At 42.7% G+C, this 276,856-nt stretch overlaps 26 protein-coding genes, 1 long non-coding RNA gene and 1 pseudogene across 33 annotated transcripts in view; 8 read left to right on the top strand and 20 right to left on the bottom strand.

The window, feature by feature from the left end:
• Nucleotides 1-51,401, top strand: part of kirrel1b (kirre like nephrin family adhesion molecule 1b) — a 54,411-nt gene extending 3,010 nt beyond the window's left edge. Inside the window, exons 2-15 of one of the 2 annotated variants that reach the window (XM_029524472.1) lie at nt 29,322-29,471; nt 33,870-34,019; nt 34,855-35,012; nt 37,247-37,397; nt 38,072-38,177; nt 38,851-38,999; nt 39,236-39,363; nt 39,794-39,920; nt 41,631-41,731; nt 45,103-45,319; nt 46,175-46,282; nt 47,856-47,983; nt 48,564-48,638; nt 49,359-51,401. In XM_029524472.1, the coding sequence (XP_029380332.1) occupies nt 29,322-29,471; nt 33,870-34,019; nt 34,855-35,012; nt 37,247-37,397; nt 38,072-38,177; nt 38,851-38,999; nt 39,236-39,363; nt 39,794-39,920; nt 41,631-41,731; nt 45,103-45,319; nt 46,175-46,282; nt 47,856-47,983; nt 48,564-48,638; nt 49,359-50,042 (2,432 nt within the window). In that variant the 3' untranslated portion in view covers nt 50,043-51,401. Of the gene's footprint in view, nt 1-29,321; nt 29,472-33,869; nt 34,020-34,854; nt 35,013-37,246; nt 37,398-38,071; nt 38,178-38,850; nt 39,000-39,235; nt 39,364-39,793; nt 39,921-41,630; nt 41,732-45,102; nt 45,320-46,174; nt 46,283-47,855; nt 47,984-48,527; nt 48,639-49,358 lie in introns of both variants that reach the window. The other variant, XM_029524471.1, reaches the window with a different exon arrangement.
• Nucleotides 51,402-59,803: 8,402 nt separating this feature from the next.
• LOC115058357 (uncharacterized) lies at nt 59,804-60,596 on the bottom strand. Its single transcript, XR_003842053.1, has 3 exons — nt 60,539-60,596; nt 60,183-60,245; nt 59,804-60,060 (listed from the first exon to the last, which is right to left on the bottom strand). It is a non-coding gene; the product is annotated as an uncharacterized LOC115058357 (long non-coding RNA).
• Nucleotides 60,597-61,434: 838 nt separating this feature from the next.
• LOC115058109 (SLAM family member 6-like) lies at nt 61,435-63,684 on the top strand. Its single transcript, XM_029525419.1, has 4 exons — nt 61,435-61,570; nt 61,862-62,167; nt 62,251-62,538; nt 62,898-63,684. Exons 1-4 carry the CDS (start codon nt 61,519-61,521, stop codon nt 63,026-63,028), a joined length of 777 nt encoding a protein of 258 aa, XP_029381279.1. The 5' UTR covers nt 61,435-61,518; the 3' UTR covers nt 63,029-63,684.
• Nucleotides 63,685-64,518: 834 nt separating this feature from the next.
• LOC115058065 (SLAM family member 6-like) lies at nt 64,519-68,509 on the top strand. The gene is made up of 4 exons (XM_029525373.1): nt 64,519-64,755; nt 65,202-65,507; nt 66,725-67,012; nt 67,372-68,509. Exons 1-4 carry the CDS (start codon nt 64,704-64,706, stop codon nt 67,500-67,502), a joined length of 777 nt encoding a protein of 258 aa, XP_029381233.1. The 5' UTR covers nt 64,519-64,703; the 3' UTR covers nt 67,503-68,509.
• Nucleotides 68,510-69,331: 822 nt separating this feature from the next.
• LOC115058069 (SLAM family member 6-like) lies at nt 69,332-73,025 on the top strand. The gene is made up of 4 exons (XM_029525377.1): nt 69,332-69,426; nt 69,873-70,178; nt 71,395-71,682; nt 72,226-73,025. The coding sequence occupies exons 1-4, from the start codon at nt 69,375-69,377 to the stop codon at nt 72,354-72,356; spliced, it is 777 nt and encodes a 258-aa protein (XP_029381237.1). The 5' UTR covers nt 69,332-69,374; the 3' UTR covers nt 72,357-73,025.
• A 938-nt stretch (nt 73,026-73,963) lies between these two features.
• LOC115057988 (uncharacterized) lies at nt 73,964-78,101 on the bottom strand. 2 transcript variants are annotated; one of them, XM_029525267.1, is made up of 6 exons: nt 77,935-78,101; nt 76,616-76,921; nt 76,245-76,532; nt 75,728-75,829; nt 75,380-75,426; nt 73,964-74,875 (listed from the first exon to the last, which is right to left on the bottom strand). In XM_029525267.1, exons 1-6 carry the CDS (start codon nt 77,990-77,992, stop codon nt 74,672-74,674), a joined length of 1,005 nt encoding a protein of 334 aa, XP_029381127.1. In that variant the 5' UTR covers nt 77,993-78,101; the 3' UTR covers nt 73,964-74,671. The 2 variants fall into 2 exon arrangements, with proteins under 2 accessions (XP_029381127.1, XP_029381128.1); XM_029525268.1 differs by having other exon boundaries at nt 74,735-75,253.
• A 1,390-nt stretch (nt 78,102-79,491) lies between these two features.
• On the bottom strand, nt 79,492-83,171 carry LOC115058075 (uncharacterized). Its single transcript, XM_029525383.1, has 6 exons — nt 83,090-83,171; nt 81,564-81,869; nt 81,187-81,480; nt 80,969-81,052; nt 80,331-80,374; nt 79,492-79,819 (listed from the first exon to the last, which is right to left on the bottom strand). Exons 1-6 carry the CDS (start codon nt 83,148-83,150, stop codon nt 79,628-79,630), a joined length of 981 nt encoding a protein of 326 aa, XP_029381243.1. The 5' UTR covers nt 83,151-83,171; the 3' UTR covers nt 79,492-79,627.
• Nucleotides 83,172-86,077: 2,906 nt separating this feature from the next.
• LOC115057979 (ATP-sensitive inward rectifier potassium channel 10-like) lies at nt 86,078-88,181 on the bottom strand. The gene is made up of 5 exons (XM_029525259.1): nt 87,833-88,181; nt 87,296-87,507; nt 86,989-87,120; nt 86,689-86,866; nt 86,078-86,472 (listed from the first exon to the last, which is right to left on the bottom strand). Exons 1-5 carry the CDS (start codon nt 88,173-88,175, stop codon nt 86,078-86,080), a joined length of 1,260 nt encoding a protein of 419 aa, XP_029381119.1. The 5' UTR covers nt 88,176-88,181.
• Nucleotides 88,182-97,776: 9,595 nt separating this feature from the next.
• LOC115057240 (purine nucleoside phosphorylase-like) lies at nt 97,777-102,934 on the top strand. The gene is made up of 6 exons (XM_029524183.1): nt 97,777-97,900; nt 99,330-99,499; nt 99,625-99,728; nt 100,535-100,710; nt 101,439-101,626; nt 101,929-102,934. The coding sequence occupies exons 1-6, from the start codon at nt 97,872-97,874 to the stop codon at nt 102,156-102,158; spliced, it is 897 nt and encodes a 298-aa protein (XP_029380043.1). The 5' UTR covers nt 97,777-97,871; the 3' UTR covers nt 102,159-102,934.
• Nucleotides 102,935-105,509: 2,575 nt separating this feature from the next.
• LOC115057235 (zinc finger protein 436-like) lies at nt 105,510-108,647 on the bottom strand. Of its 2 annotated transcripts, none has more exons than XM_029524179.1 (4): nt 108,275-108,647; nt 107,959-108,029; nt 107,213-107,306; nt 105,510-107,125 (listed from the first exon to the last, which is right to left on the bottom strand). In XM_029524179.1, the coding sequence occupies exons 1-4, from the start codon at nt 108,492-108,494 to the stop codon at nt 106,101-106,103; spliced, it is 1,410 nt and encodes a 469-aa protein (XP_029380039.1). In that variant the 5' UTR covers nt 108,495-108,647; the 3' UTR covers nt 105,510-106,100. The 2 variants fall into 2 exon arrangements, with proteins under 2 accessions (XP_029380039.1, XP_029380038.1); XM_029524178.1 differs by having other exon boundaries at nt 105,510-107,128; nt 108,275-108,646.
• A 2,244-nt stretch (nt 108,648-110,891) lies between these two features.
• On the bottom strand, nt 110,892-114,554 carry LOC115057677 (zinc finger protein 84-like). The gene is made up of 3 exons (XM_029524864.1): nt 114,485-114,554; nt 113,608-114,270; nt 110,892-111,604 (listed from the first exon to the last, which is right to left on the bottom strand). The coding sequence occupies exons 1-3, from the start codon at nt 114,552-114,554 to the stop codon at nt 110,892-110,894; spliced, it is 1,446 nt and encodes a 481-aa protein (XP_029380724.1).
• Nucleotides 114,555-115,234: 680 nt separating this feature from the next.
• LOC115057676 (centrosome-associated protein CEP250-like) lies at nt 115,235-135,349 on the bottom strand. Its single transcript, XM_029524863.1, has 10 exons — nt 134,685-135,349; nt 132,452-133,202; nt 132,152-132,395; nt 130,553-131,447; nt 128,104-129,113; nt 126,490-127,384; nt 123,998-125,049; nt 123,028-123,062; nt 119,894-121,340; nt 115,235-117,294 (listed from the first exon to the last, which is right to left on the bottom strand). Exons 1-10 carry the CDS (start codon nt 135,327-135,329, stop codon nt 115,749-115,751), a joined length of 8,520 nt encoding a protein of 2,839 aa, XP_029380723.1. The 5' UTR covers nt 135,330-135,349; the 3' UTR covers nt 115,235-115,748.
• On the bottom strand, nt 117,297-119,884 carry LOC115057239 (E3 ubiquitin/ISG15 ligase TRIM25-like; annotated as a pseudogene).
• On the bottom strand, nt 121,373-123,827 carry LOC115057237 (E3 ubiquitin/ISG15 ligase TRIM25-like). The gene has a single exon (XM_029524181.1). It carries the CDS (start codon nt 123,020-123,022, stop codon nt 122,033-122,035), a length of 990 nt encoding a protein of 329 aa, XP_029380041.1. The 5' UTR covers nt 123,023-123,827; the 3' UTR covers nt 121,373-122,032.
• An 898-nt stretch (nt 135,350-136,247) lies between the features above and the next one.
• Nucleotides 136,248-137,735, bottom strand: LOC115057234 (trichohyalin-like). Its single transcript, XM_029524177.1, has one exon. It carries the CDS (start codon nt 137,711-137,713, stop codon nt 136,277-136,279), a length of 1,437 nt encoding a protein of 478 aa, XP_029380037.1. The 5' UTR covers nt 137,714-137,735; the 3' UTR covers nt 136,248-136,276.
• A 527-nt stretch (nt 137,736-138,262) lies between these two features.
• Nucleotides 138,263-140,743, bottom strand: LOC115057241 (zinc finger protein 205-like). The gene is made up of 2 exons (XM_029524184.1): nt 140,431-140,743; nt 138,263-138,865 (listed from the first exon to the last, which is right to left on the bottom strand). The coding sequence occupies exons 1-2, from the start codon at nt 140,657-140,659 to the stop codon at nt 138,264-138,266; spliced, it is 831 nt and encodes a 276-aa protein (XP_029380044.1). The 5' UTR covers nt 140,660-140,743; the 3' UTR covers nt 138,263.
• Nucleotides 140,744-141,064: 321 nt separating this feature from the next.
• LOC115057236 (zinc finger protein 569-like) lies at nt 141,065-144,103 on the bottom strand. Its single transcript, XM_029524180.1, has 2 exons — nt 143,768-144,103; nt 141,065-142,669 (listed from the first exon to the last, which is right to left on the bottom strand). Exons 1-2 carry the CDS (start codon nt 144,033-144,035, stop codon nt 141,747-141,749), a joined length of 1,191 nt encoding a protein of 396 aa, XP_029380040.1. The 5' UTR covers nt 144,036-144,103; the 3' UTR covers nt 141,065-141,746.
• A 597-nt stretch (nt 144,104-144,700) lies between these two features.
• si:dkeyp-68b7.12 (rho GTPase-activating protein 31) lies at nt 144,701-154,283 on the bottom strand. 2 transcript variants are annotated; one of them, XM_029525732.1, is made up of 14 exons: nt 154,158-154,283; nt 153,183-153,590; nt 151,648-151,750; nt 151,412-151,556; nt 151,166-151,248; nt 150,702-150,809; nt 150,512-150,630; nt 150,254-150,425; nt 149,997-150,094; nt 149,560-149,631; nt 148,593-149,345; nt 148,081-148,235; nt 147,336-147,889; nt 144,701-146,504 (listed from the first exon to the last, which is right to left on the bottom strand). In XM_029525732.1, exons 2-14 carry the CDS (start codon nt 153,268-153,270, stop codon nt 145,280-145,282), a joined length of 3,675 nt encoding a protein of 1,224 aa, XP_029381592.1. In that variant the 5' UTR covers nt 153,271-153,590; nt 154,158-154,283; the 3' UTR covers nt 144,701-145,279. The 2 variants fall into 2 exon arrangements, with proteins under 2 accessions (XP_029381592.1, XP_029381593.1); XM_029525733.1 differs by lacking the exon at nt 154,158-154,283 and having other exon boundaries at nt 153,183-153,734.
• A 1,680-nt stretch (nt 154,284-155,963) lies between these two features.
• On the top strand, nt 155,964-159,045 carry LOC115057116 (zinc finger protein 135). The gene is made up of 4 exons (XM_029523970.1): nt 155,964-156,354; nt 156,505-156,581; nt 157,131-157,185; nt 157,392-159,045. Exons 1-4 carry the CDS (start codon nt 156,153-156,155, stop codon nt 158,270-158,272), a joined length of 1,215 nt encoding a protein of 404 aa, XP_029379830.1. The 5' UTR covers nt 155,964-156,152; the 3' UTR covers nt 158,273-159,045.
• A 338-nt stretch (nt 159,046-159,383) lies between these two features.
• tesk2 (testis associated actin remodelling kinase 2) lies at nt 159,384-185,786 on the bottom strand. Of its 2 annotated transcripts, none has more exons than XM_029523965.1 (13): nt 185,386-185,786; nt 182,526-182,971; nt 181,674-181,793; nt 176,754-176,875; nt 174,213-174,261; nt 169,700-169,846; nt 168,245-168,327; nt 166,464-166,548; nt 165,924-166,007; nt 165,146-165,232; nt 163,940-164,078; nt 162,187-162,720; nt 159,384-161,840 (listed from the first exon to the last, which is right to left on the bottom strand). In XM_029523965.1, exons 2-13 carry the CDS (start codon nt 182,646-182,648, stop codon nt 161,539-161,541), a joined length of 1,875 nt encoding a protein of 624 aa, XP_029379825.1. In that variant the 5' UTR covers nt 182,649-182,971; nt 185,386-185,786; the 3' UTR covers nt 159,384-161,538. The 2 variants fall into 2 exon arrangements, with proteins under 2 accessions (XP_029379825.1, XP_029379826.1); XM_029523966.1 differs by lacking the exon at nt 185,386-185,786 and adding an exon at nt 183,772-183,810.
• A 1,217-nt stretch (nt 185,787-187,003) lies between these two features.
• LOC115057115 (gastrula zinc finger protein XlCGF53.1-like) lies at nt 187,004-190,284 on the top strand. Its single transcript, XM_029523969.1, has 3 exons — nt 187,004-187,062; nt 187,860-188,222; nt 188,710-190,284. Exons 2-3 carry the CDS (start codon nt 187,892-187,894, stop codon nt 189,612-189,614), a joined length of 1,236 nt encoding a protein of 411 aa, XP_029379829.1. The 5' UTR covers nt 187,004-187,062; nt 187,860-187,891; the 3' UTR covers nt 189,615-190,284.
• Nucleotides 190,285-190,861: 577 nt separating this feature from the next.
• Nucleotides 190,862-205,873, bottom strand: nectin4b (nectin cell adhesion molecule 4b). The gene is made up of 11 exons (XM_029523968.1): nt 205,821-205,873; nt 202,387-202,587; nt 201,675-201,842; nt 199,450-199,731; nt 197,742-197,859; nt 195,561-195,712; nt 195,088-195,253; nt 194,771-194,846; nt 194,410-194,469; nt 193,503-193,703; nt 190,862-192,394 (listed from the first exon to the last, which is right to left on the bottom strand). The coding sequence occupies exons 1-11, from the start codon at nt 205,858-205,860 to the stop codon at nt 192,110-192,112; spliced, it is 1,749 nt and encodes a 582-aa protein (XP_029379828.1). The 5' UTR covers nt 205,861-205,873; the 3' UTR covers nt 190,862-192,109.
• Nucleotides 205,874-208,594: 2,721 nt separating this feature from the next.
• Nucleotides 208,595-221,986, bottom strand: LOC115057468 (vang-like protein 2). The gene is made up of 8 exons (XM_029524602.1): nt 221,784-221,986; nt 214,606-214,950; nt 214,188-214,311; nt 212,692-213,299; nt 212,329-212,462; nt 212,072-212,207; nt 211,327-211,570; nt 208,595-211,231 (listed from the first exon to the last, which is right to left on the bottom strand). The coding sequence occupies exons 2-8, from the start codon at nt 214,674-214,676 to the stop codon at nt 210,971-210,973; spliced, it is 1,578 nt and encodes a 525-aa protein (XP_029380462.1). The 5' UTR covers nt 214,677-214,950; nt 221,784-221,986; the 3' UTR covers nt 208,595-210,970.
• Nucleotides 221,987-223,572: 1,586 nt separating this feature from the next.
• Nucleotides 223,573-232,304, bottom strand: ncstn (nicastrin). Its single transcript, XM_029524708.1, has 17 exons — nt 232,216-232,304; nt 231,119-231,220; nt 230,553-230,676; nt 230,003-230,124; nt 229,379-229,524; nt 228,660-228,804; nt 228,411-228,523; nt 227,936-228,088; nt 227,733-227,837; nt 227,430-227,507; nt 227,066-227,235; nt 226,881-226,983; nt 226,661-226,759; nt 226,080-226,167; nt 225,726-225,889; nt 224,859-225,071; nt 223,573-224,683 (listed from the first exon to the last, which is right to left on the bottom strand). The coding sequence occupies exons 1-17, from the start codon at nt 232,271-232,273 to the stop codon at nt 224,561-224,563; spliced, it is 2,106 nt and encodes a 701-aa protein (XP_029380568.1). The 5' UTR covers nt 232,274-232,304; the 3' UTR covers nt 223,573-224,560.
• A 311-nt stretch (nt 232,305-232,615) lies between these two features.
• On the bottom strand, nt 232,616-244,222 carry copa (COPI coat complex subunit alpha). The gene is made up of 30 exons (XM_029525384.1): nt 244,052-244,222; nt 243,594-243,707; nt 243,433-243,506; nt 243,075-243,155; nt 242,905-242,981; nt 242,561-242,670; nt 240,730-240,839; nt 240,078-240,177; nt 239,712-239,930; nt 239,246-239,396; nt 239,082-239,148; nt 238,912-238,987; nt 238,717-238,799; nt 238,231-238,456; nt 237,874-238,012; nt 237,185-237,347; nt 236,844-236,990; nt 236,395-236,584; nt 236,202-236,297; nt 235,999-236,087; nt 235,710-235,833; nt 235,386-235,475; nt 235,171-235,274; nt 234,894-235,040; nt 234,578-234,718; nt 234,218-234,400; nt 233,989-234,099; nt 233,716-233,877; nt 233,386-233,580; nt 232,616-233,048 (listed from the first exon to the last, which is right to left on the bottom strand). The coding sequence occupies exons 1-30, from the start codon at nt 244,089-244,091 to the stop codon at nt 232,989-232,991; spliced, it is 3,669 nt and encodes a 1,222-aa protein (XP_029381244.1). The 5' UTR covers nt 244,092-244,222; the 3' UTR covers nt 232,616-232,988.
• A 1,257-nt stretch (nt 244,223-245,479) lies between these two features.
• pex19 (peroxisomal biogenesis factor 19) lies at nt 245,480-250,433 on the bottom strand. Its single transcript, XM_029525144.1, has 8 exons — nt 250,342-250,433; nt 249,443-249,531; nt 248,770-248,932; nt 248,586-248,671; nt 248,327-248,503; nt 248,073-248,243; nt 247,820-247,864; nt 245,480-247,161 (listed from the first exon to the last, which is right to left on the bottom strand). The coding sequence occupies exons 1-8, from the start codon at nt 250,403-250,405 to the stop codon at nt 247,075-247,077; spliced, it is 882 nt and encodes a 293-aa protein (XP_029381004.1). The 5' UTR covers nt 250,406-250,433; the 3' UTR covers nt 245,480-247,074.
• A 1,542-nt stretch (nt 250,434-251,975) lies between these two features.
• myadmb (myeloid associated differentiation marker b) lies at nt 251,976-258,320 on the top strand. The gene is made up of 2 exons (XM_029525096.1): nt 251,976-252,088; nt 255,823-258,320. Exon 2 carries the CDS (start codon nt 255,940-255,942, stop codon nt 256,819-256,821), a length of 882 nt encoding a protein of 293 aa, XP_029380956.1. The 5' UTR covers nt 251,976-252,088; nt 255,823-255,939; the 3' UTR covers nt 256,822-258,320.
• A 6,620-nt stretch (nt 258,321-264,940) lies between these two features.
• Nucleotides 264,941-276,457, bottom strand: nfatc4 (nuclear factor of activated T cells 4). Of its 2 annotated transcripts, XM_029525053.1 has the most exons (14): nt 276,163-276,457; nt 272,470-272,630; nt 271,097-271,609; nt 270,835-271,010; nt 270,365-270,527; nt 270,017-270,117; nt 269,369-269,470; nt 269,084-269,271; nt 268,499-268,639; nt 267,868-267,923; nt 267,621-267,747; nt 267,428-267,457; nt 266,145-266,858; nt 264,941-265,223 (listed from the first exon to the last, which is right to left on the bottom strand). In XM_029525053.1, the coding sequence occupies exons 1-14, from the start codon at nt 276,395-276,397 to the stop codon at nt 265,153-265,155; spliced, it is 2,778 nt and encodes a 925-aa protein (XP_029380913.1). In that variant the 5' UTR covers nt 276,398-276,457; the 3' UTR covers nt 264,941-265,152. The 2 variants fall into 2 exon arrangements, with proteins under 2 accessions (XP_029380913.1, XP_029380914.1); XM_029525054.1 differs by lacking the exon at nt 267,428-267,457.
• Nucleotides 276,458-276,856: the final 399 nt, after the last annotated feature.

Raw genomic sequence — 276,856 nt, 5'->3', positions numbered from 1 at the left:
TCGTTGTGTAATTCATTTATGAATCATCCAACAACAAAAATACTTAAGTCATGACAGGTTAGATGCTTACAGCAGCCTGAGACATGTCTTCAAGATTCAGAACTATTTTATCAGCTGTACCTCAGGTGGGAAGAGTTCTCTGGGTACCACTTCATCGGAAGATAAAGCTGATTATGTAACGTCCGCAAACTCAGCTTTCGCTCATCTTTCTATGGAGGAGCCCACCGTTCAGTTGCCTTGCTGGATTAGCCCAGTTTTTGTCCTGTTGACAACACTAACACCCCCACCACCACCTCCTCTTGTGTGCGTTTGTGTGTGAACACAAATGAAAGTGATTCAGAAACACAGAGCAGAGCGCAGTCTACGCTTAAATGATGAAAGTGACAAAACTAGTGTTTTAACAGGGACCTTCTGTTCGGCCGTGTTCATGCCAACGTTGGTGCTGCGAGAAGGAGGGGAAAAAAAAAAAAGGCTACCACTCGTTCATTTGAATGCGGCCACGCTGTTGCTGCAGCGCGGTGCCAACTCTACGAACAAACGCCGGGTCCCCGGCTAAAAGAACACTGAGCCTGGCTCAACTTTCGCTTCCACTCAATGTGACTGAGTCGAGCAATGTGCTGCACTTGAAACGCGAGGTCAGCGGGAGTACGTGGTGATTTTCACATAGTCATTTGCAAGTTAATCCAATTTCTACAAACTAAACACAGTGCACTTGTAAGGGCCCCTGACACTCTTTGGCCCCTGAAGCAGCTGTCTGGTTTGTTTTTTTTTTTTTTTTTTTTTTTTTTTTTGCATTATATATCTTTTACATCTTGTGCTCCCACTCCAGAGAAAAGAAAAATCACACCATGTAAACACAACACAAAGAAGAAAAATAATCATTAAAGAAATGTGTGCATGAATACCGTTTAATACACAAATCGACTGAGCATGTTCATCTTCTGGATGGATTTGATCATGTGAAGCAACGCTGATGAGTATTTCCTGCATGAGCAGACTCAGGACGAATCTACCCCCCCACCACCACCACCACCACCCCAAACCTCGGCCATTAGTGCCAGACTGTACTGATTGTTCCATAAAAGCAAATATAAAAGGTTGACTGACTGTGTCGCTCTAATTGGGTGGTTAAAAAAAAAATCCTCTTGAATAAAAAGCTTTGTACTCAAGTGAAGAAAATTAAGAATGACATGACATGCCTTGTTTAAGAATGGAGGTTCAAACAACAACGGTGGTTCAGATAAGTGTGTGTGTGTGTGTGTGTGTGTGTGTGTGCGCCTTATCCCAAAGCCCTCCAGTACCTGATCTGATATCCTTATGGCTCAGGAGGCATTATCGGAGGTGACAAGGAACAGCAATTAAAATAAATAAATAAAATAACTGCCACACTTAGCTGCCGCTTAAATCATCGCACTGCCCTGATAATCTAGTAATCTGCTAAACCGACAGCAGCGAACCCCCCAACCCTCCTCTGCTGTAGTGTGCAGGAGTGGAAGACTGAAAAGTAAACAGATCCTAGCAGGAAGCAGGGACTGGTATTAGGACTGACACCCATCAATCTTGCTGATCTGTCAGCTTGAATAATGGAGGACTTGTGGACTCAGGGGGGAGGGGGAGGGGGGGGGAACTAGACAATGAAGGAGTACATGAGGGGAGAGAATAAGACAAAAGGATAAGGCCAGGAGAGGAATTCAGGTGAGAGCAGGAGGGCAGAGGGTGAAATATCAATGAAAAGAAGAAACGGGGGAGAGGAGGGATGCTGGCGTGAAGACGGGGTCAGGAGAGTGCAGGAGCAGAGACAGAAAAATAAAAGGACGAGAGCACAAGACTGAAGATGGAGCAGGAAGCCGAGATTTATTTGCAGGAGTGAACTGCGAAATGTGGGGAAGGGCGGAGGGGGAGAGAAGGAGGTCACAGCAGAAATTTGGGTAGGAGGAAGAGAAATGGGGGGTGAAGGAGGGCAGAAGATCAGAGGAGGAGAAAGCACGAATAGAAGGAGAGAAGAAGAGAAAGAGAGGGGATTTGGAGGAGTGAGGATAGATGGAGGGAACAAATGGACAGAAGATGGAGTTGGACGAGGCCTGGAGGGAAATTTGGCCACAGGAGGGGAAAATGAGGAAGAGAGAGCAGAAATCAGGAGCGAGGGAACAGGAAAATAAAGGAGGAGAGGAGATCGGTGGAGGAAAGGAGACGCAGTCGTGTGGACGAGGGCAGAAGAGGAGTGGGAGCTAACAGAAGGAGGAGATTTATGTGTGGAGAGGGTTGCAGCGAGGGAGCAGAGGGAAACAGCCAGGCCTATTATAGATTGGGCTCTCCTGGGAGAGCAGGTCCTGGAGTTTTCCAGGCATTTCCAGCATATTTCACCGCTGTTCCAAGCATCACGCTGCAATGCACAAAGCACCGCCCCCGTCAGAGTCCTCAGCCCTCCAAGGATAAATAAAGTGGGTCCCTCTCACTGCATGAGTATTCAATAAAAGTGATAAAAGGCTGGAAGTACCCTCCTTAGCTTTTTTTTTGAGGAGGGGGGGACGGGTGAGAAACTAAACTGGCCCCCCCTCTCACAGGAGAAGCTTTCAAAGAAATGCAGACATCAAACATAAAAGCACCAAAAGCATAAAAAGTGTTTCCTTTTAGATGAAGAAAAATGTCAACAGAAAGGGCTGCGAGATCAAATAAGCCGAGTGTGGAGGTAGTTTATGCTTCTGCTCTTCTCTCCCTCGCTCTCTGTTTCTTTGTCTGCCTGTGTTTTGCTCTCGCTCGCTCAGCGTCTGAGAGCTTCATGTGTGGAGGTGAGGGAGAACAATTGAATGGGCCTCCCACATAAAATCCATTCAGAGGCATCTTGAGGAATAAGAATGAGAAATCGTCTGACGCAGTGAATTAAATCAATCTGATCCATTACAAGATCACTATCAGAAGGCTTTCTCTTTTGTCTTTGCTGAGGATTATACATGCTGTTGGATAAAAGCTGTGTGTGAGTGTGTGTGTGTGTCTGTGTGTGTGTGTACAGGTGTTTACCCCACACCTTACCAAGTGTTGTGTCGCATGTGATCAATGAAAGTGTGCGTGATCACTTGAGTGACAGATTGTTGAGTTCAGAGTTTGCCAGTTGTTTGGTCTGGGAGGTGGACTGGACTATATGTCTGATGGCCTGTGTGTGTGTGTGTGTGCGCGTGTGTGTGTGTGTGTGTGTGTGTGTGTACACACAGCAGCCGTGTAACTTCAGCATCACTAATACAAATCTGATGAAGGACCAACTCACATTCATCTTCCTCTCTCTCTTTCCTTCCACCTCTTCGCTGTGATCAGTCAAAAAATAAAAGCAAAACACACCAAGAGGCTTCGGTGGTGTTTCATCGTATTGTTTAGTGAGATACCGTCCATATTTAAAGGATATTTAAAGCTTGGTTTAAAAGCTGTTTTCATTATTATCAAGTGAAGGCATCACTTAGTGATCACGTCCATAAGATGAGCTTAGTTTACATTTAACATCATTAAAAGAGTTTCCTTCACTTTGCCAGGCTAAGTAGCAATTTGGAAAAAAACAATAGAAAGACAGTTAATGAAAACAAGATGCTTGTCATGTATTTGTGCCGTTTTTAGCTCAAACCTGTATCTGCATCCTCTCGTCACATTTAACAAAATTAGGCAGCTAATTGTTAAAAGGAAAGTCTCCATCATCAGCATCGCTGTGATTTTCATCCTGTGAATGTGAGTACACCAAATGTTTCTCGGGTTTCTCCAGTGGAAGGAGGTGAAATGCATATCTAAATAAATGATAAAACTTAATTTCACTTGGCTGGTCAGAATAAAAAGGGTCAGCAGTCGGAGACCTTTTTGGTGCCACTTTATTTTGAGATGAATTTCATTTGAAGTCAACCCCTTCATCCTCGTATAAAAAGGCAGCTGCTAAATTCTATTAAGACTGCATATCTAATTTAAACTTAAGCTTCTGCTGAAGGAAAAGTTTGTAATATTTAATACTCCCTCTTTCATAAATCCAATGCACGATGATCATAATCCTAATATTTCTCAGCCTACAGTATCCACTGGCTCCACTTTCACTTCGTTTTACAGTTTAGCGTCTTCCACTCTTTACCACGGAGGCTTTTCCAAACTTTGTTTCCCTTATCGAAAAACCGAACTTGTGTAACCAAATGATTTTATTGCGTGGGCACCACGACCAAGTCTCAAGATATCCTTCCTTCCCCTTTATTTCTTCTCCTTTGGTGGATTTTAAATGGTGATGAAAGAAGCAGCAGCGATTTAACGATGGAGATGGACAACATGATTACCGATGATGAAAGCCACCCACTCTGTTTGTGTTCCCATCCTCCTTCTGTCTGTCTATCTGCCGATTCCTCCTCTCTCCCCTCTTATGTTTTAATGTGAGTCGATAACTATCAGGGACTGATAACACCCTTGGCTCCTCTCGGCTTGGTGAGGCTCGATCAGGCGAGAAGGGGGGGAAGGCGGGTGCAGAGATGGGTGAGGTGGCGATGGCAGTGGGGGCGACACTATCTCCCCCTCAGTGAAGCCTGATACGCTCGGGTGCAGGAGATAAAGTGAGCAGCTCTCAGCGGTGGCAGTGATGGAGGTGTGTGTCTGTAAGTGTGTGTGCGTTGTGGCGAGGGGTGACGTCACGCCACTTCTCTCTGATTCCCATGGCGGTAAATGAAATTACGTCATCACAGGTGGAGATTATGTCAGCGTGGGATTTTTCATTGTTCTGGAAATGAGATTAAGACTGAGTGTTTTGTTTTGTTTCGTTTTTTTTTTTTGTTCGGTGTGACTTTAGATTTTTTTGGGCACGGTGCACTTTGCAGGGTTTAAAGTCGTGTTTGTCTTTACAGCAGATATTCTGACCTAAAACACGGAGTCCAAAACTAAGTCAACTAAATGCAAAACAAGGGTTGTTGTTGTTGTTGTTGTTGTGATTATGTTGTTTACACCTGACTTGTCTGAAAGAGGCCTGGTGTATTAGTGACATTATGAGGACAGAAATGTGTTCACTCTGTGACATTATGGGCCAAAAGTCCAATATAATAACATGAATCTGGTTCCCAGAAGGAAAACCATTAGCTTTAGTCATCTGTTTAGTTAAGGATTGTGTGTGTGTGTGTGTGGGTGCGTGAAGAAGTGAGGACCAGCCAGAGGAAAAATAAAAGAGCAGGTCTGCTCTTCAGACGCCAAGACGGGGCGAGTAAAATAAAAAAAAATAAAAATAAATAAAGATAGGACGCAAAGGAGCAAAAGCAAGCGTGTTAGGGAGAGCGAGAGAAAAAGATAATTTCTTTGCTCTTCTTTTAAATAAGTCTGTTTCTATAGCAACCATCCAACCAGCCGCTAGAGATGGAGCGAGAGAGAGGAGGGGGGAGTCGGGGTGCATCAGAGAGCGAGCGTTACCATAGCAACGGAAGAAAGGGGAGTAAAAGGACTCGGAGAAACTTAAAAAATAAAAAAATAAAATATATATATATATATATATATATATATATATATATATATAGAGGAAGAAAATGAAAAGGCAAGATAAGCTAAGAAAGAGTACATTTACAGCACTGTCATATATAATATAGTATCTGGGCAGAGTCATTAAAAGTTTAATTAATTACTCTTTAAAAACAAAATATTGAGTTACTTCTGACTTTTTTCTGATTTAACAAAAAAAAAAAAAAAAATCAGTTTCACTGTGCAAAAGTAAAAGTTTTACGTTGTCTTAACCAGAGTGAAGATGTGGCAGTTTAAGATCATAATCGTTCTGATTCTGGGCCAGTTTTGTAGTTTTTTTTTTTTTGTTTTGTTTTGTTTTGGTGGGGGGGGCATTTTTGTATTTTTTTATCTCCCTAAATGGTTTTTAAAATAAACATAATCACAGGAAGGGCAGCTTTGATTAAAGGTTAAAGGTGGGAGTAAAGGTCCTTACCTTCCCAGAGCATCGACTCATAAAAACTTTAACAAGCCTTCACAACTGTCATCACATCTAGTTAGCGTGCATAAAAATAAAAAGTGGACACCGCAGTGTAGTGCGCAGAGAACCTGTGGCCTGGGACACATGCATCCACACAGTCTGCACATTTTTGGGGGGAGGTTTGAGATAAAAAAGTAAAAAAAAAATTGACACAATAAAGCCTCATTGGGCTGAGGAAATGGTAATCCTTAACTGGACTCAGCTGCCGCTCTGTAAAACGGAGATAAAGAGTGAATGAGAAGGGTAATATGGCTGCACTGTAGCCGGTGGACGGAGGCTTTGCAGTGATAATGGTGGGGAAGGCTCCCGCCTGATTGTCCATTCTCAGCTCTTGACCACACATGACCCCCATCACTGTGAGGAGCGGGCGAGCGAGCAATGAGAAACACTGACGGGGGGGTGCGGAGAGAGAGAGAGAGAGAGAGCGGACTGATTGGGAGTCTGAGTTCAGACAGCTCTGACCACAGAGGCCTCGATCTGTTTCCCCGAAAGCACGGTGATCCCAAATGGGAGTTGACAGGAGTCGTGTGTGTGTGTGTGTGTGTGTGTTCATCTTATAAACCAATAGTGGGGAAACCTCAGTGAGCATTACGAAAAGATACCAACTCAAGTCTGCCTGCAAAATCTCTTTTTGTTCAGCTCTGCTTGGATGGAGCACAAACGGCGTTTCCGCTCTGTGCCAGAAAGAATCAGCAACAGTTTTGATAAACAATAATCGATTTTGTTTATCTGTCTGATTCTGAACATATGGAGGTGTCTGTTTTTGTGTAACAGGTGTGAGGTTCAGTCTGGAGGAGGAGGTGTTGCACACAGCTGAGTCTGATGAGGTAGGCAGGCATTTGTATATATGGGAAAACTGAAGTATCTCAGGTATCGATAGTGTATTATTCGACCTTGATGCAACTGAAGTGATTCTAACTCCCACTTTTTAGACTTTCTGAGGCTGCCGTGTTGGCAACGTCAGATGATCAGCCGTATTACTGCGCTTTCACTCGTGCTGTACTTTTGGCAATTCGTTGCAGAAACATGAACCACGCTGAAGGGTTAAGGGTTCTGTCAAAGCGCGCCGGCAGCCTGAGAAATATTTTTGTTTTGAATTGTTAGAAAGACTGTATTTTTATCAGACTTTTAGTTTTTCTTTTTTTCCTCCCTACATGAAATGCCTCCTCTGTGAATTTGGAGTGCGGGAGCCCGACCTTACACCCCGAATTGAATTTGAGCCTTTGTGTACTGAAACTCTCTGCGCCTTATGCCTTCATGAATTTTTCTCGACAGCACGGAAAAATAGCTTGTAGATTTTACCCTTTTGAAGAGCTCACAAAAAGTTAGCTCGTTATACACTGCAGCAGAGTGAAATTAACGGGGTTCGGAACAAAAGCTTTTGCGGAAGATTTCCTGGCGATTCCCCACACGATTACTTAATCCCCTGTAATTAGTCTCCTTGTTTGAAAAGGGATATACATTCTCCGTCTCCCCCAGTTTTCCCTGTTGAGTTGGAAGATAAAACTGAAGACAAAAACAGCATGAATGTTTTTTTATTGGAGCACACTGCCCGTAAACATCGCCACAGTCTGGCTTTGAAGAGCAGTTATGATATATACAATCATTAGTGATTTACATTTGTTATGCTGAACTTGGTCAGGGTAATTATTTTCCAGGAGTAATGGTCACAATAATTTCCGACATCTGGGAGTGGGGGCCAATTTTTCTGCATTAATTGACCTTTCTTTTTCTTTTTCTTTTTTTTTTTTTTTTGTTTGCACTCAGACTTCAGAATGGGAAAAAAATGTTTATCATTCTCCTCTTTTGCCTTTATGGGCCGTTACTGTGTGGTGAATTCACCGCCGCAGATAATGAGGAGAACATAGTCATTTCAATTCTGGCTCAGCCTGCTCAGGACAGCTGTCTATTTTAAGCTATAGCTGTTGGCCACTGAACCATTAGCCTGTTTTACACCGATAGCAAATAGCCATTAGGCATAAATGCAAGCCAGTTAGCCAACAGCCATCTGCCACACACTGCAATTATGCTGCCTTAAAGTGCTGTTAGAAATATAGTAATTATGAGTTGAGCGTGCATTAATGACCCAACACAATGCTAAATGTGGCTGGGGAAGGGGGAATTTTCAATGGTACCTGCTGGAGCAGTCTGTGAAAAGGCATGTAAGCTATTTCAACACTGGTGGAGTTTAAGGGGGAAGTCATTTTGTAAATAAAATGGAAAAAAAACCCAAAAACTTTCCCTTTTATTCCCTTTTAATGCAACCGTCTAAGAGCGTTGATGCACCAAAAAGCGACATTTCTGTCCTGTGAGCTCAGCTGTAGCAGCTCTTGATGAGCTTTGTAAAGCAGCAGGTGCCAACTGGAGTAGCTGGTTAGCCATTAGCTGCTTCTAGCTGTCTGCGCTGCTCATGTTGCGCTCTGTTCTGTTCAGTGACAGTGGGCTCATTGAGGCCCCGCTGCTGCCACCAGCTCTCGGTGTAAATCTGAGACCTGGCGATGCCAGCCGCTGTAGTCAGCAGCGCATTCAGGTCAAGCAACTTGACTCCTTTTGTCACAGTCTGCCACGAGCCTTTTTGCTTTCACAATGCTCTGATTAAGTGGTACAATAGTTGCAAATATGCTGGCGTGTTTGCTGAAGAGTAATTACTAGCGTCTGATAAGCGTTCTGGGGAACTTTCCCAGCTCCATGATTTCCACTGAGGCTTTATCTCTATTGAATGTGATTGTCTTTGCCGAATTGGCTCAGCCCAGATCCTGGAAACTGGCCTTGTCTCGCACACATGATAAGACAACAGATTGCCTTGTACGCCATCCAACCGAGAATAATGCTGCAAGCTGTAATAATTTACACCATCCATCAGGGTTTCTCCACCGCTACATGGCCTTCTTCGCCGCGGATAAAGAGCTGCTGCTCGCTGCTCAACTCTGAGAATCAGAAATGGCGTGTTGGGTGCACTAATTGGCCACATGGAATCGGTCTCACGCTTCTCGCAGACACATCATACACCGTAAACACGGTGATGCAAATCAGACTGCAGCACTCCACGGGGACGGGAGGTGGAGGTGGAGGTGGGGGGGACGGGAAGGGAAGAGCGAGGTTTCCCACTTTCTTAATGCGCCTTTTGTGTTGTTTTGTGTGCATTTGTGCGCGCGTGTGTCGGGCCCCGCTTCCCCGCTCTCTCAGGATCCCTCCATTTGTGTTACCATGGGGACGGCATGCTTCCTATATCTCTCTCTCTCTCTCTCTCTCTTTTAACTCACCCCACCACCAACAACCAACACCTCTCGCTTTTCCATCCCTCCTTTACTCACTGGTTTCGGTGTTACCATGGCGACACATGTCTGTCTCATCCCTGTCTGCTACCTGTTTCACATGCTGCTCTTCTCGCTGGGTCAGTCTCTTCATCTCTGTTTGTCTGTCTGCCGCGGGGTGCTTGTGCGCCTTTGGCTCGCCTCATTTTGTTTACTCTTTGTTTGTTTGTTTTTTTGTTTCGTGTCCTATGCATTTGCATGTCTGCCTATCTGTCTGGCTCTCGCCCTGCATCCGGCCCTCGTCTGTCTGTGTTTGCCCTCTGCCTCACTCTTTCTTTTCCCCCCTCTTCCTCTCTGGCTGACTGGCTGCCTGTCTGGCCACCAGGCTTTTCCACCTCTAATCCCTCTTCTCCTCTTTCTGCTCCGCTGCTCTGCTCTGTCATTCTCTGAACATCAACCTCTCTCCCCTCCTTTTTTATGTTCCTCATCCCCTGACTCAATTGTTTGTTCCCACATCAAAACAGTATCCATTGAATGTCATTGGGAACACTCAGTTTTAAAAAAAAGAAAAAAAGGGAGGGATTTAGGTAATTTTTGCAGACGGCAGCTGTTGCTATGGCGACACAACTTTTGGATTTGCTGGGGAGAGCGAGGGATGAATAGACGGACAGAATGAGCGAAAGAACATGTGTGCCAAAAGAGAAGAAGGGAGGGGGTTGTGATATATGCTGGTATCAAAACTAAAACTTGCATGGTTGTTTTTTTTGTTTTTTGTTTTTCTCAGACCAACAAAACGAGCTTTCTTTTAGCTGTCAGTCAGTTTTGATTTTTCTAATGCATGTGGAAAACCACTTCATTAAGCTCTCAGCGGTTCGCTCCAGTTTAGCTCTGTTCCGTCTCAACCAAACATTAGATCGGCATGTAAAAACAATCATCTTTAGTCCGTTAGTCAGTAAAATACAGGCAATCTAAACATCATCCCTGATGATGCATCATCTTTGTTTCGCACAAATCATGTCACAGTTGTGTTCGTCAGTTCCTTCAAACCGGCAAAAGTCTCATTTTGGATTGATTCCCCCTCCCTTCTGCGTGCTAATGCATTTAGAAAAACCACTTTATTACTATACACATTTGAATATTCAAAGTAGGGAGGCGGGGGGTGATCGAGGAGACTAGAGCCTTTGGGTATTGATGTAGAGCTGTGGAATTAGCGACGAAACTTCTATTGACTCAAGCTGTGAGGACTGGGATATGAAACATGGGGGGCGGCAAAAGACCTTATCAATGAACTTGGAGAATGAAAGACAGACTGAAAGAGAATAAGGGCGGAAAAAAAAAGAGAGAGAGAGAAAAAACCAGATTAACAGTCAGCAGAGAATTGAATTAAAGGGAGACAGAAGGAGAGAGTGGGTGAAGAAAGAAAAGGAGATTATGAAGCAACACAGAAGGGAACGACGGAGACAAAGTACAACAAAAGTAAAGGGGAGAAAGAACGAGCACAAAGAAAACGCAAGACAGAAAGAAAAGAGACGCAATCAAGGAGCCAACGGAAACGCAGAAGAATGAGAGAAAGTTCAAATAAACTAAAGAGCGAGGGAGCGGGTGGAAGAGGTCAGGGCTGGCCCCGAGCGACACTTTAGCCTGGAGACACCACGCTACAGTAAATCCCCCCCCGCCCCCGGACACGGCAAATTGTTGATGGGAAGAAGACCAAGTTGACAAATGTCAAAGTTTATGTTTCATTACTGAAGGCGGGGGCTGGAGAGAAAGATGGGGAGAAGAGGAGATGGAGGAGAAGAAGAATCAAAGGAGGTGGGGGGGGCAGGAGTGGGAGGAAATGCCATGCATTCCATTAAGTGGCCAGAGAAAACCACAGAGAGGGAAGGGGAGGGGGAGAAATGAGAGAAATAAGAGAGAAATACAGGAAATGGAGGAGGAGGAGAGGTAGAGGTGGTGGTGGTGGTGGTGGTGGTCGGGGGGGGGGGGCAAGGATTAGACCTGATAGAAGGCCGGGGGCTTTAGAAACGCAGGAATGAAGTACTCAATTCATCACCGTGCTCAACTGTGGTCCTGACCTCTGAAAATGGAGTTAATGTTAGACAAGGCGGCACTTAACATTCTGATGGCCTCTCTGTTTGTTCTCAACTTGTAAAGGCTGAGCCTCACAGTACGCCTGTCCAGCGTTCCCATCGAAGGATAACACACTCCTGCAGGATGATCCACGAAGATGAGGCCGCGCCATCCCACCAACACGTGCCGCCTGCGTTGCCAAAAGCGTTGTGTCTCTTATTCCTCCGCGCCACAAAGCTCCACTGTTCTCCAAAATCAGTGTTGGACACTGTAGCTTAATCAGTCATCAGCTGCCCGTTAGAAGACGCAAACATTCATCATAAGTGCTTCTTTTTACTTTTAAACAGCTTTCCATTTTAATCTGTGCTCAGTTTAATGCAGTTTTTTTTTTTTTTTTTTTTGTATGATTTAAAAAAAAAATCATCTATTCATGTTTTGAAAGTAAATAATCACTGGAAGAGACAAACAACGCTGTGAGGGAAAATTATTTAATGGCACATGATTGTCAGGAAAAACAAGCTTGAATTCAAACACAACCCCGACCAGGCTTATTTAACGTTTCTCTTTCACCCGTTCGGTGAGGAGCAGACTCAGACGGAGGAAGGCCAGGGGACAATGAGACTGCACAAGCCTTCTCCGGCATTTAAAATAAGGACAGGCTATTTTCTCTGGTCCCTGACCCTGCTGAACTCAGAAGAATTGCGTAACCTTTGAGTTAAGCAAATCTTTAGAAAATGAAGTGCATAACCTCGGAGATGTCTGGCGGTTGAGCTCAAAACACGGCTGGTGGTATTTTGTTCCAAGTGCGATTCAGGAACTCGAACATTTCTGCACATTGTGAAGAACATCGACGTGCTTGGCCTCATACAAGACAGACTTAGATTTCAGGACTCCAGAGGCTGTGAGCAGGAAGTAGAAATGAGCAATGTTGCTCTATCCAAAGACAAGTCATGCTCGTTATGATTGCTGGTTTTCATGTCCGGCCGACTTAACTAACTCATTCTTCCTGCTTTCACGTTAAAGTTCAGAATTAAAACGTCGCCTGTGTTATTACTGTGAGGGGAAGTGAGCCAAAAGATATATTTCATTGTGAAAAGTCTTCAGTGCTTGTTTGTGAGTTTCTCGCTATTATCACAGCAGGTCAGTAAAGCCGTTCCTCACACAGCGGCATGTTGAGAATTAAAGGCTTATGAGTGAAATGCTACTAAAATAACTTATTCTCGTTCTTACTGAACGACTGAAAGCCATCGATGAGAATAAAAAAAAATAAAAAGAGCCTCTTTCTTAAAAGCACATGTTCATTTCACTTTCATTGCTTCACACTGCAGATTTGTTACTTCCTTATGAATTTAATCGTGTCAGCTGCTGTTGTAACCTTGAGTCAAAATGCAGTTTTTCACAAAACCCATTTTACACTGTAACTGTTCCTCTTTGAGAGGAAAGGAGAAAGTGAATGTCTTTCGTATTTACCCCCCCCCCCCCACCCCCCCTTTCATTGCTGAAGCTCAGTAACAATTTCCTTGTAGGATTCAGTCCACGATGAGACGGTGTGAGACCAGGAGAAGCCTTGAACAAATGCCACAGACACGCAGTGATCCTGATAGTAAGATTCTTTGCATTCAAAGATACAGGACGCGGTTGAAGCGCATACTGAGGCCTTTTTTTGTCTCATGGAGCACATTTGTTTGAAGTATTGTGATATTTTTTTTCCTGTTGTGTATTGTATACCTCACAGAGCGTTGAAATATTTAGCTCCATGTGACTCCTTATGAAGACCAGGCGGCGCACATGAACAGACTGTCAAAGCGTTCAGAGAAAGTAGCTCTAACACGGTAAATGACAGAAGAACAGATCTGGCTGTTGTCTCCCCAGAGGACGCCAACAGTTGATTTTGCGGCTGTTTGTTTTTGCTGGAACGAGAAAAAGAACAAAACTTTCTTTTAGTCTGATGTTCGTGATTGAAGCGTGACATTCATTCAGGCCGCGAGAGGAAGGCAGCTATTTGTGATTCATATCTGTGAGCGTTTGATACCAAGAAGTGTGTGCGGCAGTTTACTGTATGTGCAGGGGTTTGTGGGTAAACACTGCAGCAGGCTTTTCTGTTGAGTGTTGGGGGAAGAAAAATCTTCTGTGGAATGAGATGAAGAGATGAAACACATGTGAGCCCACTTACTGTCAATCTGCAGCGATCAGTGTGACACAACACTAAGCTCACATCTCAGTGTTGGGTAGCCCGACGTAAGGTTGTTCTTTATCAAGCCTCAACACAATAGTTGTGTTTTTGAAAACCCAGCTGAAACAGAAACTAACAAATCACCTCGTCAAAACAGCGTTCTTTGCTCTTTGCGGTGGTGCCACGTTAAGCTTATTTTATCCAACTCATGCCGTGCGTGAATCTCCCTAAAATCTGATTCATTGCTAGAAAAACAAACCATCACAGCCACCTGAACCAGCTCCTACGTTGAATTACACATCGAATGTGCAATTTCCCGACGTAAACAAACAGTTTCACACATCACAACACCCTGTGTGTATTTCTGTCATCCACAAAAGAGCAGAATACGCTTCCCTTAAAAAAAAAAAAGAAAAGAAAATAAATGCACTTTTGTCTCAGTGATGTAAAATGTGCAGTTTACATCCAGATTTTTTTGTCGCCTTCTTCTTCGCCTTTCTTCGCGTAACTATTCAAAGCACCTTTCCACCGCTGAGCTATGACGTGCATTGCTGCACTACGCATGTTCACACGGTTAGACTTTTATATTCAAACTATTTTAAGGCTGGCTCATTAAAACAATGCTTGACAGTAACAGTGGGCTTTTCATGCATCAGTAAACAGCGACAGAACTGCAGCACCGTACTTGCTTTTGCTTGTGCAGACTTTAGCTTGTGTAGTTTTACATCGTGACCAGGCCGACTGCAGACACTAATGATAACTCTGACGGAAGCATGTGAACAATGAGATATTTTTAATTCAAACTAACGTTTAACGAAACAACAGCTCATTAAGGTAAATTACATTCCCAACCACGAGACTGGGTGACTAATATAGACCATTTATACTTGTTGTCTTTGTCTCAATTGGACACACATTCTCCTGCAGAGCTCATTGTTAAGCACCGCTGTTTTCCTCATCTGCTCTGTGTGTGTGTGTGTGTGTGTGGGTGTGTGTGTGTGTGTGTGTGTGTGTGTGTGTGTGTGTGTGGATTGCCTGCTGATAGTCCTGTGACTGGGATATCCTCCCTCCAGCCTCCTCCCCATCATCCTCCACCTCCTTCATACTTATCTAATGAAAAACCTTCTGCTCTGTCTCTCCCTCTCAGACACACACACACACAAACACACTTGAACACACAGAGCCATGCAAACACACTGAGAGGCATTTTCTTTTATGCAGACACAAACATGTACTGCACGGTGTGCAGACCAAAAAAAAAAAAAAGCCAGAAAAGCCATATGAATACACAAAGATAAAGAGGCAGACGCACTCAGAATGCCACAGCATATACATGTGCAAAATGCACATACACACACTTGTCCCATGGCTCTGTGTGTGGGAGCAAAGAGCTGCCTTTAAAAAGTGAGTCCCCCGGTCCAACTCCACAGACATCGCTTTCATTTCCCTCGTCTCTGCAGCAGTCGGTCACAAAAACAAGATTTTCTCGCTGATGACTTTAGAGTAAAAAACACAAATGAAAAATTCATCAAATTGGAAAAGAAGTCCAGGTTGTTTTTTTTTTTTGTTTTGTTTTTGAGGAGGTGGTGATGTGATTGAGTGTGTGTGTATTTGTGTGCATTTGTGCACGTGTGCGTACAAAAAGAAATGGAAGTGATGCATCTTTTCTGTGTCACTGCTAATGTCGCATGTCACAAGGACCTCCAGGGGGCTGCAGTCTACACACACACATCATAAAAGGAGTTATACATATGTGTGCACACACATGCCCACATATCAAACGCACAATATACACATCCACAAATCTACTCGCACCTATACACCCAAATACAACTCGGTGCCGCTCTACAAAAACACCATACTTAGTGTCATGGTCCTGCTGTGCATCATGGGAGATCAAACTCCTCCACTCTGAACATTAAAGCAGGACTCAGTACATGTATCTACAGAGTATGGAGAATCAATTTTGCTTGTCATAACACACAGACACACACATGGTAAAGTGTGTATGTGTCTCTGTGTGCGCGCACGCAGGCACGCTATTGCGGAGGAGCAGAGGTTGACCTCAGGCTACCAGCTAATTAAAACTGTACCAGGGAAAGGAGGGAGGGGGGGAGGCAGAGAAAGGGAAGGAAAACATAGAAAAAGAGGAGTAGTTCGGAGAGAGATTGAAAAGAGGCCGAGGCAAGGAGGCAGACGAAATGAGAGGAAAAAGACTTGAAGGGAAAGAGTTAGAGAGTTTTCTGGGGTCGTTTGAGTTTTTGTTTGTGCAGTTCGGCGTGTGTAAGGCCAGACTGGGTCATAAAGTACAGTATAGTTTAAAATCCCTCTGCAGTAAGCTCGAGTTTGTGATAGAGAAACAAAACTGCAAGATCTGATGTAGCGCTGTGTCACAGAGGTCCTGACGTGCACGTGTGGACCCTCACACCTCATCCTCGTCGCATTTCTGCAGGTTTTCCAAAACATGGCTGCAGAGATTTGCCGCAGTTCGGCCTGAAGAGCATTAGTGAGTCGGGGGCGCCGCAGTGAACCCCAGAGGTGTTGTTTTTCTGTCCGGTTCTTCAACACCAAACTGAGGAAAAGCTCTCTCTTTATGGACCTGCATGCCTTTTAATGGGATCACCAAACCCTAACACAAAAATAACTAGTCACTAATTTGAGCACAAATAAACACAATCCTTCCACCTGCTGGGGTCTGTACAGGAGGTTGACAGCGATAACATGGAGGGAGTGAGGTGGTAGGAAGAAAAAATGAAGTGAGAGACCGACAGAGAGCAGAGATGGAGTGAGGTCAGCACTGTGTGAACGTGTGAACAGACCCAAAGGCCTGGATGGTTGGTGGGAAGGCGAGAGCTGGGAGAGAGAGAGGTCGTACATCATTACCGTCATAAAAAAAAGACTTGTCTTTTGTTACTGTCATTATTGTGATTATATATTTATATTATAAAAGTACAGAAGTGAACCCAGTTAAAGTTATTCGGGGAAACAAACCCGCGGTGGCCATGTTTTATTCACCCGGCAAATATACAATCAATGTCTTTTTATATAATTCATGTCTCATTTTAAATATTTCACTGTAAAGAAGCCAACATGTGTGTCTGATACAAACCAGCCGTGCCAAACGGGCTGCCAGGTCTGGGCACAGGAGAGATTGTGTATCGAGGTGGATATTGTGTGTGTGTGTGTGTGTGTGTCAGGGGTTCGAGGGTTCAGAGAAGGAGGAGGAAAGAGTGAAAAGCCTAGATTGAAGTTTGATCTGTTTGTTTTCTCCCCCTTGTCCCACTTACATTTCCCCTAAGGATCCCAGAGGAGGAAGGCAGGCTGGTGTGTGTGTGTGTGTGTTCATGTTTGTGTGTGAAACCCAGCGACAAAATCTCAAAGAGGGAAAAAATGAGCCAAAACAGATGAGGATAAACAGATAAACACACAGATCGAAACAGACAGAGTGACAGTGAGATGGGGAGAGATAAGCGAGAGGAGACATAAGCCGGAGAGGGCGCAGAGATGGAGAGAAGAAGACGGTGGGAGAAGAGTTTTTCAAAAAAATCCAACGCACAAACACACACAGAGCAGCACAGAGTGATTGACAGAGACCGAGAGACACGCCTACAGTCTGAAAAAAGGATGAGCAGGGGAGAGAGAGAGAGAGAGAGAGAGAGAGAGAGAGAGAGAGACGCAGTGATCCATGGCTGGACACAAATGGAAACAGACAGCAGAGAGACCGACAAAAAGACAGACAGGCCCACGGACAGAGCGACAGTCACTCGCTGTGTTTGTCCGTGTGCGTCTCCGGATCCTCCGTCACACACCTTGTGACCAACCTTGCGTGGATTCGGTTAAAGTGATGACACAAATCATTTGCGTGGTCACTGTGAAAGTCAGCTTTGCCTCCAGTGAGCCTCGACAGCAGTGATTCATGAGGGCGACGCGGCGCACAAGAGCTGTTCTGTTTGCTGCTCTGAACTCTCAGTGTTTGTCAGGGAAATCATCTGTGGCGGAGGAAACCATGCATTTTCTGTTTGCTTGTTTGTTTTCGATGAAAAGAAGAAAAGCTCGAGCACCAGCCATTTGATCTGAACTCTGAAGCCGAGGCAGAAATACTTTAGAGGGAGATATACCGAATATTTGCTGGGCGCTCAGCTCAGGGGTCAGAATTTAAGATCGCGTTTGTCCCACTAAGTCAGCGGGGACAGTCCCATTTCAAACGCTCCCGCAAAAGACAAAGAAATGTCTTTAGAAGTCATCAAGGCTCAAAGACGCCCGAGTGTTTTGGACGGGTCCACGTCCCGAAAGCAGCAGCAGGATCAGCTCCTCTGGTTCGGACAGCCGTGTAGACCAACACGGATACAGTTGACACGCATCACAGAAGTCATGGCGGATTTCAGCAAAAAACTGAGGACTTTTTCTTATTTTCTACACAGTATGTGTCAGTGTGAGCCAAGAAAGAAATCGCAGCTACTGAAAAGTCAACATCATCAACAGAAAATAAAACTCCATCAACAGGAGATCTGCAGCGGTTTGCACTCCATCATCCTGTCTGCGTCTTTGCTTCGAGAGGCCTCAGCTGTGCTTTTCCTCGCCGTTGCTGCTGTGGTGGAGAGAAAGAGAAAGACAATTTCCACTTAAAGCCTTGATCCAACCTATTTCCTTAATTCTGCCCTGGCAGCAATTTTCACTAAGATCGCTTTTAAAAATGTGTTTTCCCAAAGACAGACTTAATTCAGCCTAATTATCAAGGCGAGCCGAGTCTGACTCCCCTCTAGAAAAAGCACTTGAAAAAAAAATCAGGCATCCCCTGATGAAAGCGTGCTTTCTAAGTCACAATGATACAGATGACCTCTGGGAAACGCAGGAAAGCAAAGACACAGCACTGAGCTCTCAGTAACACGGATCATGGATGCCACCGCCGTAATAAAAATAAAAAAAATTAGAAAATAGAAACGGCTAAATGTCCCAATCTCTCATTGTGTGTCTTTGCCTGCTGCATTGATATTATAAGTTCAGCTTCCTGTAATGTTTAAAACGGGGATGATTGATAGCTTCTAACTCTTGAATTAAGCATCAGGCAGGGAATACAGAGAGTCCCTAAACTATCCTTCCACATGCTGGATCTTAAACGTACAGTATGCGACAGTGCGGGTCCAAATTAGCACATACGGACCTGAAAGGCCTTTTTTCATATTTTACAGTCTTTGCAGTAGCGAGATCGGATCTTCAAAGTGTGTATTAGCTGAGGTATCTTGCACTTACATCAGAGGAAAAGAAATGATGAATGTTGAATGGTGCTGGGCTGTGAAGTTCTGACAAAAAAAAGGAGGGGGGGCCCTCCAACGCATGGCTTTGGCAAGCTTTCACACCCGATGCGGCTCTATTATATCTGCGCATTAGGAAGTGTAGGAGCGTCAGGCGGCCGCCGTAGGAAGGGGAAAGGAATTTTAAGTGATTTTTTTTTTTTTTTTAAATACAGAGAGGAAAATAAAATGCAAATTAGGTGTGTTTCTATCGGCAGCGTTGAGGAAAAATAAATTGAATTTCCACACAGACTCTAAAGAACTGATTTCTATTTGCCAAGTTCTTATCGTGCTTTCGTGTCAGATAGTGTAAGTGATATTTTGTGCTCTCATTTCAAGATGGAAATCAAGGAACACACTTTGCATGCCTTAAGTCAGCGACTACATCAACACTGGAGCTTTCTACTTATGTGGAGCGAAACAACATGTAAGTTTCCTTTTGAGCGGAAGGTCACGGTTTACACACAACAGCTCGCAGAGAATTTCTTAACCTGCAGACCTTTCTTTTTTACCTCGAGTGGGCATAAAACTTGACATTTACATTAGTTTTTGGTTGTGTTTTTTTTTTTTTTTTTTTTAGTTCTTGGAAGGCAGCCCAGCTCGTGTTCGTGCTGCATTACTGCAGTAACTGCATGAAAATCCACTGTAACTTATTAACAATTAGCTTTAATTTGATCAGATTTTACCTTCAACTCTGCTTTTCTTTCTGAAGATGGAAGGATCCTCATCTCTGTTTGGAGATGGTGTGTGTGTGTGTGTGTGTTGTTCACAGGGAGGTTATTTCTCTCTTCACTGTTTCACTTCACAGAAGAATCTCATCTCCTCTGCCTCAGTGGAGCTCACATCACCGATTCTTATTGAAGGGGAAATCGTGCAACCATTGCACAGCGAGGTCGTTATTTGGATAATGACTAATCTGCTCCAGACTTAGTTCCATTCCTCTGATCCGACGTCCAGGTTGGAGTCAGAGGATGTGGCTAATGATGTGGCTGCAACGTTGTCTGGGAATGCAGAGAGTGCATGTACACACACACACACACACGGAAGAGATATTGGCAGTCATTTACTTGCTCACACACTCTAAGCACTTATCTGTTTTGAGTTCCTTCACCTTGACACAGTGAGCCGTCTTAAATTCCCCTCTACAGGAACTCAGCTGAACATTTTTCCACATTATTCCACCACACCACAGAAATATTCTCATTCTTCTCACTCCGGTGCATCGTTTTTCACTTGTGGTGAAATATATATATAAAAAAAAAAACAAAACACGGCAGTCTTTAAGGCCTCGAAACGTGAAATGGAGAAAGCAGATGTGCTTCTCATCTGCTCTTTCTTATGTTTCTCAAGATCATATATATTTAAAAATCCTGGATGTGTGGAACAGCTTGGGATTCATTTAAAGACATCCAATACATACATTTTAAATCAAGATTAGCTCTTCCCATTGATGCTTATGTTTTTGAATCAAATACTGTAATCCGCATTACTAAACTTAGACTGTCAGGCCTGTAGCGTCTTTCGTTTTCCAGCTCATTTGGAAAATGTGCCTGCTTCACTCAGTATTCTTAACATGGAGCAGCAGTCGGCGGATGTTCTCAGCAATACAAGCTCTGACAAACCCACCTTTGGTTGAGTTGGAGACCAAAACAAAGCTAAAAGAAAAGTGAATGCCGGAGTTCTCTGTGGTCAGATGAATGCTAATGCTTCTCTGCGTAAAAAAAAAAAAAAAGGTGACTGTTAGCCAAAACATTTGTGATCATGTTTCAAGGCTCTGCGTTCACCAGCGAGTGTGTCTGCACCCAAATGGAGCTCCAGCTCCCAGTCGGAGTTCATTAAAATATAATACTTCTCCCTGTTGACATTTTGATAAACTTTACTTCATTGAATCAAATTCAGTTGGTGGACCGTCGTAATTGTCCAGAGCAGAGGCGACCCGAACTGCGTAGCCTGAAGTGGTCGTTTCACTGAACACTTTTTATCATTAAAACCTCTTGACTTGTCAGACATCTTGGAAATAATCGTGCTCCACTGCAGTTTAGAGTGACCAAACTGCAGAGCTCTGTGGGAAAAAAAAACATTAAAAGATGCCATTTTTAGCCATAAGTAGTTCATCTGCTGTGTGAATTACAGGCGTTTCATCTTCCAGTGAGCATCGCGGTGATTGTACTCTTGACCTGCAGTGCCTTTTGACCCCTTTAACATTTTGCTCAGGACCATTATAGAAGTGTTTCGTTTGCCTTTCCAGTCTGATCTTTGGCAGTCAGACATCAGAATTCACCAAGTTAACTGAAGCTCGAAACCTCTGCCTCAAAATTTATAACCTACAAGTTTGGGTTACTTATGGCCTTTCAGTCCACGCTTGGCGTGTCAGACTTCAGGTGTTTACTGGGCTTCAGGAAAATCGAACCCCAGAACAAGCTGAGCTGTTAAGTCGACAACTTTCACGACTCTTCTTTTTGATTTAGGGTTTTTGACTCTGTCCTTTGGCCTAGTCGAAAGATATTGGAGTGATTGGACCATTCAGAGGTCTGGAGTTTTTGGGTTTGATCCTCAGACGAGTCCCTGAGCCCGAAATAAGACTGGAATAGAGTGTTGCTGCTGAGCTGGTTTAGGGTTGCAGGTTGGAGGCCTCTTAAGCCCATCAAACTGCGAAAACCAATAATGTACAACAGGAAAAGTCATAAATCTAGAAAATATATAAAGCTCAGGTACCTCTGTTGTAATAGAAAAAGGATTAAGACGACTCGTCAGACGTTTTGAGGTCTTAGTTGTGATCCTCAGGATCTGCTGTGAATTTCCAAGTGCAACTTCCAGAGTAAACATTTAAAGGCTTTAGGAGATAAGTGTCTATTGTGTGACCAAACATCTCATTGTGTTAGAGTTCCTGCGATCCACGAGAGACTCAGTCAATTTTTCAAATCCAAAACACAGACTTGGAATCAATGGGGTTATGTTATGGAAAAGTGTGCGTCCAAACATCCCCTCATGGTTTTACTTGTGCACTGTTGTTTAGTTTTTATAATGGTTGGGATGTCCACTGTTGGATAGGTGTACACACACAGGCACACACACACACACACACACACACACACACACACACACTGGCCCTCTTCTTCTTCTTCTCACATGCTTTTTCACTTTGTGCTCATTTGGTGATGTTAATGCTGGCAGACATGTACAGTGTGCTCGAACAGCAGAGGGAGGGGTGTGTGTGTGTGTTCATTTGTGTGTGTGTGTGTGTGTGTGCGCGCAAGATCATACTGTATGTGTGCAAGTGTGCATACACGTGTGTACTTACTGCTCTTAAAAACCAATTAACAGAGCACAGCAGTAGCTGCGGCCCCCTCTTCCTCCAAATGAAGAGGTGAATTAAACATCACCAAGACCAGATGGAGAGAAATCAGACAGAGAAAGAGAGAGAAGGATGAATAATTGAAGACGGAGAGCGTCATAAAATAAGGGGGGAAATAAAACTGAAATAAGAGATGAAATGAAATGTAAGAAAGCAGAAGTCAATTAGAGAGACTGAGAGAGAGCTGCAGGGAGAAGTAGATAGGAAGAGAGGGGAGGGGTGTGTGTGTGTGTGTGTGTGTGTGTGTGTGTGTGCCTGGGAGCGTGTGCACTGCATTTGTGTGTCTCCTGTCTTTTTTTTTTTTTTTTTTTCCGGAAAACAGTCAAACTAACACAAGCCAGTTGTTTGAAGTCTATAATCAGGTTGGTTGCAGCATAGTGATGAAACGACTACACGTTCTTTAAAGTTGTGTGACTGAAGCAGCATCTTCAATCTGGCTATTTTTATATATACATAAGTGTGTGTGTGTGTGTGTGTGTGTGTGTGTGTTAGGGTAAATTAATTATACAAACTTTTGAATAGCCTTTGTTTTTTTTCAGTGAAACCCAACGAGGGAGGATGCCGCGTTGATTTATTCTTCAAACCGATTAAAGATGTAAGAATGCAGTTAGTAACTCTGGTCTGTTATTTCTGTGGCACCGTTGGCGATAAAAGCTTCTCCCACAGTGAACTGGTTGGTTTTTGACAGAACAGAGATCGCCGTCTCCGTCCATACACGGCGGATTGATCCTCTGCTGTCGTGCTGTCGACTCACTGAGAGAGAAATAGAGGAGGAGCAATAGCATTAGATTTTTGTGACCCAGAAATGTTAATCCCCAAATTAATTTTCTCGTAAATAATTAAATCAATCGTGTGTTTTTATGTCTTGAGGAAATGAATTGCAGGCTCATTTCCCTCTGTGTTGGCTTGATTTCGGGGTTTGTTTGTGTGAGTGACGTGTGTCGTTGTGTGCACACGGTTTGTCTGCATAGCTTTATGAAATATCTCCTCTTTGTGTGTGTTTCTGCATCTACACACTGGTAATTGCCTCTGGATGAGCTTGTAAGTGTGTAAATGTTTGTGTGTGTGATTTCCAATAACCGCTCCTCTGCGGTTGGCGTCATGCTGCTCCTCTGTTCTGCTGGAAGTGTTTGTGAGGCGAAATAAAAACTGTGTTTGGTGGAGAGGGGAACACTGGGAAATCACAGAGCTCCTGTTTACAGCAAACACCAAGCGAGCCGGGACACAACGGTGACAAAGTTATGATCTCTACATCTGTCCCTCTGTGTCTGTCACGCTCCGTCCTCCTCCGTCTCTCCCGGCCTGCTTTCTGGCTCTTCTCTGTCATTTTAATGCCGTCTGCTTCGGGGGACATAAATGTTACAAGAGCAATATTTCCAAACCGTCAAAATAAATAAGGCAGCCTTAAACGCATCATCCCAGCATGGCCAATCAGAAACTGACCTTTGTTTTTCAACGACAGCAGAGACACGTGAGTCCGTGATGGGATGGAAAACTGGGACTTTTTCGTGGTAACTTTGAGGGAGTGTGCTTTGGTATGTTGCATCTCCCTTCCTGTTCAGCCCGCGGCAGGCCTCAGTGAAACATGAGCGAGAAATACGGCTAAAGGCCCAATTAATAAAATAATCCAACAGGACGCAGCAAAGAATGAGTCAGTTTGCATGCACACGTAGAGCATCCAGCCCTTTCTATAATTCATGTCTATTTTCTTTGCTGTCATTGGGTGACACTCTTTCACGCTGACACTTTTCTCCTGCTTGCATTTTTTCCTCATCTATCAGCGAGCGTTCAGACCGAAAACAGCCCGCGCATTAAAAACACGCAGGGAGCTGCGCTGACAGAGATGTATCATTCAGATACCTGTTCGACAGTGAGAGGCTGCTTTAACAAAAGTGATTTATGGGAGCAGCTTGCACGCAGACCTCGGATTGTGGCGGCGTCACATTTCACATGTGAATGTCGCTCATAAATCGCAGCGAGATTTGTGAGTCCTGAACGACAGACGGGTCGCAGCACGAAAGGTGAAAGAGGAAAGATGTGAGCTATAGAGCCACAAATCTGATATTTTACCAGATATGAAAACATTTCATTCGCATTCTTTGTGAAGATGGAGGAATTTTGTCTCTACATAGCTGATGTCGACCTTCTCTTCAACTTAAGTTAGCCTGCTAACTGAAGCCCGTCTTACTGTCTGCCCTGAAAATGTCACTTTGCTTTGAGGAGATATTATAAACTCTTGTTTTGCACATTAGCAGAGAAAACTTACAAATAACTTCTGTAGAGATGCAACGTTCACGCTACAAAGTCATCTCCTGGGAAAGTTTCATCTCACCGCTGTTCAAGGCGCCTTCAACATTTTTCTTCTAAATGAGTCGACCCATTTAAATTAGTGACAGAGCTGCGTTTTGTGCACCATCCTGCTGTTTGTGTAAAATAAAGTGAAGTCATTTACAAAAAGGAATCTTATGGGGTTTTTTTTGTTGTTGCTGTTTCTCTCCCCACTAAAAATATGACAAAGAAGCACGTTAACAATGTTATATTTCATGTTTAAATCCAAAGGCAGAGCCAAAGGAGTGCACTCCAGAGCAGAAACGACTAATAGTTAAAAAGCTACGAAGCCTGGAAGCATCAGCGTGGTTGTGGGTGGTAGATGTTATTAAGTTCAGGAAGTCTAAAGCCACTTCTGACCACTTGGAAGATGAGAAAGAACCTGAAGCAGTGTTTAATCAGAAAGTGCTTTACCAACCACTTGGAGCAGATGTGAGAACTTTTTTTTTCCTGCAGCGTTGGGGATAATTGTGTTCGGATGATTTTAATGTGTTTTCACATCAACTCTCTAAGTACATCAGTCAGCTCCAAAATGTCACGAGTGTTTTTTTTTTTCTCCAGCTCCGCCGTTTCCCCTCTTTCACCTCCGTCTTTTATTTTTCTGTGGTTCTCTCCTGCTCCCTTCCTCCCACTCACTCACTCTTCCATGCACACACAGACGCACACTTTTCACTCTCCCTCTCTCATGCGAACAACCTTTTTTTTTTTTTTTTTTTTTTTTTGTAACTCTCCCATCCACACTGTGCCCTTTGCTGCCTTTTCAAAAATGGCAAATATATGCACACGGCATGCACACAGCACAACAATGACAGATATGCATGCAGGCATGCGTGTAAACACAGACAATGCTCACACTCACACACAGACGCGGCGGCGTGTGCTCTCCTGGCAGAGATTGGTGTGGGGTCTTCGAAATGGGAGCGAGCCGTAGCCTGGAGGCAGAGCCGGGACATGAATACATGGACAGGGTCAGCGTGGCACTTTTTTTTTTTTTTTTTTAGGGGTGGGGGTTCGGAGGATGAAGGCTTCAGGCTGCAGGACTGAAGTTTAGGGTTACAGACCTCACAAATTGCCCTTTCATTTCTCCATGAGGACGGTTTGCTTGCCGGAAATTGTATTTGGCCTCTGACAGCCATATTAGAGGTCTTCAGCTCAGACAGCGGACGCATTCTTCAGTCCATGCAGCGACCACAAGTTGGCAAATCATTCCACTTTGAAGTCGAAGCAGTTAAAATGCTTTCTGCCTTTCTTTTTTTTTTTCTTTTTTTTTATGAGATATGTCCCAAGTTCCTTTCACAGTGACTTGAATTGCACAATGAGGGAGAAGATTAGAGTTGACAGAGCTGTTTCATGATGTTTTGCCCAGAACATGAGTAGAGCTGATTGTTACCTTTAATAGGAGTGTGTTGATTCCTGTCAGCTGCTCTTTCACCTGCCATATTCTCTTCTTTTTTCCCCCCAGAAGATCAAACGCTTGCAAAATGCTCGGCGAAAGCTTCTCGATAGGACTGACTGAGGAGGCTTTGATGAGGGGGCAACATAGACCGGTGTCACACACAAACACATGGGATAGTAACTCAGAAAAGTCCAGGAAAGAAGCTGCGTCTTCGCTCGAGACTGTAATAGTTTTGGTAAAACGACTTGGGGTTAACGAGTGTTACAGGTTTTCTGAGAGGTGTGTGGAGCAAAGCTTCAAGTAGGATAAAACATCGCTGACTGATGAGGCCGCTGACGGTCGATGTTGATGTCTTTTAATTATCTCCATTGCTTAATTCTGACAAGTAACTGAAAGTACGTTTGAAGTATCTCATGATCTTTCATAATCAAACGATCATTTAAGTTTGAGTTTCAACATTTAACTCTCTCTTTATTCAAAACTCTTCCCAACGCAGGCTCACTTTTCACCCTCAGCTCAAACAATGCTGCCTTGTTTCTGGTATATAGAGCTTCAGCTCATGAACATGTAGAAATGAGGGATGGTGTGTGCGCTTTATTTTGAAAAGTTGGGTTGAATAAACAAGGAGCTAGCTGGCTTATACTTGTACAGATGTTTTATGAAACAAAGTGATGCAAAAATGAGAAAAAAGCATGGAGGCTATTAGGAATAATATGTTTGGACGTTGAGGCTGTAATTGTGAAGCTCTGTTCATTGTACCACTGGGTATATTATGTAGAGAGGAAGAGAGGATATACCTAACATCATCCCTCAGGCTAATGATGCAGAGAGGTAAAGACAAAGAGAGGAAAGCAAAGGAGGAAGAGGAGGGTGGAGGCTGAGACAGACGGAGGGGGGGAAACGAAAAGGGAAGTGAGAGTGATGGGAAAACTTGTGGAAGACATAAGGAGAGAGAAAGAGTCAGAGAGATGAGAGAAGGTGAGTCAGAAAGAAAGAGGAGGGGAAGATGAGAGAGAGCAAGGGAAGAAAAAGTGGAGGAGGGAGGAGGGCGAGCATATGGGAGACAAGGAATTTGAAAATTGAGGGAGGCCAAAGTGTGTGTGTGTGTGTGTGTGTGTGTGTGTGTGTCGGGGGAGGAGGGTGGGCATCCCGTAGGGTTAATTACATCTCTGTTCTCTGTCAGTGCAGCTCGCTCCGCTGCGATCTGAGTCTCTGCTGCAGGCTGACAGGCCTCACACACACACACACACACACACACACACACACACACATACATCCATGCACGCTCAAAATATTTCGACACAACTAAAAATGTTCCCTGTCTCCTCCTTTTTGTATTTCTGTCACTATTTTTCCCACACAGACACACACACACAATAACACAATGCAACACACCGCAGCCTGTCCCAGGAGAGCGTGCGTTGTTCTGTTCAGAGTTAGACAAGAAGGCCCTTACTCATAATAGCTGTTAATTTTGCATAAATCATGCATAACATGACCCACATGTAAATCACTCATGTCAGCGGGATATCACATCCCAGCAGCTCCGTCGTCGTCTTCTTCTTCTCTGCAAGAAGCGGCAGCTGCTTTCATTTACCCTATTTTCTGTTTGTCTTCTGAATGAGAAGCCCTGAAAGGTGCGTGACGTTCCAGCCTGAGAGCATTTTCATCGCCCCTCTTCGGGTTGTGGGGAACTGAGGATGTATATTTGTTTACCGTTTGCCGTGAGGAAATTGTCAGATGAGCCTCAACTTCTCTCACATTGTCGTAATTCAGAATGTCTTTTGATTGACAACCAGAGAGTGAGTGTTAAGATTGCACGTGTTGGACCAGGAGGAGAGTTTTTCAGAATAAGAGTCCAACCTCCATATTCTCTGTCAAAGTCAAAGGTCAAAAGCAGTCTGATCTTAAACCAACATGGCTGACGAGATGAGCGCTTCGACCAGAAACGTAGAGCACTCGAAGAATGTTTCTTTTCCGTGTATGTTTGTCTTCGTTTGACATCATACAGCGGAGGTGGAAACAGGAAACAACATTCAGCCAAACATCAGAGCAAAGTGGTGACTCAAATGAGAAGCTGCTTCGTTAATGTGATGAGCTGACACCAAAGTTCACTGACCAACACTAAGAGGAAAGGCCCTGAGGTTAGGTTTAACGCACAACGCATTTCATCATGGAATCAGCGGCTGTTTGAGAAGAAAAGATTAGCCCGATCAACAGCTCCTCCAACAATGGTAAAGTGCTTTGGGGAAGATTTTCACCACCAGCTCAGAGTCACTGCAGTTGTCTGCTTGATTCGGTATTTTGAGAAAGTTGACGAAAACATCAAAGTGCTTCATCTGACGTGTGAAGAGTCGTGCCTTCAGCGCGGCAGCCCCCTCCCTCCGCACAAATAACATGACGGCTCGTGTAATCCTCCCGACAAATCAGTGAATCGCCCGTTGTTTGCACCTTTGTGGCTGAATCCTACTGAGACGTGTCCCTCCGAGCCTCGGCCTGCTTTATTAACCAGTTTTGCCTTAATTAGCTAATAGGATTGTTTTAACCATGATCCAAGAGCAGAATAGCCGACGGGAAGACAAGCAGCAGGTTTGCTGAAGTGCATGCATGCATTTATAGATCTGTGTGTATGTGTGGCCTTATTCGTGACGACTGAAGGCCTGTTTTTAAATGGCCATATGAGTGTTGGTGAATCAAATCCGTCATGTGTGCATAAAAACATTAAGACAAAGATTTGTACGTGCAATCGCATGTGTGCATTAGTGACTCCGTGAAATGTGTGTGTCATCTACGGCACCACAGTCTCCTTCTCTGCTTTAATTAATGCGCCTTCCTGCAAGAGTTTCTCCAGAATACGAAACCGTTTTACCTGATGATGCAAACGGCTGAAAACAGCTCCGGTGTGAGTGCCTCGCCTCCTCACCTGACACTTTGCCTTTACGCGAGAGCATTAATGTATGCCTGCGTTACACTTGTAGTTTTTCTATCCGTGCATTTTAGTGGCACTGCGATAGCCAAAAGGCTTATTTCGCTGGAGGAAATGTGTGTGTGTAAGCAAAATCCTTTGTACTGTGTGATGAAAAAGAGCAGGCGGTATCACAGCTTGGCAAAGGATGGTCTCGCTACACAAGCAAGAGGCCACACATCCATGCACGCACGCACGCACGCACGCATACTTTCTGTACCCACAAAGAGTCACACGGGCCTCGTTAAAGTCCGGGCGAGAAAGGGACCAAACAGTGGCCGAAGCCACAAAGAGATGAGAATTATGCTGATTCTTTTGGGTCTTTCTGCCAATAATTTGGTAAAATAAAATCTCTGAATCCTCCCACTCCCTTTCATTCAGAGCAGAACAAAATAAAGAGACACGAGTCGACAAGGCCGGATAGGGACCGAGCAGCCTGAATGAAAGATGGCGCCTCACGGCCAGGTGGCGATGAAAGTACCTTAACCTTGATTTCCCTCTCTGTCCCTCTGCTGCAGTGTGGAGCGTTCGTTTCTCCCAGGAGCCCGCGGACCAGTCGGTGGTGCTGGGAGAACGGGTGGTGCTGTCCTGCGTGGTCTTCAACTACACCGGCATCGTCCAGTGGACCAAAGACGGCCTGGCCCTCGGCATCGGCGAGGGTCTGAGAGGTGAGGGAGGGGGACGGAGATCCTATAATGGGAGGAGACGAGGGGAAAGAGAAAAACCCGCGCAGGGGATCAAAGTGAAGTGAAGAAGGGGAATAACTCAGCTACGGTCTTGGTTCAGTTTCGACTTTAAGAACCCTGACAAAAGCTATTATGGCTGAAAAGTGCAAGGGTTTTTTTTTTTTTTTAAACATTAAGGGAATGAACACTGTACAGAGGGAGATAGAGTTAAGAGCCAAGAAGCGTGTGAGTGACAATCTGGGCAAAAATGAGTCCTGTATATCATGCTGAATTAGAGAAAATCCCTCACACTGCTGACAAAAGCAGACACACATTCACATTTACATTTTAAGCCGACACACACATCCAGAATGACTTACTGTGAGTGCAACAGTAGGGTACGCTTCCATTTCAGAGATGGCGACGCTTCACATGCAAACAGAAGTGAGGAGAGTCAAAGGGTCAAAGTCTCAACAGACAGAGACGAGCCTCTCTCTTCTTTTTTTTTTTTTCCCCTCTCCATTCAGGAAACGATCAGATGAAACTCAGAAGTGCAAAACAAAACAAAAAGAAGCAGTGAAAAGAGAAAAAATGCCCTTCACTGACCTCGACTCTGTTTAGTTTCTTTTTTCTTTTTCTGCAAAATGCATGCAGGCAAGCTTTTGATGAGCACGGTTCACTGACTGTTGCTACTGGCATCTTATGACTGCAGCTCCTGATAGCTCTTGCTCTTTGCCCATAATTTATTCAGGCAAGGAATGAAAATGATCCCTCAGATGAAACGGGAAACGTCACTGGAGTAAATTTACACAGCCTGCTGTATGAAATATCAAAACTTAAAGGCTTCATTATAATCAGCAAAAGAAATATAAGAAACATGACGCCGGGGCTGTGTGACATTTCTAATGTTTTATCCATTAAAATGCTTCTGTTGGTGACGCTACAAAGAATCACACGCTTCATTTTCCTCGCATTAACTTCTAACCTGCGTAAGACTCAAATTTGTTTTTAGGAATAAACTCATAACAAAGTGTTTGTTGGCGTAATTCACCCATAAGTGGCAGCGTGCTGTGCTGCCACACTGTCACTTATAGGAAGCTCTTTTTAAGTTGTGACGGACTCCCCTTCTCTCATATTGTTTACGGAGGAAGTCCATTTTCCAAAAAATATAAAAAATACGCACATGTTCATGCAGCAAAACTAAGAAATCATCTGTCACAGTTTCCACGACACACCAAACCACCCAACGCTTTCTAAGCCTCTGGCCCAGCAGCACACACTGTGTTGGGCTGCAGATCAGCTGTTTAACTGTAAAAACCTGCTTGTGAAGAGAAATATTGGAATATAGCGGCAGTGAAAATGTAATTCCAAAGTAAAGGGCCGTTTGACAGCAAGATAAATTGGTGAAAATATTCGACATATATTATTAAAATAGAATAAAGAAGTCTTTGTGGATGGCTCCATCTCCGTCAGTATTTCTGCGCTCTCTCTAAAATGAGAGGAATCTATTACAAGTAATGAACTTACTGACGCACAACCCCACATGAGGAAACGTGGACTTTCACTTTAAAGAGCGGCTGATTGAACCGAATGACTGAATCCAAAAAATACGGCTTCACAAACGGAACGTAAATAAGCACTCGAGTACTTCGCTGCCTTTCAGCTCTAAATCTCCATTTCTCATCACACTGTGAGTCCATCCACAGAAATATGCACATCGCACGGCATGCAAACAAATCACACACATTCAATCAACCCACTGCTCGCACAGACACACACAATGTCACTCAAGTGCTAATCTGACATGTGATGTGAATCTTGTGTTCAACTCAATTTAATTCGCAGGTTCAGTAAAGGTCAGCACATCTCTCTCTCTCTCTCTCTCTCTCTCTCTCTCTCTCCCTCCTCTGTCTTTCAAACTACAGCTCCATCATCACTTTGTGTATTTCCCACATCACCTCCATTGCTTTTGCATGTCTCTTCCTCCTCTGCTGTTTCCTCTCAGCTTCTTCTCCTCCTCCCTCTCTCTCTCTCTCTATCTATCCTTCGGTAATGCTCCCTTTGTCCTTGCAGCCTTCTCTCTTTTTTTTTTTTTTTTTTTTTTTGCGAGCCTGGCCCTGTTGGCAAACACGCCGGCGTTTGATAAACATGTTGCTCTCATTGTCTCTTTATCCTCAGCTTTTCAGCCATCTATCATCGCCTTCTGTCCATCCTTCTTCCCTAAATTGCCCGAGCTGCTGTCCCCTCCCTCATCTCTGACGCACTGTCTCTCAATCTTTCCTTCCCTCTTTCATTTTGAAGTATGAAGTCATCTCATAGTTTGATAGGAAGTCCATAGAAATGATATTAATGCGTGGTCTGTTGTGCAGATGCGTTGCCGGTGCGTGTGCTCTGACATGTGAGCGGTGGCTGTTTTTGTGCCCTGTATGGATTTATACAGCCCTTGATGACGGAGTAGGCGTGCAGTAAATTCATACCTGCAGCTTGGAACACCCACACACGCGTGCAGATCCGCTTTTATTCTCTGAACACAAAACACTTTTTGCACATTGCACCATCACGTATTTTAAATATATGATGATGGTGTGCCATGTTGAGATGTATCAGTGAGAACACCTAAAGCACACATCTGTTCCCTACCTGCAGGCTTTATTGTCCGTCCTCAAACCTCCACCTCCTCCTCCTCCTCCTCCTCCTCCTCCGCCTCCCCCTTCTCCTTCTCCTTCTCCCCGGGGTGCTTTCACCTCTGTGGTTGCTATGCTGCGAGGTGCTGGAGTGGATGATGTAATCTCCACTAATACTTTTGTCAACCACCCCCACCCCCAACCCCAACTCTCCCTCCCTGCTCTCTGTATACCCTGCCTGCCTTTGCCATCTGAATCCATGATGTCATGTTAGGATTGGGCACAAAGGATCAATGAGTGCCCCCTAGTGGGACGTCACGCTCAATTATGCCTTTGTCTGAGAGGCGAAGGTTCAAACGGGGGGGGGGGGGGGGGGGGTTATAATTGGGACGGCGCTGCCTGTAGTTCTGCAGTTTATGTGTGATGCAGGAGTTGATGTGGCATCAGTGTGTATGTGGCGATGCTCGATGGGCGTTTGAGCAAAGAGACCCTTTCAGTTGTTTATCTCTGACTGAGCCTTCATTACCTTCCTCTGGGTTGTTTGTGTAAAGGAGCTACTATCATGATTTCCAGATGCTCCGGTTAATGCAAAAAAAAAAAAAAAAAAAAGCTTCAGACACAAATGCCACAGATGCTGAACGCTGTCCGTGTGTTGGGTGATTAAAAGGGCTGACATTTCCACATGAATACGCGCACCATTCAGTGATGTCTGTCTCCGACTGATGTGATACAATTGTGATTCAGCTTTTATCCATTTCATAAGAGCGTCTACATTTTCCTTTATCTTGTAAACAAGTCAAGTGTCAGTCCTCTGGCGCACAGGGAAGCAGAAAAACACTGACACTGAATAAAGGAAGATGAAAGAGTGGGATGGTTTTCCCTCCTGTAGCCTAAATATTTCGCGTTCCCCAACACTGAAGCAGCATGCTCACCAGAATCACAGAAAAAAGGGATTACGCTGATTAACTTTTATTGTATCTGCCAATTGAGATAGTTTAGTTTTATAGGATATTCAGCTTCCTGTTGACAACCCAGTAAAATAAAGCTGAATGTGACTTTGTGCTGACAAACAACATTCATACACACACAACAAAAGAAATCTCAATAGGGATGATATCAGGGTATCTAAAGAATAACTTAATGATTATAATAATAACAAGAGGGCCACCCAGAGCATTGATGGTTGGAATAATTTACTGTTTATCAAATAAGAAGTCAGTATTAGTCCCTACTGCTTATTGGATTATTCGTTTAAATGAACTGCTCCCTTAAATCAATCTTCCCGCAGTCATCATAACGACTTCACAATATGTGGAAAAGTCCCACTCTAAAATTAGGATGTGGAGTCTCCCTTCCTCAAAAGCTTTATTCCACAAGTCCAGTGTTGCTGCAACTCATCATTCATTGTCTCCAGAATAAAAATGATATCATCCTCCAACACAGATCTCTTGTGAAGCCGGTGCTATTACGATGACTCATGGCGGCAGCAGCAGCTTGTAATGCAGCTCCTTCTTCCAGCCAACTATCATCTCGAAACAGCGTTTTTTAGTTGTTTTTTTTTTTTTTTTTAGTTGGAAGACTATTCTTAAATTACACTCCAGAAGTTCATTTTCCGAACATGTCGGACTTTTCTGACCGCTGAGTAAACCACGTCGTGATGCATGGCTGAACGGTGAAGGGTAAAACAGGGGACGTGACTCACAAAGTGAATATTCGGCTCCATTGATTTAACAGCAAACCTGCTGTGTGTCTGTGTGTGTGTGTGTGTCTCCTGCAGCCTGGCCCAGGTATCGTGTGCTGAGGGCTCTGGACATCGGCCAGTACAACTTGGAGATCTCCAACGCCGAGCTGTCTGATGACTCTCTGTACGAGTGTCAGGCCACGGAGGCCGCGCTGCGCTCCAGGAGGGCCAAGCTCAACGTACTGAGTAAGTGGACTCTCAGGCTTCCTTTCCTGAGAGCGAAATCTGAGCAAATTACCCTTCCAGTGTGACGGAGAGGAGACTGCCACATACAACAGAAGAATGCGCCCTTGTGACGTGAAGGTTTCCTGAGTTGAAAGAACGCGTTTCTTTCTTTGAAGCTCCTTTGAGGTTTTCGTGTGTCTTGTCTCTTTCCATCAAGCTAATAATCTCGACAAGTGAACTTCCAGAATCCATGAGTCTTTTTTTTTTTTTTTTTTTTTTGAGAGAGCGGGCTGATTTCTGCCAATATAGCAATAAAAACCAAATTAAAGCACCAGGATATAATATGAGAGCAGCGTCCGCAGTCACTTTGAGGTGAGATGGTCAAGTCAAGTCGATTTTCACTCATACAGTGCCAAACCGCAGCAGGAGCTGTCATGTAGAGCAGATTCAGAGCTGGACCAAGCACTTGGTGACGTCTTGGCATCGGCGGCCATCCGGCTGGACCGGTGGGCTGAGAGAGAGAGAAAAAAGAAGGAAGGAAAGGAGGAAGGCCCACGGTGGAGTGAAAATGATAATCATAAAAATGTGCAGTTATAATGAGCAGGCTTCACGTTCCCATCTTCTGACTCACGGCTGGAACAGAAGAAAGACGAGAGTTTCGGGAAAAGCCTTGTTACTTCAAATCTGTTGAATGGTGCATTTACAACAAAACTATGAAACGCAAAGAGGTTGAAGAATTGCCTCATCGTTACCACGCAGACTGTGTACATGAAAAGGTTTATTTGTATGTTTGCGTGCACGCTTAGTCTTTTCTAAATTGTGTGTGTGCGTCTGTGTGTTTGTCCCCCCCCTCCAGTCCCGCCTGAGGACCCGGTGGTAGAGGGAACCCCAGAGCTCCTGCTGATGGCCGGGACTCCGTACAACCTGACCTGTGTGACCCGGGGGGCCAAGCCTGCGGCGCACATCCAGTGGACCAAGGACGGCGTTGCGGTGGAGGGAGCCTACCACTCCACGGTGACTCACACACACCCATGTGGACGGGCAGATTACAGCAAGCAAACAAACAGACCAACAACAACAACGCACAATTAAAACCATGAAGTTTATGAAACCAAAATCTGCTTAATCCCCTTTGACGCACAGACGCCTCAGAGGACTGTGTAGAACGAGTCGTAGCGCGGTTACAATCTGCTCCTCACAAACATCCATTTGTTTGTTGATACAGTGAGTTTTTGTGCCCATGGCGCTGAATTACAGTGTGTTCACCTCGGGCCATGCAGCAGCCCCGGAGTCCTACGCAGCACAGCAAACCATTTTAGCACATGGCTTTATTATCTCTTTGTTTAAAATTGCAAATTGTGACCTGCAAACCTGTAACCAGCGGCCCATCGTGCCTTCAGATCTGGTTGTTTTTTTGTTTTTGTGTTGTTGTTTTTTTTTTTTGTTTTGTTTTTTTTTAAGCATTGACGACCCAATTAATAGTTTTTATTTTCAACAGTGGCAACAAAAGAGCACCAGAAAATCCAGCACCTGCCAGTTAGCGTTTATGGTCTTAAATGATCAAGGAAGGTATCGTAACTCCTGACGGTGAGAAAGCCTCAGTTGTTCTGTTGTATGATGAAAGACGCAAGAAGCAAATGAAAGGAAGAGAAACAAAAAGAGCCATGTTCTCTCAAGGGCCAAAAAATGAGCGATTTACTTGGGAAAAAAAAAAAAAAAAAACAATATGTAAGCATGGCACGAATCACCTCTCCTTTGTTATATTATTCATTCATCATAACAGACTAGATTTAAGGCTACACATGTCGGAGCGCGAACTCTTCCTGGATCTTTTGTTTCAGTGCGTTTAAGACGTTTTAAAAGTAGAATGAAAGGTGTGAAAATTTAATCAGACCTGCAGGGAGACTCGTGCTTTTATTAAGCAGTGAGTATGATTCCCGGATCTAGAAATGAGTTTTTCATCCGGTCAGTCCAGCTTCAAGGCGTTATTTCTAGTTCCTGCTGTTTTTCGATGGTCCTGAAGCGACAGCGCGAACAGTCGCGCTCCCCCCAATGAGTTTTGTCTCACTGTCGTTCATCGAGTCTGCACATCCACAGAAGACGAGCAAATAGGCCTTCGGTTACTGTCCCCAAAGATCCAGGTCGAATTAACCTGCATGCACACAGGTCACACACACACACACACACACACACACACACAGGCAGAACTATCACTGATGTATTTTACAGTTGTCTCCCACATTCACACTCCTCATGCTGCCGTATATTCTCCCACACGCATGAAGCTATGCCTGCAAGCGCACACATGCACCTAGACTCACACACACACACACACACACACAGACAGACAGGGATGTGTCTGTGCTTTCATGTGCAGCACCAAACTCACTGACTCACACACTCAAACACAGATGTTTTTTTTACACCTCTCAGTTGGTTTTATGCCCCCTACACATGCTCATACATATTACATGCTGCAGTTGTGTTACTGTGTTACTGACCACGCATTTACACTGCAGTGAGAGCTGAACACGCTTTCCTGACAGATTTTGTAGCTACATCGCACAACACCCCACACACCCTCACTCCAAGAAGACTGGGTGTGATGATGTTTTCCTGTGCAGAAGGAGATTTTAAAGCTCGTGTTTTAGGGCTCAAACTGGGGATTATTGTCGTTTTTGATCTGCCTATCAATTATTTTTCTAAAAGAAGACTTGGTTTAATCTATAAAATCCAAAGAACCGTGAATAATGTCCGTCCCATAGTCTGACATAATGGCTTTGAATTGCTTCCTCTGTCCTAGCAAACCTGATTACATTCAATCAACACTCACGTAATAAGAGAGAAGCTGCGAAATGAGTCGCTACAGCTGATTAATCATTGAAACTTGTCTGTTTCTCTTTAGCTTCCATATGCGTGTTCAGCTCTCATTTAAAGATGCAAAGCGTCATAATAAAATCGAATTGCCTGCTTTAATTGGAAGAACATTTTGTAGACAGCCACTTTCCTGCATCATCATTAGACTTCTATCTTGTGAACGTGAATCCCAGTAAAATCTCTTCTCGTCAGTTTCTATCTTCTCTTTTGTTTCCCGCTGATCCTTCTAGAAGTTTTTTGTTTTCCTGTGGACCTCCAGATTTCTGTTTTCGTGCCTGCCTCCATTAGCATCACTCCTTCGTCTCTCTCCTGTCTCCCATGGCGTTTATTCTCCTCTTCTTCTTCTATGATCTCTCCTTGGCGTTGAACAGGAAGTGCTGCCGGACAGGAAGAGGGTGACGACCAGGAGCTACCTTCCCATCACGCCGGTCGACACCGACAGCGGTTCCAACTTCACCTGCGTGGCCAGCAACCCGGCGGTGCCCATGGGCAAACGAGCCACCGTTAACCTTAATGTCCACCGTACGTTGGTCTGTTATTCCGTGTGAGGATGTTCATGGCTGGGCCCTCTGGAGACAGAGGCTTAGCTGGTTCTCTTTCTCTTTTTTCTGTAGAAATGCAACAAAATCAGTCAATCAGCTGCCCCGGCACTTGTCGCCTTTAAGTAATTATCAAGAAAAATGACATGACTCATAAGCTGAGTACATGAATTTACCGCCTCTATTTTTCACCATTCTTCCAACCCTGGATTCGTTCCAAATTTGATTCAGCTGCTTGCGTTGTTTTTGGCACCGATTTTTCGAGGCCAATAATTTTCACCTAAAGCGGTTCAGCAAATTGATTTCCTTCAACACACAGAAAATAAGAACTTTTTTTTTTGTGTTTAAAGGATTTCAGTCGTGTCCCCGGAGAAATAAGGAATGATTGTTCACAAGAAAACTGTAGTTTGAATATTCAATCAAGAAGACTGATGTGTTTTTCCAATCGGGCGTAGTCTGTAAGTACTGGGAGAATATCCTCAGTAACAGTGGGTGTGGAATCTGCGGAGAAGTGAGGATTTTATTGTGAAATTTATAGTTGGTGTGACTTATTTATGTCGGAAATCAATCATCATGCTGTTTGGCGCTGGCGAAACACAGCAGTCATTCACTTTATCTTTAGTTTGTGCGCTGAATATGCATCTTCTCTCCTCGTAGATCCGCCCACGGTGACGCTGTCCATCGAGCCTCGCTCGGTCCTGGAGGGCGAGAGGGTCACTTTCACCTGCCAGGCCACTGCCAACCCCCCCATCATGGGCTACAGGTAGGAGGGAAAGGAAATGCCAAGAAATTTCAACAACAAAGCTACTATCTGCTCATCAATATGTGTTGTGTTGTGTTGTTATGTGATGGACACAAAAATGAACAACGTGAGAATGAAAGCCCGTGCCAGTAAGTTTTCCAGTCCGGACGTGATCCTGAATAGAAATTTCTGCTCAGAGAACAGCATCAGTGAAAGTATTGAACATTGGCACAGTTAAACTCTGACTTTTATCTGAAGTGACAGCACCAAAGCTAGATGCGTGATTTTTAACAAGGCGGCCCTAAACTGAGGTTTGAGACTCCGGTGCAGGGTCCCAGTGTGGGAGCGCTGCCAGGTACTCAGGCTCGGGGCCTATCCGGTGTATATTAAAATGTCATCTATTGGCAGATGTGCAATATGGTTCTATGATTTTCAGCTAGGTATCTGGCAGGATAGAGCGTGGATAAGAGACACGAGGAGAAGTTTATGTTTTTAACTATCCCCTCAGGTGGTGACATCAAAAATGTTTGTTTAATAGCCTTATTTAATAATTCAAACACGCTCATATATATTAATGGCTATCCGGAATTTGAACCGCTGCCAAAAGAGTAAAAATCTTTATGCTTTCCATATCTCATCCTGACAAAAGTGACATAAGTTTTAATGTGAAACTCTGATGCGTTTCCTGCGTCAGGTGGGCTAAAGGCGGCGTGCTGCTGGAGGGCGCCAGGGAGAGCGTGTTCGTGACCACGGCGGATCACTCCTTCTTCACGGAGCCCGTGTCCTGTCAGGTGTTCAACGCCGTGGGAAACACCAACGTCAGCATCCTGGTGGACGTGCACTGTGAGTGTGACTAAATTATTTATTTGTCTGTTCGTGCATCATGCAGAGCACGTTTCTTAAAGGAGGATTAATGTGCTATAAATTCAGTATTTTCAGTTTAACCCCTGACATCAGTGGTCAGAGTCTCACATATTAAATAGTGCTGACAGATGCACATAGATAAATACACAGAATAATAAACCTGCGCTGCGTTCTTTGGGTTCTTTAACATCTGTCTGTGTATTCCTGTCGCTCAGTCGGTCCGATCCTGGTGGTGGAGCCCCGACCGGTCACGGTGGATGTGGACTCTGACGTCACTCTTAACTGCAAGTGGTCTGGAAACCCTCCTCTCACCTTAACCTGGACAAAAAAGGGCTCCAGCATGGTAAAAACAATCCCTTTTTCTTTTTACCTGGTTATTTCGATACCGTTTATACTTGTACACAACAGACCCTGGATCGAAACGCATGTCCTCCAGAAACCCCCGTTCCCAGCTCATATTAATATCTGAGGACCGGACCAAATGTTTGCTCGCTTGTAAAGCAGGTGGTTGGTAGTGAGACTCCGTCTTCATATGTTAAATCTTTCATTTGTGCCTAAATAGTTAAGAAAGGCTGCAGGAAAAAAAAAAAAAAAAAAAAAACGAACTAATGGAGCCTGCTGAGTAAATCAGCGTGTTTTTATGAATTAAATATAGCTCTCCTTCCCTCCCGCCGTCTCTCTAACATCTCACCCTTTCTGTCTGTCTCCACTCGCCACCTCGTGAATCTACTATCCTTCTCCTGATGCTCTTCTGCTTACTTATCTGTGTCCAGGTGCTGAGCAACAACAACCAGCTGTACCTGAAGTCGGTGAGTCAGGCTGATGCAGGCCAGTACGTCTGCAAGGCCATCGTCCCCCGAATCGGAGTGGGAGAGACTGAAGTTACGCTCACAGTCAACGGTCAGTTTCTCACTCACTAAAATATACTCACAATCTGCCTATGCATTGAAAGATTAGGCCCCAGCCAAGCGTGGAGGATGAATATTAAACGACACGGACCTCCACAATGTGTGCGTTTGATCTAGAATCAGCAATCGCACGCGTATATTCACCTCTCTGGCAGCCGAAGTGACCGAACGTCCAGAATATTGTATCTCATTAGGTTATAATATGATGTCGACCCGGCCTGATTCATTCCAGCTCCAGTCCAAAACCAAACCCTGCAGCTAATTTATCAGCCCTGGACAGGCACAAAGCCAATACTTCAATGCCAAAACTTCGTCCCAGTGTGACCATCAATCGCTTGATAAATCAAAACCGAATCGCCGAGAACACAATGACAAAACGATAGTTCAAATTGTCCTTAAATCTTAGCCGGGTGACAGCGTGCCCGGTCCAACCGGAGAGGAGCACCGCCACATTCATTGCCACGTCCTTGCAAAATATCAAGTGCTGAAAGCTTGGCGACCTATTCACCCGCCAGGTAATGTGTCAGCGCCGTTATTTAAAGTCCCTCTTCCGTGCTTTAACTTTGGGAAAATACTCTGCTGTGACTTACATCTTGTTTATATGGTTTCTCTCATTATGAGAGTTCCATCCAAACTCACCTCCTCAGTGACAGACCTGGATCTGGATTACTCGCAGTTGGCAGGCGAAAGAAGGAAGTATCAAGGTTTGATCGTGTTTTTGAGTTTCGCATCAGGACAGTAAGTCCAGTAATTTGTTTCTGTCGTCTCCTTCAGTCAGACCTAAACTCAGACTAACAAACAGAACAGTCACCATAGTTAGCGTTTTTATTGTAATATTTCTATTTCCATCTCTCCAGCTTCTGTAACAAACAGAATTTCTGCTGAGGATTAATAAAACACTTCTGATTCTGATTTACTGGCAGCGGTTGACACAAACTGTGTTGCATCAGTTCACGTGGAGCCATTTGTGCTCTAGCAGAGCCAACCTGTTGGCTTCCTCCATTTTAGCATTCAGCCAATAATCTCAGTGATGATGTTGGCGACTGCTGTCCTGTAAAAATGAGCCCACGGTTCTTTTTCTAAACTAACCAAGTAGTTGTTATGCCTAAACAATGGCAGTTAAGTGTAATTGCACATTTATGAGTGTAACCAGAGGCCCGTATGCCGCCTCCGGCTGTAATGTGTATTTATTTATACGCGAATAAAGAAGCAGCTCGAACCGGCCAGTCGCTGTTTGAGCTGTCTCTCCACGACACTGCCACCAGATCGACGTTGGTGTGGTCAGGCTCGAAATCCACAAAGGCAAGAAGCCAACCAGCTCCTGACTTTTAAAGGTTTTCCCACAACCCCGGGAATTAACGGCACACCGTCAAACTGTCACTCCACCAAGTTTACATGTGCATCAAACGTGCTGCCAACATGGCTCTCCACTCGGCCCTATTTGGGTTTATGAGTGGAAACTATGTCCATCATATTCCCCATAAAGCAGAAAGAGAGCAAACACTTTCATAAACGTCACTCTGGTGTATGCCATCAACTGGAGTCCATATAAAAGCCTTTCTATCTTCTCACTGGAGGTCTGCAGTTTACAGGGGTTTTCCAACATTGACGATTTTTGTCCTCCAAACCTTCATAAATGTCTCGGTTTGTTTCGGTAATCCGCCTTCTGTCTCTCTGCCCTCTTCCTATCTCGCCCGCTCAGGTCCCCCCATCATCTCCAGTGATCCAGTCCAATACGCCGTCAAAGGGGAGAGAGGCGAGATCAAGTGTTACATCGCCAGCACACCCCCACCTGATAAGATTGTAAGTCCATCCTTGGGAGTTGTAATTTGCTGCAGAGGTGCTCGACCTTTTCAGATTGCATCTGCCTCAAACAGAATCCTGATCAGAACAACTACAACTCCTACTTTCTCCCCTTTTTTTTTTTTTTTTTTTCCCGGCCAAGCTTTTTGGGTACGAGCGGTTTTGTTCTCCGGCTGTGTCACGGGTAACGCGGGAATGATGTGTTCCTACTCCGTGCTGGAAAGTGTGACTCATCAAAAACAGCTGCTGTTGAAGTGAAAGAGGGGACAGGCAGTGCTGTGCACATGTTCCAGGGAAATGCAGGAGCGGATCTGATAAGATACAAGAGATGGTGAAAGAGAACGCCGTGTCTCGTTTTACAAAGTGATTTAGAGATGATAAGGGCCAGGATCTAATCTGGGGTGAGCAAACTGAGGAGAAATCTCAAATATAAGAAGGGAAAAAAAAAAAAAAAAAAAAATCTTAAAGCAGAAATCCCATCAGCAAACACATCGCCGATCCACTCATCTGTGACTCGAGGGCTGCCTGTCAAATAAATCCGGGCCCAAAGTCGTTGCAGTTCTTAGATATGGGCCATTCTTTTTTATTTCTCGGCATGTCTTTTATTTTCTCTGCTGCTTTAAGCCCATAAGCCATGTCACAACTCAGACCTTGCACCACAGCAGACCCCAGCCTTGCAGTGTTGCAAAATATGTCCAAATGCCGCCCCCCCCCCCACTTCACCCCCTGTATCTCACCCCTCCAATAGATGGCACGGCCTTGGGAAGGAGCCGTCGGACACTATTTCACCACAAAGGAGAGGAATCGCATTGGCCGCGGCAGATGCACGTGGAGACAGTGTGATTGTGTGGAATTGTTTATGTTTCGTCCCGCTCATCACCTTCAGACGTGTCTGCGCATCGGCCACAGTCAGGCCGCTTTCTTTCCCCGCCGTCACAGTGGCACCGATCAGGCTGGCGGAGGCAGACGGCTCTGTGGCGGTCGTGGTGAATGCAGCAGAAACATTTTGATGTTTTAGAAATCCGCGTGAAATCAGCTGCTGCCGCCCCTTCGTTGGGAATCACCGCCGTAACACGTGTACACGTCTGGCTGATCACAATCATTTCACTGTCCAGTTTAGAGCTGGGGATTCCCTCCTTAAAACAAAGCACCGGCTCTTTCCACTTTATTTTATTGGACGAATCATAATGGAAAAAAAAAAAAAAATAGAAGTTGAAGTCATCCACTTAACTGACAAGATTAATGAAGAATTGTAAAACAGGAAACCACCATGTAGCTGAAATATGTTTTTTAATCTCCTTCTCTGTCTTGTTAATCATCTTGTTACTCCCTCAGATGTATCCCATGATCCTTTAGGGCGGCACCAGGCCACTGTAGGGTGTCGTATCAGTGCCAGTGGATGCCGCATTTTGCCCGCAGCTCCTCTCTCGTCAAAAATGTGACTGTGTGATTGTCTCAGGAAACACTTTTTAGCAGCATTGGCAAAAAATTTTAAAACTAAACATAAAATTAAATATGCCATTTGAATGCATGAAGAGCCATAATGAGGCTTTAAGACCACTGATAGTGAGCGTTACCCAGTTATGGCCACTCTGTAGTATCTGCACCGTATTGATTTTTAGTGTGAATTGGACCCAGCAGCTAAAACCCTTCGAATTCAGTGTTCCCTCTCAAAGCAGCAGCCATCGTTTCTGTAAAAGAGCAATTTGAAATGGAGCGTCCTCCTGAATGCGCTACAGCTGCAGGACTCTGTGCTGGGTTTTGTTTTTTTCCTTTTCTTCATTCCTGGCTTTTGGAAAGTCGCTGAGTGCAGTACTCAATCAAAGCACAGTTTAACATAAAGTGTCTACACGTTATAGGTTACTAAATGAGCGGCATGGCGCGCAGTATATACCTGTAAAAAGGAAAATGCCAGCACTGACAAAATCACAAAAAGAGGCTGGAAAATGGAAATAAATTCAGTAATGGCATTTGAGTTTGAAGGAGAGAGAGAGAGAGAGAGAGAGAGAGAGAGAGAGAGAGAGAGAGAGAGAGAGAGAGAGAGAGAGAGCCTGCGTGTGTGTGTTTGGGAGGAGGGGTGAAATAGACTGAAATGAGAGAGGTATGAAATGGAGGGAGAGTAAAAATCTGTACCTTTCAGCGTCAATTATCCAATTGTGCAGCGCCAACATGACAGAAATCAGAGCTTTTAGGAAGCTTCAGCCCCCTGCTGCACCGCCAGAGAGCTCAGAGCGTATAATGTGGTGCGACATTATAGTCTCGGCTTAATGCAGAGACACAAGGACTTATAAAATATGGAGTAAGTGTGTGTGTGTGTGTGTGTGTGTGTGTGTGTGTGTGTGTATTTGTGCAACAAGAGACTGAGAAACAGACAGTCAGCGGTGGTGCAATAAAACTATTGTGAAAAAGAGCAATAAAGAAGGAAAGAGGACGGGGGGGGGGGGTCTGAGAGAGGCAGAAAAATACGCATTACGCAAGATTGTCAGAGAAAAGAAGCAGATTTGGGGTTTTTTTTTTTGGTTCTTGTTGTTTTTGTAATCCACCCTTCACCGAGTCTTGATCATGTTTCTGAACCAGGTTTAAAGGTACGTTAGCCCAACATATGACTTTATGTATATTTGATATCATCATGCTTTATATTTAATATCCTCAAATTTCTACTTCAGCACATTATAAGTCGAAAAACATGCTCCAGGTTTTTGTTTTTTTTTCTTCGTGTGCATGTGCAGTACTCTGTATGCATGCACGTGTGTGTGTGTGTGTGTGTGTGTGTGTGTGTGTGTGTGTTGTGGTTTATTTGTTATTGCTTATTCATCAGCCTGAAAAGTTCCAGCAAAAAATTTTAATTAGTCTTATTCTGCACCAGGAGAGGAAAAAAAATGAGTTACTAATGTGTGAGTAAATAATTTGTTTTGCTTAAAATATATTTCTTGCCCAGACATGCTTGAATCTCTCTTCACCTTTTTAACACCAGCCCATCTGTTGGCTGTGTGTGTGTGTGTGTGTGTGTGTGTGTGTGTGTGTTGTGGTTAATACTATTTAAGATAAGATAAAGTGAAATTAGCATTATTGATCCCTGAGGGGGAAATTGGGCATTTGCAGCAGTAAAGAGCAGCGTTTAGATAAAAATCAAACAAATTGGACGCTGCGTCTTCATCATACATATGCAGAGCTCCTGTCGGCTTGGAGGACGTCCTGCTGTGTTTATCCTACAGCCTTTTCTCTTAACCAAATCTTTGTTTGATGTCGGCGGCCCGTCATTTGCAGCCATACCTGACTCAGGTGTACTGATGGCCCCCGCCTGTCTCTCTCTCTCTCCTTGTTGGCGAAGGATTAGAGACTAAACAAACCCCCGAACATGTGTGTCTCAGGTCTGGGCGTGGAAGGAGAACGTGTGGGAGAAGGAGAAGGGCACCCTGATGGAGCGCTACACCGTGGAGCAGAGCAAACCTCCGTCCCAGGGTGGGGCCGTCCTCTCCACGCTCACCATCAACAACGTCATGGACTCCGACTTCCACTCACCGTACAACTGCACCGCCTGGAACTCCTTCGGCCCGGGCACCATGATCATCACCCTGGAGGAGACAGGTGAGATAGATGGAGGAGTTTCTCAGCTTTTCATCAGACCACGTGGAGCCGTGATCTGACCCCATTGAGTTCGTCTTGTGTGCAAAGAAAAGCACACGTTTTTGCATAAACGTGCACGAGCACAGATGTGAGGATGTGCACGGTCCCACGGTGGCAGTAACTGGACCCAAAATGCAACGAAGAAGAAAACCTGCACATTAAGCACCTTAAAAGCTTCGCAAATATCAAACAGGGAAGGGAATGGATTCAAAACGTCGAGCTTTCTCAGGTTTTTATTGTGAGAGACCGAATGCTTGTTTACGGTGAAAACTCCACAGGGTACCTTTAATGTCCTCAGAGGAGACGCTCTTCTCTCTCGCCCGAGCTGAAGTTCCCCTGAGCAAGATTATTAAGCGGTGGCATCAGCTGGAGGACAGAGAATAGATAGCGTTGTTAGTCCGTTCTGGAACATCACACTTTTTTATTTATTTATTTATTTATTTATTTATTTTGAGAGCTGGGTATGTCACATTACATTGAGAAAATGATTTCTTCATGCTCCGTCAGTCTTATCTGACTCTTATTCTTTCAGCTGTCAGATTCTTCAGGCTTCAGAAAATCTTGGAGAGAAAGCGAGCAGGCTCAGATTTGTCTTTATTTGTACTAACAGTGTTTTCATCCCTTGTCAGACTTGGCGTGCTTTATCAACATAGCCAGCCCTCAGAGATTCAATACTGAGGACACAACAGGATTTGTGGTTAAATGACACAACATCCATGCAGGTTTTTTTTTTTTTTTTTTTTTTTGCAACAATGAGACAGCAGCTGTCCCTCAACCCCAACCCTCTCTCTCTCTCTCTGCTGGTGTTTGTTTCAGATATTGTTCCAGTGGGAATTATCGCCGGTGGTACGGTGGGCTCCTCCATTCTGCTGCTTATGTTTCTATTGGCACTGGCCTTCTTCCTCTACCGCCAACGCAAAGGCAGTGAGTGCACACGGTGGTTCTTTAGTATGTGTGTGTCTGTGTGTAGGTGCTCGCACACACTTACTAAATATACGTCTGTCGGTCTTTCTTTCATCCACTCAGCCTATCTGTCATTCTGCCTCTCCACCGAGGGAGGAACATATGCCAGCCATACAACATTTAATTCAAATGAGATTAATGAATATTCAAAGACGCCTGCTGTACACTTCCATTCTCATTCGACGATATGGAATCGTGTGATTGCGTTTTAGTTAAATAGTTTTCACGTGGCGCTCCTCCACCAGTTAAAATGCCCAAACAACCAAGAGCATTTAAAGGTTAATGGTATTTAAATTGTGAATTCCTGCATGTTGTTTCTACACCCTACAGCAATTCTTGTTGGTGTTCACGAGAGAGAAACTGAGCATTTCTCAGTTCTTCAAGTTGTGTAATTCAGCCAAGAGTTGGGAAAGACAATGAAGGTGACTGGCACGTTCCCCAGAGGGATTTTCTGGGGATAAGAGTATATTTTCAGGCCTCGAGCTGATAACACCACTACAGAAAAGATATTGTTTGAAAATAGAAAGTCAAACAGACGTGGCCATGGCTCTGGACAAAGCCGTGTCTCATTTATTGTGTGTGTGTGTGTGTGTGTGTGTGCGCGTGCTCGAGGTTTCTGAGTGAAACTGAGCAGTGCTGCGTTTAACGTGGACGTGTACTAAAATCTGAATTTTTGCTGCCGTACATAAGATCCCCTGTCTCAATCCAACTAGCATCCATTCACTGAAAAGACATGAAATAAGTTTCATCTAAATACTTTAAGGTTGTTTCATTCAAAGTAATAATTATTACTAAAAATTCTGACTCACTTTAGTCCCAAAGGGAGCCGAACTAAATTCACCAAAAATGTTTTTGCATAGCAACAAATTTTCTTTATAGCCTGAATATTATTGTTTAATTTGTAATAGAGAACAAAATAAAAAAGAAATACCGAAACTGCACTTTCTACCAGAAAGTCATTTAAACATGGAACACGTTTTATTGATAGTGAAATATTTTTAGGTTTTTTAAGCATTTCTGCACGCCACGGAAATTGCTGAAGACTGATTTTTTTTTTTAAATCATAACATAGACTTTAAATTGTGTGAAATGCAAAGGTAAGGGCACTGCCTCATTTTCAGAAAAACAGATTCAGAAAATATCAGCAATCATCACGTTTTCTGCCAGAAATGTCGGTTTCAAACTCTTCACCGCTTCATTATTTTCCTCATAACAGCCCCTAAGAAAGAAATCAATGCCAAAGGAGCATGCAGCTTTTTGCGTTTCATCACGGTGAATGCTGACGTCCTCAAAATTCAAACTATCACCTCTCCCTGCCTTTTGTGGCTGCCAGCATACCAAATTGCCCAATGCGCCATTATCAAAGCAGACACAAGCAGAATAATTGCCCCGGCGAAAACAGCTTTCAACAGAATGAAGTGTTCTTACTGTCGTTTAGTTCGTTTTTGTTTTTTGAAACCGGAATGTTGCATAAATCAATAATGCATCGTGACATTGACCCCGAACATAACTGGAGGTTGTGTTATTGTTGCAGGTCGGCGGGGTGTTACCCTCGGTAAGCCAGACATCAAGGTGGAAACGGTCAACAAAGAGACCCACAGCCTGGAGGAGGAGACGACCAACGTCTCCACGGCAACCCGGATGGTCAAGGCCATGTACTCCGTGAGTAGATAGCGCTCTGATTCACCGGGGGCCGTGGAGAGGAGGCGTGTGGGTCAGCGGCCTTTAATGTACAGACACACCGACACAAAGGGGCGACGTGGCCGAGAGGCAGTGACGCACGCGCGCACACACACACACACACACACACACACATACAAAATGAAGGTAGATGCACATGCACACACTCTCCCTGCAAACACAAATATAATTACACATCAACAAAGCTGCAGATTCTCACAGAGAGCAGTAAAAAAAAAAACACACAAAATGCTTCACAAACTATTATTTTCATTCACATTTGCATGCGCACAAAAAACAACCACATTTTAACGTCACGTTTCTTTTGGAAAACTCTGGAAGGTCCTGGAGAACCGAACCGACTGGGCTCCTTTGCTGCAGTTTTAAAGCTCCGCCCCCCCCAAAACAACGAAGCGTTTCTCGTCTTCCGCTCTCTTGGGATGAAAAACCTGAAACTCTGTTTTCCTCTCCCCTCCCTCTCTTCCTCCCTCTTTCCGTGTGTGTGTTTCGTTGTTTGATGGTTTAGTTTCTGCCCTCTGTTTCCCTCTCTCCCTCCACTCAGCCATTCAAAGACGACATGGACCTGAAGCAGGACGTCAGGAGCGAGAGCGACACCCGGGAGGAGTACGAGCTCAAGGTGAGCACACGATGCACGTCATGACCTCTGTGGTCATATCCATCAATGCCAGTTTCACTGCTTCCTCAGGTTTGGCATTTACACTGGAGGTAAACATTTAAAAAGAATTCATCATCTGAAACTCGGGTCAGAGCATGACCGACCGATTACGGATAAACTCTCCTCTGAAGGAGGAAAACAAACCACTCCAAACATTCTTGATGTGATTATTATTATTTTTTTTTTAATTCTGGAGTAAATTGAAGTATTTACATCTTGTTCATGCATTCACTCCGCACCACATCACTCACACGCCGTTACATTTTCAGACATGGCATGAACGCATCGCCAACCGCGGCCACATCACCAAGGTCATCAGCCTGCAGTGTGACAGCACATTATCACGTGTTTTATGAAGCTGGCCCACTTTTCCAGAGTATTTTTCCCAAAGCTTTAAATCTTACTTCAAACAAACTTTGATTTATTGGTTGAATGGATTTCTCTATCTATATGTTACTGTTTTTATTTGTCTTTATTGGATTTGAAGGTGTAGCTGCTCCAGTTATTCTCCACTAAAGTCTAAATTGATGCCATTATGGAGTGATAAATTTTGCAGAGCTTCCATTTCTTACATCAAGTGAATCAAAACACTGACCGGATGGAAATGTGTCTTTAATTTTTAGCACAGGACTAAAAGAAAAAAAAAAAAACAAAACCTGACCATCTCCTCCTTCATCACAGGATCCAACCAACGGCTACTACAACGTCCGAGCCACCACCCACGACGAGGCGCGTCCCCAGTCGCGGGCCATCCACTACCAGGGAGAGTTTCGTTCCCCCAACCCGAGCAGCGGGCCGGCCGGCGCCACGTCCAGCGGACCGTCGGCTGCCCCCAGCGGCGCCGTTCCCCCCAGTGCGGTGCCAGGCTCGAGGACGGGCTGCTACGACCCCCGGCCGCCTTCCAGGATGTCCCACTCTACCTACGCCCAGTTCAACACCTTCTCCAGGGTGGCCCAGAGCCAGCAAGCACCCCCCAATCCTGCTCTTCAGTCGCCTGGAGACTACCCGGGAGACTGCGGCCTTCTGGACAGCACCACCCAGCTGGCCTACGACAACTACGGATACCCCTCGCAGTATCCCAGCTACCGCATGGGCTTTGCACCGCCCATAGAGGAGGGGCCAGCCTATGAGATGTATCCAACAGGACAGGGGACCGGGCCAGGGCCAGGGCCAGGTCCCGGTCCTGGTCCTGGTCCCGGTCCCGGTCCCGGTCCTGGGCCAGGTCCTGGTCCAGGGCCAGGACCGGGGCAGCAAAGTCCCGAAACAGGTCTGGGGAAGTACGGAAGCTCCACCCGCTTCTCGTACTCGTCTCCACCTTCTGACTATTCCCACAGACACACTCAGCGGATGCAGACTCATGTGTGAGAAACAGACTCACACACTCTTCACACTCCTCGGCTCGCTTTTTGCAGCAGCAGAGCTTCTTCCCCGTAAAGATCCTCCGTCTCTTTCGCATAAACACTCGCTGTCTTCTCTCTCCATCACAACCCGTGCATGGAACTTGGTTCATTTTCTGAACAACACACACACACACACACACACACACAGCGGTCGGCGGCGTAGCATGCACTCTTGTTAGCAGCAATACACACAACACATGCAAAGCGACGCTCGCACACATTTGCGCAGCCCTTCTGTTGTGTGCAGTGTTCGTGCTTCGACAAACAAAAGCAGCAGCGTGCCACAATCAAGAGAAAGAAGAGACAACAAGAGCAGCAGAGCACTTTGAAGACAGGAAGAAGAGGACCAGATGTTTTGCTCTTCGACCATCCACCCCATCTCTGTAAATACATGCAAATTCAAATTTGGATCATTTTAAAGGTATTTCCGTGTACAAACCTTCACAGCGTGATGCAGTACAGTGACCTACAAGCAGACCTCACACTTTTTCCCCCGCATTTTCTGACTCTCTATTGCAAAAACACACACACACACACACACACAGAAACACACACAAAATCTTTGAAAACTTCTGTTTGTATGTATTGCAGCGACGGGGCAGCTTGTACTATAACTGTTTCTGGCACTTTTTGATCCTCTTTCCTCACTAAAGTCTGCCCAGTGGTCTTTTTTTTTTTCTTGTTTACAAGATCTACCTTGATTTCAGTGGGACAAAGCTTCTCGAGCTGATTCAGTGAGTGACCAGAGTGCCAATGCTTATGTGCCAACACACACACTATTGACGTGTGTCTTCTTTTGCAAAGCGTGCGACGCGACGAGGTTTCGCTCGCGCCCCATCGCAGAGGAGAGGAGCGGTAGCAAGTATTTCTGTAAACTCCTTCTCCTCACCTCTCATTTCTATCATCGTGATACATTTCTAGACTTCACATTTCACTCAAGGTCAAAGCCGCAAGCAGTATTTGTGAAACGAGGTGTGGCAGGGGCGCTTTTTTTCATGAAGTAAATTTCTGCCATTTGTACAAAAAAAGAATCCTATCCTCAAGTGTCAAAAAGTATTAGTTTCTCTCACTTGCACAGTAGAATAGATTTTTTTTTTTTCTCATGTTTATACCGAACCATGTGAAGGAAAAAATGGCATTGAGAAACATTTTATAGTATTTTTATAAGGCGTTGCGGACCAAAGGTTCAGAGTTTTTGGGTGACACTCACTTTTTAACGTGTACGTGGCAACGAGAGCGTGGAGAGATTGGAAACGTTTGAGTTTCTTTAAAACGAGGTGGATGGTATTTTTAAAGTGGATCTTGTGGAATTAGAATTAGAAGTTTTGAAGAGGTTCATTCCAAAATGGTGGATATCCGGGTGGGTGGGGAGGGGGTTGGGGACGAGGGGGGGGGTAGGGCATCTCTTCTGTTTAGTGTGAAACTCTTCCTTTGACTTCCAGCTTTCTGACTGGACCGCCTTTTCTAAACGTCGACGACATTCAAAAAAAAAAAAAAAATGGATGGAGAACAGGCAGCTGCTCGCTCTGAGTCGTGCTGCCAACAATGCTCGGAACGAGACGCACCAAGTCCACTCTAACATATCAAAAAGAAGGTACGGGGCGTTTTATCTAGCTCATATGGCACTTTGTACATTTGATTTATTTGTACAAGTATGCTGGTTTTCTCGCCACAACTGAAAATTTGGTGGCATTTTATGTCAGAGATTTTTTTCCATCGAGTCGTGTCGGCGTTTGTGCGATTGGCTTTTGGCGCCACAGGTCAGCATTTAAAACTCTGCTTGTTTGCTCCAAATTCTACTGATGCAGCTATTTAACAAGTCCCAGATTTCAGTGAATCTGAGTTTTTTTTGTCAAGGTTTTGTTGCTTCCCTTACTCTTTTAATGGTAAATTTAAATTCACAATGCAAGCAGTTTTATGAAAGGCTATTTAAGACTGTAATTTTGATTATTTTCTGGGTAGCCAGTGAAAAGATTTAATAAACCTAGGAGAATTTTTGTCTATACAAAAAAATATTTTAATTAAGAAGTCCAAATAAAAGAAACCTCGGTTGTAAAACACCAAAGTTTCCGTCTTGAGATTTAAAAGGCTAAAAGCTTTGACTGACTCTTTTTTTCCCCTCTCTCTCTCTCTGAGCAGAATCAGTTTTCCTGTTGAAAAATCCCATATGCTGGGAAACAAACGCAGACATCCAGTCAGCCGAAAGTCACTTCTGATCAAAGTATGCGAGGACCAAGTGTTTCTCTGGATGTTTGTTTATGTCCGCAAGAAAGAAAGTAGACGTCCAGTCACTTACATGTAATGTAACTCACAATCTGAGTCTTGCACTAAAAACATCTGAGAGAGAAATGAAACTTCTGGTCCACATCTGGGCAGACGCAGTTGATCCAGATGTGCATTTTTCCTGTATGAGCTCCAGATTTGGGCCGCCTCAGCAGGTGTGTGCTGGGCCAGAAAAAGACAAATGTGGGCTGGATATCTTTTGCTCTTTGGGATTATCCCAAAAAAATCTGCAACTGGTGCTAAAGCTGGACAGGTGAAAACCCGCTGGCTCAACCAGACCAAGCCAGAAGTTCTCCCTGGTTATAGAAGTAGTTCATTCTGTCCGTCAGACTGTCTTCGTTGCCCAGCGTTGCTTTTACGGTGACAATCATTTGCGAACAACATCTCTGGAGCTGCTGCGTCGATCTTTACTGAACGCTGACATCTTAAGGTTCAACAAAACTTGGCTCATACGCAAGTTTAAGAAAGAAAGGAAAAAAAGGAATTGCTTTTTGTGAAGAGTACACTTGCTTTATCAGACGGACAAAAAAAAAAAAAGGAGAGGACTCAGTACAGCAAAGAGTCTGCCGCTTGTGTTTCTCTGAGCAATTAAAAATGATAGCAGGTGAGCTGCTTTTTGCAAGAAGATCAGCGGCTGCAAAGTGAGAGCAGAAACCTCAGCACCTCCAGAGGTAATCATTGAGTCTTTATACTTATAAGCCACCCTCACCTCATCAAGCCCTCACAGATACATTATATTATGGTAACTTTGTGCTAAGGAGGCAGTAAAAGTTGTATTTATTGCCCCTGTTTTGAATAAACACTTTCAGAAAGGAAGCCGCCGCCACATCATTTTTGATTAGAATATCAGATGAAAGCTTGCAGCTCCAAGGTCACTATATAAACGGTTTCAGCAGTTATGGGGAGAAGAACGGCAGATGGAGCACCCTTTTAAATTTATATGGTTATCACAGCCTTGGTACTGCATACTATTACCTCTTTACAGCCTTTTTACAGAGTTGTAGCCGCGCAGTGTTTTGCATCTGACTCACAATGTCATTATGACCTTGTGTAGAATGAGTAAATCTGACACGGAGGGAGGTGCTGAGGCCAACTAATACACGGCGAGGCCGTCCAGGCACTTAGTCATTACCTCTTAAGTATTTACAGTCTGTTGACAGTGGGGGCATATAAATATGTAAAAGACACCATAGATGCCAAACGTGCACAATGGATGTTTACATTTGGTTATGCAGTGGGGAAAAAAAAAAAGAAATCTCTCTCCTCTCCGCCTCGTGTTAATAACCACCGACCAGTTGCCAGAAAATAAATCATTGCAAACCTCATAGCTTTCTTCCAAATTTTCTTCGAGATGGACAAAACACGGGGTTTTGTTCGAGGTCCAGCCGGGACAAATGTGTGTATGCTGGGGGGGGTGGGGTTTTTTTTATTTTTTTTAAATATATAGATTTACGAGCTGATGGCATCCATCCACGGTGTTCATTATTTCACCAGCTCTGTTCCTTTTGACGAAAATCTGTATTTACAAATGAAATTTGTTGGTCTTACTTTGTGGTGTGGAAGAATTGACTGTGGTCAAAAGTGTGTATTTAAACTTTCATACACAGCATTTTATTTGATCTTATATGCAGAAGAGTGTGTGTGTGTGTGTGTGTGTGTGTGTGTGTCTGGGGGCGGGGGGGTTATCTGATTAATCCACCCAGCAAAAAAACAAAAAATGTGGATGTGTGCATCTGTGGCCAATCAGACTGATCAGCCAGGCCACAAATAGCAAAAATTCTGTCTCAACTAGGCCAACCTAGACTAGAACCAGGCCAGCCAGACCCGCGGCTAACAGCCTTGTCCCACGCTGAGCTGAGCTGAGCTGAGCTGAGCCGAGATGTGCCGTGCCGTGCCATCCCTGGCCAAGAGGGACTCGAGTGGCTCGGTGTCCATTTTTACCTTGTGGAGTCTCAAGCGAGCGCCAAAAGACTGTGCAAAGAAAACGAACTGAGCAGACGAACAAATGCAGCAGCAGTTTGTGTTTATTGTGTTTGTGTGTGCCCATGGGTGATTGAGTGTGTGTGTGCGTGTGCGCTGGTGTTGGCAGCATGTAACCCCAGTGTTTTTTCATGCCATTCTAAATATGCAGGGAGCACTGGAGTGCAGAAATGAGGGTTTGACTGATGTTGTCACCTGATGGTATGATGGAGGCTCCTCCTGACCGCACCTGCATTACATCAGCCCCAAAACACTGCAGCCGCATCAGATATTCACTCATTCAGTCCTTCATGTTGCTCATTTGAAGGCTGCATTTATACCCAAATACTCCTTCACTATTTAATCGGTGAAAAAAAGTTATAATCCTTAAGATTTTTATGCATCAAACCACCTTTAACATGTAAAAAAAAAAAAAACAATATCGACTTCTGGTGTAATTGTCTGTGTATATCTTATCTTTACAGAGTGTTATTTCCAGGCAGATGAAGGCTTCAGAATGTATCCCCACACACAAGGACAGATGAATTTACGCGTAATGTGAAAGATATCCTCAGGACATGAGCGCGGAGTCATGCTGATTAATTTCTCCAGTCTTCATAATTAAACCAATACGTCCATATTTACACACATACGGCCGTGTGCACTGCTCTTTTCAGCGATTTGAATAAAATACAGCCGGGGTCGTGCTCGTTGGAGTAAAGGAAAGGACGTGGGCCTCTTTCGTGTTTTATCCAAAACAGTGTTTGGATCAGATTAATTCAACTTTATTTTGGCATGTTCCCTCGGTTACAGCAAGATATGACAAAGTGAAACAAAAGAGAGAAGAAACTTTGACTCACAAGAACAGATCGGCCAAAATGAGCAGAAGTTGCTCTTTTTCATTTCGGCCTGTGAAGCCTCTCACCTGGTGCTCGATAAACGCGTCAAATTCTAACCACAAATCAAACAGGATTCAAATCTTAAGGATTATAAATTTAAGCTGCCTAAAGAGCAGGGCAGAATTTCATCTGGGTTTTATTGTGATTAAAAAATAGTCCTTTCTTTTTGAATATCGATGGATAAACAAATCGCCATCAGCAGCTTCACTTTATTATAAAAAGTAGAAACGTCTCCATCAGTCAAACCCTGAAAGGACGCAGAGTGAAGGAGACAACATGGTGCATGTGGCCTTAGGAGGCGAGGTGGACCGCTCAGTCCTCAGGACCAATCAGGTTTCTGTGGCGTATCCTCTGAGGACGATGATCCATGTTGCACTTAAAAAAAAAAAAAAATGTGCAGCGAGCGTGACGACAGCAGAGACGGTTTGTGTGTTGTTATCCTCCCTACTCTTTATTTTTTATCGCTATATATCGTTCACATGTGTGTTCTGTTCACGTTGAGTTTTAGTATTCGTTTATCCAAGAAAAAGAAAACAAAACTGTACAAAACACATGAGATCTAACTTTTTTTAATTATTCTAATTTCCATGTTTCTCTGTTGGACTTTATTTTTTTTTTCTTTTCAAATTGTATGTAATTATTTTTCCACACTATTATAGAAAATAAAAGAAGACATGGCTTTCTTAAGAACCCAGATAAATGTTCTTTTATTGATGTTTATTAATGTTCCTTTTATTCAGTTATATCATTGTATTCATGTTACATGTATATATACGTGTTTGTGTGTATGAGTGTTTCACTGAATTTGTGCCAAAACAAACAAATGCAAAGTTTCTCTCTCTTCCTCATTTTTCCTCGTCTCTCCTCTTCCGTCTTGTTTCCTCTTTTCCACCTTTTGTTCTCTCTTCCTCTGTTTTCTTGTCTTCCTTTCATCCATCTTCTGCCCCCGCCCCCACTGACTTTTCTGTCTCTTCTACAAACTTCTTGTTTACCAGCTTCTCTCCTCTTTCATCATTTCTGCTGCTGCAGTCTCTTCTTCTCTCATCCTGTCAGTCGTCCTCTTATCTGTCTGACATCGTCTCCGTCTCTTCGTCCTCTCACACGTTGTCCTCCACGGTCTTCCTCTTCTCTCCTCTCCTTCGTGCTCCTTCCTTGAATCGTGCTGTCAGTCCTTCTCAGTCATTTTTACTTATCAGTGTTTTCCTCCGCTCCTCTCTCATCTCTCCCTCCTGTCACTTCCTCTTCTTCGTCCCTCGGTGTCTTCAGTTCTTCACCTTCGTCGTCTCTCCTCTTTTGATTCATCTTCTCGTTCTTTTTCATGTACTTCTCTCTGAGCTTCTTCTATTCTCCCCATCTGACTTTTCTCTCCGTCATCCATCTTCATCTCTTTCCTTTCCCTTCTTTCTTCATCGTTCTTTCGTTGTTTTAATCTTTTTCCCATTCCTCATATCTCTTATTCTTCCTCCCTGTATTACCTCTGTCACCTTCCTCCTCTTCGCTCCTCTTTTCCTTCCTTCCTTGGCTCCTATTTCTTTCTCCTCTCGTCTTCCACTCTTTAGTTATGTGTCCCCAGCTCTCCTCTTCACCTCTTTACCTCATCCTGTCAGTCCTCCCTCCTTTCTTTTTTGTCTGCTCTCCTCCTCTGGCCTCCTTTCTCCAGTTGGTCGAACCTCTCTTTCTCCTCCCCCTTTTCCTCTCGTCTTTTCTATCTGCAGTTTCCTCTTCATTCATCCTCTCCTCTTTCTCCTCTTCTCTTCCTCCCAGTCTTTCCAGCAGCTCTTCGGTTCTCTCCTTCCCCCTTTTCTCCCCCTCCTTTCCCTCCTCAACCCTCTCCTCTCCTCCCTTCTTCCTTTCAGCCCTCCCTCCTCTCATACTTCTCCTTCTTCTTCTGCTGTCTTTGTCTCATCTCCTCCTCCATCCCCGATTGATGGGGAAAAATGGAGAAAAAGCAATAAGCAAGAAAGAGCTAATAAGATCTCCGGCAGAGGAAAAAAAAAAAAGAAAAGGAGAGACAAGGACAGGATACAGAAGACAGACAGGAGCATTAGAGCTGATGCCTTCCTCATCTCTACTTAGTGTAATAGTGATTATCCTCTCCTCTCAGTGTTCCCGCTCTCATCGAGGAATAATGTCTGGAATAACCTTCAGTGCTGCACTCCCGACTCCAGTGCCCCCCCCCACGCCGCACCACACTTCCATTTCATCCGCTTGTTCACATTTGAAGCAGTCGTCCTGTGGATTATGGCCCCTCTCATGCTTGGCACCACACTCAGCGCCTGATATATTATCATATTAGTGGAGAATGATGTAATGCATTTGGAGACATTTGTCCTTCGCACACCCTCTGTCCCTCTGCAGATGATGTCACTGGCTTTGTGTCTCAGAGGCAGAGAAGTTGTCAAGTGGGCTGCCCGGCTTTTGTGCTTGAGGCTGTCTCCATCTTGCGACGGGAGAGCTGTACTGTGTGGTGAGAGGGGAGGAAGGGATGGGAGGAAATCAGGCCTGCAGGTGATTATTTATTACAGAATTACAGAGGATGATGTGACTCTTCACAGACGTCCTTGGTGTAACTGATGTGGAGACACTTCGGATCAGACTTGGTGGCAAATAGAGTTTGACCCGCGTAGTTTATTTTATTGACAGAAGACATTTCATACCAGAAATCTCTTTTAACTTCGCAGTTTCAAATCCGGGAGCTCAATTTAGAACAGAGAAATTAAAACGATGCAAACGGTTTATGATACTAGTCCACGCTGAAAACCAATATGTTATTAATCCCTTGTTGTTATTTAATTTGAATTAATTATGTTATGCCATTGATTTACTGCAGCCCAACATATTGGTCTTTTTAATATTTAATGTGTGTAGACTGATTTTCAAAAATGAAAAAGATTTTGATGGGTCTTTCACTTTTCACACCTTTTATGAACCTCGTGCCTTTTCTGTTCCCCCGACTGTGAATCAATTCATTGTTTCAAAATGTTTAGCTTTTTGACAGAAAACCGAGGGGGCAGCAGTCTTAAAATGAAATCCATCGCACTTGTTATCTTATTTTAGGGTGGAATAATTCTGCGAACACGACATGCGCTGATAGACGTCTCGTCAAAAGGGGAACTCTTGAAGGGGTTTGGGACTTTCCCACTCGGTGTGGTTACTAATGCAGCCTTGATTAATAACCAGAGAATTGGTTACGGCAAATGTTTTCTGCTGTTTGGTCATTAACACCCAGATTCTCACCTGCCTTTGAGTTATTCAGTGAATGAAGGTGCAGAGTACATGTAAAGAACGCCGAGGTAAAATTCAGACCGTCTCCTCTCACTCCAATGTCCTTTTTAAACTTTTATGTACATTGTTATAATGTAGAGAGCCATCATGGATAAATTAATCTGTAGAGCTCCCAAATACAGCATCCATCATTTTAAAATTAAAGGTTCTTCATCGTTCGTCTCACCCACCTTTACTTAAATAAATTCAAAAGACTGGGATGGACAGTTCTACGTTTAGACGAAGTCCCTGGACTGAACGCTTCGAATGCTGCTGTGAAATTAAACCTCACTGGGGCGCTACAGTTAAAGGTCAAACTCTGAAATGCCTCAACTCAAACACAGGTCCAATTAACATTGACCTTTCTACATTCATCCCAAAAGCTTCATGAATCACCCTGACCACACACAGACGAAACTGATAATTGTGCTGCTGCCTAGCTGTCAATGAAAACACCCGAACACGCAGTTCTGAGCTGAAGGAACAACACTGACGAGATGTTGAATGTTCTGTAAACAAGACTTTGACCAATCAATTTTCAGCAAACGCCTGTTTTCTCAGTAATATATATATATATATATATATACATGGCAGAGTAACAGCATCCTCAGCCGAGAACAAAACTTTCCCCTGCTGAAGAAACTGTGTGACTTTATCTTTAAAGGGCCTCAGAGAGAAAAATAAACTACCAATTGAAATCCAATGGAGCATCAAACATCTGTGAAGTTGTCCATTTTCCTATTTTTATTTATACATTTTTTTTTCATGTGTCCAGAAGAGTCCAAGGCTGATCCTGTCTGGTTCTCCATCCTTGCTCCAAGCTGCTTTTGGTCCTCTTCTCCACTTAAACAGCTGGATGACTTTGTTCGTAAGTAAGCAGCGACACTAACCTAATATCAGCTCACACACAGATCCATACAATCATGATCCATGGCTGTCATTCCTGTGCAGCGTATTTTGGCTGAGAGCTAAAGGAGGGATTGTTTCATGGCGCCTCTCCTGTGTTGACGGTGACTTTACTGAGTTGTGCCTCTTGCAGTGGGCTCATTGGACGCTTTAGCTGGATAAAGGAGGGGGGATTCCAGATCGTGGTGATCTGGTGCGACATCTAGTGGGAGCAACAGTCCGCAGACATCTTAAAGCGAATGTCCTGAAACTGGCATGAATAAATTACGTGGTAAATAATGACGGTTTATGACTTCATGGTTGTCTTTCTCTCGTGTAAGTTGATGTACATAATTTATCAGCAATGTGTGCAAATGTATTCAGAAAGTGATCCATGCTGCATCTTTTTGTCTCTTTGAAGATGGATTATCTGCCGCGGTCTAAAAATCCTCTGGTCTATCAGGAAAAACTGTTGGCAGATTATTCCTCCTCTGCGCTAATGCTCCTAAAGCCTCTTCTTTTGCAGAGAGTTTTAAGATGCAGAAAGGCATCTGATGAGGCTAGAAACTGACCAGCATGTGTTTCAGCTGCTCTGGTTCAGCTCCAGGCTTTGGCAGGGCAGGAGCTTGGCCTCCATCACAGCTTCTTTCAAATAGGCAGGCTGCGTTTGTGCCGTTAAAGCACACGAGGGATCTGCAAGCAAGAGAAGACAGCAGATGATTAACGTGAAAGTGGGAAAAAAAAAACAAAAACATTGTAAATTGGCAAGACAAATGCAAACACTGCATTGGAAGCCGTCGTGCTGGCGTTCCTACCTGCAGTGCAGCAAAGAAGGTTTTGTTCTTCAGATCTGGACGGTTTCCGGGTTTTGTTGGATTCTGGATTGAGAAAGATTACGAGTGACTTGTATGTCATCAAAATGCAGATGATGCATCGCAGCAGAAGCTGTCACTGTTTGTTTGTCAGATTTGGCTTCATCTCGCTCACCTCTCAGCATAAATCTGAGTAAATTAAATTATTACAGAGTTCTCAAAGGCAAATGTGCCTTTACCGTGCACAGAATACATACAGGCAAAATATAGAGGAACAAATGAGGCTAGTGTGATGTGAAAGATGACAGCCTAAACATGCACAAAGCCTGAAGTTAGTTTTTAAGGAAACCTAAATTAACCTGAATGGATCTGATGGTCAGAAGCAGGAGGAGGAGGCAGGTGAAGCAGCTGTATCAGCTGATGGCAGATGATCATCCTGCAGAAAGTGAACTGCTTCTTCTGTTAGTGCACCCAGTTTCAGCTCCGTGACGAGTCTCTCAGGATCAGCAGTACAGATAAAGGATAGATGGCTGCATCTGCCAACAGCTGCATTGAGCTCTTTATTGGTGGACGGGTCAATCTGCCTCTGCTGATTGGAGCTGCCCAGGGGCTTCGATGAAGTGAACAGGAAGTATTTAGTTTACCTGGAAGTGGCCTTATTTTACCATCATTAATTCTCTATCATTAGAATTGGATTTATAACAACAACAGACTTGCTTCTGCTTTTTCTCTTCCTTTGTGATGAAGTTCATTCTGCATGTAAACCACAAAACTCACACACTGCATGCTGAACGTGCATCAGCTAAGCAGAAGTTCAGCCCCAAAACACATTTAGAGAAGTATTCTTTAACTTAGAGCAAACTGAAAGCACAAGATGTGTTTAACACAGAGCGGTCAGAAAGGAAGTGGGGCCTCAAATGCAGCTACTGAAGTCTGTTCGGACGGATGAATGAATTGAAAGTCTCACAAGTGAAACAAATACAGAAGGCAAAATGTACACTTTATAGTTTCTATGCCTTCAAGTGAATAAACACCTAAATATGTAACAGAGTTATTTCTCCAAACGTTCCCAAGAAGCCCGAAGGATTAGAAGAAACAGTTAATATTTCTGTTGTTCCTGATCTTGTCGTGGACATTTTCATTTGGTACTGGTCCTTTGGCTAAAATGAGAAGTTAATGGTTTCAGTAAAAACAGAAATTACAGAAGTTATGGAGAATAGAGAGGAAGACTTGTTTTCTTAGCTAATATGCCAGGGACAGGAAAAGAGATTGGTTACTTTTCCGTTGTGGTGAGTCTGTTATTTGTTAATCAGAGGACCATTGATCTGAAGCAGAGAACATGATGTCTGTCTCTGTCATATTGGCACTTCTGATCTGCGTAGAAGTACCAGGTAAGACAGTCCAGAAAGATTTTTGATCCTTTCATTAGTTTCATTAGTCGTTCTAGCTGACCTGGGTGCAGTCGGGTCAGTCCGGTTCATCAGTAGAGAAACTCTGCAGTACGTCGGGCTCAGTTTCCCATCACACTCCTCTAACCTGCAACCTGCATCTTTCAAGAACCTGAAGTAGCTCTGTAATTCTGAACTGATGTGTCAAAAATGGACCAAAGAAAATGAGGAATATTCATTATAAAGTAACAAACCATTGACTGATTTTATTGTACTTTGTTTTGTTGTTTTCAGAGTCCAGAGCTGTGACTCCTCTGTTTGTGCAGACAGGGAAGGATGTTCTTCTGGAGCTCCAGGCTGACGTACCAAAGGAGTTTATACTTCTTCAATGGAGATTCAATGAAAGTGCCATTTCAGTGTCATTTTCCTCTGGAGGTGTAAAAGTCATAGACAGTTTCACTGGAAGGGTTGAAGTGTTTAATCAAAGTTACTCCATTAAACTGAAGAATCTCCAGAAGTCAGACAGTGGAGTTTATAAAGCATTACTGTTAAGAGCTGAGGGACCATCATTTATAGCTGAACACCACGTTAGAGTTCAAGGTGGGTCTGGTAATGTTTCAGCCTCTGACAGACAGAATCAGCTGCCATGTTTCTAACACGTTTCACATCAACTCCCCCCTCAGATCCAGTGTCTCCAGTTACACTGACAGTCCACTTGCTGTCCAACAGCTCAGACTCCTGTAATCTGACTGTGAGCTGCAGCACTCAGGAGTTACATCACATAAACAGCACTTTGACATGTGACACCAGAACCTGCAGTCAGGAGGGAGGAGAGAGGTCAAAGGTCACAACCTCTGGATCTACTCTCAGCATCTACCTGGTCAAAGACACGATCATCTGTAACCACAGCAACCAGGTCAGCTGGAGAAAGGACAATAAACCATTTGAAAATGTTTGTCTACTACTTTCAGGTGAGTCTAACAGAGAAAACAACATTTAGAGGAAATGATCATTTCTTTAAAACTTTAACACTTTTGTGCTAAACAAGCATTAAAACACTTTATGATACAAACATGTATGAACAGTGACAGTTGCGTTGTGATCATCAACAACAAAGATAATACAAAACTTATTCATCTTAAACAACCTGCTGCTTCACATCGGCCCATCCCTTATCCGTGATAGAAGCCCATCACACTGTCTGTGATGAGCTAAAGTAAAACTCAGTGATACAATGACAGGATCATTTGTTGTTGTTTTTTTTGTTTGTTTGTTTTTTCACGTGTGCAGTTTTCATCAAGGATACGTTGTTGTTGTCGTTGTGCTGCAGGTTCAGGTAATGACTCGGCCGGTGTCTCACTCTGTCTGGTGAAGACACTCGTGTTCTCTGTCGGTCTGGTCATCATGGCGTCTGCAGTCGTCACTGTCCATCTCATGGAGCATTTCAAGAAGAAACAATAATCATCAAGGTGACATCACAGCAGCACGTCTGTCAGAGTAATAATGAAATCACAATTATGTGTAACCTTTATTCAACAGCTCTTACTCAACAAGCTTCTGTATTTTGTCCTTTATTTGGCCACACTAACATGACAGGACTGTTGTGAAGCAACATCTGCTATCACACGCCTGCTACTTCATCCTCACATTAACTGTAGTATCATAACATCCTTTAGCAGTTTGAGGGGATCTCCTGATGCTGCACTTCAACGTTCAGCTGATTTGTGGCTTGTAGAGTCTCTGTGAACCAGAATGATTTAGTTTAAAGTGCCGTTTCTGAGCTGCCGTGGAGTTTGGAGCTAATAAATCAAGTGAGATTTAACAAAGTTAAGAATGTCGAAGACTTAGAAATGAATTTTAACAACTCAGGATTTTATTGCTTACATATGTTTCGTAATTCAACACTTATGCAAGGCTTTGTGGATACTTGAGATATCTTCATTTTGTCACTTTGCAGTTGTGATTTTAAATGCACATTTTCTGGAAGAATAGCACATGAGGCCAAATGATTGATCATCTATTACCTGTTCAATCTTATTTGAATCTTTGGGTGAAACAAGCAAAGCGCTTTATTGTACATTCAACATTACTGGAAGCTTATTAAAGCTGCTTTTGCATTTCTGTTCTGGTGAATTTTTGAGCATTGAATCAAATATTATTGTCACAGGAAACACACTTTACACATTCAATTTTGATAAACCAAACATTTAAGGACACCGAACTTCAAGGAAAACTCCTCCAAGTTAATGTTCAGACAAGCAATACAATTGTACAACTTCACATGAATAAATACAGACGCAGGTGCAGTCATTGTTTTTCCACTTAAAGTCTGCCCTCCGGTGTCCAGTGTGAGGCCCCACCGTGCAATAGGTGGAGGATGGAGAAAGAGCTGTAGCACCACCAGCTGGTCTCTGAGGAGGTTGGCCTGAAACCGTTGAGGACCCACCTTGAAGTGTAACGTGGTGTTCAGCTATGTTTGATATTCCCTCAGCCCTTATCAGTGATGCTCTATAAACTCCACTGTATGACTTCTGGAGATTCTTCAGTTTAATGGAGTTAAGTTTTGATTACGCACCTCAACCCTTCCAGCAAAACTGTCCGAGACTTTCTCTATCATTCTCAATCATTAGAATTGGATTTATAACAACAACAACAACAAATTGTGTTGTTGTTGTTGTTAATTGATGCCTGCATGTCACGCCTAACTCCACTGACTCAGCATCACACTAATCACGCCTCTAACTTCAGTGGTGGTGATGTAACATCTCAGATCTGCAGTGTTGATTTTCTTTTACTTTTGTTGTGGGGTGGCTCCAAGAGTCATTATTTTAAACTTCATTAAATAAGAAGCTTCTCATCAGAAAGTCAGAGCAGGCTTTCCAACAATATGAAAAATAATATTTACCTGTTGTTCCTGATCTTTTCATGGACATTTTCATTTGGTACTGGTACTTTGGCTAAAATTAAAAGGAAATTGGTTTCAGTCAAAACAGAAATTACAGAAGTTATAGAGAATAGAGAGGAAGGATTGTTTTCTTTTAATGTGACAGGAAGAGAGATTGGTGGCGTCAACGTTGTGGTGAGTCTGTTAATCAGAGGACCACAACAGGCTGCAGTGTGATCTGAAGCAGAGAACATGATGTCTGTCTCTGTCATATTGGCACTTCTGATCTGCGTAGAAGTACCAGGTAAGACAGTCCAGAAAGATTTTTGATCCTTTCATTAGTTTCATTAGTCGTTCTAGCTGACCTGGGTGCAGTCGGGTCAGTCCGGTTCATCAGGAGAGAAACTCTGCAGTACGTCGGGCTCAGTTTCCCATCACACTCCTCTAACCTGCAGCAGGTTGTGTTAACAGTCAGAACAATTAAACCTGTGGAAAATAATCATTCAAATATGATAAGATGAAGATCCAAGTGTGAACAAATTCACTGACCTTTTTTATTTGACTTTGTTTCCTGAGTTTAAAAAGATTTAGTGTGAGGACCTGTTCCAATATCTTATCTTTTAAGAACCTGAAGTAGCTCTGTAATTCTGAACTGATGTGTCAAAAATGGACCAAAGAAAACGAGTAATATTCAGTATAAAGTAACAAACCATTGACTGATTTTATTGTACTTTGTTTTGTTGTTTTCAGAGTCCAGAGCTGTGACTCCTCTGTTTGTGCAGACAGGGAAGGATGTTCTTCTGGAGCTCCAGACTGACGTACCAAAGGAGTTTATTGTTCTTCAATGGAGTTTCAATGGAAGTGCCAATTTAGTAACATTTTCCTCTGGAGGTGTAAAAGTCTCAGACAGTTTGACTGGAAGGGTTGAAATGTTTAATCAAAGTTACTCCATTAAACTGAAGAACCTCCAGAAGTCAGACAGTGGAGTTTATAAAGCATTACTGATAAGAGCTGAGGAAACATCATTTATAGCTGAACACCACGTCAGAGTTCAAGGTGGGTCTGTTAATGTTTCAGCCTCTGACAGACAGAATCAGCTGCCATGTTTCTAACATGTTTCATACAGAGACTTCAGACTTCAGACTTCAGACTTTTGAACAATCATCATGTTTTCGTTTTAACTTTGAGGAAACTTTGAAACGTCCGACGAGCTTTACGTCACTTCCTGCTCTCACGGTAATAACCATATTAGGCATCGTGTGCGCGCCTCGTGCACTCGTCCCTCAGATGACGGTAACTATGGCGACCGGCGTGTCCACCGATTTGGTTCCTCTTTACGCTGATTTACTGCTGAGTCGTACGTAGTTGCTAAGTTACCGTAAGTACTTAAGGAAGGAACGCAAATAGAAACACAGCTGGCTGTACGGAAAGCCAAATGGGACAAACCGGTGTGAAGGTCACTGATATGTTATTTATTACATTTAAACAATAAATTGAGAATGCATTTGTTAGACCATTCAATCTGTGTGTAAATGGATGGCAGCTAGCCCAGCTGTGGGAGGTTAGCCTTCGTTGAGTCAACCTCACTGCCGGATCACCTACATTAGTTAGTCGATTCGAAATGGGCTGCTGGCTAACTGGTTAGCATGCTCGACTGACGAATTGATTACATTATTTTTTTTTTTTTAACAATAACGTTACTACGCTCACCATTCATTTATTATTCACCAGCTCGTTGAAGTGAAGTTTGTCCATTTTACCAGCATGAACATACATTCACCGGACAAACGCTCATCCTGACCACCCGAATTGATCAGCTCTGCGCCCTTTGGAAGCTGAGTTGGGAATCAGGTTACGGCCTGGGTTAGTTCCGAGTAGGAGCATGATTCATACGAAAATCAATGATCCGTTCACTGAACACTGAAAATATTTTCTCCTGAAAGCCTACACATTATCTGTTATCTGTAGCATGAGGTACCAAAATTAAGGACGCTGGATCAACTAGCTGAAGACTGACGTTCAGTCACATTAGTGCATATGGACGGTTAGCTTAGCATCAGCTATGTTTAGATAAAGGATGATAAGAAAACACTACATGCTTTGAATTTCTCAGATATAACTGTTCAGTATTATTTACAGACTGGATAGCATCAGATGATAGAACGCTCATTACAACCAGAAGAGACATGAGACTTTCATTTTTTTAGAGACTTGACTTGCAACAACAAAAAGACTTGTGAACATCTCTGTTTTCACATCAACTCCGCCCTCAGATCCAGTGTCTCCAGTTACACTGACAGTCCACTTGCTGTCCAACAGCTCAGACTCCTGTAATCTGACTGTGAGCTGCAGCACTCAGGAGTTACATCACATAAACAGCACTTTGACATGTGACACCAGAACCTGCAGTCAGGAGGGAGGAGAGAGGTCAAAGGTCACAACCTCTGGATCTACTCTCAGCATCTACCTGGTGAATGACACAATCATCTGTAACCACAGCAACCAGGTCAGCTGGAGAAAGGACAATAAACCATTTGAAAATGTTTGTCTACTACTTTCAGGTGAGTCTAACAGAGAAAACAACATTTAGAGGAAATGATCATTTCTTTAAAACTTTAACACTTTTGTGCTAAACAAGCATTAAAACACTTTATGATACAAACATGTATGAACAGTGACAGTTGTGTTGTGATCATCAACAACAAAGATAATACAAAACTTATTCATCTTAAACAACCTGCTGCTTCACATCGGCCCGTCCCTTATCCGTGATAGAAGCCCATCACACCGTCTGTGATGAGCTAAAGTAAAACTCAGTGATACAATGACAGGATCATTTGTTGTTGTTTTTTTTGTTTGTTTGTTTTTTCACGTGTGCAGTTTTCATCAAGGATACGTTGTTGTTGTCGTTGTGCTGCAGGTTCAGGTAATGACTCGGCCGGTGTCTCACTCTGTCTGGTGAAGACACTCGTGTTCTCTGTCGGTCTGGTCATCATGACGTCTGCAGTCGTCACTGTCCATCTCATGGAGCATTTCAAGAAGAAACAATAATCATCAAGGTGACATCACAGCAGCACGTCTGTCAGAGTAATAATGAAATCACAATTATGTGTAACCTTTATTCAACAGCTCTTACTCAACAAGCTTCTGTATTTTGTCCTTTATTTGGCCACACTAACATGACAGGACTGTTGTGAAGCAACATCTGCTATCACACGCCTGCTACTTCATCCTCACATTAACTGTAGTATCATAACATCCTTTAGCAGTTTGAGGGGATCTCCTGATGCTGCACTTTAACGTTCAGCTGATTTGTGGCTTGTAGAGTCTCTGTGAAGCAGAATGATTTAGTTTAAAGTGCCGTTTCTGAGCTGCTGTGCTGAAGCTGGTTTGTAATTCAGCCAGCAGCCATCTTGCTTCTTTGAATATGAAGCCATATTTGAAGGAGAAGGAGCTGGGGAGGAGTGAGGGGTGGAGCTGAGCTGCTCCGTTCTTCATCCTACAGTCATGATCAGATGTCATTTTGAATGAAGAAGACTTAGAAATCACAGACTGAGACCATAAACTCATCAGGAAAATGTTTTGGAGCTAATAAACCAAGTGAGATTTAACAAAGTTAAGAATGTCGAAGACTTAGAAATGAATTTTAACAACTCAGGATTTTATTGCTTACATATGTTTCGTAATTCAACACTTATGCAAGGCTTTGTGGATACTTGAGATATCTTCATTTTGTCACTTTGCCGTTGTGACTTTAAATGCACATTTTCTGAAAGAATAGCACATGAGGCCAAATGATTGATCATCTATTACCTGTTCAATCTTATTTGAATCTTTGGGTGAAACAAGCAAAGCGCTTTATTGTACATTCAACATTACTGGAAGCTTATTAAAGCTGCTTTTGCATTTCTGTTCTGGTGAATTTTTGAGCATTGAATCAAATATTATTGTCACAGGAAACACACTTTACACATTCAATTTTGATAAACCAAACATTTAATGACAACGAACTTCAAGGAAAACTCCTCCAAGTTAATGTTCAGAGAAGCAATACAATTGTACAACTTCACATGAATAAATACAGACGCAGGTGCAGTCATTGCTTTTCCACTTAAAGTCTGCCCTCCGGTGTCCAGTGTGAGGCCCCACCGTGCAATAGGTGGAGGATGGAGAAAGAGCTGTAGCACCACCAGCTGGTCTCTGAGGAGGTTGGCCTGAAACCGTTGAGGACCCACCTTGAAGTGTAACGTGGTGTTCAGCTATGTTTGATATTCCCTCAGCCCTTATCAGTGATGCTCTATAAACTCCACTGTATGACTTCTGGAGATTCTTCAGTTTAATGGAGTTAAGTTTGATTACGCACCTCAACCCTTCCAGCAAAACTGTCCGAGACTTTCTCTATCATTCTCAATCATTAGAATTGGATTTATAACAACAACAACAACAAATTGTGTTGTTGTTGTTGTTAATTGATGCCTGCATGTCACGCCTAACTCCACCGACTCAGCATCACACTAATCACGCCTCTAACTTCAGTGGTGGTGATGTAACATCTCAGATCTGCAGTGTTGATTTTCTTTTACTTTTGTTGTGGGGTGGCTCATGAGACAATAATTTAAACTTCATTAAATAAGAAGCTTCTCATCAGAAAGTCAGAGCAGGCTTTCCAACAATATGAAAAATAATATTTACCTGTTGTTCCTGATCTTTTCATGGACATTTTCATTTGGTACTGGTACTTTGGCTAAAATTAAAAGGAAATTGGTTTCAGTCAAAACAGAAATTACAGAAGTTATAGAGAATAGAGAGGAAGGATTGTTTTCTTTTAATGTGACAGGAAGAGAGATTGGTGGCGTCAACTTTGTGGTGAGTCTGTTAATCAGAGGACCACAACAGGCTGCAGTGTGATCTGAAGCAGAGAACATGATGTCTGTCTCTGTCATATTGGCACTTCTGATCTGCGTAGAAGTACCAGGTAAGACAGTCCAGAAAGATTTTTGATCCTTTCATTAGTTTCATTAGTCGTTCTAGCTGACCTGGGTGCAGTCGGGTCAGTCCGGTTCATCAGGAGAGAAACTCTGCAGTACATCGGGCTCAGTTTCCCATCACACTCCTCTAACCTGCAGCAGGTTGTGTTAACAGTCAGAACAATTAAACCTGTGGAAAATAATCATTCAAATATGATAAGATGAAGATCCAAGTGTGAACAAATTCACTGACCTTTTTTATTTGACTTTGTTTCCTGAGTTTAAAAAGATTTAGTGTGAGGACCTGTTCCAATATCTTATCTTTTAAGAACCTGAAGTAGCTCTGTAATTCTGAACTGATGTGTCAAAAATGGACCAAAGAAAACGAGGAATATTCAGTATAAAGTAACAAACCATTGACTGATTTTATTGTACTTTGTTTTGTTGTTTTCAGAGTCCAGAGCTGTGACTCCTCTGTTTGTGCAGACAGGGAAGGATGTTCTTCTGGAGCTCCAGACTGACGTACCAAAGAAGTTTATTGCTCTTCAATGGAGTTTCAATGGAAGAGCCAGTTTAGTATCATTTTCCTCTGGAGGTGTAGAAATCTCAGACAGTTTGACTGGAAGGGTTGAAGTGTTTGATCAAAGTTACTCCATTAAACTGAAGAACCTCCAGAAGTCAGACAGTGGAGTTTATAAAGCATTACTGATAAGAGCTGAGGAAACATCATTTATAACTGAACACCACGTCAGAGTTCAAGGTGGGTCTGTTAATGTTTCAGCCTCTGACAGACAGAATCAGCTGCCATGTTTCTAACATGTTTCATACAGAGACTTCAGACTTCAGACTTCAGACTTTTGAACAATCATCATGTTTTCGTTTTAACTTTGAGGAAACTTTGAAACGTCCGACGAGCTTTACGTCACTTCCTGCTCTCACGGTAATAACCATATTAGGCATCGGTTTCGCGCCTCGTGCACTCGTCCCTCAGATGACGGTAACTATGGCGACCGGCGTGTACACCGATTTGGTTCCTCTTTACGCTGATTTACTGCTGAGCCGTACGTAGTTGCTAAGTTACCGTAAGTACTTAAGGAAGGAACGCAAATAGAAACACAGCTGGCTGTACGGAAAGCCAAATGGGACAAACCGGTGTGAAGGTCACTGATATGTTATTTATTACATTTAAACAATAAATTGAGAATGCATTTGTTAGACCATTCAATCTGTGTGTAAATGGATGGCAGCTAGCCTAGCTGTGGGAGGTTAGCCTTCGTTAAGTCAACCTCACTGCCGGATCACCTACATTAGTTAGTCGATTCGAAATGGGCTGCTGGCTAACTGGTTAGCATGCTCGACTGACGAATTGATGACGTTATTTTTTTTTTTTAACAATAACGTTACTACGCTCACCATTCATTTATTATTCACCAGCTCGTTGAAGTGAAGTTTGTCCATTTTACCAGCATGAACATACATTCACCGGACAAACGCTCATCCTGACCACCCGAATTGATCAGCTCTGCGCCCTTTGGAAGCTGAGTTGGGAATCAGGTTACGGCCTGGGTTAGTTCCGAGTAGGAGCATGATTCATACGAAAATCAATGATCCGTTCACTGAACACTGAAAATATTTTCTCCTGAAAGCCTACACATTATCTGTTATCTGTAGCATGAGGTACCAAAATTAAGGACGCTGGATCAACTAGCTGAAGACTGACGTTCAGTCACATTAGTGCATATGGACGGTTAGCTTAGCATCAGCTATGTTTAGATAAAGGATGATAAGAAAACACTACATGCTTTGAATTTCTCAGATATAACTGTTCAGTATTATTTACAGACTGGATAGCATCAGATGATAGAACGCTCATCACAACAAGAAGAGACATGAGACTTTCATTTTTTTAGAGACTTGACTTGCAACAACAAAAAGACTTGTGAACATCTCTGTTTTCACATCAACTCCCCCCTCAGATCCAGTGTCTCCAGTTACACTGACAGTCCACTTGCTGTCCAGCAGCTCAGACTCCTGTAATCTGACTGTGAGCTGCAGCACTCAGGAGTTACATCACATAAACAGCACTTTGACATGTGACACCAGAACCTGCAGTCAGGAGGGAGGAGAGAGGTCAAAGGTCACAACCTCTGGATCTACTCTCAGCATCTACCTGGTGAATGACACAATCATCTGTAACCACAGCAACCAGGTCAGCTGGAGAAAGGACAATAAACCATTTGAAAATGTTTGTCTACTACTTTCAGGTGAGTCTAACAGAGAAAACAACATTTAGAGGAAATGATCATTTCTTTAAAACTTTAACACTTTTGTGCTAAACAAGCATTAAAACACTTTATGATACAAACATGTATGAACAGTGACTGAATGGAAAACAACCAGCAACATTTATCTGTTGAAGTAAATGAATCTGAACTTGATCACCACATTGTGGAAAATTCAAACGGTCATCAAATGATGACAGTGACTAAATAATTTAATGAAGATAAAACCTGATTTTGCTATTTTTGATCCAGTTAGCAATTTTGGCAGACTATCTTTGTTGTTGTGATCATCAACAACAAAGATAATACAAAACTTATTCATCTTAAACAACCTGCTGCTTCACATCGGCCCGTCCCTTATCCATGATAGAAGCCCATCACACTGTCTGTGATGAGCTAAAGTAAAACTCAGTGATACAATGACGGGATCATTTGTTGGTTTTTGTTTTTTTGTTTTTTTTTTCACATGTGGCTCTGCTGTGCAGTTTTTATCAAGGAAACGTTGTTGTTGTCGTTGTGCTGCAGGTTCAGGTAATGACTCGGCCGGTGTCTCACTCTGTCTGGTGAAGACACTCGTGTTCTCTGTCGGTCTGGTCATCATGGCGTCTGCAGTCGTCACTGTCCATCTCATGGAGCATTTCAAGAAGAAACAATAATCATCAAGGTGACATCACAGCAGCACGTCTGTCAGAGTAATAATGAAATCACAATTATGTGTAACCTTTATTCAACAGCTCTTACTCAACAAGCTTCTGAATTTTGTCTTTTATTTGGCCACACTAACATGACAGGACTGTTGTGAAGCAACATCTGCTATCACACGCCTGCTACTTCATCCTCACGTTAACTGTAGTATCATAACATCCTTTAGCAGATTGAGGGGATCTCCTGATGCTGCACTTTAACGTTCAGCTGATTTGTGGCTTGTAGAGTCTCTGTGAAGCAGAATGATTTAGTTTAAAGTGCCGTTTCTGAGCTGCCGTGCTGAAGCTGGTTTGTAATTCAGCCAGCAGCCATCTTGCTTCTTTGAATATGAAGCCATATTTGAAGGAGAAGGAGCTGGGGAGCAGTGAGGGGTGGAGCTGAGCTGCTCCGTTCTTCATCCTACAGTCATGATCAGATGTCATGTTGATACTTGAGATATCTTAATTTTGTCACTTTGCAGTTGTGATTTTAAATGCACATTTTCTGGAAGAATAGCACATGAGGCCAAATGATTGATCATCTATTACCTGTTCAATCTTATTTGAATCTTTGGGTGAAACAAGCAAAGCGCTTTATTGTACATTCAACATTACTGGAAGCTTATTAAAGCTGCTTTTGCATTTCTGTTCTGGTGAATTTTTGAGCATTGAATCAAATATTATTGTCACAGGAAACACACTTTACACATTCAATTTTGATAAACCAAACATTTAATGACCCTGAACTTCAACAACAACTCCTCCAAGTTAATGTTCATATAGGTCAATGTGGCCACTGTCGGTATATGAGATTCCAATATCTGCTGCAGAGAAAATGGAAAGACTAGTAAGCTTTTACATTAAGAAGTGGCTTGGTGTTCTGAGATGTTTAAGCACTGTGGCACTGTATGGGAAAGGCATACTTCAGCTCCCAGTATCCAGTCTAGTGGAGGAGTTCAAATGTACTAATGTTAGGACAGAGCTCCTGTTATCTGGGAGTAAAGATGTGGTTGTTAGTAAGGTGGTTCCAAACCCAACCAAGGGGAGAAAATGGTGAGAGTGTGAGGGCAGTGGCTCAAGCTAGGCAGGGACAGTGAACTGGGAAGGTGTAGAGAAGAGTAAGCTTAGTTGGAAAGAGCTGTGGATTATGAAGGAAAGTAGTATTGGATTTTTGATAGAGGCAACATATGATGTGATGCCAACTCCTCAGAACCTAAAACTCTGGGTGAATGGGGACACGCTATGTTTGTTGTGTTCAGGTATTACAACTCTAACGTACATCTTGTCAGGTTGCAAGGTTTAGTCTGTCACAAGAACGGTATAACCAGGTTTTAAAAAGCTTAGCTGCAGGCATTGAAGATACACGGAGGCAGGAAAAGAGAGAGGCAATTCATTTTGTTCAAGAAGGAGGGAAAGTTAGTCAGATAACAAGTTGGCAAGGCAGCTTAGAGGATGCTAGTGACTGGGAGATGCAGGTAGATTTAGGAGGAAAGCTTGATGTTCCCCTGGAAATAGCCTGTACAAAGCTAAGGCCTGATGTAATTTTGTGGTCTAAGAGCAGAAAGAGAGCGTATTTCATAGAGCTGACTGTGCCGTGGGAGGATTCAGTTGAAGAAGCATACCAAAGGAAAAAGCTCAGGTGTGCAGATCTAGGTAAGGATGCTGAGCAACGGGGATGGAAGGTTAGGATTTGTCCTGCAGGGCCAGCAGGGGGAGCTTTTAAGATAGATAGACTCTAGGGAGAAGCAGAGGAAGAAATCCAGGAAGAGGAAGTGTGTTTAAGTGGAGGGTGTGGCCTGTTTGAGCCTCTCTGAGACCACGTGGTTAGTCCAGGTGAGTTGATGTGTTGGTTTGATTTGACTTGTGCTCCCTCTTTCTGATTATAGAAATGTTCAGGTGAGTTTGTTTGCTGAATCTGCTAGTGTAGCTTGTCCTCCACCTCCTGTACCCTCTATACTTTCATGCCCCCTCCCTGAACCGAGGTTTGTATCCCATCCCAACCCTGCCAGTGTTCCTAACTAGGGCCTAACTAGACGAAACACCGGTGAAAGGAGGTTCCCACCTAATGACCCCAAACACATGTTAGCTGTCACTGCTGGCCTAGTTAGATATTATCTTCAGGACACACAGGGCAGGGCCAAAGTTTGTTGTTCGGGAGTTAGTAAATGAGTCTGGTCAATTTTTGGTCACACAAGTTTCTTGTGTTTACTCTAAATCAGACAAAAAAATAAAATTTTACAACTTCACATTAATAAATACAAATACAAGTGCAGTCATTATTTTTCCACTTAAAGTCTGCCCTCTGGAGACGGTGGATCAGCAGTGTGAGGCCCCACCATGCAGTAGGTGGAGGTTGGAGAAAGAGCTGAAGCTCCATTTGTTTCCTCTATCAGTCTCTTGGGTCCAGTGTGAGGCCCCACCGTGCAATAGGTGGAGGATGGCGAAAGATCTGTAGCACCACCAGCTGGTCTCTGAGGAGGTTGGCCTGCAACCTTTGAAACCAAAATTAACAAACATTTGTTCACACGTCCTTGTTGATGGTGCCATTGCCTTCATTGTGATTTTAAAAATAGCTCATCGATATCATTCAAAAATCCCAAACATGAATAAAAGGACTATGTATTTTTATGTCCAATGCATGATGCGGCCCTTACCTGGAGAGAGCAGAATTATTGCATGAAAAACAAACACAAGCACGACAACAAGTTACTTACTGTTGTTTAGACGTCAGTAAGTAACTATTATAGTTGAACGGGGAGTGCTGAGTGTTGTGCAAGCAAATTTACGACACGTATGAAGCACTAAAAAATTAACTGGATCATGGAGCTGGCAGGCAGCACGTGTAGCAGACAGGACCAGGAAGCAAGCATCTGGAGGTCAGAGGTCATGTACAGTAATTACAACATCTAGCTGTAGTTTTTGGTTTTGTAAGCATTTTATTATTCCAATTTATCCCCAAATCCATTTTCTTTTCATTACTGAATGAAGAAACTTACCTCAGGAATTGCGTATACTGTATTTTCCTCAATCTGTCTTTCATTTGCTAGTGAAACCAAAGGAATGTATTTTAATTCACATTCATTTTAAGAGATCTCAGCTTTAAACATATTTTGATGTTCACATTACTACATATCTAAACTTTTGGACATTTCAGTTGGATAATAAGAAGCAATACTGAAACATTAAACATTAAACATTAAGGTGCTTTAATTACAAAAAGGTTCATCATAGTATTGGCTTTAAACAATGACCTTTTAAAGGCTTATTACATAAATATTGTACCAACAAAAATAAGGATGTATGAACTGAAGTTAAGAAAATAAAATAAGTTTAGTTTCTCTTACTTTTTTTTCTTCTCTGTGCAAACACGGCACCTAAAATTATCAGACTTAAAATCAAAATAATAACGATAACAATAACTAGGGAATTGGGAGGGGAAGTGTGACCTGAAATGAAAAACAAAAATCTGATTAGAAATTGTTGATATACAAAAATAAAGTGTGACAGCATCACATCTTGTAGATTTGAGTAGAAGTTTGCAGACCGTCTCTAATTTTTATGGTAAGAAATAATTTCATATTGAAAAATAAAAACCTGTTGATGGTGCAAAATGTAATTTTAAACCATCAAAGTTAGTTTCTAAATGAGCCCAACGACCTCAAATACAACCTGCAGACTAGTTTAACAAGTCTAACATGTCCGTGGGAGAAGTGAGTATTGATCAGTAGTTGCTGGTAAAACAAATAGGAGCCATAAGAATGGGCTGATTTATTTGAGTCATGTCGGACTGCAGAGTGAAAGGCAATTTATAGGAACACACAAAAGTGTTAAACAAATAATAATTTCCTCTGTTAGACTCACCTGAAAGTTGGAGACAAACATTTTCAAATGTTTTATTGTCCTTTCTCCAGCTGACCTGGTTGCTGTGGTTACAGATGATCGTGTCATTCACCAGGTAGATGCTGAGAGTAGATCCAGAGGTTGTGACCTTTGACCTCTCTCCTCCCTCCTGACTGCAGGTTTTGTTGTCACATGTCAAAGTGCTGTTTATGTGATGTAACTCCTGAGTGCTGCAGCTCACAGTCAGATTACAGGAGTCTGAGCTGTTGGACAGCAAGTTGACTGTCAGTGTAACTGGAGACACTGGATCTGAGGGGGGAGTTGATGTGAAACATGTTAGAAACATGGCAGCTGATTCTGTCTGTCAGAGGCTGAAACATTAACAGACCCACCTTGAACTCTAACGTGGTGTTCAGTTATAAATGATGTTTCCTCAGCTGTTATCAGTAATGCTTTATAAACTGCACTGTCTGACTTCTGGAGATTCTTCAGTTTAATGGAGTAACTTTGATCAAACACTTCAACCCTTCCAGTGAAACTGTCTGAGATTTCTACACCTTCAGAGGAAAATGATACTAAATTGGCACTTCCATTGAAACTCCATTGAAGAGCAATAAACTTCTTTGGTACGTCAGTCTGGAGCTCCAGAAGAACATCCTTCCCTGTCTGCACAAACAGAGGAGTCACAGCTCTGGACTCTGAAAACAACAAAACAAAGTACAATAAAATCAGTCAATGGTTTGTTACTTTATACTGAATATTCCTCATTTTCTTTGTTTATTAACAGTTCTGTGAATGAGATTGAACCAGATTGGGTGCTGCAGTCTGTCAATCAGACAGCAGACACGCCCCCCTGATCCATCCCCTGCTTTGTGGTCTATTCTTTCCTCTAAATACAACCCCCTTTCAAAGAATTAACATCATTGTGTATTGAAACTAGACACTGAGACCAAAAAGTCATCAAAAAAAAAAATGGAAAAGTTGAGCTCACAAAACAGGTGAGGAGAGGGATCATTTTCACGTGGTGTTCAGCAGAAACTGACTTCTTTTTACTGCCATCACATCAATCAGCCTCACTTTTCACCCCAGAGTCAGTCCATCCTTAATGTACAGCTATTTATACAGTGGAGGTATGAGACATGTCCAATAACGACATTAGAAAGTCTAAATCCATTTATCAGATACCGGAAGGGAGTGTTCTCTCAGTTTTTCTGCCGACATATTGTGCAGCAGCTCTGATCCCCAAACTCGTTGTACCCACATGTGATAACGACTCATCTCTACATTTCTATATTAACTCAATGTCAGCCTGGATTACCCCATTTCCCCTCTTTGTTCGGTCAGTTCACTTGGTGTAGCTCACTGACAGATGGATGATTACATCTCCCTTAATACAAGAAGTTCCACATTGAAACATAACACTCTGACAATACTTCAAATTTACAGTAAATAAACGAATGCATTGAAGATAAAGGATCAACTTTATATCCAATGTGAGTTCAACAGATTCAGTTTTCTCTTTAATATCTTTTCAACACTGTTATTTTTATTTTTGTTTAGATGCTACAACAGTTAAGAGTTGTTAAGTCTGTAAGTCCTCTTTTTCGTCACACACGCTTTGCTTCATTTCATATTTTTACTCTATTTTAATCTAATAACATGATTTTAAAATACAAAAGAGAATGAACTATATGTAAAAATATGTTTTTACCTTCAATTTGACATAAATCCAACAGAAAAACTGTAAATATTAGTGAAACAGGTCCCATTTTGTCCTTCCAGAATGGATGGTAGCTCTACTTTCAACCGGACGTTATCTGTAACGGACTCTGCCTGAACAGAGCACTGGAACAGCTTAAAAACCAACGTCAGTGTGGATGCTTCCTTTTTTCTGTTGTGTACCATACTCACAAACACACACACCCACGCACACAGCGTGTACAGAAAGAGTTCACTTTTTTGACTTTGTTTTATTACAGCCATCTGCCGAAAAGTTTATTTTTTTCCCTCATCAATGCATTGTGACAGAAAAACACAGAATTATAGCCATTTTTGTGAATTTATTAAAGAACAAAAACTGAAATATCACATGGCCAGAAGTATTCAGATGTTCATTTAACTCAGCTGCTGTCCATTTCTTCTCATCATCCTTGAGCTGGTTCTTCACCTTCACTGGAGTCCATCTGGGTTTATTTAAACTGATTGGACCTGATGAGGAAAGACACACACCTGTCTATATAAGGCCTTCCAGCTCACGGTGCATGTCAGAGGAAATGAGAGTTGGGTGGTTGAAGGAAGGGCCTGAAGAGCTCAGAGACAGAACTGTGGCACAGCACAGATCTGGGTGAAGTTAGAAAAGAGTTTCTGCTACCATTAAGGCTCCATAATCCTTAAAAGGACGAGGTTTGGGACGACCCAAACTCCTCCCAGAGCTGATCGTCTGGCCAAGCTGAGCTTTGGTGACAGAGCCCAAAGATCACTGTGGCTGACCTGCAGAGATGCAGTGAGCAGATTGGAGAAAGTTCTAGAAAGAGAACCATCAGAAGACACGTGAAAGCCTTCACATAGTGCCAAAAAACACAGGAAGGACTCCCAGACTATGAGAAATAAGATTGTCTGGTCTGATGAGACCATGTTGAACTTTTTGGCCTTAATTTGAAGCGGTATGTGTGGAGAACATCAGGCACTGCTCATCACCTGACCAACACAGTCCCAGCAGTGAAGCACGGTGGGGGCCTTCTTCAGCTGCAGCGACAGGACCGCTGGGTGCAGCTGAAGGAAAGATGAATACAGACATCCTGGGCGAAAATGTTCACCATCCAACCTGTCAGAACTGCAGAGGATGTGGAAGGAGGAATGGCAGGATCCCCAAATCCAGGTGAGAAAAACCCGGTGCTTCTCAATGCTGAGCAAAGGCTGAACACTTCAGTTTTTGTTCTTTAATAAATTCACAAAAATGGCTACAATTCTGTGTTTTTCTATCACAATGTGGTGCTGTGTATGTTTAAAGAGGGGGGGGGGGAGGGAAAAAAAAAAGTTTTTTTTTTTTTTTTTTTTTTTTTTAGCAGATGGCTGCAGAAAAACAAAGTGAAAATTTGAAGGGGGTCTGAATACTTTCTGTACCTGCTGTATAATTTTGTCCTGCTGCTGTCTTCACTGCCTCTTCAGTGAAATTGTGCTTTTTGCAGAGTTAGGGTATAATTCTCTCTAACTCAACACTTGTATTAACAGGTTATTCATTTGTGAGAGACAAACATGACACAACAGACAAAATTAAAACAGAAATGTCTCACATTTTAATTTATTGCGACCCACATATATTAGATATACAGTATATACAGTATGTATCCCTGCAGCTGAAATGGTGAAAGCCTTTTACAGTCTGTACCTGTAAATATTTCTAATCAACAGTCTTTCAGATCTGTTTTTTGTTCGGGGGGGTTCTGTCTGGGTTTGGACTTGGCACCTTTGTTAACCTCAGCATACACAGTGGTTGGGTGGTCGTTGGTCCCCGTGGGTCGGTCTGGCCCAGTATGAAAGCTCACCATGGCGTAGGTGGAGTTCGGAGAGTTCACTGAAGTGTCTTCTCTTGGATTCTGATTGTGAGACACAAGCTTGTTAGAATTTAAAAATCAGGCATTTCTTTATCAAAGACATTCGGCCAGATTTGTTGATCAATGAGATGTTGGCCAGCGGCTTTTCACAGACTGACCACGGGCAGATAAACTAAGCTGAACACAAGCAAGCAGGCAGACAGGTGAAGAAGGAGATGAATGGACTGTGTCATCAATCTGGTTTGTTTTGTGCACAGTTTGTTCAGAAGGCTGTATTTCTGATGCATCTTTTTAATTTTTGTTTTTTTTGCAGAGTTAATATAATTCCACTTCTATTTTTGGTTGGCTTCTTTATGCAGCAATAACATGGTGTATGTGTAAACCACTCAATCATCACTGCTGCCACTTCTGGCGCTAATTTCTTACTTTCACCTCCTCCTGAAGAATCAAGGCTTTACGGTTAAGTTGCGCACAGCGTCACGCCAAATGCGGTTCTTCAGTTTAACTAGCAAAGTCGGGTGAGTCGTTTTCAAAAACAAAGTTTGACGCTTACCTGAGGAACTTCATATAGTGTTTTGGGAAGTTCCCTCCTTCTACCTGTAAGTCAGTCATGAAAAAATGTGTTGATTTCCTTTGAAAATAAAACTAGAAGCTTCTGACAAAATGTTAATTTTAAAGTGTTAAATTGAGATTGAAGTGGGAAAGCAGCGGCTCCAGATGTCACTAAGATGCTCAGTATGAAGTAGATCATTGCATCACAGGGTTTCTGACACGGTTCATTCTCCGTCCAACCAACACTGGATAACTTGTTTCCATTGGCCAATAATGACACAAAGTAATCAGCTCAGCCAATGAGCTACCGTAAGTGCGTTTAAACACACGATTCACAGATGGGTGTCAGCACAAACCTTCAAACTGCAGACAGTCTTTGGAAGCTAAGCACACAACAACACAAAAGCTTCAGGAAATGGAGTAACGGGTTGCACAATGTGCTACTTCTGCACGTTTGAGTGTTAGAAATAGAGGAGGAGGTGTTTGCAGACAGGAATCTGCATGAAGGCAGATAATATTTCTGATAATATTTCTGTCATTTTATTCTGATGGTTAATAAGCTGACTGTTACAAGATGGGGCTGAAGAAGACTCAAGATTCTTTGTGTTTTGTTTTTATCATCTGCACACTGGGACTTACATTTGATGTAAAGCAAAATGCAAGCGATGATCACAGGAAGAAGTCCGAGGAGACTCCAAAGTACAACGGGGGCTCCATTAGAAACTGTCGGGGGGAAAAAGGCCTGTTAGTTCAGAGGTCAGATGCATTTGGAGGAATCTCCATTCAGTCACTGTTCATACATGTTTGTATCAAAGTGTTTTAATGCTTGTTGAAATGGATTAGTTGTTCTGTCTTACCTGAAGGTGTGACAGAACAGCGGGAGAGATCAAATGGTTCATTGTCCTTTCTCCAGCTGACCTGGTTGCTATGGTTACAGATGATCGTGTCTTTGACCAGGTAGATGCTGAGAGTAGATCCAGAGGTTGTGACCTTTGACCTCTCTCCTCCCTCCTGACGGCAGGTTTTGTTGTCACATGTCAAAGTGCTGTTTATGTGATGTAACTCCTGAGTGCCGCAGCTCACAGTCAGATTACAGGAGTCTGAGCTGCTGGACAGCAAGTGGACTGTCAGTGTAACTGGAGACACTGGATCTGAGGGGGGAGTTGATGTGAAACGTGTTAGAAACATGGCAGCTGATTGTGTCTGTCAGAGGCTGAAACATTAACAGACCCACCTTGAACTCTAACGTGGTGTTCAGTTATAACTGGTCTTGCATCAGCTTTTATCAGTACAGCACTATAAACTCCACTGTCTGACTTCTGGAGGTTCTTCAGTTTAACGGAGTAACTTTGATTACACACTTCAACCCTTCCAGTGAAACTGTCTGAGATTTCTACACCTCCAGAGGAAAATGATACTAAATTGGCACTTCCATTGAAACTCCATTGAAGAGCAATAAACTTCTTTGGTACGTCAGCCTGGAGCTCCAGAAGAACATCCTTCCCTGTCTGCACAAACAGAGGAGTCACAGCTCTGGACTCTGAAAACAACAAAACAAAGTACAATAAAATCAGTCAATGGTTTGTTAGTTTATAATGAATATTACTTGTTTCCAATCAGCTGAATTAGAAACTCGATCACTGAAAAAGAGAGATGTGAAAATAAAATAAGATATTGAGCCAAGTTTTCAATATTCCCAGCTCCCTGAAACATGAGCATCCTCATAGGAATCATTTAATTTTTGTTTCTTCTTCAGCGTATTGATACAGTAAAATCCTGGCCTTAGTTTTAGACCTAATCATACACAGTAAAATATCTTTTATATGATAAAAATACATCCATAATCATACCTCAGTAGAATCTAGACAAGTGTACAAGTGAAGGTGACTTTTTTTTTTCACCATTTCTATTATATTAATAAAATATATTTTAAAGACAGCAAAAAACAAGTCTGAAACATGTTTGCATGTGGTAAACAGTGACAATGAACAGAAGTTCCTGGAACAAATATAACTGTCAAAAGCTGCAAAGGAGAAGAAAGAGAAGTGAATTTATAGTTTCCATAAAGAGATCTGAGCTTCTGGAAACAGAAGCAGCAGCAGCTTTCTCCATGTTATAAGTGTGTTCATATAATTTAGATATGTCATAGATTCTTAGTTTGTTAAAACATTTGACTCCTTTTGGGACCAAAAGGCTGAAAAAATATTTCCTTTCTATCTTTTAATGACCACAGAACGGTTGTTAGTTACTTCCTTCATCATTTTTTGGCTCTGCTTGACACTGCTGATGTTGATAGTGTCAAAGGTTTAAAACAATAACGCTCAAGTAAATAAGACAAAGCAAAATTTAAGGCACTCTTGATGAAGATTTAAAAAGAGGAAGAAAAAAGCAAACACAAAATAAATTATAATAAAAAAACAACAGATTAAAAAGAATTAAATTCAAAGCATAAACCTGCTCCTCTTGACAGCGTTCATTCTTAAAGCTAATCATTTAGTTTTTGTTTAAAAACGAAGCTCTGAAGATATGAACCACTGAAAAGTTTTACGAGTACATAAAATGTATTTTTTTCTGCTTCCAGTGTGGATGATATCAGATATGACCTCGTAAAACTCCAATCATCTCTTTTTAAAAAAAATGCTGTAGTGTGAGACTTTTCTTTTAATCTAACATGCAGCTCAAATGGTCACAAAATACAACACAACAATAAAACAGCATTTAAAGAGAGTTGAAAAAAAAACCAAAGAATAAAGTTTCTACCGTTTGTTGCCTGTGATAATAGCAGAAAGGCGGCAAGTAGTATCGTCTCACGCGCATTCATTCTGTGACTGTGATCTTTTGAGGAAATGGTGATCATTTGTGGGCTTGTTCCTTTTGCAGTCTTTTTTTTTTTTTTTTTTTTTTGAAGGGTTCCTCACTTACCCCTGACATACTCAGCTTTTCCTATTAATACCAACACCGAGGGGGACCCTATGGAGCTACAGGGCCCGGGTCCGGGAATCAAACACAGAACCTTCTTGCTGTTAGGAAGAAGGTATAGCTATGGAAATTTAGCTCCAAATCCATAACAATGCCAAGATTTCTGATCTGAGATTTGGTCGTGAAAGAAAGGGAAATTTCTGCTAAAGATTCTCATGGACTAAAGTTATTAGTAGAAGGAGCAACATAAACCTGAGTGTCATCTGCGTAGTTCTGGTATGAAGTTCTGTTGTTTTGTCAAATTAAAAGAAATAAAAATGGGAGTATACAAAGGTTAAATAAGAAAAGCCCAAGGATAGTTCCCTGGGGGACACCAGAAGTAATTTCTATCTGCCCAGATACTCAGCTCCTGACAAAGAAGTCTCTGGTCACTAAATTTAGGGCGAGGTCAGACAGACCAACAAAGGTTTTAAGTCTCCTTAACAAAATGTTACGGTCCCCTGTATAGAAGTAAACCAATCAGACACCTCCAAAACAGTCCATGATTTATTCAGCAAATATAAATGATCACGATGCTAAATCAAGACATAGCTTGTCTTTACTAGATGAGTATTTATGTGTAATTTTAATGATTATTAAGCTCTATTTATCTAGCAATCCAGTGAAAGACGAGAAGCAAAATGTGGCCTTTACTGTCATAATTAGCTTTATTTAATCACTTTTCATGAGAAATCTTTCATTTGATCTCTCCAGCTGCACCTTGAACACTAATAGTACTCCACATTTTGATGTTAATTAAAAAAAGAACGTTACAAACACAATGCAATTCACATTTTCACATCCTTTACACTTCATCTGCCGAGTCAAAGCACCACCGTAGCACAGAGTGACTTTTATCTTCCCACACACTGTCGTTTACCACCAGCAACCACTGGTAGAGTAATCTCGCAAGCTTTCTGCCATCTAGACTGAAAAATAATGGGGGGGGGGGGGTTCCACAAAATGGGTGCTGCTCATTTATCAATGTTAGAGCCTTGAATATTACAGCATTGTTCTTCACCACAAAAAGGAAGAAAGTGTCCATTAAACAAAGTAAACCTGCGAATAGGGATTTACATCGAAGCATATACAGCCAGTCCCAGTGAGTTTCATAAGATCTTATCTTATTTGTCAGCTTAAGAAAAATCTGATTAGTTTTGCAGGAAGGAAGCTGTTTTACTTTCATCTGAGCCCTTCAACAGTGATCGACGTTTTAAGTGCTACTAGTAACATTAAAAATGTTTAAACTTATGCAGGTGGCTAACCGCCCTAAGGTGCAAATGTACATAAAGTGCTAACAGTTTTCAAACAGTAGTTACAGTCATACAGAGGAAAAATACTCAAACCAAAACCTCCAACGAACAGCTAAGAGAGCACCTTAAACTCTGTTCGTCTAGAGTTTAGCTGCAGAGCTTCATCAGTGTCATTTATTCTTCAGTGCTTCCTTGTGCAGACATTTCCATTTATAGAATTCAGAATTGTCACGTCTGCCCTTTTGCAACAGGAAAGATTAAAAAAAGCGGAAGTGAGCGGTGGGGGAAGTGCAGCTATAATGGGGCTTACCATCATGCATGCTGTTTTTAACCATAACTAAAGCCGAAAATTTTGCGTTTAAAAAAAAAAAAAAAAAAAAAAGTGTGTTCTCCACCACACATACATAGCAAGCATCGACCCCCGTCCCCCTCCATCCTCCCTACAGTGGAAAATATTCAGTATACTGCCTCGCACCTTACAGCCAGTAAGGTGATGTGTGTGTCACACTCCTCAGACAAAGAGATTTGTTTTGTATCAACCCTGTCTCCCCCAAAAAATGTTTCCGTACTGCTGAGGTGTTAGCATGTACTCAGAGTAGAAGTTGTAATCAGTAGGCGGATTACGTGGTCGGTGCAATGACGGAGATGGTGACAGAGGTGGGGTAAATTGTAAAGGAATAACTGGCGCTGGTTGGATCACCTGCATTTCTCTCTATTTGGACGAAGCCAAGTCTTCAGATAATAAACTCACCTGAACCATTAAAATATCCTTATGTGACAATTTGGAGGGGAAGAGCTCAGAGCTGTATTGGTGAAGTCCCCAAATATTTTTCTCATATGTTAAAATAAGATGTTACTGCTGCATCTTTTTTCCTATTCTGAACTAAAAATTGAAATACTGCAGTGTGGTCTGTTTTCACAAAAATAAAAAATGAAAACAATTGCAACCACATGACGGGATCATCATGTGTCAGCTGGACACTGACCTCCCACGATAACCTTGTGATTAAGACATCAACCCAAGCCAGAGTGATTTTTCTGTAGCGTGACTCTGATTGGAGGAGTAAGAAAACAAACATCCGCAAACGTCAACACATTTGTGCGTTTGTTTACAACATACGTTCCCCGAGTCAATTAAAAACATAATCCAACACTCACTGTTGTGGTTTAGTTGTATGGAAATGTAATTTTTAGGAGATAGGGTGTTTTTGTTTATTTGTTTTGAGGTTCATTAGTTTTGTTTTTTTTTTCAGTATGAATAAATAACCTGACCTATTATTTGCTTTTGTTATAAAATTGTGTACAGTATATGTAAATGTGTAAATCTGCCACACAAATGTAAAAAGCAGTGGCAGTTAGGTAGTGTTTTAATGCCATCACGCGCTGCAGTCAAACCTGATGAACCATACAGGAGTCCATGTTTACTGTCAGGATCATTTGGTGCCTTTGACAAGCCAATATTTCTGGTAGGAGTCCAAAACGGTCAGAGAAGATGGTGTCCAAAGCTGCTCTGATATGCTCTCTGTGAAGCCTTGGTTCAAACGTTGCTGATGCGAACACTGAGGGGAGTTTCTCTGACCCGGCCGCGGTCCTCCCCTCGCTCTCTGTAGCTCTGCTCCAGACGAATCTTCTCCGGATCGGACACTTCCGGCACAGTCCCTCCCCCGTTGCCCTGGTATCCTTGCTGAGGGCTGGATGATTTAAAGATGGGCGTGGTCCTGGTCTTGGCCACTTTGTCGAAGAAGGCAAAGTCCGCCACGTATTTGCCTGATTGGGAAAGGGAGACCACGGGGGGAAACTCGTAGCCCCAGAGGATCTCGTCGGGCAGGTAGGAGGTTCGGACTTGGCAGGTGGCAGAAGTCGGCTCCACTGTGGCGCTCATGATCACCAGCAGCTCAAAGTCTGCTAATTCTGGATCCGTCCAACCTCCACCTGGTGCACAGAAGTGATATCAGAAGACGACATACTGATAAGAAGAAATAACATTCTCAGTCAGAGAGAAGATCCAACCCAGGGTAAGGTGGAAGGTTTCCAAGTGTTTTTTAACTTGGAAACACTTTTAGAGGAAAGATCAAAAAGGGAAAAACACCTTTGCCTTGTGATACTCCTCTCACTAAACTTCTCACTAAACCTCCTGTCCCAACGTACCCTTGGCTGCCCAGGCTCGCAGAGGACTGCTGTCATCGATAACGTGGTAGAAGGTGAGGGGCAGTATGAGGAAGGGGCTGTCGCTGGAAGTGTCCACTTGGAAGGGCACGTTCCTCTGATCCAGGCGGACCGTCTCGCCTTCTTTAGTCAGAGACGTCTGCAGCAGTTTTCCAGTCACCTGGAATTTTTTTGTTATTCATACACGGTTTCGGTTTACTTGGAGAAATAACTAGGATTTGTAGATATTGTTGAGATATTTGATCATCTGGAGATTGTGCTTTTATATTTCTGTGACCTTACCTGACACCCAAGCAGGAGACTCTTGCGCATGTTGGCCACCCGGATCATCAGGCAAGGTCGACCTTCGTGGGTTGACACCACAGCATGTTGACTAAACTTTACTGTCTCTCCTCGTCTTTTTGGCCGAGCAACCTGAGCAGGGAAAGTGTTTTTTTTGTTTGTTTTTTTTTTATCTCGGCTTTGAGTTTGATGCTCGCCAATAAGATTGGAAACATAAATTCTCTTTTATATCCTGCAGCAGTTTGTGTGATTATGATGATGAAGTCGTCTATTTCGCACTTTTAAAGGGATATTTATTACTCTCTACCTTGGCCAGGAAGGTACCGGTGATGAAGATCTCCATCAGCATGGTGATGACCAGCTGGACGATGAGGAGGATGATGGCAGCCGGACATTCTTCAGTTATACAACGAAAGCCGTAGCCAATAGTAGTCTGGGACTCCAGGGAGAAGAGAAAAGCTCCCGTCAGGGTCTGCATCTGCATCACACAGGGCGTGTGGTTGGAGGGAGGATCGAACTCTGGAGGGGCACATTGGAAAGGCAACAACACCTTATTCTAAAATGTGGGCAAGTAAATTTTTTTCATCATATACACATGATATAAAAAAACAGCCTAGGTATGTATTTCTCTTTGTGAACAAACCCAAGAGGCAGGCGGTTTATCACGGCCGAAATAAAAGCATGCCCTTCAGGACTTCCACATTTTATTATTTGTATTAGTTCTGTCTTCATCACCATCATTGTTTATTACTTCTGTAATTCTTTGCAATTTTTAATTTGTGCATTTGTCCCTCCCATTACTGAATAAGTATTATGACCTATTTAAAGGCCCCTCGTGTCTCACCCAGCAGGTCTCCGTGGACCAGCGCCACCAGGTACCACAGCACACCGAACAGGAACCAGGTCCCTGCAAACGTGGCCGTGAACAGAAAGAACTTATAGCGCCACTGCATGTCCAGAAAAGTTGTCCAGAGGTCACGCATGTACAGCGCACTCCGCCCACTGATGTGCTCAATCCGCACGTTGCTCCGCCCATCCTTGGACAGGACACGCCTCCTCTTCCTCAGAGTGCCGCCCCCACCGGATATACCCCCCAACAAGGGCTTTAAAACGTCCGTCTGCGTCTGCGAGTGGCAGACCTTCTGGGGGGAGGAGCTACGAGAGGAAGGAGGTGTAGCAGAGGTCATCTGAGAAATCACCAAAAAAAGGGGAGTTAAATGACGTCACCTTTAAAGGCCGGCGTTATTACTTTGGCCAAAAAGGTTACGTTTGTTTCTGTTTGCTTTGTTAAACCAAACGTGCTGCATCAAACTGCACCAAATTATAAGATCGTGCACAAATTTTCTTTCCTGAAAATGACCAGATGAGATGAATTCATGCTTACATATTTGACAAATGTATGGTGTTATGACTTTGTACAATTTGATGCACAGCCACTCAATAAGAATCTGAATGTGAAGGTTATATTTTGGATTGTTTTGGCCTTGGCAGAGAGTAAATTCCATCTTATATTGAGGCGGTCTTTAAAATGCTGAGTAGAAAGTGAGGGAAAATTACCTCAGGTGGACCTTGAAACCCAAACTTGTGATGGTTTATAGTCAACATTTACAAAAAAAAAAAAAAAGATATAACACTGAGCAGACGAGTTAAATTCAAAGTGTTACCTCAACTACTAAAGGATGACGCAAGACAATGAAAAATCGAAAGTCCTTGCTAACCCACATCAGAGTTTTGGATTAATAATGACAAATTTTTCTCTAAAAATTTTGTGACATCATATTTGGAGTTACCTCACGTTCCCAAATTTCCAAACGTCATGTTGCACTGCGCTTGCAGGAAATGAAACAGTGTGGACTCTTATGATAAACAGTCAGTAGATGAAACTAAATTTAACAGAACCAGAAAATGGGAATCCAGCAGCATGCGGAGTAGATGTTGCCAAACACTCCTGAGAGAAATGCAGAAAACTCTGTGGGCATTCTGTGTTTGTGGTTTTCAACCCTCTGAGAGAACGGTCAACAGTCTCTCTAATAATTTTATAGCACGCCTCTTTAAATAACACTTTTAGCTGTTAAGGAACTCTCCCTACTTGTTCTTGTTTATTCAGCTCCTCCTACGTGTTGCTGCCTTCTGATGTTTTTTAAAATAGACCTTCTGGCCCAATATGTTTGTGTTTCCACGGCCCAAGTCTGTCACGTTCTGGCTATTATTGACCTTCCTAACAGATTTAAGGTTTTTTTTTTTTTTTTTCTGACAGTCATGGCGTGCATGGGCCAGATTAGGGCCAGAACAAAAAAAAATCGGTGCCATACAATATTCTCTTTTTGAAAAGCGCTTCTATTGTAATCCTAAAAACTGACTCGTCCAGTCAACACACACCTGACCCACAGCTGTGAGATTAAATGTTGTATTTTGGGATTTGGAAATGTAGAAATATTTTCTGGCCTGTCCTGTAGAAGTGGGCTGAGGGGATTTCTAACGCTGCTGAAGCAGAAAATACGATGTAAACATACATCAGCGTTAGTCAGAGAAAAAATGTCCCCTCATGGGAATTAAGTTTCAATGTGTCTCGATAAGTGGAGTTTTTAGAAGAACTTGACATTTTGTCTTTAGCTGTTAGAGGAAGAACAGGCATTTCTTCAGTTAATGTTAAATGAAACATGAAGCAATCGCCATGCATGGACACTAGAAAACCCATCATGACAGCAGTTCTGTTCTGTTTTTTTTTTTTTTTTTTTTTTTTTTTTTTTTTTTATTCAGATTAGGTAGAGTTTACTCTGTTGCCTCACATCCTGTGACCTGCAGACCTGAAACCCGATGCACAGAAAATGGTAACCACAAGAAGAAGAAGAAAATTCTCCCAGTGAAACTGAGGTGAGATAAAAAACAAGCATGTGTCAGATCTGACTTTTGTTTCTGGGTCTTTTTAAAAAAATTTCTCCTGGGTTTTGTGTAATTACCCAGTTCACATTTGAATTTACTTCAGTGCTCATGTGTAAAGAATTTCATTACTGGGGTTATTAGATAGTATTAATATTTCTAACCCTGTCACACGTGATATCTACGATTCTGGGAAGACCTGACAAGACCAAGACAAACCCTGTGTATCATCATCACTTTTTAGAAATCAGCTTTTTAATACTTGACCTTTGAATGTCCACCCTTGACAAACACACACACACACACACACACACACACAGTTACTGTATCTCCACAGTTTAAACGCTCACTTACGTCCAGCAGGGGGGAGGACAACCCACAAAATAGGACAACGAGGAGGAGAGAGAAAAGAAAGAAGAGTTAGGGTGAAGATGTGCTGCATTAAGCCAACAAAACGTTCACACACAGTCTCGTTTGTGAGCCCAAGTGAGAGAGGAGAAACCTGAATGAGTGAATTAAGGTTAAAAAAAAAACAAAACAAAACAAAAAAACTTCAATCTAGATAAAGTTTTTCTTTAAAAAGGCTTCACTGTTGGTTCGAACCGTAGACGCCAAGCGTGGACAAAGACTGAACTTCTGACTGGAAACTGGAGATGGCATTAAGAGTTTGGTAGGAAAAGGGCCAAACTTTCTGAGGGCTTGTTTTTGTGCCCATACTCAGTTCTTAAATCTCACCAGTTTTGTTTTTTTTCCTTCTTCTTCTTCTTCTTTTCTATTCTTTCGACTTTACACTACAGCCAAAAACATATAGACAACCAGTCCCATACGAGCATCTAAAATCAAAGTATTAACAACAGAATGCGTTTGAAAGTACTCATTCATTCTGCAAACAGGGTTATATATTTCTTCATATCTTTAATAAGTACTAAAATGTAGATTTGATGTTGTAGCTGTTTGTCAGAGCTAGTTTTTATAATTTTATATATATGTAACTCTGAGAGTCGAGACCCTTCCAGAGATAAATCTGTGAGTTTTTGAGACGACTGAAAGAGAAATGATTTGGTGTTATTGCTCATTTTTGTTGCTGTTGACGATAAGTAGAAAGTATTGCACTTTATTTAGGTAAATATAATTGGTTCCTTTTCACAATGTGGGCTTGGTCTGCAGTCAGCATCTCTCATGAAACTGGGAGTAATAAGTCATGGACCAAAAGCAGAAGGTGTCCATTTATTTATGGCCATGCAGCATAAATCTGTGATGCAGATCGTGGATTATGTAACTGAATCAGCTTTAATTACATCACATGTGTGTGATTATGCAAAAACGAGCCCCCTTTGACAGCTTCATAATCACAATGACAGCATTGAAAAGTTCACTCTTTCAACCCTGCATCATCTGCTGACACACACACACACACACACACACACACACACACACACACACACACACACATATCCTAGAGAAAACACACATCTCACCACAGGCATATCAGATGAATAATAATGGAGGAAATTAGACTAAATGAGAGTGCAGATATTTCTTTCTTTTTTTTGACCAACCTCTCCAGTCGGATGTATTCCATCTCCATGGCAACGCGACAACCTGACCGCACTGTCCGAAATCCAAAAACTGAATCAAAACTTTTTCTTTTGCCAAACAAAAGAGTGCTGAATGTTTTTGATGTCCCTCTATCCCGCTCTCTCTCCTTTCTCTCTTTCTACTTTTCCTCTCTCCTTCCTTCTCTCTCTCTCTCTCCTCTGTGTACACAGGAATGCTTTGTTTGGAGCTGAGATAAAAGAAACAAAAGACACCATTGACAAAATCGACTCTGTGACCATCCGTGTGTGTGTGTGTGTGTGTGTGTGTGTGTGTAATTATGTGAGAGTGGGATTGCAATTACATGTGTATTTCTATGTATGTATTGTGTGTATGTGTGTGTGCGAATGTAGGCATACATGTGTGATTGCGTTTGTGTGCAATTATATATGCAATTGTGCATTTGTGTATTTGTGCGTGTGTGTTAGATGAGTGAAAGGAGGACAGAACGGAAGAGAGGAAGGGGGAGAGAGAGAAAGAGATCTGTGACAAAAGGCCCTCGTTAGTATTCTGGAGTGAGGAGTAATCCCCCTCCATCTCTCCCTCTCCCTTTCCGCCTCCCCCTCACATGCACACACACTTTTTCTCCCCCCCCCCATTTCTGTTTGTTTTCATCTTTCCTTCCTCAAAATTTCACCCTCTTTTCTTCTTCCATATCAGCATCAACAGCATCATGGAAGAAACGAGCACACAGCAGGACGTGGAAGTGAAAAGAATCTTTGTCATTTAATGACTCCAAACAGAGAAAATAACTCCAACTTCTACTCCTGTGTGTCCTTTTCTTTTTCCTCCTGGTGTTCATAAGACATTTATCAGCTGGAAGGCAGATATGAAAAGATGCAGCTTATGCTCATCCAACACTCTAAACTTGCATAAATACATCATATCCTGCAGAAATAAAGTATTTTGCCAAAAATCTAACATAAATGATGCAAAATAATGAAAACACAACAAATTTTGAATTGTTTCCTCCAATATCGCAGGGACAAATTAACTTTTTTTTGTGGTCTCACTATTTTAAAACTGCAAAATTATTTATTATGTCGGTAAATAGATTTCTTTTTTTTTTTTTTTTTTTTTTTGTGACACCACACGTATGATGTTCACAATGCCGCCACGAAAGGACCAACGGGATTTGTCAAGTCCGAAATCAGACACTGTGATTGGATGGAAATCTGCGACCAGATTTGTTTTTTAGCTTTCCACAAAAGTCCGTTTCATTAATATTCTGAAAGGCCGGATGTTTCCACATGTGGAGGTGGATCCAAACTCTTCAGGTGTCCCCACCTTTGAGGGTTATTTAGGGGATCTTCAAACACTGTAAACTACTAATGAAGCTAAAATTACAAAGTTTCCATAAGTCATTTACAACATAGCTGTGCAATTTTTGTTTGTATTTGTGTGTTACAGATTTGGATGAATGAGGGATTATTTTCAAAGTTAGCCAAATTTGAAATTTTTACATTTCTTTAACCCAAATGTTTGAAGTTTGGACACATTTTGAACCAAATAAAATACCAGTAGAAATAATGTAATAATAGCGATGCAAACACACACATCAGTCACTCTACAGGTGGCAGCAAAATGAGAAACTTACCTTCACCGCAAGAGAAATTTCATTTTTTTATTTTAAGAAACAAATCCATTTTTTCGATATGCAAAACGTTTTATTGAACTGATTACCTATTTCCATTGCACTCCACTGAAAAGGGAAATGACTTACCTTTACAGCAGGGATTGAGATCTAATTGGCCCGCACAGAGGACACTTCAGGAGCCCAGAGCTTCAGCCTTTCGTCCACATGTCTGCTTTGTTGTTACATGCATGCTCTCACGAAAACAACCGGGACTGTAAATCTGCAGGAAGAATAGCTTCAACAGCGTGCGCGCCTCCACATTGATACAACATCAAGGAGAGTTATGGATACAGTTATTAGCTCATGGGGCTCCTGTTTCTGACGCAAAGCCTGCCGCTCTCACTGCTCGCAAATTCTTCCCGAAGAGACGGGACTTGGCTTTATAACAGGCCTCGCTCTCTCACTTTTACTCTTTCTCTCTCTCTCTCTCTTCCTCACTCCTGAATTCCTGTTGTGTCCTGCTCACGTCTGTGTAATTGCTGTAATAAGTGATTGCCACCCCCCCCCCCCAACACCCAACAGCCCCTAATTCAATATTACTACAACACAAGCAAGCACACAACCACGCATGTATCTTAAAAAGAAGCGTGAAACACAACGAGGGTCAAAAACTTTTTCCCCTCAAAACTTTTCTTGCATGGTTTGCAACAAAATGCACGAAAAAGTAAACGTTAAATCACACACATGGATACGTGCACGTGCCCGGGGCCTCACATGCACATTCTCCACCAATGCACTCTGGCACACGTGCACACAACAAACCACCCCCTGCAGCACACACACACACTCTTTTAGGGGGGACCCACAGAGGCCTCTATTCATAACGTCTTTCCCGGGCGTTTGCTGTGTCCAAGAGCGTCTGTACGCAGCGTCCTGTTAAGCTCAAACGCATAAAGAGGCACATCCGTGAGGTGAATACGAGCCTTCGCTCTGCCCCGGGAGAGGGTGACAAAGCATTATTTAATTGAAAGAGGAAAGAGGTGGATGGAAAGTCGTCAGTCAAATGTGCTGAAAGGCTCCTGTGAGCATGCCTGGTGCAAAAAAAAAAAAAAAAAAAAAAGTTTGGTACCACACTGGGATGGATGTGAGGAAAGATGGAAGGTGCACAATATCTTTCACTTTCTTTTTTGAGCTACATGCGTGACAACACAGCTCTTTCTTTATCACTTCCTGTGAAAGTTCCACTGAAACACACTGCAGCTCACACATGTCACACATTCAGAAGATGCAGCACAACACTTTGTTTGCAAGGTTTTTTTTTTTTTTTTTGGTAACCCTGAAAAGAAAACGCTAACGGTCACTGGAAAAAAAAAGATCATATCCAACACAACCTGTTTACACAGCTTGTAACACAGTAGTTGGAATTTCTTGTGTAATCTATGTGCTGTGAGAAAAGATATTGAGAAACCATGCTTGACCGCAAGATGGTTGAAGCCATCGATGCACAGGTTCAGCAGCTTTCTCTCTCTGCGATAAACTCAGCACAGCTGATTTTAATCTCATACAGCCCCTTCACTGCAGATCAGTGCCATCAAGTGGTCATTTTCTTACTTATGAGTGGAAAAACTAAGCAAGTGTCAACAACAGATGTGGCCAAGGTGCCAGTTTGTGTGTGACTAATTGTTCATAGCACGTGTTTCTGGAAGTGGAGGTGTGACTTACATAACGGAAGCTCAGCTTTGACAAAAAGTTAGCTGGTCACTTCCATTCTCCTCTGAATAACATGAACAGGATGGAGAGGAGAGGTAGAATATTGAGTGTGTGTGTGCGTGTGTGTGTGTGTGTGTGTGTGTGTGTGTTGGGGTCAGCTAGTGCTTTTGGCACATCAGCGGCAGTGTTGGTGAACTTACCTCCGTTTCATTCATCCATAGAAACCCTCTTTCTTTCTCCCCCTCTCCAGCCTTTTATTTTCCCATCCCGTCTCTTGCATGTTTATTTGCTGCTTTGCTAGTTGTTCCACTTCCTGTGGCGGTCCTGGTCAAGGTTACAGAGGGCCACAGAGGGTTTCAAACCATCACAGATTCGTCAAGCCTTTTGTCCAAGAAATGCATTCAGTTATTCATACGTATGATTTACTGGTGATCAAAGTGTAATTAATTCAATCCGTCATCAGCTTTTCACCTAACGCAGTTATGTTAATTTGATGGATAAATAATGGATAAATAAATACTGTATATAATATTAGATTTTCTTTATTTATTATTACTTTACCGTGATGTTTTTTCCTGTGGCTCACCTCCATCACTCTCCTGAATGTGCAGAAATAAGGCAGGAAAGCTGCACTAAAGTTTATTTGTAGTGGAATTGAGCTGCAGGAAGTGCTTTTCTCTGCTGCAAGTTAAAGTTTGAACCAGCAGGCGGCACCAGACAACAGCTTATCACTTCAATCTGTGTTTGTGTAAAATACACTTGAAGCCAGACTGGTGTTGATGGCAGCTGTTACCTGAACAGCCTGTACGGTCATAGTTCAGTTTGAACTGGGCTGAATCATTTAAAAGAGGAAGTATGTCGTCAGGTAAAAGCAGAGAATGTTAACTTGCTGGTGACACTACCTGATCAAAGTTCAAAAAACTGAAAACATTTAACTGGTGAGCTGCCATGACACTAAAGAAAAGCTCTAAGAGGTACAGAACAAAAGGATCTACCTGTTGTTTCCAAAATGTTAAGGTTGAGTTACTGCAACTTAATATCCACAGGGTCTACGACAATCCCACAACAAACACGCTCTACACAAAGAGAGGAAAAAGCCTCGAGCTTGAGGAACAGAGGAGACAATATGAAATATGTATAGTAAGGAATTTCAATAACAACAAAAGATACACAGAGAAAGCTGAGAAAGAGAAAGACGTGAAGCCTGAAATGTGTGTTTGGATGTATCCATTTAGTTCCAGATGTTTTTGGACTGCAGGCCACTGTGTCCAATATGAGTGAAGATAATTAAATGAATGATTATATTACAGGAGGAGCGATGCAAAGTTCATGCTCTGGTGTCTGGAGACAAAGCAGCAGCTTTTGGCTGGCGTGCCACAATAAAGAGCCTGACAACGGTGGGAATACAGATCAGCTGTTACGTAACACTGCGACCAGAACACTGGCTGCACTGTGCTGCTATCACAGCAGGTATGGGAAAGAAAACACACACACACACACACACACGTTACACTGGGAACAATTATAATACACATAAAAACAGTCTCCAGGGGTTCGGCTTAGATTTTACTTAACCCAGCGACCTTTTCTCAAATGCCACCCTCAGTTCACAAACCCCAGCTTTGAGCAGTAAAGGCCAGATTTTCTTTGAATATACTCGGCGTCCACCACCATGATTAAATCTACTGTGAAACTTTCCGAGCACTGAACTGAGTCAGTCTCTGACAGGCTGTGAGCTCAGCTCTACTTCAGTCCGACACGTCAACAACATGCAGTACGTCTCACCATACAGCAGGCTGATCACACGTCAGTGAAGTAATTATACTCCCATAAGAAAAGAAAATTTTACTTTCAACGAAGCTGTGTGCTTTCCTCTCAGACCCGAGAGAGAATATCACATCTAAAAGACTTAAACAGTTTACGGCCTGTTACACTATGTTGTAAAATATCACTATATAAGATGCTTTAACAGTAAGCTAAGGCTGCAAGCAGAATTTTAAAAGCAGATGTATAAACCTGCGTGTGGCCCTTCTGCGATTACTACCTTTATATCTACAACATTAAATTTTGTTGGTGTGTTTTGTTTTGCTTTTTTTTTGTGTGTCGTGAATCTCAGGAGTCTCCTGAAGACAAGCAGAAATCATGACTTCTACTTTTTCTGGTCACCTTGTTCACATTGTAGTGTTTTACCTTATTGTTGTTCGTGTCCTATTTAATTAATTTCTTTATTTGCCACTTGCTGCTGTGACATTGAAGTATTCTAAGTATTATCTTATCTTAAAATGATGACAATGGGAGGAATTGATTGAATTTTAAAACTTCACTACATGAAATTTTGTTTTTCATATTTCCTTAAATGTGGGTTAAACACAATAACCTCTTTAACCTCTTTAACTCCGACGAAAGTCTTATTGTGGAGTATTATCAATAGATTTAAGTGTAAATCTGTCCTTCAGAAATCTCTCTGAGGATTATTAGTTATATGTTTTGGAGTTCTGAATGATAAAGTCTGGACTCCAAACTGATCTGTGATTGCATCAGCACCAAAAGCAACACGACCACGTTGAGCGGATGGTGGGCGAACCCGCCGCGTTCAGGGGCTGCCGGAGATCCCAGCGCTCACACTCGTGTAGGCTTCATACTGTATGAAACAGGATTAGGAAATTTTAATTTTAAAGTTTAACGATACCGCCTTTGGATATTTCTCATTTATCAAGCTGTTTGACCCCCTCCACCCTTAACGCGAGAGAAATGAAAACTGGCCTATCTTTGGATTTAATTTCTGGATTTCGCCAAAAACACATTAAAATGTGTGACTGTTTGAATATTTTTTTCCTCCACTGAACAGACTGCCTCCTAAAAGGAAAACTTAAAAACATTTCATGGTGCTAATTCTCTTTTTGTGACTAATATCTGACACTCGTGTTTTTTTTGCTTCGACAGTCACGAACGCATCCTTTTTTTGAGGGAGGGGGGGTGCCACCAATGAGAGTCCGAGTCCGTCATGGAAGGAGGAAGGGGGCGGGGCCAGAGAGTCCGGGTCTGACCTGGTCCGTCCATCAGCAGGCCGAGCTCCAGACGGTTCTTCTCACCGGTGTGGACTCGACCTGCCGACTTCATCATGCTGTCCACGACTGACACCGACTCTGGGTGAGTTTAGTTTGTTTGTTTGTTTTTGTACATTTTCAGCTGTGATCGGTGTAAAGCGTGTATTTATTACCCCCCCCCCCCCCGACGAGCGTGAGCTCATCCTCTCTTTGATGTCGGTAAACTTTGACGTGGATCTAGCGGGAACGTCGCGCGCTCTCAGCTGGTGATTAATGAGATAATTACGAAATTAACTCAGAGGTGCTCTCGCGCACGCCGGATGCTGCAGGTGAACTCTATGGTCTTTTTTTTCATCGAAGAATAAATGAATGAATAAATAAATAAATAAATAAATAAATAAATAAAACCTGCGTCCAGTGGAAAGAAACGTGGTGAACAGCAGATCGACACAACTCGGGTTTTTTCCCGGTTGTTTCCGGCCCGTGACGTCACTTCTAACGCAACTACCTCGCGCTCACACGGGAACATGATGTTTTTTTTTCCCCGCTTGAGTACCGTGTGTGTGTGTGTGTGTGTGTGTGTGTGTGTGTGAGAGAGAGATTCGGGTGTTTGACCACGTGCACCAAAACGAGGCGTCACATCTGGCCGACACCTCCACGCGGGGTTCGTGTCAGAGAGCACGTAGGAGCTGGAAAGTCTGAATTTTAATGAGGATGCCACTTCATCTTATTCTACCATTGTTTTTAAATAATAACATTAAAAAAAGGCTAAATGAAACCGCCAAACTGAACTGGGTTGATTTAATAATTAACCAGAAACAGTCAGAACCGGATATAGATCTAACTTTGGGCCTGAGCCACAAAACATTATCGATTGAATTACTGGAACTTTTCTAAATCAACCAGTCTGGTGAACAGGGAGGCCAAACATTCACCGCAGCCTGTTAGTCATGAATGGTCTAACAATAGACAGCTCTTTCACACACTTGGGACAAAATATGAGTAATATAAAACACTGACACTCCCAGAAGGTCAGTCTCCAGTCAGAGCAGCTCATAGGTCATTATTTTGCTGTGTTGTTGACCGAGTTTTTAATACTTGTACTCCTTAATAAACTGTGTTTATGTCCCACACCTCATCCCCACGTGTTGTGTTTTCTAAACAATAGAACCACTCAAACATCTTAGACCCCAAACACAAAACGGTTCAATTCATTGTTTGTGTGTCTGTATTTGTCACTGCCTCCTAATTTTCTCTTTTTGTGGCTCCTGAATGTGATAACCGGATTTTGTTTTGCTCACATTGTGTCATGTCATATTGAGTCTCTTTAAATTAATCTTATTAGTGAAGAAATTTCTGAGTGATGAGCAAATTACTGCCTTATTTGAAAAATAAAACAGACCATAATGATACCTCAGGCACATTCCCCTTTGGGAAGACATTAAAATGGAGCCTGTGTGGTTACGTGGTGTAATTAAAAATCTCTTTGACTGACTGTTTTCTGCTTCTTCTTTTTTTTCTGGCTCTCTCAGAGACACCTACGAAGCGTGCGTCGCCACAGCCAATTGGCTGCTGTCCAACACACAGCTGCGGCCGACGGTGGGGATTGTGTGCGGCTCCGGCCTTGGCGGTCTGGCCGAGATGCTCAAAGACCCGCAGATCTTCAAGTACAGCGACATTCCAAACTTCCCACAGAGCACAGGTACACACAACACTGTCTGCCGCTGTCTGGGAAAACACCCCTGTTAACCTCTGAGTGTCTGTGAGCTGTCATTGCCTATGCTACGTTTCTAACCGTGTGTGTTTGTGTGTTGTGTTGTGTTGCAGTGCATGGTCATGCTGGTCAGCTGGTGTTTGGAACGCTAAAGGGGAAGCCGTGTGTTTGCATGCAGGGCAGGTTCCACCTGTACGAGGGCTACCCCATCCAGAAGGTGAGGGGGGGTTTAAAACCGACAGCGTGACGCCACGCTGCATGACCGCACAACACTTTCCCCTCCAGTTTGTAATAAACGCACAAAATCTGTCAAGGCGCCTGAACTGGACACACCTGTTGTCTGGTTAAATAATATATAGGAACTAGACAACCGGAAAAAACAGTTTGGGCAGCGTGTAAACACATTTAATGACTCACTGATAAATATCTCAGTCTCACTGCTATGTGATATTTATTTATTTATTTATTTTTTCACCTAGCTGCATGCCCAGAGTCTGCTTCTCTCACCATATGAGCCAGCTCCTCATTTATCATACAGTGTATATTAATGAGGTTTAAAGTGGTGGTGATTTTAAATGTTTTCAGTGGGACACCTTCTTGGATTCAGTCGTTCCCATGACATTTGTCAGCAAAGCTTAGTGAAGTAACTGGTCTTAGTTTGTCTCCAGAGTGACACACAGCTGCACAAACCTGAACAAAATAAAAGGGGAAACTAATCTGCCCTGATAACACTGAGGGCTTGTTGTTCAGTTTTGGTTCTCAGACTATTCAGATTCTCTGTTGACCATCTGCTGTTCGTTTACTCAGCTGGTGTCCGGATGCAAAAGTGGCCTCACTTTACTTTTTGCACTTCGCTGTGGGTAAATAAAATAGCCGATTTCTGCCCATCAAGCTACAGATGAAGACACAGAAACGGACCAAAGTGCATCATTGTCCTCTGTGCAGTCCCCAGTTTTAGGGAGGTTTGAGCATCAGGTGTGTGTTTTTTTGTTTGTTTTTTTTAAATTACCTTGTGTTTTCCAGATCACTCTGCCCATTCGCGTCTTCAAGCTGATGGGAGTGGAGACAATATTCATGACCAACGCAGCCGGAGGCCTCAACCAGGACTACAAAGTGGGAGACATCATGATCATCAAGGACCACATCAACTTCCCGGGCTTCGCTGGAATCAACCCTCTGAAAGGACCCAACGATGACAGGTGGGTGGATACTGCTTCATCAGAGGTTTCTTCTGGGTGATTCATTATTGCGATGCTCAAAAAGTTATTTCCTGTCTGTTGCAGGAAGGAGTGTTACATGAACACCCAAATTTTAAATCATTTGCTAAATGATGAATACCTCGGTTTAAGATTTTAAAACAGGCATAATAAGAAGCAGATAAGCCGTTGTCGTTTTTATTTTATTAAAATTTCCAACAGTGCTCATGCTGGTGCGTGGTGTGCAGCGGTGCCAACTTTTCCCGCCCCCACAGTATCTCATCCTCTGAAATATGTGCACGTCGTGCAGTATGTCAACAAAAGTCCATTGTGATTCTCAAGAGGCTGTTATTGTGTTCAGAACTGAAGTCAAGCCAGTTTTATAGACCAAACCCTTAACACTAATTTGTCTGAGGTTGAATAAAATTGTTAAAATCTGAGAATCAGGATGATAAAATTTGACAGTAGTTTTGTTCCAGAGCAGGAAACAGATGAACTCTGGCTGACCTGCTGCTGTTTGTTTGACTCATCACCACATGTTAGGGTTAGGGTTCCCATGTCCCGTCCATGCTGCTGCATCACAAGCAGCACGTCCACTCGTGTCCTGTGTTGTGAAACTGTCTGTTTCAAATTACCTGTCATTTTTTGAGGCACTCCAGGATATCGCAGCACTGCTGTGTTTATTTCTGCCGTCACCTGAACTTGAGCCAACATCGTTCTCCTCCCTTCAGGTTTGGCGTCCGCTTCCCCTGCATGTCTGACGCCTACGATCGTGACCTGCGGCAGCTGGCACACAAAGTGGCAGCAGAGCTCGGCTACGACTTCCTGCAAGAGGGAGTGTACAGCGTCCTGGGAGGTCCCTCCTTCGAAACCATCGCCGAGTGTCGCATGCTGCACCGGCTGGGCGCTGATGCTGTTGGTGAGTTGGTGACGCACACAGTCATGAGAACAGTTGCTGTCAACATATCCCATAATCCCAGGGCTCAGGAACCATCAAAAGAACTGAGGGCTCACGTATCTTCACATAATCTGTGCACATTAAAGGTGCACACAAATGGAAAACTACTGACTAAAACGTAGACTTAAAACGTACACTTTATTACTCATTGGAATTTCACACAAATCTTGCATTAACAGTATTTCCCACCAGTTGACCAATCCCAGTTAATCCCAGTCAGACAGTGACTAACATATGACACCTCTCTCACACCCACGCTGCAGGGATGAGCACCGCCCATGAGGTCATCGTCGCCCGCCACTCCGGTATGCGTTGCTTCGCCCTCTCACTGATCAGCAACCGGGCGGTGATGGACTACGACAGCCAGGAGAGGGCCAACCACGAGGAGGTGCTGGAGACGGGCAGGCTGAGGTCCCAGCAGCTGGAGAAGCTGGTGTCCATCATGGTGACTCGGCTGGACCACAACAACAACAACAACAACTCCTCCTCTTGAGGGATGAAACGCCAAATCCCAGCAAGAATGTTGTTTTTTTTAATAGTGGATAGATCCAAAAATCCTTAGATTTAGATCTATTATTTACAGCCCTGCTTCAGAGCCTGTTTCTTTGCAAAACCTGATTTCTAAAATTGTTTCCTTTAACTGTTACATCAAGTTTTTAAGATCCTGGAACAGTCAAGATTTTATTTGATTTTATTTTTTTAACACTCCTCGCAGCTATGTTTATTTTATTTTTTTTATACTACTTACTAGTACTGTAGTTGCCACAAATTCATGCTGTCCCTTTTCAGCCAAATGTAGTGTTTCAGTGAAACAGCATCATATTGTAAATTCTAATTTAATAACTTTATAATTTAATATAATTTATTTTAGCAATTCTTCAACATTCCCTTTATATCAAATTAACAATCTGCACAAAAACTTGTTTGCACAGATTTCTTTGAAAATGTTAAACATTTTAAAGTGTAAACAGCCAACTCATACATTCTGAACACATTTTGAAGGTGGAATTAAGTTTGTCATAGTGTAAAAAGGTGTCAATTTTATAAGGTATTTAAATCTATTTAAGTGGTGTTTTTATTTGCATCGGTTTATGCATGTTAATGTAAAGAGTTGAAGAACTGGACGTTGTCCCATATGATGGGACAGTCACAGTAAGTTAAGTGTGTAGTTAAGTCTTAACACTGTTTTTTTTTTTCCTTTAGTTCTTTTCTTACAAATGTTTGACAGGCTTTTACAATAAAAAGAATCAGCAATGCTGCGTTTGAAAATGGAAATTTCTTTCCTGTCTGGTTCTTTGTCAGTGGGATGTTTAGCCCGTTCTCAAACGGAGCGCTGGCACTTACTCATTTCAATGCAAATGGTTTTACACAGGTGAGGAGCATCAGCGAAGCGTCAGTGCGGGAGGAGAGCTCGGTGTAGAGACGCCATGTGATAAGGAAAGCACTGAGGGCGTTCTGACCCCTCCCCCCACCAGGGAAGCATAGCTCGGATGGCATTTCACTGAGAGGTGCTAAAGAGAAGCAGGAGAATAAATGCGATCAGATGACTGGCAGCCACAAAGGACAAATTCAAGCTCAAATAATATTTAACATATATTTTTTTTGAAATCTAATAAATGAACCATAATTAACCATATTTGTCTATCTAACATATTGAGGTTGAACTGATCTAATCGTAAGATAATTTCTTATGGAGCATATTTTTAACAATTTTATCACCTGGAAAAGTAATAATGTGCCAAAAAGCATTCCTAATGAAAGAGCCTGAAATGCTCATTATAAGGTTTCTATCTGTTTCCCAAGAATGCAGCCAATAAAGCACACCCTGCAAATTAGACAGAGGCTCCCCTGCATAGGAATTCAACAGATATATCAGAAAAGCACACGGTGCTCTTCCCCTGAGAAAGAGCGGACGGTTGACATTTTTACAGCCTGTTTATACTGAACCTTATCAGCAGCTTTGCCTTTAACTCTCTCCAGTCTAACGCTGAACGTTCTCACGTCCGAATCCTAACTAACTTGTTCCTTTCCTCCTCATTCTCCTCCTCTTACTCTAAAAAAGGACAAAATTTAGATTTTCCATGATGCTCTGGCACGACTGTTTAAGGCCATAGAAGGCTGTGGGAATTTCAGGAGCTGTCTGTAAATGGTCAGGTCAAGGTGGCCAAACTAAATGTGCTCTCACTGTCCTGGATGAAGGGAAGGGAATCGGAGGCTGCATCCTGTCCTGCTGATGGTTCTGTTTTAGTTTGGCAGGTTGACCTGTAAGACTCGTTTAACTTCCCTAAAGCTATTTTGTGTAAACTGTGTCATTAGGCGTGGTTCCTAAATGCCTCGTTTTTGTTAGTCTATTTATAGTTTTAGTATATAGTATATGTTAGTATATCTATAGTCTAATTCTAGTTTTCCAAAAAATCTGCTTCTGTCGGACTCACACTGGACTGTAATACGATGTACACAAATCATTAAAATTGGTAGCTGTGGTCGGGAGGATCATTAGCATTAGAGGCTTAAACCTGGTTTGAATCTGACCTCTGACCCTTGGCTACATGTCATCCTGATTCTGATTCTGTCACTGCTTCTCTCAAAGAAAAGGCCGAAAAAACATGAGTAAAGATCACAAAAAGCCACATTACACATCTGTACCCCTTTTCTGAACTTCAACACTCCTTTCTACGCACAACAGCTCAAATAAGTCATGAATAAGTAAAATAAACCAACTTCTACTATCTTTAAATAACTGAAATAAGTGTGTCTGGTTCAGATCACAACAGCAGGACAAGCTGTTCCACAGCAGTGTTTATACTAGACTGTACTACCTGAAGAAGTGTTTAAACTCCAAACTAAACAAATCCTGGCCTTCAGATATATCAATAAGGATGCACCCAGCGGAAATGTGGCTATACAATGATGGCCTGAACACATGAGAATCAATCAGAAACATCTGGATTGTGTGTTTACAGTGTGTGTAAACTCAGCTGACACAGGTGGCGAAGTGAACTCCAGTCTGCACGTCAGGGCTCCGGGGCTTCTGTGGCTGAGTGAGGCAGAGCGTGCAAGAAAGAAAGCCAGCGAGCGAAGACACAAAGCTATCACACACAGACACATCCAACAGGTGAAATGACGAGTTAGCGACATGCATGAAGCAAAGATGGGAAACTATCACAAGCTGCTGCGTCTTAAATTCACATTACATTTTTTTTGTCATTGCAGGAAGTAGCAATTCCTGTTTGAGGCTCCAGTTCCTGTTGAGACAGAAGCGTTACGCTGCCCTCTGCTGAGAGACAAAACTACACTTTGACTTCTGCTTCAGTTCTATAAACTCCAAAATCGAGTAGACATCGAGGGCCGAAAAGTCCTAAACCTGCACTCTAATGTCCATAACAGGGAACCTCCACTGGCAGTAAAAAGAAGTCAGAGTCCATTTGATTCTATTGGGATTTAGCTCCACTCTTTAATTATTACCCCAGTAAACATTTTCCTGATGCGTTTATGCTCCCAGTCTTTAGTTTCAGGTCTTCAGGAGGCGTCTAAGTATAATAATTCAGAAACCACTCAGTGACGTCTCCACAGATTGTCATTATCATTTCACTTCCCTTCATTTACTTCCATAATTTGTGAATCATTATTTCCATTGGTCTTTTTTTTGCTGTTGGTCGGTACCTGCTTTTCATGTATTTAACTGAGTTTGTAGCCTTAAAAAAAAAGAAAACTGGAAACACCTGAGAATGGCAAACACTTTCGCATCCGCAGTTTCACAAAAACAATCCACCTGTTGAGTTCAACAATAGTTTTAATATGAATCATAACAAAGAGCAACTGATTTTGGGATTAACGCTGATGGAAAATTTAACTTGGAACAATACTCAGGCAGGTTTTGCTTTCCTTTTTTTTTTTAAACCAGTGTTGAGATCAAAACATAAACCTGAGAGATGCTTCTATGACACTGAATGGGAATAGGACTACGGAGCATTTTGTGCTTCTACAGTTTCAGCATTGGCTCATTTCTACAGGAGAAGCTAAAACAAACTGTCTGTTTGCAGGAAGCTGTTTTTAATGCCTGTATACTTTACCTTGGAGGGTTTGTTTGTTTGTTTTCTGTTATATCCTGTTTTATTTTTATTTTATTTTGGGGGGGGGGATTTCTAGCTTTGGAAGTATCTTGAAAACGCTTGAGGGCGCAACTCCATGTCACGTTGATTAGAAAAGTTTTTTTTTTTTTTTTAAAAAGAAGCAAACATCTTTAAATCCATCCAGATGGATTTTGCATAGTAAAATATGCAATAATATAGAAAGTCTGTGAGCAAGTCCACAAGCTTACAAATCCCAAGAAAAAAACAATTTTGTTCATTGGTTCATTGATTTAGTTTTAAGGGCCATTTATGTTCTTTCACCTGAGCCAGCAGACGTCCCACAGCGCCCGCTCGCCGCCGGCTCAGCTGTAGGTGTGAATGATCCTGTGCCGTTTCAGATGGTGCATGAGGATGAAGGTCTTCCCGCACTGCGAGCAGCTGTAGGGCCGCTCGCCGCTGTGAGTCCGCTGGTGCACCCTGAGGCTGCTCTGCTGCGTGAACCTCTTTCCGCACTGCCCGCAGCCGTACGGCTTCTCGCCTGTGTGCGTCCGGTGGTGTATGCTGAGGTGGGACGAGCACTGGAAGCTCTTCCCGCACACCGTGCACCAGAACGCCCGCTTCCTCTTGTGACTCTGCTGGTGCAGCTTGAACTGGTGCAGGCGGCCGAAGGCCTTCCCGCACTGGGAGCAGATGTAGCCTCGCGCCCCGCCGGAGAAAGGTCTGTGGGGGGTGTGAGCGTGGTAGCCGCTCGATGTGAAAGTGTTGTGTGCGTGAGTTACGACCGGTCTGTCTCCGCCGGTGGCGTCCCTCTCGGGGATGTCGTCCGGTTGCCTCAGGTGAGCGGCGTGCGGCCTGTCCTGCTGTGACAGAGCGCCCTGAGGTCTGCCCTGAAAGTTGGACGACTGCGGAACGTCCTTCTGATACTCACTATTGTAGATCCCATTACACGGCCTCTGAGACGGCTGCTGGACGCTGGTGGACTTGCTCACGTTAGAAACCACGTCCGAGTGGTCCGGGAATGTGCTGGAATATTCCTCCACCACGCTAGAGAAGTCAGGAAACCCTGCGTCAATGTCGTTACCTTCGATTATGGAGGACCAGAGCTGGTTCTCCCTCTCGTCCATGGAAAAGTCAGCAGGGAGCTGAGCCTGCTTCCCTGCGCTGTGCTGACAGCCGTCCGGACCGAGTCCCGATCGGCCCTCCTCCTTCTCCGTCTTGACGGTAAAATGAAGGCCACCGATGTCCCCTGTGTGTTGACCAGAGTTGTACAAGTCCCCAAACTCTGAAGCCTTCAGCCTGGTGACCTCTGAGTGGTTTAACTGATGGTTCTCTTCGAGCTGCCGGCCTTCAGGAACATTGCCTGGATTTGGGTACTGCACGGCAGAACCTGCTGTGGAGCAGATTAAGAATCCACTGACGACTTTCTAAAATGTAATTCCTGCACAAAATCCACTTTTTTTTTTCTTTTACTCACCAATCGGTCCGGTAGCATCACTGATCCACAGAGGTTCATCTGGACTTTCTTCTTTTATCGTGAAGGAAACGGTGGCATCTTCAATCTCGGGAAACTAGATTGAAACAGGAGGCATTCGATATTTGATTTTTCCTGCAGTCCCCTTAGAGGTTGATACAATAAAACAAAATTACGTTTTTACACACGGAGAGGACACAAATAGATCAGCGTTATATTTCACCTGATGAATCCAACTGAAATATTTAGCTCTTCTTTGCTCCCATGAGGGCAATTTCTGGCTCCTTCGCCACTAAATGCTCCACAACATTCACCAGAGCTAATATAAAAAGACTGAGAGCCCATTTAATTCATGACAGTCACCGGGTGGGCCGAATCAAACGACTATTCTGGGCTGCAGGGAATCATCAGCCGCTAATAATGAAGACATTCAATCCAGATTTCATCCATGTACTCAGAATAGCAGTTGCAAATTTCCCTGTGTTGGATACTTTTTTATACTGAATAAAGCTGAAGCCACCTCATTAAATCAGCTGATACTGTGTGCATAATGAAAACACCACAAACCACAGGCCCTGCTGGACCCGGGGCTTTAGGGGCCCCCTGATGCCCCGGGGGAGGAGGAGGAGGAGGAAGAAGGAGGGGGGGGGGGGCTCCTTTGTCAGTCAGTCAGACACCTTCTATATTATGACATAAATCAAAGTTTAGGAGACACAAAAGAGAGAAATATATAAACACAAGACACAGACCTTCATGTCTCCGGTGGGATGAGGACAGTTACCCCCCACATCACTTCCTCGGTCCATGTAGTTTTCTGAAACTGAAAATGAAAACAACAAAAGTTAAATTACAGATTAACAAGAGGAGAAGACATGAAATGACAAAATGACGATGAGCATTAATGAACGTAAGAGCTGAGTGCTTCCTGCAGCGCTCCCTCTTTACATATATTTAATATAAACATATATAAACTGGACTTTTTTGTTTGTTTGTTTACACACTTCTTCCTTCACAGGCACGAAAACACACGAAACTGATAATTAATGAGGCAGTTGAACGTCTCACCGAAGCCCCGCTGCTGCTGCAGCTGCGCGTTTTTATTCTCCATCACCAACACCTTCCTCTTCAGCATCTCGATCTCGTTTTGCTTTCGAGATATCTCCAGGTGCAGAAACGCACATTTGTCATCGACCAGCTTGGAGATCTCCGCCACGGCTGCCTTCACCAGCACCTCCATGATCGAAGAGAGCTGCGTTTGGAAGGGGATGCACGTCGCCATGTTCATCTGTGCGGAGTATTATGGGATTTAAACAGATCATCAAACGCTCCTTCCGTGCTCTGGTTGTTTTTTTGTTTTTTTTTTAATATATGCATATATATGTATATTCTTTTAGTTGCAAAAAAAAAAAAAAGGGAAGAAGAAACAACGCACTCGGAGACTTCACATCCCTGTGTGTTTTCTAGCTGAGGCTAACTGGGAGCTTTCTTCCGTGTGGCGGAGGGATATACCGTAAATACGGGCGTAAAGGCGCAGCGGAAGTGCAACCAACGAAGAAGAGAGAGAGGGTGGGAGCTAAAAGAGAGAAGGGGGGAGGGGCATTCAGGTAAAAACTCACCTGGCTCACCTTTACTGAGGCAGGCAGGTAAATTACAAAAAAAAAAAAAAAAGAGGAAAATATGTGTGATTTTTTTTTTTTTTTTTTTGTTCTCTGGGCAATGTCTGGCAGCCGAAGAGATTTCAAAACATTTAAAAAAATCTTCATGAAGAAAGTTTCTGTCATGATTTTTATTATTTATTCCATTTCCCCACCGATGGCCTGCTTTGGTCGGTCCATAGTGCGTTGATTAAAAAGTGTGAAGGGTTTTAGCGGATGCTTCGAGCTTTTCCTTGTTGTGTATCACTATAAGCTGAATATTTCGGGGGTGTTGGACCAAACACCAGAAGGACCCGTGTGAAGGATTTAGGGAATTATTATGTTTTCCTGCGATTGTGATTTGGTTAGATTTGAATAACGTCTATGAATCCTGCTGTGGTCCTTTAAGATCACCAAACATTTTTTATTTTTCCAAAGACAAAACTGTGAATGTAAAAATAACTGAAAGAATAATCAATAATTACAGTAATCAGTAATTAGGCTGATCAAAACTGTCAGCTGTAACTACTTTGGACTTTATTCTGATGTGGGCCTCAACTTTTCCATGGATGTAGAAACTGTAGAAAAAAGACAATGTGAAAGGTTAATAAAACGGGAAAAGAGGAAGATTATTACATTTCAGTTGCAATTTACCATTTTACAAAATAAGTGAATCCACATTTTGATTAATTCAGTTTTCAATTTATTCAAAAATGTGTAAAGCTAAACAACAACCAAAAGAAAAAAGATCACTTATCTCTTTAAATGTAATTTACCCTCCTGGTTCGTTTGATAAACAAATCGCTGTAAAGTTCAAGTCACAGCTTTGAATCCTGCTACATCTGACAGTGACTGGTGGGACCTTTTGGAGTTACAGCAAAGTGAAAACACAATAAATTAACACAGGAACTGGGCTGTGGGACATGTTTTGAAGAGCAGGCTTGGGGTTTTTATTTTTCCTGGGTATAAAATGTAGGCACTAATCACACTATGCGTCACCCCGTCAGGTCCAACCACTACAGTTCCTAATGTTAACAGTGTGTTTTGTCTGATATTAGACCGTTATCTTCATTGAATTTATTAATTTTTATTTTTCTTTTACAAAAATATATCCCACAAAATAAATATCAGGGATGACAAAAGAGTCAAAGAGAAGCTTTAGTATTTCAAGTATTTCACGGTTCCTTATTAGTGCTGCATAATACACAAGTTTAATTCAGCATTAACTTGTAGTCTCTTGCCTTTGTCTAAAAAAATTAAATACATTTTTGATGTGGGAAATCTTGGCCTAATGCCTGACCTCGAACGTATTTTAGGATCTGGTGTCCTGATGTGAACCAACATGTAGATGAACATTTTTACAAAGTTGGGTATGAAATGTATTTTCCAGACGTTGGCAAAATAAATGGTAGGATAAAAAAAGTTTAACATTTTGACAAAATATTGTGTTGCCACCAAAATGTTACTGTTTTTCATCTTGCACTAAAGTAACAAAGTGACTTCTTATTATTGACCGCATTATTGACTTGTCTGTCAATTATGAAAAGCCAAAGAAAGAGCAAACAAAAATGAGGTTCTGTAAGATGGTGAATAATCCATAATGGAAAATATTTTGATGCCCTGAACAGTCTTACTTCACTTTTCACTTTTTGAACTAAAGTGCATTGTTTTGTTTTTAATTAACTTGTTTTATGAAAAAAAAATTAAGAAAAACAGTAACGCCTGCTTAAGTGACACAAAAGGCCTTTTGTTTGGTTTTTCCTGATAGTAACAGAGATGACTGTGTCGAAGCCAGTGCCAGCAAACACAAAGCAAGTGAAGAGCAGTTCATCGAAGTAGCAGGAAACCAATTTGTGCTTTAGATGTAACAAGAAAAATCCATTTTCATCTTTCTGTGCTTGTGCTCGAACATTTGGAAGTTCAGGGACTCTTTAAGTATTTATTCATTAATTGTGAGAAAAATAACTAGGCCACATTCCCATTTGTCAAAAGTGAAAGTGATGAAACCTGATGGAAGATTGTGTATTTTGTGCACATCGGAAGAGAATTTATTGGACGTGAACTTTGAGGTGCAGTTTGAGGACGCTCATCTGATTAAACGTCTCACCACAAATCTCACAGCTGAAGGATCCTTCTGGGCCATTTTTACAGTGGTGCTGCTGAAATGAGAGGAAATTCTCAAAGCTTTGGCCACAACTTGAGCATATAAAACATTTCTGTCTGGTGCCAATGACGTCTTCGTGGTTGTTCGAGGCCATGATGTTAAATTCAAAGGTTCCTCCTCCCTGAGTCCAATCAGTCGCTGAGCTGTAATCACTCAGAGTCACCTCCTGGATCATGTGTCCATCTTGCAGCTCAGATGTGAGAGTCATGTCGGAGCTTCTCGTTTGCATCTCCATCCCTGAAAACTGGCCGTTGTGCGTGTGGTCCAGAAAGGGCCGATCCTTGAATCCCTGCTGCTCGCCGGCTGCAGCACTGAGGTGATAATCATGTAGAAGCAAACACACGGTTTGCTCTGAGCCATCGCTGCTCTTTTCTATCCACAGCTGGCTTTGGTCCGGCGCTCCACCACCGGTCTGAAAGTCCTCCCCACCTGGCTCCACCTTCACCACGATCGTTTGCTCGCCGGCGGCCTCATTGTCTGGTAACTGCTCCTCAGAAGCTGCCTGCTCGGTCCGGGGCTCTGCTGTGTTCTCCTGTGGTCCGTTATCCGGCACTGGGACCATCAGCTGATGCGCCTCCAGCATGGCCGTGGTCTCCCCTTTACAGGTAAAAAAGGCCAACGGGATCATGTGAGCAAACAGAGTGAAAAGAGTAACTTTTAGATTCAGTTAAAAGGTTACAACTAAGATCTTAGCATAGAATTTTTCTTCAAGAGTTACATGTTTATCTTCCACACTTTGTAAAACCTCATCCTTTTCGTTATAATAAACCAATCAGTGCTTGTCCTTCACACAGAAGTTTTCTTGGCCTTCTCTTCCTTCATTCAAATCAAATCCGATTTATTTTGATAATGCCAAATCATAACAAAGTTACATCGAGACACTTTAGCAGGTCTAGACCAAACTCTTTAGAGACCCAACAGATCCCACTTGGTGACAGTGGCAAGGAAAAAGTTCCTTTAAGAGGCAGAACCAGGCCGGGGGAGGAGCGGCCATTTGCCTCGACCGGTTGGATTGGGTTGGGGGGGATTACACCAAATGAGGGACTCAAAGTTTTCTTTGATATTCACCTCAAAGTTTTGAACCATTGGTCGGGAAAAAAAGGAGCTATCTGAAAAAGCCAGCTTGGATGTATCATGAGGTCCTGAAATCTCCCACACCCATCAGGTTTCAGCGAGACTGTTGCCTCCAACAGAGATCTCCCAGATATCTGACCCTTCACTCGGGTTGGCCGATAAGATTGATACAACAAAAAGACCGTTCCGATCAAATAAGAGACTACAAACATGCCGATCTGATTCCCACACAAAAAGAGGACATCACAGCTGTTCGAACCATTTTTCTACGAGATAGTTTGACAGAGATAGAGTTATAGAGTTACACCAGACAGTGAACTATTTCAGTTATGTAACAACAACCTGAGTGACGTAATCTATGTGCTTGTTTTTGCTTATAACTGTTCTGTAAAAAGAAAAAGAAACTTCATACACAGTCCGTAGTCATACATTTCTGCCTTTCCACAGCCAGTCAAGACAAAAACGTTCTGTTCTTGGTTCATTTGTTTGTGTGTCCTGTGATGTCATGATTAACTAATAACCATTTAATTGTGTTTTACAGTGAATAATATGAAACCATGTCCACTGAAGCAACCGCAACAAGCAGAGAAACTGTACCTATCAAAACAACACATTTATCTATAACTCATATATAACTTCAAACTTGGGTGAATGAGAGGCGGAGTTACAATCCAAACACCGCCCTCGTTATGACGTGAGTATAGACGGAGAAATCTGATTGGAGAAAATTCGCTCCGACAGCCAGACCACGCCCATGGATCGCCCCCCAATAAACAGTCAATACAAACTTTATCACGTCGGAATTAAAAAAAAAAAAGTTGTAGAGAGGAGACCTGACGGAGCATCAAGAACAGAAAAAGAAACGCAGGACTCAGAATTTAGCCGCTAAGCTAAAACGGCTAAGTTTGAAGCTGAAGCTGCTGGAGACCGGAACAAGTTTGGCTGCACGGCACTCTTCCTCCCGCGTCTCGAGTTGCCGTGGCAACCAGGCCCGCTTGTGCCGCCCGCGGCTCCAGTCCGTTTTCATTAAAAAAAGAGAAGAATAATTCAGATATTAACTCAATAACCAGAACAAAAGACAACACTGCTGCTGAGACCGACTGCCACTTCGGCCGAGGACCAGTCCAGCTTGGCTGCCATCCAAAGTAAGGCTGAGTTTACCTGCTCCCCCAGCTGGCTGTTCTGAGCTATTAGACAATGCTAACCCAAAATTTAGCTTAAATTTAGCTTTAAAAACTCTCCGCCCTGTATTTGATAAACAACCTTCCGTTCATCCGCCCAAGTTAACATTATGTTATGTCATTTACATATCCAAGCCTATGCTTTGACCTGCACCTGTATATAATGAGCATGTTTTGATTTACCCCTTTTTAATTCATAAAAATCCCCATAAATTAAGACATTGTTACACTCCTTCCTTCAGTATTTTTTTTTTAAGTAAATCCACAGTAAAGAACATCCCTTCCAGATTGAGACTTGATAAGAGGCAATCATATACACAATCCTTGGCACAAGAGATGACTCACCGTTTCTGTGCGTCTTCATGTGGCCCTTGAGGCTGCTTTTCTGATTGAAGCACCTCCCGCAGATGTGGCAGCCGTACGGTTTCTCTCCCGTGTGAATCCTCAGGTGTCGTTCCAGGTGGCCGGCGCGCTCGAACACCTTACCGCAGTACGAGCAGGCGAAGCACCTCCTGGGTCTGGTCGGATGGAAAGGCCTGCTTCTCCTCGACCACTGGGGGTCGACGGAGGTCTCAGTCATCAGGAGAGAGTCTACGGATCCGTAGGGCGTTTGGGAGATTGTGCAGCTCTTCGCCTCCCCGTACGGTTTCCCTGGAAAGGAGAAGGAGCTGCAGGAAGCCTCTGCCGGCGTTGGGAGAGGCTGTGCCATTCCAGAGAAAGGTTTCACATTGCTGAGGTAGTCTGTGCTGCTCATCTCTTGGCCCTGCGGCCTGGACGTCCACTGGCTGTCGCTCTCGAGTGCAGTGAAGTTGCCAGTCAGATGATCAGCTCCGTCCCGTGTCTGCTCATTTCCTCCAGGAAACAGCGGTTGTGTTATTGTCTCCTCCGCAGGCTCGGACTTCACATTCACGGGTGTCAGCAGCACGTCGTCTTTGGGACGATGTGGGTCCACCTCAGGAACCTGCTTCTGTTCGCCGACCTGGACCTCATCCGGTCTGGACTGAAGGCCTATTCCAGGAAAAACAACATTTTTACCACACTTTTTTACCGTTAACCTCCATGCTGTTCTCAATCCATGACTGGATGCTGTGACCTTTCAGCAGGTCGCAGCACTTGAGGTGCCAGCTACGCTCAACAATGTTGTGACATTTTCACCCACGTCAAAAAACATTGACCATCCAACAGACAGATATGTGTAAAAACTGTTTGGCAGCTCTCCTACAGCGGAGACGTCCCAGATAAAGACGACAGCAGCAGCGGCTCGACCTGTATTTAACATCTTTGGTCCACATTTTGCTGCCTGTTAGAGCGACAGGAAGAAGTTCCTGAACAGACTCTTTTTTTTTTTAAATGTTACCTGTTATTTTTTGTGTCTTTTCTCTCGTCAAACTCTGAAGTTTTTGAAAAATGAGGCCATTTGAGATTGATGGAAGAGTAATGGATGGTTGATTGGGTGATTCAGGGTTTCATCTACTCACTACAGAAGGAGATGCATGAGGATCTGGGTGGTTTAAAGACTTTACTGAACTGCTTCCTGGAAAAAAAAATCATATCAAGATGTAGTTTGTTCAACACGTCTGTGCACTTTCAGCTCAGTTTGAGTCCAGGACAAGTCCTTCAGAGACCATAAAGACCAAGAGTCCTGCAGCTTGCTGGTCTCCACATGGTGGAGTCCATGTGGGGGAATCAGGTTCTGAACAGCCTACCAGAAGTCCCCAAAACACCACGCAGCTCTGAAACAGCAGTGTCTTCATATCTCAGGGTTCCTTCCTCATCTGCTCTGTTACCTCTTCACTTTGGATTCACAGTTAAAGTGTTGGAATCCAATTTACACAGAGATGATGATGGCACTAATGCTTCTTGTCATCTGTGTGTTTGGATTCAAACTTCTTGGCAATGAAACTCATTTTCATTGAGGTTTTTATATTTTCTTGTTTCTGTTTTCTTCCTGTAAATTTGATGTCTTAACGTTTAACCCTCAAGATAAAGAAGCAAATCTAAGTGATAACCTCAAAATGACAACATGTAATATTATAAAATATGAAATTAATACCTATTTAGTTTTGACATAGTTTGATTTGTTGTTTTTTCACTTGTTATTGTTGCTGAAACACCAATAAGTTTAGTCCTGGATCTCAAAGAAAAACGATAACTCTGAATTCATATCTTTGAAATGCAAACTCATCAGATCGGCCCTCACAGTTGGCCAAGTGTTTAAATGTTGTTGTTGTCCAACTTAACAACCTCAATAACAAACCAATGAGAACAATATTTTTTTTAATTTTTTAGTTTTTTTTTATTTTATTTTTTTTTTTAAGGTAGAGTGATAGAGGACAGAAGAAGTGAAAGTGAGGAAATCGGCCAAAAGGCAGCCGAAGAAGAAAAGGAAAAGTTTCTGATAAGGCAGAGGATGATGGGAAGAAACCGCAGGAGAAGAAAAGAAAAGAGAGAATTCTTCTCCGCGGTTGGAGTTCTGGATCTGGGCATTAGAAGAGCTTTCGGTACCACTTCCTCCTTTTCTTCTGAGTGATTTTTCGCTCCAGCTCTTCCAGCCGGGTCTTCATGCAGGACTCCATGTTCTCCGTCTCTTGTTCTTTCTCCTGCAGAGTCCTCATCACGTCGTCCTTGGCCTGAACCAGGGACGATTTCTCCTCCTCCCACTCCAGACGGGCTTTCTCCAGCTGAAGGTTGAGATCATTCAGAAAGGCAGCGATCTCGTCGTTCTTCTGCTGAAGCTGAGCTGTATAGGACGCTTTGGAAATGTCCATCTCCTCCAGCAGGGAGGTTTTCTCCTGCTGCCACTGGTGACAATGACTCTGCAGTTCTTCTTCTTTTTTACTCAAAACAGTCTTAAGGAGGTTGTTCTCTTCTTCCAGGGAGGTTTTCTGTTGCAGGAAGTGGAGGCGCTCCGTCTCCAGTTGGTCTTCTGCCTTGTTGAGGGCGGCTCTGACACTGCTGGTCTCTGCTGCAGCTTCTGCCAGCTGGACTTTGTGGGACACCTGGCATTGCTCCAGAGCGGTCTTTGCCTCCTCCTTCTCTTTCCGAAGTACGGCTCTCAGGTTGTCAGTTTTCCTCACTTCAAATTTCAGCTCTTTGTCCAGAGCTTTTGTGGTTGAATACTGCTCAAGGAGCTGGTTCTCCAGATAACTAGTGATTTTCTCCAGCTCCTTGTCAGCCATGTTGCGCAGTTGCTTCACAATCTGCACCTCTGCCTTCTTTGCCTCCACTTCTTGTTGAAGAGCCCCGTTCTCTTTCTGGACAGTCTCTACTTCTTGTTGAAGGGCGTCCTTCTCTTCCTTGACAGTCTCGACTTCTTGTTGAAGGGCGTCCTTCTCTTTCTTGACAGTCTCTACTTCTTGTTGAAGGGTGTCCTTCTCTTTCTGGACAGTCTCTACTTCTTGTTGAAGGGTGTCCTTCTCTTTCTGGACAGTCTCTACTTCTTGTTGAAGGGCGTCCTTCTCTTTCTTGACAGTCTCGACTTCTTGTTGAAGGGCGTCCTTCTCTTCCTTGACAGTCTCTACTTCTTGTTGAAGGGCGTCCTTCTCTTTCTTGACAGTCTCGACTTCTTGTTGAAGGGCGTCCTTCTCTTTCTGAACGGTCTTCAGTTTGAGCTGAAGGTTCCAGTTTTCGGAGGTCTGATGCTCCAGGTCCATTTTAAATCTATTCAGGATCTTCTTTGTCTTTGTCAGGTCAGCCTGCAGAGCTTCAGTTTGGGCCTTTGGAGATGGGACAGCTTTGGCCTGAGCCTCGTCCAGCAGGGCTTTCAGGCGCCTGATGTCGCTCTCCATCTGCTTCTTCTCGTGGCTCCAGTTGTTGTTGAGGTTGCCATCTTTGTTCTCTTGGAGCATTTCCAGGAAATTTGTCAGTGAGTTCTCCTGCATTCGAAGGAGGACCACCCCCGGGGTTTTGCTCTGGGCGAGTCTGACTTCGTCGTCCTGAAGTTCAGATCTCACCTCCTCTTCGAGGCTGCTGAGGTAGAAGTCCACTGTAGGTTGGAAGTCTTCCATGTTTGACAGGTTAAACTTTGTGTGTCTTCACTTGTTCGCTTGTTCGCTTGCTTGCTTGTTCGCTGACTGACCGCTAGCTACGGAGAGTTTAAGCCAGAACCTCAGGCTATTTACAGGGAAATCTATTTAGTCTTTGATGTCACAGTGACATCAACAAGAATTCCTTTGAAGATGTTACAATGGCATCATCAAGGATTCCTTTGATCTGTTGTTGCTAATGGAAACCAGTTTGTTTTTGTTCTAAAATGGAACACGAGCTGTTATAACCTGCATTAAAATATATATTTTAGGTTTCCCCAAAGAAAATATTTTTAAACTTGATGTGAATAAAAGCCTTCATAAATATATTTGAATGGTTCAAGTTTCAAGTCTTTTTATCTATTTAATTTTATTTTATATCCAGTGTGTTCAAAAAAATTATTTTGTGCTTGACATATTTTACATGAAGTGTAATTCTTCCATTCGATCCATATTATACCTCTTAACTGTATATATGGTGATAGTTCTCTGTCTGATTTGCTGGGACTTATATATTGATCTAATGTTGCGTTGTCTGAGGATCAATAAATTATTCTGTTTCTGATTATTCTGATTAGAAAATGTCAGTCGTATCAAACGTTTTTCTGTTTGGCTTCCTGGCTGCTTGACCCTAAATCTCCTTTTAAAAGGGTTCACTTTCTAAATAAAACTGCTGAAAAAAAATAAAAATAAAAAGCAACTCATGCTACATTTGTGATGGAAAACAGGAAGTCCACTTTTTTTTATTGTCTTTCTGAATTGTGTTTGGAGAAGTATGCAGGCAAAATGAATAAAGTAAGATAAGAAAACAGGACTGGTTTTAGGACTTTGGGTTTTTGATGAACTCTTTTCCTTTCCTGCTTTTATTGTGAAGCTGAAATCAGTCAGCATCGTCAGTTTGTTGTTTTTAACTGGGATCAGCTGAGTGAAGATCTTCTCAGCGTCCTCCACTGCTTTATCAGCAGAGCCGTTGATGGCCTCCACCTCCTGTTGAAGCAGCTTCACATCTTTGTCCTGGATTCTCTGCTGGATTTGTTGTCGACTCAGCTCCAGCTCTCTCTGCCTCTCAGTCCTTTCTGCTGCAGCTGAGACTGTGTTGTGGCCTTTATGTTCCTCCACAGAGCAGAGATAACAGATACACTGCTGATCAGTACGGCAGAACATCTTCATCACCTCATCATGACGAGAGCAGATGTTCTCCTGGAGCTTCTCAGAGGGCTCCACCAGCTTGTGTTTCTTGAATTTATCTGATTCATAATGAGGCTGCAGGTGTTTCTCACAGTAAGAGGCCAAACAAACCAGACAGGACTTGACAGCTGTCAGTTTTGTCCCGGCGCAGACATCACAGGCCAAAACTTCAGGTCCAGCATAGCAGTGATCTTCAGGAGCATCTAGGAGTACAAACTTCTTATGATCCTCCACTAAAACTGCAAACATTGTACTTTTTTCCAGGACAGGCTTCGATATGAAATTCTTCCTACAGTAAGGGCAGCTGTAGATTTTCTTGTCGTCCTATCCGTCCCAGTGGGGTTTAATACAGTTCATACAGTAGCTGTGTCCACAGGTAGTTGTCACCGGATCCTTCAGTAGATCCAGACAGATGGAACAGCAGAGTTTCTGTCCATCCAGCTGATTTCCCTGCTGCTCCATTTCACCTCCAGTGAGTTTCTGTCCAACAGTTTCGCTTCCTCTGAACAGAAACGATATCTGAGCTCTGAGGGGAAACAGATCTCTGCTCCTTCTGCTGTTGTTCACTCGCTGCAGTGAGTCAGACTGATCGTTTCCTGCAGGTAACAGCAAGTTTATATCCCCCCTCCTAGTTTCAGATCTGTCAAGGGGAGGGAACACAGGACCATCCGGACAGGGAGGAGCTTTTGGAGGGAGGGCAGTGTGTTTCTCTCTCAGGGTTCACAGTCAAAGGGGGGGAATCCAATTTACAGAGAGATGATGATAATGTTTCTAATCGTCTGTGTGTTTGGACTCAAAGCTCTTGGCAATGAAACAGTTTTATTTTATTATTTTATTTTATATTTTATTGTTGTTGTTGATTGTTTTGATTTCTTCCTGTAAATTTGATGTCTTAATGTTTTAACCCTCAAAATAAAGGAGCAAGTGACCACCTCAAAATGGCAACATATATTATAAGATATGAAATTAATACCTATTTAGTTTTGACATAGTTTGATTTGTTGTTTTTTCACTTGTTATTGTTGCTGAAACACCAATAAGTTTAGTCCTGGATCTCAAAGAAAAACGATAACTCTGAATTCATATCTTTGAAATGCAAACTCATCAGATCGGCCCTCACAGTTGGCCAAGTGTTTAAATGTTGTTGTTGTCCAACTTAACAACCTCAATAACAAACCAATGAGAACAATTTTTTTTTTTTTTTAATTTTTTAGTTTTTTTTTATTTTATTTTTTTTAAGGTAGAGTCATAGAGGACAGAAGAAGTGAAAGTGAGGAAATCGGCCAAAAGGCAGCCGAAGAAGAAAAGGAAAAGTTTCTGATAAGGCAGAGGATGATGGGAAGAAACCGCAGGAGAAGAAAAGAAAAGAGAGAATTCTTCTCCGCGGTTGGAGTTCTGGATCTGGGCATTAGAAGAGCTTTCGGTACCACTTCCTCCTTTTCTTCTGAGTGATTTTTCGCTCCAGCTCTTCCAGCCGGGTCTTCATGCAGGACTCCATGTTCTCCGTCTCTTGTTCTTTCTCCTGCAGAGTCCTCATCACGTAGTCCTTGGCCTGAACCAGGGACGATTTCTCCTCCTCCCACTCCAGACGGGCTTTCTCCAGCTGAAGGTTGAGATCATTCAGAAAGGCAGCGATCTCGTCGTTCTTCTGCTGAAGCTGAGCTGTATAGGACGCTTTGGAAATGTCCATCTCCTCCAGCAGGGAGGTTTTCTCCTGCTGCCACTGGTGACAATGACTCTGCAGTTCTTCTTCTTTTTTACTCAAAACAGTCTTAAGGAGGTTGTTCTCTTCTTCCAGGGAGGTTTTCTGTTGCAGGAAGTGGAGGCGCTCCGTCTCCAGTTGGTCTTCTGCCTTGTTGAGGGCGGCTCTGACACTGCTGGTCTCTGCTGCAGCTTCTGCCAGCTGGACTTTGTGGGACACCTGGCATTGCTCCAGAGCGGTCTTTGCCTCCTCCTTCTCTTTCCGAAGTACGGCTCTCAGGTTGTCAGTTTTCCTCACTTCAAATTTCAGCTCTTTGTCCAGAGCTTTTGTGGTTGAATACTGCTCAAGGAGCTGGTTCTCCAGATAACTAGTGATTTTCTCCAGCTCCTTGTCAGCCATGTTGCGCAGTTGCTTCACAATCTGCACCTCTGCCTTCTTTGCCTCCACATCTTGTTGAAGAGCCCCGTTCTCTTTCTGGACAGTCTCTACTTCTTGTTGAAGGGCGTCCTTCTCTTTCTGGACAGTCTCGACTTCTTGTTGAAGGGCGTCCTTCTCTTTCTTGACAGTCTCTACTTCTTGTTGAAGGGCGTCCTTCTCTTTCTTGACAGTCTCTACTTCTTGTTGAAGAGCCCCGTTCTCTTTCTGGACAGTCTCTACTTCTTGTTGAAGGGCGTCCTTCTCTTTCTTGACCGTCTCTACTTCTTGTTGAAGGGTGTCCTTCTCTTTCTTGACAGTCTCGACTTCTTGTTGAAGGGCGTCCTTCTCTTTCTTGACAGTCTTCAGTTTGAGCTGAAGGTTCCAGTTTTCGGAGGTCTGATGCTCCAGGTCCATTTTAAATCTATTCAGGATCTTCTTTGTCTTTGTCAGGTCAGCCTGCAGAGCTTCAGTTTGGGCCTTTGGAGATGGGACAGCTTTGGCCTGAGCCTCGTCCAGCAGGGCTTTCAGGCGCCTGATGTCGCTCTCCATCTGCTTCTTCTCGTGGCTCCAGTTGTTGTTGAGGTTGCCATCTTTGTTCTCTTGGAGCATTTCCAGGAAATTTGTCAGTGAGTTCTCCTGCATTCGAAGGAGGACCACCCCCGGGGTTTTGCTCTGGGCGAGTCTGACTTCGTCGTCCTGAAGTTCAGATCTCACCTCCTCTTCGAGGCTGCTGAGGTAGAAGTCCACTGTAGGTTGGAAGTCTTCCATGTTTGACAGGTTGAACTTTGTGTGTCTTCACTTGTTCGCTTGCTTGCTTGTTCGCTGACTGACCGCTAGCTACGGAGAGTTTAAGCCAGAACCTCAGGCTATTTACAGGGAAATCTATTTAGTCTTTGATGTCACAGTGACATCAACAAGAATTCCTTTGAAGATGTTACAATGACATCATCAAGGATTCCTTTGATCTGTTGTTGCTAATGGAAACCAGTTTGTTTTTGTTCTAAAATGGAACACGAGCTGTTATAACCTGCATTAAAATATATATTTTAGGTTTCCCCAAAGAAAATATTTTTAAACTTGATGTGAATAAAAGCCTTCATAAATATATTTGAATGGTTCAAGTTTCAAGTCTTTTTATCTATTTAATTTTATTTTATATCCAGTGTGTTCAAAAAAATTATTTTGTGCTTGACATATTTTACATGAAGTGTAATTCTTCCATTCGATCCATATTATACCTCTTAACTGTGTATATGGTGATAGTTCTCTGTCTGATTTGCTGGGACTTATATATTGATCTAATGTTGCGTTGTCTGAGGATCAATAAATTATTCTGTTTCTGATTATTCTGATTAGAAAATGTCAGTCGTATCAAACGTTTTTCTATTTGGCTTCCTGGCTGCTTGACCCTAAATCTCCTTTTAAAAGGGTTCACTTTCTAAATAAAACCGCTGAAAAAAAATAAAAATAAAAAGCAACTCATGCTACATTTGTGATGGAAAACAGGAAGTCCACTTTTTTTTATTGTCTTTCTGAATTGTGTTTGGAGAAGTATGCAGGCAAAATGAATAAAGTAAGATAAGAAAACAGGACTGGTTTTAGGACTTTGGGTTTTTGATGAACTCTTTTCCTTTCCTGCTTTTATTGTGAAGCTGAAATCAGTCAGCACCGTCAGTTTGTTGTTTTTAACTGGGATCAGCTGAGTGAAGATCTTCTCAGCGTCCTCCACTGCTTTATCAGCAGAGCCGTTGATGGCCTCCACCTCCTGTTGAAGCAGCTTCACATCTTTGTCCTGGATTCTCTGCTGGATTTGTTGTCGACTCAGCTCCAGCTCTCTCTGCCTCTCAGTCCTTTCTGCTGCAGCTGAGACTGTGTCGTGGCCTTTATGTTCCTCCACAGAGCAGAGATAACAGATACACTGCTGATCAGTACGGCAGAACATCTTCATCACCTCATCATGACGAGAGCAGATGTTCTCCTGGAGCTTCTCAGAGGGCTCCACCAGCTTGTGTTTCTTGAATTTATCTGATTCATAATGAGGCTGCAGGGGTTTCTCACAGTAAGAGGCCAAACAAACCAGACAGGACTTGACAGCTGTCAGTTTTGTCCCGGCGCAGACATCACAGGCCAAAACTTCAGGTCCAGCATAGCAGTGATCTTCAGGAGCATCTAGGAGTACAAACTTCTTATGATCCTCCACTAAAACTGCAAACATTGTACTTTTTTCCAGGACAGGCTTCGATGTGAAATTCTTCCTACAGTAAGGGCAGCTGTAGATTTTCTTTTCGTCCTGTCCATCCCAGTGGGGTTTAATACAGTTCATACAGTAGCTGTGTCCACAGGTAGTCGTCACCGGATCCTTCAGTAGATCCAGACAGATGGAACAGCAGAGTTTCTGTCCATCCAGCTGATTTCCCTGCTGCTCCATTTCACCTCCAGTGAGTTTCTGTCCAACAGTTTCGCTTCCTCTGAACAGAAACGATATCTGAGCTCTGAGGGGAAACAGATCTCTGCTCCTTCTGCTGTTGTTCACTCGCTGCAGTGAGTCAGACTGATCGTTTCCTGCAGGTAACAGCAAGTTTATATCCCCCCTCCTAGTTTCAGATCTGTGAAGGGGAGGGAACACAGGACCATCCGGACAGGGAGGAGCTTTTGGAGGGAGGGCAGTGTGTTTCTCTCTCAGGGTTCACAGTCAAAGGGGGGGAATCCAATTTACAGAGAGATGATGATAATGTTTCTAATCATCTGTGTGTTTGGACTCAAAGCTCTTGGCAATGAAACAGTTTTATTTTATTATTTTATTTTATATTTTATTGTTGTTGTTGATTGTTTTGATTTCTTCCTGTAAATTTGATGTCTTAATGTTTTAACCCTCAAAATAAAGGAGCAAGTGACCACCTCAAAATGGCAACATATATTATAAGATATGAAATTAATACCTATTTAGTTTTGACATAGTTTGATTTGTTGTTTTTTCACTTGTTATTGTTGCTGAAACACCAATAAGTTTAGTCCTGGATCTCAAAGAAAAACGATAACTCTGAATTCATATCTTTGAAATGCAAACTCATCAGATCGGCCCTCACAGTTGGCCAAGTGTTTAAATGTTGTTGTTGTCCAACTTAACAACCTCAATAACAAACCAATGAGAACAACTTTTTTTTTTAAATTTTTTAGTTTTTTTTAGTTTTTTTTTTGTTGTTGTTTTTTTTTTTTTTTTTTAAGGTAGAGTGATAGAGGACAGAAGAAGTGAAAGTGAGGAAATCGGCCAAAAGGCAGCCGAAGAAGAAAAGGAAAAGTTTCTGATAAGGCAGAGGATGATGGGAAGAAACCGCAGGAGAAGAAAAGAAAAGACAGAATTCTTCTCTGCGGTTGGAGTTCTGGATCTGGGCATTAGAAGAGCTTTCGGTACCACTTCCTCCTTTTCTTCTGAGTGATTTTTCGCTCCAGCTCTTCCAGCCGGGTCTTCATGCAGGACTCCATGTTCTCCGTCTCTTGTTCTTTCTCCTGCAGAGTCCTCATCACGTCGTCCTTGGCCTGAACCAGGGACAATTTCTCCTCCTCCCACTCCAGACGGGCTTTCTCCAGCTGAAGGTTGAGATCATTCAGAAAGGCAGCGATCTCGTCGTTCTTCTGCTGAAGCTGAGCTGTATAGGACGCTTTGGAAATGTCCATCTCCTCCAGCAGGGAGGTTTTCTCCTGCTGCCACTGGTGACAATGACTCTGCAGTTCTTCTTCTTTTTTACTAAAAACAGTCTTAAGGAGGTTGTTCTCTTCTTCCAGGGAGGTTTTCTGTTGCAGGAAGTGGAGGCGCTCCGTCTCCAGTTGGTCTTCTGCCTTGTTGAGGGCGGCTCTGACACTGCTGGTCTCTGCTGCAGCTTCTGCCAGCTGGACTTTGTGGGACACCTGGCATTGCTCCAGAGCGGTCTTTGCCTCCTCCTTCTCTTTCCGAAGTACGGCTCTCAGGTTGTCAGTTTTCCTCACTTCAAATTTCAGCTCTTTGTCCAGAGCTTTTGTGGTTGAATACTGCTCAAGGAGCTGGTTCTCCAGATAACTAGTGATTTTCTCCAGCTCCTTGTCAGCCATGTTGCGCAGTTGCTTCACAATCTGCACCTCTGCCTTCTTTGCCTCCACTTCTTGTTGAAGAGCCCCGTTCTCTTTCTGGACAGTCTCTACTTCTTGTTGAAGGGCGTCCTTCTCTTCCTTGACAGTCTCGACTTCTTGTTGAAGGGCGTCCTTCTCTTTCTTGACAGTCTCTACTTCTTGTTGAAGGGTGTCCTTCTCTTTCTGGACAGTCTCTACTTCTTGTTGAAGGGCGTCCTTCTCTTTCTTGACAGTCTCGACTTCTTGTTGAAGGGCGTCCTTCTCTTCCTTGACAGTCTCTACTTCTTGTTGAAGGGCGTCCTTCTCTTTCTGGAAGGTCTCGACTTCTTGTTGAAGGGCGTCCTTCTCTTTCTGAACGGTCTTCAGTTTGAGCTGAAGGTTCCAGTTTTCGGAGGTCTGATGCTCCAGGTCCATTTTAAATCTATTCAGGATCTTCTTTGTCTTTGTCAGGTCAGCCTGCAGAGCTTCAGTTTGGGCCTTTGGAGATGGGACAGCTTTGGCCTGAGCCTCGTCCAGCAGGGCTTTCAGGCGCCTGATGTCGCTCTCCATCTGCTTCTTCTCGTGGCTCCAGTTGTTGTTGAGGTTGCCATCTTTGTTCTCTTGGAGCATTTCCAGGAAATTTGTCAGTGAGTTCTCCTGCATTCGAAGGAGGACCACCCCCGGGGTTTTGCTCTGGGCAAGTCTGACTTCGTCGTCCTGAAGTTCAGATCTCACCTCCTCTTCGAGGCTGCTGAGGTAGAAGTCCACTGTAGGTTGGAAGTCTTCCATGTTTGACAGGTTGAACTTTGTGTGTCTTCACTTGTTCGCTTGTTCGCTTGCTTGCTTGTTCGCTGACTGACCGCTAGCTATGGAGAGTTTAAGCCAGAACCTCAGGCTATTTACAGGGAAATCTATTTAGTCTTTGATGTCACAGTGACATCAACAAGAATTCCTTTGAAGATGTTACAATGACATCATCAAGGATTCCTTTGATCTGTTGTTGCTAATGGAAACCAGTTTGTTTTTGTTCTAAAATGGAACACGAGCTGTTATAACCTGCATTAAAATATATATTTTAGGTTTCCCCAAAGAAAATATTTTTAAACTTGATGTGAATAAAAGCCTTCATAAATATATTTGAATGGTTCAAGTTTCAAGTCTTTTTATCTATTTAATTTTATTTTATATCCAGTGTGTTCAAAAAAATTATTTTGTGCTTGACATATTTTACATGAAGTGTAATTCTTCCATTCGATCCATATTATACCTCTTAACTGTGTATATGGTGATAGTTCTCTGTCTGATTTGCTGGGACTTATATATTGATCTAATGTTGCGTTGTCTGAGGATCAATAAATTATTCTGTTTCTGATTATTCTGATTAGAAAATGTCAGTCGTATCAAACGTTTTTCTGTTTGGCTTCCTGGCTGCTTGACCCTAAATCTCCTTTTAAAAGGGTTCACTTTCTAAATAAAACTGCTGAAAAAAAATAAAAATAAAAAGCAACTCATGCTACATTTGTGATGGAAAACAGGAAGTCCACTTTTTTTTATTGTCTTTCTGAATTGTGTTTGGAGAAGTATGCAGGCAAAATGAATAAAGTAAGATAAGAAAACAGGACTGGTTTTAGGACTTTGGGTTTTTGATGAACTCTTTTCCTTTCCTGCTTTTATTGTGAAGCTGAAATCAGTCAGCACCGTCAGTTTGTTGTTTTTAACTGGGATCAGCTGAGTGAAGATCTTCTCAGCGTCCTCCACTGCTTTATCAGCAGAGCCGTTGATGGCCTCCACCTCCTGTTGAAGCAGCTTCACATCTTTGTCCTGGATTCTCTGCTGGATTTGTTGTCGACTCAGCTCCAGCTCTCTCTGCCTCTCAGTCCTTTCTGCTGCAGCTGAGACTGTGTCGTGGCCTTTATGTTCCTCCACAGAGCAGAGATAACAGATACACTGCTGATCAGTACGGCAGAACATCTTCATCACCTCATCATGACGAGAGCAGATGTTCTCCTGGAGCTTCTCAGAGGGCTCCACCAGCTTGTGTTTCTTGAATTTATCTGATTCATAATGAGGCTGCAGGGGTTTCTCACAGTAAGAGGCCAAACAAACCAGACAGGACTTGACAGCTGTCGGTTTTGTCCCGGCGCAGACATCACAGGCCAAAACTTCAGGTCCAGCATAGCAGTGATCTTCAGGAGCATCTAGGAGTACAAACTTCTTATGATCCTCCACTAAAACTGCAAACATTGTACTTTTTTCCAGGACAGGCTTCGATGTGAAATTCTTCCTACAGTAAGGGCAGCTGTAGATTTTCTTTTCGTCCTGTCCATCCCAGTGGGGTTTAATACAGTTCATACAGTAGCTGTGTCCACAGGTAGTCGTCACCGGATCCTTCAGTAGATCCAGACAGATGGAACAGCAGAGTTTCTGTCCATCCAGCTGATTTCCCTGCTGCTCCATTTCACCTCCTGTGAGTTTCTGTCCAACAGTTTCGCTTCCTCTGAACAGAAACGATATCTGAGCTCTGAGGGGAAACAGATCTCTGCTCCTTCTGCTGTTGTTCACTCGCTGCAGTGAGTCAGACTGATCGTTTCCTGCAGGTAACAGCAAGTTTATATCCCCCCTCCTAGTTTCAGATCTGTGAAGGGGAGGGAACACAGGACCATCCGGACAGGGAGGAGCTTTTGGAGGGAGGGCAGTGTGTTTCTCTCTCAGGGTTCACAGTCAAAGGGGGGGAATCCAATTTACAGAGAGATGATGATAATGTTTCTAATCGTCTGTGTGTTTGGACTCAAAGCTCTTGGCAATGAAACAGTTTTATTTTATTATTTTATTGTTGTTGTTGATTGTTTTGATTTCTTCCTGTAAATTTGATGTCTTAATGTTTTAACCCTCAAAATAAAGGAGCAAGTGACCACCTCAAAATGGCAACATATATTATAAGATATGAAATTAATACCTATTTAGTTTTGACATAGTTTGATTTGTTGTTTTTTCACTTGTTATTGTTGCTGAAACACCAATAAGTTTAGTCCTGGATCTCAAAGAAAAACGATAACTCTGAATTCATATCTTTGAAATGCAAACTCATCAGATCGGCCCTCACAGTTGGCCAAGTGTTTAAATGTTGTTGTTGTCCAACTTAACAACCTCAATAACAAACCAATGAGAACAACTTTTTTTTTTTAATTTTTTAGTTTTTTTTATTTTATTTAATTTTTTTTTAGGTTTTTTTTTTTTTTTTTTTTAAGGTAGAGTGATAGAGGACAGAAGAAGTGAAAGTGAGGAAATCGGCCAAAAGGCAGCCGAAGAAGAAAAGGAAAAGTTTCTGATAAGGCAGAGGATGATGGGAAGAAACCGCAGGAGAAGAAAAGAAAAGACAGGATTCTTCTCCGCGGTTGGAGTTCTGGATCTGGGCATTAGAAGAGCTTTCGGTACCACTTCCTCCTTTTCTTCTGAGTGATTTTTCGCTCCAGCTCTTCCAGCCGGGTCTTCATGCAGGACTCCATGTTCTCCGTCTCTTGTTCTTTCTCCTGCAGAGTCCTCATCACGTCGTCCTTGGCCTGAACCAGGGACGATTTCTCCTCCTCCCACTCCAGACGGGCTTTCTCCAGCTGAAGGTTGAGATCATTCAGAAAGGCAGCGATCTCGTCGTTCTTCTGCTGAAGCTGAGCTGTATAGGACGCTTTGGAAATGTCCATCTCCTCCAGCAGGGAGGTTTTCTCCTGCTGCCACTGGTGACAATGACTCTGCAGTTCTTCTTCTTTTTTACTCAAAACAGTCTTAAGGAGGTTGTTCTCTTCTTCCAGGGAGGTTTTCTGTTGCAGGAAGTGGAGGCGCTCCGTCTCCAGTTGGTCTTCTGCCTTGTTGAGGGCGGCTCTGACACTGCTGGTCTCTGCTGCAGCTTCTGCCAGCTGGACTTTGTGGGACACCTGGCATTGCTCCAGAGCGGTCTTTGCCTCCTCCTTCTCTTTCCGAAGTACGGCTCTCAGGTTGTCAGTTTTCCTCACTTCAAATTTCAGCTCTTTGTCCAGAGCTTTTGTGGTTGAATACTGCTCAAGGAGCTGGTTCTCCAGATAACTAGTGATTTTCTCCAGCTCCTTGTCAGCCATGTTGCGCAGTTGCTTCACAATCTGCACCTCTGCCTTCTTTGCCTCCACTTCTTGTTGAAGAGCCCCGTTCTCTTTCTGGACAGTCTCTACTTCTTGTTGAAGGGCGTCCTTCTCTTCCTTGACAGTCTCGACTTCTTGTTGAAGGGCGTCCTTCTCTTTCTTGACAGTCTCTACTTCTTGTTGAAGGGTGTCCTTCTCTTTCTGGACAGTCTCTACTTCTTGTTGAAGGGCGTCCTTCTCTTCCTTGACAGTCTCTACTTCTTGTTGAAGGGCGTCCTTCTCTTTCTGGAAGGTCTCGACTTCTTGTTGAAGGGCGTCCTTCTCTTTCTGAACGGTCTTCAGTTTGAGCTGAAGGTTCCAGTTTTCGGAGGTCTGATGCTCCAGGTCCATTTTAAATCTATTCAGGATCTTCTTTGTCTTTGTCAGGTCAGCCTGCAGAGCTTCAGTTTGGGCCTTTGGAGATGGGACAGCTTTGGCCTGAGCCTCGTCCAGCAGGGCTTTCAGGCGCCTGATGTCGCTCTCCATCTGCTTCTTCTCGTGGCTCCAGTTGTTGTTGAGGTTGCCATCTTTGTTCTCTTGGAGCATTTCCAGGAAATTTGTCAGTGAGTTCTCCTGCATTCGAAGGAGGACCACCCCCGGGGTTTTGCTCTGGGCGAGTCTGACTTCGTCGTCCTGAAGTTCAGATCTCACCTCCTCTTCGAGGCTGCTGAGGTAGAAGTCCATTGTAGGTTGGAAGTCTTCCATGTTTGACAGGTTGAACTTTGTGTGTCTTCACTTGTTCGCTTGTTCGCTTGCTTGCTTGTTCGCTGACTGACCGCTAGCTACGGAGAGTTTAAGCCAGAACCTCAGGCTATTTACAGGGAAATCTATTTAGTCTTTGATGTCACAGTGACATCAACAAGAATTCCTTTGAAGATGTTACAATGGCATCATCAAGGATTCCTTTGATCTGTTGTTGCTAATGGAAACCAGTTTGTTTATGTTCTAAAATGGAACACGAGCTGTTATAACCTGCATTAAAATATATATTTTAGGTTTCCCCAAAGAAAATATTTTTAAACTTGATGTGAATAAAAGCCTTCATAAATATATTTGAATGGTTCAAGTTTCAAGTCTTTTTATCTATTTAAATTTATTTTATATCCAGTGTGTTCAAAAAAATTATTTTGTGCTTGACATATTTTACATGAAGTGTAATTCTTCCATTCGATCCATATTATACCTCTTAACTGTATATATGGTGATAGTTCTCTGTCTGATTTGCTGGGACTTATATATTGATCTAATGTTGCCTTGTCTGAGGATCAATAAATTATTCTGTTTCTGATTATTCTGATTAGAAAATGTCAGTCGTATCAAACGTTTTTCTGTTTGGCTTCCTGGCTGCTTGACCCTAAATCTCCTTTTAAAAGGGTTCACTTTCTAAATAAAACTGCTGAAAAAAAATAAAAATAAAAAGCAACTCATGCTACATTTGTGATGGAAAACAGGAAGTCTACTTTTTTTATTGTCTTTCTGAATTGTGTTTGGAGAAGTATGCAGGCAAAATGAATAAAGTAAGATAAGAAAACAGGACTGGTTTTAGGACTTTGGGTTTTTGATGAACTCTTTTCCTTTCCTGCTTTTATTGTGAAGCTGAAATCAGTCAGCATCGTCAGTTTGTTGTTTTTAACTGGGATCAGCTGAGTGAAGATCTTCTCAGCGTCCTCCACTGCTTTATCAGCAGAGCCGTTGATGGCCTCCACCTCCTGTTGAAGCAGCTTCACATCTTTGTCCTGGATTCTCTGCTGGATTTGTTGTCGACTCAGCTCCAGCTCTCTCTGCCTCTCAGTCCTTTCTGCTGCAGCTGAGACTGTGTCGTGGCCTTTATGTTCCTCCACAGAGCAGAGATAACAGATACACTGCTGATCAGTACGGCAGAACATCTTCATCACCTCATCATGACGAGAGCAGATGTTCTCCTGGAGCTTCTCAGAGGGCTCCACCAGCTTGTGTTTCTTGAATTTATCTGATTCATAATGAGGCTGCAGGTGTTTCTCACAGTAAGAGGCCAAACAAACCAGACAGGACTTGACAGCTGTCAGTTTTGTCCCAGCGCAGACATCACAGGCCAAAACTTCAGGTCCAGCATAGCAGTGATCTTCAGGAGCATCTAGGAGTACAAACTTCTTATGATCCTCCACTAAAACTGCAAACATTGTACTTTTTTCCAGGACAGGCTTCGATGTGAAATTCTTCCTACAGTAAGGGCAGCTGTAGATTTTCTTGTCGTCCTCTCCGTCCCAGTGGGGTTTAATACAGTTCATACAGTAGCTGTGTCCACAGGTAGTCGTCACCGGATCCTTCAGTAGATCCAGACAGATGGAACAGCAGAGTTTCTGTCCATCCAGCTGATTTCCCTGCTGCTCCATTTCACCTCCTGTGAGTTTCTGTCCAACAGTTTTGCTTCCTCTGAACAGAAACGATATCTGAGCTCTGAGGGGAAACAGATCTCTGCTCCTTCTGCTGTTGTTCACTCGCTGCAGTGAGTCAGACTGATCGTTTCCTGCAGGTAACAGCAAGTTTATATCCCCCCTCCTAGTTTCAGATCTGTGAAGGGGAGGGAACACAGGACCATCCGGACAGGGAGGAGCTTTTGGAGGGAGGGCAGTGTGTTTCTCTCTCAGGGTTCACAGTCAAAGGGGGGGAATCCAATTTACAGAGAGATGATGATAATGTTTCTAATCGTCTGTGTGTTTGGACTCAAAGCTCTTGGCAATGAAACAGTTTTATTTTATTATTTTATTTTATATTTTATTGTTGTTGTGGATTGTTTTGATTTCTTCCTGTAAATTTGATGTCTTAATGTTTTAACCCTCAAAATAAAGGAGCAGGTTACCACGTCAAAATGGCAACATATATTATAGGATATTAAATTAATACCTATTTAGTTTTGACATAGTTTGATTTGTTGTTTTTTCACTTGTTATTGTTGCTGAAACACCAATAAGTTTAGTCCTGGATCTCAAAGAAAAACGATAACTCTGAATTCATATCTTTGAAATGCAAACTCATCAGATTGGCCCTCAAAGTTGGCCAAGTGTTTAAATGTTGTTGTTGTCCAACTTAACAACCTCAATAACAAACCAATGAGAACAACTTTTTTTTTTAATTTTTTAGTTTTTTTTATTTTATTTTTTTTTTTAAGGTAGAGTGATAGAGGACAGAAGAAGTGAAAGTGAGGAAATCGGCCAAAAGGCAGCCGAAGAAGAAAAGGAAAAGTTTCTGATAAGGCAGAGGATGATGGGAAGAAACCGCAGGAGAAGAAAAGAAAAGACAGGATTCTTCTCTGCGGTTGGAGTTCTGGATCTGGGCATTAGAAGAGCTTTCGGTACCACTTCCTCCTTTTCTTCTGAGTGATTTTTCGCTCCAGCTCTTCCAGCCGGGTCTTCATGCAGGACTCCATGTTCTCCGTCTCTTGTTCTTTCTCCTGCAGAGTCCTCATCACGTCGTCCTTGGCCTGAACCAGGGACGATTTCTCCTCCTCCCACTCCAGACGGGCTTTCTCCAGCTGAAGGTTGAGATCATTCAGAAAGGCAGCGATCTCGTCGTTCTTCTGCTGAAGCTGAGCTGTATAGGACGCTTTGGAAATGTCCATCTCCTCCAGCAGGGAGGTTTTCTCCTGCTGCCACTGGTGACAATGACTCTGCAGTTCTTCTTCTTTTTACTCAAAACAGTCTTAAGGAGGTTGTTCTCTTCTTCCAGGGAGGTTTTCTGTTGCAGGAAGTGGAGGCGCTCCGTCTCCAGTTGGTCTTCTGCCTTGTTGAGGGCGGCTCTGACACTGCTGGCCTCTGCTGCAGCTTCTGCCAGCTGGACTTTGTGGGACACCTGGCATTGCTCCAGAGCGGTCTTTGCCTCCTCCTTCTCTTTCCGAAGTACGGCTCTCAGGTTGTCAGTTTTCCTCACTTCAAATTTCAGCTCTTTGTCCAGAGCTTTTGTGGTTGAATACTGCTCAAGGAGCTGGTTCTCCAGATAACTAGTGATTTTCTCCAGCTCCTTGTCAGCCATGTTGCGCAGTTGCTTCACAATCTGCACCTCTGCCTTCTTTGCCTCCACTTCTTGTTGAAGAGCCCCGTTCTCTTTCTGGACAGTCTCTACTTCTTGTTGAAGGGCGTCCTTCTCTTCCTTGACAGTCTCGACTTCTTGTTGAAGGGCGTCCTTCTCTTTCTTGACAGTCTCTACTTCTTGTTGAAGGGTGTCCTTCTCTTTCTGGACAGTCTCTACTTCTTGTTGAAGGGCGTCCTTCTCTTTCTTGACAGTCTCGACTTCTTGTTGAAGGGCGTCCTTCTCTTCCTTGACAGTCTCTACTTCTTGTTGAAGGGCGTCCTTCTCTTTCTGGAAGGTCTCTACTTCTTGTTGAAGGGCGTCCTTCTCTTTCTTGACAGTCTCGACTTCTTGTTGAAGGGCGTCCTTCTCTTTCTTGACAGTCTTCAGTTTGAGCTGAAGGTTCCAGTTTTCGGAGGTCTGATGCTCCAGGTCCATTTTAAATCTATTCAGGATCTTCTTTGTCTTTGTCAGGTCAGCCTGCAGAGCTTCAGTTTGGGCCTCTGGAGATGGGACAGCTTTGGCCTGAGCCTCGTCCAGCAGGGCTTTCAGGCGCCTGATGTCGCTCTCCATCTGCTTCTTCTCGTGGCTCCAGTTGTTGTTGAGGTTGCCATCTTTGCTCTCTTGGAGCATTTCCAGGAAATTTGTCAGTGAGTTCTCCTGCATTCGAAGGAGGACCACCCCCGGGGTTTTGCTCTGGGCGAGTCTGACTTCGTCGTCCTGAAGTTCAGATCTCACCTCCTCTTCGAGGCTGCTGAGGTAGAAGTCCATTGTAGGTTGGAAGTCTTCCATGTTTGACAGGTTGAACTTTGTGTGTCTTCACTTGTTCGCTTGTTCGCTTGCTTGCTTGTTCGCTGACTGACCGCTAGCTACGGAGAGTTTAAGCCAGAACCTCAGGCTATTTACAGGGAAATCTATTTAGTCTTTGATGTCACAGTGACATCAACAAGAATTCCTTTGAAGATGTTACAATGACATCATCAAGGATTCCTTTGATCTGTTGTTGCTAATGGAAACCAGTTTGTTTATGTTCTAAAATGGAACACGAGCTGTTATAACCTGCATTAAAATATATATTTTAGGTTTCCCCAAAGAAAATATTTTTAAACTTGATGTGAATAAAAGCCTTCATAAATATATTTGAATGGTTCAAGTTTCAAGTCTTTTTATCTATTTAATTTTATTTTATATCCAGTGTGTTCAAAAAAATTATTTTGTGCTTGACATATTTTACATGAAGTGTAATTCTTCCATTCGATCCATATTATACCTCTTAACTGTGTATATGGTGATAGTTCTCTGTCTGATTTGCTGGGACTTATATATTGATCTAATGTTGCGTTGTCTGAGGATTAATAAATTATTCTGTTTCTGATTATTCTGATTAGAAAATGTCAGTCGTATCAAACGTTTTTCTGTTTGGCTTCCTGGCTGCTTGACCCTAAATCTCCTTTTAAAAGGGTTCACTTTCTAAATAAAACTGCTGAAAAAAAATAAAAATAAAAAGCAACTCATGCTACATTTGTGATGGAAAACAGGAAGTCCACTTTTTTTTATTGTCTTTCTGAATTGTTTTTGGAGAAGTATGCAGGCAAAATGAATAAAGTAAGATAAGAAAACAGGACTGGTTTTAGGACTTTGGGTTTTTGATGAACTCTTTTCCTTTCCTGCTTTTATTGTGAAGCTGAAATCAGTCAGCACCGTCAGTTTGTTGTTTTTAACTGGGATCAGCTGAGTGAAGATCTTCTCAGCGTCCTCCACTGCTTTATCAGCAGAGCCGTTGATGGCCTCCACCTCCTGTTGAAGCAGCTTCACATCTTTGTCCTGGATTCTCTGCTGGATTTGTTGTCGACTCAGCTCCAGCTCTCTCTGCCTCTCAGTCCTTTCTGCTGCAGCTGAGACTGTGTCGTGGCCTTTATGTTCCTCCACAGAGCAGAGATAACAGATACACTGCTGATCAGTACGGCAGAACATCTTCATCACCTCATCATGACGAGAGCAGATGTTCTCCTGGAGCTTCTCAGAGGGCTCCACCAGCTTGTGTTTCTTGAATTTATCTGATTCATAATGAGGCTGCAGGGGTTTCTCACAGTAAGAGGCCAAACAAACCAGACAGGACTTGACAGCTGTTAGTTTTGTCCCAGCGCAGACATCACAGGCCAAAACTTCAGGTCCAGCATAGCAGTGATCTTCAGGAGCATCTAGGAGTACAAACTTCTTATGATCCTCCACTAAAACTGCAAACATTGTACTTTTTTCCAGGACAGGCTTCGATGTGAAATTCTTCCTACAGTAAGGGCAGCTGTAGATTTTCTTGTCGTCCTGTCCATCCCAGTGGGGTTTAATACAGTTCATACAGTAGCTGTGTCCACAGGTAGTCGTCACCGGATCCTTCAGTAGATCCAGACAGATGGAACAGCAGAGTTTCTGTCCATCCAGCTGATTTCCCTGCTGCTCCATTTCACCTCCAGTGAGTTTCTGTCCAACAGTTTCGCTTCCTCTGAACAGAAACGATATCTGAGCTCTGAGGGGAAACAGATCTCTGCTCCTTCTGCTGTTGTTCACTCGCTGCAGTGAGTCAGACTGATCGTTTCCTGCAGGTAACAGCAAGTTTATATCCCCCCTCCTAGTTTCAGATCTGTGAAGGGGAGGGAACACAGGACCATCCGGACAGGGAGGAGCTTTTGGAGGGAGGGCAGTGTGTTTCTCTCTCAGGGTTCACAGTCAAAGGGGGGGAATCCAATTTACAGAGAGATGATGATAATGTTTCTAATCGTCTGTGTGTTTGGACTCAAAGCTCTTGGCAATGAAACAGTTTTATTTTATTATTTTATTTTATATTTTATTGTTGTTGTGGATTGTTTTGATTTCTTCCTGTAAATTTGATGTCTTAATGTTTTAACCCTCAAAATAAAGGAGCAAGTGACCACCTCAAAATGGCAACATATAATATTATAAGATATGAAATTAATACCTATTTAGTTTTGACATAGTTTGATTTGTTGTTTTTTCACTTGTTATTGTTGCTGAAACACCAATAAGTTTAGTCCTGGATCTCAAAGAAAAACGATAACTCTGAATTCATATCTTTGAAATGCAAACTCATCAGATCGGCCCTCACAGTTGGCCAAGTGTTTAAATGTTGTTGTTGTCCAACTTAACAACCTCAATAACAAACCAATGAGAACAATATTTTTTTTTTATTTTTTAGTTTTTTTTATTTAATTTTTTTTTTTAAGGTAGAGTGATAGAGGACAGAAGAAGTGAAAGTGAGGAAATCGGCCAAAAGGCAGCCGAAGAAGAAGAGGAAAAGTTTCTGATAAGGCAGAGGATGATGGGAAGAAACCGCAGGAGAAGAAAAGAAAAGAGAGAATTCTTCTCCGCGGTTGGAGTTCTGGATCTGGGCATTAGAAGAGCTTTCGGTACCACTTCCTCCTTTTCTTCTGAGTGATTTTTCGCTCCAGCTCTTCCAGCCGGGTCTTCATGCAGGACTCCATGTTCTCCGTCTCTTGTTCTTTCTCCTGCAGAGTCCTCATCACGTCGTCCTTGGCCTGAACCAGGGACGATTTCTCCTCCTCCCACTCCAGACGGGCTTTCTCCAGCTGAAGGTTGAGATCATTCAGAAAGGCAGCGATCTCGTCGTTCTTCTGCTGAAGCTGAGCTGTATAGGACGCTTTGGAAATGTCCATCTCCTCCAGCAGGGAGGTTTTCTCCTGCTGCCACTGGTGACAATGACTCTGCAGTTCTTCTTCTTTTATACTCAAAACAGTCTTAAGGAGGTTGTTCTCTTCTTCCAGGGAGGTTTTCTGTTGCAGGAAGTGGAGGCGCTCTGTCTCCAGTTGGTCTTCTGCCTTGTTGAGGGCGGCTCTGACACTGCTGGTCTCTGCTGCAGCTTCTGCCAGCTGGACTTTGTGGGACACCTGGCATTGCTCCAGAGCGGTCTTTGCCTCCTCCTTCTCTTTCCGAAGTACGGCTCTCAGGTTGTCAGTTTTCCTCACTTCAAATTTCAGCTCTTTGTCCAGAGCTTTTGTGGTTGAATACTGCTCAAGGAGCTGGTTCTCCAGATAACTAGTGATTTTCTCCAGCTCCTTGTCAGCCATGTTGCGCAGTTGCTTCACAATCTGCACCTCTGCCTTCTTTGCCTCCACTTCTTGTTGAAGAGCCCCGTTCTCTTTCTGGACAGTCTCGACTTCTTGTTGAAGGGCGTCCTTCTCTTTCTTGACAGTCTCTACTTCTTGTTGAAGGGTGTCCTTCTCTTTCTGGACAGTCTCTACTTCTTGTTGAAGGGCGTCCTTCTCTTTCTTGACAGTCTCGACTTCTTGTTGAAGGGCGTCCTTCTCTTCCTTGACAGTCTCTACTTCTTGTTGAAGGGCGTCCTTCTCTTTCTTGACAGTCTCGACTTCTTGTTGAAGGGCGTCCTTCTCTTTCTGAACGGTCTTCAGTTTGAGCTGAAGGTTCCAGTTTTCGGAGGTCTGATGCTCCAGGTCCATTTTAAATCTATTCAGGATCTTCTTTGTCTTTGTCAGGTCAGCCTGCAGAGCTTCAGTTTGGGCCTTTGGAGATGGGACAGCTTTGGCCTGAGCCTCGTCCAGCAGGGCTTTCAGGCGCCTGATGTCGCTCTCCATCTGCTTCTTCTCGTGGCTCCAGTTGTTGTTGAGGTTGCCATCTTTGTTCTCTTGGAGCATTTCCAGGAAATTTGTCAGTGAGTTCTCCTGCATTCGAAGGAGGACCACCCCCGGGGTTTTGCTCTGGGCGAGTCTGACTTCGTCGTCCTGAAGTTCAGATCTCACCTCCTCTTCGAGGCTGCTGAGGTAGAAGTCCATTGTAGGTTGGAAGTCTTCCATGTTTGACAGGTTGAACTTTGTGTGTCTTCACTTGTTCGCTTGTTCGCTTGCTTGCTTGTTCGCTGACTGACCGCTAGCTACGGAGAGTTTAAGCCAGAACCTCAGGCTATTTACAGGGAAATCTATTTAGTCTTTGATGTCACAGTGACATCAACAAGAATTCCTTTGAAGATGTTACAATGACATCATCAAGGATTCCTTTGATCTGTTGTTGCTAATGGAAACCAGTTTGTTTTTGTTCTAAAATGGAACACGAGCTGTTATAACCTGCATTAAAATATATATTTTAGGTTTCCCCAAAGAAAATATTTTTAAACTTGATGTGAATAAAAGCCTTCATAAATATATTTGAATGGTTCAAGTTTCAAGTCTTTTTATCTATTTAATTTTATTTTATATCCAGTGTGTTCAAAACAATTATTTTGTGCTTTACATAACACGAGCTGTTATAGCCTGCATTAAAATACATATATTCATACAGAAATATGTTTAACATGTTCAACCTCATCCCCCAAAACTGCCGTCAGAGTCTCAGAGGGCTGTGTGTGTTTTACTTACGTCGTCGGTGGATCTTCGTGTGCTCTTTGAGGCTGCATTTCTGATTGAAGTGCCTCCCGCAGATCTCGCAGCGGTACGGTTTCTCTCCCGTGTGGATCCTTTTGTGCCTCTCCAGGTGCCCGGCCCGCTCAAAAACCTTGCCACAATACAGACAGACGAAGCTCTTTTTGAACATCAGCCTCTTCGCCGTCCTCCTGCGGGCCATGTTGTATGCGTTTCTGTACTGACTGAACCCCAGCAGGCCGCGGCCAAGGGGGCTGTGCTGAAACCCCCCCGAGCTGCTGCAGGGTGCCGCCAGGCCGCCATCCAGGGAGGGCTCGGGGAGACGGGACAGGGAGTTAGGCCCAAGATTTAAATAATCAGAGCTGCTGTGTCCCGCGTCGCTCTGCGGCGTCGGCCTCCACTGCCCGCCGTCCCCCTCGAACACAGCCGGCTTCTCCCCCAGCTCATCAGCTTGACCTCTGACCTCTTCACCTCCCTGCTCCACATGTTCACATTTAACCTGGACCTCCAGCACAGGCACGATGTCGCGGTCCTTGTCGCCGTGCTCATTTTCAGCCAAGGTCCTCTCATCGCCCGCCACGCTCTGACTTCCTGTGGATGGAAAAGATCAGAGCTTCTTTCAGTTTAGAGTCAAAACAATTTGTGAAGTTCAGTCCAACATGTTCAGTTTTGTGGGTCAAGTAATTGAAAAGTTCACCCATCAGTCCAAAAACCACACGAGGTACCTGAAGTGACCCGTAAATATACACAGTAACTGACCCACATTTAGATCTCAAACGGTGCCTGTTCAAAAAACTTTTAGGAGGAAATTTCCCAAATTGTGCATTCAACCATCGTAGCTTTTGATTCAGTAGTCAAAACACTTTGATTGTAAATAAAGTTCAGCAGCTCAGATAAAAAGAATCCGTCTGTGTCTTCACCAAATCGATCCGAACTGTAACAACCTGAAGAATATAAAACATCACAGTTCCTTCAGAGGAAGCTGAGGCCAAATTCAGTCTGCAGCATCCCTAAAAAACAGGGGACACCTGAGAGGGGAAACCCTGGTCCTGGACTCCTCCCACCCCCAGAGAGTCCGGATCAGACCCTGGTCCTTTGACTCCCCCCACCCCCAGAGAGTCCGGATCAGACCCTGGTCCTTTGACTCCTCCCACCCCCAGAGAGTCCGGATCAGACCCTGGTCCTGGACTCATCCCACCCCCAGAGAGTCCGGATCAGACCCTGGTCCTGGACTCCCCCCACCCCCAGAGAGTCTGGATCAGACCCTGGTCCTTTGACTCCCCCCATCCCCAGAGAGTCCGGATCAGACCCTGGTCCTGGACTCCCCCCACCCCCAGAGAGTCTGGATCAGACCCTGGTCCTGGACTCCCCCAGGTAGTCCGGATCAGACCCTGGTCCTGGACTCCCGCAGAGAGAGTCTGGATCAGACCCTGGTCCTAGACTCCCCCAGGTAGTCCAGAACTGACCCTGGTCCTGGACTCCCCCAGGAAGTCCGGATCAGACCCTGGTCCTGGACTCCCCCAGGAAGTCCGGATCAGACCCTGGTCCTGGACTCCCCCCACCCCCAGAGAGTCCGGATCAGACCTTGGTCCTGGACTCCCCCCCACCCCCCAGAGAGTCCGGATCAGACCCTGGTCCTGGACTCCCCCAGGTAGTTCGGATCAGACCCTGGTCCTTTGACTCCCCCCAGCCCCAGAGAGTCCAGAACAGACCCTAGTCCTGGACTCCTCCCACCCCCAGAGAGTCTGGATCAGACCCTGGTCCTGGACTCCCCCGGGTAGTCCGGATCAGACCCGGGTCCTGGACTCCCCCAGAGACTCCGGATCAGACCCTGGTCCTGGACTTCCCCAGAGACTCCGGATCAGACCCTGGTCCTAGACTCCCCCAGGTAGTCCGGATCAGACCCTGGTCCTGGACTTCCCCAGAGACTCCGGATCAGACCCTGGTCCTAGACTCCCCCAGGTAGTCCGGATCAGACCTTGGTCCTGGACTCCCCCCCACCCCCCAGAGAGTCCGGATCAGACCCTGGTCCTTTGACTCCCCCCAGCCCCAGAGAGTCCAGAACAGACCCTGGTCCTGGACTCCCCCAGAGACTCCGGATCAGACCCTGGTCCTGGACTCCCCCCACCTGAAGTTAAGCAGGATAAATGTCTCACCTTCTGCAGCCCCCCTCACGGTCAGCCGGTCCTGGGCCGCCCTCAGCTCGGTGTGCAGGACCTGGATGCTGCTCTTCAGCTTCTGGATCTCGGAGTCCCTCTGGACCTTCTCCAGCCGCAGCAGCAGCAGTCCGTCCTCCACCACCCTGGAGATCTCCGCCGCGGCCGCCGCCGACAGCGCGTCGATGACGGAGGCGATCTGAGCCCGCAGGGCGACGCTGCTCGCCATCGCTTCTCTTTGTTTGTTCGCTGGTTCGTTCGTTTGTTTGTTTGTTTGTTTGTTTTCTTCAACGGAGCAGCGACTCAAAGAAGAATCCCGTTACCGGACGTGACGACACGGATACCGTAAAGGCGGGGAGACGGGCGCAACGCGTTTTTAATCCGAGGCACTTCCGCTGTTGAGATTTAAAGGAACATAAAAGGAAAGTGTGAAAATAATCAAAGTGGCTTTAAAATATAAAACAAACAAGAGAGAATACTTTAACAGAGTAGTTTACATTACAGTAATCGTGTTTTTAAGGCAATTAAAATTACAGCAGCATTTTATTTGTTTTTGTACAAAATGTCAAAGCATGTTTAAAAACATCACACTGAAACACAAAGTTTGTCACTTCAGAACATTAATTCACTTCACAGTTATTATTACAATTCCTTAACGACAAATTGTCATGCAATACGTCAAATCATTAACTTAAGTAAGGCAAACTTTAAATAAAAGCAAATACATGTTTTACAGTGAAAAGGGACACACATAGTATGTGTGAGTGTGTGTAATAAGACATAACAGGAGAAAAATGTTAACCGTTGACTTTAAAGAGGGAAAAACATCTCTACAGACACTAGTCCCAGTAGTTTATATTACAAGGTCTGAATTATGTGGCACTTTAAGGTCCTGATTCAAAGGGTGGGAAAATAATGTGTGACATTTAGCTGCTTTCTGTATCATTGTAAAGGTGAAACTTTATTTGCTGGGCATTTGTGTTTATGTTTTTCCAAACATTCCAACCAAGCGACCAAAAAGTCTCCATGTCTGTCAAACAGTCACCGTCATTTTGATCGCCACTCTTCCCAACCATCAACTGCTGACTCGCACACTTGTCTTGTAGTGATATATGGTAAAGAACAGATTGATGATCCGACAATCATACGTGGTCCATCTGTTAAAACAACAAATTAATGTAACAAATCCACATTTTGACCTCTCTGTCGTGCCACGAGAAATGAAAAGTGGGCGATTTTATGATTCGAGCCAGTAAAACTGTCAGAATAAATAAAGTTTCGTCCAAATTGTCTGTCTCTGGGAGTCCCAGCGAACACTATTTCTCCTGCAGGTGAATCTCTTTGTGTATTTTGAGGTTAGCGAGCACCGTGAAGCTTTTACCACACTGCCCACAGCTGTACGGCTTCGAGCCGCTGTGGAACCGCTCGTGTCTCATGCAGTTGTCCTGCCTCGAAAACATCTTGCCACAGATTTTACAACTGAACGGCCTCTCCCCCGTGTGCACGCTTTGGTGCGTCTTCAGCCGGGTCTTCTGGGTGAAAGATTTTCCACATTCGAGGCACCTGAAAGGTTTGAAGGGTTGGTGCATGGAATTGTGCTCCTCCAGCTGAGACATGCGAGGGAAAGCTTTGCTGCACACACAGCAGGTGAAGACTCTCTGATTTACCCTCCACGGATTCACCGACCTTTTCGCTCGCAGGTTGTTTCTGACGAGGACGTGACTGTCTTCTGCCGACTTCTGCAGAGCTGGCGAGGAGCGGCCCTGACTGAATTCACGGCACAGATCTTGTCTAAAGGGCTCAATGTGAACAGACTCTGAAGCGACACTTTCTACGCACATGTGTGGATTCTCCACCTCTACCTTTACCGGCACGTTTAAACAATCCTCTGCTTTTTGCTCCACTGCAGCTGAGGAGGAGCCGTAGGAAGCTTCTGTGTTTCTGTGAGCAGGGAATTGCTCAGCATGAGAGGGGAAGACCTGTATGATCTGCTGCCCTGAAACTGAGCTCTCCTCAAACAAACCACAAGCTACTGGAGGCCATATCGGTGCATCGTGCTCTGCCCCCTCAAAGCAAACATTATTGGCTGCTGTTGCGATGCTTTCTTCGGCCGCAGGTTTATCTTCTGGCTCGTGTTTCACCACTGGCCTCATGTCACCGCTCTTTTCCTCCACATCACAGGAATCAGCAGCTTTTGGCTCCAGATACGCGGCACATGTTTGCTGATCTTCTTTTCTATCTGCAATTTAAAAAAAAAAAAAAAAAAAAAAGGCAAAAATTAAATATTAAATTAAAGATACACATAAAGTTGACTCTCGGCTTCACAAAGGCAAATGCACGCCACACAATTAACTGGAACAGAACAACCTTGTGGCTATTTACTTATCAAATTTAGTGGAAAGTGTCTCAATGCTAATTATTAATTTGTTAACACAACTATGCACTATGTCGACACTCTGCTGGTAAAATTGCATTTAAGATTCAGGTCATATTCTGATTCCCTGATTATCTGAAAATACGATGAGGTCTTTTTTTCTACCTGAAAACTGCATTTAAACATTAAATAGAAGAAGAAATGACACAAAAGTGATTCTAGTTCCTTATTATCATTTCAAATTAATGCATTCCGTTTAAAAACATGAACGCAGTAAAACACAGCATCCATCCAATACATTTTTTGCAAATGAAATAATCAAAGTGGTAAAAAACACCTAGAAGGTGAAAAGAACTTACCTTCTGATTTTTCAGAGTTTAACTGCAAATAATGTCAATACTTTTTCATTTTTATTTTTAATACAGGATTTTATTTTGACCAAATCTGTTGTGTTATTGAATCATCTGAAGAAAAAGTTGATGAGCATTGTTCATGTAGTTGGATAAAAGATAAAAAAAAACACTTGATTCATTCATTTTAAAACATCCAAGTTAGGAAATGTTTTGTTTAATTATGATGTGCAAAAAGTCTGTTCTTATCTCTGCTTTGTGAAAAATGCTCATTATTAGGGTGGATTAGTTTGGACTTTTTCAAATAAAATGTCAATCTGAGACTTGTTCTAAATGTTGATCTTATAAAAATTTTCACTGCTTGAATAAAAACTATAAATCAAAAGGATGCAACTTCAACCTGCTGTCTTTTCTCACTATCGTCTGAAATTGCACAGAAACACTTCATGAGAAAATGACACTGAAAAGATGGATTATTTTTAGGCCGAATTGAGCCGGAGAGAACATAAAATCATCACAAACCTCCTCCTGGCCGATCTCAATAACAAACTGTCTGAAAGAGACATGTGAGTTTTAGATTTGAGCGGATTTAAGCGGAGTTTGGTGGCGTCACCTTCTGAGGAGGTCTGACTCCCGGACCCGGTCTCCTGCCAGCCTGCTGTTATCCGGGTGGTGGCAGCTTGCTGAGCTTTGCAGAGCTGAACCTCCATCAGGTCCAGACTTCTCTTCAGGTCCTGGATCTCGGTGTCCCTCCGGCACATCTCCAGCTTCAGGACCAGACTCTCATCCGCCATCAGCTTGGTTATTTCCGCCACCGCGGCCTTCGCCAAAACGTCCATGATGGCGGCGACCTGCGAGCCGAAAGACGGGGAGAAGGACATCCTGCAGCGGGGAGAAATTCAGACTTTAACGGGGCGACAAGAGCTTCTACACCGACAAGAGGAGGAGGCTTCCCATCGCCTTTATTTTGGTTTACTTCCGGGAAACATCCACGGCGGATGTGACGTTATGGGGCAACTGACGTAACGCTTCGACTAGAGGCGAATCAAAAATGTTCCCACCAAATGAGAAATAAATTCAGTTTCTTTCTCCAATCTTTTTTGTTTAAAAAAATATATCTAAGCTTTGTTTATTAAATAAAAACAGATTTAGTCTTGTACGTTCAGAAAATTGGATAGTCTGTTCAGTTTCAAGATAAATTCGGCCTAAAAGGATTCAGATGAATGACTAACTTTTTTTTAGCACCATATTCATTAAAGTAAACTCTAAAAACAGAAGTGATGAAGATAAAAACACCGCTGATGACCGACCTGATATAGAAACCTGCAGATCAAACCTCGCTGTCAAAATGATTGTCCAAATGATTCCAGACAGAAGAGTTTTTATGTGAGCGATATATATTAATATAACGATAATTTAATAGAAAAGTCTGTGGTTCTTGTTCTGGATTTAAATTCTTGTATCGGAGTTTAAACATTCAACAAAAACAACAACGATGATGATGCAGATAATAATAACAAACATGAAACATCATGTAACACCTTTTTATTCACAGATTTGACTTCAGGTAAATGGCACATCTTCTCTGTCTTTTACTGTATAGATACATTTACTATCCTGCATTGTACTTATATAGTATAAGTATCTAAATAGTAATAGGAGCAGCAGTTTACCTTGAATTTATCAGTATGTTAGCTTCCACGTTTCTAAGTTCCAGGTTTTTTTTCCACGTCAATAAAGTACACACATACAAATAACTTTGCCTCACTTTGCTCTCCATCTATATTATCTTATCTTATCATTATTACATGAGCCTTGGGGCCTCTCTGTCAGGGTCAACATCTACAGTCATGTAAAGCCACAAAAAAAAAACAAAAAACAAACACAAAGTATTCACAATCATTCCTGCAGGCAATTTAGAGTTACCAATAGGCCTGAAAGCTGTTTGTGGCACTTTGAGGGGCGTCAGAGGGACGATGTTGGCGCTGCACGTCATGCTGAATAATTCACATTCAGTAAAAACAGAATAAAACCTTTTATGCAGAGGGACAGTTTGTACAGAAAATCTGTATAAATCCATACACATATTTAATAAAAAATAAAAAATACAAAAACACCCTGCTCACTACACTTCATTTTCCCAATCCCTCTGCCTCTCCCTCTCCTTCTCGCACTCCCTCTCCCTTTCCCGCCTCATCGTTGCTATGGCAACGGCCTCGTCGAAGCACATGCTCAGGGGGCTGCCTCTGTTGGCGTCCCTCGACGCCCATTCGTCTCTTCCCGGCTCCGCTGCAGCAGCAGCAGCTCTGTCCTGCTCTGTCGTGTGGACTCTCTGGACGTTTTCGCGGCCTCTGTCGGCGTCCCGTCGCTCTCTTTCCTGCTGCTGCTGTCTCAGCGTCATGGCGGTCAGTTTGCAGTGCTGAGGCTTCGGGGGCACGACCGGCACCGCTTTCACCTGGAAGACCTTCGGGTTTTTGGAGACGACCAGCTTCCGTCCTACTCCTCCTCGGCTGCTGTCGCTCTTGTCACACTTCGGCGTCCTCTGGTCCGGCCGGGCCTCCTGTCGGTGCTTGTCTGCCCTCGGCGGGGTTTTTTCTGGATGCTCTTCGCCTCTGTCTCGGTCACTGGAGACCACTTCTTCTCTGTCATGATGATGCGATTCTTCGTTGACCGTGTGAGTCGCTTCTTCTACTTCACTTGTCTCTGGTAAGCGAGTCTCTTGTTGCATCTCTGAGTCTGTGAGCTTTTCTTCCACTTTCTGCATCCACTCTCCTTCTCCTTCTGTCTTGTTGATCCGCCCTTCCTCCATTTCGATAATTTTATCTCCTGAGATCTTTGCTCTCTGCGCCTCCTCCTCCTGCTCACTTTCTTTATCCTCTATCACTTCACATACAACTTCCTCAAGCTCTTCCCAAATTTCACCGCTACAAATTGCACTATCCGGCTCCTCGTCACTTTTTTGTGTCTCTTCTTCACCATTTCTGTCAGCTGCACCTTCTCCAGCTTCTTCGATGGGATCTTCCACCCTTTTCTCATCATGAAGTGCTTCTTGACAAACGGTCTCTATCTCTCTGTCTGCCCTCCCGTCCTCTCCCTCATCATCAAGGGCAGCGATCCTTTCTTTTGCATCACCGTGGACAAACTGTCTGTAATGTTCTCCAGATTCTTGTGGTGACACGTCACCAGTTTCCTGTGTGACACAAGAATCTGTGAGACAAGGTGGACCATCATCGGCATCATCTGAGTCCTTCTCCTCCTCAATTTCAATTGTAAATTCATTGTCGTCGTCGTCGCTGATTGGCGGTGGAAACTCATCTTCGGTGATGTGGAGGTCTTCTTCTGTTGTTACGCTGCAAATTGATGATATATTCAAAACAGTTAGGATGAATAAGTGAAGTCCTGCTTTTCAGACGAAGATTAAGGATTTTGTAATATTATATTTCACTGACATGAATTCAATATGTGACATCTGTCATTTGGATGAATGCTTTTTAAATACTGAGATAAATATGATGTGTATTTACAAGTTTACTTTAATGACAGGAGGCGTACAGCCTTTTAGAACCTTCTTGAATCTGTTAAAATAGTTTTTATATAAAAATCCCTGCAGTATATTTAGTGACAGAGATCTCTTTGGATCATTCTGAGTCTATAGCTTGTAAATACAACATAGTGTTAGATGGCATAAATGCAGAAAAATCTAGAAAGTTGTAAAGTCAGTGAAGTAACTTTATGTCACTTGTCCTGAGATATTTCTCTAAAGACACTGACAGCTGCTCAAACAAACATGCCTTCCTTTCCAAGGTTAATCGGTCTTAATCCACTTTTAATTGATTGTATGAAGTTGTAGCATTTTAGTTCCAGTGCTGATCTGCAGATGGAGAATCATCAGTGTTTATCCCGAATCATGTTTGATTCTGACAAATTTTGATTAGTCGCTGTTTGTTTCCCGTAATTTGATTTACTTCCATTTCTAAAGCATACAAATGATTTTAGCCGCTTAATTTCCACGATGAGCTGAGCAGCAGACAGAGAAGCAAACAAACAAACAAACAGACTGAAAAGACGTGATGAGTGCATTTTTAAAGTAAATGTGTTTTTCTGATAAACGGTTTGTTAAATGCATTTGAAGTCAGACGGAGATGTATTTTGTAAATATGTACGATGGGAATCTGTTTCACCTTTGCAGATGGTTCTCGGGTTGGTTTCCTTTTTCTTCTTTGTTCGCCGCCTGTTTCTCCTCCGGTCCTTCGTTATGGTCTATTACTTCTGCCGGCTCTTGATCTCCAGACGGCGGTTCTTCAGACTCTAAGGTCTCAGGTTCTCTCTCCTCAGAGCTCGCCGGTGGATCAACAGGAGGTTGGTCAACGATGCAGCTGGCTTGTGTAAGGGCGTCTGTCTCCAGCCCGCTCAGACTGCTTAAGAGGAAATCAGCCGGAAGGCTTTTATAAAACATGCTCTCATCTTCCTCACTACTGTAATCGTCATCATCACTGTCGTCCCCCGTGTCCTCCTCCTCAGAGCAAGACTCGTCCGGCCCGTTGATCGGCGAGGTCATGTAAGGTAAGCTGAGGGATTTAGTGTGTCGGCTGTGCAGGTCGAGGCTCAGCGGCCTGTGTGGGTTTGGCTCAGTGGGACTGTGTAACTCTGCAGGAACAGGAGAAGGCTGAGTTTGCAGCATGATTTCATACTCATCATCTGAGTGGCCCGGGGGTTCCACGGAGAACTCGTGCACCTGCGAGGGAGAAAAGCAACAGGAAATTTCCTCATGGAAGTCTTGTGCAATCCTAACAATCCTGTCCTGACTTTGGAATTTCTCATGTTGCCGTCTGCAAACATGCACTCATGCACAATGTGTTGAGGAATATTTGCAGCCTGAAAATCCAGCACAAACTATCTCATCTGTACAGATCAAACGGCACAAACCGGGTAGGAGATGCTGCAGTCCATGTGGTCTAGGAACTCAAAGTTATCTTGAACGTAGCCAAACAGCTCCTGGTCGTCTCCTTCCACTTCGGTCGAGTTGAAGACGTCACTAGTGTCTCCTGGTTGGGAACCAGCTTGTTCCATACTTCTCATGTCTGCGAACGAACCAAAGATCGGAGATTATGTCATAAACTGCACGGCGTCGGGTTAAAAGAAACCAGTTCATGGTGACAAGGACACAAAAATATCAGCAGCTAAAAGTGAGACTGGGAAGTAAAATATCAGCCTGCGTGTGGCTCTGCACTCATAATTTATGGCGTTGTGCTTATTCGGTGTTATCATTTATTTTACTGCTGAAATTGTTCAAGAATAAATCTGAAAAACTGATTTAGCGCCAAAACTTGAAGAAGCCTGAAGGCCTTTAAGGGATTTATTTGTCACAACCCATCCAATAGCTGTAAAGATATTTGACTTGGTGATTACATCAGAAGGAGCAGTGATCTTGAACGTACCCATGTATTCGCTGATGTCGTCGATATATCTGTCACTTTGTGCAGGAGCTTTGTCGTCTGTGTTGAAAATGTAACTTTGGGTTCGTTGCTCCTCAGACACGCCTTCAGCCATCACCTCCGACTTCTGTCCACCATCTTCTTTCACCTCCTCTTCCTTCTTCTCTTCCTCTTTTGCCACTTCGGCCTTTTCCTCGCCCACGCCGCCTGTCCCTGTTGTGTCCTCGTCCACGTCCACGACTTCTCCCTTTTCTCTCTCCTCAACCTTGCCACCTTTCTCCTCCTTCGTTTGCCTCTCTCTCCTTTCCTTCCTCGTCACTTTCTCTCCTCCATTCTTATCATCCTCCCTGTCCCCTCCTTCCTTATCCCTGCCACGATGGACGACCCGGTTGCTGCTGCCCCCCTGCTGCAGCATCCCCAACGCCAGGTTAGAGGTGATGTGTAGTGGCACAGTAACCATGGTGGGCCCCGTGATGTGCATGGCGGCCCTTCGTCCTGCTTTGGTGGACTGTCCCGGGGATCTGGACTGGAGAGTCTCATTGCCTACGGCCCCTAAACCTTCAGGGTCGAGGGCGGTGTAGGTGCCCTGGGTTCCCGCACCCCCACTCACCAACCCCGTCCCCCTGCGGTACGTCACGGCGTATTCGCTGCCACCTAAAGCGCCAGAAGATGCTGGAGCGTCTGGGCCTGCAGGGGAGGGGGCGGCTTGGGGAGACATGTTGCTGGAAGGAGGGCACTGGTCAGAACGTCTGGAGCCTGGAAGAAAACGAACAGATGAAATCCAGGCCCCACTCTCCTGCTTTACTAAACCAGTTCAGTCTGACCGTCACATTCCTACCCGATCAGTATCTGATGATGTGTTTGTAGAGTTTGTAAAGTGAAAGAACAGCTGTTTGTGTTGAAACTGTTTCTGTATTTATGTTTGATCACGTTTTGGTTTTTTTTTGTGTGTGTGAGAGAAGAGCTGTACCTTCATTTGGATATGACTGAGTGCTGAGGGAGTCCATACTTCTTGCTGGTCTCAAAGAAGCCCTGTCTTTTTCTGAAAAACAAAACAGAACAAAAATAAAAGCTGTGAAAACTGATAATACTGGATGTTAAAGACTGCCTGAAAGAGCTCACGACAACTTGATGTTGAAGCTAATTGTTGATTTCCATCACAGTCCCCCAAATTGTTAATCTCATTCTCGACCTTGCCCAAAAGAATTTACTCTGAGTTTCAAACAATGAGAGCTTGTAGGTTACGATCGACAGTGAATTTCATTTTCTACCAGAAAGGTGAAAAATTATATCTTCCTTCCTGTTTCAGTTAAACAGACTTTAGATAATAAAGCTGCAGAGTTTAACATACAAAAGATGGACACAGGAAAATGATCTGGAAAAAAAAAAGCAGCGAGTCATTTGTACCTTTTGCTGAGTGTTTGTTTCTTCGCCGTGGGTCTGGGAACCGTCCTCCGATGTTGAAGATGGACATCCACTTCCTGCCCTTCAGAGACCCTTTCCTCCTGAGGTGACATTTTTTTAAACAATGAATTCAGCGTGAAATCTGAATTTCACTTGACAGGATATAAGTGATAGTTTGACTTCAGCATGAATCCGTTACATCGGTTCAACACAGGGAAATGAAAAACATAAATCTGGACGTTAATGTGATGACTCCTCACTTGTCTGTGCCTTCAATGATAGCATGGTAGGGTCTTATGGGGAGGGGGCCGTCTCCTGGACTGATGTTCCCGAAGTTGTGCGGAGCGGGAACAGACCTAAATAGCGGTTCGTCCTGATTGGACTCTGCTGACGGGGAGGGGAGGGACTTCCTTCTCTCACTTGATACACCCGCTGAAGGAAGATGTTGAGGCCGAGGTTAGTGTGGACCGCTCTGTGTTTGTGTGTCCATCTTTGTGTGTGTGTGTGTGTGTTCACACCTTGCTCGGGAAACAGCTGAGGAACGTGTGTGAGGATGAACTCCACCACGATGGACTGAACTCTGACCTCCATGAAGGCTGCTGTACCGTTAAAACCAGTCGCCTCGATGTCTTTTGACCTTAACATCAACATTGATTGATTATTGGACGGACAACGGTGAGTGAAAGAGTTTATGGATTTTCTGCTGACCTGAGAAGATTGGGGGCCCAGACGATGGCCAAGTTTCTGGCGTGCATGTTGGTCTCCGAGGAATGTGAGGCCATCTTGACAAGGTGACGCATCAGGAACTCCAGAGTCCTGAAACAAAGACGATGAAGACATGAACCTGTCAGACCGCCTCTAATGTCGAACAATCATTTGTCCGACACAATTATTTGTCCGAACCTCTATTAGCTGTATTAGCTGTAAAATTGCCTACTGGCTTATTATTGAAAAGGTATCAGGAGTTTGGGATCTAATGAGCATCCCTGCAGGTGAACTCTCCAAAATAAGAGAACTATTCTGAATCCGGCTCCCTGACGGCACACAAAAGGCAGAAATGTGTGTATGAATGAAACAATGGAAGTAAAATGTCAGGATATTCCCTGGATCGTTATATTCACTGAGAAAAAGACTTGGCTTTGTTGTGAAATGGGTCTGAACCCGGACTGCACCTGTAATGAGGAGTCGGTAGCTCTTTGAGAACATCTCTGATCTTTACCAGCCTCTCGCCCTCCAGCTGGATGGCCACCGCCTCCTGTAACACAAAATCAAATGAATGAAAAGACGGCACTTCATCGCTGTTTGGTGCTGTTGGAAATATGGGACTCGTAGTCTGAAATGACTCTTCTGCCGCTCTGGGATCATTCCAGAACAAACATGGAAACTGCGTGAAGTGTTTGTGAGTCTGAGTTACTCACAGCAAACTTGTCGTACAGCTGGTATGTGAGCAGAGGGTTGGGCAGCTCTCTGAAATAAGCTTTACACAGAGAGCTGACACAGTGGATGTCCTGAAGGTACACGTCCTTGTTCAGGTCTGGATTCCCGTCGCTCTCGAACTCTCCCCTGGTCGCACAGACGAACACGTCATCTCAGAGCCGTCTTGGCAACACAACGCAGATACAGATAGAAAGACACACGCACACACACAACTTGCCTAAGTTTCTGTATGTTGGACGACACTCCGGACAGCCTGTAGATTCCATCCACGATCCCATGATGCTCCACAAATTCACTGCAGCATCGCAGAACCTGAGGAACTGCGTCAAATGAGCAAAATGAATGAGCTGCAGATCTGAATAACAATCAGGCAAACATGTCTTTTATTATTTAATGACTAATTCAACCTTTCTTTTGGTTCTTTATATAAACTTCAGAAAAACTTATTGTGGTCAATTCAAAATAAAAAAAAATTGCAAGAGGAAATATCAAAACAAAAAGACAATATCTATACACAAGTACACAAATTAATACTTTATAATATATGAAGACAAATTGTTATCAGCATGGTTTGGCGTTATTAGTTCACCTTTTTTTTTTATCCAGACTGAATTATCTACTATTAAAATGACATTTCACGCAGACATTCGTGGTCTGCAGAGGATGAATCCTGCTGAATCTCTTTACATGTTTGTGGATGTTAGTGAAACGTCTCACCAACCGTTGGCTGCACTGACACAAACGTTCACGTCATCCTCTAAATGAATTACAGCAACTTTGGCGACTTTTTTATCAAATCAAAGTTTGAGGTTGTCCAAGTTTTAGTTTATGACCAACTTTTTACAGACCCGATGACAACAAGCTTCACTGTGTGCTGAGTGCTAATAACCAAACTCTGAGTCATTCCTGTGACCACGGTGAACAGTACATGACGTAACAATGTTCATGGTCATTGTGTGCATTTAGCATGAAGCACTTCAGCCTCACAGACATAGAAGGCTGAAAACTAGTTTTGTTTCCATCTCAAGGACCATCAAAAATTAAACCTCCAGTTGAGTAACGCATGGACTGCTGTGAGATAGAAAACAGGAGCATTCACTTCCATGGCTCACTGTCTCGACCTGGTGGGGATAATGTTGTGTGGTCGGAGTGTGGACGAAGAAATGTGCATAAACAATATCTGAGTCAATATCTGTTCGCTTGGTGCAAAATAAGAAACCAAGCATTTTCCCAATTTGACAAATATTCCGAACTAACAGCTGCTGCCAAGTTGCCGACCATCAATCGGCGGAAAAAAATATTTTGACCACTGTAGGATGACGGGCCAGAGAGTTTTATCGAATACAAACGATTTTTATACAAACAGTCACAGAGTGCTTTACGGGCAGAATAAAAACTACAAGACAACAGCTAGTTAACAGAAAGCTATAAAACATCATCATCTTAAAAGATCAGGGAATGTCTGGTGATAAAAGTAAGTCTTATTTCATCAGGAGGCTTGTTCGACAGTTTTTGGGCTGTGACGGTTAAAGCTTTGTCACTTTTTTAGATTTTAGTTCAGATTTAGGGGATCAAAGGCCTCTGTTGGGATGTAAGGGGTTAAAAGGTCTGATGTGTAGTGTTTTATGGACAATGTGTGGTGAAGTTGATGATTATTTATCAATAAGACGTGTTCAGTGTTTGCTGTGGTGCAACAACAGCAGTTCATGATACAATGGGACTCTTTTTAGACCGGGGGGGTGTTGGACTTACTCTCCTGAGAGGAGGCCGTCAGGTGCTCGAGCAGGTCACATCCAAACACCTTCTCTTTGTTCCCTCCTCGTTTCCTAACTCTTCGCATCCTGTCTGCTGTTTCCACCTCACATTCAGACGGGCCCCGAGCTGCTCAGTTCCTGACCGTCACGCCGACTTTCTGAGTTTCTGTGAGGCTGACCCGGCTGCGTTGGCCTACTCGGTTAACGCGACGCTGGCTTTCGTAAAAGTGGTGCACATTTCAGAGAGTTGACCGAGCTGCTGCTGCTGCTGCTGCTGCCTCTGTTTCCTTTACTTCAGTGCATGGTTGTTGGGCTGTAGAGGGCTGCTTCCTCTGTGAGGCACGGCACTTTGGAGTTCATGTGTTAAAGCCTGATTGTTAGGACACGCTTCGGCTCATCTTCCACCCTGTAAAAGCAGAAATAAGAATTATTTTTCTGCAAACGCCAGCTTGCCACATTGCAGACAGCAATCTCCCCTTAAAATCAAACAAACTGGCGATGAATCCTCAGCATGCCTGTGTGGTTTTCCACTTCCCCCCATTGCACTCAATTTATTTTCGAATGAAAGGCCACACCCTTGACGCTGTACTTCTCTTATTCAATGTAGTGAGCCCTCTGAATGTTTCGCTTCATTCACAACACTTTCAGCAACTGGACCGGCCCAAAATCTCCAATCTCAGCCCCTGCCAGAAGACGGAGTTCAGCACGGACTGGGTCTGTCCCATTTGCCCACATGTCACGGCCATTTCGGCCCTTTTTTCACTGCAGCGGAAGTCGAGCTCTGCTTAAGCTTGAACCTGTAGAATCATACAGACATTCAATCTTGCTCTCCATCCTCCTCCATCTTCCTGACACCTGTCGCTTCCCTCCTGACGTCCGCCATCCCTCCCTGTCTGTCCGCTTGTAGGGAAGAGTATCGGTGAAGGAACACAAGAAATTAAAGACATTGAAAAGCAAATACGAGCCTTCCTACCTTCACTCTGCATCAGGACGCAAGAAACAGCATAAAATGATGACGCAAGAAACCACTAAACTTCCCCTGTTAACTTCCTGAGTGTCTCTCCTTCTCTTGAGCTTTCTCTCTGTATGTGGCCGACAGTTTCTCCGCCTCTGCTCACTGAGTAGGGAAATCAGTTCAGTGTATCTGTACATCTATTTCCCTTTATGTGCCGTGGAGACCAAGTTCCTCGTGTGTGTCTCGCTTCAACAGCCAGAAACGCTCGGCAATTGTTGAGAAAGGACAGTTTAACTGTCGACAAAACGCGACAAATAAGTCTTTGGCTGACTTCCTTTGTCTGCGTTGGTTGTACGTGTCGTGGTGCTGAGGACAGAAAAGCATAGCATCACAACGAGTGCGACAAAAGTACCGCAGACTGCCACACAATGCCTCACAGCCAAAGTCCAACAAAGACTCAGAAAGTGGCCAACCAACACAAATTACTGCAAACTGATTCTAAATGTCTAAATGTCCAGTGTTATTCATTTCTATGAAATAACCCAAAGACCCAGAAATCATAACACAACGGAAACTGGAACCACCACATAGAACACAAATTAACAAACAGAAACTCAGAATATCATTTATGTCATAGTTTGGCACAAGGCACAGAGACTACACTGCAAAGTACCAGGAATTTCACAAAAAATGACCAAGAAAAACCAAGAGGGCCAACTTTTAAATTCACAACACACAATGAACCACAAAAAGCACACATACATACACTTACAGAACCAAGTTACCACAGTGAGGACTGTCTGTGGGTTAATGTTTCAGAGCTTTCAATGAGCAGTGAAACATCTGGATGCACCATTATACTGTGTGTCATGAGCAGACAGTTTATGTGTATTGTAGTTTAGGATTTTTTTCCCGCTAGAGAACGACTTCCTTCCACCTTTTATAAAGTTTTAATAAGTCAGAACTACTTCCTTGATTAATAGTAAATAAATAATTTACCAATGCTTCATAGAGCTCTCATGCAGCAATTAGAAGAGCCCCCTGTGGACAGCCAGGGTTTGCTTTCATACTTCCTGTTTGCTAATCAAACTAATCTAAACGTTGGTGACCATTTTATACATTTCATGCTTTTAAATGAATCAAAAGTCAAGACTTGGAAATGTCCACAATTTGTTAATTTTAGCCCAAATACTCCAGAAAGTAAGAGGTCCACTAGAATGTCTTAAAATCTCACACGTAAATCGTTAATGCAAGGTTAATCAACATCCACACGTCTATATAAGCTTATTATTAACATAATATAAATTTTAATTATTCGTTATTCTGCTTCAGGAGCTATTTCTGATCCATATTGATTATTGATAATCTGACTTTTCATTCCCCCGTTTGTCATCCAAAAAAAAAACCACAGGGCTTATAAACACTTAAAAAACGGTTCATCACGTACTATAAAGTCATGAACACCAATTCTAACTCTTGATTGTTGATTTTTAAATATAAAGCTGATGAAGCATTTAATAATAAAGAAAAGGTCAGAGATAAAAAGTAATTTTAAACTTGACCTATATTAGTGTCATAGAGCAAACATTAAATGGACAGTGCGCGTGTACTCTGATATTTACGATACAGTGACGTCACTTCCGGCTTCGCTTCGCTTTATTCTCCTTCATCTCCCAAAATGGCGGAACCAAAATTCAACTACATGCCAACTGGCGGCAAAAAGGCACATAAACAGCTTTAATTTTTGTTTTTATTTTACGTGGCAGATGGAGTGTGAGTGCGTCGGTTAAAAAAGTAAATAAATAATAAAAATAAAAGGCTGTTTTATGTTTTGTTGGGACCGACTGACGCCGCCCGCTCGGTGCGCAGGGAGATTTAAAACGAGCGTCCACTCCATTCACACACGAAGCGACGGAACTTCCGCTTCCCTCCAAAAACAAAAAGGGAAATAAACAGAAGGAAACAATCCGAGTCGGAGTCTCGTCGCGGTTTGAATCGGACCGAGAAGCGGAGATGGAGAGCAGCGGCCTCCGCAGCCAGCTGCTGTCCGTGGCCGAGCTGCTGGCCGCGGCGGCGGCGGCGGAGATCCACCGGCGGGTGGCCGACAGCTGCGCGGAGCTCCGGCTGGAGCTCATCCAGAGCCGGACGGACATCGAGCTGCTGAAGAGGCAGTGTGAGGCGATGGAGAAGGAGCTGCTGAGGGGCCGGAGGAGAGGTTTGTTTGTTTGTTTGTTTCACACAGAATCACATGTCCCCCCCCCCCTCTCTCTTTCTCTATCCAACCGGCCGAGGCATGGACGGATATGTTGGGTCTCTGGCTGTCTCAATAAATCTGATTAGATTTTTAACTCTGCTGTCCCCTCAGTGTTTTGTCCTCCCCCCACCCAGAGGTGCCTGAGCAGAGACAGACAGGTGGACACAGACACTCATCAACCCCAGCAGGTATCAACATTTATTCATTTCATGGTCATTTCTATCAGTAAAAGAAAGAAAAAAACAAACAAACCGCCCATCAGCCTCCAAGATGCTGCTTTTATGTCGTAAACAACCCCAAATCAGATATTAAACATTCAGTGTTCATATTTGTGTTAATGTATGTCTGAATTTTCTGGCTGGTAAATAACTTTGATGATTATTAACACACATTTATCTGCACACTTGGTAACCAGACAGTTCAGTTCAGCTCCTGTTTGTGGGAAAAAAAAGAGCAAAATAAATAAACATGAAATAAATGAAAGAGTTATTTTAGATAATTATCATAATTGATTTCAGTAAATTGCTTAGTCAGTCAAATAACAGACATAAGTCACAACGCTGACGTTAAATGTCTTTACATTAATATGTGACAAAAGGAAGAACATCTCAGGTTTTTTAATTTAATTATTTTAATTATCTCAGGTTTGATCATTTTATATGGAGCATGTGTGCGTTTGTTTATGTATCTGGCTCCACAGTGTGTGTGTGGTGTTAATGCTGAGTGTTGTGTTGCAGTGTGCCCTCGCGGAGTTGAATGGAGCCGAACACATGCAGATCAAAGAGGAGATGTGTAAGAACGACACACACACACACTTCAGATACACACCACAGAAACTTGTCGACGCAGCAGTTGCACAAAGTCTCACACTTAGAGCTGTGTAACGTTGTGTCACACTGTGATTCCTCACTCACTTAGAGACGGACTCCAAAATGAAGCCAGATTTCAGAGCTCAGCCTCAGTGACATCGCATTTTGTGTTTGTTTGTTTTTGTTTAGCATCTGCAGCTGAAGAGTCGTCGTGCTTCGAAGCATCCCCGCCCGCCTGGACCGACAGTTTTGTGGACAGCTACCCGGCGGACCCAGAATCTCCAGATTCCCCAGCGGATAACTTGGACCCTCTGGCTGAGCTGGAGCTGAACATGAACCGAAACGGGACAGAACTTGTGGTGAAACAGGAGAAAGAGGACGCAGCTCTGCTCAGTTCACGCCTGCAGACGGAGGAAGGTGACGACCAGCTGTGTCTGACCGGCGATCCGAGCTCCTCCTGCGTCGCTGAGCGACAGTTGGGGAAGAGTGCCACAGCGGTCACGCCTCATAGTGACCTGGATTTGGGGGCTTTGGCCCCCAGAAAAGACTTGGTAGAGAAATTGCCTTACATCAAAGTGAATGTAGCACGGGGGAAGAGACGCAGCCGAATGTTGGGACGTCCATATAAAAGGCCGCAGGAGGATGAAGGACGTGGCGCCTTGTCTCAGAATAACTTCACAGACCGAAGCTCATTTCCTCAACAGTGGCAGCACCAGTACAGAGACTGCACCCCCACCAGGAGGGGCCCAGTTGATGGTCTGACGGCCGCCTCCGGCCGCACAAGCCTAGTGAGGTGGATGAGGCCGTCCCGAGTCAGAGAGAAGAAGTACAGCTGCACGTACTGCGACAGAAGCTTCACGAGGTTCAGCCAGCTCAAAGAGCACCTGAGGAGCCACACGGGCGAGAAGCCGTTCAGCTGCCAGCAGTGCGGCCGCAGCTTCACCAAGCATTGCAACCTGACCCGGCACGCCGTGGTCCACAGCGGCGAGAAGCCCTTTGAGTGCTCGCTGTGTGGGAAGTGCTTCACCCAGCGGTCCAGCCTCACGTCCCACCAGAAGACGGCACACTGAGCTCAGAGCTGTGTCTCTGCCGACTTTGAGAAATATTTCAGCGTAAAAAAAAACAAAACAAAAAACATCCCAAACACTGATAAAGCTGTCTAAGCTGTACGTTGTGTTTGTTTAACAGAAGGTGACCACATTTCATTATTGGTTCATTGTTGTTCATACGAGGGGTGGGTGGGAATGGGGGGGGGGGGTTGGTTGTTTGGAAAAAACATCCACTCCAGTTTCACACCCCAGCGTGGCATCAAATCAATGTCTGGTTTTAGACATTTTTACATCAATGAGAAACAAATAAGCAGATATTTGACATTTTTGCTTAGAAAAATGGGTGATTAGTGATAAATGTAATTTGTAAAAAAAAAAAAAAATTTAAATGACCAATAGTTTGTAGTTACAATTATTTTTCTTTTTTTATTTGTTTGTTTGTTTGTTTTTACTGTTTTAGCAGCTAAAGCTTTCTACTCTTCACTCTTTGTTGTAAAATCAGTTACTGGAGTCGGGACATTTACTTCGCTGCGTCACACATCTCGTAGAAATACACTAATATTGTTGAAACATGGTCTGATAGTACACTGATGTGGTCTTTGAAATGTGTGTTTTCCTGTTTTGTTTTGTTTTTGTTTTTTTTCTAAAACAAGCTGCTACGATGTAAAATCAGTTCTATGAATGTTTTAGTCTTGAAAGAGATGAAATACTAACAGAAATGATGACACGTTGCTGATAATCTAATTACCATTATAGGTTCTTTTTGTTTTACATTTCAATAAAACTGATTTTATAATTAATATAATTACAATTTTATTAAAAATTTCTTTCATCCAGATCTGCAGAAAAGATTTTGAGAGTACTTATAAACTGCAACAGCTACGAGTCAAACATTTTCTTATGGATCTCAAAATAATAATAATAATAATTACATTGAGGTAACATTTCTTACCTGAAACCACCTTGATGCTGGCTCAGGATGTCTGGATGTTTTGACACCGGTCGTCCACATGATGCCTTCAGTCTCACAACTTGCAAATCAAACCTGAAAGCAGAATTTTCACATTCATTTCAAAATAAGTTGATACAAGGAAAGAATAAGAGACACACACAAGTTTTGTTTGGAAGCTTTGTTATTCGGTCGGCAAAGAACATTTCATTCCATTTTTCCATCAAAGGAGGTAACACAAACTTTTTACATATATACACACAAAGGTAAGACATCAGAAATGTTTTTTCATAAATATCAAATAAGATCCTTTATCTGGCAGAACAGTGTGGTGAAAGTTACATCTGTTGCATAGAAAGGAGACATAGTTAAAAGGAGATCGCTGTACAAGTGCATTTTAGTCTCTATTGGTGTGATCAGACTGAGATCAGAAGAAGGTAATGAGGATGAAAAAGAAGTGCTGGAGCAGAAACACGTTTCATCATATAAATATAATTATACTACACACCTTCCCCGATGAGACTCATGAAAAAAATGCTTTAACTCCGGTCTGTTTGACTCGTTAAATCTCACCGCTTCCACTTCTGTGAGGTACAGGAAGTGGACAACAGAACATAGTGACATTCAAACAGGAAGTCTGACACCGAATCGGTAAAAAAAAAAAAAAAGAATCATCAGGGAGTGTTAATACAGGTATAAAATGTCACGAGATGACCAATTTAAAGAACAACTTCTAATCAAACGTTAGCAGCAACCTCATTAGAGTTTTTCAGAGAATCAGAGACTCAGCTTAAAGGAAATGTGGCCCAATTAGAAGAAAACACAGTGACTTTTAAGGCCGTGCACAGTCAGTGCACTGCATTCTGAAGTGAGACCATGAAAACCATCTTCTGAACTGCAGCAACATCTTCAAAAACCAGTCTGATTTAAAGGAAGAATTATCGAGTTTGTTTCTGCAACTTTTTCACTTTGTGTTGACGCCTCATGAGATTGAGCCCTCTTAGTTTCTAGAAATTTTAATTTGGACTTTAAAGCAAGACTGAACACCAGCTTTAACAAGTTGGCGCTCAGACATGAAGGATGAAATTTTGGATTTGTCTTTTGACACAAACACAAAATCAAAATCTGAAATCTGTGAGCACGTTAAAGGTCGTCGGCGGTGTGTGTCTTACTGAACAACAGCAGGAGACACTGTGTTGTTTGGCTTTATTTTTTAATGCTTCATTATCCTCATTTTTTTATCGAGGTGAATGACTGTTTTGAAAACTCATGGTGCGTTCAAGTAAAACCTGACAACTCTGAGACTGGTGATTTGGCTTTAAATAGAAAAATATTACTAGGTACTTTGTACAAAATCCATGTTTGCCTGCAGTTCGATGCAGAACAACATCATTCAACACTCTCTCTGTTGGTGGTTTGACTCATTTGGGGAACAATTTTATAAAGTGTAGCTACCAAACTGCTGCACTTGAAGTAAAAGGGGCAGCAGTTATTAAAACCACTGGTTAGGTCCTGAAAAAGCTCATAAAGACAATGCAACAGTTGCAGGCTTAACTGTGACAGCTGGTCTTTTAGGACAAATACAACCTGACCGTGAGGATTTTCAATAAATCCTAAAACCGTCTCCTCCGATTCACCACAGTTGGAGGAGACTTGAAATATTTTACCAGCACGGTAAAGTTCGAGGTTGTTTGGATGGTTTCAGACCTGTTTCACGCACGTTGTGTTTCAGGCACGTTCATTATAAAATTAATGAATAATACTAATTCTCTCTCATCAGCCGGAAAGATGTGGACGACTTGCTTTGATTAAGTTTAAGCATCTGTGTAAAAATAGGACACAGGGAAGGTATCAAAACACGCCTCTGATTTTTAAACACTCACACATACACAACACAAGGGATCCTCAGCACCCCTTATCACAGACCCGGTGCTTAATATCACAAAGTTTTAAGGAAAAAAAAATCTACATCATCTCACAATAGGAAATATAAACAACCTTTTAAAAAAGTAATCTCTATTCCGAATGTCCACCGTGTTGATAAAAGCTTTTCTTGTGCTAACACCTTTTTCTCACCTTGTCACACCTGGGTGATAAAAATACTTATTTCTCTACATCAGTTGTGCTTGATGATGAAGATGTGCTTGAAGTTGTGATACATTCACTTGAGTGATAAAATCAAGTGCTTTTACGTTATAGTTTTCCAAAAATCTTTGAAATGTGTCCCGGTACGTAAATCTGCTTTGAAAATTTTTTGTCCATGTCCTCACAGCAGGGAAATTTCCCAACACAATGCTCCTGTCCGTCTCCTCCATGTAAGTGTGTGAGTGTAACTCCTTTACATCAGGCAGGTGTCTGTTCCTTTTCCTCGCTCCTCTTCGTCCTCCAGGCTGCAGGAGCAGTCCATTGCCTCCCCGCCGTCCCTCTCACTGCTGGGGACTATTGGAGACCAGCTCTGCCCGACTAAGTCCTCCTTATTTGCCTCCTTCCTCCCCTCCACCTCTCCGTCCTCCTCCCCTCCTCTCTGCCCGCAGTAAGGTGGGATGTCAACCACGACGTACTTCTTTGCCCAGTCGCCCAGCAACGCTCTCTGACGGACTTCGGTCCCAGTCAGGCCTGCGTCAGACCTGGAGTTTGATGCTGATGGGAAAAAAGAGAGAAGAAGCAAAACAGGAAAGAGAGAGATGAAGGTGAAAAAAAAAAACATCTAGTCAGGACAAATCCAACATTATATAATTTAGTAAATTATTCATTCATGGTGAATTTGAAAGAACGTTTACTATTTTATCGTAGAAATTATCTGTTGTTTTTTGTTTTGTTTTTTTTAATCCTCTCCAGACCAATAACAGACCAAGTACTCCTTCTGCTAGCAGTTCATCTATAAGAGATCATTTGACTAAGCAAATTTACAGGTAAGTCAGCTGTAATATTGAAAAGTCCTTACAGGTATGACCAAGAGAGAGGACGCCCTCATCAGACAACTCACCTGGCAGGGCTGTGGGCTGCTGGCTGGAGTTACAGGTGAGGGAGCCGTTGTTGTTGGCGCTAACAGCAGCAGCGAGGTGGAAGACTTCAGAGCGGGGCAGTTGGGGGGACACCGGTAGGGAGTGGCACTGTCTGCCTGGTAGCTGCTGCCAGTAGTAAGACGCCTCCTGTTGTGGCCCCGCAGGTCCGTGAGCAGGCAGGTGGCTGCTGAAAACGCTCCCCGGAGGCGAGTGGAGGTCAAACACCAGCGAGAACACAGACTTACTGGGCACATCGAAGAACTTGATCTTGCCTCCACACAGGTCCTCTCGGGCAGTGAAAGGGTTGATCTTGCGGGCTTTGGAGGCTCGCTGAGCGGTAGGGGGGTTATAATAAGGGTCCTGGACATTGACCTTTCTTATTGGTTTGCATGAGAAGATGTCCGATTGGCTGCGGCTGAGCCAGATGTTTCGTCTGGGACGGGGAGATTTCGGCGGGATTTTGTCATCCTGGAAACCAAGAGGGTTCAATCTCTTGAAGCCCTGGATTTTCTCACCTACAACGAGAGGACAGAGCATTATTTTGTACAGTTTTAGTGAAATATCTTTATCAGAATTCTGATGTGATTATCTAATCTACCACTAGATGGCACTACAGGGCAAATGCTGCAAGGACTGAAGTTCTATGTTCCCTGAATCCTCTAACACCTTCTGTGGCGATGGAGGTTAAACCTTCATGGATTAAAAATTTTTCATCATAACAACCAATAGTACCGGTAAAGTTGTGGATTAGAGGACAACATAAACAGATAAAATTGATATGAATTTTGCAGCGACTGTACGTTTAGAAACAAGGTTTCTTCACATATTTGTGGAGGGGGAGGGAACTGGAGAAGTTCATGACGTAAACATCGACAGCAGACGAGGAGTCAGATACGAGCTGTCTTCCACGCAGTAATAGATTCATGAGGGGGTTTTTCTTCTGCCAGCAGATTTAGGATCTGTTTTATGTGTTTTGTTCTGAACAAGATGAAACAAACCACATCTTTAGTTGGTATAAATCGCGCCTGTGTATATGTCAGTGCTCTCCTTCTTCATAGAGTATTGTTCTAAAGACAAAGAAGCTGTTTGGCTCGTATAAACATACATTTAAGCCCTCCGACTGCATGCTGGTCAGACGTGCCGGCGGCTGTTCACTGGATCAAATTAAGAGTGAAACCTGGTCCTGCATGGATCAGGTATCTCAAAATAGGAACGTTGATCTGGGATCAGTTTTCTTCTTCAAGTCAAGGCGATGTTTAAACGATCAACCATCAAGGATTGTGGGCCAACACGTGTTACAGATACTGGGACAAATGTTAGAAACAGGGAATAACAGATGTTAAAATCAAAGTGAGATGTTACTCTTTACTGTACTGTCTAATTAAACCTGGGTGAGGTTTCTCCGGGGGAGCGCAGTGAAAACGTTTTGCTTGTTACTGACTAACTGGACAAACACTGCTTTGCAAGAGTAACTGCAGAGGAAATGGGTTTCTGTCATGCTCACCACTGACTGGAGAACAAGTGAAATATTGACTAACTCACTGGGCAGCAGTCTGAATAGCTTACAGAGTACAAACAGCCTGCATAGGCGTCTGTTGTAATTTCCCTTCCTACCACTTTCCCTTTGCAGGAATTTACTAGCATCCTCTTGTAAACAATGAGAGCTGGCTGTCGACTGACTGGAAAGCTAAAGCTAGAAGAGCGTATCAGGGTCATTTTGTGTGGCAGCGGTACCTTTGGGTACAGTCTTCTTGTCATTTTCCCCGCTGAGCGAGACACACTCCTGCTCCATCTCTTCAACTTTGAGGCGAGCAAGAATCTCCTCCAGGTGCCTGACAATGTCCGGGAAGGACGGACGGAGTTTAGGATCCATCTGAAGGAGGGGAACATTATGATTATATGTGAAAAGGTAATGTAGAGTCAGAGGCAGACTGCACTTATCAGGGTAATTCCAGGGGAATTTTTTTTTAACTGTAATTATGTAACATTATAATTTACAGAGTTGCTGTTTTCACAAGCCTTCACACTATATCTTACAAGTTTGGTTTCCGGGAAATGTGCATTATTGTGCTAGGGTGATAAAACAAAAAAAAACAACAAATGGCAGTAACATAAATGAAAGCGAAAAAATACATTTTTTATTTTAATTACAAAAGTTACTCTAAATTCGCCGGAAAATTTTATGCAGGCTCCTCAACAATCAAACAAGTTTGGTCTTCATGAATGTTATTAGTATAGCTTTCTAATGTCTTTACTAAAAATATCACAATATTTTTTCCTTGAATGGGGATATAATGTTACAAATGTACAGAGGACAAAATTACAAGGAAGTACAAATGGGAGACAGGAAAGTCAAGAAAATGAGGTTAAAAGATCTAACAGAGTGCTAGATAAGAAGCTTAAAGGGAATGGAGTAAGATCCTAAAGAAAAACTATAAAATTGGACATTTAGAAAATGAAATTCAGACTGGAGTTCTCTGAGACAAAGATGATAAAAGCTGCACAACAGACAAGGATGAGCAGGGATGGAGGGAACCAATATCGGCTCAATCAGCAGGGTGCTTTAAAATATTTAAGGCTCTCATCTAGCCTATTTAATATTCCTCCTCAGTTCATTAGTTAATCAATTACGCAGCCAATCAGTGAACGAATGTTGTAAAAGACGAAGGCTGCCAAGTAACCCATCCAGCTTTTAGAGAATAAAAGACCCCCCTGGATAGTGAGCTAAATCAGATTATTCACATAATCGGATTGCCCCTCTCTTTCTGAGCACTTTAAGTAACCTAAGAAATTAGAAATGAAACAGAGGAAACTCATGCATCTAACCAAGGCAGCCACTTAATAAATACAATCAATAGCTACAATAACAGTATGTGAAGACTACCAGCATTTTTTATTTGACAAAAACAGACAGGGTGGGGAGGAGTGTGATGGGCTCACATTGCAGCAGTTGAAAGCCAGCTGGAGGAAGTCAGGTGGACAGTCTCCGACCATGTGCTGGAACATGTGGTAGTCCAGGCCAAAGTTCTGGTCAGAAGGAGGAGACAAAGAGGTTTCGATGCACAGTATGAAAAATTAAACAGGAAGCCACTACTCTGACAAGAAGGCTAAAGAGATAGACAGATCAGATGTTTGACTCAGATGTTACTCTTGTGCCAAAGCTTCAAATCAGACTAATCCTTCTGACATGATCTTGCTGACTGCCAAGTGGACCATCAAGGGCTAATAGCCAAAGACTAATTTCTGAGCTTGACTGCTTCTTGTAAACCCCGGTTTAAATGTTCAGTCCACATGGCAACTCAAGGGATGATCCTATTTTATGGTTATCATGCTCATTGATTCACTCTACGTGGCATGAAAGATGATTATTCATCTCAATCTTCAACAACTTACACCTCGTATTTTCAGTCGCAGCCAAGAGTAAATACATTTTTACTTTGCAAAGAAAAAAAATCTGGTAAGATCATAACTGCTAAAAAAGACTACAACTGTGTGTGTTGAGCTGAGTTTAAGACAATCTATATCTGTGTTACATGAACAGAGCTCCAAGATTAAAACAATGTCAAGGCTCAGTCGGTAAAATTCAGACGCAGCTTCACCAGCGTGTGTCATGTGAGCGTTCTGCAGTATAAACAGGATGAAGATTATGGGATGCTAAGAGATCAACCTGTATACAAAGCAAACAACGGAGTGAGAAAGAGCTGAGATGAACAGTCACCTCTGTGCGGGGTAGGAAGTCAGGGTCAGCCTGGATCCTTGCAATAATCTCACACAAGATTATTCCGTAGGAGAACACATCGGCCTAAAAACAGAAAAATTAAAAGGTTTTTCCTTCTCAGGAACTCTTGAATTTTTTTTTCTTCTTAGTTTTAGTTGGTCATTTTATAACTGTATTATTTGGCAAGGGTAGATAATATGGGAGAAAGAGATGGACATGAGGAAGCAAAGCCAGAGACAGGAATCAATCTGCATCTACATACTGTGGTATGTATCCAAATCACTCAGCTATCAGCTATCCTTCACTTCTTATTTAAATTTCTTTCCTTCCTATCTGTGTTATAACCACATTTTCCATCATCTGATACAAAACAAAAGATTAATCTTATCTTTTGTCGCTTCTGTAGTCAAATTTTAATAATAATTAAAGAAAAGAAATCAACATATTTTACTATTTTCCACACCATCTAATAACTAATACAATTACATGGCATGAAGTGTTGCAACGGCAAAGGTCAGAGGTCAAAGTTAAGGAGTTCACCTTCTCATTATAAGGTTCATCTCTCAGGACTTCTGGGGCCATCCAGAAAGGAGAACCGACAACAGAGAGCTTCTCCCCTTCGGCGCTGAACACACACACACACACACACACACAATGTTTGATAGATTATATGCAACATGCCATAAAACAAGGAAGTCATCAGTACCACAAAGTCCAAGCAACGTGACAGGCTTTTAACTGACTCCTGGACTCCAAGTTCCTGGTTTGGAAATAAAAAAAAAAAAGGTTGAAGAAAACTCAGTTTGGTTTGAAATAATTATGTTCTGACTGAGTGCGACACCAGGAGGAAAACCTTGACCTGACCATGCTGTGTGTAAAGATGTAAAGCAGCAGGAGGTGGACTTTGTTATATCTGCATATTATTACTGTGGTGATGTGTTAGCATTTATGGAAATGTCAGTTTGAACTCATTTGATGTCATTCCTCCAGGCTGCCTTGCTAATGATATCACTTCAGCAGCCTGATAAAAAAAGAAAAATAGTTGATAGTGACCAACTATGCAAATAGTTTCTTTGAGGTACAAATAAAATTAACTTATTGCTCTGTGTTTAACTTCTAACAAACACATAATTTTAAAAAAAATCATACCAGACTGAAAATCATGCTGTCATTCTGACAGAATGTTTGAATCTCAAATCCTTGTCGGCAAAGAAGAAGTGTCATTTCCTGACAAATCCCACAAATAACGTGAAATAAAAGCTTGGCTACATTCTGTGCATTATCTGGGCATGTTTACAAACCCACATACAAATCCACTGATATAAATGAAAGACTTTTCCTCTAAATATTAATTTTGTCCAAGTCAGCTCCTTGAGACAAGCCCCTTACTTCTCTGTGCCACTGCAGCATTAGTAACTTAAGTCCTGCACCGATAGCGAACTCCCGTTATCAAAACACTAAAGTGGAGAATGTAATCTGTTAGTGTCTGACCCATGTGTTAATAAATAACTCTGCGCCTGGTATGAGGAGGAGGGAGAATTCACTCAAGTGAGTTACAAATAGCTTCAACGGCCAAAAAAAAAACAAAACAAAAAAAAAAAACAACAACTTTCTAGAGAGCAGTAAACATGGAGAAGATCACAAGTGAGCTGAAATGTTCTATCTATTTAAAATAAGATGCTCTATATCTGAACAGGTTTATCTGAAGTGTTACTGAGAAAATGAAGCAGCATACTGGAGGTGTAACAATAACAAGGGCCCAATGATGAACAATTTGTTCTATTATAGAGTCATATAACCTTTTTTGCTTTGAGTTTTAAGAATGGTCAAAAGATACTGTCATCCCAACAAGACAGCAAGCAGATAACTACCACCACATCCGTGGATTTTTAAGATATTGTTGCTAAAATACTAACAAAGAACCGACTGGTTACAAAGCAGGCAGACACAGAACATCATTAGCATTCATTGTGACTCATGTATGATCTGTCTGCCAACATTCGCTCTCCTTTCAGCTCAGATTTTCAGAGGAAAATATCTCAATCTACTACATGCTCAACTTTTTTTTTTATCAACTATCGTCACTAACTGTTTGCTCTTTTATATTGGAAGGTGATTATGGTTTGGCTGCCTACAAAGTAACAGAACAGCTGTGACATAAGCACACAAATGAACACAGTTACAAAGCTTTGTCAGAGTTACCTGCAATTTTAACACAGTCTTTTAGGCAACAAAGAAATTAAGTTAGATGGTATTATTTAATTGCTAATTAAACTGTAGCACCGGGTAGGCGTGTGTCAGTGGGCGGGGGGAGTCCTTACATATTAGTGGGGATCTTTTCAGCCAGCCCAAAGTCTCCCACCACTGCAGTGTAGCCATAGTCATCACATTTGATGAGGCAGTTCTGTGAATGTAGAAAAACATAATTATTAATAACACATTCAGTCAAGGAAGTTGCAACACTGGGGGATTAAAAAAAATTTGTGGTTTCGTAATATCAGTCAGTCCTCCACTTCCTAGTTGAACTCGGAAGTTCCTCTTCACTCTAAAAGGAATCTTTTGTAGATCTACAGTTACCCTTTATTGCACCAAGCAGTGCCTAAGTGTTACTGTACAAAAAAGAACACGCATTCTGACATCATCTGTAAGACCATGCATAACACAGGCGTTAAACTGACAAATTGCAGCCACAGATAGCAAGTTGAGCAGAAGGTTGATGATTTGTGTTCTTGCAATCTGCTTGGCACAAAATGTGATAAATGAATGCAGCACACGAGATAATACGCCTTCCGTCTGAGCTGAGGGTTAGTGTGCCATTTTAAAGAAATGATAAATCCACATGGAGCTCCCTAAAAAAAATCTTATAATCATATAATCATTTAACATAGGATGACTTTTCAGCTGGACAGAAAGTGTTTGGAGTAAGTATGAAACCTGAAATAAAAGAACAGGTTTAAAAAGAAAAAGAAAGTTGGTCTTTCAGTGACTTTTAGGACAGCTGCATTCATTTGAGGAATTCTAATCTAGTGAGGCTATGACATCTCAGTAGACTTTTCAGTGTCAGTTTGTTGTTATTTCATCATCTCCAGTCCACTCTCTTTCTTCTCTTATGACTGTCTATAAGGTTAGATAAAGGATTTTAGCAGCGTGCGTGCTGTCCCTGTTCACTGCGTGTTCCATGCCAACATGGCTCCAGTTGCAGATGGGAAACTCGAAGCTGCTTGATTGTTTATCACATCTAATAGTGACAAAGTGTTCTGCAGAGAAAGGTTAGCAGGCCTAAGGCTAAAAGAACAGGTTAGTGTTTCGAGACACTAAACAGCTATAACTATAAATCTAAGTCTGACTCACTGACGTTCTTTCATATATCTGGTGCCAAACCCGACAACAAATGCACTATGAGCTGTCTAAACAAGCAAAATAGGCTAATAATTGAACAAATTCAGTATAAAAAACAAACCATTAAAGTGGATAAACTCAAAAACACCATCAGAACTGATAACGCCCTCTTCCATCATTCTATTCTCTCATTCACTGAATAATTTTTGCAGCAGACTTTTTGCTTCCTTTAATGTAATGGAGTGTCAAGTGTGCAGTGAGTGAAACAGACACAGCACATATTATATATACATAAACCATATAGATAAAAAAAAATAATAATAATAAAAAAAAATCCACAGTCATTACTTCGTTGTGCTGGAGACACAAGCTGGCCTGTATTTTTATTTCTAGCTGTAATTTCTCCTGTTAATGACCAATTAGCCCGTCTAGATCACCTTGGAGGTCAGATCCCGGTGGAATATGCCTTTAGAGTGCAAGTAGGCCAGGCCGCTGGCGATCTCACAGGCCAGTTTCACCCTGGCCGGCCAACTCAGGTGTTTGTTGCTATCGAGAAGCTGCTCCAGGTTTCCGCCATTGATGTACTGGAGACAGAGAAAAACGACCACACACATTAACTGACAGGCAGATACATTACATGCATGTAGATTTACAGAACAGTGGAGCTCAAGTCTGAGAACACTGTGCCTGACAAGCAGGCTGCCAATAAACAGCAAAGAGAGAACAAAGCTCTAAGAGAACAACTCGTACAATTTAGCTTCTGCACATTCAAAACATTATGTGTCAAGCAATAATTGATTACTGACACTCATTGCAGAGCCAGGAAGTGCAATGAGAAGCAAAATGTTTCTGCTTTTTTCTATTAATGAACTCAGGTCTGCTGGTGTACTAAGTGACTGCATAGAGAGGTATAGGTTAACTGCCCCCGGTGCCTCTGTCCTGTTCAGGGCTGGATCTCTACAGACGATCTACCTGTCTGCCTTGCTGGTTTATCAAAGCACTGTCTAGAAAAAATTTGGCTCAACCTCTTCAACTGGCTGACAGGACAGCTGCTTTAATTCGTGAACGTGGAGCCTCTGTCCATCTTTCAAACTGGAGACTGAGCAGACAAGAGGGCAGATCAGATCTACTGGCCCAGAGGGTCCTTTGCTCAGCCTGTCAGCTTTGATCGAGAGGGACTTGTCTGACCTTGCTGCTTGCATGCAAAGACACAGACACACTAATTCCATGTCACACATCACAAACAACAGTGGTTAACTAGGGAGAGCTAAGATGGGATAAAGACATGGTCTGGTTTAGCTGCGGTATGACTGACAGGCACAGAATTAGGACAAAGGGGGAGATGGTGAGGGGGAGGAGATCCCTTTTCTTCAAGCAACTGCATAAACTGGGCTACGAAAACCAGATTAATTCTGATTTTCTGCTCATTTTAAATGATTACGATGTAAAACTCAGTAGGACTGACACACATCCACAGTCATACCATTTCTCTGCAGATCATTAGAGGTACAGTGATGGTTCAGCTTCCACAGAAGAATGTAGTGTTTTTAATATCATCAATATGTATTAAAAATTTATCAAGTAAACAACTGGTTCACTTTGGATGAGTTCCCAGTATGTTTGATGGAGATGCAAAAAGCTCAGCTTGAAATATGGAAATTTTTGTTTTTGTAAGTTTGCCACATAATGTTTTTAATTACATTTTTGGGATCCCTGACTTACACCAGCTGTTTGTTAAAGAAAAGTATCTGCAACCACCTACATATCCTCTTCAACCTGCATAATTTTGAACATGTTTGATTCATGTTTAATGAAACGTGAAAATCTGATCCTAAATAGTGGAAAGACGTATCCATTACAGCTCAGGTGGTAAACAGATATTAATTTATTGCTATTATTTTCTGAGGACCAGGAAATAAAAAAAGATGATGTTTAGTTTGGGGAATAGGAGCATAAAAGGATCTGAATACCTGAGCACATGAACTAAAGTCAGATCCCCACCTCCTAAAAGTCTTACTCCCTGTAGTCCAATGGTCTCATAAGGCACACACACACCCCAATACAGGATGTTCGGGGATTACAGTATTTGTCTGACAAATTCCCTCAGTAGCTAGAGAGTTCAACATCTGTTGTCTGCCTGGCAGGGTTTGGGTTTGGAAGGAGAAGGATACGACCGGGGAGAACTCCACTGGAAACAATTAAAACTCTGACTAATCCAACTTCCTTCCTTTATCATCTCATTTAAGACCGCGAAGGAGCCGGGTTTATCCTCACACTGACAGAATATGTGGCAAGCGCAATGCGTGTCTGGTCTAAAATGCAAATCACATGGTTTTCGTGGAGGAGGGCACCTGCTGTATCAACTTTAAGTAACTGAATGGGAGTCAAGTCGAAGTGGAAAAAAGCCTCTTACTCAGGCATGGCATTTTCCCCTGGAATTTATGTTATCCTATTCATGGAGTTACTGATATACTGCAGTAATTATTTGAAACAGCACATGTTTGAGCCATATAAGTGCTTTGGCTTGATCATGTATAATGTAGAGTGGTGGGGAAATGAAAAACATACGGCTGATCTCAACTGTAGTGGAAATTGCTCCACTTCACTGTCTACGTTCAAGGTTAAAAACCCTGCGCAGACTCAGACAAAAGAAACTTTGTTTGGTGCCAGGAGCCGCTTCAAACAGCTGTATAATCCTGCCATGGGTCATGACTTACCATTAGCCCAGATTATAATTGCAATAGCATTTCCTATAAAGTGCATTAAATTGAGATTCAGCAGAGACAGAATGAGGCCCAGAACCTTAAATGGTTCTCTACATCTTACAGAGTTATCAAGGGTTCACTCTCACTATAATGAATTACACTGTATCTGAAAGTCTGGCGCCAGTCTATCCTAAAAAATTCCTAATGAGTCTGTTGACAAGTAAATGAACTATTGCAAAATTACTAAACCAGTATGTTTTATCCTAAGTAGACCTTGCAGAATCTGGCATTTAAAAAAATCATCAGTATGATCCTGTTCCACACCTTATACTTGCTGTACTTTATTTACACTGAGCGACATGTTTTGGAAAAAGCGCAGTGTTAAAAAAATACACATCTACTGCAGCATCGCATGTCAAAAGGGAACAAAGGCGTTTGTTTGTAGCCAGTGGAAGACGTGCGCTCAGTCTTGTGACTTCAGGTTAATTTAGTAAACGTTTGGGGGGGGAAATTCTTCATCAAACAGCTTTGTTAGTTTTTCTAAGATGGACTTATGTGTCTATTTGTCCATGCGTCTAGAGAGTGAGAGTGAGTTTCTCTGGGTTGCTTGCAGCCACGCAGAAACTGTATTCTCCATTTCCTCTGAGTGCAGCCTCATAGTGGGGGTCAAGTAACAAAACAGCACGGACCTGCTAACAGGGTCAGAATATTCAGTTAGGTCCTGACTTGACACAACAGGATCTGTTGACCCTGCAGCAAGAAAACACAACCAACCGCAGCGTGCAGCCACATATGTGCATCTCATAATACCTGGATTCACTTTGGGAACTGAACTGCAGGAAAAAGGTGTGTGTGTGTAAATTTCTTGAGATGTCTTCTTTTATGTTACTGCAGAAAGCTGGTGTTTGTCTTTGTCAAGGTTACAATAAGCACATTCACTGTGCAGCGCAACAGTGTAATCAAGTACACGTGTGCGTCTGGAAGGATCTTTCACACTGTTCAACACTGCACTCTTTCTTCTGACTGGGATGAATTGCGTGTTTTGTCCACATTTACATGTGTTTCACGGTGCATATGTGCACAACTGCAGACATGTTTTAGGAGAAACATCTCAAGTCACTGTGTTTTCCAGAATCCACGTTGATATCTTCATGTTCTTCAAGCCAGGGAATGTTAGAATTTTTATCAACTAATTAACAGCAACACAAGACAGTTCCTTTTTATTTTAGTTCTATTATATTATTTGATTTTAATACTGATACTAATACTTTTAAATTATTTAGAAACATAAGTTGAATTTGTGAATTTAATTTAATTAAAAAAATTTAATTGTACTGTGTTTTATGAATGCATAAAACACAGTTAATTGGTTAATTGGTTAATTGGGGATTGAAAAAGTCCTGAAAACAAGTTATACAAGTTGAATTTCATATTTACAGCAAAGACAGCACAAAAATCTTATTTTACATTCTGTCAAAGTGAATATTTCCCATATTCTCAGTGTCTTTAAGAGGAAAATGTATTCCTCCTCAGCAGGATCACCATATGAATTCAGTTTGGTGTTACATTCACTCATTGTGCCGCTCATTTCTCTTTCAAATCAAGAAAATTAAGACAAACTTTCTGAACAATTAAAGGACTGAACATTTCAACTGCTAATCAAGCATTTCCTTGACTGATTAATCTGCCATCATAATTTCCAAGTTATCTGTCCCTAGCACGCACAGATAAACACAAACAAGTGTGCAGAGGTTAAATATAGGCTCCATGCAGGCTGAAAATGTTGCTCACTGTCACTCTCCGGGTCTATGTCCTCGCATTAAGCATCTCTGGAAAACTTTATTAGCTGCCTGTATCAAATTCTGCCTCTCACACAGCCACACACAGCCGAGGTGTTATGTAAACATGAGAACATCCAGTTCTTTTGGTGTACTGCAATTACAGAGTGGTGTGTTACTGTGTTGCATGACGTGATGTTCACCTGAAAATAGTAGGAAATTATCCACACACACACACACACACACACACACACACACACACACACACACACACACACACACACACACACACACACACACACACACACACACACACACACACACACACCTTTCTCAGGGATCAAATTTACCTCACGAGGAGAGACTGGAACAACTTTTGAATGTGCCACCTGTCATTCATTGAAATACTTTGATCTTACACGTCATTGCTTTACATGTTATGGTGCCTGCTGCGTGTGATCTCTTACCTCTGTCAGAGCATGAAGCTGCCCCTCATGGACACACACGCCCTTGAACCTACAAAGCCACAAACGACATAGAAAATGAAAGCAAATGAAAACATTGCAGTACAAATTACTTATCCTCACAATATAAACAAAGGTGGAGTTTCTTAGTTTAACCTCGTGGGGGTTTGGCATCACATAAAATGAAGTAATGCCGACAGAAGCATGTGCATGTCCCTATCTGTTTTTAGGGGGAAAAAAAGGGAAAAATGCCCCGGACAAGACGAAGCAGGTCCATACTGCTATATTGTCTGTTAACAGAAGGAAAATAACAGCTCAGTTGCTTCATCTGCATTCCATCAATTTCTGCCTCCACGTTTCCTATCATTAGGAATACAGAAAAATGGCCTTGTTTCCGCTTGATGTCTTGAGTAGGATGACTTTGTTTTTGTCTTTTTTGGTGGAGTTTGAGCTATCTTCATGAGCCCAAGAGGAAAATATAATTAATTCAAGAGGACACATGCACTCTTTCAACCAAAGTGAAATTCCGTGTGTGTGTGTGTGCATGCAGAGGAACATATGAACCAACTTTGCTCGTGAAGGGTGTTGAAGGCCTCATAATTCCAGAGGCAGTGAAAAGGTCAACTTTGTGGGTCCTTGTTGGATTTTAACTAACAATGACCCCCTCAGTGCCTTCTTGTTAACACACAGACAGACACACAATCCACTCTGCAAACTCAACAAAGATGGCATTGTAAAAAGATTCATTGCATGTGTGTATGCACAAGCACAGAGACCCATATTTATGCATGTATATGCATGTTCATAAAAACACACTCTCCCACTCACGCGTCTGCTCTGGAGCAAAAGTTTAAATGTGAATTTGTTTACAACATAAAGTAATGATACTATTCTGGGGCAATGTAGCTGATGAAAATGTCACTGCATGGACCTTCTGTAAAGATTTATCCTTTTTTCTGACTTCATTTTCCTGTGATAAAGCTTAGGGCTGTTAATTTGTTCAGCATCTGTTAGCTTTGTACAGAGTACAGAGGCCATCCAGAGTGCATGACACATGATACAAGAAAGCACAAAGAAAAAAATAAAGTGAATTAAAATGGAATAAAACAACACAATAAAACAGAAGCTGGCTAAAAATAGTGACAGCTAAACATTATTAGTTAATTACTTGTGTAATTGTGCAGTAAAAAGATGCCAAAACTACTAAAATGCCATGGCGAAGGAGAATGAGGCGATTTTTCATTGACAATTTAAAGTGGCTTTAACATCATCGAGAAGTTGGCTCTGTGTGTGTGTGTGTGTGTGTGTGTGTGGCATCATGGTCAAAAGCAGCTTTAAAGTGCAATTAGCTGACCGGCCCAAATGGGTCAGTCGTATTCTTCCAGCACATGAAAGAGGCTGTGAACTGATTTGTAAAAAGTGATGTTACATTCATACAAATGGTCTGTTTATATCCATATACATTGTGGGAAACTTTTGGAAAAATACAGGGAATAATTGCTGGTATATCTTTTTGCTTTGGTTTTTATTTTAGGTACATTTTGTTTGACCAAAGTCTTGAAGTGGAAAAGCCAACCAGCTCACTTTGCCTCACCTACCTTTAACTGTGACTGCTGAACTCACAAAAAAGTTCATATTACACAGTACCTTTAAATAACCAAAAACAAAACAAAAAAAAAAAAAAACAAAAAAAAAAAAACCATTTGCTATTGAAGGTTTCTGCTAAAGCCAAAGTCTAGAAAATGTCACTTCAGGACTGTAGCACCAGTTATAAGGCGCTTACATGGTACGGAGCCGTTTTGTCCAAACAGCACTGACTGGAATTTCTAAATGAAAAAATGAAAGTGACTATTCACAGGCTTGTCCTGTTCACTAGTGATAGAAAGGCTCCTCTTCGTTATTTTAGCCTCTAGGCCTCTGCTGCGGCTCTAACAAGAGCTGGCAGTTTAGAAAATCCATTGTTAATAGGCTCTGTGTTTGACACAGTTTCTAGCTAACCCCAGAGGAAACAGGTCACAACCACAGACTCATGAAAAAGGGAGAGAGGTGAAGGCAGACAGAGAGTTTGAAAAAGGATACTTAATTTATAAACCAAGATTTACAAATTACACAAAATGAAGAAGATAATACTCCACCTTCTTTCTACAGAACTACTGTGAATTTACTCCTCATATCAGTGGCAGTTCCTCAGTGACCTCTCCACTTTGAAATAAGCTTCTTGTGAATTTATGAAAGCAAGCTTATTCCAATTTATTATGTCATCTTATTGTTGAATTTCTTATAATACACTGATACATAACAGGCCTTTTGGATTTGAACATTAAACATGCTGAAAGGAAATCACTACCAATAATCCACGAGGACTAATCACATTTTACTGAGTAGCTCATGTTAAATGCTAACACAGCAGATATTATTTTGCTTGCTTTGTCTTATAAACCACATTAACAGAGGTTTCAGGCAGCTTTAAAAAAATAAATGAAATCACACTTTGAATTTTCAGTAACCATCTTGATTATATCATTCATTTTTTCAGTTACCAACCTTAATATGTTTGGATGTGAAAGCCGATTCATTAGTTGGACCTCTCTCAACATATTCGCTCTGTTGCTGCTGAGTTTGTTCATCTTCAGAGCCATAACTTGGTCTGAGGCTCGGTGACGTACCTATGAAACGGTCAAATGATACCACATTACAACATATGGGGCATACAGTCAAAAACAACTGAACAATTTTAAATCACAACGTCTTTTCATATTTTGGCTACAAAAACCTTGTTGACCTAACAGCAAGTTTCACTTAAACAGCTTTAAAAGCTTAATTTTTTATTAGCAGTGTGTTAGCGGATTGTAAAATAAAATGATGGATTGTGCAGCAACAAGCAGAGCAAGCAGAAAAAGAAGGCAGCGCATAAAAAGAGAATTGAATTGAGGTCAGTCATTGCTGAACAGCCGTGACAAAATAAATGTGTCAGTACAGACCTGCACAATCAATTTTGTGTTATTAGGCATTGGGATGGATGCATTTTGGTCTAATTGTTAGATAACGGAGGCATCATCTGTCCATCCATCCATCACTGGCTATAGCTTGTCCCAGGAGGCTTTTAAGGCAAGGGCAAGCAAATTCAATACAGGCCATATAAGTTTCATACGAGACAAAGCCAAATCCTTGCTGACAATATGTATGTTTCTTTGATATACAACATGGGCAGCTGATAACTAATATCTTCCAGCCTCATAGAGCAAAAACTATTTTGTGTCACATTACATTAAACTTCAAGAATTGGCCATTACTCTGAACAGAAGGTAGTTTAATTAAGACATAAAGGACAAAGACAGGGCCAAGATTATATGACATATATGCAAATATGTATTACAGCTCAACTCCATGAACTTCATGCAACAACATGTTCCTGCCTACACCCCCCCCCCCCCCCCCATGCCTCTCTCTCTCTCTCTCTCTCTCTCTCTCTCCCCCTCTCTCTCCCCCCTCTCTCTCTCTCTCTCTCTCTCTCCCTCTCTCTCCCTCCCTCTCTCTCCCTCCCCCTCTCCCTCCCTCCCCCTCTCTCTCCCTCCCCCTCTCCCTCCCCAACCGGTCGAGGCAGATGGCCGCCCCCCCCCTGAGCCTGGTTCTGCTCGAGGTTTCTGCCTCTTAAAGGAAGTTTTTCCTTGCCACTGTTGCCAAGTGCTTGCTCATCGGGGGATCTGTTGGGTCTCTTTAAATAAATTTATAAAGAGTTTGGTCTAGACCTGCTCTATATGTAAAGTGCCTTGATGTAACTTTGTTATGATTTGGCGCTATACAAATAAATCTGATTTGATTTGATTTGATTTTGAAATATGTCTTAATTATGGTGTGCATTGGAAACTACAACAACTTCTTTTACGGAATAGGATCTTCATTTGGAGTAATTCACACACTGACTGACATTTCCTCAACAGAAATAACTCCAGAGTGAAAAGCCTTAAAAAAGAGCACTTAAGCGAGCATTTAATCTCTGAATCAAAGCAGAACTACAACACAATATTTTTTTACTACCAAAAGGTGCCCAGGGGCCCACATTAATGACTTTTTACTGCCCCAGTCACCTCACTGTCTTTAAAACTGAAAGGTGACCTCGGGTCTTTACACCACTAGTAAATAAATTACCAAGAAGTGAGGTTCTTGTAATGCGCCACATAGCATGCAAATAGGAAATATCAACTAGCAAACCACAGTCAGCAACGCAACAAATGATTGAGCTGCTGCAGACTGATCGACCTACAGGTGCTTACTCATTTCCTGAGAGCAGACACATCTTTAGATTGCAATGCACGTTTTATTCCAGTAGTTTGAAAAAGCCTTTCTGATACTCCTGGATATGTAGGTAAATAACCTGCAGCCTACTCAAACATTATCATGAAAAGATAACAGAGTTCAGGAGAAAGCATCACACACACACATGCAAAAACACTGTCACATTAGCATGAGTTTTAAATCTAATTTAATTAAGACATTATAAACATCATGAATATATTAAATTATGCTTCAATATGGCAAACGTCAACTAATAATATGCCTTACTGCCTAACCCTAACCCATTTTAGAGCTCATTCAAGAGAGAGAAACCATCCTAGAGAGACGCTAAAAGCTTGAATCAAAAAGAATATTGTACATAAGAGACTGTCAGTCATATTCATCATAACAGTGGGAAGCTTTATACCAACTTGACTAACTTTCATCATCACAGCTTCACCACACTGGTGACAATGGAGGTCAGTACGGAGTACATGGTCAGTGAAACGTACTGCTGGACAGAGCTGTCGCTACAGTGAGAACATCCCTCTATGTAATGTGAAAATCTCCCTGTATCTACAGTTCATATACGGTGGAAAAATCATTAAGCATCAGACAGTCTGTCTCAGTTTAAGGGAGCTCTCTGTGTCTGTGTCTGCTTCTCTCTCCCCATCTCATACATACAGAAACAAAAATCTCTCTGTTCAAGTTCAAAGGAAGGGGGCCCGGCTGTAAGAGCCGACAGTCTCCACCACAGGACAGCAGAAACAACAGATGGCCACTCCTGTGGAGGCCTCCTCCCCCCACATCCGTCTATCCTCCTCCTGCCCCCTGCCACCCCTTTTCTTCACTCGTCACATCCCCCCATCTGAATGTATTCCTGATCCCCCTTTTTCTCATCCTGTCTGCTGCCTCCAACAAGACGTCATCCCCAGTTTTCATCTTCCCCAGCAGTGGTAATATCTTTCTCTCTGATGTCGCCCCCATCTTTGCTCTTGTGTGCTCTCTCCTCTGTGATATATCTTTTCAACACTACACATTTCTGGATAACATACGCCCAGTGTCCTTGTCCTCTCAACCTTTTCTCCCTTTTCTTCCCCTAACCCCAGCTCTTCAGAAACACCGCATTGCTCTCTTCTCTAAAAACATGTGCACAGCCCTGTCTGCCTCCATCCCTTATAACTCACTCACTATTTTTAAATCTTTTCAGTAGTCTCGCCATCCCAGCTCTCTACCATAAAGAGCTTTTTCCTTCATTTCATTCACCCAGAATGAGATTTTCATCAGTTCACTACTTCATTGCCACTTTCTTTTCTCCTTCCCTCCCCACGACCCATAAATTCCTTTACTGAAGAAAAAAAATATTGTTGACACAAATTTCCCATGAGGCCAAAGTGGTACCTGACAGGGCAGCATTCATGGAGAGAGTTGAGTGTTAACACTGTTGCTATTAAATTCACATTTGGATTAATCAAAACTGAGCATTAGCTATTGCAGCATGATAATTATGTTAACAGATCAATTGGCATAACTTTCCTCAAACTTGTTCAAACTTGAAATGATTTGCTCTTTCTGTATAATATACTTGAGAGACAGAGGGTTTTTCCCACTTCAGGGTCAAATGCATCAGAGGCTGCATTTGAAGACCAATTATATCACAGAAGGCACAACTAGACTCTCATTTCAAATATGCAGCCAGCAAATCTGTCTTCCTTTTCCTGGGAAACAAAGGATCCCACGGGTGGCTCGACCTATCCCAAAATTTCACTGTGAAAATAATACGGCATCAAAAAGCAACAACAGAGAGCCCAAGGATTACACTTTTTAACTGTAAGTATTGGTTTTCAGTTCAGTTCAAAGGCTGATAGTAGAACTGTTAAAATCGCAGGGCTCAAAGTTAAATAACTGAGACTAAATGTTTGTACCAACATCAACAAAATGCTAAAATTGAGAAGCAGTTTTCAAATACCAGCAGAGCAAACTGACTGCTGTCCAATCCACAGTGGCCATACCTAATGTGGATATAATTAAATAAAATTGCTAACTGATCATCACTGATTTGTGCTGCTTTGTAGTTCTCTGATTTGTACTGCTGTGTGTTATGAATGCCAGTGTTTATACACTACACATTGAGGTGTTTTTGACAACTGGCATACCCAGCAGTGACAGTAAACAAAAAACTTCATATGGGCTTCAGATGGCTAACAAAACTAGATTACATTATGCCTTGCTCTGCTCTACAACAAAATTCAGATTGGATCATCCCTAACCAGAGGCCTGACTATCACACATCACTAACAGCTGTTAGACACAACAGTTACATCAATCAGCCCATCTCCAACTTGTGGCCTGAGAGATGGACCCAATGGAAAATGAATGTCACGCCAGTTTATCAACCCAATACAAAGTTACTGTTCCATAGATGTATGGTAGGACATTATTTTTATTTCCTTTCTCCATCCCAGTCTACAATGGTGTTCCCAAACTTGTACATATGCAGAATAGGTCTGTAGTAAATGGACACAAAAGAATGTATCTCTCTATTATTATAGCTTAAAAAACTAAAGAGGGGTTTGTTTAGCAAAGCCAAACTAAAGCCATGACTAATTGTAAATGTGCTTGTGTGACTCCTGTTGGGAGGGGGGAGGGGAGTGTGTAACAGGGTTAACAAGCCTGTGTTTAAATGACGTTTTTGAACTGATTGCATCGCAACATGACCTAAAACTGTCCATGAAAGAGCAGTGAGGAGAGATTAAGATAGCCCAGAAACAATCACTCTTTGAACCCCCAAGCACACCAATTTGACAATTCAAATCAAATGGAAAATGTAATTTTAGTATCAGCTTCTTTCCTTCCAATCTCAATTTTTCAGTGAGAGCCACGCACAACATGTTCTTCATTTATTCTGATCCTGATTCTGCACATGAGCGCAACTTTTGTCATGCACAAGAGAAGAAGAAATCAATCCTGGGGACAAATGAGTTTGTGTGGTCTGAAAGTCACGCTGACCTATTACAAATGACACCAGATGGATGGATGAATGGAAGCATGGTATAAAAAAAAAGTAAATAAATCAAGATGTAACCAAGCAGTATAGAAGAAAGTCAAGAACAGACTCAGAAACTTCATACAAGTGGAAAAGAAAAAAAGAGCACTTAACAAAGCAAGTAACAACTGATATCTACACACCTTGAAGACATCAGAGAAGAATCCAGAGCCAATCCACTCGCATGTGAAGTCATCAAGACGTGTAAGACAGGAGAAGGCACTGATGAGGGCTCTGTAGGATGATGGCCACACCCTGCCCACCTAGAATAGATAACAGTCTGATAAAACAGGTCAACACTGTCCTTTATCTTATGTATATGCTCTAGGGCCATCGACACAACATGCTTGTGTGCATGGAGAAATGACTAGATAAATAATAAACAGATTAAAAAAACTGTCTTGCATCAGCATATACTGTACCGGCTTTTTCCGGTCTAGACAGAATACAACAAACTGAACAGATGACAGTTTACACTTATTTTGTATTGCTAGGCAACCCTGTAAACCACTTATGCTTCTAAATCCTGCAAGAACGCAAATTCTAATGTGCATCAATGCCAAAACAGAATGAAATTAATTGATCAACAGTCTTTGTTGAACAATTTCAGTTCAATACTGTTAATGTTTTAATCTATTTTCCACAAAAAAGACAAAGCTGGAAAACAAGTGTGCAACATTTGATGGAGAGATATGGCAAACCCAGAACTCCAGCCACGTGCGCACAAAGCCATTTTCAATTGAATACTAACACTTGACAAAAAAAACCCACTTTTAATTGCATTTGTAAACTGAGCTTTCAGATTTTGCAGGGCACTGACAGTGTGTTTTCTGGTAAGATCAAGATTTCCACCAGAATTGGGCAAAAGTCAGTGGAGTTGTGTATATTCAGTGATTAACTATCAATATTTAGTGGAGGTCTTTATACCGGCCCAGGAGCCCTGTGTACTGCAAAATATGCCTTGCACCTTTAAACGATAAAGAACAGGGACTGACCTGTGGAGTCGGCCCCATGCCCATTTCGCAGACTCCTACCCCTCCGTTACTGTCCCTGTCCTCGTTGAGGCGCTCCGGCCGTGTAGGGAAGCCAGCAATGGAATTGCGTTTATTCCGGTCCATGGCAATGTGAAAGATGTTGATACCAGTGAGGGTAATATGAGCCTTATTCTGTAATGTACCCACATGTCAAGAGGACTAGATTGTTTTAACGGTGCCGAGGGCTCCACGGCAGTAAAGAATTTACTCAGTTTATGTCCTAGGAGAAGATTTATCACACTCATAGAATTCAGGTTTAAATCTTGTTTAGGACACCACGGTGACAAAATCTGGCTGGGTCCTGGATGCTTCCTATTGGTCCAGCTCCTCACTGCTTGTAATGAGGAGACCACCAGGATGAGAGGAACTTCACATATTTGACAGACGTATAGGAAGTCCTTGGAGACCTAGAGAAAGTAAAAACAAAATGAATGAAAGGGTCTTTGATTTGTTTGGTTATACCCAATGCTCACACGCAAGAAAAAAAATCTCCTATGCTATAGTTTGATTGAATTTCTAAATATATAATACCAACTGTAGCAGTAGACTTTGTCCGGACAAGACAAGCCACTATTGCTCAACAGGCCCAAGCGTAATGGCTGTAATAGGGGGCGATTGTCCAATTATGGGAGATTAGCCAAGGAATAGCTCAGGTCCTGGACCTTTCTGCCATCCAAAACAAAATCAGCAGGGTACAAAGGGGAACAGGAAAGGAAGTCTGTGAAGGTTATTTTATTCTTGTAAACAATGTGGTTTTTATATTCAACTTTTACTTGAGGTGAAACAAATCATTTTCTTCTAAAACATCCGCAGCTGGGTCATAAAAATTTCTTCTGGATTAATACAAAGACAAACTGAAAAGTACATTAAACTGTAGTGGAATACAGAGCATAAAATCTAAAGTCTTACTTCGTTGTAATTCAGGTTTATTCATATTCAAACAGTTACAATGTGTTTTTACTGGACAGGGGCTCCATAATTGGGACGAACAGTAGCAATAGTGAGAAAGAAGCAGATTTAAAATAAATACACGGAGGAGGTCTATTTTTAACCAAAGCAGAGGGTTGCAAAAGTCAAACTTTGGCCCAGATGAGGTCTCATAAGATCAGATCCTAAAAACAGCACTGAGATGACAGAGCCAGACTCTGCTTTGGTCCATTAGCATTACATCACAGACATTACACTGTATGAGTTAGTTTGGACCTACTGGACAACTTCTGAAATCATTCTCTGTCCCAGCCAGATCCTTAAAAGGCTTTTTTGTCCTCTTCTTTCTTTTCTCTCTCCAATGACACCTCATTTTCTGCCTTGCTGGAATGGTACAGCAAAAAAATAAAAAGGGCCTGTGCCAAGAGAAATGCAAGCCACAAGTGCCAGGCCTAGGCTTTCCTATCTCATTTCTGTCACTTTCCCATCCCAGAGCCAAACCAGAGACCAACATTTCATCCATGTGAATGTATCTAGGTAGACAAGAATAGGTCAGCATGTAAAATTCACCCTTGATTAAGAATTACAAACCTCTGTATTCACACACCCACATTTTTGGTTAATACAGCTGATACTGACTAAACATATACTTCCTACACTTACCAGAATTTTAGTCATGCAAATTATACTAACGTGATGATACGTTGATGGGTGTAGCTATGTTATTCTTCGAGCTACTGTGGGTGGGTAAAAACCAGTATTCATATGGGATATTCCTCCCTGTATAAAATATAGTTAGTATACTGACCATCACCACATTTAACGCCCACTTCTGCTGTAAACATTAAAAACAGGCATCAATCAGCATCACACCACTCACAAACAACCCAATTACAGGGAGGACAACTAGCCACCGAGATAAAATAACTTCATACCATCAAAAAATTAAGACCATACCACATTGCACTGTAATATTATGCAACATGATAATATTCGTAGTACCATGCTGCTGGAAATCTTCTTGATGCAGCTGATTAGAAGAAAATGTAGGCACCAGTGTTCATTGCTATATTTGTTTCCAAACTGCGCTGTGCTGCCTACATGTCCAAAGGGCATGTGGTATTTAAAACACCACACTAAAGAGACTACGCGTGGAGGAGGGTGGAATTTTTGAAGCTGGCCTTGTGTTTTTTTTTTTTTCCTCCTTTCTTACTTTTTTTGGTCTGTAAAATGTGGCTTGTTGCTGCTCCGAAACAGATGGGACATCTCCAAAGCAAGCTTGAGGCCAAATGTTTTAACAGTAGTTTGGGGGCCTGAACACCATCCAGCTGTGTCCTAGTGGATTACAGACTAATAGAAAATGTCAGCAATAAATCAAAGCTTAAGTGATGTTATAATGATAGGTTGAGGCAAGGGTAAGAGTATCTCTGAAGTGCAGGAGGTTTCAAAATGGGAGTGTGCGAATTGTGTTTGGTGAGCAATAATTTACTAGTGTGTTAGTGACTATACAAACAAACAAGAGTTCACCAAAAGAGCAGTCTTTGTCATGTATTTGTGCAAGGTCACATTCAATAAAGCTGAAAAGCAGCCTCTTATCTCCGGCCATAATCCATTGTGGTAGACTTCTATGATATGTGAGCCGCTGCATACCTGTCATTCTTCAAGGGTTTAAAGTAATAAAAGTGCATGGGGCAGACACCGTGTAAAAAGAGGGAAAAACAGAAAAACTGACTATAATTTGGATATCATAGACAGGTAATGATGAAATGCTGAACACGAGTGAGATGACCTGCAGTTGGTTACGGTTCTAACTGTTGGCAGCGCCGGCCAGAAAACGTAAACAAACCAACAGGGACAAGGAGCTTTACTCCCGGTTCAAGTTCGACAGACTCACCTGTTTTTCTTCCAAAAAGCTGTCGGCGGGCACAGTTCAGGCTTGGGTCCATTTATCGAAAAACGACCGGAGCAAGGACGGACCAAAGTTTGTAACTCAGCTAGCTGAGCAGTTCGAACTAGCTCGCCGGCTAGTTTGTCAACAAAACCGGAGCTAAAACGGGGCGCTAACGGCGACGGACGTTAGCCCGAAAAAAAAAAAAAAAACAAAAACAGAAAAACAAACGAAATAACAAAAAACAACAACACAAGTTTCTCGTCGCAGTGGTTTAAAAGGAGTCTCCTATCCCGAAGCGTCTCTGTGGGATTCTTGTTTCCACAGGAGAGCCGATGAGATGGGCTTTTCGCTGCAGTTCGTGCCGCCCGGGATAACGTTTCAGACGGCTGCTGGTGTTTGACAGCTCCCTTAGCTCCGACCCCGCCCACTTATGATTGGCAGGTCGACCAACCAATGAGTGTCCGCCCTTTCTGAGCGTGCGCGTAAATAAAAATAAAATATACAAAATAAAACACACTTTCAAAATAAGGATAAAAAAAAAATAGTGAAAAAAAAAAAAAAACCCACAACATACATTTTAACACCAAAACTTTTGGTGTGAGTTTTAGTTTAGATGTATAAATAAAGAGGGTGAAATGAGATATTCAATAAGAAGGGCAAAGAGAAAAAGGGGGAAAGGAGAAATACAAATAAATCCCCCAACGACAATTATAAAAGGCAAAGAATTTGTGTTACAAATGTCAAACTGTTTAAACCAATCTTTAGTGGATTTCATTTCTAAATTCACTCACATGTAATTTTAAATATATTGCTGAGGCTTTAAATGGTTCAAATAATCAAACATTGAGGCAAACCTTCTGTAAATTTGTCTGTTTTGGGTCATGTAACCACAGCCAATGCTGCTTTTATAAGAGCCATCCAGCCTTTGTTGTGTTGAAAGCCCTTTGATGCCCAACAAACTGGAGAACTTTTCTCTCTCTTCTGTCTTTTTATAATCCTAGTAATTAAATCCTATTTTTGGTTTACATAGCTCTACCAGATGGCTATTATATTATATTATATGTTAAATGCAGCTACTGCCACATTTGCGATTAATAAAATAATACAATAAAAATGTTTGAGAATTGAATGGTCAATAAATAGGTTAAAGATGTGATTCTTTTATTATTTTTTATATATTTTTTTTAAATATTGCATGTTGCTATTTAATCACGTGCGCAATGGTTGGTAATTTAATTTAACCTAAATGATGAGGAGATACAACTGAGGAGATAAATGTATTTAGTTGTTTCCAGAGCAGAAGCTTTGATCACAGTTTTATGCCACTAGTATGAAAATAGAGCATCATCTAGTGGACAAAAATAGAAAGTACATCTTAAACAAAGGTATGATTGGAAACCATTGCGACCCACTTCGTGGATTTATTAAACACGGACCGTTGGCAGTTTGCTGCAAATAATATTACGTGCTAAAGTTTAGGAGGAAAGTTGTGAAAGCGTGTTTATGGCGGCTTCCATTACTAACATGCACCTTGTCGGCCACTCCCTTATCTCAGCCCTATTGTGAGTAGAAGCCAGCATCCCATCACATGACTAATATCACTGTTATTCGGTGAGGTTAAGCCATACTTGTACTCACCAAATTCCAGGGGTGTGGTGCGTTTGATTCAGCAATATACACGTAAGTTGCTAAGTTTCCTTGCTTTGTAACTACTGTTCTTAATGTGTGGAAATAAGAGAATGCAATTATCCTGATGATTTATTTAACCTATTTGAGGAAAAGTAAACCTAAACTCGACTGCACTATTTCGCAACAGCACTGAAGTCTTTCCTTGTGGATTTGTACGAAGTTATTCTGTGTATGTGAATAATTAGCATAGGTTAAAGGTAAAACATATAATGACTTTATAGACTCTTTGAGTCTAACCTCTTAAATGTGATTGTATTTAGCACATGTAAACAGTAAAGGTATTACTTTTTGTTGCTCTAGACAACTACGCATGACAATTATCACACTTCGTTTCTTTATTTTTCTGAACACACAAGTTATTTACCCTTTTGGGCAATTAACATAAGTACGTGCAGCCCTCATCTGGCAGTCGGCAATAACAAATAAATAAGGAAACGATACAAATTTTCACGTTAAGAAACTACATATTTTTTTAAACATCCTGCACAGCTGCTCTTTTACATATTTATGCATAATATATGACTAATATGTCGCGGCTGAGAAAGTGTGTCCCTTCCCGACCACCGTAGATCCACCGTCACGTGACCTCGCCTGTTTCCTGTTCTATCACACTTCCATGTTGTTTTATTTATTTTATTTTTTTTATTTTCCCGACCTTAAACAGCAACGCTAATGTAAACCACGGCGTTGAAAGGGAAGCTGCTGTGTTGTTTTTTTTTCTCGGCACATACAGAGACTATTTTATTTTTATTTTTATTTTTAATTATTTTCATTATTATTCGCCGCAGCCAGCGAAGGAGCCAAATCGGCCGGAGGCAACATGGCCAACTGCGCGGCTTTCCAGAGCAAGCTAACCTCGATCATGGAGAAGCTAGCCAAGGCGGCCGTGGTGGAGATCGGCAGGCTTTGGGAGGACGGCTTCGCCCTCGTCCAGGTCGAGCTCCGCCGGAGGGAGAACGAAATCGAAGCCCTGAACTCGAAGTTAACGCTGATGGAAAACGAGCGACTGTCGATCCTGTTTCATACTCAAACTACAAATCTGACTCCATCATCATCATCATCATCATCATCATCCTCCTCCTCATCGTCATCGTCGTCTTCTTCTTCCAAGAAGGAGCAACAGAGCAAGCTGCTGCCGCCCACCGGTGATGGTAAGGACCCCCGATAAATAGACTTTTCTGCATCCAAAAGGAATATTCTCAGGTTCAATAAAAGGCTTTCACACAAGCATACAACTACATCAAGGTGCGTTATCTTATTTATGCTTTCCAGTCAGTCAGGGAATGGCTGTTGCCTTCAACATGACAGGAAAGAGTGTAAAAATACAATTTGACTTTGCCTTGTTTTCTTCCACCATTAATTCAAAGAGAGAGTCAGTTTTTTTTTATATGACAGAAAAACACTTCAACATTTTATGTTTGAGAAGCTGGAAAGAACAATTATTCAAGTTTGCTTGAAAATGTATGTCAAAATTGTATTAGACTGCCAAAAGAGCTTTAAAAATGTTGTTCAAAATGCATTGGTCTTGATAAGTAACATGTTAATATCATTCAGCATCAAAAAGATGGTTCCTCAGTTTTAAAGTGAACTTGTCTCACGTTGATGACTATTAAAAAGTCACCTGCTCTGTTGTTACAGGACCTATCATAGATTCAGTTCGGAATTTACGCTCCGATCCAAGCGTCACAGAAAAGGTGGATACTTCAGCAAACTGCACGCCACCACCCTCTACGACAGAGGAGAAACAGTGTGAGCAGCTAAAGTCTGACTATTCTGAGAGGGATGACATGGACGATGATAACTTAATAGTCAAGCTGGAGGATGAGGACGATGTCCAGATTGTGGAGCAGATCAAGGACTCTGATCACAGCGTAAATGATGGAGCGTGTCAAAACGACATGGATCCCAACCCCCCGGCTGAGGAGATCCTGGAAGAACAAGAGACCGAGCAGTGGATGTCGGTTTCGGTGGGCGACAGCAACACTGTTGACAGCACGGACTGCATTTTTGAAGTAAAGCAGCTGACGCAAAATCAGGACTCTGAAATCCTGCTCATACAAAATGCCTTGGACATTTTTGACAATTCAGCAGAGACAGCACAGTCTGACAGGTTTATGAGAGATAATGGACAAGGTGCATCCAGCAAAACAAGGGCTTCTTTGACTTTTTGCCAAGCTCAGCCAAGTCAGCCCGTAGAAGCAATAAATCACCCAGAGGGAGGATTGTCGTTCAGACTCCTGCCAGAAAAACGGCCACAAACTAAAAACATGTCAGCCTTTAATCCAGACAACCGATTGTTTCTCTTAAATGACCCAGAGTTTCATAAAACTATAGCAAATCACCGCATAAAGGAGAAATGGTTCATCTGTCCTTTCTGCGGTAAAAGCTTTGATCGCGTCAGCCATCTCGAGATTCACCGGCGAATTCACACGGGAGAGAAACCATACACATGCGACATATGTGGCAAGTGTTTTTCTCAGAGGAGTAACCTTCGCACTCACCAGCGAACTCACAAAGAGGTTCTATTGCAAAATGCAGTTTGAGTTAGCAGGTTTTAGAAGAATGTGGCGAAGTAGGAATATTTCTGTAGAATTTATGTCTAGATTAACTAACAAATTTCTTTTGTCGACCGAAAAGTCATGTAGCTGACTAATTTTACTGTGTTTTTAAAATCCTAACTTTGTCATAGCTCCGATTGTAAAAATTAAATTTGTTACTTGTGAACTGTTTGTAAATCCAGCCAGGACAGAGATTTATATAAACGTGCTGAGGTATCCAGCCCCATGGACAAATTTGGAAATTGACTTCTCAAGTTTGTTCTTTGGTATCTGGCTGATGGACGTGAGTTGTTGTGTATAAGAAAAGAGTTCAAATCTCTGTAAATGATCACTTAAGATCCTCTGGTATCCATTATTATTATTATTACAATTTTACAATTTTCAGTTTCTAAATATGCAAAAATAGCAATTGTCTAAAAATGTAAAGATAGAAGTGAGATGAATGAGAAATGGACAAAAACATAACAGCCCCACTTAGAATATTCAACTAACTTCACCACAGTCATTACTCAATGACCTGAATTGTGTGGTTTGTGTCTCTTTTGTTGAAGCGTGGAGCAAAGAAGTCACTAAACTTTCTTTAGTTGGAATTTTAAGAATGAAATGCTATGCATTTCTCATTCTTAGTTAGTAAGGAAGCTCTCGAACAAAAAAAGAAAACTTCTTGAACGTTGACATTCTCCAGTAACTTCCTCTAAGACACTTCCAAGAGATCCCAACGAGGCTCAATAGTAGACTTGGTCTTCTGGTGTGGCCATCCTGGTTCACCATCTGTTGTGAGTTTGACAATTGGGGAAATGCACTGTTTACTTTTCTGATATCCTTTAATACCACCTCTGTCTATAGATTGTATAATGTAAAGACACCAATTTCAACTAGCAGCTAGCTTAGCATAAGCTAGTTCTGTAACAACAGTAATAATATTCTCCTACCAGCAGAGGTAAAACTCACTAGCCTTAAATTTACTATCAACGTGAGCGAGGTTTTAACTTCTTATTTAATTTTTTTTGCATGAAAGAAAAAGAAATTTACCAAACTCTTAAACCGATTAATTTGTTCTGAAATTACTGAATTTATCATCCCATCAAACAGTGAAACTCTGAAACTGCCCCCCCCCCCCCACTTGTACCGACAATCTCAATTATATCAGCTCTTACTGAGCTAATCAGGAACATGAGGGTTCAGACAACGAGAAACCAGGAAATCACCAGAGTCAAATTCAGCAGCTGTGATGAGTCTCTTGTTGTCTTTTATCCTCACAGGAAGTGAAACAAGCTTAATCATCCTAGGTTTCAATAAAGAACTATTACAATGTTTGTAAAACTGCATATGTGCTTTCATGACTAAACATTTCATTATTTACACGTCAGTTTTTGTTTTTTCAAATTTCATAGAAAACACTGGATGGATAGAAAAGAATTTCTACAGATACATTTGCCAACAGCGGACTGGCAGCAGTCTGCCATACACAATAATGTTTTCCAGTTGTCCTGCGCGTTAATCTCCTCAGCGCTGTCAGTGGTGGTCCTAAACCGTCACTGGCAGATGATCCCTGAATACCATGATCAGTAGAGACTAGCTGCAACACCAAACCACCGCTGGGTGTGGATGGGGTTCAAACCTGGTCTTGGAGGCAACTTGTTTTGTTTTATATTCAGGTCCTCGCAGTAACAGTTTCTTTTAATCTTCTTTAGTTTCAGGTTACGATTCTAAACATCAGCGTAACCGTACAATAACTCTTTATCCTTTCCTCATATATATAGATATATGTATACATATATAAAATTGATAAATGTACAAATTCACCGGTACATCCGCACAGAACTTTAAGATGGACACGACTCATTGTGACTGTTCATCTTGTCCTCTTGAATGTTTCTAATGTAAACACAGTAGCATGAGAGAGACTGCATTTGTTGATATGAGCCTTTGCATTTAGCTGCACGTCACCAGAAGCGTTGGATGCACAAATCCAGTAAACACTGTAACAGGAACCTCGTTTCCTTGCATTTTCAAGAAGATCATTAGTTTTCATTTCAAAGCCATTCTGGTCTGTGAACAGTGGAAATTGTTTGATTCTCTGTTTCCTCAAAAATAATTAGGATTAAAAATCTCCAGATGAGTTCTTGGTCCATGACTTGCTGGGGACTTTCTCTGTGTTACATTAATCATTTAATCTCCCTGTTCATCTTTTCATTTCCTTTTATCACTCCAACAGAGGAGTGATAAAAGGAAATGGCATAAAATGACCACAAATTAATATTAAAAAAAAAAAACAAACTCCCAAATTATCATAGCATCACAGGATAAAAGATCAAAGTTTTGCAACCCAGAGGTAAAAAAAAAACTTAGCATCGGGGAGTGCCTGAGGCAAATCCCCCATCGCAGTCAATATGTACACAACAAACATCCCGGAAACAAAGAACAAGGTTTGTGAATGCAGGAATGCAGACGGACATTCCCTCCTCACGTGAAGCCGTCTAGATAATCTGTCCTCTGGAGTTCAGCAGAATGGCGTTGGAGTGTGGTCTCGGTCTGAGGACCCCGTTACTGTAGTAAAAGTGATTTGTGAGCGCCTCTGAGATCTGGAAGGAGCTGCTGCTGTTGTCCTCCTCGTGTCCCTGTTCTGCCGGCCGGGTGGGGGGCCAGTCCACTTCATGAGCAGAGTCTCCTTCCCTGAGGTGGCCGAGGTCTGGCTCTCTGGGCCCGCCGCCATCCTCCTGCTGGGCCTTCAGGGGAACCAGGGACGAAGGAAGACCCGAATCCTGACAAAACCCAGAAAGAAGTCAGACTTTTCTGATAAAACACAATCAATCATTCAATTGTGTAGATAAAGACACCTGTGTTGCATACACAGATTTTCAGGGTCACAATACGAAAATCCTTTCTTGAACTAAAAATGGTTTTGGTTGAAAAATGAATGCATGAATAAAAGAGCGTCCCATATCACACACAAAACACACACCACCACAGCTGATAAGGGGTGAGAATTACACAAGGGCGACGTGCACAGTTGCAATTATTCCCCAGAAATGTTAAGCAACATGTTAGTCAATGATTCAGCTGTTTAAGAGGAAGGAAACATAAAACCATTTCAAGGTGTGGGGTTTTTTGTATTTTTTTAAATTGTTGAGAATTTTCTTATAGAGATATTGTGCAGGGAAATATGCGGTTCAAAAGTTGATTGAAAGTTGATCATCTTAAATGACAGAGCTGTTTGACAGAAAATATTGGAAGTATTCAAAATAGATACTACCCTTGTCTTTTTCAGAGGTCATTTTTCCGAGTGGCTAAAACATGTTTTTCTTGCTGAGCCTGCTGCTCAGGTAACCCACTTTCTGTACAGGTGCTCGTGCGTGTTTCTCCAAACTGAGAGTCCATCAACTGACTGACTGTGTATAAAATCCTCACACAGTCTCACGTTCACTGAATGGGTGCTGAAGTCAGAGTTGGTTTGAAGGTGTATTAAAGTTTGAACAAGAATTATTGGAAATATTGTAATATCAATTTCAGTCGTATTGGTTGTTTTCATTTTCCTAAAATATAAAAATGATGCAACATATATATTAATTTACAACTGGAGAATATGATTTGCAAACAATGCACAACGATGTGACAAATTTTTCCTTTAACAAACGAACTGGATTATTTTATGATTAATTGTGTATCTCTGGTTTGTACATGAATTGGAGGAATCATTTATTATAACAACATATAGAGGCAGGTTGTGTTTCCAGTTTTTTTTTTTTTTTGGTTTATGGTCCTTTGTTCTGTCTGATAAATCCCTCATTAAGTAAAATATGAGACCGTGTGAAACATTACAGACGAAACCAAAAACATTTGGGCCAAACCCTTTCAGATGGCGACACATACCAGCGACATGTTGCTGCTCTTCAGGTACGACTCCACCCTCTTCCTGCGCTCCTCCTTCTCTCTGTCCATCTCTGCCCCCCGCAGACACTCCCTGTCTTCGTGCCAAATGACCGGACGTCCCAGCTCGTCCAACTCCACCCCCCCTGGAGGACCCCACTTCCCACCCAGAGTGGACTGGCTGCCTTTGTAGGCGGATCGCTCCTGCAGGTGGGGAGGTGGCATTCAACAGTCACAACACTCACAACAACCCAAACAATGGGAATGCAAATTTAGCAGAGGCAGAGACATTCAAACTGTATATCTGATTGTTGAGGGGGAACGACTTTATGTTAATTTATATCATATATAATTAGCTGGGAGAAGATAAAAGAAGCCCAATGAGGAGGAGATTTGCTGTTTTGCTTGAAGAACAATGATTGAAAGTTGATTAATATTTTAGTTTTAGCTCTAAATGATGATGCCATGTTAATTAAAAACTTCAGTGGCTGACAGTAGGAGTGGTTGTTATGATGTTATATGTTATGTTACGCACACATTTGTTCTTGTTATTTTGACATCAGTATATATCAGGATGCAGCACATTTCCTGAAATTAACTTACAAACTTGTTTCTGCTTTTGACTAATGCAGGAAATGAAACACAAATTACGATACTTAAAGACACTGGCCTAACAGAGCTGGAGATTTTAAGGTGAGATATAATTTATAGTCCGTTATATGATGCGAGACAATGCAACCTTTCAATAGGGTTAGGGATAGGGATGTTACTTATTATCAATGTACTGAAAGTTTTTCTTATATGTATAAAATAAAAGTGTGAGTGCATCAGATCTTTGGACCTTCCTCCTCCTCTCATTGATATTCTTCTGTCTGTATAAACTAAAGATGGATCCCAGTCAGAAACTCACCAGAGACATTTGGCTGTTTTTCATTCTGCTGTCGACTCTGAGCAGAGCGTAATCTTCAGCCTGGAGAGAAAGTCGGAGAAAGTTACTGGAGATGAAACGTGGAAGATGAAGAAGATAAATAATCACCCTGAGGGAGATATTAATGACACCGTGTGTGTTTCTGAGCGCTGCGTGCTGTTTGTTTGAAGCTGCAGCAGCCTGTAATCATCGGCCTCCACTGCAGACAGAGCGGCCCAAAAGCCAGCAGCTCCACCCCAGCTAAACCTGGCCACGGACGGGTGTGTCAACCTGCTTTTTGTTCTCAACGCAACTGTGTTTGTGTGTTCATTTACTCATTTTTTGTTTTTGTTTTTTTTTTTACCTGCACTCTGGGGTCTGTGCTAACAGAGTTCAGTCTCCTGAAGGAGGCTTGTCTGGAGAGGCTGTTAATTTCCTCCCTGGGAAAAAAAAAAAGACAGCACATTGGGAGGATTTACAGAACAATAGTGAGTCTGAAAATTGAATTTCAGAAATTAGGTCATCGTGTGTAAACGGTTTTAAATGCAGTTTACACATAAACATTCACAGTTGAGTTCTCATGTCAGTTAAAGCGAATAAACATCTTTGATTCTCTGTATCATAAACATCTTCTACAATTTGGACTTCATGGATCCTTAAAGAAGATGCGAGTCAGCTCACGTCTTTTCACTAAGCTCCATCTCAAGCTTTTTGTTTCGGTGCCGATGGTAACGGTTCACCAGCAGGACGATGATGATCAGGACCATGACCAGAGCTCCTGCTGAAGCACCGATGATAATCAGCAGCAGGTTATCCTCCGAGGAGTCGCCCGTTCGAGGAGATGTCTCTGACAGGAGGATGGAAACACATCAGTGTTGATTCATCTCTCTCTCTCTCTTTCTTACACACAGACACAAAAATATAACCAAATCTTTCAAGCAGTAATCCTGATGGGGTTGGATGACATTTGTTCCTGCCCTCCATCCATCCACCCATCACAAGGGGGCGGCAAATTTCAACAATAAGTTTAGTGCTTTGTTTTAATTTTTAAAAATCTATCTTTATCACCATCTCATCCATTTCTTATAATTTCCTTTAAAAAAAAACAAAAAAAACAGAAGCATCTGGTCGCCATCTTCAGCACCTCCACCTACCTGTTAGTGTCAGTAAATACTCTGTTTTTCCAACTCCCACATTGTTCCTGACCACACACCCGTAGACCCCACTGTCATTCGTGCGGAGGGCCCGCCCAAAAAAAAGCTTTCCTCCAACCGCAGACACCCCGTCTGGGAGAGCTCCTCCCCTCCTGTGGACAACCAGAAGAGAAATGTCACTGATAATCCAGAGATGTGTGACACAAATGTAAAACACACAGAAACCGGTGACTCACTGCTCAGAACGACAGCCGTGACTCATTCATGCGAATGAATTAATCAAATTCATAAAGTCCAACCTGCATATTGAAGAATTCATGACACACATGGATATCTACTGACACCTGCTATTTGGCAACAACTGGGCTGTGTTACGGAAGTGATTCAGCCTAAACAGCTACTACGTAGGATCAGGGTCACCGCAGTGTGTAACCACCAATTTGTATTCACCTGAACCAAAACCTACAACTGCCCATTCATCCGAATAGATTACACAAATGCTAGGTTTGGGGGATTGAGGCAGCTCCCATCTGAGCAACTGAAGGCATCACAGGCCTCATAATGGAGAGCCGGTTTCTGATCGGGCCCACTGGGAGGGGTCACCCACCCACCCCTCTGGGTTTTGTGGCTCTTGAGCAGCTGCTTTAAGCCCCCCCCTGAACTAAATCCGGCTCAGATTTCGTTTCTCAAAACCCCACCTAGCTTCTCTAACCAGCCTTTTACACTTGAGCCACAGGTGGAGATTTGCATCTGACACTGGATAGATGGTAGAAAATGATAAGGTGGGGAGTCCGGCCTCGGCAACCAAATCAGCTTTGTTGGCACACAAAAAGTTGCTGATTGAATCTTTGCCATTGCATCTCTCTCATTATAATGACAAAGAATTTGCAATCTTGCGTGTGTAAAATTATGTAGAGCAGTAAGTTCAACCTTAAAATAATACTTTGATATTTTGAGATGATTCTCCCTTTGTTGCTGAAATTATTTTTTTTAAACAGGGTATTAATCAATGTGGTGCTGTTAGGTGGATTCATTTTTATTTATGGACTGACCCTTGGTGTCTGTCTCATTCTGTGTTTTAGATTATCCTTCATAATATACCCTTTAAATTTAATAGGTCTATCAAAAAAAAAAAAAAAAAGACAACCCTTTGATTACTCAGAGAGTTTATCTGTGGCACAAACATGTTTTTTTTCCTGTTTTTCTTTTCATCATAAGAAAAGAAAAGCCTAGATGGCATTTGCATCACTTAGACATTTCTTCATCTTCATCTTTAGATCTCAAAGGAACAGACCGATAGTTTGGGAAAAGCCCGCTGACTCTTATTGCATTAGTGGGATGGGAGGACTGATGCAGTTTCTACACCTCCTCTGTGAGCTTTCGGGGAGCTGAAATGTAATTGTACAGATGTGAGTGCGGTTTTGCTTCCAAATGCTCAAAAACAAAGTGATGACATATGGCATCTTTAAGTAAAAAAAAAAAAAAAAAACCTCTCTGTAGAAACAACGGTTGCGTCCACCAACATTTCCGTCAACGGACACGCCAAAGGGTCTGTGGCTCTGAAAGGGTTTAATCCAGGCTAATCCTAATATTTCAAGACTGTCTCATGGCTGAAATATTCTTCAGTCAGCAACACGGCATTCGATCATTGTGTGCACAGTCGTAGCTGTTATGGCTGGTACAGTATCTCTAATTAAAGTGCAGACCCTGTGTTTTACCAGGCATTACAGTGATATTTAAAGCATGGCACTATGATTAAGTGCTTAGCATGTGTCTCCTGCTCTTCCTCGTGCAGCTCGCTCCCTCCCTCGTGTGAAAATGTTCTCCCACCCTCCCTTTATCACCTCGACTTGCACAACGCGACACCGCAGCTTTTATTCCGTGATGAATCGAGCGAGAAGAGAAAGGCGCCCTGCTTTAGGATTCCAGAGCACTTCTTTGTTGTGCAGGGTTGTGTGTGTGCATGTTAGAGGGGGCTTATGTGTGTTTTCAGTCACAATCCAGTGCCATGTGAAGAGCGATTCAGCAGCATAGATAGTATTACAGTGGGGCGAATTAACATGTAATTGTCACAGTCTTGCTGGTAGCCAGACAGAGTTAAACCCCTTGATGCTGTGTGTGTGTGTGTGTGTGTGTGTGTGTGAGCGAGCAGCAGCAGACAGGCTGATGACGGTACGGTACCATGTCCAGGTGACGTTCTGAGGTTTGGGGTATCCCCCGCTCTCACACACCAGCTCAGCTTTCTCCATTCCCACATACCAGTCTCCTGGGGAAGCAGAAATGGTGGCATCTGGGGGGACTGACACAGAAAACACAAAATATGAATACACACACACACACACACACACACACACACACACACACACACACAGCAGCACTGATTATTAAGAAAACCTGTCCTAACAGCATTTTTACAGATGTAGAGCATCATTTAAATCATTCTGTCTGTATGAGATGCTGCTGCTGTAACGCTACAATTTCCTTTTATGGATTAATAAAGCATCTCGAAATGAATTGAAATTTGAACACAGCAGATTAAACTGGTTTTGTATATTTAAAAGCAAAACCGATCAGGTATGTTTTGGGTTAACTCTTATGTCTGAATTTGACACCGTCTTTCTGTTTGAATTGACACTCCGGGTATCGTTGTTGCTTGCGCAACAAGAAGTGAATTTGCTGCACACCTTTTAATACCATAAATATAAATCTTGGGATGTGTCTATCGATGATAACCCAGATTAGATTAAACCAAATCGACCAAAGTCCTACCTCTAACTGTGGGCATGTCAAACTCTTTCTTAGCAAAAGATCCAACCTGCCAATATTGTCTGATGTTGAGTCTACTGCCACCCACCTATTTTCAGAAGGTTAGCCTGTGAAAGCACCAGCTGCAGGGTATGTAGAGGGAAATAATGGCATTGGTTGGATTTGACATTAGTGGGAAGAACTGAAGCGTTGAAGGTTGAACTGATCATGCTGTTTACTGAGTCCTCAGAAATACACAACTTCTCTAAGTGTGTGCAGTGCGTTCACACTGGAGAGGGATGAACTCAAAAACCGTTTCTGCTGCAAGCATTTTGAGATTTTTTCAGAGAAAACACAGCTGCAGCCAACAACATTAATGCTAGTTGTGTTGCATTCAGGTGATTTTGTACATACCAACTCATTGGCACGAAGGTCCTCACTGACACACCCAAATCAAACAGCTATTAGTCACGCTTTGTTTTTCTCATGCTACATCAATGGTTACTCAGTGATACACGGTAACTAGAACTCAAATTGTAATTTCAGATGACGACAGGAAACATTCAAAAGCAGACAGAGTAGACACATGGTAATGCCAGCATTGTGTATCTGTATCTGAGTGTGAGCTTCCCACTGCCCCAAAAAAAAAAAAAAAAAAAAAAAAAAAAACAGTGGAAGAAAAGATAAGTTGGTGGTGATCAAGTGTTAAATCCCATCATGATGTCTCCAGTTTGTACCAACATCACCATCTTTCTTTTTTTAAACCAAAATAAGAAGAGAAGGGTCTTTAAAACTAAACAAAACATAATGCTGTATTGAAACTAAAAACTGAGGCCATAAAGTCAGTAAGAAAACAGTCACTGAGCTAATAAATCAAGAAGTAGGACCATTTTCCCCTAGAATTCAATACAATCGGACTCCTTAACCAGAGTTGGTTTTATGGTCACTCCGTGGTGTCGACCATGTAATGTGTTCACACACTTATAAATGAATTCATTCAGCTGCACTGTTGTCACGAAATGCAGCGTAAAAAGGAAAGGAGGGAGATTTTAAACTGCAGGTGTTGATACCACTCAGGACGGAATTAGCACACGGCTGATGTGAAATAATCTACTTCCTCCCCATCATCATCAGCTGTACTCACACTGAACCACCAGGAGGTTTGAGATCCTGCGTGGCCCGTCCAGGCCCGGGTGCCACACTAAACAGTCCAGCTTCTTCCCGTTCATGCCGCGCAAAGGGTGCAGGGAGTAGTGGCTGGACACGGAGCCCCCGCCCTCGCTGGTGCGGTTCTGGGACTGGCCCGGCAGGTCGGTGTCCCAGGATAGACGGGGAAGCGGGCGGCCCACGGCTCGGCAGGTGGCGGCCACACGGAACGACTGGCCCTCCTCCAGGATCACAGGGTCCAGGCTTGAGATGGGTAAACCTAACAGAAGACGGGGGGCATTAGGAGGTTTAGGATCAAGGGGGTTTCTGGTGCTTTAAGGTATTAAAGACTTAACGTTAGTTTCTGCCAATCTATTAAAAATGATGACCTGGACATTTTATAGAATTCACATAACCTATAATTGAGGGTAATTATAGCATTGGGATTTAATTAATACTTTCCACAGCCCGCTCAAAGCTAATTTGTCTTTGCCTCATATTATCTTAAGTGACTGTAATTAGATCCATTAAAACCAGGATTTCATTCAATGCTTTTCTGTGTTTGAGACGTGAACGCACGCCACAGCAACAAGGTCCTCGAGATCTGGTAGGAATCAGTTTAAAAAGAAATCTCAAAGACCTGAAACTCCCTTGAGCACAAAGAAAACCATAATCAAGAAAACACGGCTCCTCTGGGATCTAACTGCCAACTCTGAGACAAACGATGGAGAACAACAGCGAAACTGACACAAGCTGCATTTCAAAAGAAAAACAGCAGCTCAATTACACAACAGTTGTTTTGCGAATGTTGTGTAATTCATGTTTGTGAATGTCATTTGTGATATTTTTGCATGAATGGATTTGTTTAGTTTTCTCTGTCACTGCGCGGCTTGACACCACTGCAAAAAAAAAAAAAAAAAAAAAGCTGCACTAAATTAAAAGACAAATTCAGCGTCTTTGCAGTTTGCAATTCAGACTTTCAGTTTGCAGCATCTCAGTGAAAAATAAAAAAATCCTGACGCACACAAAACCTGAAGAAAACTGACGATGATAGCACAAAAACAGTGATATGATGTGAATATGAATGAATGTGTCACCCTCAGCTTTCATTAAACAGTAAAACCTCTCCAGCTTGAGTTAACTGTTCTCTAACTGAGATAAACAGGGACTTAATATATTATCATAATCCAGGTCAGTTATTAAAACTGCGTCAAATATGTGTTTTCTGTTTAAGAGACATTACAACTGAACGTCGTTGAAGAAAAGTTCTAAGATCTACTGATGCCTTTGAAATTATGGGTCATGGATCCATGTGAATATTCAGCGGGCTGCGGTTGAATGTTTTTGAGGGCCATAAACGCTGTCACAGCTGTTACTGCTGTACATTTCTGAATGAGATGTGTTGGGACAGACTGAATGAGCCGTCGCTGCTCTTGTGGTGATATCAGGGCAGAATCATTCATTCAGCTCTCACTGCCCGTCTCATTAATCATTACAGGTGACGAATGCATTTCAGTTCTGGTTAAAGTTTAAGTTAAAAACTTTTCCTCCCATCAGTGTTTGCTTTACAGCGTCAGCTCCACGCATTTCTCAGCACATCGACACCACCCACAGATGGAGTCACCATCAGTGAAGAGCATCAGAACAACATACACCCACATCTTTGTCTCTTTCATTGTGACGCCACAGTTGAAAAGCTTCCTATTTAAAGTTTGATGTGTGCAATTCTCTCCATCCTTTAAAGATTTTTACTGATATAAATTGAAATGTCTAAAAATCGAAGTTTAATATGGAACTTAAATCTCTGTATCACAAACTCAGACAACGCAGGTTAACACCTTTTGGAAACATCATTTTTTCTTTCACGGAGGCAGATTGTGTGGGAAAATTGTACGTTTTCTTTTTTTGATGTCATCTCAAATTAGCCTTTTTAGCAATTTTCTTTTGGAATGAAATAGTTCCTCAAAGAAAAATAAAAAGGAAATTATGATATTATGTTGCTAAACGTATTCTCTTTTCGCTTTCATCCACTAAAGCCTTTGATAGGCCATCAGTGAAAGTGTTTGTGGCCACGTTGGCAGAACCTCTGAATTCCCTCAGTTGGCAGCCGGTCTACTTCCACGAAGATGATTCTGGTTTAAATATCATTACGGCAGCTCTGATGGGATTAGGGAAGTGTGAAAGAGAAGACAGAAGAGCAAGAAAGGGGAGGATGATTCTTACTCCAGACGGTGAGGATGATGCTCATCTCAAAGTTTCCGTTGGGGAAGGTGGAGATGTGGCAGGTGTATGTGCCTTCGTCCGACACCTCCGTGCTGGGGATGAGCAGAGCCGAGTTCTCCGTCGGGCTGCTGCTCTCGAACTTCACCCGTCCGGAGTAACGACCAAACTCTGGGAACAGAACACAGAGAGTCCAGTCCAACTGTCATCCCTCAGAGAGCTCAAACTGATTTAACAAAATCTTTTTCTCCACGTTTTAACCATTAACGCCACGATAAGGAAAACATAAGATTACACATCACACTCTGCAGACAAATAATCCAGATGCACGGTGCAGCATCCTGTATTCTCCTGTATGCTCTCACCTCCAAGCAAATGTTTCATTTTCATGCATTTCTTTATATCAGTCCCTCTTTTTTTTGCCCACTCAAGAATCATAGAAAAATGGCTGAAGTTGCTGACACGGAGGAACTTTGAATGTTAAATAAGGAAGAATTAAAGAAAAGTCGGGTCTGACAGACATTGACTGTTAAACCAACCCACCAAAATTTACAAATCTGCAAAAACACCAGTGAAACATTGTGTGGTTTACCTCCAGGTTATTGTATCCTATCAGAGTGATTCATTTATACAACTGTACTGCAACACTTAATGCCAATCACACCACAAAAAAGGAAATAGTTGAATAGTGTTTCCGGTATGACCACCAGCTCACCCGTGTGGCCGTCCGTGAAGTGGGCCGTGATGATCTGTTCCTTGTTGCCCTCCGGAAGCTCCTTGGCCCAGGTGACCTGCACCACCCTCTCGCCCTTCTCCGGCTGGTAGCGACAGGGAAGCCTGGTCTGCGTCTCTGACAGGGAGCGCAGCGAGGTGTCGGGTGTGGGCGGCTCCACGAAGTTGCTCTGCACAAACACCACTGGGGAGAAAAGGAAAAGGAAAGATTAAATGCTCCTTCGATGAATCCTCCAGTCTGAAAATAGGACAACAAACTCTCGGTTAAGAAATCAGATTTGGAGGAGAAGGTGGAGCTGAGGAGGACTGACGGGAGGATCAGGTCTGTTTATTGTATCAGAGGATCTCCTCCTGAAATGCATACCCATATTTTATGGTCTAGACGGAGACCACTAAATCACAAAGACAACGCTTTGGGGGCTATTAAATCAAGTGAGAAGCGGGGCCATTTTCCCATAGATTCCAATACCAAAAGATAACCCTTTACTGGTTCTTCAAAGAAGAAAAATAGCTTGATGCAGTAGCTCAAAATACACAGACAAAGAAGAAAGAGGAAAGCAACACAATTTCTTTGTTGCAACACACAGACGTAGAAAACACACTTCAAGGTCACTGTTTACCTGCAGACAGCCGCCTCCCCACCAACCTGCTTCTCTGTTGACATGCAGACACAAAGACCGTATGGCAGGACGAGGGATTTGAACACAGGATGTTCACACTCAGAGGAGACACGGCTAAAAAAAACCCCTGAACAATAGCGCTTTTATGGGAGTTAATGCTTTTTATGAAAGCAGAAAGGTCTCCCTGTTCGGTAACCGGTCTGCTGTCAAAGAGCTGACGTGACGCAGGCCAAGGAGTGACACAAGTGTGTCAATTCAATTGTGCAGTCTGTGTGTTGTTCCTACATGGGTCCCCCCCCCCCCCGGCCTCCTACAGCAGAAACACACAGAGGGTGTGAAGGCGATGTGAATGGTTGTTTGTGTCTGTGTGTCGAGACTGCACTACATCAATGAGTGTGTTGTTGCTGTTTTCGTCGTTGAAAAGAAAAAAAGAATGTGCAAGCCAATATATGTATATCAATTATTCATATTCAGTTATTCGTTCTCTAACAAGCTTCATTTTTATACACGACTCTTTGTGCTGTGTCTGCATGTCGTGTTTGACTGACTCTTAGCTTTCTGTTTGTTTTCTGGTAAGTAGTTAAATAGACTTTGTTCTATGTCCAATTAAAACCAACACAAGCCAGCTGAATCCAGCATTGTGTGATTTGTTTCCTCTTGTGATTGGTTGTGTTTGCACACATATTTCATTTAAAAAAATATGGACATCAAAGGCAGCAAATCAGTTTTTGTCTTGTCCCTAACTGTCCCAGTAGCACGCAGCACTCAGCTGTTTTTTTTTTTATTTTATGTCTTAATCTTTATTGAACTAGGAAAACTTCATTGAGATGAAAACCCAGTGACCAGCAGTCCATTAGCAGACAAACCAAAGGGACATAAATACCTTAAGAAATAAAGTAAAGGTAGCAAATATTTCACTCAGTACAGCAAAATCATAATATAAGTCAGACCGAGCATCGATCACCAGATGAGGCTTCCTCCAAGTCATTGAACTGATTAATGGAGGTCAGTGTGGAGGGGCGGGCCTCTCATACCAGTGATAATGAGCCGTGAGTGCCATCAGAGAAATTCTAACTATTCATCCGTCCGGGCTGTTTCAATGACTTCGCTTCTCCTCACATCGAGGTGAAAGTCGGCATCATCAAAAGACAAAGTGAGTGAAAGAGGCGTGAGAGAGCAAACCAAACATTAGTCCTTTGATTTTTGGGGTTAACGCGTTTCTTCCCCCCCCACAATGGTTACTGATTCACAAGCTTTATTAATGATTACAGAGAAGCCGATATAGGACACAAGCTGCGTGAGATAAAAATCCCACGCAGGCAGAACAAGGACACCTCAACAGGAGCGTGACAAAGTGTGGATGGGAAACAAGTTTCTTTTACAAACACAGAAGGTTTCAACTCAGGCAACAAAGAGCTCCAGTGTTGGAGACTTTAAATGTGAGCGAGAGAGAAAAAGACACCAAGAGGGGGGGAGACCTTTGGTCGGTTTTACAGACTGAACCGAAAGACAGAGAGAAAAGAGAAAAGAGTTAAACACACACTCCACACAGTTGGACAAACATGAATTCACCTGAATTTCCCAAAGCTGCTAATCAAGTTTTTCCTGCTCACTCAAGGTGGCAGAGAACATATCACACCTTTGGCTGCAGGTAAAATCCGTACAGACATATTAGCTCTTTGTTTTTGTCTTTCACTGTTGTTGTTTCTTAATTGCAGCAGTAATGTGCTCCAGTTTGGCCCCAGACAAATAATTAAAAAAAAAAAAAAAAAAGACAAAACAAAGAAAGAAACAAAAACAAACTAACAGAATTAGTCACAAAACAGGAAGTTGCTAGTTGTGCAATAAGTTCTGATTCATGTTTACTAAAAGTAAGAATGCGCCGGAGCTGCATTCTGGTGATGCTCCTGCCTTTCGCCGCATCTGCAGGCACAGACAGGTCGATCGCTTGGCCAAAGGTCTGTGGATATCCCAACATTACACCCACAGGTGACTGCTCAATGGTCTGCGGCCTCTAACGCCTGGCTTTCCCACCACGTTTTTGAACTAAGGGTCAGGGGCTCGCTGCAGGTTTGCAGGATGGAGGCCTGCGGTCGTCCCGAGCGCGTTCGATGGGTTCGAGGTCGGGGCTCTTCATGAACCGGAGCCATGTGCACCAGGCGTCAATACAAAGTGAAACAAGAGACTCTATTAAAGCTTCCCAACCCTTTTTAGGCATTCTGTTGCTCTTTTGTTTATCGTGGTTTTAGCTGAGTGCCATTTGAGACCAAGTCTCTCAATATTTGACAAGAAAAGAGCAAATCTGAGAAGAAAATCTCAACAAAAAAAAAAGATCTTTCCCAACAGCCAGGTTGGGAAACAGTCATCTAAAATCCTCGTGTACTATTGCAGACAGCACGATCCAAACAGGTGTCCAGACACTTTTTCTGTAATATCATGAATGAGGCATCCCTGATACGCTCTCCTGTGGATAAACAAAACTTTAGGCCATATTACGGCGACCAAAGTTCATCTGGCTCACTTCTGAATACAACAATTATCAAAAACACACAGGAGCATTTAAAATACCCAAAGGTCACAATTCAGGCTGTCACACTGACATTATTGTGTGTTTACAGCAAGCATGACTGATGGTTGTGTGTTCTAAGTTAGACACTGGAGGAGTGTGTGTTATCAGACTCACTCTAAATCTATCAAGTTTACATTTTTGAAATTTGGTCTGAGCCATGAACCCAAAGTTTGATTTGTGAAGCAGCAGCAGGAATTTGTTTTAATACAACTGTGTCATAAAACTCACCAGTGAGAAACATCAGTGCCAGACTCTCCACCAGCTCCATCTTTGGTCCCCACCCCCCCACCCGCCCCCTCCCCCTAAAAAAATAAAATAAAATAAAATAAAAAAGGGGTCAGATCTGCTTCCTTCCTTCTGCCTGGAGGAGTTAGCAGCCTTTTGATATCGATGTGTGTGTCAGCTGTGGCCTCACACACTCAGGGGCCCCTCGGCGGGGCTGGATGCTGCTCAGGTCCGCTGAGGAACCGCATTAACTTCATCATCCACGAAAAGTCCACGTCATCAGAGGGGTGATTACAAAAACAATTCAAAAAATACAACAAACACAAAACAATCCAGCAGGAAGACTGAGGGTTATATTTAGAGGAAATAAAGGAAGCCCAAACGGAGGTGCTGTCGGCGTGTCTGCACCGAGAAGCTCTAACACACAGGTCGGCCTTTCTACACCTGTCTGCTTTGGCTCCTCCCACATTGGCAAACAGGACACGCCCACAACACATGTGCCATTCAGGTGCTGCCGAATAAAGTCAGACATGTGTGACTCTTGTGAGAAAACATGCCATACTGTATCTTGTGAGACAACAAACAGCATTGAAGTGACACAACAGTTTTTATTGTTGTGGATAAAAATTTTCCTCTTTAAAAATGAAAATCACAACATTCATCCATATTGTGTTCCAAGAGAGACATCAGCTGGTGATCTTGATAGATAAACTAATGATCATTTCTAAACGATCTAATAATTTATGAAACACTAAAGTAGAATTTCCCAGGAGGATTTGAACGAAGCCGGATTTATCTGATTCAGTTTTTCCAAAAGGAGCAGACAGGAAGACTGCTGTTGTTCCAGCTGCTGATATATTAAATAGCTGATGTTCCGTGGCAATCAGTGACAATAATAATAATAATAATAATAATAATAAGAGAGATGCATGTATGTAAAGGTTAACTTATTAAAATAATGTAAATAATTGTAAATATAAACTCAGCATCAGGTCCAACACAAGTCAGAAAAACTTAATATGAAAGTTTGAAAGAGTCAACTTGTTTTCGTGTCCTCCATCTTTTCTTTAGACAGCAAACTGTTTGTCTTTTTGGATGATGTCGTACGTGTCGTTAGCGGGACAGTGCAGACCCTGCAGAAAACACACACACACACACACAAGAGCTGATATAAATATACATGTCTATTAAACAACACTGAGTCTAAATGTGATTTTCCTTTTGGTAGTTAGTTTTCTCTGACAGCTAAAAGTCACAGCCCCCCCCCCCCCCCCCCCTTTTTTTTTTTTTATCATTGGGTGACACGTTTCTATCATGTACCATTCAAAATGTATTTTTAAACATTTCAATAAACAGTCTCACCGCATAGATGTTTCCCTCAGATGAGTGCTTCTGTGGGATGGAAACAGTTCAGACAAACGTTCAGGAAACCTTTAACAGCAGCTGACGCTCAAAAAAACGTGACTGATCTGAAATATCTAGTGTTGAAAAAGCCACAGAGGCTCAGATGATTGAAATTTTATCTGATATTCTGATTTTAAGAGTAAATTCGAAACCAATTTTAAAGTACCACACAGTAACAGGATGTAGAATCTGCTCAATTTCTTTAGTGTGAACGTGGTGGAAAGTGTGAGAGTGCCGTGTATCAACATGGCCGGTCAGGGGTCAGCTCGAATTAACAGGAAATGATGACAGGAGTAAGGTTCAAAGCAGAACTACAGCATTACAACAGATTAAACCATTCTAATCTTTAAAGCTACATCTCTAAATGTCTCAAGCAGTCATTGCTTCATGCTGGTTTTTTCACATTGTGGTCTTTGAATGTCTTTAATTTTACCTCATGTTTCTTGAGGGTTGAAGACATCTGTCAAAGGTGAATCAGAAATATTTCACACGTCAGTGACAGTTTGTTCAACACAACGAACATAAAAGCTGAATTTAATCGTCTGGAGACGTGAAGAGGAAGTTCAGAGTTATTTAAAGCAGGCAAACCTGTATTTTTATAAGCGGATAGAATCTTTTCAGGACTTTTTCCACCCAAAGTACAAAGAAACTTTAATCTACAGCTGAATTATTTTTGTGACAGTGCAGCGTGTTGTTCCTGATGGTCTTACCCTCAGTCGGCAGTATAAGACTGTGAGGATGATGCCGTACAGGATGAGGACCCCATCCAGGATGAAACATAAGGACATGTCTCCAGCGGCCTCTGCACACAGACAACACATCACCGCCTAACTTTCATCTCCAACATCAAGACGCCCGACAGCGTAAAGCTACAGGCCATCAAGAGAGGTGACATTTACTGATTCTGAAGGTGAAGGTGAGACGGTGGCGGCGCTCAGGTCGTCTTACCGGGACGGTATGCAGACGAGGTGGACAGTCTGTGTTGCTGCTCGCTTGATGGTGAAATTGATTGTATATAAAAGAAACACTTTCTGAAGCGAGTTCAGAGAACAGCAAAGAGGAAATGAGTGGCTCTCTGTCCGTTTTAAAGCTGTGAAACCACGCGGCCACCACATAGCCATCCTCCTTCACTGAAGTTCCTCTGAAACTCTTTTGAAAAAAAAAAAAAACAAAAAAAAAAAAAAAAACAACTTCTCTTTGTGAACCAATTCGGCTTTATGTCAGCTTTTCTATCAGACTTATGGGAACAGAAACTTTGAAACAGAAAGCACAATCTGTGACAGACATAGCAAAGTATATTTATAGACCCCCAAAGGAAAAAAAAAAAAAAAAAAAGATAAGAGAAAAAAAATCAGAGTCACAAAGAGGAATTATAAGGAATAAATGGTTTAATAGTGGAAAACAAATGCCTAGCACACTATACAAGCTACAGTTACCAAAAGGAAGAAAATACAAGACAATCTACAAATTTTTTACAAGCCACTTGTTTTTCAAAAGTAAAAACATTCAGAAAATTGCATCATCATAACTTAGGCACCTTAAAAATGATAGAAAACAAGTTATTATAAAAAGGTTTTGGAGCCTGTAATAACTCTAGCATGCATCTTTAAAAAAAACAAAAAAACAAACTGCATTTTGATCACTCAGATGAAATGTCTTACGCAGACCTGGTACGTGGATTTTTTTTGTGTGTGTGTGTGTGTGTTTGTTTTGACATGTAACAGGCTTTTTAAAGCACATTTTCACTGGAAAGGAAAGCAGTCAGTCGTGCTGTGGCTCAACGTAGTGTAGGTAGATTCAACAGAGCGGCTCAAGTCTCGACATCAGGCGACTTTCAGGACCAAGGGAAACAAAAATAGAAGTAAGAGGAGCTCATATGAGGGACAGATGTGGCCTGATGCTTCTCCTCCACATCTGGAGAGTAAGGCTGAGAGAGCGAGGAGGAGGCAGCACGTTCACTGTGCTTGTTTCGGCTCGTGGCACAAGGCGAGGCGGTGATGTGCTACTGCTGCAGAGGAGCTGCAGTGACAATGCAGAGTTACAATCACACGTCTGGTTTGGGATTTTTTAGAAATGCATTCAAAATAGAAAGCCACAAAAAGGCAGCTCGTAGTTTCACTACAGCTGATGTCCTTGTTGTGCACATCGTTAGTGTGTGGAACAGATCCCATTCACAGCAGGCATTAACACACAACCTGGAGGCATCAACTGGATTCAAACAAAGATCAGCAGGTGATGGAGGGATTTGGTTATTTGGACAGATTTAAAGTTATGAAAATAATTTCCATAACAGCGCAGCGGATAAGTGAAGAAAAAAAAAAAAAAAAAGGGTGACTCGTATGAAGGAAATCGAAAGTGTTGCCTCTTATCTGAAGTGAAACTACAGCAAGTTCCTCAGCAGATGGAGCTGCTGTACTTTAGTAGGTGGGTGAATCTAGAAATGGACTGACCTCTGACCTCTGTTCAAACAGAGACACTTTAACCTCAGGCCTCCTCTGGACATCAGCACAGCGTCCGTTTATCATTTTCATTATTCATTAGTTTGCCATCATTTGTGCTCGAGGCCCAGCCCAGTTTCTCTGCTGCGTCGCTGCATTTCTTTATCCTTCCTGCTCATAAAATAACTGAGTGACTCATTGGCCATCAAAGCTGTTTACCACAAATTGATTTTCTGTCGGCCAACCAACAGATTAATCGACTGTTTGACCCAGCAGGCCCATCAGCTGAGGAAGACCACAGGATGTGGCTGAAAGCTTCAGAGTCAGGACATTGTGGGCTCAGAGTACTTTGGAACAGCTGCTTGCAGGATTGAAGCCTGATCCATGCTGACCTTACAGACGAATACTGACGTTTTTGCTTTCACAAGTTTCATTCATCCAAATGAGACGCAGATTGCGCGTTGATACGAGTCGTAAAGTGGGTGTCTGTTCATATTTCCTGTTAAAACTGTAATGAGTAAAAAAAATAAAGCCAGTGTAGAATAAAACTAAAGCTGCATATTTAAACAATCATCAGCTTTAAGAGTCTGGAGGAGGAATGTACTTCCATTTTTCCTTACAGTGAGATAAAAAAAAAACCAAACATTTTGGCCTTGAGGCCGCCGGAAAGCAACGTGTTAATGCAACGCACATAATGCTACATTCTGTGAGTTTACAAAAAGTCACACCCTCTAATATAAAAACAGTCACGGTCATGTCAAACGAAACAATACGACAGGGAACCCAGAGGCAGTGTTACACCAGCGCGGCAGTCACAGCTGAGCTCCAGTTGGTCTGCTCTCAGGACACTTGACAGATGGAGTGGCCGACATGATGTAATCGTCCTCTGGCGTCCGTGTGTTGAGTCAGCACAGTAAAGTCGTCCAGTGGTTACAGTAAAAAAAAAAAAAAAAAGAAGTCCCCTTCACAAAAAAAGGGATTTTTTTTTTTTTACAGCGTGTTGTAAGGCCAAAGACCTCACAACACAGGAAAAGGAAAAGTCAAGGCATCCGTTTATTATTTCCAGGGTTAGACAATCGTTGAGCTGATCACAGTTTGATATCCGAGCATCTGCGGTGTTCCAAAAAAAGAAGGAGGAGGCGTCAGATATGCAAACCCTCCCTTTCTTTGTCACAGACGGAGGAAATGATTGGACTACAACAGACCGCAAGGCCTCAGCGTGTCCCGCACATCGGTGATCGGGCAGGAGGGAGAGAGGGGGAAGGTGGCGAGGGGGGCGGCGGCGGCAGGGGGACACTCGGGGACACGCCCTCACACTGAGGTCTCCGACTGCAGCCTCATGACGAACTTGTGGCTCTTTGGGTCGATGAACTCCTCCCCCAGCCGCAGGAAGGGGAGCGGCGTGACCGTGACCACCAGGGAGAAGTCCAGGCGTCGCAGGGAGAACACCAGACCCTGCCGCAGGGATGAGGTCACGGGCTCCTCGCTCACTAGAGTCCACTGGCGCCCCCTGCCGTTCTGCTGCTGGTACTGCATGGTGGGGCCGGGGGTGAGGTACCGCTCCAGGAAGGCCTGACAGAGAAGTGGGGGGTGGGGGGGGGTCCGTTTAGGTTTAGGAGTGGTTGTGTTAATAAAGGTCGCCTTTGTGCCGGCGGTCACACACTCACCTTGGGCGTCATGTTGTGCGTGATGCAGAACTGCAGGTGTGTGAGGATGCTCTCCATGCTGTGGAAGGCCTGCTGACGGGTCGTCCTCAGGTACTTCTGCATGGCTCGTGCCATCGGGGCGAAGATGGCCTGGGCCGCCTCCCGGGGATCCATCACCTCTCTCGGGTGTTTGGGCGACGAGGCCACCTCCTCCTCGTGGAGACGCTTGATGTGGGTGAAGGCCTCCTCCACCGCCACCACCAGCCTACACAGCCGGCAGGAAAAAAAAAAAAAAAAGCTCAAAGTTTGACAGATGTAGCTGGCTGTGTGGTTATTTCTCAGCAGACTGTGTGTAAACAACAAAATACTTTTTAAAATTACAACTGAATGACTGTGGAGCATGGAGGACAGCAAAGACTTAAACAGGACCAGATGTTAGAAAACACAGGCTGTCTGAAACTTCAGAAAAAAAAAAAAGGGTTTCTATAACAGTTCAACAAGGTGACGTGATGTCGCTGCCGCTGAAGGCAAAATGACCGTCAAGGTCGGGTTCGACAAAAAACAACCGGACCGCCATGTAAATTACACTCATCTGTGCTGCTCACTTTACACTTCACTGGGAAAAAAATAAATAAATAAATAAAAATCAACCTGTGCGTTGTTAACAACACATCTGCAACAAACAATACTGGATTTCTCTGATATTCTTGTGCGCTGTCTGCAGCTCCAATCACGTCACACGTTATGAGTGAGGAATTCGTCGGACCTGGCCTTGCGTTTGCGGATCCTGCGGTCCATCTCTGCCTCCTCGTAGTAATACTCATTATGGGAGTTGTCTCTCCTCCTGGCAGCAGCTGCTATCATGGCCCGGGACTGACCTGTGGAGTTATTGGTGGTGTTTTCTACGAGACAACAACAGCAACACACACACACACACAGAGGCGTTAGTGCATGTGACATTCAGGTATTTCATTGCTTCTCAAAGAGCTGAAGAGCAGACAGATGTGGTGAGGCTGTATTTACCATCCAGGGAGTAAACCTTGAAGCCGGTCATCTTCTTGGACAGGATGGATTTGGGCAGGTTGAGCAGGGCGGGGTTGTAGACGGGGAAATCGTTGTAATAACGGTCCAACACCCAGACAGCCGCCCGTTGGATACTGAAACACAGAGCCAATCATCACTGCTGCGGTCAGTGCAGAGCCGACCGGCCCGACATCGTGATGTTTTGTCCAAAATACATTTTTTCCGTACTTGTAGTTGAGAGTAAATTTTATTCTTTTGTTATTTGCAAGGCAAGTGAAGGCTGACAGGAAATAAGCCGTGCAGGAAAGAGGAAATGAAACTCTGAGCACAACTTGATCTGTTTCCAGGACCAGTTCCACCAACCTGAGGTGGCCAACGTTGTAGAACTTGCTGGCTCCGTCCGTGCTCCGGACCACCTTCAGGCAAAAGGCCGGCTGCAGGTGTCGGACCTCCAGCAGGACCAGAGCCAGGTACTGGATGAAGAGCAGCGCGTCCACCAGCGAGGCGGCATACTCCACAATCCCCCTGTAGTCGCTCTCCCTGGGCTCCAGCACGCGCACGCCGTAGAACAACCAGTACGACGCCACGAACAGGAACACCAGCACCATCAGCAGGCAGCGAAAGACGAAGAAGCGCGGCAGGGTGGCGCGAGGAGGGCGGAGGAACAGCGCCCAGGAGGAGATGAGCAGGACCAGGAGCTTGAAGGCCAGCGAGACGTAGAGGCCTTCGCAGGGCGTGCCGCAGGGCTGCAGGGTGTCACGCCACAGGACCTGCGGGAGGATGAGGAAGGCAAGAGGCGTGACGAGGGCGAAGAAGCTCAGGCAGCCTCCCAGCGCCGGGCCGACGAAGCGCTTGCACTCGAGCGGAGTCGACTCCTCTAAATCTTTGGACAGGCGGGTCAGGTCCTCGTTTGAGATGCTGTGCTCGGAGGTACCCGTAACGACGGTGGTGGTTTCGCCCCAGTTGTCGTCCTGTAAGACGAACAGAGTTGTGTGCTCAGAGATTGTTTTCATTTTCAGAACACAAAGACTCCAGAGTTTAAATACTAAATGTAAGAAAAATTAACATGAACAGAGAGACTCCGAAGCTTTTAACGACCCGCTCAGCGTTGAAATGATGAGCTGTTCCACTGATCAGCGCATCAACAGACAATTAAGTCTTTTAACAAAGTCATTAATCTGCCTGCTAAAATGGGAATATTGTTTTTGGCAGTTTGTTTTATGAAACAAGTCACCTGAACGAAACATCATCATCGTCTCATCTCTCACTAGACAAACAATAAGTCAGCATCATGTTTTCCAAACATACAATAATTATAAAGATAACCTCTTCAGCTGTAGCTGCTACAAACTTATTGTTATTACTGTGTTTCATCATTTCCCATTAATTGGTTAGTAACTTTGTATAGAAACACAAAGAAATAGTAAAATTAGCCCACTTTCATAATTTGTATCAGTCCGATTCTCCATCAGGCTTGACTAAGAAAAAAACTAATATTTAACATGTTTGCTTCAAAAATCGATGATGTGATGATCAAAACAGCTGCTGATAAATTCTCTGCTGACTGAAATGAATTCAATGAGAGAACTTCACGGTTCAGTCGGCCAGTTGTTTGCCTCCTTCACGCCTCTTCACCTCATCTAGGAGCAAAAACGTCACTTAAGGCTCCTCAGTGAAAACAGGCCTCTTCATTATCTTAAGATAGAAATGTCAACAGCTGCTCCCCTCAGCTCTCCCTCCTGACTGACGGGACGCACCCAGAGCGGACAGAGAAGACACTGGAGACGTCAGAGGCGTAAAAACTGCTACCAGACAACAATCCTCCTACTGCAGGACAGAAAGCTGTTTGTTCGACTGACCCGGTCATCTCCGCGGGTCGACTCCGCGTCCAGCAGCGGCTCTCCGGGAGTCTGGATGGTGACCGATTTGTCTCCACGACTGCTGCTGTCTCGGCTCTTAGAGCGATGACGATCCCTCCGATCCCTGGAAGAGACACGGTGTTGTTGTTTTGTTCTTATTGACTCCCAGAAATGATTCTCCTAATAACAACAACTCCTTCATGGCCGAATATTTCTCCCTCAGCTCATGTTAATTATTATTACATACATTTTATTTAGAAACATTAAGGGGAAAAAAACAGCATCGGTGACTCTCATATTAAATTCAACCACTGCCGGCTAAAAGTTTTTAATTAGACTGAATTTAGAAAAGAAAAAATATTTGTCGATACTTCCCACAAACCAAAGAAGACATGCAAAACAACGCTGATGATGTCACCTGTGCTTGCGGGAGCTCCGGGAGTGGGAGGACTTGTATGAGTAGCCCGAGTACTGTGACTCGTTGTCCATGTCTCGGGTCGGCGGTGAGCGGGCTTTGCGACCCCCGCCTCCTCCTCCTCCCCCCGTGCCGCGCTGCTCGCCGACTCCTCCCAGCTGGCTCTTGCGCTCGGAGATGGACTTGGTGGAGAGAGCCAGGGGCAGCTTGAGCAGGTCAACCTTACTCCTGAGGGAATCTATCTTGGAGGCCGATGAGGAGGGAGCAGGAGAAGGGAGGAGGGAGAACGGGGGAGGCGACGGAGAGGAGAGGAGAGGAGGAAGAGGGAAGAGTTGTAGCGGCCGTGATCTGAGAGATACAGGAGAGAAAGTTGTTTCACGTCAGCATCTGCAGTAGATCTCAACCCTGCCGTCCATATTTTCATCTAGATTACGGAGTAATCTGCCTGTTATACAAACTAACATCCTTTCATCCCACAATCCACCCTGATTGAACTTCCTGCTTCGTATTTCCAAACCCTATCGCACCAGGCCATCTACAAGACACTCCTCGAGCTCCCAGGAGTCCATTTTGAATTTGGCAGAACTTCCTTTTCATATAATGCGTCCTGTTTTGTGTACAATCAACAAGATAAACATCGTCTGGCAGCACTTGTCCATATCAGCCATTCACACAGCACGCTGAAAAACAAAAAGTTAAACTAGGAACCGAAACGTCTGGAAGAAGAAAACAAAATCATCCCGAAACAACCCTGAGAAGAGCGGTTATGAACTGTTATATTGGAGCCTGCGATACGTAAATACACAATTCTTATTCCCGTTAAGTCGACTGCTAATTAAGGTTAAGACACAGCAGAACCTTTAACAGCAAACTCGAACCAACTTTGGCTCTGACCATTATTTCTACAACTCCACATCATGATGATTTTTAAGTTGATCATTAAGTCAGCTAATAAAAAAAAAAGTTTGAGACATTTTCTGTTGACTAAGTGACAGAATTATCTTTAAGAGTGAACTCCTGGCAGATGTTTTACAGATTTTCAGTCAGTACCTATCAGATAAGGAAAGATTAGACTGAGTGTGGGAATTGTGCAGTTTGGGGAAACATCAGTCGATCAGGATTAGCATCAAGTTTCAAAAGTGAACATCAGTCAGACAGACTTTGGTCGCTTCAACTGTACAAATATGATGTAAAATAAGCCTTTGAGTTAAGCGCCACGTCCGTGTTTGTTGTGGGAATCTAACCCGTCACCCTGAACGCCGTGATAAACCCCCAATAAAGCACATTAACCCGCTGACCCACGGCTTTGCTTTCAGCGACGTCTTTATTTTAAGTCCGAGGTTAATCATCACACGACTGTATCTCCTCTCACGGCAGAGCGAGCTGAAGCCGCAGTCAAGCTCAGACACACAATGGCGGCCATATTGGATTACTGTGTTTTCACTAAACTTGTTTGCCCTCTCCCTCCCTCTCGCCGTCTCACATTCCCTCCCGCACTCCCCTCTTCCCCCGGGATACGGGGGCCTCTCCGCTGCCATGGCGATGAAAGAGGGTGTTCGGCTGGAGGAGGGAGGGGGGCGAGAATGGAGGTTGACAGTTGCTGTGGTAACCTGACCTCACGCCGCCCTCTGCCACTCTGTTCGCCATGCTGCTGAAAAATGGCCAAAATAAAAAGTGCTGGCATGACGGATGTGGAGTTGTCATACGCCGGTTAGTTGGTAAAGGGGGGGGGGGGGGGGGGGCTTTGACTGGACCTCTGTGGGAAATGAAGGGGGACGTTATCCGCCGTCACCGTCTTTACAGGCTCCTGCTTTAACCTAATGTGGCTTTTATGCTCCGTCAACACTTTTGTCCTCCAAAGTCCACTTCCCTTCCAGCCGAACACTGTATGACAGCCATTTCTCCCACTTTCACGCACAAACCCTTCCCTCCTTTGTTTTTACAGCCTTCCATTCATATTCCTTCCAAGGACGAACTGCCCTTCATGCAGTAACAAAACGTACGAACTTCTACCACACCAGAACAGATGCTGCAGCCCTGCAGCCATGTGTAAAAACTCAACAGCATGCTTGCTCCAAACCACAAAACTCCTGGTCCATCTCCGTACGCTGCTCTGCAGTAATGAGCAACTGGTGTGCAGAGTTTTTGCTCTTCCACTAAAAGGAAACTGTCCCATTGACTGCTGCACGCAACAGGAGCACATTCATACTTTAGATAACACAGAACTGCATGACATGACACTGAAAATGCACTTTAAAGGAAGTCAAGTAACGCTTTGATGCCTCTAAGGAGCAGATTTAAGCAGCATGTCCGAGCGACAACAACAAAAAGCATCTGCACAATGCAGACTTTTTTTTTTTTTTTTTTTTTTTTTGACTGGCAACAGACCAAATCTAAACTGTGTTTTCTATCTGGTGGTGGTGGGAGTTTAGCTGGAAGTTGGCCTCCTGTGCAGGGAAATGATGGCCAAAAAAATTATCTGAATGCATCTCTGGCTCTTATGTTCGGCCTCCAAAAAAATAACAATCACAGTAATGCAGTCCATATTTCAAAACAAGATGACTCAGCAACAAGTCTTCCCCTCTGCTGAGCTACAAACTCCAGTGTTTGTTTCAAATTCAGTCCTACTGTTTGATTGCACGTTATTTCTTTAATAATCTGCTCTTTGCTTCTGATTCTTATGCTTCTTTTATCGTTTCCTGTAAGCACATCGAAAGGACAAATAAACTTGCCTTTACTGTAAATCTATGAAAATAACTTGGATGACTCTTGAAGTTGTCTCTCTAACACTACATGTCTTCACAGATACAAACGAGACAAAGATCTCTATCTCATTAGCAACGACAGGCGAAGTTATGGAGGGCCCGTATGTAGCTGGAAGCTTTACGGAGCAAATACAGGACCAAGAACAGAAGAGTAAATCCCTGCAGCGACGGCTAAAGGTTGGACTGAGCAAATACTGCCGATGTCTTGAAAGTTTGTTGTGAGAGTGACTGTAAAAGTAAAAGCCCTCAAAACCAAAATCTGATTAGACGAGATCTGATGAGAGCCCAGTAAAGCGGTCAAACAGGCCGAGGTCATGAACGGAATATTTTTCACCCAAATCGTCAGATTTTCTCTGCTGATGTTCACAGTTGTTCCTAAACCTCCGTCGTGTCCGTCCTACATTCCCCACAATGACTTGTTGGTGAGTGTAAATGCATATATACTGAACCCAGGACAGCAGAAGAGGGTTACTAACGTCGGCGCCACAACAATCATCCCAACAGCAGCAATAAAATCCACAGCGTCATAAAAATCACAATGACCAAAAGCAAATATTTTCATTGGTTCGGCATTTTTCATGCGGTAAAGGAAAGTGGAAGCTGCGGCATCTTCATACGACAATTTGGCCACAACAATTACATGACAAAACTACAGAAACTTCATCTTGTGGGCTTTTGAGGCCACAGTCCTTAAAGAAATCTGCCCCCCCCCCCAGTTCAGCTCCTCCTGAGCTCATTCTGAATCACTAACATCAGATTTCATCATCAACCTTTCAGATGGACGACGCTGATGTTCATCTTCCTGTTACTCACATAATGAGACGCACATGCTCTCAAAAAGAAAAGAAAAAAATCTCAGAAATGGCGGTTTGTGTCGGGGGGGAGGGGGGCTGAATGATGACGACCTACTTCTTTTTCTACCATAATAAACATAATTACTTCCATTCTGATAAATCTAACTTACTTTGGTGAATCATATAAGACAACAACTCTCCTCCTGTCTCGTCCTGTTTGGGGAAAAAAAAAAAATGGAGGACAAAGCTGAGGCATCTGGGAGACGCCTGCACCCTGAGCACTGCGGCTCTCTGCGGTATCTCTGACCCTTATTTTGAAACGAGCCTGTCTGTTCTGCTGCCCGTTCTGCCTGAATATGGCAGAACACTTGATCTCCAAAGGTGTGGTCCGGTGGTGCAGTGGATTAGGTTTCCTATTCATCCCACTGTCCTCTGGCCTACTTAATGAGCCACGCCGGGACACCCCTCATCAACTTCAGCCGGCAGCACCCGTTCAAAAACAAACCCAAAGCGTTTGTGTTGCTGTTGTTGTTAAAGTCACACAACTCTTTCATTCGGTGTGATTTCTAAAAAAAGAAAATGACCTCCGGACTGAACCCAACAACAGGCCGGTCCACTGATCTGTGTGTGGTCTCACATCTGAACTGTCAGTATAAAAACCTCATTAGGTAAATGTTTTCTGTACAACTGAAGACATTCAGCAGGTAATCAACATACGATTTAGTCACCTTGTTGCTTCTGTCCAAAGTCTGACCAACCAAATCCTGGAAACAATTTCATCTCTTATTCATTCATGACATCCTCTGCAGATGTTACCGCTTAAATAAAAACAACTTCATCCTTTTGGTTCAGCTATTTTCTTAAATAAGATTTAGGGTAAATAAAATCAGAGGCCATCCTGAACAAAGCTGCACAAAATGAATCTCTCTTGGTCGAGTTATTCCTCCTCAGGACGTTGTCGTCGGTCCAGCTGCAGAAACTTCACTATGAACAAAAGTAATGAAAAGCACAGCCAGGTCCAAACATACGGAGGACGGAATCAACCAAAATGTGTTTCTATGTGTTCGTAATGAAACCTGGAATTTGCCATTAAAAGGGTGGACAAGTTCTCCAGTTGATTTCATTCAAATTAAATATATTTCTTTTTATTTAGGAAACATTCGGCTGTTTTATGTGAAGTCCATCTCCAATATCCAGCCCACATTTTGTGACTTCAGAATAACAAAATGTGTGTGAGTTGGTTATTTAATCCTTTAGAAGTTAACGAAACAGATGTTCTCCTTCTGCCTGAATCTTTATCACTCTCAGATCTGAACTTGTGCTTCCATTTCTGTTGTAATCATTCTGATAATCTTTCCTGTGTTGATCTACGGTCTGTTTGGAGTATTAAATAGTGAAGATGCTGGCATTAAATCCAAAAAAAAAAAAAAGGATCAGGCTGCCCAACAGATGATTCAAACCAGCCGATCTATGCCGAATGACAGCAGCCAAAATTCATCAGGAACCGTGCTGATGACACGAAGCTGGAGCCGCAAGACGTTTGAAAAAAGCAGATGTGGGATTTTTACGGCCTGTGTGTTCCCCGAGGCTAAAAGAAATCAAGCTGTCATCAAACAGTTTGAGCTGCTGGCACAGAGACAGCAGCTGTCCGGGTGGAAAAGCAATCTGGGCCATCTCCGAAATGACCAGCTCCACTCAAAAGCCATTTGAGGGCCGATATACCAACTGTGAAAATAAGCGTGCACACACCCAGACTCCAGCAGGGAAACCGGCTCATCAGTGTGCCAGGGCCACACACACACACACACACACACACACACACACACACACACACACACACACACACACACACACAGGCCTGACCACCACCCACTGCCGCCTGCGACGACATCAGTAAAACCAGCGAAAAACAAGACAACTGCTACTGTCAGCCTTCGCGTGCACATGGCCGGCAAACCGGAGCAGGTGTGTTTGTGTGTCTGTGTGTGTGTCTGTGCGTGTGTGTACAAATCTAACAGGGTGTGGTTGAATCAACAAGCCTGTCCTCTGCTCAGCGCTGTGATTCAAAGAGACCCCTGCGTACAATCTGCCTTCATATCCAAACAAAGTGCAGCAGCGGCAGGAAGTGGCCCGATGAGACTGACGCGGTTCAGCCGTCGTTTTCATCCGTTCATCTGCCACTTTTTCATTTGGTGACTCACTTGGTCTTTGCATTAGTGAAAGGAGCCCATCACAAGTCTAGAAATCAAAGCTGGAAGCTTTAAATTGATCCAACAGTTAAAACAACAAAACAACAACATTGACTGTACTTAAAATGAATGTTATAAAATGAAACGATTCACATTAGAGATGCTGAATCAGCATTTCATCTCTAACACAGAAATAACTTCCTGCTCGATTTTTGTCGGCTTCAGCTCTAAAAGACACCAAAGTTTAGCTGGTCAGTTCTTTATAAACAAGACAGGGTTTTTTTTTTTCCCTATTTGCTCCTCTGGAGGTCATTTCTGTTTCATTCTCTCAGGTTTTGAGATTTCGTCCCACAATCCAAAACGCCATGCAGAGAAACTAAATTAATTTCTATCTGTTATTTAAAAATAACATCCAGTTCAGGGAACAGCCTGCTGGTGACAGGAGAAGACCTACAAAATCAGTAGGCGACTGATTTTCTCTTTCCTTAACAAACTTTCAGATATCATCTCATGCTGCTTCTGTCCTGTTGTTTTGGTTTGACGTTAAAATACTTTACGAGACGTCATCTTCTGCTTTCAAAACCTGTGACGGTTTTTTTAACAGTTTGATTCTGTGACGTAGAATAATAAGAATAACAACCAACCAGCCGTGATCATCCTTCCTGCCCTTGAACGTCAGCGCACAGCTGTGCTTCTCCAAAAAACATCATCTATTGATTGAGTGTTTGTGCGGTTTAGTCTTTCAGTTTCACAGATCTGTTGAATAATACATACTCACACACACACCGGCTGCGTCTGCCTGGACAGAAGTAGTCCACCTGTGAAAACGCTCATTACTTTGTTAAACTGACCAGCTGAGTCGAAACTCTCCTGACTTTGACCCATCATCATCATCATCATCAATGATTAATTGGTCAAACTTTTCCTGAAGAGGCAGACTTTTTCTTTGGGGCTTGTTAGATGTATGTTGTCTTTTTTTTTTTTTTTCAATGCATTTTCAGACATTTTAGAGATAAATGCTCAAAGTTTAGCTGAAAAGCAAAAGATGTCCCTCCAAAGGAAAACAGCTGAGCACACTGTTGGTCTTTGAATGCATCACAGTGATAAGTTCCTGTGTTTTCTGTTTTAATCCCTGTAATAATAATAATAATAATAATGATAATGATAGCCCACTGCAGGCAGGGAACACTCAGTGCTTTTTGGTAGACCGGACAGGATCTGCTGAGGACTCTGGATCCTGTTTGAGTCCTCAGTGAAGCAGGTCGGGGCCTTTTCTACATTTCTCACCGTCTCTCTTTTGAATTTTGGTGCATTTGAACGGCGCAACAAGCCAAAAGCTGCAGACCTGAAGCCAGCCGCCTCCGCCTCCACCTCCACCTCCCTCGGTAATAATTCAGCCTTAATCCAACATGCACAAAAGACCACCAACTTACTGCGGGCAGCCGGCGGCGTCCACGGCCCAGAGAAAGAGTTGTGCGTCCTGGAAAGAGAGAAAGCAGGCTGCTGTCGGACAATGGGAGACTCCCAGGCCGCGCTCGGCCGCGTCCTGGTGCCAAAATGATCCAAAATTAAATAAGAAAAGCCCGGCGTCCTTTCTCCTCCTCCCCCCTCCACCACCTCCTCCTCCTCTTTTTCCTTTTCTTTCCTTCCTTCCTTCCTTCCTTCCTCCTCCTCCTCCTCTTCCTCTCTGTAAATGAATGGAGCCCCTCTCTGAAAATTCAAACCCTTCGGCCTAAAAAGCCGAACCTGGACGCGCTCGCTCTTTTTTTCCGGGCGCGTCTTTTTTTTTTTAAATGATAATAATAATAATTATTATTATTTCCTCTGAATCACATGAAGCGTCCTCACACCTTTAAGATCGCTACGTGGACAAAACAATGAGGGTCCTAAACTTCCCCTGTGGCTTTCCCAAAAAAAAAAAAAAAAAAAAAAAAAGGAAAGGGAAGGAGGGGGGAGAGAGGGAGAGGAGGAAGGCGACCATCGCGTCCTCCTCGACTATTGTTTGGGGGAAAGAGGAGCTCTCCGGTCCGGCTCTCCCCCCTCAGAGCTCCAAACGCCGGCGGAGTCTCCGAGCTGCAGCACAAATTATTTTTCCACACACACACGCGCAAAAAGAGACTTACTTACTTATTCCAGATTGTCCATTCAAGGTATTTTCTCACTTTCCACTTTCCTTCCACTCAGCCGTAGCACCCCATAAGCCCCGCCTCCGCTGCAGTTAGGCCCCGCCCCTGGGTGAGGAGGAGGAGGAGGAGGAGGGGGAGGGGGGTTAACACTCACCCCCACACTCATATTTGTCTCTCTGTGTTATGTCAGTAAATACATCATTATCATGCCTCATAAATAAAAATCACCATCGTCAAATGTTTATTTAAGTCTTTAAAATCTCTCTGGTTAAAGGTTAAAGCCAAAGAAGTGGATAAAATGTCTCTAACTGCAGACCAGCCCCCCCCCCACACAGAGCAGAACCAAAATGTTCCAATTTACATCATCAGCATTCATGCTGGCATGTCAAAGGGTGGAGAAAACTAGTTTACATCACATACTTTATCAGAAATTCTTCTTTTTACTATTTAATACTAATATTCTTCATCAGATGCCATAAACACTGCCCATCTGTCTGCACCTGATTTATTATCTCTTCTTTATAGTTGCTGTGTGTAATTTATGAATGAGCCTAAATATCTATAACATTGATTTTCCACATCATCAACACATCTTCATTTCTCTGTTTAAAATGTTTATTTTTATCTACACAAATGGAGACCAAGCATTTCACTGAAGTGAATATTTGAATGTCTTTAAAAAAACAAAATAACTATTTTTGCTTAGTTGTTAAAGAAAAAGAATCATTAGTAGAAAGAAATATTATATAGAAATATTACAGAGAAACCTGAAAGTTTCAATAAGATAGATGGAAACAGGCCGAAAAGAAGAATATCCTCACTTTCCACAGTATTACTCCACAAAATCAGCCGATTAAAAATTTCATTAGGTGAATGAAATACTTGCTCAGATTAGAGGACTCTGACCTGCTGATTAGTTGGATGGAAGGGAAGAGAGGAAAATCATATAAGCGGTTCATCAAAGGGACAAAAGAGTATGATCTGTGTTTGTTGCACTAATAAAGTCACATTATTTGCTTTCCCAGTTCATGAGAGCTTCAGCTGGTCTCAGCAGCTGATTAATGTTGGAGTCAAATCACCAAATAAGAGAAAGAGCTGGAAAAGAAGCCACGTTTATTTCTTCATCAAGGCATCACAATTGGTCATTGATTCCAGCCGTTTAAATGAACACTCAACAAAAATTAAAAATTCTCTCGTCACTTAAAAGAAACCCCGTGGAAAAAGTCACGAACTGAGGAGGATGCACAGCCAGAGTACCAGCGCATGTTCAGTGTCAAAACACCAGATGTTCTGAACTGGACCTGATCGATATGAAGAAAAGTGTTTCTCAGCCACTTCAGACTCACAGTATGTGACATTGCAGTGGGTTTACAAGTTTTACGTGAACTGGGATCGAACAATTTAAATGTTTCTCATCTTCATTTTCCTAAAATTATTTTGTCCGTTCCCAGAAACTCGGGAAAGGAAGGAGAAAAAAAAAAAGAAAACCTCATCACACATTTCCAGAATTTGAAAAACATTGAATTTAAATGTTATTACTTGTTCACTGACTCACAAAGTGGTTTCTCATTAGAGCTGAGTGATAAGTTAAACTACATGACAACAGATACAGTATTGCACGATCGCAACTCTCATAAAGAGCTCACACAAACGCACACATGCGCACACACACACACACACTTCTTTGTACACACTGAATCACACAGTCAGTTCATGACATGTCACATTTACATCATCACACTCACTCACTCCAAACAATGCTCAATGATTAATTACTACCCAATAAACAAAAACATTCTTCGACAATAAAAAGGAATCCTCCGGTGCCTGACCAGTGTTTTCTGGCCCTGATGAGTCCAGATCCATCCAGGCCGATCCAGTCCGGTCCAGTCGTCATGTCACGCCTCACCTGAGTGAGAGTCGTCGTCGTCGTCTAATAAAGCCCCCCACTGCTGCTGAGCCTAACCCGTCTGTGTACCTACTGGTGGTGTCACTGGTCTGAGTCGGGTTCGGGGAGAAGTTGTAGTATTGGTTGTAGAATTAGTTCTAGTAGTGGTCGTGAGCCTACGTCGCCGCCGCCTGGATCAGTACGTGGCGTTGGTGGGTTCCCTCGCCGAGCTGAAGAGTATGTCGGCCTTTGAGCTGATGAAGTACGTCAGGAGGAGGGACGTTAGCAGCACGCCGATGCCCACACCCAGCGTCAACATCTGCAGGAGGAAAACGGGCTCATTATTTTCCAACAACGCCAAATGTTCCATTTCATATCAAGTTTCAGCGTGTGTATGTTGTTATACTTTAAAGCTGCAGCACGTTTCCACCTCTCAGGGTTAACACAAACACAAACCATCTCTTTCAGGGTTTTGGAGCGAAGGGAAGATTTACCTCCAGTTCATGACTGGCCACCAGGAAAATGCGTCCTCTGATGGACTTCCACCTGGACTCCGTCCACGTGGAGTAAGCTTTGTTGGTGTAGTTGTGCTCCTCGAAGGCCGGGGACAAGGCTCTGAAGACACGAGAGGTGGAGCGGACACAGAAGCCCCGTCTCTCCGTGCTGTTGGGAGGCGCTGCCCCCTGAGACCAAATGTAGTAGTACATCTGTGGGAGGAGTCAGAAAGAGCAAATAGGTCATCCCTCTTTATTTCTTTTTGAAAAGGAGGAGTGTGTGCCAGCTCCAACTTAATACCCAGCGAGTGCAAATCTCAAGCTAAAGTGCATTAAAGAATCTAGCTTTTATCAGTTCAGTGTGATTTCTCTTACATCTTGTGCTATCACAAGCTTTTAACTTAGCCAATGATATGGAAGAGCTGAAATAAACCATGACCAAACCATTCTGATTCAAAATCAAAAATTATAATTATTAAATCCTTTTTCCAAACAAGAACACAAAATATTTACTGGTTTTAAATGGGTCCAGTGTATTTACTGCGTCTTCTCTTTGGCTTAAATGACCGTAACCAGAATATCAAGACAAATAATTACCCAATAAAGTGAGAAAATAATGAATTGAAATATTTGATTTAAATCAAAGAATCCCTATACTATAAAATGATTTGTTGTCAGTGTTGCTCTATTTCCTTTCGTTATTGTGTGTTTCCTGTATCTTGAACATCCCTTCTTACAGATAAGATTTGATCTCTGACCTCAGATATATTTTTTTTTTAGATAGTAATAAAATTTCTCTCAGACTGAAAAAAAAAAGTGAATGTGATCACAGTGACCCAGTAACAGGAAGACGGCTGTGTGTCCTACGTGTTTGCTCTCTTTGTCTTCCTCATCCTCCCTCTGGTTGTTGCAGTTTTCCTGGGTGATGTTGAGGACGCTGCCGGTCAGGTTGGCCAGCAGATGATGGACCAAGGCAGTCGGTTCGCTGGCCTGCTGGTACACGCCGACATACAGGTTTAGGGGGCGATCGTCTGGGAGATAGAAAACAGAAAGAGGACATTAAGTTCTGTCTAATTTTGAGTTTCCTCACGTGTAGAATGATTGAAGGTATGTTTACCAAAGCAAAACAACAACTTAAATAATTTCCCCATCTTATGTTCGATTATATATAAACCGTCTTTAAATATGAAGAGTTTTTATTCATTTTTAATCACAACTTACTCAGATGACCTATAGAATCTGGGGAGATTATTTGCTGGAGCCAGGAGTTATTTGACTGAACAAGGAAACTGTAAAGCATCTGGGTGACCTGAGAGAAAAGAAAGATAGAACTTTATTGTCACTTCTGTGGGAGAAAACATTCACTCTAAAAGAAATTGTCACAGAAAAGAACAAATAAAATCTTTCTTTAATTTAGGTGACGACAATTTGTTTAGAACGTGTTCCAAATTACTGTAAGGAGGAAAAGAATTAAAGTAAGCAAAAAAAAAAAAAAAAAAATCATAAATAAGATGAACAAACACAAAATCATGCAAACGCATCAATGTTAGAAAAGTAGAATGTGTTTTTTAACCATTATTATGGTTGTCTTTGTTTAAACAATGCTGAACTACTTGAATCACCTGCGACATGAATTTTCACAAGTCAGCAAAAAAAATGTTTTTAAGACAAAAAATTTCCCCATTTTCTCGCCTTCAGTTTTTTTTTTTCCAGGTTGAAGTCAATCAAAGAAAAAAAAAAAAAAAAAAAAAAAAGCTTGAAAAGAAATTCTGATTGATTGAAATGATTTTAACCAATCTTACTATCTGACTGTCAGCATTGATGTTTTTCAGCTGTGAGTCTTCTCCTCCTGCCTGCTTGTACAGAGCTCGACCAACCATTGTGGCGACTTCAGTCAGAGCCTGAAAACGAGGAAAGCATTTATCATGACTGCCATGACCAAGACGAGTTCAGTCAAACATCTTTCCAGGGGAAATGATACCTGGACATGTGACATTAATAAATGGTGATTAGCGGGAATACCTTCGCAGTATCTGTGACGTACTCCAGCTGCTCCTCTGGCGTCAGTTCTGGTGGGTAAGTTATGTTCAGGTATTCTCTATTATCAAACATACTCTCATAGAACCTGCACGAAGAACAAAAGCACAGAGAATTAGAAAGTCATTTTTTTGGTGTGTAGCTCTGCAGCTCCAGAACCTCTGACGCACCTGTTGGTGTACTCAGATCGATGATCCTCGAGGACAACGCCGGGGATCGGCCGATTTAGCAGGAAACGCTGGAAGGACGAGGGCGGCAGCGGCTGAGAGAGATTGGGCTCCTCACCTGAGATGTTTAGTTCTCTGGCCACCAATTGCAAGTTTTCAATGAGCTCCTCCACCTGAAGCAACAACAGAGAGGAAAATGACCAGTGATGTCGTCGACACAACGGACGTTGTAATTTAAATTTCTAATTGAATTTAATTTTCATTTATCCTCCCTCACCATTATTATTATTACTGCATAATTTATCTTAAATAAATTCCCGTTTCATCCAGGAGAAAAGCAGAAAGTACAACATGCACAGATACAAACCTCTTTATTGACAGTGGCGTTCCTCCGAGACACGGGGTCAGTGTGAAGCCAAAGTTTGGAGTCAGACCGAAGTCCCACCTAGAATTAGAAAATAAATACACAACAACACGCACAGCTCATAGAGGAGTAAAAGAAAGATACAATCATTTTCAGTGTTTGTATTTAATCTTGTTTACTTAAGTAAAGTCTACGTCAACGGAGCGTTTGCGTCAAAACTCAGGGATCATGTGAGCAATGTAGGAAAAAAAGCCCTTACATCTGTTATGTTAAAGTATTCCCTTAAGCCCGGTCAACAACACACACCTGTCCGATCTCCAGCACTGAGTGTATGTTGTCCATATCCAACGGGAACTGGTTTTTCTCCATGTCATACACCATCCTGGAACTGCCGATGTAGTCGAATGCTTCCTGGGGTCAAACAGTTAACAGCAAAACATGAGTAAGGTTGGTGAGGCGCCACAAACTAAATCAAATGCAGCCCGTTTGTCATGGCAAACACAACCAACCCCTTGGAAGAAGGCGTAAAGGATGGTGCGGTTGGGCTGGGCCTCCTGGGTGGCGTTTCGCAGGGCGTGAGCGGCTGCCAGCAGGGTGACGAACCCCGACACAGCGCTCTCTGTTCCGGGAGCAACATTGGAGAAGAAGGACCTGCTGTCCAACTACAGAGAGGAGGAGATGTGATCCAGGTAAGTTCTACATGTCGGCCTGTTTGTATCAGCCCTTTAGTCAAAATGCACACATGCAGATGATTTAGTTCACTTCTAAGTATTCTGAATAAACTGACTCATCAACATGTCAGAAAACCTTGAAATAGCCATTAAAATCTGGCTTATCTTGAGTGAAATCTCTGCAAATACCGAGCACAGACATTTTAGGACTTTTGATAAACTTACACATGAGCATCTACACATAAACAGGCGACAGCTTTTATATCTGGTGAAATACTGCTTATTGCCAAGTCGACCCTCTCCAACTGCTCACCCTGGCTGCAGCGATGACCACACTCTCCCACATCTTGTGGCCCTTGGCTGTGTTGTTGAGGGGCCTGCTGGAGCCCCAGACATTACTGTCACCCAATGGATCACACACATACTCTAAAAAAACAAAACAAAACAAAACAAAACAAAACACAGAATAAATTGCATTTTCCTAAAATCTCTTCCGGCAGCTGGTCATATATAATTATATACTTCTGCTTATGATCCACGTTCCTGCATGTTGTGGGAATACCTGGGCTGATGCTGAAGTTAATGTCATTTCTTCTCATGCAGGTGGGCGTGTTTGTGACAGCTGACATGTGGGAGAAGAGCTGCATAGCACACAGCGGGTACCGAGGGGTGCTGCCGTTCACAGGGCGGTTATGGACTATGTAGCACTGTGAATGAAGAGATGAACAAACATGAAAGATCTTTCTGTGCAGGTTTGCTATCACATTCAGAGAAACCCTTAAAAATTTAGAATATTCCAGTGAATCTACAATAGTTTCTAGAATAAATAGCAGACAACTAAACCACAACATGAGTAAAAACAGCAGACAAACCAAAGAACTTTAACTGAGCCACTCAAGCTGTGAAAAACATAACGCCCACTGAGGAACAGGAGCTATTGCCAAACTTGCATCACTTCAAAGGAGGGCATGTAAAAGCTATGTAATATGATCTGGGGTTTTTTTTTTTTTGGGTCACACCAGCGGTGGAGGAGAAGCAAACGATGTGTGGGCGCTGATAAATCATCTCTACATAATGTGCTTCAACACGTCCTACAAGAGGATTATCTGAATGCTCCACTGGCATCACTCCTAATCCTGAAACAAGTTTAGATCAGATTTTACTGCTTCTGTAAACGACATCTAACACCAAAGGCAGCTGGAAAACTATCAGACAGACATTTTGTGGAGAGACAAGAAAGAAAGAACGATTAACAAGCTAAATATCTGCTGTCGTGTTTACCTGTCGAATGACCTCGGTGTCATTGTCGTCCTTGAGAGAGAAGATGGGGAAGTCAAAGTCCTCATAGGATAATCCGCTCCCCAGAGGGTTCCACACGGTATTCTTACAGTTGGCCAAGGTGGGATCATATCCCTCTGTGTAAACACCTGAGAGAATTTCACAGAGAAAACATCAACATCAGATTTGAAGTCGTATTCCTCCTGGTTAATTATTTACTTTTCACCTGATCAGTATCACAACATAAGTTTACAGGTGTCATACTGTGCAATAAAAACACATGAAGCTTGGCCTTTTAAAGTCAGTGTGTTGTGTGGCTGAGGCAAAAGGGTCACACGAAACGGAGAGGCTTCTACTGCACTGAAGTTTTACTAACATCTTACAGCCTTTTTCTACTAAAGGCTGTAAAACTGTCTTTCATCCATGTAAGAATTGGAAAATAATTAGACATTAAATCTTTCCATGGAGGACAAAAAGGATTAACTCGATGTTGCAACAAGTCAGAAATGATCCACATAACGTCCTTACTACAGCCTGTGAACTGTCTGAGGATCATAAAACTAAAATTTATTCGTGAAACTCAAACGATAACGACGGACAAGTCGCAGCTTGCCAGCCCACACCCACCTGAGTTCTCGTTGGGACAGGAGGTGTGTGGAGAGAAGCCACCGGCTGGGTTTGAGTTCGGCACCACAAAAGCGACGCCTGCCACCCTGCTGGAGCCGTTCTTCAGCTTCATCATGATGGATCTGACGGGCAGACGGTCGGCGCAGGGCAGCCAAGACGAGACAAGTACAAATACAAGTCAGACACGGGTTGAATGAGCGGTTCATGTTTCTTTCCTTGGGGTCAGACGTGCAGTATTAAGCTAATCTACTGCACATTAAAGTAACTGACAGCTTTACAGTTTTACTCCCATGTCCTCACGAGATAACTTTGATTCAATAAATAGAAAAGAGTCTCAATGATGAAAAGAAAAGCGAGGGATCACTGACTTTAACTACTAATACATTCACTATCCATTATTAATTTTTACACAATAACAAATATACAGTTTAACTCTTCAAGTCATCAGTCTGAGTCAGTCAGTGTGTCCCAATAGATGGAGATCAGGATTAAATGTTATCATGAACAACGGTGGGCACTCCCTCTGCAGGGAAAGATGGATGAAGTGTACCTTGTAAACAGAGGGGTCTCCAGAATAACCATATAAGGAGGGTTGGGACCAGAGTCCAGGACCCAGTCCAGGTTTTCCTCAGACTCCAGCACATGGAGGACACCCACATTTCCTGACAAAGAGGCTGAAACCGGAAATAGGAAATAAAGATCAACTGTGAGTAGCCATCTCCATTACAGGGCAACTTCTGAGGTGGAACGTTTTCATGCAACAGACACATAATCGCTGCTGCTTTGGCTTTTTATTACGACTGCAGCTTACACTTTATTCTTAGTCTTTAATAAGCACATAATTGTTGCAGACGGTGCCTTTTTATCTGCATCATGTGGCTTTTAATATTCTTTTGAACGTGCTTCTAACCTTCTTAACCTCAAAATAAAATGTGCATCTTCAAACCACAAAGAAAATTATTTAAACCTTTTTCAAGCTCTTAGTAAATTGCGTTGTTACCTTTTTCCGACAAACAATAAGCGAAAGAAAGCCGTTCAAAGGACTCTGCACATTTAAGACACTGCAACAAGTAATTTTTAAAAGTCTTTTTGAACGCAGAGCATCACTTTACTCACACTGGCAGCCTATTTGATGTGTTGCATTGAGCAGTCGCACACATGGGACAGTGTTGTTGAGATCCACATAAATCTTCTTTCCCACTGAATTACAGCTGACACCTGCAAGAATAAAAAGGAGAAAAGCACTGAAACTCCTGCACAAGAAGAACGGTTTGACATTGGGGCATATCTGCAGAAACGCAGGGACGAAAACTGTTTACAAAAGCTCATGATATCTTTTATCACTCACATCTGTGAAATCAGTTTATTTATCAAGATTTTGATCAACAAAAACATACAACACATTGCAAGTTTCAGTTTCAGCATTAAACTGACGCTTACATGTTAAAGCATCAGAACCAATAACACAAATAAAATATTCCTCCCTGAAAAGGTCATTTTGAAGAGGTAATTTCACGTTTTGTTGTGTTTTCTTCTGTGCTGCATGTTGTAACTTGGATCCACAGTTTTACAGAAGCACATATAAATAAATTAACATTATTCACATGATAAATTTGCCTTCTATGGACAGACAACTTACTCCACGTTAAATCAACACATTTCCATCCTCTGTGTGCGTCATTTCCACTAAATCACACAGAAAAACACGAGAGATCTGATTATTTAAACCAATTTAATTACGACGAATTGATGCTGTGGCGGCTCAGCTACTATTGTGTGCCATCTGAAACTGAAGGAAAACCATAAAACACACACTAAGTGAGTGTGAGGTTCAGATATTTTTATCCTTTTAGCTCCGAGCGGCCGCAGCAGGAAAATCACGAGCAGTCACGCTGAGCTTCGTTTTAAAAAGGGAACAAACTGTGGAAAGTCCCAGAAAAGAGGATTTCTTCAGGCCAGAGTCAATGGAGATGTGTTAATGACCGTGACAAGACCGAAGTCCATTGTGAAAAGCTTGAATTTAAAAAATAAAAATAAAAAAAAGCAGCAGCGGGGATTGAAGCCGACAGCAGCTAGCATGTTAGCAATCGAGCTAACTCCGAGCACAAAGACAGTCCGACAAGAGAAACGGACAAACACACAAAGAAAACTGTCTGCTTGTTGACAAAACGGGCGAACACACACACACCAGACAGCATCCGAACACAACCTACCGAGGAAACACAGGCTAAACAGTAAATGAATAATCCATTTGGTCGAGAGTTGATCCATCTTCCTGGTTCGAACAGCGACAGAACACAACAGGAAGTGTTGACTTTAGAAACTTCCGGGTTCCGCTAATTGGGAGTCGGTTTTTGGACTGTGGTGAAAATCTGCTCTCTGATGCGGGTTTGTAATTTTTTCAGCGTTTAAAAAGTAGAAAAAAAAGTGTATTTAAAATCAAAGTCAAGCATGTGACTTCATATCTCCACCTCATTGTTTTATTACATACAAGCAGCAAACCAAAGGATGGCACTTCTCACTAACACGCTTTGATTTTTACTTTATGTATTTTTCTAAAAGTAACCACCGTGCCACACATCTTAGAATACCAAACACACACCACAGAAACACACCTACACGGCGTTTTTCATGATCTGATTGTAATTTTATTTTCCTCCACAGATACACAGCAGGTTCAAGGTACAAGTCAGAGAAGAGACAAAAGTTAGGCATATAGTTTGAATGAAGCCAAAACACATATCATGCAGCAGCAGTTATAAGAAAAAGCTTTTTTTTTTCTCTTTTCAGGATAGATGGTGCATGGAATTAGATTGCGGAAAGGATTTTAGAGGTTTCACATCACAGTGAGCAAACACATATATATATATATATATATATATATATATATATATATATATATATATAGTTTTTCATGTCAATAACTCTTATTTCTACAGAGAAAGTGTGGATGTGTTTCGCTGAACATATTCTTCTTCAACCTCTCTTAACGAAACTGAAGCGGACTCACACGCAGACCGATCACATCCTTACCGATCTCTGTCACCTAGAAGATAAAGTGAAATTAAAGGTCAGGGGTAATGAGGAGGAAACATTGGATAAAACCTTCACTGAGAGCAGATCAGCTATTTGGATTTTTGTCATCTTTATGTATTCTTCAACCAGAAGGAAGCCTCACAATTTAAGTACTACATAACATTGAGGTGTGTTTCTTCCTTGGAAAGTAGACTTAATGGCAGAGCTGTTAGATTACATCAGATTTTGCAGATGTAGACAGAGAAGACACTGGTTAAAAGCTCTCATCTTCTGGTTAATTTATTTAATAAAATTTGTCGCTGCCTCTGCTGTTTATATTTGAGACTGGTCCATCTGTCTGGACGTACCTGTGTGACCCTGCAGATCTGGCCTTTGTATGGAGGACTGTAGCAGGCTCCAGACAGAGGGCATTTCTCAACGGGGCGTCCACGGTACAGGGGCACAAAAGAGGCAGCGCACAGGTCAAATGGATTGTGGGGGTCGTAGTTCAGCTGGTGGGCGTCTGTCAAGGTCTTCTCACAAGCAGCCAGAATCTTGCGGGTCTGAGTGGCAAGTAGAGATTTAAAATTTCAATAAGATTCAAGAAAGCAGCATTATAAAATATCAATTTAAGGGTGGAAACCTTAATATCAATAAAATTCCCAATTAATTGATTCTCTGGATGTCGCGCAACCGACCTGCTGTGCAACATCTGGCTTCGGCCCCAGCTCCAACAGGCGTCTTGCAAAGCCTGCAGCTGTCTTGAAGTTACGCAGTTTGAAGAAGAGATTCAGGGCTGTGCGCAACACAAGCACCATGTGGACTGGCTGGAGATTACAGTGAGTGAAATAAGCAGCCATCTGCAAGAGAGAGAAAAAACAAAACAAAACACAACACACAAGTTAAGCTTGGGAATTAAACAGTAGTATTACAATCAATTAATAATGTATCCCTTCAGTAAAGAGCTTTACCTCACACAGCCTCTTCTGCTGGTCCAGTGTGTCTTTAGGCAGCTTCTTCCTCTCGGTCTCCATGGTCAGACCCACTATGTACTCTCTGCAGATTGTGATCAGCTGCTGAGCCTGTAAGTCGCAAAGATGACCCAAAGATTGTTTCATGAACATTTCAAAGTGTCCATAGGTGTATTGCAGTTTTTACTAGACTAGCCGAGATGAAATTTAAAGTTGTTTTGATGCTCACCTCTGCAATCTCCTGTTTGTTATCAACCACCAGCAGAGGGACAGAAAGCAGGATGACTCTAAAGCGCTCGACAGCTTCCTCAAACCGTCCGCTAGTGGTCAGCTGGTAGCACTGCTGGAGGCGCGAGATGAGGTCGGACAGGCGCAGGCCCACAGCAGGTAGGCCCTGCTTCGCCCCACAGTCCTAAAAAGCATAAATAATTTTTTAGAATTTTCATATTACATTCACAGAAAAAAAAAAAAAAAAAAAAACGATGGACAGGATGTAAGAAACATGTCATTTAAAAATTTTGTACTGGAAACCAAACACCTCAAAAACACCTGATGTATTAAAGAAAACTGGACAATGTGTGTTATATACCTTCCAGTTCCTCTGGGGGTGACTACGCAGGCAGGGCAGCGAAGGCAGCCCCAGATAGCAGGTGCGTCCTCTGGACAATGTCTGCATGAACAGCGACTTGTATGGGCCAAAGTTCACAACTCCCACCTGGTCGTGCAGCAGCTGCGAGAGAGATAAAGACACAGTAAATGTCAGGATAATGTGTACATATAAATATAAACAAATATATCCAATATATGCTTGGCTTCAATTTCAGGTACAATCTCTCACACATTGTTTGATCAAAAAAAAAAAAAAAAACAACATTATATAAAATGATATCACAATGGTAACATACTCTCATGGCTGTTTCGAAGGAGCCTGCCAGGATGTGGTCCACTGGCAGCTGGGAGTTGTTGCACCACATCTGGGTCGGACTCATGCCCTTGGTTGGTGGGACGAAGAAGCCGTCTTCTGCTCCTCCACCTGCACCAGCTGGTAAGTCCTGATGGTAAGAAACAATGCAAAGATGTTGTAAAGAGTCAGGCCAATTGGTATGATCAATAACAGTGAGCTATACTGGAGGGAAAAAAAAAAGTTCTGGAAGGATTTGTAAACATGCAGCTCTTTCTCACCAGCTCTGGTGGAAGGTCCAGGTCCTCCTCCACCTCCCAGCCTCCACCTTCCTCTCTCCCGACTCCTTCATCCCCTAATCCTTCCTGGGCATCCATGAAGCCATCTGAGAGACAGAAAACTTGTTGATTAATGATAGTTATGAAACACTACAGTACTGACAATGTGGCCATGACTTCAAACTAAAGGGGTCAAAATACTTTAAAACTGAATTTACCTTCATCCAGCTGAAGCTCAGCATCGTCTCCCCAGCCCTCACCTCCTGGAGCATCCATGTCCAGGTCAGCAGCCATCTGACCTGCCTTCCCTACAAGAGGAAAAAAAAACAAAAAACAAACTACTATTCCCACTCTGGCTACAAATTTACACAAATTATTAAAATGTAAAACATTTCTCAGTGGTTGATATAAATTAAGTAGTTAACTGAAACTTGTCCTTGCTGACCAGTGTCTGTTGTTTAACATGGACTTGGCATATACATGTATTATAAATATATACATCTCATATATGTGCATCTGCAATGCAATGAGTGATTATTCACCTTTCGCCGCGATGGCTCCCTCAAAGAAGCCCTTTGAGACAGTGAGTAGAGGCCAGTTGGTGTCCAGAGGGTTGATGGGTGGAGGAGGTTGCAGCAACTGTGCGTTTGGATCAACCTCTGGCACCTAAAAGTAAGATCAACCATTAATATCAGAGTGTACTTTTAAAAAAACATAAGAGTGATTTTCTTGTGAGCTCTACAATGAGAATGCACTTTTTCTGTAAGATAGGATAGCCTGCATGGCCATATTATGTGTATGGAGGGACAGAGCTTATCTTTGGTAACTCACTGTCTCCTTTTCTGGGTCAAAGGTCTCTTTTAGTGCCTCTGCCTCTTCATCCAGCCCATGGGTGGCTGCAGTCAGGTAAGCCAGAGACTCTGCAAACATGCACACAAACAGTTAGTGGTGGCCTTCTATTCCCAAGTAAACTACTTAAAAGAAATGAAATGTTCTTCAGCCTAACTATTCATTTTTAATGATTTTAAACTTACTCTGTCCACAGTTCTTCAAGATGCGGACCCTCTCGGTGACATCCCCCAGGTAGAGAGCTGCCTGGTAATGACCGCTCATGTCCTTCCTGATCTCAGCTACACATGGAGATAGTCATTAAACACACTAAGATAATCGACAAAATCACCGTATCATTTACATAATTACAAATACAACAAATACTACGCAACTCACCAATCTTCATCATCTTGCGCAGCTTGGCCAGGTTGCCGGTGATGAGGTACAGGAAGGTGAGCTTGTCAAAGTTTTTGGTCCTCTGGTAGCACATTTCCACAACCTGGTGGTGACCCTGCAGAAGCGCTGCCTCGCCCAGACGCTCCCAGCAGCTGCGCTCATCCAGGGCCTTGGCTGCCTCCAGCGCCACCTGGATGTATGGTGCAGAAGAAATAATGAAAAAAGGAGTTTTTTTTTATATCTCAGTCTCACCCCCCCCCCCCCAAAAAAAAGAGGAAACAGAAAAATATACAACAATTTTGGCTTGGACAGATTGATGTTGATAAATATTTATGTTGATGTATGGAAAAGAAATAAAAGAAAAAGATTATTGAATATTATTCAGGAAAGGTACGAGTGGAAAATGAGCAACTTTGACCTAATTATTCAGTTTGTTGGCAGCAACCCACCTCAATGTTTCCACACTCCAAAGCCAGACTGAAACGCGTCTTCTCGTCTTTGACAAAGTGCAGCGCCACCTCAGGGTAGCCCTTCTTCTGTAGGTAGGCAATGATAGACTGGCCCACCAACTTGGCATTACGCACCATGTGGAGCACCTGGAAGAGACGACCATAAAAACAGGAATGAACATGTGGAAACAAAAATCAGTCAGTACAAAGTTTAGGATTAGAGAGGCAGCATTGGAATCCGAATTCCTTCCCACTTCTCCATAAAATACACTTTTTCCAAGACCCAGACACAGGACTTGACAATAATCCCCTTATATGAACATCAGTAACCACAGACCAACCTCATCATATTTGCGGTTGACCAGGGCCAGTTTGAAGCGGTACTCTGTGGGGTCGATAGTGAGCACACGTGGCCTGCACTCCCTGTCAAGGCAGTAAACACTGTTGCCTCTCACACGGGTCACATAGATGGGCAAGTCCAGGGTCCTGATGATGCCGTGATCACTGCAAGAGACAGCAAAAATACCATGTTAGGGGGGAAAAAAAAAAAAAACATACCCAGCCTTTCTCAAGATAATGGGAATGGCATATTGGCTTTTTCACAGGTTTTTTTGTCAGATTCCAAATCCAGAAAAAAAAAAAAAAGTTATGAATGCAGAAAAGTGTATGGCCACCAGTTTACTGCTAAATCTACAATAACTAGCAAAAAATGTAATCCTGCAAACACTTCTGCCAAAGCAAAAGTAGGTCAATCCTTTGTGTTGAGGAAAACTTAAACACAAACACATTTGTTTGACATTCTTCCAAATAAGCCTTCTTGGCTCATGTTGCTTGACCTTGAAATGAGGTCAGGAGCAGCCCTTTGCGGGAAGATGTTTGCCAACCACCTTTCATCAGCTGTGTCAGATCTTACTCTGTTCTACATAAGTACTTAAACTGTAGGTGAGTGTTGAGATAGTTTGATAAATGTCTGATAGCAGGGTCACATGTTTTACATTGTGTGGTTAAGGATTTCTCAGCAGGCACATACCCAGAGGTGAGGGCGTATTTGATGTGGTTGGAGGTGGTGTAGATGAACACTCCGCTCTCGTCCCAGGCTCCACTCTTCACTCGGATGTTCTCGTGAATGTTGCAAAGGCTCTCCAGCTTACGGTTGCAGATCATGATGGCTGCAGGATGATGACGAGAGGCAGGAGAGAGTTAGTGCCTTTTTTTTCCCCCAACAAAATCTAGGTCAGTGTCAGATCTGAGCTCTATTTGGTCTGGCGAGAAAATCCAAAAATTGTGATGCACGTGGGTGAAATCAAACTGTCCCTCCCTGCTTGCCTGTCCAAACAGCACACAACACTCAACAGTGGGCTGCCAGATCTTTATCTAATTTACTCACCATGTTTAGCCAGCAGAGCCACGTGGCTGGTGTCAGCGCTCCAGACTACATACTTGACCTTAGCGATCTTGACAGTGGCCAGAGAGCGTTTCTGCTGAACGTCGAATAGCGTGACACCGTCAGCATCGCGCAGCAGCAGCGAGCCTGTGCCTGCGTAGAAGATTTCCTCACAGCTTGGGACCTGAACTTTCTTCACTATTTCGTTCTTCAAGTTCTTAATCAGCAGCTGTTAAGGAGAGGGAAACAATTTTTGTTTAACTTACATGATCTTTTATTCTACCTAATATTAACAGTCAAATCAACTGTAATGTATTTTAAGAAATGGAGACAAACAAACAAAAAAGACAAATACTTTCTACTTTGAATTCTTTCATCAGACCAAAGTAACTGACCTGTTTGAATTTTCATGTTGAAATCCTGATTGAGATGCAACTCTGTTCTTTTTCAACATATTTCTCTACTTCGTAAATCTACAAATGAACTTACAGAGTGCATTCGATCCAGAACAGCAAATCTGTTCCTGGCCACCCAGACTGCAGTCAGACCTGAGGACCTCTTCCCTTCAGGTGCTGAAACAAGACAGATTCTGTGTTAGTTTAAGTGCAGAAAAAAAATTAACTTGGAATTTAATAAACGTCTCAAAATGGAGGGAAAAAAGCTGAACATTTGTGAATTCAGTACCATCCGGGTTCTGGGAGTCACTTTCTTTGGGAATGGAGTAGAGGTCATAGGTGCTGTTCTCCAGGTTCGTCGCCCTCTGCAGGAGCATCAGAGCATTACATGAAACACACAAAAGTATAAAGATAAATGGCTCAAAATACACTGAGAGATTAGTAATGAGAGTTACTTACAGTGCAGAGCAGGACTGCATTCTCAGCAGGGTTATAAGACATGCTGAACACCGGGAATTTAGACCCACTGGAACAAGATCATGTATGAAATATTACATTACAAGCTCTCAAATCAACTGTTCAGAATAACAGGTGAGATGATGTGACCATTACTAAGTAGCTACCTGCGCAGCTGCATGACGGCAGTGTCCTTGCTGCTGTTGAAGTCCAGCTGGCGGAGGAAGCGGTCCTTGACGTAGTACAGCATGTTTCCATGAACAGCGTAAGCGGGACGCTCACGCTCCAGCTTGAAGACAATCATGCCACTGTCGTGACCTAAAGGATACACAATCTATGAGTGAATATTCACAAATGGGTCTTTTTTTTTTTTTTTTTTATTCTGTTCCTATGTGTAAAGTGCCTCGATTATACATATATATTTGATTTGATCAGTGACTTCTTCCAGTCAGATATCATTAGAAAGAAATCTTCGAATCTTCAACATAAATGTAGTAATTTTCCTTTATATATATATATATAAAAATAAAAATATTGGTTTTGATTTTCATTAACACTCCAAATGGGGTAACAAGACACTGAGTTCCTTATTTGGTCTAACGTTTTCACATGCAGACCAGAGTAATCACTCACCAGCTGCAAACAGGTTGAGGTTTGGGTGGGCCCCCAACACCCAGAAACGGTCGTGGTCCCGACGGAAGGTCTGCACTCCAGTCCTCTTGGACATATCCCACACCCGGATGCTTTTGTCCTCAGAGTTGGACAGGATGAGCTCCTGACGTGGGTGGAAGACGGCACAGGACACGTTGTTGTAGTGACCGCGGCATGTATCCAGCTCCCATGCCTTCGACTCTGACCAGAGCGAGAAACATACATTGAAAAGAAAAAATGGTTTGCTTTTCAAGTGTTCCTGATCCATGGCAGTCCCTTTTTTAAGGTGACAAAATATCGTGGTATGAGTATTACAGGGCAGAAGGGGTCCTCTGGATCCCAACTCACCGTTCATTCTCCAGATTTTGACCTGCCTGTCATCAGCTCCAGACACGATGAGAGGCATGCTGGGGTGGAAAGCTGCCCAATTGACCCCTCGGTCGTGACCCTGGGCACAGATACACAACCTCAAGTTACACAAACACAAGCAAAAATCTATCATCTGTGTAAGCAATAAACAGCTACTGAATGCTCTGTGAAGTTGCTGAAGTCTTTATCCCCTTTCACCTTCACCATGAGACTGACAAATATAAGACGAAAACATGACTGTGCCTCCTTGATTTTTTTTTTTTTTTTTTTTTTTTTTTTTTATGTTGCATTCAACTCATGTTATTGATGTGAAGTTCCAGACCAGGATATGTAATTTCATTTCCCCAGGCTGTTCATGCTATTTTCCAGCATTAGTGACCTTTTGGATAATATCTTTACAATGCTCACTTCATTGTCTGTTGTTTATCAGAGAAAAGGATGGATACAGACGTTCATTCCTAATAATTCAAGAGCCCAAACAAACAAACAAACAAACAAATAAATAAGGTTCCAACTTGAGCAGAAGAGTTTTTTTTATTTTTTTTTTATTTACTTATCTGTCAAAACACTTGGTTCACTTAAACAGCTAAAACTTCTCAAGCTAATCAAAATAACAGAAGTTGCTGCTCACCTCAAGGACATGTTTGACGACTGCATCTGAGGCACCAAACAAGTCAACTCCAGAGATGCCACGCACCTCTGTCTCCACAGCACCAGGAGACAAGTTCTTCTTCCTCAGACCTGGAACCGATATTCAGAGCACCACGTGCAAGGGGGAAGCCACATTTATGTCACATAGGGAATAACCAGAGTGCAAGGAAAAAGAAAGAAAGAAGTCAACAAATATGAAACAATAAGATGGAAGCAGGGACTAAATACAGTGACTTGAAGGAGAAGGAACTGTTGGACTATTGAACACACACAAAGGACTAAAACATAGAAACACAACCTCTGCTCTCTCATTTCCTGCCAACTTGAGCCGGGAAACAATCCTGTTTCCAGCGGTCCTGTTGATTGGGTTAATGAATCACTGGCATAGAGATGAAAAAAAAAAAAAAAAAAAAATCACAATTGCTCACGATTTCACTGGACACCATAAATACATTTCTGATTACTTCCCAAACTCAGTTGAGACCAAGGGGGGATAAAGAGAATGAGAAAACAAAGATTGCGTTTGTGCTTCCTGCCCATTAAAACAATGTGGTGAACAGATAGCTCAACAGCAAAGAGAGATGAATCAGGGTGAACGAAAGAAATGGCACTAGGAACCCATGTGCAGGTGTGGATGTTTCCAGGAAGAGCATGGGATAAGGAGGACACAGGGAGCACATCTGGACTTGGCTGATGGGGTGTGGGGTGGGTTTGTGTGGTGGTTGGCTGCTGTTGTAAAGACGTGCTCTGATGGGGCGTTGGATGTCAGGAAGATGAGCTATGGAGTTTGTTTTCTGAGAGGCTCATGCATGTCAGGATGTTTGAGTCACATGCAGAGTTGTGAGTTAGGCATGAAGTTGATAACAATATGGTGCACTAATGCTACAGGAAATACAAACACTGTTGTATATTTCATGTGATATTTTAAGTAGTTGCTACACAGTCAAGCAAGGAGGCGTATGAAAACATTTTCACATCAGTATACTGAGGACGTTTAAGATTAACTTTCAAACCAGTTAGTATTGAGAGCTGTTAATTTTCTCGATGCAATGTAAACAAATGACTACAACTAGTAAAAATGAAGGTATAGAAAGCGGTATGGACTTCTAGGAATGCAAGTATAAGTGCAGCTAAAAATGAAGGTTGTGCAAGTAGCACAAGAGGTTACACATAAATAATGGACATCTTGCTATGACTTCACATGATCTGAGTTAATAAAAAGTGATATGGATGGATGCAACCATGCTCACTGATAGAAAATTGAAGAGGGAATATGAACAGGAGACAGACCTACATCTCTTTGCCATGTCCATGTATAAGAGATTGGTGTGAAATGCATAGCAATTAGCTCAGTTAGTGAGAAGAAGGGAAGATGAAAAAACATGAAACAATAAGCAAAAAACACCAAAAACACAAATTTAAGAGCATGCAGAAGCACAGAAACACTTTTCCCCATTACTACTTTGTCTTTTCAACTACATCTTGTGTCTGTCTGATCTCTGAACTATGCCTTCATTCAGAACACCTATTTACAGTATGTATTATTTTGTTTACACACACTGTAAATAGATTCTGACATTAATAATATTCCCCTGATGCTGACTGATCTGAGAGGAAAAGTGTTTATGCAAACAGCCCACAGAGATTTGTCATCTACAAGTTGAAGAGGCAGAAGAGGTGGTCCAGGATTTGATATTCATCCTTTTCCCACTCCTTCCTTATCCTCTGTACCACTCTACACCTCCCCTCCCCCACCCCTTCCCCTCCAGCCCAGCCAGCTGTCCTCTTGTCCACCATCCCCAAGCTCTCACCAGAGATATCCCACACTCGCACTGTCTGGTCCAGACTGGCGGACACCACGAGGTCCTCAGATGGATGGAACTGCGCGCACATCACATAGTGATTATGTCCCGTCAGGACACTGTAGATGTGAAGGAAAAACACAATTCACCTTAATCTTTTACATCAGGTTTTTACTTCAGAAATGAAAGCTAAAATGCTTATTCAAAGTTCTTTCAAAATTACTTCTGAAGCACTCCACCATATTATGGAATATATAAATATATAATAACTCCCAACAGTGAGCTTCTTAAGCTTCAGCTAAAATAAAATTCAAATTGATTATGCATGAAAAGGTAAATCTGGTGTGTCATACCAGACGCAAGTCCGGGACTGCCAGTTCCAGATGCGTATAGTCTGGTCATCTGAGGCACTCAGAATCCAGGGGTACTCCTGCATAGAGTGACATGGTTTGATTAACAAACTCATTTCAGACTTTTTCTTTTCACATGAGGGAATGTGTACTTAAGTAAAGCAGTAACTCACATGGTGGAAGAAGGTGGTTCTGATATAGTCAAGGTGTCCCAGGAGGGTGAAGAGGCATCGCCTCAGCTTGTAGTTCCATACCTGGCCAAAACAGAATTATTTATTCAATGTATCCATGTATATGTGTGATATTTAATAAAACTGGAGACATAACAGCACTATCAAATAGACCATTAAACATCACTGGATGTAAGTCACTACCTTTAATTGGTAACTACAACCCAATGTAGTACTTTGAGATGGACTTTAAGTGTAACTACTAAACTGTTGTGAGCTTGTTTCAATAGTATAGTCATTCCTAATCTAGATACTTTTAATATACATTTTTTGTAGACCACACATGCACACAGTGCCTCACCTTGATTTTGTAATCATCTCCTCCAGACACAAACAGAGGCTGCTGTTTGTGGAAATCAATTCCTCTAACGGGACCTGTGGGAGAAGACACGTCAGTCAAACCACATCTCTATCAAGATCAAAGTGTGTACGTTGGAGAAATACCAAATATAACCTCTTTACCATCATGTTCATCAAACTTGTCGATCAGGGTGCACATCCGGTAGTCCCACAGCTGGATGACTCCGTTGTGCAAACTTGCAAGAACCCATGGCCTTTTTGGGTGGAAACTCAGGCCTGAAATATGAAACAGCTAATCAGTTATCCCATAACACTATTTGCAAACAGTAAGAGGGCCCTGTATAAATCAATATGTGGGAAATATACTGCATGAGCAAACTGGCCCACATAATACAGTATGTTAGCTCTCTTGGTTAGTTGACTAAAATAAAACATCACTGCATGTAGAAAGAATCTAATGTTCTCCATTCAACGAAAGAGTTTGGGGGGGAAAGAGCAAGTTAAAACAAGAAACCTATTCATTTCCAGACACGATCTTATCAGAACAAATATCTGCGCCGAATAACATTAGCTAGCTAAAGTTAGCTCCTATGCTAACCTCGGCTAGCTAAATCGCTCACCTTTAACGCGGGCCGACTTTGTCTCAAATTTAGTTAACATCCTGACTGAGCGGCTGTAAAGCCCGTAATGTTAACCCCTCTGGTAAAATAAAGGTCCAAACTTAGCATAGAAACGGAGCTAATGGGTGAAGGCAGACGGCCCGTTGAGCTCACTCCCCTTTCTTCCTGACACGTAGTCTGTCCTGTCTTCCGGTTGTGAACAATAAAGTTTTGGAGTTAAAATGTGACGCAAAAAGCGCCACGACGGCTGCGCTTAGAAATGCAACACATAGAGCTGATCTGACAGGTCGCTTGATGGAACGAGTTGAGCATTGCATGTCTACAGGGTATATTTCTATACAAACCAACTTTTTTTTTTTTTGAGGGGGGGGGCAATAAATGTGATGAATGGAGATGATCAATGGAGATGATCAGTGGTCCACAGCCTGGCCAGGGTGGAGCTCTCTGTGCTGATGTCCATATTTCTGTGTTTTATTTCATCTTTCTTTACACTGAAAAGCTGAATTTCAGAGTTCTTTTTCGTGTCCTTTTGAACTGCATATCTAGAAATAAACGAGGTCCATCTTCATGTCACGATATGAGTCACAGTCTCAAATGATCTTTTCCCCAAGCTCTCATAAAAAATAAATGGAAACAATAACATCTCCAATGTCCTGGCGAGTGAGCGATAGCTTGCCAGATCAAGTCTAAACTTTGAGTCAGTGCTAGAAGAATTTAGATGTTGGAACATTTTAACGCTGACCGATGGGAATGGGAAGAACAGTTTGACATTGAAAAGGAGAAATAGTCCAATCTGTCAACTTTTTCCAGTTTAGTTTGTTCTATCTACCTCATTTTAATGGAGTCTAAATAATTAAACAGACTTGAGTGAAGAGCTTAAAATCTCAACTGAAACCTGTGTGTGCTTTGTGTACAACAAAACTAACAAGACTGCAAATAAGGTATTATCAAGCAGTCTCCTTTTAAATATTGTATGGAATGGTGGCCTTTGTGCAACATAATAACACTTCTATATTATATACACTCCAGAATATCTCTGGCATGCCAGATATTATATACACCACTTTTATATTTATTGAAATGCTTCTGTCCAAAACGTTTCATGTTTTGGTCTTAAATCTTGAATGGCAAACAAAACTATGAGACCTCATAATGTGGGCTTACTTCATCTACCGTATAGCCAGCCATCACGTTTGATTTGTCAATCATTGCTCATCAAGAACTTCATCTGATAAGATATCTGTCACCATTGCTGGGAAACAGTTGTAGTCCAGTAAACGGTACATTTGCTCTGTGATGCAGTTACCATGAGTATTTCATGAAGTTGTCAGCCACTAAAACTGCACAATATCTGAATATGCTGACTTTTTTTTCTTCCATCATTTACATCAATCATGTGAAGCAATGGTGACAACAAAAACAGCAAAATTAAAGTCACAATATATCATTTTTATTTAATGTATTTACAAAACAGAACAAAAGTAGTGTCAAACGACAGGCTGTATTTTTATTTGTATTTATTCATTTCTATTTGTATTTTTTGTTTTATTAACGGTGCTCTGGGTGTGTTTGCTTCAGTTCTGAGAGTTGAAAAGATTTCAACCCCCGCCAACCCCACATGAACCTCCACTGCAGTCTCAGTTCAGTTGTGTTTGATGAAAATCTCTTCTCCTGTCAGTGCATGGCTGACTGAATCCTTTCACAGTGGTACCCGTTCATTATAGAGTTGTTGATGAGCTGATGATCGTGTGATTTCTAGACCTCTCTCTGCTGGGACTGTGGTAAACTTTTGTTCAATAGCAAACAGCAGAAACCCCTGTCACTGGAGTAAACAAGCCCCCCCCAACCACAACCCAAAATGTGCTCTCAAGAGGCTGTTTATGTCCTTCCCTAACAGTGCATCTGCATGTTTTAGTGACGCGTTTCAGCCTTTCTGGAATGAACATTATCTCTTTTTAATGGAGGGTTTAGAGGATATACTTCAATGCTTTCAGTTGGTAAACATTCCTGAATACCATTCATGTGTTTTTCTTTTCTAAAAAGGGACCCCATACCAAAGAAAACACCACTCTGCACTTTGAGAATACTGGGGATCACAAGGGAAGCACTTTGCACAATAACGCTACACTATAATTATCTCTGTAAACACAGCAAAGGCATCCGGGAATCATCATCTCCATCACTTCAAATCAACACCTGGCAACAGGGAATAACACATGGGGGATGGGTGTTATTATATTAGTTGAATGAGTGACAGTAAGCCCTAGGAAATCCTCATAATATCTTCAATTCTCTTAAATCTTTTATATTCTATAAATAATTAACAATATACACTTATTTTTTCTCTCCAGTTTCTTTCTGAGTTAATTAATCGATACTTTATTAATTTTTACCCATCTGAGCTGCATGGTGACAGGGGTACCTTTAAGCTGAATGATGAGCATGGTGTAAACCTTGGATGACCTTGCAAACACACTACATTAAAACTAAAATCTGAGGTGCTGAGCTGAATGGCCGCGAAATATTCACTTTTTTAATGAGACTAAAATAATTACATCTTGCAAAAGGCACTGTTTATACCCGTTAAGCAGTTTGATCGGTTTTACCATGAGGCTTAAACAGTATGTAAAACTAAGTGGAAAAGGGCAGTGGTATTTTGTTTTGAAAGGATTGCTGTTAAATCTAAACTATGAAGGATCTGTGGCAATCGTTGAAACACATGATGCAGAGATGTTAAGATGTTCTCAGTTGTGCGTTCGGTGATTTTCTTTTTTTTCTTTTTTTTTTTTTACAGAGAAGAGTGTGTTTGGTTGTGTGTTTCCTGCTGGTTTCCATGCCTCCTCCTGATGTTCCTGCCTACAACAAACCTTCTACTCGAGGCAGAACAGTCTCAACGGTCTGGTCACACTCCTGCCAGACGTTTGCTTCACACTCTGTCACCCCTTCCTCACATCTCCTCTATTGCTGACGCACAGAGAGCGACCCACTTGCTCCGGTGCTCCTGATGGGCTGCCACCACCTCATCACATGATGGAACACTGCTCTGGCGCCCCGGCTCCAGGTCCACCAGTGAGATTGAGGGACTCCACGTCAAAGTTAAATCCAGGAGGCTGGAGGGGAAGGAGAAAGAGGAAAATGACATGTCAAAGCAAGGGATGTGGCAAAATAAAAAACTGTTCATCAGCTGTGTTTTCCACAGTAATAGCCATTCCTCCCTTTAGGGAAATACAAGTGAACAATGGCATAATTATCAAAAATTTTTAGTTTTGAAAATTTTATCTTGAATGTTGAATTTGAAAATGTACAATATTCAAACCAATATCACCACTGCAATTTTTTTTCTACACATCACTAATTTTGCAAGTAAATAACTAGATTTTAGTTTTTGGATGTTCTGATGAATTGTTTTAATTTTGACCAACACCAAGAATAAAAAATATTCAGCGTCTGTAGTGAACAACCAATAAAGTGCACATACACAATGGATTTACTGCAGGAAGAAGAATAATTAGTCATGGAGAGATTGTGGGCGATTTATAATCCATCTGATTCCTTTATAATACAGTTTTACTGTACTTGGTGAAGTAGTCCAAGTACAGACTATGGCAATAATTAAATTTCCAGAGAAACGTGCCAAAGTAAAATGTGGAGTGCAGATATGGTGGTGAAATAACGTAGCTCTAAATGTTATCACGCTATTCACAAAGGTCACATAAATGCACAACGCATTCACTGTTTTTCTGCTGACTGGGAACAGCGGACACTTACTGCATCGCCTGCTAGCTCTTTCGGGGGCTGGCCCAGGTCTTGCAGCTGTAAGCAAAAACATTAAAACCTGTGATATGTTTCATTTCCTTACAAGCTAAAGTCTTCGGTTTATGGAATCATACAGGTATTTTATCCTTTACAGTCAAAGTTGGATGCAGTTTGAAATGGAAAAACTACAGTTGGATTTATTTGCTTTTCTCTTCTTCATACACTCTGAACTGAAAAACCACAAAATCAAAACCAGACTTTTGACCTTTTGCATCAGATCCATGATGCTCTCAAATGTCCTTTCTTTATCCTCTGGTCCCTCCTCCTCCTTTTCAAACTGCTTACAGATATCTCCCATGATGTTAGACTGCTGTTCATAGCGTTTGTAGTCCTCAGGGCTAATATTTGGTTTGTTGGCATCCAACCATTCTGGGTACTGTGAAGGTGAGTGACAGTTATTACACGGCCTAAAAAGGGACACAAAAACTAGCCCAAATTGCTACTAAAACAAAGGCAGACCTTGGCAGTGATTTCTTTGAGGGAAGGATAAAGCACTTCCTTGGAGAGAAGATTCTGCATGATGGACTGCATGATGGGCAGGATGTTTCCATCCTCACCACCACCACCTTCACCACCCTCATCCAATCCCAGGCCTTCCAGAGTCTTGACAAGATCCTCCCCAGCTAGTCCTGTTGACTGTTAAAGAAAAGCACTGCATGGTAAGAAAATATATAATTGTATAATTGAACAATTTCAAAACAAGCCAGATTTGACTCACCTGCAGGGTGTCTGCATTTTTGGCCAAGCCACGGAGGGTTTCTTTAAGACAGGAAGTGAATTCTTGCTGGGAGGCAGTGTCGCTACCTGTACAGAATACAAAGGTATCATTTTGGCTACAGAAGCAAAACAATGAACACATGGGAGGCATGAAAATGACAAGGAATGCAAATTGAAGACCTTACCAACTTTTCCTGCAGCTTCTGACAGCTTCTGGAAGTGCTGCAGTAACTCTGGCTCCTCCTGGGCAAGCTCTGTCATGGCCTTCTCCCACTCCTCTTGGGCTTGAGTAGCCATTTCTCCTTCGAAGAGACTCTCAAAGAGCTTGCAGTCCTCAAGAAGGGGCGGCTACACAGTTTAGAGACTTGTGAGAACACTGTGAGCATTACGCCTCAGTATTCAGTAACTACTTCACCTTCATGAGCAAGTCTCAATTATGGTTACAATCCCAAAAACTGTCCTTGCAACCAGGAAAGTAGTTTCTGATAGGCTGTGAACATTTTTGAAGGGGGCTATTGTTCTAAACTATACAAACTTTGCAAGTTGCACAACCAGCAAACAGCTGACTGAAACACATGGCAACAATAAACTTAGCAAACAAAAAGAGAGCAAGCAAACAAGTAGATTAAGCTGTGCTAACAACAGACAACACCAGAGCTGAAAACAGTTACTTAAAATAGGCTCAAAATGTATTAGAAGCCCTTTATCCTTGCCCTACACCAGAAGTGCAGACTAATATTTCCAGAAAGCGCTTAGATAGGCAATCAAATAGGGAAAGTTTATAGCTCACAGTAGCTAAGCAGCAACCAAATGAGGAAAATCATCAAAAGCAGAAGATGCAATTGCGATTTTACAGACCTTCTCTGCACCACTGCTGCCTGAAGAGGAGGCAGCTGCAGGTTCAGGGGCCGGAGGGACGGACGTCTTATCAAAGTCATCCAACGCACCTGAAAGAAGGACTCAAAATTAGAACCACAACCTCATGGTTGTTTTGGTTGCTGTTGAATTGGATTGTTACCATCTTATTGCAGGGAGACACACTTAACCACTACTGGTCTGGGTCCAGTCTCAGGTCTAGTACGGCCTGGTCTGGTCTCTAGTCTAGTCTCTGGAGGGTTAGGGAATCGAACCCTGACCTTTGGGTTAGGGGGTGGGGGGCGACATCACTAACCACTATTCCACCGTGCTGCATCCATTTACATTTACCATTTACATCCCAGTTCATACACAGGTGAAAACACAGCAAACATTTGAACTGAAACATCCGTTTTGGTGTCACAATATTTGTCCTTCAAATGTAGTGGAGTGAAAGTAAAAGTATCCCCAATAAATAATACTCAAGCTGTACTTAAGTACAGTACTCAATAAATGTACTTCGTTACTGTCCACCCCTGCCTGTTACGTTTTTACTTTATCCAACAAACATGCAAAGTAAAGAAATTCAAGGACAAATACACGCTGTTAAAACCGGCTCAGTGGATCTGGATCACAGCTCAGTTAGCCAACGTTATCGACACTTAGCGCTTCATATGAAAGCCGCCTGCAGCTTTTCTGTCCTAATTCAGGCTAATATTGGAAAATAGTTTGTCATTATTTGAGCGTCAACCTGCAGCTCCAACCGATCACATAAACGAATCGCACAAACAGAGAGAGAAGAAGAGGAGAAAAAATAGAAATAGCTATATTTTTTACCGGAACAAACCGGATTAATGTCGGTAACGTGTCAGGGGCTGTAAAAACATAATTTCATCTCTTACTGTCCAACAGTTCGTCCAGTTCTGCGTCGTGTCCGGCGGACGGCTCTCCTGCTCCCGACGCCATGATGATGCTTTCTGCGAACACCCACCGAGCTCCGGTCGCCGAAAATGGACGACACGTCGCAGATCGATGTCGTCAGAGTTAGGCGCTTGTCCTCAAACATGGCGCCTTCTGGTGGCAGCGACAAAAAATAAAAATAAAAATTTCTCTCAATATTTATTTTATATCTGAATCGTTTTAATTAGAATTTATAGTAATTACTGTATAACATTTGACGTTTTTTCATGTTATAGTAATTTAGTCAAGTTACTGTGAACATAAATCGACGCATCATTACTATTTTCATATTTTGTTTTATTGCATAACTGCTGATTATCTTTAATTTACTGCTATTTTTATTTTTTATTTGCTACAAAATCCCCGCATTATCTGTTTTTCTTCTTATATGTGCTGTAAAATATTATTTAAAAGTAGAATTTTGATGATAATAAGAATAATTAATAATTAATAGTTATTGTTTCACTGTCAGAAGATGTTGCAGGAAGGTCTTATGGACTAGAAGATTAGAAAACAAAATCATAACACAGCCGTGACATTTCACCAAACAAAACCTTGCAGTTGTCTCAGCAGTTGTTGTAAGTGGCCATCTACACACACAGTGAACTGTCCACAAACTCCAGTGTCTACTAAACTAACTTTAATTTATTATTAATGTTTCTGCCAAAATCTCCACTTTCTGATGGAGCTTACATACCATACCGTTGTCTGGTGTTTTTTTTTTTTTTTTTTTTGCTTATGGTGGAGTATTTTTAATTTGGGAGAGTAAGACTACTTTAAATTAATAAAAAAAAGCGAGAGAATATTTTTTATATTCAGCAACTTTTAATGGCGAGTGAATTTTGAAAGAATAAAACAGAATATAATAAAAGTTGCCAGTTTCTGACCTTATTACCCATCAATACATTGTAAAGAGGAGACCAGGCTTCGGCTTAAGGGAGTTTCCTGGAAATGTCCATGTGTTTCTTTTTTTTTTTTTTTTTATCAAGTCAGGAAACGCGTCAATTTGCAACGCTTAGAAAATAAATATGGTTGCCATGGGTTACTGCTGCGGTTGCTAAGCAGCGCACACACAAATAACTTCAAGAGTGCGATGTTCGCTGATAAATATTTAGTTTATCAGCCCGTATCGATAGTAACGCTGATGGAAAGGGGTTAAAATAAAAAATGACGACATTGTGATTGGTAAAACCCGGAAGGAAAGGGAAGGTCTTTATTCTGACATGGCGTTTTATTCATTTGAAAATTTCCTTTAAATTTATTAAATTATTTTTTTTAAAAGGCAAAGGCACATTCTGTATCCAAACACAAAACGAAAAAACAAAATTTCTTCACGTAGAGCAGGTCATTATGAATAAAACAACAATAATAATAATAATAATTTAAACTCTTGTTTTATTCCCCTAGTGCTTGTAACAAGGGAAATGTGTAGGAAGTCGTTTTTTAAAGTGGTTTAAATCTTTTGCTGCATTACACCGAGTGTGTTAAGCAGCAGAGAGGAGGGGGAACAGGAGAAAGAAATCCAGACAGATGTGAAAAACGGTGCAGACTCTTGATGCCTAATTTGGTTTTGGTGGGCGGGAGGCTGCTCCTCGGAGCCGCTAGTAAATCCAGTCTGAGAGCTGAGAAGGTGCAATTCACGACTCTCTGCAGCTGGACCTTTGTGGAGACCAGAAGACTCAGCTCAAGGTAACAACCATCAGAAAACACCGACCTGATGTGCTCATTTTACAGAGTTTCAGCGCGCCATGAGCGGCTGAAATAGTTTCCTCCGCTGCAACTTGTTGCATTTTGTTCGCCTGCATGTCTTCTGGGTCAGAAATCAGCTTGCAGCTGCTGAACGGATGATTTCATTTATTTAGTCTTCATTTTTCACAGTTAAAAAATGAGTTTTTACTCTGAACATATGCGAATCTACATTTGGAAAAGTGCCCATATCTAAAAAAAAAAAAGAGAGTTGAATTATCTTTTAGAGTACTTCATTTATTTACATTTTCCTTCTTGCTGCAACGTCATTATTTTATTTTGTATTATTTTCTTCACGATTTTCCTCCATAGTATTTTTAAGGTGTGTCTTTCAAACGTTCAGCAACAAGATGGTCTTTCTCAGTTTTGTAAGGATACTTTAAGTGTGCTAAAAAAATGTGTTGTTTGGTCATTTTTGTATCAGTTTGTGTTTGGTAGGCTGCAGTGTGGTGTGAGTGTGGTGGGAGCAGGGTGGGGCAGGCGGCACACCCACCCTCACTGTCAATGAATGAACCCCTCCATGAATCTAAAACGCAGCTGTCCAACGAGAAAACGGAAGGATTTTACACTCATTTCAGTCCTTGAGCATTATTATGGTGGGTTTTGTTGATTTTTTGACTGAAATCAGGAAGTCTCCACCTTGAGAGGAGTTTTAGTGTCTCATGGCGGTATCAAAACGCTCCTCTAGGCTGTCACCAGAGTTAATCTGTGAGAAAATGCAGAATAGGTTTAACAAAATTCTCTTAGATTCCTTCGAAAACCAGCAATGGCCACAATTTGAAGAACTAATGCACTTACACGTACATGCACACAAATTAGGACACAGCAGCCAACAAGGCTGGTCTTGTGCTTCAACCCATGGATCACCTGTAAATGGATTATGGGTGAAATTGAGTTAGTGATGTTGAACCATAAGAGCCAAACAAGCAGTGTTCATGACCTCTCAGTCTGGGACAAACATACTTATGACGTGGGTGTGTGTGTGTCCAGAACACATGCTTTTTGAACGCTTTTACAGATGAGCACGTCGCTATTGCATCCAGTTTGCTGTTCTTGTTTAAAGAATGAAGCAGGGAAACTACTTTCAGCTCCTCTGCCATGCGGGGAAGTGCGCCTGTTTGTGAGATCCTGTCGTGTTTTCCATGCTCTGCTGTGAAAAGACACTTTTTCCACACTGACCTCTTTCTCTCTTTCTGTTTTTCTTTTTTCCCCCCTTTTCTCTCCCTCCTCTGCCATTTTCCTCTCCCATTTCTTTCCTGACTTGATTCCATAAGCAGCAAAGTAATGGTGGCAGGAGCGGTTGGGATCGATTTTTCCATTATGACCCCCAGTATACATTTATTTTGAGTGGTTTACACGAGGCATGATTGATACCTTGAGTATGCAGCTGGAGTGGGGGTATTGAGCCGAGAGGGACGACTGATGGAAAAGAAAGGGAGTAGTCACCAAATAAGACTTTAAAGGAGGAAAGAAAAGGAAAGGAACTGGCAAATATGACAAAGTTAACAGTTGTTCAACAGCAGCCAGACTGTAGCACATCTGGAACACATCAGTAAATTGGAAAATCTTACAAGAAATAAGGAAGGAGGAGGGGGAGTGGAGAAAGAGGGAGAGAACGGGGTGGTGAAAGAGAGGGGCCCTTGTGGTGATTCACTCTTTTGCTATTTCACTCCATCACTGGGTTTGAGCACAGGGCTTCCCCCGTGTTCCTCCCTTTTTTCTCTTCCCCTCCCCTCCCTCTCGGCTTCAACTGAGTCATCTTGGAAGGTTTTAGGAGTCTCTTTTTTTCCATTTGTCTCTTTTCGCCTCCTTCTTCATGTTCATAACTTGCCACAGTCCAGCCTTGCCCGTCCCCAGCTTCGACTATTTCATAGGCGCTTAGTGGGACTAATGTAAACAGGCCTTTTCGCCTTGTTTATAACTGTCTCTCTGTGTAAACTGGGAATATGCAGAACGGCGCTCGTGGAGCCAAGAGGGCGATGGGTGTCAGAGGGGACGGAAGAGAGGCCAACCACAGTGATTCTTCACTGTAAAAATGTCTATGTTGTGTTGTGTTCACTGTCTAGTCAGGCCTCCAGAGGCACATCAACAGTTTGTGTAACGAGGGAGCAAAAAAATCTTGGTGCTAGTATCGAGTTCTTACCACATCCAGAAATAATTTGGTCGGACTTTGATGTTAGGAACTATTATACAACAAACATCAGTTGTAATGAGTGTCAGTCGCCCAGAATTACACAGCAGGAGCTTCCATTTAGACGGCACTATGGCCCCAACATTCGATACAAATTGTCTGTGCTGTATTAATGACAGCATCATTAGATCACATTAGATCACAGCATCATTAGCCAAGTGCATCAGCAGTTTGATTCATTTGCATCAACTCAAAATACCCCTCAGCGATTTGCATCCTGCTCCTCTGAAACAAAACCATTTCACACCGGATTACTCACCTCTGTGGCTTGTTGCAAACATGACATCACTTTCTGTATTTGGAAAGTGCATCAAGTTGAGCTCTGCACACATCTGTTAGGTTTATAAGCAGCCAAAAAGAGAGAGGAGAATAAAGCAGCAAGGATTTTCATCCTGTTATGAAATGTCTTCATTATTTATTGTACAATGTGAGGATACGTTGTTTTTGGCTCTTGGTAGATGTGATGTTGAGACTTAGCTAAAATGATTCCCGGCGAACATTAAAGTCGCACTACGCAATTTTGAACTTCTTTCTGGAAAAGATATTCCAACGAGCAAGACAATCTAGGAGAAAACACTGTGAAAGGGCAGGTTTCTATAAGTGAGGGAAAGACGATTCAACAGGTGAAACATATTAGTGCAGGGCAGGAAGGCAGACAAAGTCCAGGAAGGGAAGCCACCTACAGGTGGGAGCTGGATGTGACACTCTCAACCCAACTGTACTGTGATTATTCTGTTTTCCCTAAGACTAAGAAAATGTGGTTTTATTTTCCCCTTAAGTATTTGAATTCACAACCCACTAATATTTGAACTTTCGGATTAAAATGAAATGCTAATCATACGTAGTATTTTAGAACTCAGTTAATGTTGAATGATGTTATTCAGTATGGGCCATCAGCCAGCTCTAATGAGAAGTAATCAAAACTGCTTCAACTTTGGCAAGTTTCCATCTACAAAGTTCAGACTTTAAGACTAAGCTGGAGGCTTTGGTAAAGATTTCAGAAGTGAGGAGGGACGTGATTAGAGCACGATGACAGACGTATTGTGGGGCCCGAGAGGTGGCGGCACCACGCCCGTCACTGAGGACATGACCATGGAGGAATGTCAGAGTCAAGCGGTCTGCACTCAGCGCAGGAATGCTGTTGAGAAAGCTGTCTGGAGTTTGATGGGAGGCAGAAACTAGCAGGGAAAAGGAGGCAGAGTGTTCGCCAGCTGATTTGACCCGATGTAAATGTGCTGTGACCACAGTGCAGTCATTATTTGTGGTTTGAAATTGTGTTTTCATGGTTTCACTTGTATAAACCATTCATAAAACTACAATAAAGGCATTGTGTATCTAAGCAAGTGGTATGTAGGAAGGAGCACGCTGCCTGTTAAAGGAGCAATGAAAGCTGTTACCCTCACATGGTTGTAGCTTGCACTTGATTTAAAGGTCACAGAAAAATTACATAAGAGCTGACGATCTTTTTTGTTTTTTCTTCTTGCAGTTCCGTCTGTCTGAGTGATTGATGGTAAAAATCTGAGGGAGTGCCTGCCAATAAGGGAATAAGGAGACGAGTCATATCTTATAGGATCCTTCCTGACTGTCTACTACATCTGCCATCATGGGTATAGTCTTGCACTCCAGTCCTCTCCTATGGACACGGTTGGCAGCCCTGGTCTTCTCCTGTGTGGCCTTCTCCGTGGCTGTGCATGGCGGCCAACTCCACCACGGCACCGGAGACTGGTGCATCTTCTGCTGGGCCTTCAGCTTCTCTGGGACGCTGCTCGTCATCCTGGTGGAGCTGTTTGGCCTTCAGACCAGAGCCCCCGTCTCATGGAAGAACTTCCCCATCACTTTCGCCTGCTACGCCGCCCTGCTCTGCCTGTCCGCCTCCATCATCTTCCCCCTCTACTTCGTCAAGGGATCTCCAAGCCATAGCACGGTCCATGACTACCGAATCGTGTCAACCGTCTTCTCCTGCCTGGCCACTGTGGCTTACATAAGTGAGGTAAGCATCAGTAAGGCGCGTCCGGGTGAAGTGGCCGGCTATATGGCCACAGCCCCCGGCCTGCTCAAAGTCTGCGAGACCTTCGTGGCCTGTATCATCTTCGTCTTCATCAGCGACCCTGTGGTGTACGACCGTCACGAAGCACTCAAGTACTGCATGTCCGTCTACTGCATCTGCTTCATCCTGTCGGCGGCCATCATCCTGCTCTGCATAGGCGAGTGCACTGGCTGCCTGCCCTTCCCGTTTGCACGCTTCCTGTCTGCCTACGCCCTGCTGGCTGTGATTCTCTATCTGTCAGCGACCATCATCTGGCCCATCTTCAACTTTGACCCCAAGCACGGTGGAACAAAGTCGAGGCCGTACGGCTGCACCAGCACATATGGGCTCTGTGTGTGGGATAAGCTTATGACCGTGGCTGTGCTCACTGCTGTGAACTTCATCCTCTATCTGGCTGACCTGATCTATTCCACTCGCCTCGTGTTCGTCAGTGCTTGAGGGAAGAGAAAAGCTGTTCGGCCAGCAGCGTGTTCCAAACAAAATCAAATATGGCATGCTAAGAAAAATCTGTCAACCTGGGGTCAAACACAACTAACGGGAGTGTTTGTTTGTTTAATGGTGTCGAAACCAGAAGAAGGAGCTGGTGGGTCATGACCATGGTCACATTTCAACCTTTTATTTTATGGTAGAACAAACTTGTACAAAAACAAGCAGGGGCAAACAGTACTTGAGTAATTGTTGACTGATGATGTAAACGATGAGGGCGTATTAGTAGCAATGAGCAGGCCTTTTCAAAGTTCATCTAGCTGACCTGCACCTTCAGGCACAACTCTCCTGCTGTTTTGGCCCCAAAACCAACATGCAAAACTGCCAAATTTGATTTTGAGTGAAGTGCACTGCCAGCCTTAGGACTGTAGAGAGGAGGAAGGGGCAAAAAGAAGAGGAGGTTGAAGTCAATGGCTATGTTTACACGTACAACAATATTCCCTTGAATTACAGAGGCTCCATGTTGGAGCATGTAAAAGCTTCCAACAAGGCTTCCATCAGGCCTGAATAGACTCTAATCTCGATCACGAGAGGCCTGAAAGTGATTGCTGGTTCATACTGACTTCAGCCAAGACAATATCCAATATAATAGCAAATCATTACCCATTCAGAAACTTCACATTTACAATTATCTCATGTAAGCAGGGATATTTGAGATGTCTTGATATGAGTCACCGATCAACAGAATCTCCCAAACATGACTCCTACCAACGTGCCTGTAAACATAGTCCGTGATGACTAAGGATGAAAAAATGAAATGGCGGCTTGTTATTATCTTTTTGTTTGATATTTTTTTGCGAAATGTATATGTCAATGCTCTGCGTTTAGTTTGTTTTAAATTAGATTTTAGATATAAATGAGACTGCCGAGCAACATCTCTGTTTAACTGCTAAAGGACAAAAGGTAGAAAACAATCAAATGCTAGCTGTACGGAGCCAAGAAAATATTCAGACGATTGGAAACCTGAAGTTAAACTTATGGGGTTCTTTTTGGTGGTTTTGTTGAAGTAATGAATTGTTTCAGTTTCCCAGCAGCACAAAGCGCAGTGGGATCCTTCATCAGTGCATTTTACACGGCTCCAATATTTTTAAACTTGAAGTATGATGTTCAGATGAATGCTATAGGCCAGCTTTCCGCTCCTCTTATGATATATCTGTATCTGCAAGCTACAATCGTATAGCGAGAATATATATATGTGGAAAGAATATAAGCAAGATTGTGGATTTTAAACAAGTATGATAAAAGTGCACTTAATGTTAGTATTATCTGTGTTTATAGTCCTGGTGTCCCCAGATATCGAAGCCTCAATTAACACCAAAGTCACACCACTAAATCTGCACACATTGTTGATTGGTTCTATTGGTTTTATACTGCTGTAAAAAAAAAAGAAAAAAAAAAAAAAAGACAAAGAAAGAAAAAAAAAAAACCTCAGAGAGGGAGGCCAGTGGCAATGGCTCTCTCACTCTCTTGACGTTGTTGTGGTCTCTAACTTTTTTATATTTCACTGTTCATGTTTTCATGTGCTTACCACGTCAGTATTGTAGGAGAAGATAACCCAGGTTTTCAATAAAACCACATGGTAAACTGATACTTCTGTGTGTGTCCAATCCATTTTTAATAAAAATGTTTTTAATGTTGGTCCCACAACTTTGTTAATTTATTTCTTATTTATATCTAAATACGTACATGGCGATTTACACATTGTTGTTCTAACGTGAAACTAAAACTGTGATCACCTACTGAAAATTAGCATGTCAGCATTGACTACAACAAAACCAGGGTAGCTTCCACTTAAGATAGCATCAAATTGAATGAAATATACAAAAATCTATCAAATTGTTGTGTAAAAAAAACCCCCAAACATTCAAACATTTCACTGTAGCTTTAACAAATCTACAATGTTCAGATGGCTTTTCCTCTGACAAGGACATTTTTCCTTCACGGACAGTTGTGTTCAGTGGTTGAATCACATGGTGAAGGCAACGCCCATTAAAAAAGACATAAAGAATACACAAAACCTACTTTTTCAGACACAATTGTGACATCAGAGCTGCAAAAGTGACAAAGAAATCACTTCCTGTTGAGAAATGTTGCAAAAGTTTGTTAAAACTTTTTTGATTCACAGGAAACTTCAGGACGCTTCTTCCTTATGTTATTTTACATCAGTATATTCGTAATTAATTAATTAATTGCAACCAATTCAAGTGGGCCCCAGGTTTATTTCAGGAAATGAAGCAAACTGCCTGAAGCAGCATCTGCTCCATGGTCACTATTTATACTCAGCTGGCTTACTTTATCTCTCATCACATTTTTCACTTTCCCCACCTCCTCCCTTTCTTGACAGATTCCCTCTGGCTCTGTGTGAGCTCCAGGATGACCCACAGGGGCGTCTGTGAAGTGCAGCGCTCCAGCTCCTTCAGCTGGAGAGGCCTGACCGCTGGGGTCTACTGCAGAACCGGGCCAATATTTCACTTATAAATCAACGGCCAGGACAAAATGGGAGTTTATTTGGTTTAAGGAAGGGTTGTTCCTTCTGAAAAGACAAGGCGGCTATGACAGTTGCAACTGCAGCTGCTGACGCGTCAGGAGTTAGTGTCACTGGAATATTACATTACTCAACCTCACAAGTATCCATGAGTAATAAATGTGGGAGGAAGTATTACAGACTTTTCCCAAAGTAAGTGCAATAATTTCACACTGTAAAAATCAGAGTAAGCATGTAAATATATAGAGGAGACTGTATTTAAAGTATTCAATGCCGCAAACCGTCAAAAACTAAAAAAACTAAAATAGTTAAAAATTCAGAAAAATTGTGTGAATAAAAGAAAAGAAATGCTGAAACTCCTTTAATAAGAGAAGCTTGAAGCAACATTAATGCATTCAACGCCACTCGTCTTAACTGTTTGGAAGTTTCATTTATAAGGCCTAAAGTAATCTGAGTCTGAATTTAAACTATTTCATTCTTATTGTAAATACTAAATAGGAAATAAATAACCAGCCCCTCTCTTCTATCCACTTATTCTAAGTCCTTTGTCTGTTCCCCTGGTCGTCTTCCCCTGGATTCATAAACTTACTCTCCATCATCTCTAAAAGTGACTTTGATGAAAAAAACGCCAGCTTGGATGCTGTGTTCATGAAAACTTGGAACCGATATATTACAACTCGGAAATGTATGACTTCCAATTGACTTTCATCATGTAGTCTCTACAAAAACGAGCTGTGTCTGTCATGTTGGGAAGTAAAGCACATTGCAGTGTGAAGGTGAGGCAGCATGTCTCTGTATGTCTTATTGTTTTTTTGTGAGTGTTGCATGTAAGTGAGTTTCCCTCAGGATAAATAAAGTAGACATCTATCATATATATCATATTTGTAGTAAAAAATAAAAAATATATTTCTGTTTCCTAGTTCGGGATGTAAATGAAAAGTACAGATGGAGGATGCTGATCTTTCAATTTTTTTCTGCCATTTAACCTTCAGCAGCAGGATGCCATAGTAGTTAGCGCTGCCGACCCACAATATGGAGGTTGCAGGTTTGATTCCCGGTAGGAGTCGATTAGTGAATACTGACTGGGCAACAGCAAGGATTGGCTAGTGATGTTAGTTTGGTTGAGAGGGAAAGCAGTGACATGGTGCCGGAGTACTTTAAGCCCTGTATTTATAACATATTTTATAATGATATTATCAATCATAGTTTATATTTTAATTCTAAATCTTACTCACAGTTGTGGATGCCTGGGGTGAAATATGATATGCTTGATTTAAGATGGAATCACAGATTTTTCCTTCTCTGTACTTTGTTCTTGGTAAGAAACACTTTTCTGTCTCCTGATCACTTTAAAGAATATTTTGGTAAGACTCAGGCTGCTCTGGCCCGAGGTTAGTCAGCACAGCTTTTGTTTATTTTATCCTATCTCCCGTAAGCTCTGCTACTGTTTTATACGGCAAACAATCTGTAGGGAGGAGTTTTCCTACTCTCCTTAAATAACGAAATTAATTCTTGGCCTTCCCACTCGGGTCCATAAAAAGAACAAAGGGTTTAAGTCATCCACACAACAATAGCTTGATACAATCTCAAATGAAAGAGCTCTTGTCTCGGACGCAGCTTCGTCTTCCAACTCTTAAAGCAGATGTTGTTGTCAGTGCAGCCAAGATTAAATATGGACCAACAATGACAATAAGAAACATACAACTAATTAAAATAGACACACAGATGTTCCTGAGTGCTTGACAAGGTCAAACATTCCTTCAGTGATGATGTATGAGTCAGTTTTTGTTTTTTTTTTTTTACCCAGTCTCTCTCCAGGCCTCAGGTCTCAATGGGAAACAGCTGCACAAGCTGTTTGATTAACAAATTAAGTAATTTTGAATCCTAATATTCTCATTTATTTCACCACACGTGTGTCCTTTTAACCTCTCATTGACCCCGTATAAAAAATAAATAAAAGCCAGTTTATTTATTATGTGGAGATCTGTTCAGTTGTGATTTTACTTTATTTATTGGTACACCAGCTACTGTCGGCCCCTGACACGACACCCTTACTTAGTCCCACCTTATGTAAGATGCCACGGGTTTTGCACCCATTAACCTAACCTACTAACAAGATATACAAAAGTATCAATGAGCTGTAGAGGAGATGGGAAATAAATCTAGCTTCCACTGAAGAGAGCCAGGAAAGTTGTTTCTCTAATTTTCAGTCTTTTCAATCCTCTCTAGTTATCGATTTAAAGCTCAGCAACCACGTAATTATTTCCCCAAACTTTCAACTCTCCTGTAAAACATACTGTCTGTAATGACATAATGGGGCAACTCACTCATATAACCAGATTATATAATGATATTTATCTAATTTATTAGCATTTTAAGTTAGCATGTCAGCCTCAGTGTCAGTAAAATTGCCATCCATACTTTTGGGGCAGGATAAAAAGCAGTAACACATTACTGTATTCTCTTGGTTGAACAAACCTGTACAGTGTATTAAGTCCCAGCAACAGTGATCCTATAGTTAGCTCATCTTCTGGGACTGTTTAGACGTGCTGCTCTTTAGGCTCTTTAAATGAAACTTTACCATTAAGAGTCTGTTTGGCAGCTGTTGTGTGAATCTGTATGTGTCAGTCAGGACAGCTCAAACAACTCATGGCCCCATATTTGAGATTATACCTCCCCCTGGTGAAACTAAGTGATCTCATGTTAAGGCGTTCCCAAATGGCTTTACAAGAAATTATGATGTAAAAAGCAGCAGGGCACCTCCAGGCAGGATAAGTTTTAACAGTTTTATATTCATTTATCTAGGTATGAGGAAGCATTTCAAGTCCTATTTCTTATTGCAATAAATGTCGTAATTGGATTTTATCATGCAGTTTGAAATCACACTGAAAAAAATATGATGAGTTATTTACTTGGTAAACCATGGTAAAGTTTTGGCACTGAAATTGTAAGTAAATTCTACAAGGGCGATCAAATACACTGTACTTGCAGATATAAGTTTCTTTTATTAGCAAACCTTTGTCTTTGTCTTTTTTATTTATGGACTATATTTAACCTTCCCATCGTCCTTGGGGTCAATTTGACAAAGACAAAATAATATATTAAGACTAGAACAGAACAAAATCCTTCTTTGTCACTGTCAACATTGTCACCATCGTTCATCGTTCACCATTTTTTAAAAGAATATATAACGTTTCTTGCTGTAGCTAAGTCCATTACTCGTCACCAATTAACCAATTAAAAAAGACATGTTCAGGTGCCCACATCGGAAACAAGATCTTCTTCCTAGCTTCCTCTTTAGCTTATTTAAAATAATTAGCATCGGTTTTTTTCCTGGCTCAGAAAGGGGCTTTGATGGTGATGTGTCTGTGGCGCGCAGCAAAATTTGGGGAATACACATTTGCAGATCGTGCAAATGTATCAAGCATGACAACATTTGATATTGGCCATACAGTTAAAGGTTAAATCTCTGTCAGCAGACTGCGGCAGAGGGCTTGACGCTAACCTTTTTTTTTAGCATGCTATTGACCCTGAATCTTGCTAACATAACGTTAGCTTTCTGTCTTATAGCCGAACCAGACGCTCGAGTTTCTGTGGCCGCAGCTTCATGAAGGAAGTGAAAAAAGAAAACTCCCTTCCCCGTTTATATGCTGGAAAAAAAGCGGAATGACTTAACTTCGTGATGATTTATCCGCTCCTGCCTCCATCAAACTGGCCGCCGTCGTCATCATCTCGGGTTTTGGCGGACAACGACGCGCATGCGTCCTGTATGCGCGTCACACCGCGCATGCGCGGATCCAAAACGCGCAATTACTGAAACGTTCATGTGCAATGATTATGAAAGCTTTGAATATTTTGTGAAAATACAATAAAGCTTGCTCTTCCCGCGCAGTTTATTTATTACATGAATAACATATATAGTTTTACTTGAATAATTCCAGTTCTCACTGATACCTACAATTAGAAAGTAAATATTGTGACAGTTAACCTAATAACTACTGCTACACTACAGAAGTATTTTTTTCAGTGGTGGGTGGCCCTTGTTTTTCTATTTCAAGGCTGGGAAACTATGTTGTACAGCTAAGATGACAAATAAAGTTGTGTCCTGTAATTACAAGAAGAAAGCCAATCAATTTTCTCCCCAAGAATTAATAACAGTGTGTGAGAAAATATTATCCACAGTGAAAGGCCAAAAGTACTCAGACATGCTTGTCCTTGAACTTCCTGTTTTTCTTGGTTTGCGATTGAAGCATTAGTTTCAATGAGGGGGGGACTTTACAGCATAAAATTATATTTGTAAAAACACTGAAGGGGGGGAACATCCTTTCCAGGGTACAGCAGGATCCAAAACAAGAACCAGATCTATCGCCAATAGTCAGAGGCAGAATGAGAATGAATTCCTTCACCTGCAATCTCTTTCAAAGTCCTTTTGGAAACCTACTGTGATCGAGCAGTATATAAATGAATACTGTCAGTTTATGTTCATCTGATGTCCACATACATCAGGCTGAAAGCGATCACTGTTGAAACTGTTGGTCTGTAAAAAAAAAGGTTTCCATTTCATTATTTTGCTGCGTTCACCTCTCATGAACTTTCCATGAGCAACTTCCTTTCCTGAGCTGCAGCCAGACGGAAAAGCAGGAGCTGCTGGAGCTGGAAAAGTCCGTGTCAGGAAAGAGTTACAGCTTCAGATTCCAAGGTGAAGTTCATCCTAAAAGATGTTCAGGGCTTCACTCCAACTTTATCTACGCCTTACCATTAAGACTGTTTTTGGTCTCAAGCTCCAAACGTGACCATTTATGGTTGTGCTCAAACATATAGACCCATAAAACTGTCAGGAAAGCATATATTGCTATTACGGCGTCTTTTTATTTCATTGTCTTGTTTGATGAAAGATTTTTCTCAAATTTTCTTGCAGCCACACTGTGTTAAGTGGAGAAAGTAAGAACAGAAGGGAATCAGCAAAATGAGTAACATATCCATCCACCAGCTGTTGATTTGGGACAGTCGAGGCGTTCTGGTCCAGAGTCCCCTAGGTGGCGCTGTTCTCCAAGACAAACCTGCTCTGCTTGGAGGGATCCAACAAAAATTTCCTCAAACACACCTGTCTAACAGCTCCGCCAGCCATGCTGTCCTTTTGTGAGGTCAAATGTCACAGGAGGGCCCTTATTCCCCTCGACTGTGAACCTTCACACCAGCCACAACAACAGAATTTTTGATATTTTGCAGCACAAACATACTTTGGAAGTCTCCATCACAATCAGAACTGACCCAGAAATGATGAATCGCTGCAGGATGGGGGATGGTTCTACTTGTGCAAATTTAAAATGAAGACACTTTCAGGAAAACTGAATAATTGTGCATTTTTTAACAAAGAATTTGTATTGATACATCGGATGGAAGAAAATACTGTATCCTGTTAAACATGTAGTCTTCCACTGGATTTAAGCCCTTTTCCCTTCAGTCCCCAAATCCTTCTCTATTCTCTAATCTAGATTTATCTGGTATGAATATGTTTTTGTGGTTTGTTTGTTTTGTTTTGTTTTTTTTTTTGACAAAAGAAAAGCACGCAATCAAAGAGGTTTCTTGTATAATTTATACTGAAAACATGTTAAAAACATTCGTTTCCTTTTATAAAACCATAACAATTACCTGCGGTCGTAATTACAACAGTGTCCTGGTAAAATTCACCTATTCAATATCACATGTAACTGTAACGACACGTCTTAATACCAAGTGCACAAGGGATTTAGGAGGATGTTGCATATCAAACAGGGGCCAAATCAGCCGCTCTGAACTCAGTTTGGCTGGTTGTCCATCTGTGAGCCGGACTGGTAAGACTGGATGTCCTCACCAATGAACTCTGACACTGCGGAGGGAGAAGAGAGAGAGTCACAGTCAGTTAACTTCATCCACCTCATACACTCGGCATCATTAGTGCCCTTTAATGTCATGCATTGCCACAATATCAACAAACAAAAACAAATAAGAAATCAAAGTAGCAGGGACCAACTCTTATGTTCCCATGCAAACAATAAAGCAGCATTTTCAGAGTAGCTTGTTAATACTTTTTTTTATATAAACGGTTTATGTGATGTAATAGAGTAAACAACTGTAGGCTGATAGACTGTTTTAAACTCTCAAATATCTCTATTGTTATTAGCGGTATTGGAGGCAAAAATTCCGATACAGACTATTTTGCACTGTAGGGGGGAACAAATTATAATGAGCAGCGATTTAAAAAGAATTAAAAATCAAAGATTGCAGACGCCAATAGTCTTTGCTGTTAGTCTCTGAGCAGCAGCCACATCCATGTGGAGCACTAAAGAGCAGATTGTTTTGGGTTATATTTCATCAACCACTTGATTTTGCTGGCTCTCGTCGCTTGCAGCCACAGTCCATTCAGGCTCTTCAGCACTTTCCAAATTTGTGTTTTCTTACTCTTATTGTAACTGGATGGTGGAGCCTGGCGCCCAAGTTATAGGATTAAATATCCAACATCGCCTGCAGTGACAGAGCACCTAGTGCTTCTTATGTGAAGTTGAATAAAAGGTTTGATCACGACGACCTGGACAAACATCTCCCAACAGATGATTAGTGAGAGCACCTCAAACTGCGGTGTAATCAGGCAACTAAAACAAAGATCATCATCTCTAAACTCTCCTCAGAAGGGGTTAGAAACACTGACTCTGGGAGCTTTGCTGTTTTTTACGCCCCTCTCTTTAACCTTTTTTCCTCCTGTCCATGTCCTGTTTTTGTTTTAATATTAGGATCCATGAATGTAACTCACCCTCTTCAAAGGTGATGTGGTGCATAGACACTGAGCTGGTAAACTCCACAGGACACTCCTGGATCTTTGCATCCCTCTCTCCCCCATGTCCCATCCCCAGTGCCCTTCCCTGGGGGTCCCAGCCCTCATAATGGGAGTAAGGTGCCGGGCAGATGTCCTGATAGGGGCTGGGGTTGGAGGGAGGGGAGGGGCACGCCTCCTGGGGGTATGCAGAGTACTGGGGGTAAGGGGAGGTCGGGATGGGAGGGAGAGGGGAGGTCGAGATGGGACTACCGGCGGGAAACGGGCTGAGGGAGGAGGAGTGGGAGGGGGATGGGGAGGAAGATAGGTAGGGCGAGTCCAGCCACGGAGAAGGGGAAGGGGAGGGGGGCTGCGGGCCGCGGGGGTACAGAGGGGGCAGCAGCTCGGTGAAGCCCAGCTCCAGGTTCTCGAAGCTGGGGTGACGCTCGGACGGGGCCCCTCTGGACCCACTGGGCTCCTCCACCACGGCCTCCGGTTTGGAGCAGTACTCCTCGTGGTAGCTCATGGCGGGGCAGGGGGGGGAGTAGGTGGAGGGGTAAGGGGGCAGCTGGAAACCCAGGCCTCGATCATCAGCCACAGGGTCACCTCGGACGTGGAACCCCCTGTCCATCCTGGATGGCCCCACCACAGGCCCCCTGTCCAGGGGCAGCACAGAGGGCCGCGGCAGCAGAGGGTCCTCTTCTTTAAACATAACTTAACGTTTCACAAACATGATAATATCTATTAGTAACGCAGTAAGAATACACTCTGAATATTATTTCTCAGAAAAGGTGAAACCACACAATTTGACTTCAGCTGAATTTGAGCTTCATTTAGATCCAACTGAGCTCAATGAAGACGAGGAATAAATCCACTGATGTGCATTGTTTTCTTTAGCTGCCAATCCAGTGGCTGAATATAAAATCTCATTCTGTTTTCAGAACGTTTACAGAATCCAGCTCTTCATTTGGACTAAATAAAACCTGATGTGGGTCACTGTTTAAAACAAAAATAGTTCTTTGTTGAGGCTGAATCACACCTTTAAAGGTGGGTAGCCAAAGGTTCTTTGCATTTCTTAGTGATCAAATGTCGGAGGTTTAGTGAAAGCAGCACAACAAAGTGTCTGAATCTAGATCAGGAAATAACTGATCGACTTAAAATGTAACTAAGCATTAGTTATTAATATTGATGATGACAAGGCCACAGCAACATTCCCAGCCCTCATACACCTGAGATACAACATAAGGCGAATAATCAGAAATAATTATTAGAAATAAACTTACATGTATAGACAGCATTTGTACTTGTAATTTCTGTAGAGAATACATTTTATACATTAATATATATTTATCTCTGCTTTAAACACTGAAAAAAGAATGCATTTTCTGTATATATATATATATCACTGTTAGATTCATGGTCAGCTTTTCTGGCTGTAAATCTGAATATCAGGGATGGAAATTAAGGGACACTTACTGGGCAGATACTTGAAGCAGTGAGTGCTGCTCCTTTTCCGCTTCCCATTGGAGACATAAAGACTGATGGACACCGGCCGACTGACGGACAGGTCGCTGTAGGCGGGAACTCTCACGCACAGCAAACACTAGCAGGAGGAAGGAGTGTGGAAATAACATCACATCGCAGGCTGACTTGAGCAGATTCAAATCATCTGTTGAGAATCAGCAAGACTTGAGTTTTGTTTTACAGGCTTACGCTAAATTACCTCGTTACTGTTGTCACGGTCGACATGAGCCTCCTCCTCCCACTGTAATTTACCATCTGATAGATAAGAGCATAACGGCGCGTTAAGGACGAGTGTAACCTACCATCTCCTACATCCTATAACGGGTAAACATATTTTAAAATTCACTGAAACTAAAAAACCTCTGTGTCCTACCGAGGGACATTAATCCTGTTTCACTTTCCCCTTTCATGGTTTTTCATTAATAATGTGACACTCACACTATTGATCCTAACCTAACTTTTCTTTCTTTTTTATACAAACTCACTTGTGAACAAGTTGAAACCAGACAGAACAATTTTCATCAGTCTGTGATTCAGGGAAAGCTCTGTGTGATGTCCATCTGTATAACATCTGAATGACTGTTGTTAAATATCCTAAACAGATTAAAACCAGCACACATGTTGATTTACAATGAACTAGTGTTCATAGTGCACAGAATGAGAATAGAAGACAAGCTCAAAGCTATTAATGAAATAAATCTGAATTTCTCAGTCATCATATAGCAGCAATGATTTTCTCCGGCAGCATTTGAGATTCTTGCCTCTACTTCTTTTAGCTTTGATCAGAAAAAACACATTATTTGCCTCCTCTTTGCAGGCTGCACACTTACCTGTCCCTCTCTCCATGAAAACAACTCTGGAGATCGGCAGGAAGTTGTTGCCACTTAGCAGAAGTTCCTCTCCGCCCTCCACAGAGCAGGAAGTGAGACTCACAGACTCAATGACGGGCAGCTCCTGGGCCGAACGCTGGGCTGAAGAAAGAGTCAAATTTAAAAAAAGATCCTCGGTGCCAGCAAACACAGTTCCTATTCACAGACAGCGTGAAGAAGAGCTCCACAAACTGCTTTCCATTTAGGATCACAGCTCATGAGTGAACTTTTTACCCAGAAAAAGCCAAATCCTAAAGCTACAACAACAAACGTGGAACTGACATTTGTCTTGCTTAGTTTTATTAGAATAAAAAGGGGAAAGTACAGTCCTTAGCAGAAGATCTTTTCTGTGGAAGGCGCTTTGGAGCCATGAACGGGTCTGTATCAACAGTGGATCCTGAAAGGCTTTGCCCAGACAGAACCAGCAGTTTTCAAACAATGTATAATTTGTCAAGGCAGTGTGAAGGCTGAGTCCAGTACAGACCTCAGAACTCAGCTAAAGGCGCCCTGCCGAGGCCAGTGTACCTAAAACTACTGTCAACTCACAGCATTCGATGGGCATGGAGGCGACCTGCAGAGCCAGGACCCGACCGGGTGGGGCAACAGGGGGCGCCAGGGGGAGGTGGGTGCGGAAAACCAAGCGAACACGTGTGTTCTTCCTGCCAACGTCGGTTTCTCCTTTCCTCAGCTCGATGTCCGAGTTCCTCAGCTTCAGGATCCCTGCACAGTCGATGCTAAGACACACAGGATTTGTTTTTTTTTTTAAACCAGAAATGCATGACCTAGAAACCGGAGCGTGAGGCCGAATGACGTGCAAAAATAACAACTCACAGCGCGGTCATGTTGTTCTCGGGGTTGAGCGGGATGTCCAGCAGTTTGGTCCCCGCCTGGACGCTCTCATGACTGGCAGTGCCCACCATCTTCCCCGTTACTCTAAAGAGATTTTACTCACAAAGTTAAAGCTCTGTCCCCTCACAAAAATAAGCGATCAATAATAGACTAGATCATGTAGGTGGACCTGAACTTATGGATGTTACATTACCCATCCTGTTATTTTAATTTACTTTCATTTAGTATTTCACGCAGTATTTTCTGCAGGGGTTATAGGGCTTATAAAAATTGAATAGAAACTTCTAAAATCTTTCAATCAATCCTTGGGGTTTGATGAGAAATCATTTTAGAATAACATCCTATTGATGCCCCAAAATATCCTACGAATGGCCCAAGATACGAGGAGAAGCAAAATAACTTCCTCCTCCTACTTTAAGACGATGTTTTCATCAACAACAAGCTTTACTGACAACGACCAGTACAAAAAAACATTCCTTGACCAACACAACAAGCAGCTGGTGATAGATTATGCAATAATTAAAGCAGCAGTGATCACACAATGTCCTTCTTGTATATGCAGCGTTGTGCATGTTAACACTCTTGGTAATAAGTTAGATTTTAAATGGAAAGTTGAACGCCGTTAGGTACCTGTGTATCTGATAGAAAGGATGCGGCCTGATGGATCTGTCGTCAGCAGTTCCGACGAAAACCTGAAGAGAGAGCGGTTTCCTCTCCGAGTATCCGCACAGCTGTACAGAGACACCCAGCATGAGAGACGGACTCAAACTGTGATGAGGCCGCAGCCCTCTTATTACAAACTCAAAACCTTCAGACTCACTTTCTTATCTCAGCTTGATTAGAAATGGCATCAGGTGTAACGTTGGAGTCAAGAACTTTGGGGTGTGTTGCATTTCTGAACACGAGCTTTGTTCCTACAAATCTGCGTCATCGTCTTAAAACTTTAATACGTCTTTTAGAAGCATGTCTGGGATTCACCTTGACGACGGGGTGTCCAGTCGGCGAGGCCTTCACGGCCCCCCTGCTGCCCTCGGTCTCGTAGTGGGCTCTGTGGTGAGGACGGGGCTGGACCTCAATACGCAGCTCGTACTGGTCAAACTGCGACGGCAGCGGCCAGTCGAGCGGCGGCAGAGCGTTAGACCTGGAGATTGAATCAGCAGTGATGGAGACGTGCAACAGATGCAGATGAATAACTGCATCTGCCGCGGACCAGCTAATGACATTTACATCTAATTTACACATGCAACAGTCAGCGCCAGGTCGGGTGAATATTAACACAAAAAAAGTTTGTGCATTTGAAAGCAGGTTTTGTTCCACATCCACATCGAAGCTGATGTTTTCAGAACAACAATTAAAGAATCCAACAACTACTTACAGATAAGGAAAGTAAAATATTGTTGAGAACATTAACGCGGTAACTGATGGTTTTTGTGTGTTTGTGTTCTTGCCTGAACAGAGGACTATGGGCGCTGGCTCGGGCCCGTCCCCAAGCCAGAGCGGGGGGCACAGAGAGGTAGTCCATGCCCAGAGAGGGGGGGTCTCTCCTGGTCTGCTGGGTCTCTGGGAGCGGGCAGGGGGAGATGTGGCCTGGAGCCTGCTCCTGCTCCACCTCCCTGGGAGACAACTGGGGGAGAGGAGCGAGGGTCAGCCCTTTTAAAAGTCTAGAAAATGCGTCATATTTTAGCCCAAAACCAAAACGAGCATCTTCACCTGCTCCAGTGATGTCTTCCTGGTTTTCTGCGGGATGCTGAGCTCGCAGCTGCTGGGCGGAGCTTGGGACTGGGGGGCGGAGTCTCCGCCGTCCAGGCTGCATCCCTGCAGTTCCTCTGAGTAGCTGCTCCTCCGCGAGGTACAGGGGGAGGCCAGGGGGGAGTTTCTGCGCTTTTTACCTCCAGGAGAGGTGGGCCGCGACGACGGCGACAGCCCGAAGCTGATGGCGGCCTCGTTGAGGTCCTCCTCCTCCACCAGCAGGGAGTCACAGCTGGAGGCCGGGCTCAGCCAGCCGCGGGAGGACGGGCTGGAGGCCGGACTGGGGCTGAGGGAGCCTGGGCATCGTTCCCGGTAGGTGAAGGGGTCCAGCAGGGGGAGGTAGAGGCGCTCTCGGTCCCACCCTCCTCCGCCGCCCATGTCCCAGTAGCTGGAGATGGTGGGTGCTGGATCATCTTCAGGGGAGATGGTGGTGATCTGGATGCTGGGACACTCAACCACACGAGACTCTGAAACCTGAAGCCAAGATGACTCATTTTCTCAGTTTTGTCCTTCAGTAAATTCACAGAAAATGAAAAATGCTTAAGCGACTAATTGGCCAATTATTTAATCAGCAAAAATGCAGAGCATTTTCTCTTTCTGTTTTTCATTAGTTCAGTTTTGGAAGAAGAAACCTAACATGAAATCACCTCTTCCTCCTCTTGAAGACTAAGAAGAAGAAGAAGAACATAGATTCAAGAATTAGACACAAAATAGCTGATTGATGCAACAGCAACCATGTTTACTCAACTTACAAAATCTCACACTGACCATTCATCTTCCTTCACCTTTTACTTGCATTAAAATCAAAACGTAATGCAGCTGAGAACAGAAACAATATCAAAATATATCATCTCATCTTGAGACAATCACTGAACAGCTACATTCAAGAGCCATTCAATTTAATCCAATTTTAACATTTTGAAAGTTAATACTATTTGGACTTGACAGATTGGAAAGCGAGAAATCCACTTGAAGCCTTTGATATGATTGCGAATCCAATTGAAGCTGATTGAACATCCCTGGATTTGCATCAGTTTAAATGGGACGTGAAAGGCACTGCTGATTTTGGAGCGCGACTGCGTTAAGAGAAACATTTCCCACAGTCTCAGAAGGGACGCCTGAATTCGCACCTCAGCAGATCCGCCTCAGCTCTAAATTAGGCACTTCCCAGGTGAGGGTGCTGACGATGACGTGAACGCAGAGCGGTCAATATGGTCATTTCTACGTGACGATAAGGATCAGGTTTGTAATAGCGTGGAGAAAGTCAACGACTCAGGCTGAGTTGGAGGCCCACAGTCAAGCAGTTTGAGGTTTTCAGCTTCAGCTTGTCTCACCTGCACAGAGCGCGCCGGCAGGCTCTCATAGGTCCCGCTGAACTCTCTGACCGGCGCCCTTCGTGGAGGCGGCGAATGCATTCCAGCCCGTTGACTGGCTGAGGGCGGCGGGCTGGGGATGCTGATCGAGTGTCCTGCATGATTGGCAGCCAAGTGCTTTTCTGTAAGTGAAAGCAAATAATCCTCAACGTGAGTGTGAGAGAGAAAATGAACATCACGAGTTCAGAACGCAGGCGGAGCCTTTAAAGGGAGTTTAAAGCAAGTTCACTTCCCTAATATTCACCTCTGCTTCCACATGGCAATAATTTATTTTCTGGCATGCCTTTTTCCTCCTTGTTTAACACACTCTCTTTTCATATCACATCTTGTGGGGGTTTTTGGAGAGGGGGTGTGTGCAGTGACGTGACCTCCCATTGATGCTTTTGTTCGAGCCACACCACGACAGTTAACGGCGAAAACCTGACGCTCCTTTTACTTCTGGCACGAGAAAGACTCATTAGATGTCAATCAAAAATATTCTAAACACAATTTGTGGCAAGAAAAGATTTTCCTTTTTCTTTTTTTAATCATCAACATGCCCGCATTGTTCATTACACGTCAGTTTTCCTTGATTTACTGCGCTGTAATTGTTCCCATATGGAAAATGCATGCAACTGAAACTTTTCTCCCCTTACAGACTGCACTATTAGTGTCTTTCCAAAAAATGCTTCTTATCTGTCAGTTTTAATCCAAAGGAAAAGTTTGGGCTTTTTTTGGAAAATATATATAATAATTATATCCTTTCTTTGGTTAGCTTTTGGCGACTCTTGTTTCTGTGCTGTAAACATGAAGCTGGTTAGCTTAGCTTAGCTTAGCTTAGCACACAGACTGGAAACAATTATCCTGACTTTGTCTTGTATTTAAAAAAAATCAACAGGTTAATCTTTAATTTGTTGCTTCTTACTTGGTTACTCTGTACCAATAAATATTTATGTATAGGAGGCTGCTAATGGGCCGTATTTGGAATTATATAAATATTTCAGGCTTCTCATTGGAAGGAAACGTTATGTCCTTTCTTCTGCGTCAAAAGTAGAAATGTGATAATTCAGTCACTATCACAGGAAGAAAACTGCAGGTGTCTGGAGTAATTATGAAAAGCATTACAGTAGATTTTAGTTTTATATTCTATGATCAACAGTTTAGCAAATGTCCCAGACACTTTTGGTAACTCTATCTTGAATGAATATTTTGATCCAGGTCTTCTTTTGTGTGTGTACTAAAGTCACATCTCATGTGACAAAAAGTTGAAATGGGGATTCTGCTCAAAAAGTTTCTCTGATGTTCATCCTGACAGCAGTGACTTTGACTGAAAACAGTCTCTTTTGAATTCCTTGCACTCTGACAAACATCCATCCTCTCGAGGACACGACCCTCGAAAACCTCAGTCCCCACCTTTCAACATTTCCCCAGCGTGGTGTGGTAGGCCTCTTCGTGGAGCCAAACAGTAGTTACTCTGTAATTCATCAGGCTCCTATTGATCATTGGTGCGCTGCAGTGGCGGCGGGCCATACCGGCAATTTTTGGGCAACGGGGACGCACAACAGTGAACTGCCAACAAATTAAGACTCGGGGTGAAAAATCTCCTCAAATGTTTCCTGGCAACATAAATATTTCCAAGTGATTAAAGCTGCAGTGCTGAGGCATCTCTTCTGGTGGTGGATTTTTCACATGAAATAAAATTTTAGATGTTTGTGTATTGACCAGCAGAGGAGTTTAAGGGCCAAGAAATCTTACCCAATACTAACCGAACACAATAAAGTTAATCTAAAATATAAGAGATCAAGTACACCGCAAAGTTTTATTGTTTGTCCTGAGCTGAACCTAAAAAAAAGTGGTTATGAACTGAATCTGACAACTTATACTCCTTCAAAATCCGCCACATGTGACACCATAATGACGTTAAAAGCTCTATATATTTCCTAAACAGCAGTGCAGGCTGAATAAATGTTAGCTGTGCTGCTGGCTCTAACTACTTCATCTGGTCTTTACAGTATCTCACATCTACAACTACACCAACAGGAAGCTGGATTCAGGCCGAATGCACAAATCCATACATTTCCCTTTTAAGGCTCTTATCTTAAAACTATATCTACAAAAATCATTTATGTGTTTGCGGACAGAACGGCAGAATGGAACAAATCAGTTGTCACATTATCCTCAGGAAGCTTCATCCATCGTATTTAATAAAACATAATGCTTGAATCTCTCACACGCAGCCATAATTAGATCATTGTGTGAATCATAAATCATAAACCTGCTTATTTTCCAGAGGTTTCTCTCATGTAAGCTTCTTTTTCTTGTGAATTCTTGTCTTATTTCACCCCTTCACTCGTTCCTCTTGTGACTGAAAGGATCACTGAGGAGTTGATGGTTTCTAAAGGTCACTTTGAATACGACTTTGTCCATTCGAGTATCATTTCATACTTCATTCTCCATCATAAGTAGAAGATGACTTCACCACTGTGTGCAAATCAATCAACGTTATTGAACACACTTGGTCATTTTCTTTACCGCTTAACTGGCCGAAAACGATAAACTATTCTATGTCCTGAGGTGACCTGTCAGACTTTGATATTGAACATTTCTATGACACATAAAAGTGTTCATTTCTTCAGAAGCTCCAGGCTTCAGGCTTGGCTTTTTTGTGAATGACTGTTTACTTCTTCTTTTTTTTTTTTTTTTCCATGCCATATACTTTTAAAAGTCAGTTTTCCCCTCCTATGAGTCCTGGTGCCCTTCCAGCTGAGGTTTTGGAGCCACAACAATCCCTGTTTTTATTTAACGTTAGATACAAAATATGACGCTTATTTCAGAGTCATGTACAGATTTTAAAGGAACCAGAGACAAAGCGTTTCTTTTTTGTTTGTTTGTCGTGCAGGTTTCAGCATCATGATAGAAAATGTGCGGCGGGTAAAGTCAAATCAAAATAACCAAATCACTGCTTGGTGTAACTGCTCACAACTGGCAGACACATGGCAGCCGAAGCCACAGACTTTTTGTGTGCCACCGGTGTGCATGTTGCTGGGGGCACAAATCTGAACATCAGCAGTGATGGCGGAGGCGGAGGGGGGAGCAGGAGCGAGACTCAAACAGACTTCTCTGGAGGCTTGTGCTGAAAACAGTAAAAAAAAAAATCTGCCTTGTTGTTTCTCCTGTAGTTCACTTTCATACCTTGGGTGTGGTAATACAACTGTATGCCAGTGTAGGCGGGAAACATGGGAGAGTGGATGTGAGGATATGGAGTGTGTGTGTGTGTGTGTGTGTGTGTGTGTGTGGAGGGGAAAATAGGGGGAGATGGAAGTGAGAGAGGGAGGGAGGTGTGTATGTGGTGCACGGTCAGTACACAGAGGTTGAGGTTCCTTCCCAGATGGCAGCTGTTAACTCCACTCACACGCACAGCTGATTAGAAACACATTGAGTCTGGGGCTGCACGCACGCACGCACGCACACACACACACACACACACACACACACACACACTCTGAGTTGGGATACAGAATATGCACGCAGGCAGATGCATACCGCACACAAAACAAACACACAATAAAAATATACTCATGCTCACATGCTTACAGAAGCAGACACGCACACATCACACACAGAGAAGTTCCCATGCCTCTTCTCCAACATCTGCCCCCCCCCCCCCAGACTGACCCTGACCGCTGGAGGACTCCAGGTGCTGCGAGGCGCCGTCGCTCTCCTCACCGGGAACGGAGCTCTCCTGCTCGGCAGTGCGCACCGGGGCCGGTCCCTGGATCTGGCTGTGGCTCCGGCTTTGGATCTGGTTCTGGTTCTGGTTCTGGTTCTGGCTCTGCCGGGGCGGCGGGTCTTCCTCAAAGACCAGCTTGAACTCGAACTCGCCCTCCTCCCAGCCCGGCGCGGCCCCCATCGCCCTCCGGATCCGGACGCACTGACTCGGTCTTATCCCTCCGGCTCCAACACGGACACTTTAAGGTCTTTGGAGGAGGAAGGAAGAAAAGAAAAAGGCAAACACTGCCCCCCCCCTCCCTCCCTCCCCAGGAATAAATAAAACTTCTCCTATGTGCTCGTCATGACGCGGATTATTCCCGATGTTGGAAAAGTTTTTGGAGTAACTTTTACTTCTCCTCCTCCTCCTCCTCCTGCTGCTGCTGCTGCTGCTACTTCTGCTTCTTCAGCCGTCCAAATCAAATCTTTTCCGGATCCAACTCCTCAGAAAAGTGGGCTCTTTCATTCTCTGTCCATCGCCATCCCTGGAGCTTGTCTCTTCTTCTTCCTCCTCTCCGGTCGAGAGACACTCACTCAGAGCGAGAGAGAGAGGGAGAGAGAGAGAGAGAGAGATGGGGGGAGAAAAGTTTATCAAATATTT

Source organism: Echeneis naucrates, chromosome 17 (assembly GCF_900963305.1).
Source record: "Echeneis naucrates chromosome 17, fEcheNa1.1, whole genome shotgun sequence".
NCBI lineage: Eukaryota > Metazoa > Chordata > Actinopteri > Carangiformes > Echeneidae > Echeneis > Echeneis naucrates.
The sequence above is the reverse complement of the archived record's forward strand: the minus strand, read 5'-3'. Positions and strand labels throughout refer to the sequence as shown.

Excerpts from the sequence above, each read along its gene's own strand:
- LOC115058109 (XM_029525419.1), top strand. The coding sequence starts at position 61,519 with ATGATGTCTGTCTCTGTCATATTGGCACTTCTGATCTGCGTAGAAGTA. Across the intron at positions 61,571-61,861 it reads GATCTGCGTAGAAGTACCAG|AGTCCAGAGCTGTGACTCCT; the intron begins GTAAGACAGTCC and ends TGTTGTTTTCAG. Across the intron at positions 62,539-62,897 it reads TGTTTGTCTACTACTTTCAG|GTTCAGGTAATGACTCGGCC; the intron begins GTGAGTCTAACA and ends GTTGTGCTGCAG.
- LOC115058065 (XM_029525373.1), top strand. The coding sequence starts at position 64,704 with ATGATGTCTGTCTCTGTCATATTGGCACTTCTGATCTGCGTAGAAGTA. Across the intron at positions 65,508-66,724 it reads ACACCACGTCAGAGTTCAAG|ATCCAGTGTCTCCAGTTACA; the intron begins GTGGGTCTGTTA and ends CTCCGCCCTCAG. Across the intron at positions 67,013-67,371 it reads TGTTTGTCTACTACTTTCAG|GTTCAGGTAATGACTCGGCC; the intron begins GTGAGTCTAACA and ends GTTGTGCTGCAG.
- LOC115058069 (XM_029525377.1), top strand. The coding sequence starts at position 69,375 with ATGATGTCTGTCTCTGTCATATTGGCACTTCTGATCTGCGTAGAAGTA. Across the intron at positions 70,179-71,394 it reads ACACCACGTCAGAGTTCAAG|ATCCAGTGTCTCCAGTTACA; the intron begins GTGGGTCTGTTA and ends CTCCCCCCTCAG. Across the intron at positions 71,683-72,225 it reads TGTTTGTCTACTACTTTCAG|GTTCAGGTAATGACTCGGCC; the intron begins GTGAGTCTAACA and ends GTTGTGCTGCAG.
- LOC115057988 (XM_029525267.1), bottom strand. The coding sequence starts at position 77,992 with ATGGGACCTGTTTCACTAATATTTACAGTTTTTCTGTTGGATTTATGT. Across the intron at positions 75,830-76,244 it reads TGTTTGTCTCCAACTTTCAG|GTCACACTTCCCCTCCCAAT; the intron begins GTGAGTCTAACA and ends TTTTCATTTCAG. Across the intron at positions 74,876-75,379 it reads CAGTATACGCAATTCCTGAG|GTTGCAGGCCAACCTCCTCA; the intron begins GTAAGTTTCTTC and ends TTGGTTTCAAAG.
- LOC115058075 (XM_029525383.1), bottom strand. The coding sequence starts at position 83,150 with ATGAATGCGCGTGAGACGATACTACTTGCCGCCTTTCTGCTATTATCA. Across the intron at positions 81,870-83,089 it reads ATTATCACAGGCAACAAACG|AGTCCAGAGCTGTGACTCCT; the intron begins GTAGAAACTTTA and ends TGTTGTTTTCAG. Across the intron at positions 81,053-81,186 it reads CTGTTCTGTCACACCTTCAG|TTTCTAATGGAGCCCCCGTT; the intron begins GTAAGACAGAAC and ends TCCCCCCGACAG.
- LOC115057979 (XM_029525259.1), bottom strand. The coding sequence starts at position 88,175 with ATGACCTCTGCTACACCTCCTTCCTCTCGTAGCTCCTCCCCCCAGAAG. Across the intron at positions 86,867-86,988 it reads GTCTCCTGCTTGGGTGTCAG|GTGACTGGAAAACTGCTGCA; the intron begins GTAAGGTCACAG and ends AAAAAATTCCAG. Across the intron at positions 86,473-86,688 it reads GCGAGCCTGGGCAGCCAAGG|GTGGAGGTTGGACGGATCCA; the intron begins GTACGTTGGGAC and ends TCTGTGCACCAG.
- LOC115057240 (XM_029524183.1), top strand. The coding sequence starts at position 97,872 with ATGCTGTCCACGACTGACACCGACTCTGG. Across the intron at positions 97,901-99,329 it reads ACGACTGACACCGACTCTGG|AGACACCTACGAAGCGTGCG; the intron begins GTGAGTTTAGTT and ends TGGCTCTCTCAG. Across the intron at positions 101,627-101,928 it reads GCTGGGCGCTGATGCTGTTG|GGATGAGCACCGCCCATGAG; the intron begins GTGAGTTGGTGA and ends CCCACGCTGCAG.
- LOC115057235 (XM_029524178.1), bottom strand. The coding sequence starts at position 108,494 with ATGAACATGGCGACGTGCATCCCCTTCCAAACGCAGCTCTCTTCGATC. Across the intron at positions 108,030-108,274 it reads GCAGCAGCAGCGGGGCTTCG|TTTCAGAAAACTACATGGAC; the intron begins GTGAGACGTTCA and ends TTTCATTTTCAG. Across the intron at positions 107,307-107,958 it reads ATCCCACCGGAGACATGAAG|TTTCCCGAGATTGAAGATGC; the intron begins GTCTGTGTCTTG and ends GTTTCAATCTAG.
- LOC115057677 (XM_029524864.1), bottom strand. The coding sequence starts at position 114,554 with ATGTGGACCAAAGATGTTAAATACAGGTCGAGCCGCTGCTGCTGTCGT. Across the intron at positions 114,271-114,484 it reads TTATCTGGGACGTCTCCGCT|GCCTTCAGTCCAGACCGGAT; the intron begins GTAGGAGAGCTG and ends TTCCTGGAATAG. Across the intron at positions 111,605-113,607 it reads CATGAAGACGCACAGAAACG|GGGAGACCACGGCCATGCTG; the intron begins GTGAGTCATCTC and ends TTACCTGTAAAG.
- LOC115057237 (XM_029524181.1), bottom strand. The coding sequence starts at position 123,022 with ATGGAGCAGCAGGGAAATCAGCTGGATGGACAGAAACTCTGCTGTTCC.
- LOC115057676 (XM_029524863.1), bottom strand. The coding sequence starts at position 135,329 with ATGGAGCAGCAGGGAAATCAGCTGGATGGACAGAAACTCTGCTGTTCC. Across the intron at positions 121,341-123,027 it reads TGGACAGAAACTCACTGGAG|TGGACTTCTACCTCAGCAGC; the intron begins GTGAAATGGAGC and ends TCCAACCTACAG. Across the intron at positions 117,295-119,893 it reads AGGAGGAAGTGGTACCGAAA|ACACACAAAGTTTAACCTGT; the intron begins GCTCTTCTAATG and ends GAACAAGTGAAG.
- LOC115057234 (XM_029524177.1), bottom strand. The coding sequence starts at position 137,713 with ATGGAAGACTTCCAACCTACAATGGACTTCTACCTCAGCAGCCTCGAA.
- LOC115057241 (XM_029524184.1), bottom strand. The coding sequence starts at position 140,659 with ATGGCGAGCAGCGTCGCCCTGCGGGCTCAGATCGCCTCCGTCATCGAC. Across the intron at positions 138,866-140,430 it reads CGTGAGGGGGGCTGCAGAAG|GAAGTCAGAGCGTGGCGGGC; the intron begins GTGAGACATTTA and ends TTCCATCCACAG.
- LOC115057236 (XM_029524180.1), bottom strand. The coding sequence starts at position 144,035 with ATGTCCTTCTCCCCGTCTTTCGGCTCGCAGGTCGCCGCCATCATGGAC. Across the intron at positions 142,670-143,767 it reads GAGTCAGACCTCCTCAGAAG|ATAGAAAAGAAGATCAGCAA; the intron begins GTGACGCCACCA and ends TTTAAATTGCAG.
- si:dkeyp-68b7.12 (XM_029525732.1), bottom strand. The coding sequence starts at position 153,270 with ATGCGAAGAGTTAGGAAACGAGGAGGGAACAAAGAGAAGGTGTTTGGA. Across the intron at positions 150,810-151,165 it reads CTACCGACTCCTCATTACAG|GACTCTGGAGTTCCTGATGC; the intron begins GTGCAGTCCGGG and ends TCTTTGTTTCAG. Across the intron at positions 150,631-150,701 it reads TGGGCCCCCAATCTTCTCAG|GTCAAAAGACATCGAGGCGA; the intron begins GTCAGCAGAAAA and ends GTTGATGTTAAG.
- LOC115057116 (XM_029523970.1), top strand. The coding sequence starts at position 156,153 with ATGGAGAGCAGCGGCCTCCGCAGCCAGCTGCTGTCCGTGGCCGAGCTG. Across the intron at positions 156,582-157,130 it reads ACACTCATCAACCCCAGCAG|TGTGCCCTCGCGGAGTTGAA; the intron begins GTATCAACATTT and ends GTTGTGTTGCAG. Across the intron at positions 157,186-157,391 it reads GCAGATCAAAGAGGAGATGT|CATCTGCAGCTGAAGAGTCG; the intron begins GTAAGAACGACA and ends GTTTTTGTTTAG.
- tesk2 (XM_029523965.1), bottom strand. The coding sequence starts at position 182,648 with ATGGACCGGAATAAACGCAATTCCATTGCTGGCTTCCCTACACGGCCG. Across the intron at positions 169,847-174,212 it reads AGCTTCATGCTCTGACAGAG|TACATCAATGGCGGAAACCT; the intron begins GTAAGAGATCAC and ends CTCTGTCTCCAG. Across the intron at positions 166,008-166,463 it reads ATGAACCTTATAATGAGAAG|GCCGATGTGTTCTCCTACGG; the intron begins GTGAACTCCTTA and ends TTCTGTTTTTAG.
- LOC115057115 (XM_029523969.1), top strand. The coding sequence starts at position 187,892 with ATGGCCAACTGCGCGGCTTTCCAGAGCAAGCTAACCTCGATCATGGAG. Across the intron at positions 188,223-188,709 it reads GCTGCCGCCCACCGGTGATG|GACCTATCATAGATTCAGTT; the intron begins GTAAGGACCCCC and ends CTGTTGTTACAG.
- nectin4b (XM_029523968.1), bottom strand. The coding sequence starts at position 205,860 with ATGGAGCTGGTGGAGAGTCTGGCACTGATGTTTCTCACTG. Across the intron at positions 197,860-199,449 it reads AAACCTCCTGGTGGTTCAGT|TCCCCCCAGATGCCACCATT; the intron begins GTGAGTACAGCT and ends TTTCTGTGTCAG. Across the intron at positions 192,395-193,502 it reads AGAGCAGCAACATGTCGCTG|GATTCGGGTCTTCCTTCGTC; the intron begins GTATGTGTCGCC and ends GGGTTTTGTCAG.
- LOC115057468 (XM_029524602.1), bottom strand. The coding sequence starts at position 214,676 with ATGGACAACGAGTCACAGTACTCGGGCTACTCATACAAGTCCTCCCAC. Across the intron at positions 214,312-214,605 it reads CGGAGCTCCCGCAAGCACAG|GGATCGGAGGGATCGTCATC; the intron begins GTGACATCATCA and ends TGTCTCTTCCAG. Across the intron at positions 213,300-214,187 it reads CGACCCGCGGAGATGACCGG|GACGACAACTGGGGCGAAAC; the intron begins GTCAGTCGAACA and ends TTCGTCTTACAG.
- ncstn (XM_029524708.1), bottom strand. The coding sequence starts at position 232,273 with ATGGATCAACTCTCGACCAAATGGATTATTCATTTACTGTTTAGCCTG. Across the intron at positions 227,236-227,429 it reads ACGCCACTGTCAATAAAGAG|GTGGAGGAGCTCATTGAAAA; the intron begins GTTTGTATCTGT and ends TTGTTGCTTCAG. Across the intron at positions 224,684-224,858 it reads TGGCCAGTCATGAACTGGAG|ATGTTGACGCTGGGTGTGGG; the intron begins GTAAATCTTCCC and ends TTCCTCCTGCAG.
- copa (XM_029525384.1), bottom strand. The coding sequence starts at position 244,091 with ATGTTAACTAAATTTGAGACAAAGTCGGCCCGCGTTAAAG. Across the intron at positions 243,507-243,593 it reads CAAGTTTGATGAACATGATG|GTCCCGTTAGAGGAATTGAT; the intron begins GTAAAGAGGTTA and ends CTTCTCCCACAG. Across the intron at positions 236,991-237,184 it reads TCAACCGCAAATATGATGAG|GTGCTCCACATGGTGCGTAA; the intron begins GTTGGTCTGTGG and ends CGTCTCTTCCAG.
- pex19 (XM_029525144.1), bottom strand. The coding sequence starts at position 250,405 with ATGGCGTCGGGAGCAGGAGAGCCGTCCGCCGGACACGACGCAGAACTG. Across the intron at positions 248,244-248,326 it reads TCAAAGAAATCACTGCCAAG|TACCCAGAATGGTTGGATGC; the intron begins GTCTGCCTTTGT and ends TCACCTTCACAG. Across the intron at positions 247,865-248,072 it reads TCATGGATCTGATGCAAAAG|CTGCAAGACCTGGGCCAGCC; the intron begins GTCAAAAGTCTG and ends TTTTGCTTACAG.
- myadmb (XM_029525096.1), top strand. The coding sequence starts at position 255,940 with ATGGGTATAGTCTTGCACTCCAGTCCTCTCCTATGGACACGGTTGGCA.
- nfatc4 (XM_029525053.1), bottom strand. The coding sequence starts at position 276,397 with ATGGGGGCCGCGCCGGGCTGGGAGGAGGGCGAGTTCGAGTTCAAGCTG. Across the intron at positions 270,118-270,364 it reads CTGGACACCCCGTCGTCAAG|CTGTGCGGATACTCGGAGAG; the intron begins GTGAATCCCAGA and ends GTCTCTGTACAG. Across the intron at positions 267,924-268,498 it reads TTTCATGGAGAGAGGGACAG|ATGGTAAATTACAGTGGGAG; the intron begins GTAAGTGTGCAG and ends CTTATCTATCAG.